General features: G+C 38.2%; 7 protein-coding genes and 1 long non-coding RNA gene across 21 annotated transcripts; 3 read left to right on the plus strand and 5 right to left on the minus strand.

Moving 5' to 3' along the window:
* Nucleotides 1-36468: 36468 nt before the first annotated feature.
* LOC120315182 lies at nucleotides 36469-38369 on the minus strand. The gene is made up of 3 exons (XR_005558617.1): nucleotides 38222-38369; nucleotides 37909-38126; nucleotides 36469-36529 (listed from the first exon to the last, which is right to left on the minus strand). It is a non-coding gene; the product is annotated as an uncharacterized LOC120315182 (long non-coding RNA).
* Nucleotides 38370-38558: 189 nt separating this feature from the next.
* MIEN1 (migration and invasion enhancer 1) lies at nucleotides 38559-44070 on the plus strand. The gene is made up of 4 exons (XM_039359121.1): nucleotides 38559-38694; nucleotides 39606-39703; nucleotides 41530-41606; nucleotides 42394-44070. Exons 1-4 carry the CDS (start codon nucleotides 38612-38614, stop codon nucleotides 42475-42477), a joined length of 342 nt encoding a protein of 113 aa, XP_039215055.1. The 5' UTR covers nucleotides 38559-38611; the 3' UTR covers nucleotides 42478-44070.
* A 1341-nt stretch (nucleotides 44071-45411) lies between these two features.
* On the minus strand, nucleotides 45412-115989 carry ERBB2 (erb-b2 receptor tyrosine kinase 2). 2 transcript variants are annotated; one of them, XM_039359118.1, is made up of 27 exons: nucleotides 115732-115988; nucleotides 85829-85980; nucleotides 84411-84597; nucleotides 82985-83119; nucleotides 81429-81500; nucleotides 80433-80548; nucleotides 79556-79697; nucleotides 79219-79335; nucleotides 78658-78784; nucleotides 76641-76714; nucleotides 76341-76431; nucleotides 75293-75492; nucleotides 73642-73774; nucleotides 72146-72236; nucleotides 71304-71464; nucleotides 66796-66843; nucleotides 64431-64569; nucleotides 63051-63173; nucleotides 57054-57152; nucleotides 56482-56667; nucleotides 55332-55487; nucleotides 53794-53869; nucleotides 53547-53693; nucleotides 52667-52764; nucleotides 51384-51557; nucleotides 49296-49575; nucleotides 45412-48752 (listed from the first exon to the last, which is right to left on the minus strand). In XM_039359118.1, the coding sequence occupies exons 1-27, from the start codon at nucleotides 115811-115813 to the stop codon at nucleotides 48364-48366; spliced, it is 3795 nt and encodes a 1264-aa protein (XP_039215052.1). In that variant the 5' UTR covers nucleotides 115814-115988; the 3' UTR covers nucleotides 45412-48363. The 2 variants fall into 2 exon arrangements, with proteins under 2 accessions (XP_039215052.1, XP_039215053.1); XM_039359119.1 differs by lacking the exon at nucleotides 82985-83119 and having other exon boundaries at nucleotides 115732-115989.
* Nucleotides 115990-129869: 13880 nt separating this feature from the next.
* On the plus strand, nucleotides 129870-149396 carry PGAP3 (post-GPI attachment to proteins phospholipase 3). Of its 3 annotated transcripts, none has more exons than XM_039358823.1 (8): nucleotides 129870-130169; nucleotides 137528-137625; nucleotides 141761-141883; nucleotides 143444-143506; nucleotides 143607-143668; nucleotides 144759-144895; nucleotides 145248-145452; nucleotides 147636-149396. In XM_039358823.1, the coding sequence occupies exons 1-8, from the start codon at nucleotides 129980-129982 to the stop codon at nucleotides 147697-147699; spliced, it is 942 nt and encodes a 313-aa protein (XP_039214757.1). In that variant the 5' UTR covers nucleotides 129870-129979; the 3' UTR covers nucleotides 147700-149396. The 3 variants fall into 3 exon arrangements, with proteins under 3 accessions (XP_039214757.1, XP_039214758.1, XP_039214756.1); XM_039358822.1 differs by having other exon boundaries at nucleotides 129872-130169; nucleotides 141731-141883; XM_039358824.1 differs by lacking the exon at nucleotides 141761-141883 and having other exon boundaries at nucleotides 129871-130169.
* PNMT (phenylethanolamine N-methyltransferase) lies at nucleotides 148796-163291 on the minus strand. Its single transcript, XM_039358826.1, has 4 exons — nucleotides 163155-163291; nucleotides 160554-160782; nucleotides 156875-157085; nucleotides 148796-156572 (listed from the first exon to the last, which is right to left on the minus strand). The coding sequence occupies exons 2-4, from the start codon at nucleotides 160735-160737 to the stop codon at nucleotides 156143-156145; spliced, it is 825 nt and encodes a 274-aa protein (XP_039214760.1). The 5' UTR covers nucleotides 160738-160782; nucleotides 163155-163291; the 3' UTR covers nucleotides 148796-156142.
* Nucleotides 163292-172706: 9415 nt separating this feature from the next.
* Nucleotides 172707-176501, plus strand: LOC120315241 (titin-cap). The gene is made up of 2 exons (XM_039359259.1): nucleotides 172707-172997; nucleotides 175209-176501. Exons 1-2 carry the CDS (start codon nucleotides 172849-172851, stop codon nucleotides 175603-175605), a joined length of 546 nt encoding a protein of 181 aa, XP_039215193.1. The 5' UTR covers nucleotides 172707-172848; the 3' UTR covers nucleotides 175606-176501.
* Nucleotides 176502-194674: 18173 nt separating this feature from the next.
* On the minus strand, nucleotides 194675-210905 carry MREG (melanoregulin). The gene is made up of 5 exons (XM_039359189.1): nucleotides 210890-210905; nucleotides 207152-207286; nucleotides 204995-205085; nucleotides 199520-199686; nucleotides 194675-197138 (listed from the first exon to the last, which is right to left on the minus strand). Exons 2-5 carry the CDS (start codon nucleotides 207167-207169, stop codon nucleotides 196908-196910), a joined length of 507 nt encoding a protein of 168 aa, XP_039215123.1. The 5' UTR covers nucleotides 207170-207286; nucleotides 210890-210905; the 3' UTR covers nucleotides 194675-196907.
* A 56-nt stretch (nucleotides 210906-210961) lies between these two features.
* STARD3 (StAR related lipid transfer domain containing 3) lies at nucleotides 210962-248830 on the minus strand. 11 transcript variants are annotated; one of them, XR_005558625.1, is made up of 16 exons: nucleotides 246798-248830; nucleotides 237156-237426; nucleotides 232913-232990; nucleotides 232555-232632; nucleotides 232390-232443; nucleotides 231700-231817; nucleotides 229982-230080; nucleotides 229114-229166; nucleotides 225498-225590; nucleotides 222212-222274; nucleotides 221554-221649; nucleotides 220663-220742; nucleotides 220474-220578; nucleotides 217534-217627; nucleotides 211661-211752; nucleotides 210962-210980 (listed from the first exon to the last, which is right to left on the minus strand). XR_005558625.1 is itself a non-coding variant. In XM_039359182.1 (16 exons), the coding sequence occupies exons 3-16, from the start codon at nucleotides 237360-237362 to the stop codon at nucleotides 216067-216069; spliced, it is 1329 nt and encodes a 442-aa protein (XP_039215116.1). In that variant the 5' UTR covers nucleotides 237363-237426; nucleotides 239639-239715; nucleotides 246798-248827; the 3' UTR covers nucleotides 214446-216066. The 11 variants fall into 11 exon arrangements, 8 of the variants coding, with proteins under 8 accessions (XP_039215121.1, XP_039215116.1, XP_039215117.1 ...); XR_005558626.1 differs by lacking the exons at nucleotides 210962-210980; nucleotides 211661-211752 and adding exons at nucleotides 214446-215132; nucleotides 215452-215533; XR_005558624.1 differs by lacking the exons at nucleotides 210962-210980; nucleotides 211661-211752 and adding exons at nucleotides 214446-215132; nucleotides 215452-216177 and having other exon boundaries at nucleotides 246798-248826.
* Nucleotides 248831-253356: the final 4526 nt, after the last annotated feature.

The following is a 253356-nucleotide window of genomic DNA, read 5'->3' on the forward strand; positions in this document are numbered from 1 at the left end:
CAATTGCAGTGAAAAAATGCACAACCGATCCTTGCATTTACAACCATCACATAGTCATGGGATTCACACAGTCATGGGATCATTGTGTGCTTGGTAAATGGAAATTCTGGTCCTGATTGTGATTGTATAAAATAGTCTCTGTTTAGTATTATGGTTCATGTATCTGAGTTATTACTGAGTTATATCTCAGACTTCCCCAATTTACTATTCTTGGAATACATGAGACTATAGTTTCCCAAATTCCCAGCCAGATGGGAAGAAAAATTTTGCAGAAAGCATTATCATCTGCACCTTAGACCAGTATTTTGAAACCACATTACTGGACATCTGCCACCTTCTTATGTGAAAGAAAAATAGAGCTATCCAGCTGTTTATTTGTTCTGTCTTAGCCTTGTGACTTGAAGTTATACACCTTTATTTCTCAACCTCAGCACAATTAAGGTGAGTGAACTTTAACTCCCAGAATTGGCTGGCTGAGGAGTTCTGGGAGTTGAAGCCTACCCATCTTAAAGTTGCTGGGATTGAGAAATACTGTTATAATAACTAAAAACTGTACTCACAGAGAAATTCTTTCTATTATTAAGCAGAAATGATTCTGTGGAGTCACCTTGACAATCTCTTAAAGTTTAAACCTATTACAATAATATTCTTGAATAATTAGACAAAATATCCAAATAACAGTTCTACGTGTCTATTTGCACAAAGCAACAGAGTAACAGAATGATTATAGGTGGGCAAAAAAACAGTGGGAGAGGAGCAACATTCAACTTCCTGCCAGTTTCCCCATTGAATTTCCTTGTAGCAAACTGGTAGGGAGCATCAGAAATCTTCCTCCCTCCCTCCCTCCCTTCCTCCCTAGAATTTCTGTCAGCTTCTCCATTACTTTGTTTGTGGAAAGCTAACAGGAGAAAATCAGTATGGTAGCCAGCAGATAGTTGTAAGTCCAAGGACAGCAGGTAAGCAAGTGTCTGGCACCAAGTGGGAGAGGAAGCAAGTAGTGCAGATCAGGAGTGGTACATGGGGTGTATAAGAGTGCCACATGGGTTGGGAAAGGTGTGTGGGTATGCATCAGAGATACTGTGCAGGTCAGAAAAGGCATGCAAATGGACCAGATAGATCAGGAAGATGCCCAGAGATATGCAAGATGTGGTTTACAGGTCGGGTAAAGTACGCAGGAGGGGGCAAGTCAGGAACAGTGCATGAGGGTCATGAAGAAGTGCAAGAAGTGCCATGTAAGTCAAGTAGTGTGCACAGGGAGGTGTGTGTGGCAGAAGTCTAGAAGAATGCATGGGTATTACAGGGGTGTGTCAGGAGTGATACCGCTATCCAGGATGATGTGTAGACAATTGTATGGATTGGGAAGAGGGCCTGCGAATGCTTGGAACTGTGCAAGAGGGACTGTGCAGGTCAGAGATGGTGTACTAGGAGGCAACATGGATCAACAATGGCCTGTGAAAGTGCTCAAGAGATGCACATTTGTTGAGGAAGGTATATAGGAGGGACATGGGTTAGGGGGATCCATGGGGCTGCATAAGAGGTGCTGCACCTCTCAGGGAAGGGAGCAGCATGGATTGGGAAGAGTTTATGGGAGTGTGCCAGAAACACCACTCAGATTTGGAAAGGTATGCGTGGGTGTGTGGAAGAGATGCCACGTGAATAAGGAAAGTCACATGGGAAAAACATGTCAGGGAAGGCTCATGGAAGTGCAGCTTATGTTGGGAGAGCATCCCTATGATTACATGATCAAAATCCAGATGCTTGGCAACTGGCTCATATTTATGATGGTTGCACTGTCCCAATGTGATCACCTTTTGCCACCTAAGTTTCTGAATGCATTCACTGTAAAAAGAGACAGTAACAATTCTAAAAATTCAATAAGAAATTTGGATTTATTGGGAGTATTAATGCTGTGAATCTGTCACCTTATGCTCAGTTATAAGTAAGTGTAAGTAAAATCCTCAGAAATGTCTTGAGATTTGATTAACCTACACATCCATCACTGCTGAATACAAGTTTTCCAGAAAGGAAATCTCTTTATTACTGCACTCTTGTCAAATCACTGTACAATGTGTGGCCCAACATTACTGCCCATCCTTACATCATCCAAACTAGTACCTCTCAGTTCATAATAGGGAATGGCACACTTTTCAGAATCAGGGCACCCTTTCTCAATTTCATACAATTGCTTGTGCATCTCTGTCAATAATCTCAAATGTCATGAGGTTTCAGCAAGATCTTAGAATATTGTGTGTGTGTGTGTGTGTGTGTGTGTGTGTGTGTGTGTGTGTGTGTCTTTGGTTATTCGGGTTTTCTCCCACGTAAAATTGGAAGTGTCTTGGCGACGTTTCGACGAAGTCTCATTCGTCATCTTCAGGCTGGTGCTTTCGGCTTCGTGCTTCTAGGAGCAATGTGTGATTGTAGCTGTTTCCTCCTTTTAACTGCCAGTGGGGGTATGGCAGTTAAAAGGAGAAAACAGCTACAATCACACATTGCTCCTAGAAGTTTCCCAGTGGCGTGAAACTTGATGGCTCTTTCATACCTGTTTGGAAGTACCCTGATGAGGACAATGTCTGTCAGCTCTGCCCAGTCAACTGTACCCTTTCATGAGTTTGCAGTAGGGTTGAAATCTATGGGTAGGAAGATCATAGAGATAAATATATACCAGGATTCTGACTATTTTCTGGTAAAAGTGGACAGTGTGATGCAAAAAATGTAATCAGCTTTCAGTCTAAAGACGCTACAAGAACAAATTACATTTTAAAGCAGAGTTTTAAAATGAGACTATTTTTCATCGATAGACACTTCTCTTTGTTGCTGAAATTGCAACTAATTAGAGTTAATCTTTTTCAAAGATATTCTCCTCCCCTTTTGTTTTTCAATTTTGGGTCAAGTTATTCAAGCTTGAGTGGAACAGAAAGAGAGGTTTATTTGTTTTTGCTTTTTATGTTAATATTTTAAGTTCTAACTTACACAAATGCATAAATGGAATGAGATAGGAGAAGCCTGATTTATTTACTGGGTTTCCTTACTTTTGATTTAATGTGGAGGAATGAGAAGAGGAGAAATCTGCTCTCTTTTCAGTCTGAGATAGCATTGATTGTGCTTGTGAATGACCGTTGGAAGGCTTGGGAAGCCTTCGTGCTCCTCGAAGCACGAAGGTGAAAACACCAGCCTGAAGATGACAAATGGGACTTCGTCGAAACGTCGCCAAGACACTTCCAATTTTATGCAGGAGAAAACATGGACGCACATAGCTGAAAGTGACCATACATTTAATTTTGTGGGGGGCTGAGATCATCGCCCAAAACTTCACAAAAGATGGCCACCTATTGAAAGAGGCTTGGCTTTCAGATGACCATTCAATCAACCGGCATGTAGAACTGCTGCCAGCCTATCAAACGTTGAGAAGGCACCAACAGCTGCGCAGGAGGCAAAACGAGTGAACTTCTTACCACCCCCACACCGCAAGAATAGAAATTCTAAAAATTTCTCATGGAAAGGCAAGAGGGCATAGTGAGTAGAGTAAGGGAGACATTAACACACCCCTTTGCAGGATCAAAGGAAGTACTTCAGACCAACATGATGACTGAGGCGAGCACCGGCCAATAGAGGTGGATGGAATGCGCACGCATTCATGGCTTGACAGTTAAACAGCCATCTGGCTATATAAGCAGTTTTCTCTAACCACTGATTACCAACTCTGACAATGTCAACAGAGGATTGACGAAAGCTAAGTTGTATTTATTAAAAAAAAAAAATTTCTATCCCTGAGTTCAGTGGCTCTATTGTATTTTAATGAATATACCTGGGATTCAATTTTTTAAGATTATTAGAGATAATTATGAATGAGCAACACTGCTACAAGCTAGACGGTGGGAGAACCTTGCAAAATGCAAAACAGCCAGCTATGAGAAATTGGTTTTCCTACATAACTGCATTTGAAACGATCTGCCTCCAAAATCACTACGAAAAAAAACATTGGTAGACTCGGTAGAGGGCCATGCGATAGTCTGGCAATATCAACACCGGATGATGCGTGCTATGATTAACAGCCAGCATAGATGGATTGGGGCGCTAATGACAAAAATCCAGGGACACCGAGAATATTGCCGGGGCACACTAACATATGAACACTTTAATGCTCTCGACCTTCAAGTATACCTTGCTATGCAAGGAGCACGCCAACATAAGGTCAAAACACTTCAACAAAAAATGGAGATCCTAAGAGCATTGGATGACGCTAACAAACTGGTACATAATCTTTCATCCAAAACACTAACAAATAGACCTTGATACGGCAACGAGCCGCCGGCCTGAATTTAACAGATGCGCAAACCATTGACTTTTCTGCAGCCTTAGAGTCTACCATCCATCATATCAAGGCCCATGATGAAATGAAGAATTCCATCAGGCAGCATGTAATAGGGGTTCTCATTAACCACAGACAATGTCATGTCCTATCAACAGCAGAAAAAGAGGCGTTGGAGGAGCTACGAAAGGACAACTTGATCATTATCCTGCCAGCTGACAAAGGCAGAGCAACTCTTGTGGAAAACGAAAGACTTTTACAAATTCCAGAGGGTGTAACAGAGAGATTTATTTGTGCAAGGTTCAGAAGCGATTAACAACAGCAATTCTGAACAAAGGGGGCGGGTCCAAACTACAGTTTTATAGCTTTCCCTTTCTCAGGAACAAAGGAGCACACATGGAATCTACACTGTATATCATTCGGTTAGTTTCTCACACATTAGGTTCATTTCTCATGGGAATACAATGAAGAGAGTTTTACTTTATACAATGTTTCTCAATGTGCATTAGGTCAGTCACGTATTGTTAACACAACTTTTGCTAACACAGCTTTCTTCCAGGAATTATGCAGACACATCATTTTACTTGAATAATGATTTTTCATCATCATTATTATTATTCTACTTCATTCTACTTTATTGTTCATTATTCTTTATTATTCCACTTTATTTCCCCCTTTGAAAGTTTTCCAGCTTAAACTTCCATTATTCTACTTCTGATTCAGGATCTTTAGTGGGCACCATTTTATATTCCCATCCATTTTGTTCCAGGAACCAACTGCCATTCTTGACTGTGAGAGTCACCAAATTACAGTTATCCGTTCCACAGGAGCCTGCTTTTGTTTCATTCTTTTCAAACAAGATGTGGTCTATCTCCTTCGTGTCTTGGGTATGCCACTTAATACATGACTACCACTTACATTTGACCGCACATCCATCTGGTGGGCACAAGTACTTATGGTTTGGGATATAGCTGTGGATATGATTGATCCCTCCGCAACCATATATTGGAGCCCAATAATTAGCTGCTTTGCAAACATCAAAGGTGATGCTAAAACTAGAGTGTGGGTTGGATTTCCATTGGAAGATTCCTAATAGTGCCTTGTCCTTATAGCTACTTCTTGTTCTATGTGTTTTGATTTGTAAGGCCCAATGATCTGGATCAGACTTTGGGTTATAACACTTATCTTGGACCCCTTTTCTACAAACTTTGTATGTAGCTCTATTGTATGTACAGGAGTCAGGGGAACTATCTTGGCACCCTTCTGGTTTCACTGTATGATAAATCAAAGTCTTGGTTATCTGGTTTCCTTATTTTGTAGTCTTGATACAATTTTGACAACCTTGGTTTCCCTGTGCTTTTGTTCTTTCTTTGTATGTACTACTCAATAATTTTTTATTAGAGGATTTCTGCATTATGACCTCTCGTGTAGCCATTGCACTGATTTGTGTAGGAATGTGTGTGTATATTATATAACTAACAGGTAAGATGAGTTGTAGAATCCTCATATCTTCCACCGTGCGTAGAGAGACAGCTTCCGGGGTGTCTCAGCAAGGTTGTAGTTCACACCGTGTGTTGGGAACCTGTTGCTGTATATCTTGTAAATTTCAATACCAAAGGATTGTCAGTCTTGTCCACCTTGTAAGTTACTGGATCTGCAGGTGCCGCTGCTTTTAATCTACTCCAGTGGATCCAGGACTTTCCTTCCAAGGTTTTCACTGCCAAAGGAGAACACATGACAACAGTATACGCTCCTTTCCATCTTGGATCTGATTTCCAGTGCTTTACCCACACCCTATCTCCTGGTTTGAACCCATGTGTTGCCATGACCACTGGAGGGGGTGGTTGTTCCATCATATAATGGCACAAATTTGAAACAGCCAAATTATGAAGCTGTAACTGATGTAACAATTTCTGTTGATGTATTCCCCCCTTATGGGCCAAGTCTGGCCAGCCCTGACTGTCAGGTTTAAATAGGCAAGGAGGACGGCCAAACATGAGCTCATAAGGACTAAGTTGTAATTTAGTGCGGGGGGCCAATCTGATTGCATACAAAACCATCTGGCCAATGGAGATGAGTTTCCAAACAAAATTTGGTAATGAGGGTTTTAATTGTGCGATTGGCACGTTCCTCTCTTCCAGCCGATTGAGGGTGAAAAGCACAATGAAATCTCCCCTTAATTCCTAATGCTTGGGCTAAAGCCTGATTGATTTGGTGTACAAACTCAGGGCCATTATCTGATGAAATCCTAGAAGGGCAACCAAATCTAGGAATAATTTATTTTAGAAAGATTCTGGCAACCTGTATAGCTTTCTTATTTACAGTGGAAAAGCCACAATCCATCCTGAATAGGTATCGATTATAACTAACAGGGCTACATATTTCTTACTTCTAGGCATATCAGTAAAATCAACAACGACATAGTCCATTGGCGTGCATTGGTTTGGGCACAAGTGGAACATTGAGAACATACTTGTGCTGTTAGTGAAGAAGCAAAGGGAAGATAGAAAAATCGTTCAGGCTGTTGTAATAATGCAGTTTTTCCCAAATGATGTTGCTTATGTGCCTGAAAAATAAGGGGGCGGGCGAGTGCCAGAGGAACAGCAATGCATCCATCAGGAAGGGTGTACCAGCCTTTAACTAGTTCGGCTTGTACATACTGTTTCAACTTTTGGCTTTCCTCCTTCGTATATGTAGGATCAAGTTGTTCTAAGTAGGTGTCTAGATACATGGACCTTGTGATGTCTGACTGTAGGGGGGCCTTCTAAAGCAGCTCTTTTGGCTTCTTTGTCTGCCTTCCTATTGCCCTGGATAATAAGGCTTGAATCTTTTTGATGTCCAGGACAATGGATGATTGCAACTTTGGATGGCAATAAGGCTGCCTTGATAAGTCTTTTAATTAAAGTTGCATATTGGATGATCTTGCCTGTGGAGTCCAAATATCCTTTCTCTTTGTAGATTGCTGCATGTGCGTGGATAGTCAAAAATGCATATTTACTATCTGTATATACATTTAAAGTCATTCCTGCAGCTATTTCTAATACTCTGGTTAGGGCATACAATTCTGCAAATTGTGCACCTGCTTGACTAGGCAACTGTGCTGATTCGACAGTAGCAATTTGAGAAACTATTGCGTAACCATAGTATCTAATTCCTTGATCCATAAAGCTAGATCCATCAGTAAACCACTGAAAGTCTGGATTATGCAAGGGTTGGTCTGTAAGGTCAGGTCTGCAAGAATATTGTAGCTCTATTGTTTGCATGCAGTCATGAACAGGCATAGTTGAATCAGGTGTTGGCATGAGAGTGGCTGCATTGAGAGTTGAGCATTGTTGCAGTGTAACTTGGGGATTTTCTAATAAAAAAGCCTGTATCTTGTGCATCCTTTGATTGCTAATCCATAAATGTCCCTTATTGTCAATGATTGTCTGCAGGGCATGACTAGTATAAACAATCACCGGAGCTGAAAAGGTTAACTTATTTGCCTCCTGCAGTAACAGCATAACTGCTGCTAGAATTTTTAAACATTGTGGCCACCTTCGCGAAGCCATGTCCAGCTGTTTTGACAGATAAGCGACTGGGCAATTCCAACTTCCCTGCTTTTGGGTAAGGACTTCTAACACTACATTTTGTCTCACATCAACATAAAGTGAAAACGGCCTAGATATATCAGGTAGTCCTAGAGCTGGAGCTGTGGTGAGAGCCTGTTGTTGGTGTTTCATCGCTTGGGTTTGTTCCTGTTGCCACAAAAGAGGTTCCTTTTCTGTCCCTTTAAAACTTGGTATAATGGTTTAGCTGTGAGAGCGAAGTTAAGAATCCAAATTCTATAGAAGCTTGTAATTCCCCAAAAGGCTCTAACTTCCTGTTTTGTTTGGGGTATGGGAATCTGTAACACAGCTTGCTTTCTCTGGGGGCCCAAAATTCTTTGTCCTTGTGATAGTTCATAGCCTAAATAAATTACAGTCTTTTGAACTAATTGTGCTTTCTTTTTGGATGCTCTGTAACCACAGTCTTGTAACAATTGGAGCAGTCTGGATGTGTTTTCAAAGCAATCCTCCCTGCTTTGTCCTGTTATCAGAACATCGTCTACATATTGAAGACAACAATCTTCTTGTCTGACTAACTTCAAATAAGCAAGATCTTGGGCTAGAGCTTGAACAAAGCAAGTTGGCGAATTCTTAAAGCCTTGTGGTAGCCTAGTCCAGGTGTATTGAGTCTTAACTTGTGTTTTTGGATTAGCCCATTCAAATGCAAAGATTGGCTGACAGCTCTCAGCTAAGGGTATGGTGAAAAATGCATCCTTTAAGTCTACAACTGAAAACCATTTAGCAGATGCAGGTATTATGCTCAAAAGAATATGTGGATTGGGAACAGTTGCGTGTAGGGTTAGGATCAAATTATTAACGGGGCGGAGATCCTGTGCCGGTCTTCACTGTCCATCAGGTTTACGAACAGGTAGAATTGCAGTATTCCAGGTGACTGAATTTTTCTAATGATTTTTGCTATCAAGTATTTTTGGATTAATTCTTGAAGGGAATTGCAGCCTCTGGAGTACAATATCGTTGGGGCACCCTAACAGGATATGCCTGTGGCTTTAGTTCCATCATAACGGGCGTGGCATATCTTGCAAATTCAGGGGGATTATCCTCTGTCCACAGGAGTGGGACATTAAATTGCTGCTAATTAGAATTTCCTGTTTCTTTCTCTGTCATTATCATCAAGCGCCATATTTCTTCCACTGGGTGGCGCACTTGCATTAATTGTTTTCCATGGTCAAAAGATATGGTCGCTTTCAATTTGGTAAGCAAATCCCTGCCCAATAATGGAATGGGGCATTCTGGGGCATATAGGAACTGATGTTTAATGATTCCTTGTCCCACTTGGCATGTTAGGGGTTCCAGGAGTGGTCTGATTTGAGTTTCTCCAGATATTCCCTGAATTTGAATGGTCTGCTTTGATTGCTTGCCAATAGATTTATTTAGGACAGATCTGGTGGCTCCCGTGTCAACTAACATCGGGACAATCTGTCCTCCCACCCGTATTTTAACAATGGACTCTGGGGATGGGGCTATAGAACCCTGTCCTCTTCAATCTTCCCATTCCATGTCAGCTAAGCCGATTATGTTTTCTTCTCTTTCCTCTGTCTGATTGGGATAGGCTGGATGCCCTCTTCCTTTGAAGCTTCCCCTGTAGCCTCTCTGGAAAGTATATCCTCTTCCTCGTCCTCTTCCATACTGGCGAGATTGTCCCCTGGGTTGGCCATTCCTCTGGGGGCACTCCCTTTGCCAGTGTCCTTCCTGTTTACAGATGGCACATTGGTTGGGTCCAATATGCATTCCTCCCAATGCCACTGCTAACATTTCAACTTTCTTTTTCTCTTTCTGATCTGATTTGCGTTCCTCCTCCTCGTCATGATTACGGAACACCTTTTGAGCGATTTCCATAATCTCTGCTATATTCTTCCTAGCCCTTTTTGTGCGTTGTAACTTTCTTTCTATGTCCAGGGCACTCTGGGTAATAAATCTTTCAATTAGGAGTGGGCGATTTTGTGCCAACTCCATATCAAGACATGTATTTATTTTATAAGCTTCTATCAGTTGGCTGAGAAAAGCAGTTGGCGATTCATTTTTTTTCTGTCAAACATTAGTTATGGCAGCATAATTAACTGGACGGATTGCAGCTTCTCTCAAAGCTTCTAAACACAACATCTGATAACTTCGCAACAAAGTCTGGTGTTGGACATTATTAGCATTCCAGTCTGGTCTCTGTTCTACAGCATCAGTATTTCTGTGTGTCTGATAATTAACTCCTTTCTCTGGTGTCGTCTGGCAAGTACTTTCAATTTCCCTAATTTATATTTTTCTCTGCCTTCCACATCTAGTAAAGTAAAGATAAGTTGTTACATATCATCCCAGGTGGGGCTATGTGTCTGGATAATATTTGAGAATAAATCAATTATTTCTTGAGGTTTTTCTGAAAATGGTCCAAATTGCTGTCTCCAATTAAGTAAATCAGTGGTGATAAAGGGAACATATTGGAGCATTGAAATATTGGTGTTGTCTGGTCCAAGGACCAAAACTTCTCTTAGAGGGGCTATATTTTCTTCTGTTTTCACCCCTGTTCTACTTCTAGTTCAGCTAGAAACTGTTGTTTTGCTTTCATCGTTATCCAAGTCCTTATCTTTCTCTTGAATGCTTCCATCTGTTTTTATTTTTCTTTCTTCACCGGCTTCTGGTTAAAATTGGACTTCATCTCTTTCAACCAGAGGGGGTGGAATTTGCTGATTTATTCTCCCTTCTTCTCTTCTAGGAACATAGGGAGGGGGTCTGGCAATTTCCTCCCTGTCTTCCTAGCTGAAAATCTTAGCTTTTGTCTGAGGTTTGGCTTTTTGGCTTCCAAATATATTTTAGCACATTCTATCTGACACTTTGCTAACCATCAAGGTCTTTCTGCAATATTGATCTTGCCACTGGTTAATATAGGGGTATTAGTCCCAATGACGATTTCCAGTCACAATTTGAACCCGTGCCACGAGTTCGGGATTCGCTGATCCCTCCTTGGGCCATCCTACACAAAAGATAGTCCACTCAGATTCACAGAATCTTTTTAACATGGCTGGATTTGGTCTTGGGTCCCCATAATCCCTAGAAAAACCCTTTTTGAAATTTTCTAACATGCACTGAAGTCGTGTCTGGCCAACGCCCTTCTTTGACTGTTTACCTCCCATTCCTCTCTAATACACTACCATCAACCTGAGGCGCCAGACTTTCCAATGGTCACTCTGCAGGAACTGCGATGGTTTAACCACCCACACAATCCTACCTATTGAAGACTTAAGGACGCCGCCTTGTCTTCTAGGGGTTGATCATTCCTCTCTTCTGATCCAAAAGGGATCAGGTTTCCCCTTTTATAATACTTCCCTGTAGGCATTCCAGACTCCTTTGTTGATTAAAGACCTGTCTGCCACCCTCGGTGGATCCTTGACTGGAGTGCTTCGCTGATGGATGTGTTCCCTCCCTTCCCATCGAGGTCTCCCCGCAGACAAAGGCCACGGAACTGGCTTGGAATCCGTATGGAAGGTTAAATGCCTCTTCCTAAAAGTCCCAGTGGAGAAGTCGCCATAAATCTTGTGGAAAATGAAAGACTTTTACAAATTCCAGAGGGTGTAACAGAGAGGTTTATTTGCGCAAGGTTCAGAAGTGATTAACAACAGCAATTCTGAACAAAGGGGGCGGGTCCAAACTACAGTTTTATAGCTTTCCCTTTCTCAGGAACAAAGGAGCACACATGGAATCTACACTGTATATAATTTGGTTAGTTTCTCACACATTAGGTTCATTTCTCATGGGAATACAATGAAGAGAGTTTTACTTTATACAATGTTTCTCAGTGTGCATTAGGTCAGTCACGTACTGTTAACACGGCTTTTGCTAACACAGCTTTCTTCCAGGAATTATGCAGACACATCATTTTATTTGAATAATGATTTTTCATCATCATTATTATTATTCTACTTTATTCTTCATTATTCTTTATTATTCCACTTTACAACCACAGTTATGGATAGGTCTGAGTGTGACTCCAAGATCCATGCCTTACTTAACAATGAGGGCGTGTATTGGACCATCGATAAAGACCCAAAGACGTCACTCAAAAATCAGATAAGCAAGTCAGTGGACAAACTTAGGAGGCAAGGTAAAATCCATGAGGAAGATCTGAGAGCAATTTGACCCAAGGACTCAGCCATGGCACAGTTTTATGGATTACTCAAAATCCACAAGGAAGGGGTCCTGCTACAATCCATTGTGTCATTTAGGGGCACACCAACTTTCGGTCTGGCTAGATGGCTGAGTAGACAACTCCAGCACATAGTTGAGGACAATGCAACCATGATAAAGTCCTCAGAGGATTTCCTGGAAAGATTGCAACCGCTAAGGGTGGAAGATGATGAAATTATGATATCTTTTGATGTGACATCTCTATTCACCTCCATCCCACAAAACTAGGCAGTCTCCGTGATAAGTGACTTATTACAACATGAAAAACCACAATATCACAAGGCACCTAACACAGAAGATCTCATCCAACTGCTGAATTGGTGCCTTAAAACGTACTTCACATAATTACAGCTGCAAGGTTGTTAGTAGGGCAATGTTGGAAGAAGGAATCTTTGCCTACTTTGCAAGAATGGTTTTTTAAAGTTTCTTATTTGGCGGAAATGGCAAAGATTTCGGCTTTTTTGAAGGATCAATCGCAAGAGAAGTATTTTGTGGTATGGAAAAAATGGATAGATTTTATACAACATAAGTTGGATATAAAAAATATTATTTAGTTTTTTAATAACTTATATTTAATATTTAAAATTTAAAATATTTTATAGACTTTACTTTCTTTTTATTTTTACTTTTTACTTTTATTATACTTTCTTTTATCTTTTTTCTTCTTCTTTATTCTTTTTCCTTTTAAGTATTTTTCTTTTGGTATTTATGTTTTTCTATATATATATTATTGTTAATTATTTTATAATTTGTTTAATTAATGTATTTAGATTTATTCATGGTTTATATCTTTTTTAAGATTTTTTGAAGAAATTTTAATTAAGCCTATATTCAGCTCTGGGAAGGTCGGGGGAGGGAATGGGAGGGTTGGGGAGGTTTGGGGAAGAGTTGTTTTGTTTTTGTAAAATTTTAAAAAACTTTCAATAAAAATGTATTTATAAAAAAAAACGTACTTCACATATCAGAGCACTATATATGAACAAAACAAAGGCACACCTATGGGATCCGCCATCTCGGGGATCATTGCAGAGGCCATTCTATAAGAACTGGAGCGCAAAGCAATGACCAACTACCGCCCTAAATTCTGGGTGAGGTATGTTGATGATACATTTACCATTATCAAACACCAAATATGGATGCACATAGCTGAGAGCGACCATACATTTAATTTTGTGGGGGCTGAGATCATCGCCAAGACTTCACGAAAGGTGGCCACCTATTGAAAGAGACTTGGCTTTCGGATGAGCATTCGATCAACCGCCATGTAGAACTGCCGGCCTATCAAATGTTGAGATGGCACCAACAGCTGCGCAGGGTGGCAAAACGAGTGAACTTCTTACCACCTCCACACAGCAGGAATAGAAATTCTAAAAATTCAGGGCGTTTACTCACAGAAAGGCAAGAGGGCATAGTGACTAGAGTAAGGGAGACATTAACACATCCCTTTCAGGAGTTATATCTGGCTATATAAGCAGTTTTCTCTATCCACTGATTACCAACTCTGACGATGTCAACAGAGGATTAACGGAAGTTAAGTTGTATTTATTAAAAAAAAAAATTCTATCCTGGTGTTCAGTAGCTCTATTGTATTTTAATAAATATATCTGGGCAGTATAAAAAGGACTCCCAGCAATCTTGCATTACGCTCTGATGGTGTCAGTAGTGCTGGCCGATGAAAGTTCAACTTTAGCTTTTATATTAAACAGTTTTTGTTTTAATATTATCCTGGTGCTCGGACTATTTTATATATAATATATATAATATATAATTACTGTTAAGATTAATTACATAATTATTCACAAACATCCAATTAGTTTTGTTTTTCCTCATACTATTAAAATTCATGAAATAAAAAAGGATTCCTTTCAATATTTTTGAAACTATTATTACAAAACTATTCATTTATTACAGGATCCATTTCTCTATTGCCATCTTTGGTCTTGGATGGGTTGGCACTGCCCCAGACAGGCTCAGAGTGTAATATGAGGGTTCTCCTGGATTCACAACTACTGCTTCAACTTCTGGCAGTAATGGCCAAAAGAGCCTTTGTGCAACAGGTGGTTGTGTGCCAATTACACCCTTCCTTGGAGCCACAATCCCTGTTCACAATTACTCACCCTAGTCACCTTCCATCTTGACTACGTGCTCTACCTGGGGCTACCCTTGAAAACTATCCGGAAGTGCCAACTGATTCAAAATGCAGCTGTCCGCATGGCTTTGTGCAGACACAGATGTGCTCGTGTGTTACCTCTCCTGCAAGAGTTACATTGGCTGCTAATTAGCTTCCAGGTACAATTCAAGATACCGTATATATGCCGGCGTATTAGGCGACCCGGCGTATAAGACGACCCCCGTCTTTGTCGCCGAGCCGCATTCCTAGAACGTCGTCTTATATGCCGGAAACTACCAGTATTTCCGGCGTATAAGATGATTCGGCGTATAAGACCCCTGTCTTTGGCGCCGAGTTTAGCGCTTCCGGAAGTCGTCTTATACGCCGGCATATACGGTAATACTTGTCACCTTCAAAGCCCTACATGGCTTGGGACCTGATCATCTGAAGAACCATCTCTTTCAATCTATAACCATATGAACCATCAGAACAGGGAGGTAAGGAATGTTGCAGGTCCCCCCTCCTAAGGAAGTGCATTGGTTGGTCCCAGAAGGGCTTTTTCTGTGATGGCTTGCTTCCTTTGGAACATCATCACTATGGAGAATAGACTGGCCCCATTTTGACAGTCTTTTGCAAGGCCCTGAAGACCTGATTTTTCCAACAGACCAGGGGAACCCAGAGTGAGATGGAATCTATCAAGTGGCTTGTTTGATTGCTTGTTATTGTGGAGGGAGGATATTGTTTTTACTCTTTGTATTTTGGGTTTTTATTTTTTATAAGACTCTTAGAGTCACTGAAAGTGAGTGGGCAGCAATATAAATTCTCTAAATAAATAAATTACACAAATTGAAACAAGTTAATTCTTGAAATGACAAGTTCTTAGAATTTTGCAGTGCATTTCTTACATATATCTGTGTGTGTGTATGTGTGTGTGTGTGTGTGTGTGTGTGTACAAACACGCACATATATGCAAACATAGCTATATCTGTTAGGGAATAAAAATAACACATAGTGAAAATTTCTTACAGAACAAAATTATACAAATTGCAGACAAAATATGCATGTTAGAAGAAATGTATATAAAAATGCATATGCATCTTAATACAGTATTTAAAATATATTCTCAAATGAAGTATGGAAATAGATGTATTTAAACCTAAAAATCTTAGAAACTCAGAGAAAATAATCTTCTCATTTAAAGATGGGATTACAGTATATTCCCAATATTCTTGTATCTATTTCTTTAAAGCTACAATCTTATATACATTTTGAAAATAAAAACTAGCAAAATTGATGAGCACTACATGTGATGTACACATGTGGCAAGTGACTTCTACTCTTTATATTACTTCCTCCTATTAATCTCAGTCTTGGTTTTCTTCCCCATTCTTTCGAACCCAAAGGAAAGTTGGAAAGAAGTTCTGTCAAGGAAGTCAGGTCCTGGTTTGTCTGCTGTCCCTCCTTCCATCAGCAGAGTAACTCTGAAAATCAAAAAGAAAGAGCCAAAATTGATATGAAAGAAGTCAATAAAGCAAAGGTCAGATTTCAGAATTGGCCAACAATCAGGCTTAAGATTGTGGAGAAAATAATTTTGGAAAAAAGTCTATTCCCATCCCTATAACAGTTAGGCCCATGTCTTGGAAAGCTGCTGATTGTTCCATTTTAACGTTCTGCTTCTTCATTTTTTCAGTCAAGGAACACAGCAAATGCAGCATATGCTATTCTTCCTAACATACAAATACAAACAGTAAGGGGTAGCTAGTCTTTGCTTATCAATGTTCATTCAAAGTTACTAATATTCATGGTCTCATGATTGCAATTGGGGCATTTAGCGGCTGGTGCACATTTACAATGGCTGCAGAATCCTGAGGTCACCATTTGTAATCTTCATGGCTGGCTTCCAAGAAGCAAAGTCAGTGGGGAAACTAGCAAGAAGTTGTAGTTCAGAGTCAGAGTATATGACATCACACTTAACATTAACTGCATTCGCTTAATGACAACAGCTGGAACTGACCAACTGCCATCATAAATTGGGCGTGGCCACATAATTTTTCATTTCACTTTCGCTTAGTGATGGAGTTGCTAGCCCCACTTGTGGTTGGTAAGCCCAGACAGCAAAAAATCACATACAGAGAAATGCAATATTTATTTATTAAACTAATTTACATAGCCGCTGACCTCATAAACAAGCAATTGAATTATGTTGTTTCATTATATAGAAGAAGATATATATACCATTGATGTCCATTGCTTGTAAAAGGGCTGAAAAAAATTCCTGAAGCAATGTTTTTCTTGCTTTACCTATCTCGTTATTTTTTCCAACGCACGAGAATGTTGGGGGGGAAGTCCTTTAGAGCAGTGGTTCTTAACTTGGGCGATATCGCCCCCCAGGGGGTGATTTCATTTTTCAGGGGGGTGATGGAATGAAAAGGGGCAATGCGGAGGCGAAGGAACAAAAAGGGGGCAATATGGGGGCGATGGAGATAGACGTTTTGGGGACACTTTTGAGACTTTTTCGTACAGTGAATCGCTGTATATCTGTCGTACAAAAACATCAGATCGCTCACTATTAGTGGATTGAATTGTGAATTGAGCGCGGTGATTTAAGAATACGATTAAGAAAAATGGTTCCAGACATCAAGAAATTGGCATCAGCTCACCAAGCATAGGGCAGCCATTGATGTTCTTTTTTTTTTTTTTTTGCTTTTTGTGTACATACATTTTTTTCATTAATAATTGTCTGAGCTTTTATCATTGTATTTGCTTGTATTGGATTTCACGTTCCAGTTTGAGTTTTTGGCTTTGTTTTCGAATTTTTGTTGTACTCTGTAAAACATTTTGTGTGTCTCTTTGTATTGTACTTTTTTAGCGTGCACTCCAGTTCGATATTATATTTTCTTTGTGTCTTTTAAATCCTTTTTTACAGTGTGCGTGACTATATATACTTTCCTCAAATCTTAATTTAGTTTTAGAGTTTTCGTTCTGAAATTCTTAGTTCCTGCATTATGGTTTGTTCTTATGCCCTTTTTATATTTCTTTTTGCGTCTTAAATTTCATTTGTAATTCAATCATTAAATGTTATTGTTTTTCTTTTTGGGCATTTCACTTTCTTGCAATTGAATTTTGTTTTCAGTGGTCATTACATTTAAGTGTCTTGAATAAATAAGATAATAATTAATTACATGTATCACGAAGTTTGGTAATAAAGTGACGGGTGGCACCAAAATTTTTCACACAGTTGAGATATGGGAAAAAGACTGGAAATAAATTATTTGCATCGATATGTCCAGATGACAATTTTAAAGAAAACAAAAAAGTGTTTGCATAAATTGAAAAATTATTTCCTATGTTGTGATTGAGAGGTTATGTTGGAGGAGGGGGGCAATGACAACTTCCTCATTGGCTTAAGGCAGTGGTTCTCAACCTGTGGGTCGGGACCCCATTTGGGGTCAAATGACCATTTCACGGGGGTCGCCAAACCATGCTGTCCGCCATTTTTTTCCCTTTTCCCTAGCTGTCCTAATCCCTCTTATTGGTGGCCACACCCACTTGGGGGTCACCACAACATGGGGAACTGTATTATGGGGTCACGGCATTAGAAAGGTTGAGAATCACTGGCTTAAGGGGACGATTCGTTCAAAAAGGTTAAGAACCACTGTTTTAGAGGTCAGTGTATTTCTCAGCAGGATAATTTTCCAAAATTGAACAGGTCCAAATTTAGTATGGTGGGAGAAGAAAGAAAAAGAAGAATTAAGGTAAAATGAACAGTATCTGGCCCAGGCCAGTACAGGAATTTTTTTTCTTAAAATCCTCTAATGTTTTCCTAAGGAAGAAGCAGTAAAGCCATTGGTGATTTGGAATGTTGGCAACTACTTTATTCCATCCTAAGTTCTCTTAGAACTCTGTCCTCCCAGTCATGTGACTCAGAGGAGAGAAGATGGAGTGCACACATCCTTCCCAGTATATACTTAGAGACAAACCTATGGTTTCTGCTGGTAAAGGGATTGGAAACAATTTCATAAGTTATATTCCCTATATATTTCCTACATTTTTTTAAATCACATGTGATCACAAGACTGTATCAATCATATCTACAATGGAGGATTGGAGTGTAAAGATGACAGAATCGGTAGAAATGGCAAAACTGATCTACTTAACCAGGGATAAAACAATAAGCACCTTTATAAAGAAAGTCTTTACTGATTTTTTTTCCTGAAAATAGATAAAAATGATTTGATGATTTTATGGATTTGTTTAGTATAAAGAATTAAATATGGGAAGAAGTGAATTATGTGATGTAACCTTGGATAAGAGTGAGAATAAATTTATTTGTAACTACTCTAAGGAAGATCATAAGTAGTTTCTTTAAATATTTATTTTTTTCCCTTTTCTTATTTACTGCACTTTATCTTTTCTCTCCTTCTTAACTGCTTTCTATATTTTTCATTTTTATCTGTTTTTTAAATCTAATAAAAGTATATTAAAAAGGTATTAGATTTAATGTCAAAACTGTAATGAAGTAAACTATCTGACAATATCACATGCCATTTTGTTTTAGACTTTACTTTAAAATGCAATATGTCAAAACCTCCATTATTTCTTTTTGATCTTCAAAAAGGCCAAAATTCATTTGACCCATCATTTGAAAAAAAATCTTCTCAGAAGTGTTCTTTCCCCTACTTATCTTATTTCCTTAAGAAACTAGAGCATCAGTGTTTGATCCTTTTCAAGTTTCAATGAGTCCCATACTGAGTTCAGTGAACTTTACACACCAAGGTAACTTTTGGTGACATGTAGCCTGAACTCTGTCTGTCTTGCAGTCCTGATTATATGGTCAAAAGCTGTGGAGCAAGGAGAAGAGTAGCAGCCACATGCAAAAGAAAAAACCTTTTGGTGACCTGATGAAGTAAAATCACTGCATTTCTTCCTTGAACAGATTATGTCCTCTTTGGTATACAAAAAGCATATGGGATTATCTATGACAAATTTCTACAACCAACTGCCTCCAGATATGTGGAATTAGAACATCTGAAATTTTAATGCAGACTGATTAAATGGAGGGATCACTCTGGGTAGTCTAATAAAGAAGAATATTTGTAGCCCAGGGTTTGAAATGAGGGTCCTTGGTGCTCTCTGAGCTTGCTTGTTTTCTTGCAGACATTTCATTACCCAAACTAAGTAACATCATCAGTGCTAGTGGCAGGTCTGTAAGAAAACAAGCACCAAGGACCTCTGGGTAGTCTCAAAGGTGCTTTTTCAAAAGGCAACTGAACTGGTTTTTTTCCTTGAGAAAAAAGACGTTTCACTTCTCATCCAAGAAGCTTCATCGGTTATGGTAGGATGGTGGGGGTTACGGAAGGATTAGTTCTGATAGGATGTATGTGTGTGTGTGGGGGGGGGGGTGTTGGAAGGATTATGATCCTATCAGAACTAATTCCTCCATAGTCCCCACCATCCTGTGAGAATTCATGAAGCTTCTTGGATGAGAAACAAAACGTCGTCTTCTTCTTCTTCCTCAAGAAAAAAAATCAACAGTCCAGTTGCCTTTTGAAAAAACACCTTTGAGACAACTATGACCTGGATGACTGAGAATCTCCACAGACATTTCTGGGTAGGGAAAGAGCATGATCTGGAAGACAGAACTATGCTTCTAAATCAGTATTACCCAAACTTGGCAATTTTCAACGCTATGATAATGCATGTCATGCAAATATAGGTTATGATTTTTCAGCTGTAGTTTATGAGAGAATAACTTTTTCTCTCACATATTTTAATTTCATAACCCTTTTATAGGAAGCAGAAAAATCATGCAGAAGCCAAATGAGAAATCAAGGCATCTTTCTCTACTGACCATTAATTGTAGAAGTCATATATCCTAACCTTTCAAAAAAGGGCTTTGCTCTTTTCATACCTATACTCCACTGGAAGGCCAAGAGTACACACTGAAGAAACACTTAACTTGACAAACATGAAGAGAAATAAAATAGCTGTTGTGCTACAGGACAATATTTCATTTGGCATCTAGATAGATTAAGAGGAAATGTTGACAATAATGAAGAATTTCCTAAGCAACACTCTATATTGTTTTCATCGTGGTTGTCCTCTGTTGGTATTCTAAGGAATCACAACAAAGGATTATGGAAATCAGTGAACTGAAACAGTACTGTTTTTCTTTGCAATTCTGGTTACATTCTTTATGGATATTGATTTCTAACTTCAGTCTTTCTTTGATTTGGCTTCAATGCAGATAAAAATGATAACAGCAGTGATTAAACAACAGGTCTTCTGAGAAACAGGAAGTTCAAACTGCTATTGGGTTGTACCATTTCAAACTAACCTGACTGAATGGTCCTATACAAAAACAAAAATTAAATACCAAGAAAACTAAGGTGGAGACCCTATTAAACTGAATGGTACAATCTGGACTCAGACCAATTACTTCATTAAGACTAAGAATGCAGCCTCAGGCAGATCTGACAAGTCCTTCTTCTACTGTAACTCTCAAGGCAGCTTAAGGAATATTCTTCCATGTACTTAAATTTGACAGCATAGGCTTAAATAGTTGCCTAAACTGGAGCCAAGGAGGATTATTTTTTCTGCCGAATCCAAATAAGCTTTTGCTTTCTTTGTGTGCCTTTCCCAGAGGCTTTGGCATCTTGGCACGTTACTCAAGAAAAAGTGAAGATACTGAGCCCATATATTTTTAAATATATAATAATACATAAAATTTACCAACTTAAGCTTGTAACTAAAGATAACTAAGTAAGCTAAATACTTTAGGCCTATGCTAGTATTCATTCTGCATATGTGAAGCCTTAATGATTGGCGGAGTATCCTACATTCATTACCACTCCAACAAGTGTCACTTATCAGTGGGAAAACTTCCACTTCCATCCTTAATACGAGGTAAAGTGATTCTGCCATCTGTCAAACTCATTCTGATTTCCTGCAAGTGGATTCTTTAACATTCTAAATAGCACAATACTTAAATAGCTCTATCCTGGAAGAGCAATGAACTCATGTTTAGAAAAACAATTGATTGGCCACAGGGGATGGTCCACCCAATCAAGTGGGAATTTCCAAGCAATGCATGGTAAACTAGTAGTAAAAATGATATTTTGAATACAGAAGCTCTTTTGCTACACAAAAAGGGGGGGGGATTCAGAAGAGAATTGGGTTAGATAAAACAGGGTAAAATGTCAGTCTCTATCAAGTTCCTTTGTATAACAGTGTCATCTTTTGGAACCCTGGAAGTGCATCTCTTCTGTAGCAGTGCCTGCCCTTTGGATTTAGATGGGCACCATTCTGCTGTATAGAAGAAGTGCAAAGATCTGGCTCTTCTCTCAGGCCTTTGGCAGGAGAGAGTGAGACACCCATTACATTCTGCCTGCCAAATTTTATCTTTCTTTTATGTTTCACTGATTATTATTATAATTTATTTGTTTGATTATTGTGAGCCACTGAGAATCATTGAGAGTTGAGCAGCATATAGTTTTAAATAATAATAAGTATCATCATAAATGTGTTTGTGTTTATTCCTGCCCCTTTTCCCACTTGTTTATTATAGCTGCTCTGATGTCATGCAGGTAGTCCTTGAGTTATAATAGCAATTGAGACCATACGTTATTAAGCAATGTGGTCATAAAGCATGTCGGGGACAAGCAACCAGAAGTGCTCATGGATAGGTCTACAGGTTTGATCTCAAGATGTTTTCTCCCCTGAATGGCTCTAAAATCGAATGTCTCTCTATGCCCACTGGCAGGGCCTTTCAGCAGTGGTTCCACCACTTTGCATCACTTAACAATGGCAATCCCTGCAGTTCCAGTTGCCATTGTTAAGCAAGGGTTGTGGGTCATTTGGTGAACACATCCTCATAACTTCCTGCCAGTTTCTGACAACCAAAGTCAAGAGGAAGCCAGCAGGAGGTTGCAAGTCTCAGGCTGCTTACAAGCAGGCTGGCAGGCTAAGTGGCTTCTGTCAGTTGGAAGAGGTAGCAAAGATATGTGAGTAGTGGGGGAAGGCACAGCATGAGTACTATGGGCTTGGAATGACTGCTGCCAAGCGGAGGAGGGTACACAGGGGTGTATGAATAGCTGGGAAGGGTGTGCAAGTGGCCAGGGAGAGGCAGTGTGAGCATAGCAAGCCTTGGAGAAAGTGTGCAGACATGTGAAACTTTTGATTTTCCCTCCCAACCTCCCTCTTGACTTTGCTTGGGAAGCTGATAGAAAAAGTCACAAATGATCATGCGGAATACTATTACAATGTAAAATGCAAGCCAGTTGCCAAATCATGATCATATGATCACAGAGGTTTCGGGACAGCCAGAATTTAAAGGATCAGTCATAATCACCACTTATTCAGTACCATTGTAACTGTAAACTATTGCTGAACAAGTTAGTCATTAACCAAGGATTATCTGTATTTGAAATTTAAATAGAGTTATTTAAATTTAACTTAACAACATTGCTGCATTCCTGTAATTCTAACAAATTTCAAAATATAGTAATTGTTGGGGAAAGGGAGAGGCCTAAGTGTTGTGAATAGCCAATATGCAGTATCTCTGCCAGTCTAAATCTGAAATAGTGTCAGATTTTCAATCATTATCCATAGGGATCATGTTCTTCTTATCATTTAGACCAGGGCTTTTCAAACTTTTCACCCATTGTACCACTTTTAGGATATGGCAACATCTGAGTACCACCAGTCACCTAGCAAGATGTCAAAAACTTGATGACCCCCCCCCCAAAAAGGAAAAAAGTAATAAAGTACAGGTAGTCCTCGACTTACAACAGTTTGCTTAGTGACTGTTCGAAGTTACAATGGCACTGAAAAAAGTGCCCCCCAAGCCACAGCTAAGCAAGACACCTGCCTCCTCTCCAAGGTTTTCATTGTTGTGAGCATTTCTGTTGAGGATTGGCAGCGGGGGTGGGGTGGGGTGGGGGAGTGTTTGTTTTTTATTCCCCCCATCTGCTGGGTGGTTGCAGCAGGTTTTGGTCACTTCACATGACCCTGGGATACTGTGACCATCATAAATATGAATCAGTTGCCAAACATCTGAATGTAAATCACAAGACCCTGGAGATGCTGCAACATTCCAGCTGATCAGCGCTTCTTCTGGGCTCAGCAGGATCAGTGCTGCTTTCCAGCTGATTGGTGCTTCTTCAGGGCTCAGCAGAAGCACCAGGATCAGCGCTAAGCTCCAGCTGGAGCCTGGCGCTGATCCTGGCGCTTCCACTGAGCCCTGACAGCCCTGCAGCTCCAGCCATCTCTCACTCAGGCTTGTGCAGTGCTGCCACTGGTTCAGCTCATTCCCCTCCCCCGCTACCACTTTTCTAGGATGGTCACATAGCACCTGCCAGGTGCCAGTGTACCACAGGTGGTACCCGTACCACTGGTTGAAAAGCTCTGATTTAGACCACATGCAAATTTCTTACATTTCTCTTTTCTGGAGATTTGAATTCTTGAATAAAAAAGTAGAAGTCTGGAGACACAGAGCAAAAAGTTGCTATGCCTTAGCTAGGTTGTATGCCATTTTCTCAACAACTCTGATGAATGGCTAAAAGCAACTCCAGAGTTCTGGAGAAATGCAGTATAAAAAAGCAGAAAACTTTGCTTTGAGATTCATGTTTTCTCTAAGGAATATATAACTACTTTAGTTAGACTTTTGTTTTAATTTATTATGTTTCTCTAGTTAAAAATCCCCCCCAAATTCCTTTTCCTCTGCATATGGCAGGGGTGTCAAACTGCCGGCCCGTGGGCCAGATGCTTCATGCCGAAACTGTGGCCACCCCATTGCCGCCAATGGAGAAAAAGGTGCAATACATTGCGAGTTTGACGCCCCTGGCATATGGATACATTCTGTGTAATTCCATAGTTAGAGAGTAAATTTGATTTAAAGACTTTTCTCTGTCTTAATTTCTTAAAACTGATATATGGTTTAGACTTTGAAACTTGCCTCTCTCCAAAGATTATTGTTATAACAGACCAGCACCACCTTGTGATTTGCCTAGAGCAGTGCATAAGTTTTTGTAAACCAGACTTCATAAATCATATTTTCAATTAAAAATGATTTTGTTTATCTCTTGTGAGATTGCCTTATACCAACTACACCACTCAAAAAAGGGGTCAGGGGAAGACATGGTTCTATATTACAAAGCCAGGACAGTCCATTGTAGAATTTATTTTTTCTTTTTCTTTTTGTTACAAGTTTATCTTTCTTAACTTGTTTTTTAACCCTAACCTTTACATTTTACCTTTTGTTTGATGGAAGGGCACTTTTGATTGTGAAAGTCCTATCTCTTTCACAGACCAGAGTTAGTGGAAGAATGGCAGATGAAACACTTCTTGAAAATTAGGTATTGGAAACTGTTACAACCAAACAGTTACACCAAATAAAAGAGTGGTAGGAAGGTATGTTGATCCAATAGATTTCTTGGGTAAGAGGACAGAAACCTTCAACCTATGGGCTCAACTGTGATATTATGTGATATTATGAAGTTTTGTAAGCTTTAAGGAAATTGAATGCATTCTCTAGTTCAAACAGCTTTGAAATGTAACTTCCTGTTTAACTGTTATTAATTGGTTTAGAAGTAGAAGACAGCCTCATCTCCATTACTAGTAATATTATTAATTTAACATGGAACTAATCAGTTTGTCTCTAATCACTTTCACAGAGGGCATTTTACAGTCCTGGATGAAATGCATAGGGGAGAGGCAACTCTTGAGGGGTTTTAACTGAAATAAAATATAAAATGTTATCTAAAGTCCTTCCCAGGCAAGCCTGCAAATAGAGAGGGAAAAGAGGCCAACAGCACCTCCACAGGTACACATCTTTTTTAAAAAAGATACATTTAATACCCTTCCAAAAGAATAGTAATATTTTATAAGGAACATATATGATACTCAGATGGTAGTTTGGAAAGCTGCAAAAGCTGGGTATCCTGTTATCCAGCAACCCAAGCCAAAATGACCATGAAGGAAATTGAATAGAGAGAAGGAGACATGTCTGTAGCATCTCTAACAACTAACAGAAATTAAGCTGATCCTAGCTCCGAGCTATATCAGCTACATCATCACCAGTGAAGTACTGCACATTGTTTGTGAAAACAAGATTTTGTGTCAGGAAAAGAGAGAAAAAAATCCCACTGTAAAACTGGAATTGCTAAGTATAAATATACCTCTGCCACATCCTGCTCTGGAACCTCAATTTTGCTGCTTTTATCTAAACCAGGAGTGTCAAACTCGCAATGTCACATGGCGTGATGTACCATGACTTTTTTGCCATTGCCGGCAATGGGGTGGGCGCGGTTTCGCTACGATGCATCTGGCCTGTGGGGTGGCAGTTTGACACCCCTGATCTAAACCATAAAGTCTAAACCATAAATAACCATATAGTTCTTAAGTAAATATCTTGAAGACAATGTTCAGCCTCTCTAGGGGTGGCTGTTATCATTACTGATGACAAATATGTTCATTTTGAGAGCTCGTTTAATGTAATAGCACCAGGCTAGAAACTGGGAGACAGTGAGTTCTAATTCTGTTAGGCATAAAACCAGTTGGGTAACTTGGGCCAGTCACTCCTCAGCCCTATGAGGAAGCAATGGCAAACTACTTCTGAAAGCTTGCCAAGAAAACTGCAGGGATTAGTCCAGACGGACTCCAGAGTCAAAAACTGATTCAAAAAGCAATCAAGGTTAAGGCTCTATCTATGATGCCCTGTACTCAGTGAATAAATCAAAATTGTCTAGGGCTAAACTGATCTTCTTAATAATCCCCAATGGAGCATAAAGTTGCAATTTGGTTTTCATTAGTTCTACCTTTGTCTTATAATCCAAGAAATACTTGCTTGCTTATTTTCAAAGAAAAAAGGAAAATAAATTGATACAAATATGGATTTTAAAAGAATGTAGAATATATAGTGAAAAGGTGGAAAAATACCTAGTATAGGTGAATTACTAATAAATCTTGAACAACCAGCTTAGTCCTAACCAGCTTAGTCCTAACTTCAATTAAATTATTAGACTTCTTTGTGGGGGGGGGGGTCAGTCACATATTTATCATTTAAGAGAGTGGTGCTATCATAGAGTTTGAAATTGATTATTTCCCAACCTCTTCTTAATCCCTCTAGTCAGATTTAATCCCGTCTACTCAATTTCATGATGCTTATAGAAAACTTGTTTTCTCTTGTTTTGCAAGTAAGTGCATCTCCTCAAGCAATGTCATACATATCTAGAATTAGATCAGCAATTGTATTTGGCAACACATAACAAGAAGTTTTTTTTAAATTGGCATCCAGATACATACTCAGACAGTTTTTGAAATGAAACATTAAGTGTTGTACCCAGCTAATTAATCCAATCCTAGAATTTTGTATTGGAAAGAAATAGTGAAGATGGGGAGTGGGGAAAAATAATAAATGGGAGAGAAAAAACATTTAAGAGAGTTTTCAACAAAGCATCAGCTTGTAGTTTATGTTTGTGCTGTATTCAGGCAGAATGCAAGAGCAGAAGTTCCTCATTAAGCAGAATTGGCTAAATATGTATCAAATAAAATGAAGCAATACCACCTATCAGAGGCAAAGGATGTGGACTATACATTAAGTTGCAGTTCAAAGATTTATTGCTCAGAACTATACACAAGAATCTAGTCAACAAATCTTCAGTACTAAATTGGTGCCAAATAAGGGTCAACAGAATTCAAGAAGTATTGGACATAGATCATTGGTAGCAACATAACAACTTTAAGCTCATGATGCATTTAACTCTGGTCTCCAGCTCTGCCTGCCCTTATCCTACACTACCCCAATAAGTCCATTTCATATAGAATCTGAAATGATTCAAACCACATAGATTTTACACAAACTGTCTAGGGTTTTTATGCATAGAAATAACCTGCTACTTTCTGCAAGAAAACCAATAATCTCAGAGAATACCAAGGATCACACAGTTCAACCCTGAGTTACAAATGTTCGCTTCTATTAAAATTGTTACTAGTTTCTTAATATGAGATTAAGAGATTAAAACACTACTTCCTTTATTTTAGTGAACTTAGTATCCATTATTCATTGCTATTATATATCTCAATATCATTCCCTTTGCCTATATTCAAAAAAATCTTTACTTCTCTGAAAACAAGGGAATTTATATTTTTGCAATTCTCTTTTGATAATACAGATCAGATTCTATTCAAGCACAGCCAAAGTTCACTATACTATTTAATTATTAATTTCTTTTGGCCCAAAGCATCTCTTCTCTTACAATGTTATTCTTCAAAATACAAATATTTCAAATTCCCATTGAATTGCTTACAGTTTAATTATTTTTTTAGCTTCAAAAGTCTTAAAAATCTACCAATCATATTTTACCATATTAACATTCTCTTGGAGTTTGATTAATCTCACAATGTTGTATTTTGGAGAGCTCTAACATTTAATTCTCACCTGGTTTATTAAAAACCACAATAAAGCTTTAACTGTTGCACTTTTGCCAAACCTGTGGGCAGTCCATTTCCCTACCCACAATAATCTTTATTTCATAAAATCACTTTTTTCATACATAAAATCACTTTTATGTACCAGATTGTTTCTAGGGTCTCTACAGATCTCATAGGGATTCTTAGAAAATAAGAATGGTGACAGTGGTCCAGTGTTTTCTTTGAAAATATACATACCTGACCAATTTAAATATTACACAGGTATGGTATTAAGCATCAGGAGAGGGGAGAAATAAAATGAGCTGTAAATGGCAATCCCATTAGTTTGTTTCTTAATAATGCATGTTTTATGATTACCCATGCTTTTTACTGCTACCATTTTGTAAAGAGGCAAGCTTTTCATAGCAGTTATTTTCTGAGATTGCCCACAACATAGTTCCAAAATTCACAAAGAGCCCATTGGTCAAGAAAGAACTGTCTAGCCCTGATCTAGGACCTCAGCAATGTGCCAAATCTGAGAAATGTTGTATTACATAATTACATCTCATTTAAAGGAAAGGACATTGTGATATTGGCTTTGGGTCTGAAAAAAAGAATTGCAAGTATCTCTTAATTTTCACTGGCCTTTGGACATCTAAGTAACTTGATACTTTATAGATCCATCCCATAAGCAGGAGTCCTGAAGCCACTTGTTCCATATTCTCCTGAAGAAGGAATAAGCTATCAAAATGAACTGTTTAGGGTAAGCACAGAATCTTTAGAGGCCAATCTTTTCAAAATAAAACCGATAGATCCATATTTCAACAATTTAAAAATATTTTTTTCAAAGAACAGAAAATAAACAACCATGTTTTCACACTGGCATTTGTTTTATAAGACATCTATAGATAGAATATTAGTTCAGTGAATGAAAACTTATACAGTACAGACAGAATGAACAATTCCCAAAACAGCTGTTCTCATCTGAAGAACCTTGAAGAAAGACACATTATGTTAGCCAAACATTTTTTGCAATTTCTGCTAGCCAGCTTTAGGCTCAGAAAATTTCTTTCTTTTGTCATATTCATATTGGAGAGAGATAAATTTCATTTCATTCAGGCATGTGAAGTATGACATGAATTCTAGGATCTCTGAGTAATCACTGATCTTAGAGTCTATTAATCAGAATTCTATTGCCATCTCTGAAGCTCAGGGCCTAATAAAAAAAATCAGCAAAAGGAGAGGGATGGGTCTAATCCAGAACACAATTATAAATATGTTATACTCTTCAGAAAATAAGATGATTCAGGCATAGCTAAAGAACTTTGAACATTTTCTGAAATGAACTAAATACATTTTGGTCATTTATATTATAGAGAAGATCCCAACTGGTATAGCAGTGGCATGTGGTACAGTCAGAGGTGAGCAGAGCCAAGCATCAGAGCAAATAGCTAGGGGAGGGGGGCACCCAAAAGTTAGTGGCGAATGTGGATAGGTCTGAGTGATTTGTTCATGGTGACACCATGAACTTTGACTATCAATCATAGGTCCCTCATAGGTACCCACATTTACAACTGCCTTTTGGATGCCATCATAACTTTAAAGAGTTTTTGAACAAAAAGACATTATCGAAGAACTACTTGATAGGCCTCTTTTAAAAAAAAACCCACTGTTATTCCCTCTTCAAAAATTCATCAACAATTAACTTATGTATTTAATATTTATCTCTTGGTTATGATGAACTTATGCACAGATGCCATAAGTTTACCACAACCAAACCAGAAATCCTGCATCATAGTGGGAATAGCCGTAGCAACCTCAACTCAGCTAACATGGTCACTGACCAAGGATGCAAGAAGTAACAATATTCAGAGAGCCACAAATTCTCAGTCTTACATTCTCCTTCAGTTGACTCTACATTTTCAGAATGAAGATGGCCTATTCAATGTTCTGTCTCTCCCATTCTCATATAATTTTTATTTCTCTGATTCAAAAAGTTAAACATTCATATATTACACTAATTATAAATGAGCATGCAAATCATGGTGAGCATCTCCTTCTGTCTATGACATCAATATACCAGCTGGTCTTCCACAGGTCCAACGCAATGTTTGTAGTGGGAAACTTCATATACAAAGAAGTCTTCCATATAATGTATCCATGTATGACTGGTGGTTTATTAACTTCACAGGTCATCTTAGAGAGAGAGCAAGTAGTTTATCACCCCTGGCATATTAAGCTTCAGAAGAACTTATCACCTGAATGAGGATAATATACTAGGGAAACTAGTAGTAAACTATTCCAGGTAGGGATGGGTGGGTGATGTTTGACATGTATTTACTTATAAATGAAATATCACCATAGCAAACAAATATATAAAACTACCCTTTAAAGAGCCAATCTATTGGGCCTTCTAACCTAGATCTACTTCTAAGTAATCTGATAGATTGCACAACTCTAGTATCTCTGGCAGGAGCCCATTCCTGTCTTACTTGCTGAAAGTCTTTCAACTACAGCAGACATGTGGCCCGCAAAGTGGTTTCATGTGGCTCACAAAGCCATCCTGGAAACAGTGAAACAGAAAAGAAAGGAAAGTGAGGGAACTCTGCCTTGGCCTCTGCCTTGGCCCTGGCCCAGGCCAGGCGGGAGCCAATGTACAATTTTGTAGTGGCCATCGATGCTGAAACGCATTCAGTCTTAGCTTCACAAGGCTGTCTGGAAACAGTGAGGAACCAGGAGAACCTTGAGCAGCAGCCTTGAGGAAGTGGGGCTGGGGTTGGTGCTGCGGGTGCTCAAGGGCCAGGCTGGGCATTTGACCTCTGCTGCCCAGGGCTCCGGGCAGCGCGCACCACCATCCAGCCCCTCCCCCCCCACATGGCCTGAGAAAAACAATAAGGCTCCTCCAGTGGACCATGCCTTGGCATTTGCCCTGGTCCCACCCCCTTCTGCCAGAGACCCTCATATCTGTCCCACTCCTGTCCAGGCCCCCACAGGCACCTTTGACGTGAACAATGTAGAGCTGGCCATGCCCACCCAGTAGGCCACACCCACTCCATCCACGCCCACCCAGTAGGCCGCCCCGACCCTGGCCACACCCCCCCCAGGGCAACCACAATGCTGATGCGGCCCTCAATGAAATTGAGTTTGACACACCTGAACTAGAGAGACTGAGGATTGAAAGATTTCTTCGGCTTCTAAGCCAATAATCTACCGCCAGAAGCATGGACTTTTAATATTATAATAGTACTTTCTACCATCAGCTTTTGGAGAAAAATCCTTCTTGAATAAGAAAAGAAAGGAATAATAATTTACTTTTTTTAATATTAGACCTGGAAACATCCATGGGTAGATGGCAGGCTGGTACAAGTTTGATTTGGCAAATGATTGTTCAGTCTTTCTAGAGATTGGACCAATGTTGCTTTCTGTACCCTGGGTTCTTCCAGATATGTTAGGATTACAATTCCCAGAATGCCCAGTGATCATGAGCAACTGCTGCTTTAAAATTGTACCACTGCTTGTTCTCCTAAACTCGTTTTCCCAAATTCCAATCTGAAAAAAGCAAACTTGAATCTTTTTTAAAATGTTGTTTGGAACATGAATCAAACAAGATGGCATCACTATTGAAGAGATAACTCATCACTTTATTTCTTTCTCACTCCCAGAAAATAATAATTTTAAACTCTAGTTTGGCTATTATGTTACAATGAGTGGGGATGAGGTTGTATGATATTTCCAGGAACAGAGAACCTCTTTTCCAAGAACTCTCTCCCAAGAGCAGAAGCAAAGCCCAAGAGAATATGCAATGTTCCCAAAAATGTTACAGGCAAGTGACTTATATAGGGGATAAATATACTACTGGGATGAATGATAGGGAGACAGAGATTCTTAGTATTGCGACAGCTAACCCATAAATCTGATTATAGTCATAGTATAAGATCCAAACAGCTACAAAGATCTTAGTGGAGTGCGGAATTGCTGCAGTATTTCCATGTTTGACATTGAAATGTTGCATCAGCAGTAATCCAGAAACCTCAGTCAGAAAAAATCTGCTGAGGAATAACTGATCTCCTTCTGCACTGCCAGAGCTAGATTTAATTTTTCTGTAATACACAAAAGAATCCAAAGGACTACTATGTATCGCTCAATTTCTCCTGATCCTTCCCCCGCTCCCCACCCATCCATCCTTTTGCTTATCATATTGTTGCATGATTCTCATTGTGTTTCTTTGTCACTGTTTATTTTATTGTTCTACTATTTTATTTCTGTTCTGTTTACACTTTTCATTTTTCTTCCTTTTTATTATTGTAGCCCCAAAGTGAGATAGGCAGAAAATAAATCTAACAAATAAATAAATAATTTCAGTACAACTTTACCTTTTAAAGTACAACAATAGGAGTGCTTAGATAAGTGGTAAAGCCCAATAACAGCCAAATACCATCAAAATATGATTAAAATATATCAATAAATCTTGATAGAATGTTCTGCTTTTTTTTTTTTTAAGGCCAGTTTCGCTCTCTTTTCTCTCCTCCCCTTTCATTTGTATTGTTATGGATATGTGTTTGGGTCTGTGTTCCACTTGCTTCTTCTACTTTAAAATTTCCAAGCCAACCCCAGACATGTACATAACATCCCTACATAGCAATACCAGATCTATCAATCTCCCAAGAGTTTACTGTTCCAGGGCAAAAAGAGAAAGAGCAAGGATCTCAGCTAAAATGGCTATAGAGACTGGAGGAAGAGGGTTGTTCCTGCAGCAGACATCCCAGGCCAGTTGCAGCTGAGTAGATTGCGGTCCTACTGTCATCTCCATAGGTTCAGCCCAAAGCACTCTAGACTGCCTGCCTAGGAAAGGTTGTCTTTGAGGTAGATTGAACAAAGAAACACCCTCCACAAAAAAAACCAGAAGTAAGCCTTATTGAGATAGAGTAGACCAATAACCAATACCAATATAACAGAATAATTGCAAGATTGATTGTTTTTACTCCCCCCCCCCTTACATCCCAGTGAAATCTGGGAGGAATCAAACTGTCTTTTCTTAATACCATAATACCTTAATACGATGAGCCGTGGTGGCGCAGTGGTTAGAATGTAGACTAATTCTGCTGACAGCCATTTGCCAGCAGTTTGGCAGTTCCAGTCTCACTGGGCCAAGGTTGACTCAGCCTTTCAGCCTTCCAAGGTGGATAAAATGGGGACCCAGATTACTGGGGGAAATATGCTGACTCTGTAAACCATTTAGAGCAGTGATTCTCAACCTGTGGGTCAGGACCCCATTTGGGGTCGAACGACCATTTCACGGGGGTCGCCAAAAAATGCAGTCCGCCATTTTTTCCCCCTTTTCCTTAGCTGTGCTACTCCCTTTTATTCTATTGGCTTTTGAAAGCCAATAGAATAGACTCTCTTGAATAGAGTCTAATTCTATTGGCTTTCAAAAGCCAATAGGAATTGTCCAGGCTGTCTCTGCCCTGCTGAGCCCGCCAAAAGCCCCATTCTGCAAACGATGCTGCACCAGTTGAGTAGTCCTCGACTTACGACTGGTTGAGTAGTCCTCGACGGTTGGGGGTCGCGGCATCAAAAAGGTTGAGAACCACTGACTTAGAGAGAGCTATAAAGCACTATGAAGCGCTATATCAGTCTAAGTATTTTCATTTTTGCTATTGCTACCTTCTTAGGACTTAAGGATTGCTGCTCAGCTTTTCGTTTGCACAACTTAAAAAAAAGACTTTATCAGTATCAGAAAACTAATTAAATCCAGAAATAAATAATCTATACAGCTGATATAAAACTTCAAATGGGTTTATCAAACCATCTAAAACCCCCATGTATTTGGGCAGAAAAGTTTTCACCAGCTGCATTTTCTGGATTTCAAAGACAGTCTTTTACAGGAAAGAAAATGTATTAAGATAGCTAGCATAGGCGTAATGAAGAGCAAGCCTTCTTACTATTATTATTTTGAGCAGTATTTGGGTTGTATGTGATGCTACCTTTACCTATGAATGTTAAATATGCTAAGGATTTTTTTTTTTACAGAAAGCATACAGTATACTACTTCAACCCAGACAGAAATGAAAAATAGGAAGGATTTTGCCTGTTGCAGTTTTGTAACATTTTCATTTTGTAATTCTCATATCTGTTAAAGACACTCAAATGGCAACCAGCCTAATTTTTCTGGTACAGATGCAGATCTGCTGTTATACTAGCCAACTTCAAAAATGCAGTTGAAATTTTCATATCAGGTGGCTATTTTTCAGATCAGGAATGGGTATTTTTAATATATCCAGAGACTACATTTAACATTTTTCGGAGATACCAAGGGACACTATAAATAGGAAGATGACACCAAATGAACGAGACTGTGTTACACCAATAAAAGACATTTCTCTTGTTCTTGTTTGAAGGGGAGGCTATATTTGGTATTTTTTTAAATCTAAGCTTATTTTATGACATTTAAAGTTTTCCACTTAAAATAGGAAAACTGTTCTGTTGCCATACTATAGGAGTTGGAAGTCACTGAAAAGAGCTTTGGATTCACATATAATCCAAATGAACTTTAACATTTTTTGCCAAAAACCAGAAGTAAAGGATGGAACTGGCAAAAAATGCTAAAATTTGTGCACATGACTGCAGGAGACTGCAAATAGCTATAAATGCAAGCCAGATGCCAAGTGCCTCAAATATAATCATGTGTGCACATGTGTGTATATAAGTTTACATGCAGTTTTTAAAACTTCAAAAATGAGTCATAAATAGCTCTGGGGAGATACATCATAAGTTTGAATAGTTATTAAGTGATCTGTCATTAAGCAAAGACTACCTATAGTCCAACTTGCATTGCTAAATCACTAAATACTTCTATATGCAGGTGTTTGTTTACCTGCTTTCATAAAAGCTCCTGAATAGGAGCATAAATATCAGGGCAATATAATCTTTTCTGCCAATGTGTCTCCAAGGTCTCACGAAGAGATCTTTCTTTACTCTGCTATGCGGCTAAGCACGATATTTTTTCAGTGTTAAAATAGAAATTAATGCATATAGAGAAGATGATACCTGAAGGAGAGGGGGGAGAGCATAATAACCATAAACATTTTATTACTACCACATAGTGAGCCAGTCAATATAGATCAACAGATACAGCATGAGGTCTGCATGGGAAGGCATAAACTTCCAGGTCTAGTTCTATGTTATATGCTTTAAGACATTATAGCTGTAGCCCCCAGAGATTACTTTTATAGTGGGAAGCAAAACTTCAGCTTTTCTTTTGCTCAGGACATTTGGATATCTTGCCTGGAAGAGCATGCTTTTGCAGACACATTCAGAAGACCACTCCCATAGCTCTTTTTTGATGCAAACGTGGTTTCCTGCATGCTGTAGACCCAAAACTGAGAGTCCCCAGACTGCCTTCTTTTATTGACTGTAGACATTGGCTGGACTGAAAAGGGTATCCTTGCTTTTTATCTTATTCAGTGATTCAGCCCACTGAGGTGTAACAAAGCTATTTCCATACCTCCCCCTCCCCTTTTCCTGGTCTGCTTATGTCTCGTATGCTGTTCATTCAGTTAAGATAGAACTAGATATTTGAAATAGTGACTATTTGAGGATCCACCTATCATAATCATTCTATGACACTCATCTTCTCTCTTGCGTGTATCTTCCAAATCTACTCCTTGTTACACAAACTTGACCCAAATGACCATCAAAAAGAAATTGATGGTTGCAGTACACTGGAATCTGTCTAAATCTCTTAATGGAGCTGCAGAAATGATCTGGAGATACTGAATGACTCCAATGCTACATGGTGTTAAGCTATTTTTGGCATTCTGGAAAGGCATGTCAGGTCAAGTCTAGCCAATAACAGATCAAATGGGGTGGGGAGTGAGGTGGGGAGCAGAGAAGGAAGAAAGGATTTCCATGCAAATAAGACTTTATTTAAAAGTTATTAAACCAATTGTAAAGAAATGCTTTGACTTCTCTGGTCAAACCTAGATAATCTGGAGCCATATAACTCCAAGGGTGAGCTGTTCCAACTAATAACATCTTTAGTGTGAAATGTGATTAGTCTTAGCATATAAAGGAATAAGGAAATTTTAACAAGGAAAATTCTGTTTTATCTCTCTTTTATCTTTGGGAGATGCTCTTTAGTTCTTGCAAAAGTGTAGCTGAATGTTGTTCTTTCTAAGTGAAAGGGAAAGATGTTCGTGCACCCACAGGTCTGAAAGCATTCTGCTGGAACCAAAATATAATAGGTTCCCTGTCCTCAATTGCAAAATATGGCCCCTAAAATCAACAGTTTGGCCTTATTGAAACTTAGCTAACTAAAATAGCTAGCATTTGTAAAATTTAGAAAACTAATTCATTTATATATGACTTGATGACACATAATTAATCAATGCATTAATTGTAGCCTTTGGCAAGATAGGGAGCTTATAATAAAAAAGGAGGGGGAATTATGGACTTGGTATAGATCAAGACAATTGTTTCACTTCTGTATTTACAGAGTATATTCATATCTGCATGACTTATAGATTATATATCTATACCAGTGGTTCTCAACCTGTGGGTCGGGACCCCATTTGGGGTCGAATGACCATTTCATGGGGGTCACCAAACCATGCTGTCTGCCATTTTTTTTCCCTTTTCCCTAGCTGTCCTACTCCCTCTTATTGGTGGCCACACCCACTTGGGGGTCACCACAACATGGGGAACTGTATTATGGGGTCATGGCATTAGAAAGGTTGAGAATCACTGATCTATACACTGAAAAAACATGATTATATTCATATTTATATAAACTATTAAACTTCAAGGACTTACTTATAAGGTTTTTTTTCTTCCAGTTGTGTCCAATTCTCGGAGACTGCCTGGACAAGTTCCTGCACTTTTCTTGGCAAGATTTTTCAGAAATGGTTTACCATTGCTTTCTTCCTAGGGTTGAGAGAAAATGACCAGCTCAACGTCACCACTAATATTGTAACTAAGATTGGTCTAGAAATCACAGTCTCTCAGTTTTTAGTCTTTTGCTTCACCAAACTGGCTCTTAATATTATCCAGGCTTAACCTTGCTTAGTTCAACCCAGCTGTAGGATTTAATTCATTCGTACACAGAACAGTCCCTTATTTGTAAGTAAAAATGTATAATTTGGAATATATTATGTCACTTTTCCCCCCAAAATTTCTAATGTAACCTAGATTAAAAAATGATAAAATAACTGTAGCAAAACATCAACAATAAAATCTTGCACCAATAAATCAAGGAAGCAAAATCATTCAAGAGACAAGAAAGAGAAAACTTGAAGTGGTAATATTACAGTTTTTCAGAAGGTAGTATTAGATAAAAGTATTAGATAGTATTGCACATCTATGCAAATCTATGTGAATTTGCCTTGACAAAACAGTTGTTTTCAGCATCATATTTCAGACCCAATGCCCAATTCCGGACTACCACCCACTATTTGGAGGTAAAAAGAGTGCAGCTTTCAATGTTAAGTAGGTCTTTGGAGTTGATTATAAATAATACTTTATTTTCATCTTGAACATTGCTATTATTTTTAAAATCAAAATGTTAAGAGGATTGTCCAGCACTCTTTTCTCTTGTCCCTTTATGCTTTCCTAGCCATATTAAGGTTTGTGAAGTTGGTCCCAAAATCTGGAATGTATAGGATTGTACTATAATATCACCCAGATGGAAAAGGAAGAGAATGTACAGGATATTTTTGTTTCCTTTTGGTCTTTATAATTTTCTCTTTTGAGAAAATGTTGATGTTGTTTATCTTTACATATCTGTTGATATGTAATGAATGTGTTGATACATTCAGATTTACCGGTATCTGAATGCCAGGCTTCAGGAATTCTGTAAGACTTTTAGACTTTGCTTGACCTAGAATACTCAAATTTCATAGTTGAAACTATGGTTATGTGGGAAGAATCCAGAGAAAGAAATATTTTGGGAAATATTAAAAAGATAGAATATATTTCCCCAAAGGATTTTAAAGGCAGAAACCAACCCCCCCCCACAAGTCTCTCTGTCCCAAACAGAAACCAGTCTGCAGAAATGCAGATATGATCATCTTGTCAAAAAGACTGGAGCCAGGAAGCTGGGATTAGAAAGAAAGATGCCTAGAATCAACAATCCCTCACACCAAAAAATCCAACAGTAATCAGACACAGCCCCAGGGAAGCAGGATATGACCTTTGGGACATAATAGGGTTAACCCACCACCATCAGAATATCAGAAATGCACACTCAGACTCAGGTCAAAGTTCATGCCACAGGAACAAAAGCTCAAGAAGATATAAAAGCCTACCACTCCCTGCTACATGTGGTCAGTTTTTCCAGAGCCATCTTTCTGTTTGGCTCTCCTCTTCAATAAACTACAGCCTTCTTTCCATGTTATTTACTCCCGGCTTGGATTGGACTCCTGATGAAGATTTTTCTTTCAACAGTTGAGTCTGTCCTTGTGCTTTGAAATTAAGGAGATTTCATTATGTCTTCTGACTGCTCCTTGATGTTCATGGATGTGCTCTGTTAAAATAAGGAAACAAAAATACCAAAATACCTCCTCACCAGCAATCAACACTCATAGATAGAAAGATAACCTTTATTGTCATTTTCTTTACCATCAGAACGGAACTGCTCCCTTGCGGCGCTTCCATAGTAGCAACTTGGAAAACTGGAGAGAAAGGCTACAGCTGACTAAAGGGAAGGGACTGCAAAACGATTATGCTAACGATCAGCAGGGGGAGCTCAAACCCTCGGCAATGAGGCAGAAATAGTGGAATCTGAGATTGGAGGAAACGAAAAACAGATAGCGGCCCGCTTCACGTGACCCAGTAAGGCCGCTGGAAGCCCACATAATTCTCGGCTTCCGCCATGGGCCGAAACCGGAAGTAGTTTTCTTCCTTGTGATGAGGTAGCAACCACAGGAAGTCAGCCTTGAGTTTTTAAACTTTGGCCCGACCGAAACGGAAAGGTTCTGGGTGGATTCCGTGGACTCGCTAGCAGTTGGTATGATGAGCGACGGGTCCGGGGAGCCGACTACGGAGGTCCCGCCCGTTACTGGAAGAAAGATTCATATCGTCGTGGAATACTGGTGAGCGAAAGAGCTGGAGGGAGGCGCCTGTGCGGGGGGAGGGAAGGCTACGCCTCGGCAGAGGGTAATCCCGCCCATCCATGGAGCCCGCGACCGCCAGTTGCTATTTTTCTCCATTCTTCTTGATTTCGCTGTCTTGATTTCACTTTAATTGTCCCGTTAGGCCTGGGATCTAGACAGGCGCGTTTTCTTTCCCCGATGTATGTATCTTAATTTTCTAAGTTTATTCTTGGACCAATACTGTTGGTTTATAGCAGCCTTTCCCAACTTCAGCAACTTTCAGACGCGTGAACTTCAACTCCCAGAATTCCCCAGTCAGTATGCTTTAGTATGCTATAAACTTCATGGTATACCATCCTTGACATGTATTTTACAGATTCGTAGGAACGGAATAGCATCTTTTCCTGGGCTCTTCTCACAAACCAAATCTCACTTTAAGAGCAAATAACAGAGGGATTTAGTTTGGCTCCTTGGTGTTGGGAGAATGTGTGTACAAGGTTTATTTAGCCTATCTATATTTTATCAAGCTCAGAAGCTAAAGAACTGGAAGTAGTTTGTCCGGCATGGTTCAGAATTTAATGACAGAAACTTGTCTAGAAAGCAGAATAATAGCATGAGTGCCTATATTTTATGTAGTAATGTTGGGTTTTTTTTTCTTTTTGTAATATTTGCAAAATATTGAATGCAGCCCCTCATTCCAAAGAAAGATACACAAACAATACATATAATTTTTGCGAATACTTCAGTCTCGTGTGAACAATGTTTAGTGTTCTTTTCAAAATGATAAACAGGTAGTTCATATATAAAAATTAAATATTTTATTGCCTCCACCCAACATTCACTTTACTGCCTTCTTAGGTTACCCTGTCTTCAACTTAACTTTAACACCAACACTAAATTTCTCTTCTCAGCAAGCCCTGTGGCTTTGAATCTGCCTACCTGGAGCTGGCGAGTGCTGTAAAAGAAGAATATCCTGATGTGGAGATCGAATCCCGTCTTGGGGGCACAGGTACAAGTTAGCATATATGGTAATAAGCAGCAGCAATTAGCAATATCTCATTTGATGGAATGAACACACTATGTCTATGAAATTAATGTGTGCATTATAAACATGTACATTAGAGAAACACCAGTCTACAGGCTAGTTGTACTCCTTGGAATTATGGAACTAGTCTGTGATCATCCCTAGGAGCTTAGGAAAACAAAGTTCATACTCATGTAAATTAAAATGAGAAGAGGAAGAGAAATGATAGTAGTAGGGAAAGAAAGATTGGTTTTTTTTTTGTCTATTTGCTAGGTCACCTATTGAAATCTTTTCTACATACTTTATATACTCATGGGTAAGCTGAGAATTTTAGATATTAAAATATACCCCCCAAATTGGGCTCAGCTTATCTGCAGATGGGCTTATCAGTATTATATATGGTAATTTTCCCTCAGCTTTTTAAAAGTACCCCTATATCCCATAAAGATGGTCCTCAATTTACAACAGTTCATTTAGTGATTGTTCGAAGTTACATTGTCACTGAAAAAAGTGACTTATGACCATTTTTCACATTTATGATCGTTGCAGCATCCCCATGGTCATGTGATTTTCATTCAGATGCTTGGCAACTGGTTCATATTTATGATGGTTGTAGTGTTGTGGGGTTATGTGATCATCTTTTGAGACCTGACAAGCAAATTCAATGGGAAAGCCAGATTCCCTTAACCCTAATTTAATTACTGCAGTGATTCACTTAACAAATGTGGTAAGAAAAGTCGTAAAATGAGGCAAAACTCACATAACAAATTTCTCACTTAGCAACATAAATTCTGGCTCAATTGTGGTTGTAAGTCAAGGACTATGTGTATATATTTGCCTCCTGTGATTAAGCATATGAAAATTAAGACATAATATTTTAAGCAGTGGCTTATGGGTGGTAAATTTTTCATGGTAATTTGCTTAGAACTTTGAGGGTCTGCTTATCTGTGGGTGGGCTTATACATGAATATTTGCAGTGGTAATTAGGGATTCAGAAAAATTCCAATTTCTGAAAGAAATGAGAAAAAGAAACTGGAAGGTCCCTGACACCTTTGGTCACCCATCCATTAGCATATTTCTGTTGCCACCAAATGATCTTTCAAGAATATGTGGCCATTGACATTAAAAATGTTCATTGGTGGGGGAAAAATCTATTAAGCATGCTAATGCCATGGTAATATTTAGTTTGTTTTAGCATCACTGAGATTTTTTTACTGGAAACAATAGGTTGTACTTTTATTAAATTTGTCATTTGACAATAGCCTTCAAAATTTGTTTTGAGGAGGACTTTTCTACTCAAGCTTATCTATTCCAGAATCACGGTGTATTTCTGATTCTTTGTTTATTATAGATAATTAAGAGAGATGGAAGAAGTATTCTTGAATATAATTAAGTCATTTAAAGTTTTGGCAAGATGTTATTCAATTTCACTTGTATCTGGAGATGTCTCTCATATTTAGTACTTGTTTGAATAATTAGTGGCAGTGGCCAGCCTGTTGTTCAAATAATTTTGTTAAGAAATACCTGATGAATGATTAAAGAACTCCAGATGCTTTTGAAATGTTGAGCTTTACTCAACAATAAAAATTTATAATGCCACAAGGAGAAAAATTGTCTTCTAATGTGTGGACTTTCACATGGATTGTCCGCATCCGAGTAGGGATGCGCACATAGCTACTTTCATGCTTTGTGAAATCTTGCTATCACTTCATAGGTTGATTTTTGAGAAAGGTGACACAAACAGATTATTGATTCTGGGTGAATGTATGTATTATGAATTGAACTGCTTATAATACAACATTTTTTTTAAGGTGCCTTTGAAATAGAAATAAATGGACAATTGATCTTTTCCAAACTTGAGAATGGAGGATTCCCTTATGAGAAAGACGTGAGTTCTTACTTTTCCCTGCTATTCCTCAAATTAGTTATTTTGGAAGAGAGCTTAAATATCTAAGGTAATGATCAGATTGTTCTCATACAGGGTTTCAAAGATGAGCTCAACAGCATATTACAGGATTTGACTAGTTTTAGTTAAACATGGTGAAAATGGTGCTGATATTTGCTTTAGTCATCCTTGACATTATTTTAAAAAATACTGTGCAGACATGCCAGGAATAAAATAGTATTGTTAAAAAATTGTGCTCTTAATTCATGTTCTCACCCAAATAAAGTGAGACCACTATTCTAATAGTATTGTTCACTTCCTCATAAAACATACTATTGTAGGTAGATCTAATTAGCCTACCTTATGGATGGCTGTTGTGCACGTGATAGAAAAAAATTATTCCTTTTCTTCCAGTAGTCTCCATTTTCCTTCAAACCTGTTCTAGAGAGATGGCAATACTGTAGAATAGATGGGGAGGGGGCATGTCAGGGAGGAGGAAGAGAAAAGTCCCTTGTAGAAGTGAAAATGTGTTCATACAAGATGAAAGTTAAAAATCCTTCATTTTCAAGGTTCGTGGGGAAAGAAATTATGTACAAGAGATTTATTTTCCCATCCTTGATTTTACTACTTATATTGTAAAACACTTTGATATAGTCCTGACATTTCTTAAAAAGAGAATTTTTTACCTAATAACTTCAGATGGTATTCTGACAGTTTATTCTTTTTCACTCAGTAAGTCTACTGTAAATGAAAAAAAATACAGTTTGTTTTCTCCTTTTTGTCCCTCTAGCTCATTGAAGCCATTCGGAGGGCTAGCAATGGAGAGCCACTTGAGAAAATCACCAAGAGCCGGCCACCTTGTGTCATTCTTTAGTGTATTTTTTTCCATTTACTCCATGTTCTCCACTTGCCTACCCTCCCTGAATCCTTATCACTTTTGCTTCCAATTTTTGCTTCCAACATTAAAATAATTTGGTTTGTTTACAAACAAATAAAATAAGCTAGAACTTAAGCCATATTAGAGAGGTTGAGTTAATAGGGCTTATTCAATAAAGTAATCTTTTTTCTTGAGGAGAATTTATCTTCTAAATCTTTTTTCTATTTTTGAGATGCATGGATTTTTCCTGTTGTATTTCTTTTAACCCTATCTGAATGAGCAGGAGTGAAATTCATATTTTTTAGACTATCTAAGATCTTTTAGCTTCTCTGCCTTTAAAACCTCAACTTCTGGCCATTCTCCTGCTCCTTTCCCAGCATTTAGAATGAGTTGGTGCCACAATGTGACTTCACTATGAGGTCTGCTGGGCCAGCGTAAAGCTTGATAAGAAGTCTTCTCAATAGTCCTGCATAGGTACAATTGATGCTACAGTGAAAGTTTTCAAGGACCACATATTTCAAGCAATATTTTGGGGATCAATGTTGCTAAAGGAGTGCTTCAGAATGAAAAACATCATGCATATCACACTACATGAATGATCACAATAATGCTTTTGCTGCCCTATTCCACTGCCAGAAACACATTTATCTTAGGTTAAGGGTTTCCCTAATTTAATGTAACATTCTCTTGAGATAACCAGGACAGTGTTGCTACATGGAAGAGGGGAATGCTTAGATTCTCATTTCTTTTTTACACTACTCTGAACTTTTGCAAATGATCATCCTTCTAAGATATCCCTAAACTAGACATGATTTGTTGACAAATAAAGTAGTTCTTACATGCTTATGTACTGAACCAATTTTACTTTTTCTGAGAATAAATATGAAATCAAAAGTAATTCATAGTAGGATGCTTAAAAATTATTTTATGGGTGACATATTTACAGCTCATTTGTCTTTTTTAAAACTAAACTTTTCACACTTTTCACTCCCCCAGTAAGTATTTTTGTAGTTCAGTTATTTCAACAGTAAGCTACAAGCCTAACTCTCTCATTGCAATCTGTGAGACTTTAAGAGTTTCATTGGATCAAAGTATGTACCTGTCCAATTTGAAGTGTTTACTTGCAGTCAACAGTACTTTCTGCTGATTAAATTGCTGATCTGCATCTGTCATGTTAGTAGTACAGATTTCATGACATGATCTTATTGTGGTAATGGCAAACATTGAAATTAGGACATAAGTTATCAACCCAGTAACTGCATGTTGCACAGCTTATTTTGTAGGAGTGAGCAATATAATTTCCTTTAGTTTTATTTAACTGTCATTTTCATTGTACTATGATGCCTCTATTTTGTCTCAAGACTTGATTCTGATAATCCAGCTTTCATCTTGGACCTATCAGTGAGTAATTCTAAAAACTAAGAAAATTCTAAGAAAATGCTGCTGCTTATTGGCACCCTTTGCTGGGGCCAGAGGATGAAAGGCACCAATAATCTTCCCGCTTCCAGTGTCTTAATTTATATGTTGAAATTGTGGATGAGCCTCTATTTACCGTAATTTATAATAAAGGAGAAAATGCTAAAAAGCTTACAATATGTTGTCTGTGTGGTGTTGCTAATCAATTAATTAGGGAAGCTTTTTACATTTGGGAAATAGTTTGAAAGAAATAAGATTGCTGTTTGCAAGGCATGACATGAGGCAGGATTCTCAGCTGCGTTTAAAATTTTGAAATTTAGAATGCAGAAAATGTGAACATTAAAACACTTTGATTTTCTTTTATTTTTTTTTCTCTGTTAAAAATAGACAGTCTCAATTGCAGGGGTTTGTTTTGAGCATGAAACTTAAATCACAAGATTACCTGTATTTGCTTCTATTGGTTGCAAAAAATCTCACTGGATCAGCCCAGTGGAGAGTTCCTTTCACTGATATTTTGCAAGAGATAGAAGGAGAAGAAGCCAGTCAGTTGTTTCAAAGAAAGTGGCTAGGTGCTACAACTGACCAAGGAAGAGAAGAGATCTTTGTGCTAACAATCTCACCCTTAAAAAAAAAAAAAAGGTATTTTCCACATGTTCAAAAGTCCAGCTTCCATCTTGTACATGCATGAAGTGGAGGGGGGGGGGAACAAGTCTAAAACAATGTTTAGAGGAACACTTACATGCATATATAGTATTGAGATCTGGCCCCAAGTGATCATTACAGAATTAGAATGATTTTTAATTACTAAAATGGTCAATGAATAGAACCAGTTAAGCGAGATTAAATGAAGAGAGATCAACTATCCCATAACTCCTTTTTTCTTAAAAGATACAAAGTCTCCTTTTCACTGTTCTTCAAATGTCACTCTCCTTTCATCATTTATTGGCCATTTCCCCCCTTTTCTTTCTTTTTTAGAAAACTACTACACTTTACAATTTCTCTTGCTGGGGAAAGGGTGTAGGATCTTTTTGAACACCTCAAGGTAGCAAACATATCTAATACTCCTTCTATTTTTGCACAATAACCTTGTGAAGTGGGTTGGGCTGAGTGTGTCTGGCCCAAAGTCACCAGAATAGTAGGGGAAAACAACTAGGTTAGCTACTGGCCTGCTGTATTTCTAAGATGTAGTTATTAATTCAATAATACTATGTTATATTAGTTCAGACTCAACTGTTTTGCTCTTTTCATCTTAAAATGGCAAGTTTGTATATTACATATTTTTGTATAAATTTATATATTGAGGTTGAGGAAGTTGTTTTATGTAATTCTTAAAACATAGAAACCTCAGTGATGTGGGCAAAAGGAACCATCCTTCCATCTTTCTGCTCTCAAAAACATCTAAATTCTGCCAAATTGGCAGACTTTCTCTAGAAATTATTTGGACTCTATTGAGGATTGAGCAGCAACCGAAATGTCAGTTTAAGGGACAAGAATAAAAAAGCTCCAACACAGATATTATAGAAAATGAAAACTATATTATACATTTCTCAGATATACAAATACTTATAACACATTTTTCTTTTTTAAAAAAAAAACCACTGACAGCTGATTCTTTTCACTGATCTAAAGTAGCACCAGCTGGAAAACACAGGTTTCAATGGAAAGCAGGAGAATATGCAAATAGAATGAACTTTGGAAATAGTAAACAAATAATTCCTTAGAACAACTACATACACATTCTATTGTATTGATTTGTTTCTTATTGTTTTCTATAAATTTTGTAAATGGTATTTACAGTTCCAAGATGTTCTGTATATACAAGGAACAAGCTGTACCAATTACGCTACATCCCTTTGCTCTTCAAGGATCTTCACCAAACTTATGCCATCTGCAACTTTCAGAATTCTTGACACACACAGCCATTTTAGATATTCAAATATCAAAACAAAAAGGCATTTCTCCAGATCCTCAGACTTGTCCTTGTTGAAAGACTTGTACATGTTGAAAGTGGTTACTTTTTATCAGCGCTGGAAAGACCTTATAAAGTTTTAACATCTCTTGTTCTATTTCCTATAAAGACATTAGAGAGCAATGCACTAACGTTAGCATTTCCATTTCATTACTCCACTTTCTTTCAAATTTGATTCAGTGAGAAAGAAATGGAATTACTTATAATCACAGTACTTATTCAGAATGATTTTAAAGAAAGACCTAGACAATCCGTGACCTATTGAGTCACTGTTTCAGAGATATTTCCTTACTAAATAGAGAAAGAATGAGCACTACTGGATAAAAAAGCAGTGGAGTGGGATTAACTCCCGATCGTGTCAATTTCTCCACTGTCTTTCCTTGTAGGAAGGTGACAGGGAAAATTGCAAATTAAAACCAAGTGAGCGCAACTAACTCCAGCAGTATGGTGACATGGCAGCATTGAAATGGGCATAAAATTGCCAAATGTCGATCCCATGGGAAGTCATGGGTCCCAGATTTGGGATGCATTTTGTAAGTTAGGTACATTGAAGCACATTAATTCAATGAATTGCTGCTTTGTGAAGCACTGTTTTGCCTAAGTGAAGGCTGCAAACAAGCAAAAGAATTTTAGCAGTATATAATAGACCTACAATCATGACACATGGAATGAGAGACAGTGACTTACACCAATCTTCCCCAATCCAGTGTTTTTCAGGCATGTTATTCTTTCATTCCAACACAGTCTAGGAATTCACTCAGATGTCACTAAGTTCACTTAAGAGACATACCAATTATTTTTATATACAGCACTTTAGACATAATACTAATAGTTAAGAGTTAATTCATTGAGGAAAGTCTTCAATTAGAACAGAGGAAGTACAATCTGGAAGGTAACAAATCAACCTTAAGAGGACCACTGCTGGCATAAACGTACACTGATTAATTCTTTCAGAGAGTAAAAATTAAGCACCCTTTAATCTGTGCTTAATGAAAAGTTCCTTTATGTTGCTTCATAAATTACACTGAGTATTTCGATAATCTGTTTTGCACATTTTTTTGCTCTAGCCTTGACTGCTTGAGAGAAAGTAAAAGACTATGCAGAATATCAAAACTTCATCCACAATTTCTGACAATCATATTCAGTCTCTCTGGCTCCTGTGATTTTAGAAGACATATCTATGCACTTCAAGCTTACATTTGCCTCCATCAATGCTGGACCCTTTCTTAAAAACAAGTTTCTTAGAAATCTACATTTCGCACCCACTATCAGTCTGCCCTCTTATATGTTGGAGGCATGTGCGCAGCTTTCACTTTCTTAAACAATAAATATTCCAAAAATACTGTTAAAGGAGGCATATTGTGCCTATGAAGAAACTTATTTCTATTATTGTCTCTAACTGAAGCAATATGTTAGATGCTTTTTGTCAGTACTCTCTTGGTAGAAACTAAGAAATGGCACGTCAAAGATCATATATATCAACTACTTTCCAATCCAAATATATACCGTTTTTAAATTAGCATCACTAAACTAAACTAAATAAATTTGTTTTGGTTCCTCAACTGCCTCTTCTAGAAACTTTCAATAAATTTCAACTAATTTGTTACTAAGCAAAACTGTTTTCTTGTTCTTCTAAGATATTTTGTTGAAAAAAAATATAAATTATTTTGTTCTACTTTGCTATAACAGCATATTATTCCCATCCTAAGGTTGAAGAATATCTGTTTAAGCAATAATACAATTTCCATAAAGCACATTTTGCCCTTATTTTCCACTCTTCCTGTCAGTCCAAACTCTGGTATGAATGTTTTCACTCTTCTTAATGTATTATAATTTCAACTTTTAGTTTTTTAGGCCCTTTTAGTAGTCTGGGCCTCTTATCTTGAAGACCAAGGCATGAAAAGCAGGGGCTACGGGTGTGGTGAGAAATAAAAGAGCACTCCATTCTGCTGAAGTACCCAAATGGCAGCAGAGCTGCTTGAATCAGAGGAATGTCATAGATGTAGTGCCTTAGAGCCCAGAAATGGGTGGACTTCAAGTTTGCAGGATTTTAAACCTCTTTTTATTTAAAACCAGAGTCTGTCATCTGATTCTTGGGGTGATGGAAATATACTTAAGTATTGCAGAATTCTGAGCCAACTAGTATATTTGATTACCAGTACTATACTAACCAAACCTCTATCCAAACAAAAATTCATACATGGATCCCAAAACTTTCAGCAGTACATCTTAGGGTAGTAGCAGAGGGAAAATCTTGCTACTGCTAGTATTAAATAAAAGAGAATTTAAAAAAAGCCATGCTATTCTATTGCGGTAGATCCAAATGTGCCCACCACCTTTCCTCAAGAGCTAGGAGAGGTGAGAGAAACAACCCATTGGGCCTCAAAAGGACCATTCAGGCTTTAATCGTGTTCATCATGCATGGTTCATTCACCGGGTTTGTATCCTGAGGTGCCTTTATTGTAAAAATCAATTTGACTGGTCACGAGGAATAGTTTTTATGCAAAGTCCTTGGAGCAAGTGACTGGTTCGGACAACCCTAAGTACTCCAGATTCTCTGCTGTTGGGGTTGGAGGAAAGCCATTGGTCGCTGCAGGAGGAACAATGGAAGTGGCAAAGAATTCTGCTGGATTGCACTTAGGATTTTCTTGGTTCCAGTAATAAAGGTTGTCAAAAGCTTGTGGTAAAGGGCTAGATGCAGGGACACTGCATGGTGTCAGGTACTCTGGATTTTCCACTGCACTGGTGAAACTCGTATAGAATGCATTCTTTGGTTCCTTGATAAGCCCATTTTTTCCCATGTGCCTTTTTTGCTTTTCTAGTGTAGATCCTTGTAGTCGTAGGTTTTTGTTGGGTGGAAGGTTGTTTTCTGGCTGATTTATATACTCTACAGGAAAAAGAAAAGAATTAAGAATACTAAAATCCAGGTTGTGGTAGCTTGCATACTTATTAACAGGGCTTTTTTTCCTCATAGAATGCTCAGAATGGAGTTCCGATACCTTTTTTGGATGGAACCTTGTAGGGTAGGCAAGGCAGGTTGTATGACATATGTGAGTTCTGGCACCTTTTTTTTTTAAGGAAAAAAACCACTGCTTATTAACAAACACTGCATTCATGGCTAATTTTTTCCATCCAGATTTAATAATTGTTAGAAACATACTTTGAGAGCAGCCAGATCCACTACAAAACAACTGAAATACTCAATATGCCATTATACAGAGAAAGGCTGTGCAGTATGTGGATACTCCTATCTGTGGTTGCTTAAATTAAGCATATTTTCCTAAGATCGTGCTGCAAAAGGAAGCTGTTTATTCCTGAAAAAAGATGTATTAGCTTTAAGGACTTGCAAACTACATAAATATCCCCAGCACTGTTCTGCCTTCAAAATCAAACTGATAAACAGTCTTCCAATAAAGAGAATAGCACATACCTGGTATAACAGCCAAAGTTAATGGGGTAGTGTAGCTCTTGTTATCAGGATTCTCCTTTTCATTAAGTGATGCACTCGTGGGATCTTCACTGTAGCGCTGAAGAGAACAATTGGGTGCCTGCAAGGGTGCTGAATTCTGCACTGCTTTGCTTGCTGTGTAGTCCTCCTCACGCAAGTCAGAGGTGATACTTTCTGACTCTTCAGAAAGAGATGGCCCCAAGTATGGGTACTGAGGAGACTCCTCAGTCTCTCCTGCATCCATTTGAGTCTCTATAGCATTCTAGAAGAAAACAGTTCACAAGATCTAAAAAATGGATACTACAAGTGCAAGCTGTGAGGCTCTAGATCGGCATTTTATACGAAATTTGGTAATTTGTATATACATACATATGCACACATCCACACGCACAAACACAAACATACCTATATACACACAAACACAGACATACACATATTAAATGGCTGTCTGCATTTATACACACAAACTCATATATGTGTGTAAATGCAGACAGCCATCTAATATATAAAAGCATTTAGTAGGTAAATGCAGACAGCTGGTTTTCATAGCTAAGGCAGACTGCACTAATCTAGTGCAGTGGTTCTCAACCTGTGGGTCGGGACCCCATTTGGGGTCGAACGACCATTTCACGGGGGTCGCCAAACAACGCAGTCCGCCATTTTTCCCCCTTTTCCTTAGCTATGCTACTCCCTTTTATTCTATTGGCTTTTGAAAGCCAATAGAATAGACTCTCTTGAATAGAGTCTAATTCTATTGGCTTTCAAAAGTCAATAGGAATTGTCCAGGCTGTCTCTGCCCTGCTGAGCCCCGCCAAAAGTCCCATTCTGCAAACGGTGCTGCACCAGTTGAGTAGTCCTTGACTTACGACCGGTTGAGTAGTCCTCGACTTACGACCGGTTGGGGGTTGCGGCATCCAAAAGGTTGAGAACCACTGATCTAGTGATTAAGGCACCAGGCTAGAAAGAGATAGACCGTGAGTTCAAGTCTGCCTTAGCTATGAAAACCAGGATGACTTTGGGCCAGTCACTCTCAACTCAATCTAACTCACAGGGTTTTTGTTATGGGGAAAACAGGAGGAGGAAAGTATGTTGAATATGTCTGCCGCCTTGAGTTATTTGTAAAATAATAAAAGTTGTAGTTTACAAATTTGGGTTTAAAAATGTACATTTTTAATTAATATATGTTCAAGTCTTCTACTTATCATAGCACAGAAAACTAGCAAAACAGAATAACTTGCAAGAATTTTGCCAAAAGTATGTTCATCCTCCCTCTTGCACATACCTTGTTTATTATTGCTTTGTTTTTCAGTTCATAGACATAGTTTTTACAAGAAGATCTCCAGCCTTTTTAGACCTATGGGCATATTTTTTTCTCAGATATCTTCAGATGAACTGTTGAGGGAACTGGATCAAGCCACCTTCTACTTTCTGTCTGTAGGTTTGATGTTTTTGCTTTTATTACCTCTACCTCTTTCTCCTCACCACGTCCTAGTCTAACAATTTCTGGAAAGATGTTTTTCCTTTTTTTTTGCTGATTTTTTTTTCCTGCTCTTGCCTCAAAGCAACATTCTTTACTGCAGACTTCAACTGCTGGCCCTTGATACTGGTCCTTGATTGGCAGATTCCTTTTCCCCCATCCCACCCATGCTTAGAAAGCAAGTACCAATCTTTTCCATTATGCAGACAGGTGATTCCTGTCTATGGTTCCATTGGAAGAGATTATCTAGGCAAGTTTTTCACACTTGGCAACTTTAAGATATATGGACCTAGCCCCCTGAATTCCCTAGTTTTTGGGAACTGAAGTCCACACATCTTAAAATTGCCGTATCTGAAAATATTGATATAGTCTGATCCTCCACTCAGAGTTTGAGTTGCTTGTAGCTGGAAACTAGAACTCTTTTTACTGAACCATTCAAGGAAGAGTTTTAAAATTTTGCTTGCCTAAATTAAAGCAGTCCTTAAACTGAAAAAATATTCCCCATTCCTACTCTGTAGGAAAAATATAGCATAAATCAAGATACAAACTGGTTTTGTCTGTTTTGGATAGTATAAACTAAATCATATTCTTACTCTTGTGGAAGAAATCCTAGATCGATAGTCAGCTGATGTTTCACCACTGAAAAAGCCCTGATGGGGGACAAGGTATTCTTCTGCATCCACCAAGTCTTGCATGTCTTCCTCCTCCAGCAAAGTACGATAGAAAGTGCTGTCTATGGGGCTGGCAAGACCCATCTTTTCATCATTCTATCAAGAAAAATAAACAGCAAATGTTTGGAGCTCTCAAAATTCTCTTGTTTCTCTGAAATTATGGACTAGTCATATAACACCCTGGATGATCAAAATCCAAGATTCAAAATAAACACCATTTTGGCAGCAGAGAAGCACAAATAGAAAGCAATGCAGCAAAAGATTACTATTTCTAATTATTAAAATATACTATAAAATGCAACCCCAGAATATAAACCAGAAATAAAAATCTAGACCTCTCAAAGTCACTCTAGTCCCTAAAAGCTTTGAATATGGATCCTAGAATGTCCCCAATTATTGCTTATGGTGGGAAAAATAAATTATGAAGTATGCAGAAAGTATTCTTATTCATTATATGCAATTAATTACATTACAATGCCAAACAAAACAAAATCAGTCTTTTTATCCTGAACGTTCTCCTTTTACTCCTTTTATCTTGGTCTTATGTACTTTATAAAATGCCACTCTCAGCAAGTCACTTAAAAGAAAAATGGGACCTAAGGCTACCATGCATAGCCCATTTGTTCTGAAGGCTACAACATTAAGAACAGACACATATTGTTGCCTGGAAAACTAGTGAATCCAGAAGATTCAAGCATGTGATCATATCACTGAAGTACAGATGGACACTGTATGAATACTTAGTCATTATTTATTAATTTTCCTTGGCATAAAATATTTCCCAAAGTCCAAAGCACTGAGAGAAATTTAGACTACTGAGGTCTAGATTAAAAAGCAGGCTATAAATCTGGTCTGCATATGTTCAGAAGACTTCATATGAATACAGCAGCAGCTGTAGTAATTACAGATATTTCCAATCATTGTCACTAGAAGCGGTATCTATTTTTTCTAGCAATAAATTAATCTGGACATCTGTTTTAGAAGTCTATATTAGGGTTAGTTATCAAAAAGATAAAGCTATCCCTGTTTTGACATTAAAGAAGAACTCTGGGTATATCTAATTGATATGCTATTCTAGCTTGACTTAATCTGGTACAACAGGAAGCTCTTTTACTTTTTCTTCCCCTTTCTCCCCACTATCCCTACTGTTATGTTAAGAGTTGGGAGGCAGTGCAATCCTCTTGAAAGTAAAATATCTTCCTCACCTGAATAACCACAAACCTCTGAGGATCTCTGGCCATGCGTGTGAACTCAGTGACCAATTCTCGGAACTTAGGCCGACATTCTGAATCAATCATCCAGCCTACAGAACAAAAAGAGAATACATGTATCCATCCAAATTAAGTTCTCCTTATGACAAAAAGAACTGGTTTCTCTGATAATGGGAAGGAGAAGAATAGTGAACAAAAAAAATGACCCTTGCAAAGATTAGCTACCTAACATGAACAGAGAAGAAAACACCGGAAATATTATGACTTCTGGAAATTCAAAATATTTATTTACTTTAGAACCCACCTACTGCTTTAATCTCCTGCAATATTTTTCATATTGTAAACCTAAGTACTATGCACCTCATGTTGTATGTATGTATGTATGTATGTATGTATGTATGTATGTATGTATGTATGTAATTCTGTGCCAGGCAGTTCATACCTTTGTTTCTTACAGGAAAGATAGAAATCTCTGAATGTAGGCATATTTCTAAAAAGAAGAAAGCTACCTCACTAGCCAAAACTTCAAATTCAATTGTTTGAAAAGATAATCAAAATACTGCCATATCTTAGAATCATAGAATTGGAAATGATCTATGTGGTCATCTATTTCAACCTCTGTTTGATACATACAGTTCAACTTGTTCTCATTCTCTTCCTGCTTTCTTTTATGGGATAGCTAGAGGCTAAAGCTAGACCAATTATAGCAACCAACCAACCAACCAAGTGCTTTACATTTTATTGCATTTTTGACCACAGACTTGCTCAATCTGATGCTCCTCAGATATATTGGAAGTATAACCCCCAATCTGGGGTTAGTAGCCCATATCTTTTCACCTTCTGTGAAAATGATTAACTATCCCTAATTTCTTACATTTAACCATAATCATATAGACATCAATGGTGCAAATAGGAGGCTGGGGCAATCTTTCTCCTTTTTCCAGAAGATCAGGAATCTCCCGGGCTGGTATACCATCATAAGGCTTTGCACCAAAAGTCATCAGTTCCCAAACAGTAACACCTGATGAAAGCAGAAGAGAGACAGAAAGGAAGATTTCCATGAAGCAACAATAAAGTTTTCACATTAGCAGTTAATTGGAAGAAGAAAAGACTACACATACCATAGCTCCACACATCACTTTGGTGAGTAAATCGTCTGCGCAAGATGGACTCTAAGGCCATCCACTTGATAGGTACCTGGACAAAGAAACCAATAGTGTACGGATAACCACAAGTCACGTCTCTGCTGGTTAGTTTCACGTAATACCGTTATTTGAAAGTTTTCAGATGATGCTTAGAAGTGGTTGTGGTTAATTAAAAGGATTAATTCTCAATACAAAGATAGCAAAGTATTATTTGACACCTGAAGATGTCCTCTTTCAGACTCAAGTAGATGGGAAAAGGACATGACAGAATAGCCAGAAAAATTTGCTTGGAGAAATATTTCATCATATGTACTGATTCCTTGTATGCAATGCTTAATGAAAAAGTCTAAACACAGTTTATCAATCCTGCTTCCAAACTTTGGAAAATGTCACAAATAATTTTTTCAGCTCTATTTCATTTTGATATTTAGTATTTTAAAAAGATTTGGAATGTATGCTGTATGCTTCCCAGAGCCTCCTGCTAAACTTCTTCTATGATTTTGGAAAAAGATAATGGTACTGCTGTTTTTCTCACTGAATTTCAGCAGTGGACTCTTTGATGAAGTAGGGAGATGCAACCCACAAAGGTCAAATTGGTCATCCCTACTTTAAAAAGCATACAGTAGAAAGGAATTTAGAAAATTCGTTCTGAATATTAGCTCCACTCTTTGAACAGCTTCAATACTTTTGGTCTCTATATACAGAACTGCTCTATATACACCATGTGTGCAATTCTATCCTGCTGCCCTTCCATTTTTAAACTAGCTTGATTTTAGTACATTTACAATTTAAGTTTGCTAAGTTGCTTTGCACAGAAAGAGAAAGTGAGGGAAACTGGGATAATGTGCTTTCAAAGCCTTAATTTAAGAAACAAAGGAATCAGTTCATACACTAGAAAAAGGCAGACCAGTAGAAAGGATGACATCAATGGGAAGTAGAAGAGGGACTGAGTATATTATTCACAAAGATTTCTTGAATATTAGCTGAAATATAATCTGAAATTTATAGAAGTTGTCATTCTTGTTCTATGTATGGGTGCGAGTGTTTTACCACATGACAAGGCAAAAATTATTGTCAAAGTACTAACTAGCCTTCATTCAGAAAAGTTAAATATTATCAATCAAGTATTATTGCTTGGGTTACAGTAAGAGAATTTTCTCTGTTCAACTAATACATCTTGAATCTGGCATTTCTCCTGATAATGTATTCGAGATTATGAAAGTGTATTCCATATACTCCATTGCTGGAATACACTTTCATAATCTCTAGGCCAGTGACTCTCACACTTGGCAACTTTAAGGTGTGCAGGTTCAATTCCTAGAACTCCCCAGCCAGCAATGCTGCTCCAAACCATACAAGTCTAACTAAATATGGGAATTCTAATTGAAAATATTGAGTGGCTAGCAAGTTGAAGGAGGCAGATCACAGCAATGTGTTAGGAGGGAGCTAAGTGCATCTACTATTATGTACTGTATATGTAAATATATTAATTAAGGTATATTCCCATGCCTCACCTTCCCTCCATCAGCATGATATTCTGTTTCATCAATGTCCAATAATCGGGCCAACCCAAAATCTGTAATCTTTACATGATTTGGGCTCTTCACTAGGACATTCCTGGCAGCCAGGTCCCGGTGAACCAAACGGACATCCTCCAGGTAGCTCATGCCCTGAAAGAGAAGCAAATACTATTTGTTTTCTTAGCCAAAGAGAAATATTGATGGATCTCCTTAAGAGAATGCATTTCCACCAATATTAATTATATTATAATTGATATTATTATTAAAATTTCCTTTATGTTATCAGAAAGTTGCTGAAATTTAATTTGTAAGCAAAAGCAAAGTAAAAAGAGTTGGGGGTTTCTCAGGATGCTTTGGAATGTCAATGATTTGTTCCTTTCAAGCAAATGTTTCAATATATGAAATTAATTATCTACTGAACTAGACTATTATTCTCTTTAATATACTCTGACTTTAATATAACTATAACTCTTGAGAATAGATGCCCAATATACTGGGCATAGTTTTCTATATTTTCCTATTGTCATCCACTGACTGGAGATCCAAAAGAGGAAAAATTGAGTTTTTACAATTTCCAGTCCTTGAGAAAGAGAGATTCTGCAGGTAAGAAGGCTGTGGAAAAATGTTCTAGTAAGAATAGAAAGAGGGATATTGTATATATTCATAAGGACAAGTAAGAGAGACTGTAAGAGAGATGCGTAGGAAAAGAATGCTGAAATTAAAATTGAGCAATTCCTTTAAATGTACTTCTATCCTGGCTTTCTTCATAAGAGAAATTTGGGCAAATATCTTTTCCAAGTACAAAAGAGTAAAATATAGATACCAGGTATTTCCATTCCCAGCAGCATATTAATAAACTCAAGAACCTTTTTTCTATAATAAACCATTCAGTGTAATTTGCCCTTCTTAAAATTCTCTTCAGACCTGTCCACCTGATGGTTTGTAAATAGGTTGCACTGATGTAAGATCAGGAGCATTTCTTGCTTTTAGTCAGAGCAGATGAAAAATGGAAAAGCAGAGACCTAATTTGACAGAATGATTATATATGGGAAAGACGGCTTCAAGACCTAGAAAGACTGAGTAGTGCTTCCCCTTGAACTAAAAAGGTCATATAACCATTTCCCTATCCTAAAGTTTCACTTACCTTAGCTATCTGCACACACCAGTTGAGGAGGTCCTGGGATCCAATGCGGTCCTTATTCTCCCGTACATAATCCAGAAGGCAGCCATAGGGCATGAGCTGAGTCACAAGCTGCACTGTGGAGGTGAGGCAGATTCCCAACAGCCGAGAGACATAAGGGCTGCCTACACCTGCCATAACATAAGCCTCCTGTTGGAATAGAGAGGGATGGGAGTGAGGGATCCTGTGTAGGAAGAGAACTATCTCTAGGAGAGGACAGGCTGAGCCCAAGGGCGGAATCAAACACATCATCATCGGGAGTCCCTATGCCCCCGAAAGAGGACCTTGGTTCTTTGAAATCCATTTACTCTTATCTGGCACCAATTTGCCTTGACAATTAGTAGATCAGATTTTTGTGTGTAGGTGGCAAGAAATAAACTTGCAATGCTTGCTTCCGGTTTCTTGTGCCTGACATTACTGAGAGACCAACAAGCACGAACAACAGGAACCATGCAATAAATTAGGTAGAGATGGGAAGGTATACTGCTTTTCTGGAAGGAACACACCCTCCTGGGAGATCAACATAGTTTTCTTACATCCAAAATCTCCTTATTGGCTTTAGGTGAAGTGTTTTCCCTCAAGACTTTGATAGCTACTGGGATCTTCACATTCTCTCCATCTGGAATCCACACACCCTACAGGGACAAGATAATAGTAATAATAATAATAATAATAATAATAATAATAATAATAATAATAATAATAATCCCCCAGTGAGGCACTACCTTGACGTGGTTGTGGGGCTTGTGTACTCTGAGGAAGATGAGAGCTATGCCAGAGGTTCAACCATACTGGACAGGTCTCATCAGAGGAGTCAGACAAAGAGTGTCTCTCCCATAAAAAATATGGTGAGACGTAAATTTCAGAATGCCATACCGGCTCGGACGTCGCCCGGGTTAACAAGGTCCGCACTAGATATTGGAGTTCCTGGATATCTGGTGAAAAATGGGTTACAGGACTCAGGACTGTTGGCTGAGCAACCAGGGCCAGCAGCTGCAGAACTACTGGAAGAAAAGGTGTTTACCCGTCGCAGATACACAGTGATGGAAAACAAAGAAATAATGATCTGTTACTACAGATCAAGTCCAACAAGAAGAGGATATCTAAAACGAATGCACCAGTTCTGGAAAGAACAACATCCAGAATCAGAAATAACAGAACAGAGACTAGCAGATCAACGCCGATTTATAACACGAAATAAAGTATTCACAGAAACAGAATTGGACGAACTGCAAAGGTTTACCCAGGGCAAAGAAATCAAAGCCTTACCAGAAGTAATTCAGAATGTAGAGGCAAACCAGGGGGAGTTGGCAGTGAAGGAATCTAGCAGAGATATACAACTGTTCTCATTTGGAAACCAGGCACCTCTACCTCAGGAAGAACAAAACCCTCTAACTAAAGAAATAAAAGAATTGAAACAAAGAATAACTGAGCATCTAGAACAGCACAAAAACAACAGAATAAGGCTACCTGCATTGAAGCTTGTTCCAAAGAAACAGCTAGCACAAGCATTAAAAGATGCAAATATTGCAATATCAAGTATAAGCACCAATTCATTGCAAGAAACAAACCAACTAATGTACAGCACAGCTGCAGTTATAACAGAATACCTGGGATGCAAAATCAACAAAGAAGAAAAACAAACAAACAGTGCACCAGAAAAATGGAAGGTTAGACTAGAAAATAAGATCAGCAAGTTAAGATCACATGCAAGCAAGCTAGAACAGATGAAAGAAAAGAAGCTGAAGAACAAGAAGACCAAAGAATACCTAATCAAGAAATACCACTTAGAAACAAGGAAGATCAAGGAAGCACTGGAAATAATAAAGCAACAAATAACAGCTATAGCCAGGAAAATCAGTAGATATGAAGCTCGAATTGCAAACTATAGGCAGAACCTCCAATTTCAATCCAATCAGAAACGTTTCTACCAATCCATCAATGGAGAAACTGCAAGGAATCAGTCAGTACCTGACAAGGAAGAAACAGTGCAGTTCTGGAAGCAGATATGGGATAACCCAAAGAAATACAACAAGGATGCGGCTTGGTTAAAAGAGGTGGATGCAAATAAAACAGAAGTTGAAATGAAAGAACTAGTAATAACAACAAAAATGGTAGAAAAAAGAGCAAAGAAAATCAAAAATTGGTCAGCACCAGGTGAAGATGAACTGCATGGGTTTTGGTTGAAACATCTAACTGTTATACACCCACTCATTGCCAAGCAGTTCAACAATATACTACAAGGAGGAGAAATTGAAAAGTGGCTAACAACTGGGAAAACCTACCTAATAATGAAAAATCCAGCAAAAGGGGCAACACCAGGTAACTACAGGCCAATTACCTGCTTACCAACAACTTTCAAATTACTAACTGGTGTAGTAGCTGATGCAGTGCAACAGCATCTAGTTGAAAACAATCTCTTTCCACCTGAGCAGAAAGGAAACCGCCCCAATAGCAGAGGAACAAAAGATCAACTCCTAATAGACAAAATGATCTTGGAAAACTGCAAGAGAAGGAAGACCAACCTGAATGTGGCATGGATTGACTACAAAAAGGCATTTGACTCTCTGCCACATGATTGGATAATAAAGTGCCTAGAAATAACAGGAGTCAGTAGAAACATCAGAAAATTTGTGCAAAGATCGATGGCACAATGGAAGACACAGTTGCAGATCAATGGTGAGAAGCTGGGAGAGGTTAATATCAAGAGAGGAATATTTCAAGGAGATTCATTATCACCATTACTATTTGTTATTGCACTGTTTCCTCTGTCAACAATACTGAATAACTCAGGACATGGCTATCAAACATCAAAAACATCTGCCAGACTATCCCACCTCCTTTATATGGATGATCTGAAGCTGTATGGAAAAACATCATCTGAAATAGAATCGCTGCTCAACACTGTCCGTATATATAGCCAAGATATTGTAATGGAGTTTGGCTTGGACAAATGTGCCACACTTACTATCAAACAAGGAAAAATAGTGAAAACTGAAGGAATCAAGATGCCCCACGAAAATAACATTAAGAGTCTGGATGAGGAAGAGTACTACAAATACTTGGGTATCCTTCAAGCTGACAACATCAAGCACACTGAAGTCAAGAAAAAGATTAGAGGTGAATACATCAAGAGAGTGAAGAAGATCTTAAAATCCAAACTCAATGGAGGAAATACCATAAAGGCAATCAACACCTGGGCAATCCCAGTCATTAGGTACACAGCTGGAATAGTGGACTGGACTCAAGCAGAACTAAAAGCAATGGATAGGCAGACCAGAAAAATAATGACAATGAATCATGCCCTTCATCCACGCAGTGACATTGATAGACTTTATCTACCAAGGCAAATAGGTGGGCGTGGAATGCTACAAGTACATCAGATGGTTGAAGAAGAAAAAATGGCTTTGGAAGAATATCTGAAGAACAATGATGAAGATGCACTGAAATTAGTATATCAGGAAGGCTTACTAACTACTGGAGAGACCAAACTGGCCTACAAGAAAGACCAAATGAAGAACAGAATAGAGGCATGGGAAGACAAAGCACTACATGGCCAATACATGAAAAAAATAGCTGGGAAAGCAGATAATAATAAAACCTGGCAATGGCTAAGAGCAGGAAAATTGAAGAAAGAGACCGAGGGACTAATTCTGGCTGCACAAGACCAAGCCTTAAGGACAAATGCATACAAAGTCAAAATTGAGAAGACAGCAACAGACAGTAAGTGCCGCCTATGCAAAGAAGCTGAAGAAACAGTGGACCACTTGGTAAGCTGTTGCAAGAAGATTGCACAAACTGATTACAAGCAGCGGCATGACAAAGTAGCAACAATGGTGCATTGGAAGATCTGCAAAAAATATCATTTGCCTGTAAGCAAAAACTGGTGGGATCATAAAATAGAGAAAGTCATAGAAAATGATAAAATTAAACTGCTCTGGGACTTCAGAATTCAAACAGACAAGCACCTGCAACATAACACCCCAGACTTAACAATTGTCGATAAGAAAGACAAAAAAGTCTGGATAGTGGATGTGGCAGTGCCTGGAGATAGCAAAATAGAAGAGAAAGAACTGGAGAAGATAACAAAATACAAAGACCTACAAATAGAAATAGAAAGACTGTGGCAAAAGCAAGCAAGGGTAGTACCAATAGTCATAGGCTCCTTGGGTGCAATCCCAAAACAACTGGAGCACCACTTGAACACCATTGGCATTGACAAATTCGCTATTAGTCAATTGCAAAAGGCGGCCTTATTAGGAACTGCTTCCATCCTGCGACGATATCTGTAATACCATCAAACATCCACATCTGCCTATCCCAGGTCCTGGGTAAGGACTCGATAGGTAGACAAAATGCCAAATCCAGTCTGAACATCTGGCTGACTGTGCGATGATCGATAATAATAATAATAATAATAATAATAATAATAGTAGTAGTAGTAGTAGTAGTAGTAGTAGTAGTAGTAGTGATGATGGTGGTGGTGGTAGTGGTGCTGGTGTTGTGATGGATACAATCAGGTTATACTTTAATGAAGAAAGATGTGAGCATATATGTATATGTACAAAATGCATGAAGAATTCTGCATCAAAATTCTCCAATGAGTCCTATCCGAATACCCAGTCTCTATAACAAATTAACCCTGGTGATTTTTAAATAGTATTATTCAGCTGTAAACACAATTAAGAGTGCTTCTGCTAAAAAATCAGGAACTTAGTCAATCAGAATGAAAATACAGATCTGATGAATAAGAAATGCAGTAGCAGAAGAAATATATATAAAATACACATTTTTCAGAATGTTGCAACATAGGACTCAGTTTGAGGATTTGGGAGACCTAAAGCACAAACATGTTTTACCATTACAAATATAGATAAAAACGTGTTTAAAAAATAATGTGACTTTTTTATTAAATATTATGTATTATTATTTATTTAATAGAAAAATCAAGGAAATAAAGAGCTGGAATGGGTCATACGGTTCTCTAATCCAACCCTTTGCTGTGTATAAGATCCACTAAAGCAGGGGTGTCAAACTGTTGGCCCACGGGCCAGATGCATCATGGCGATACCATGCCCCATCCCATTGCCAGCAATGGAAAAAAAGTCGTAATACGTCGCGACACGTCACATGATGTTGTGAGTTTGACACCCCTGCACTAAAGCATCTCTGAGAGACCTTTGGGAAATGAGAACTTCTGACAAAATGATAAATCTGGCAAAAAAAAAACAACCCTCCAAAAGAATAAAGCAGGAATCATATCATAATATGATAATATTTTTAAATATCTGGTAGTGTTCATTGAAATACACCAATGAACAGAACTAAGTAGGAGTTATAACTAATGGGAATTATATTGCCATTTGCCTTATAATAATAATAATAAAGTTGGAAGGAGTCTTGGCGGTCATCTAGTCCAACCCCTTGCTCAGGCAGGAAATCCTATACCATTTCAGACAAATGGCTGTCCAGTCTCTTCTTAAAAACTTCCAGTGTTGGAGCATTCACAGCTTCAGGAGGCAGGTTGTTCCACTGGTTAATTGTTCTAACTGTCAGGAAATTTCTCCTTAATTCTAGATTGCTTCTCTCTTTGGTTAGTTTCCATCCGTTGCTTCTTGTCCTGCCTTCATGTGCTTTGGAGAATGATTAGTTCAAAGTTAGTCAAGAATATGGTTACTGTATTTCTGCATAAGGAAGATTGATCACAGAGCAAGTGGAACAGCCACAAAGAGTGAACAAATACAAATGGATGGCAAAGCAGAATTGATTGCAAGCATAGCTCCATACATGGTCCCTAACTAATCATTTCTTTTGTTCAATCCACTTCTCAAATAAAGCCAAGAAGGCACTGTACTTTATCAGCATTCAAAATAGTTCTTCAAATTGCAGAGAACTTGCAGATTTTTGCTGATTAAAAGGACACTCCTTATATAGTTACAGTGAAGTTCCTAATCAGCACCACATCCTGATGATCTCACAACTATGATCTATTCGGCGGCTGAGCCAATTTCCAGCTGGGGTATGGCACATCCATAATCACAGTGAATCTGGTTTTTCCTTAGAGACAATGAAGCCTACAAAACTTGGAGAGTGGGTCATTTTTCTCATTGATGGGAACTCTGGTTTTATCATATTTCCCAGCTCTTATAGAAGTTCAGCCATTATTGGTCTATATCAATATTTCTGTAATCTTTTAAACTGAGCGGAAGAATGATGTCCCTCCCTATAATAGAAAATTACTAATTTTTCTTTTGGTTTTAGAAAGCATCAAAAAATACAGGAAAAAAAGTTCTGGAGGGAGTGAGCTATTAGTTGTGTGCTATGTTTTGTTGGTCAGCTGGGAAGAATATTGGTTGATTCATGTTGTGTTTCCAATGTTTCAAGGCTGCTATCAATGAAGACCATAGGTTGCCTTCAGAGAGTTTGGTGGATGAAAACAGAGAAAGAGGAGAGATATTTTGATTTTCTCAAGGTGATTTCCAGCCAAAACTTCCCCTTTAACTAAGTAATTTTTCAATTCCTGTTCTCCTCACCTTATACACAGTTCCAAAAGCACCTGACCCCAAAACTTTGACTTTTTTCAGTTCTGTCTCCTTGAGAATACGCATCTGAGCTTGGTTTGGAAGAGCTCCACTGGGGGTCAAAGGCTCCACTAACTAGCAGAGTCATAGAAAGAAAGGAACATAAGAATGAGGGCATAAAAAAGAAGATAAATTTATTTCCATCAATAAATCTCCAATGCAAGAATATATCAACACTTTCTAAATAAGGTAAATGAAAACAAAAGCAGTTCTAGGTATCCTTCAGAATTGTTCAAGTATTTCTGAGGTGGGTTTTTTTGGTTACATTTTTTCCCCACCTATTTTTCATATATAATTCAAGGAGGCAAACATGCCAATGCTCCTCCTTTCTCCTATTTTCCTCACATCAACAATCTTGTGCGGTGAGTTGAACTGAGAGAGAGTAACTGGCCCAAAAGCATGCAGCCAATTTTTTTATAGAATTCACAGTAACTTGGTTTCTAGGCCTACCTCTTAACCACTATACCAAATTGGCTCTGTTGCATTCTGTTGTAGCAGCTTTATGAGTTTAGGGAATAAGGAATCAGTTTCTTTTGTTTAAACAGTGTCCAATCACATCTTTCTAATAGCTTTGGAAACAGAATATAAAAATAACATCCCTCTTCTGGTATTTGTTCTCATGACTCCATACAGTAGTCCTTGGGTTATGATGGCAATTGGGACTGGGATTGCTGTTGCTAAGTGATGCAGTTTTAAAGGGTAATGCACATGATCACAGTACTTGGTGACAACAATCCCAGCAGCCGTAGTTACTGGTGCAGCTCTGGGTGGGACATTAAGTAGGAAGAGATAGGATTCCTAGGTAACAGAGTGGGACTTTCTTGGGAGGCTTGGAAGTTGCCAGAGAAGGCCACAGGGAGGGCCAGCGCATGACTCAAGGGAGGCTTAGGAGGGTCATGTGCAGGTCAGGGAGCTTGGCTGTGCACAGGAAGGGGAGTGCTGTAGGTGGGAGAAAAAGCAGTGGGAGACACTTACCAGAACAATTTGCAATCTTCCCTACCGATTTCTCCCTTTGACTTTATGGGAAGTCAGCAGCTAGGGAAGGTTGCAATTGGTGATCACGTGACCACGACTCATGTCAAGGTCTTATTGTAATCATGAGCCAGGTGCCCAACAGTTGGATTCCGATCGCATGGTTAAAGGGAAGCTGTGAAGGCCAGGACTCCAAGGACTGGTTGTATGTCCATGTTTTCATTGCTGTTGTAACTCTGAACAGTGGCTGAATGAATGGAACTTAGCTGAGAACTAACTATATGAAAATCTGAATCTGAGCTTTATTTCATTTGCTTTGACTCCATTACTGAGGGAAGGGGTCACAACTTCTGACTATACCTCAGTTTCTTGCAGAAGACGCCTCATGGTATGTTTCCTCTCTTGCTGCTTCCGTCGATTGATACAAATAACAGTGAGAAGCAGCAGAAGCAGGGCAAGTGCAGCACTCACCACACCTGCAATGATTGAACTAGCATGGCTAGAAGGGAAAGAGAGAGGTAAAATTGTAATCTAAAACAGGGAATGCCAAGTTGTGATCAGTATTCCTCTGCTTGAAACAATCTGGAGATAGTTTACTTGCATGAAGGATTAGGAGCAAATCAATAAGCAGAGGAACTTTCCCTAATTATCACTGACAATATCTGAGAAATCGAAGTCACCATTCCTTCCTCTTACAGTGATCTGCTTATCTGTGTGTGGGAAATAGTGCTAACTTAACTGATTTCTCCATCTGGCTCTACAGCAGTTAAAAAGATTAAGCACTTCTTAGACCTAATAGCAATAGCAATAGTACTTAAGACTTATATACTGCTTCACAGTGCTCTACAGCCTTCTCTAAGCAGTTTACAGAGTCAGCATATTGCTCCCAACAATCTGGGTCCTCATTTTACCAACCTCGGAAGGATGGAAGGCTGAGTCAACCTTGAGCTGGTGAAATTCGAACTGCCAAACTGCTGGCAGTCAGCAGTCAGCAGAATTAGCCCGCAGTATTGCATTTTAACCACTGCGTCACCACGGCTCATAAGTCACCATCTCTTCTCTCTTGCAACATACTTTTCTTTCCCTGATTTCTGTTCCTCCATAGTATGCTTCCCTTCAGTAGGAAAGAGCAAACTGCCTGTAAATATACTGAAATTATAATGAAGCTGCACACAAATCAATTTATGGATCAGAGTTATTTCATTCATCGCCAAATGAGACAGCAGACCTACCCTCGCTAAGCCTTTCTTGAATATTATCAGAAAAAAAGATTTCACCACTATTCTCTAGGAATGTTGTCCATTAATTAACTCTAAAACATTTTTAACATTCATCTTAAATATATTTTGAACTTATTAAGCTGGTACTTGCCAAATCAAACCCATTAATTTGCCTAGCTTGGAGGAAAGGGAACAAACTTTGGAGGGCCACATTTTCTTTAGAGCAGTGGTGGCGAATCTGTGGCACGCGTGCCAGAGGCGGCACTCAGAGCCTTCTCTGTGGGCAAGTGCGCCCATCCCAGCCCCACGTCCCCCCACGCCTCCCACCTTACCAGCAGCCCCCCAAAAGAGAGTCGCCCCCAAGCGCGGCCCACGTGAAGCAGTTCAGCCAAGAACATGGCAGCTGGGCAGCGGGGACAAGACTCCGACCTTGTGCCCTGTCGTGCACAGTTGATTCTGTGGGGTGCAGGCAGAAGGTGTGGCTGCCATGGTGCTGCTGGGCCGCCTGGGTGATCTGTGGAGGTGGTGGGTGGCCCTGTAGGCAGGTGAGACAGGGGGTGGGGAGCAGGATGGGGTGGGATGGGAGCGAGGTGGGGGCAGAGTAGACAGGGTAGGGGCAGGGCCTGTTTTTGGGCACTCGGTCTCTAAAAGGTTCGCCTTCATTGCTTTAGAGGTTCTTCCTACTATCCAATCTGAGGCCCCATTTATTATTTCTAAGCCTTAGCTATGGCAAATCTAGACAGCATACTAAAAAGCAGAGACATCACCCTGCCAACAAAAATACATATAGTCAAAGCCATGATTTTCCCGGTTGCAATGTATGGCTATGAAAGTTGGACCATAAGAAAGGCTGAGTGCCAAAGAATTGAGGCCTTTGAACTATGGTGCTGGAGAAGACTCCTGCGAGTCCCCTGGACTGCAAGACTATCAAACCGGTCAGTCCTAGGGACTGACTGCTCTTTAGAAGGCCAGATCCTGAAGTTGAAACTCAGATACTTTGGCCATCTAATGAGAAGGAAGGACTCACTGGAGAAGAGCCTAATGCTGCGAAAGATAGAGGGCAATAAAAGAATGGGACGACAGAGAATGAGATGGCTGGATGGAGTCATTGAAGCAGTAGGGGTGAGCTTAAATGGACTCCAGAAGATGTGGAGGACAGGAAGGCCTAGAGGAACGTTGTTCATGGGGTCGCGATAGACTGGACACGACTTCGCAACTAACAACAACAAAGCCTTAGTGAATGGCAGCACTTGACTGATTTTTGCTAGAATCAATAGTTAAGGAGATAGGACCTGATTAGTGTCTGGATGAATGACTACCACAAAATTCTAACATTGGAAAATCAAAAAACATTCTCAAAGATGGCATTTCTATGCTGTCCTTAAGAAAAAATAATAAATTTTAAACTTGCAAACTCCTCTTTTGCAAACGATTGGTTTCAAGTATGCTATTTTGAATTCATGATAGAAAAATGAGATAAGAGAAACAAAAAATATATAAAATACCTGGGCTTCTGATCTACAGGACAGCCAAATTCATCACGTAGTGCACATCTGGAAAAAGAGAAGTGGTGTTACACAATCATTCACTAACCAAGTTTTATTTTAATGCAGTCTTTCTTAAGCTTTCACTTTGGAAATACTCTTGAAATAATTCCCAGATCTCAGAGAATCCCTGCGTAAAAATTGCAAAAAATCCAAAACCTTCCAGTTCAATTCACTTCTAGCCTACACAAACCTTGTTTTCGATATTTGTATTGAAAGTGATAGTAAAGCAGCATGCTGGCAGCAGTTTCAAAGTGTGAAAAATGTCATCACTGCAAACCCTACCACTATACAGTGCCAATTAAACACACACACACACACACACACACACACACACACACACACACACTATTCTTCTCTTTTTTCAGTTACAATCTCATATAGATCTTTAGGGTTTTGCAGAATCCTAGTACGGAAAGGATGTTTTAATGAATAGCAGGTGTGCAAGAACATTAACAAATGGAGCATAACAACAACAACAACAACAACAATAAAAAGTTGGAAGGGACCTTGGAGCTCATTTAGTCCAACCCCCTGCTCAGGCAGGAAACCCTATACCATTTCAGACAAATGGCTGTCCAGTCTCTTCTTAAAAACTTCCAGTGTTGGAGCATTCACAGCTTCTGGAGGCAGGTTGTTCCACTGATTAATTGTTCTAACGTAAGCAAAGTAATTTTCTGGTGGGGTGTGTCCTTTACATATTATAAGGTTCATTAAAGTTTTTGCGTGGGCACCACAATGTTCATACTCTCCCTACTAAGATCTTATTGGTACCTGAAATAGAATGATGCAGCAAGAGTCAAAATGTGATAGGATAAAATGAGACCAGGTTAAACTGTAATTTGAAGAGGAAGGAAATACTATTTTCTAAGTTTGTTTATTAAAAAAAACTATCAAAACACAACTGGTTACACTTTAACCTTTTCTGCAATTCATTTCCAGTTTAATGTTTTATTTTTTTAAAGATATGTAAGGCTGCCCCTCTTAAAATGACTCAACATAATAAAAATTTAAAACTATTAAAACATAAAATAAAAAATAAAAACCTGATGCCCCAACAACTTTCTATAGGCTCCACTACTCCAGCCCACTACCTGAGTAAAGAGACAGGTTTTAATGGCCTTCTGGAAGACCAAGTGGGTGCAGGCCTACTGATTGCTGGAGTGAATGTGTTCCATATTGCAGGGGCAGCTTCAGAAAAGGTATGCTTCCTAAGTCCCACAGCATAGAGATGACAGTATTTCAGAGAAAGAACCTAGAATGAGTCCATCCTATCCAATCTAATAGGACAAGCAGATAACCTCAGTAAGAAATCATCTTAATAGCTTGATCCCATACCATACAGGGCTTTAAAGATAATGACTAGCACCTTGAATTGCACCCAGAAGAAACTGGAAGCCATTGAGCTTGTGCAAAAGTGGAATAACATAGGCCAGTGTTTCTCAACCTGGGTGGCTTTAAGAACTCCCAGAAAGCTTTGCTGGCTGAGAAATTCTGGGGGTTGAAGCCCACATATCTTAAAAGGGGTCCAGGTTGAGAAACACTGATATAGGCAACACTGCATATGCTGCTGCATTCTGGACCATTTGTAGCTTCCAGATGGTCCTTCAAGAGCAATCCAATGTTAAACATGTTGCAATAATTCCTTTCGGGGAGATGGGTGGTGATATATATTCGACTGATTGATTGGTTAATTAATAAATCCAAACAGGAACTGGCCAAGGCCTTAATGTCTATAAGACCTCCCGATTCAGGAAATCTGTGCAAAGGTTTCCACTATCCATAGTTGCCACCTGCTCTTTGACCAGGAGCCAGGAGCCCAGGAGGATCCCCAATGACATATCAATTCAGTCCAGGGAAATGCAATCCCATCAAAGGTATCTTATCAACAAACCCTGAGGGCTGAAAATGTAAAGCTGAGTCAAAGAATTCCTCTCCACCCAGACCCTCATTACCTCCAGCACCAGAAGCACATCAACTGTCAGGGCAGGAATGAAGATGTATAGTGATGATACCACATACTGATAATACCACATCCCGTGCCTATGAATGACTTTTCCCAGAGGCTTCATATAAATGTTAAAGGAGAGAAACCTAATCCCTCAGAAACCTCACATTTCAGGGGCCTAGGTTTTGACCTTTCACCCTCCCCCCCAATTGAAACTGGCTGTGGAAAACAGAGTGTCTCCTAGTCCCAGTAACATGAAATAGCCAATCACATGGTATCAGAAGGATACCACGTTCAATGGCATTTTTATGATTTTATTAAAATTTTAAAATACAAAGATAAACTAATACAAAGCTAAGAAAAATATAAAAAGTACAAATAAAAATGCAGAGAGAGAAAAAAGAAGGAAAAATACAAAGGAAAAAATATAATATAAAGAAATTACCTCTCCTTCATCAAGATAGGTACAATTTCAGTAATCTCACTTCTCTAACATTTTAACTAAAAATCTCTTCAACTCATGTTTTATCTTTTTATCTATTAGCAAATGCTAAGCTTCATCATTCAATCTTAATTAGGAAAAATCCATTAAGTTATCAAAAATAACAGTATGTGTGTATGTATATAGAGAAAGAGAGAGCTATTTAATGGATTTTTGCTGATATATATATATAAGGTCTTTGGTTATTCGGGTTTTCTCCCGCATAAAATTGGAAGTGTCTTGGCGATGTTTCGACGAAGTCCCATTCGTCATCTTCAGGCTGGTGTTTTCAGCTTCGTGCTTCGAGGAGCAATGTGTGGTCCTCGAAGCATGAAGCTGAAAACACCAGCCTGAAGATGACGAATGGGACTTCGTCGAAACATCACCAAGACACTTCCAATTTTACGCGGGAGAAATCCCGAATAACCAAAGACCTATATACAAACACCCGCGAAAACCTCAGAAAATATATATATATATATATATATATATATATATATATTCTTCCCCTCCCCTTTACATCAGTATCTTATCTTTTCTCTAAAAATACCACCCCAAAAATTCTTCTTTCCATTTCCTACTGTTATAAACAAATCTTTTAAACTGCACAGTTCAAATTTAATCAAGAGCTACTTGAAACAGCATATAGAAAATCTTTATCTTTAATACCTTCAAATAATCTCCCACAAATCAATTTCTTATCATTTTCTCTTCATCTCCTTTCAGAAATTCTTTTGCAAGTTTAACAGTTTCCTTCAGTTTTAACTTATTATAATTTTTTCTAAACATACAATAAAAATTATCTTTTCACATCTTATCTATAAATAAATCTTTAAAGCCTCGTCATTTAGTTCAAATCATAAAACATCATTAAAAGCTATAGAAAAAATAAGCATATCTATTTACTATTAAAATTCTCATTCTGGTAACTTTTAGCTGGACAAAATGGTGCATCATAGGGCAACAATTTTTGAAACCCGATACTTCACATGAGCTAATTTGTTCAAAATCTGTGGAATAACTTCTGTGGAACTGAAATTTGGCAAATTTTATAAAACATTTTAAGACACAAACATTATTATAAAAGTTTGTGATATAGTACTAAATATCATAAAAGATATCTGTGCTCATATCTGACAGTGCTATACAGTTCAACATGGGCTATTTTCAAGGCAGATACATCTCTGAAAATATCCCAACTTTTATATTTTATATTGTATATATTTTATTAGAATTCTAAACAAACCATAGGAAGGATTCTTATAATTAGCTTCAAAATCTTATTTCCAGTCAATCTGTTCCCCTCCTTATTGCATTTATAACTTTCCAGAATCTAATCACCTTCCTGCTGCTTAATTCCAAATTTTAAAAAAAAATTCTCCTTCAATCCTCATCAAAAGAATTTTCACATAAGTTTACAAATGTAGAGATTTTTTTTTCCATTTGGAAACTAAAGTCAATGGTTTAAAAAGGCACTGAGATCCAAGAGGGCTAAGATGGTTGCACCACCCCTGTCCCAAGCCTTCCAAAGGTCATTCACAAGCACAATCAATGCTATCTCAGACTGAAAAGAGCAGATTTCTCCTCTTCTCATTCCTCCACATTAAATCAAAAATAAGGAAACCCAGTAAATAAATCAGGCCTCTCCTATCTCATTCCATTTATGCATTTGTGTAAGTTAGAACTTAAAATATTAACATAAAAAGCAAAAACAAATAAACCTCTCTTTCTGTTCCACTCAAGCTTGAATAACTTGACCCAAAATTGAAAAATAAAAGGGGAGGAGAATATCTTTGAAAAAGATTAACTCTAATTAGTTGCAATTTCAGCAACAAAGAGAAGTGTCGATCGATGAAAAATAGTCTCATTTTAAAACTCTGCTTTAAAATGTAATTTGTTCTTGTAGCATCTTTAGACTGAAAGCTGATTACATTTTTTGCATCACACTGTCCACTTTTACCAGAAAATAGTCAGAATCCTGGTATATATTTATCTCTATGATCTTCCTACCCATGGATTTCAACCCTACTGCAAACTCACGAAAGGGTACAGTTGACTGGGCAGAGCTGACAGACATTGTCCTCATCAGGGTACTTCCAAACAGGTATGAAAGAGCCATCAAGTTTCACGCCACTGGGACACCGTTCTACACAGGAGAGTCCATCTTTGTAATGGGCACAAGCTATACACTGGTCTGCCTCCTAAAGTGGGGAAAGAATGATGTGAAAGAGTCTTAATTATGCAAAATAAAAAAAAGCCTCCTCTCATCCATTTCACATGTTTAGTTGGATACTGAATATGTTTCAATATTGAATGATGTTCTTGTTATTTCATCATACAAGCTGTTGGGTTGCTGACATGACCTTAGATGGACATAACCTACAGAGCAGTGAAAACTAGCTCTTTGATAGGCATCTAGGAATTTGGAGTCATAGGGTATGTTGCAAAGTTACCTCAGGAAAAATAGCAGGGGTTACACAATTTATTACATATGAAGGACATAGCTGTATACCTCAGATTTTGTAACACTGCAGATAGTTGCTAGAAAGCAAGTTAATCTCAAGGGTAACACTCTCTCAAGATGAAGTTGTCCAAATCAAATTCCCTTAAGTTGACCTATATAACTTGTGATGGTTTGCTCTGTACTATTGAATGTTTGCCTTCTTTCTTAAACGTGCTATGACTGCATCAAAGGCCCTGAATACTGTAGGTCATCAATTTTAGGTTTCCAGTCTCCAGAAAGGAGAGCCTGGATATTTACACTCTTTTCACTGTGAACCAATCCCAGAAGGCTTTAAAAAAAAACCTAATGGATGAGAAAAAGAAACAAGAATATAATATCTGAACATGACTGCAGTTTCAAAATATTTCAGCATTCTTACCGATCCATAGCAAGATTCAGTCCCGTTTTGAGGCATGCACTCTGGATGACATGGAAAGCAATGTGTCCCATTGACATATTCCCGAATATCCCTGGAAATTTTAATCAAGCCAAAATTTAAATAGTCCAATTTCTCGACTTCCTATTTTCTCAAACTTTTTTTTTTCAATTTGGAATCTATTGAATTAAGAATAAAAACAACTTTATAATCAAGGTTGGGTGATTTAAAAATATTTAATTATTTGATTGGTGATGGGTATTTTAGACAAAGAGGAGGAATGATCTTACTTCCATGTGCCTTTAATGCACATGGAAAGTGAGAAATTTGGTAAATGGTACAGGATCAAGCATCCCAATAGTGATAAAAGTACAGATAGTCCTCAGCCTACAACTTACAGTTCATTTTGTGACCGTTTGAAGTTACAACTGCACTGGAAAAAAGTGACTAATGACCATTTTTTATATTTATGACCTTTGCAGCATCCCCATGGTCACATGATTTACATTTGGATGCTTGACATCTGGTTCATAGTTATGACAGTTGCAATGCTCCGGTGGTCATGTGATCACATTTTGTGACCTTCTGACAATTAAAGTCAATGGGGAAACCAGATTCACTTAACAACTGTGTTACTAATATAACAACTGCAATTATTCACTTAACAAATGTGGCAAGAAAAGTTGTAAAATGGGGCTCACTTAACAAATTTCTCACTTTGCAACATAAATTCTAGGCTCAATTGTGGTCGTAAGTCGAGGACAGCTGTAAATTGCCATGAAGTGAAATTTGATGCCTCCTCTTTTAATGTATTTATATTTGTTAAGAATTTTACCTGAAATAAAAGACTGATCTAAAGAAAAAAAATGAAAAAGTGCAAGCAAAGAAAAAAAGAAATTGAAGTTATGAAATACAACTTCCAACCTTCTCTTCAACAGAAAAATTATACTTATAATCTTTCTTCTCTCTCAGATGCTATACAAATCCCTTCAGTCCCTCCCTTAGTCCACATCCTTTTAACTCCTATCATTATTTGGGGTTTGACCAAGCATGAAAAATGAAGCAGTTTGCTATTGCTTTCTCCCATAATAGTTTCCTTTTTCTTCTTTTTGTAAGTTCTAGTTGTAGATTTTCCAGTCAATTTCCTCTCCAAATACTAAATCAGGACCAATTCTGTTTGGCTTTCCAAAGTAAGCTATGCAGTGCCACCTATTGAAACTTTAAGGATATTATTTTTGCTTTTTGTTTGAGGATAAGGGAAATCAAACACAACATTTTATTGTGATTTTATTTATTATTAACACCAATATGCTACTCCAATTGTATCCATTTTGAGCAGCTTATACTTTTAGACCTGGTGACAGGATTAAAATACAAGACTTGATGAATTTTTTTTTCTATTTAGCACTTTTGAAATCCTCGAAATCCCCCCCCCCTTATTATTTTCTTAGTAAGGACTCAGAAAAGCCCACCCAATCACATCTCCCCTTGCCACATACCCATCCAGAACATTGCAATTCTCAATGCATTCCTTCCCACGGAGAAAGCCACTGCAGGACACACACTGACTTTTCCCTGGTCCCCAGCAATGTCCCTGGGAGCACAGAGAATAGCAAACTTGGCCTTGGAGATCTAAAGAGAAGAGATGCAAAGGAAGGTTGGAGAGCACATTATTTTATTCATAGACGTTCAGGAACCAATCAGTATAATTAACCTGCATACTTGCATCAGGTGCTAAATTATGAGGGTGGTGTATGATGTGTTGGAATAGGAGTGGGGAAACCCAGACTCTAATCCAGGGGTAGTCAACCTTGGCTCTTTTATGACTCGTGGATTTCAACTCCCAGAATTCCTGAGCCAGCACAGCTGGCTCAGGAATTCTGGGAGTTGAAGTCCACGTGTCATAAAAGAGCCAAGGTTGACTACCCCTGCTCTAATCCATCTTCAGCCATAAAGTGATTTGTGCCAGCTGCTCTTTTGGCCCAGCCTACCACACAGTCTTGCATTTATGAGGACAAATAGGAAGAGTGAGCACTATGTATGCCACCTTGTGCCCCTGTACAAAGGGAAAGATATTAGTTGAATGAATAAATGAACCCATATGTAAATCAATTTTATGCCTTTTTTTCCTCCTCCAGCACATTTTTGAGAAATCACTCTATACTGTACTACCAAATTATTGCACTAAAATAGAATAAGAAGTCCCAAACAACTCTCCTGCCATATCCCCTAGGATGAATTGTCCTTCCCAAGCAAGTAAGAGCTGAATAAGAATAAACTGATGGGGACTGTTCCTCAAGTCAGAGATATTGACAGAATCACTATCTTGACCTTGGACTCAAAATCTGAAGAATCCCAATCAAGTCATGAAAATGCTACCGCCAGATGACCGAGAAATGCTGGATGATATGGAAGTTTTAAGCACAGTGGTCTACTCAGACCACTGAGTATTGTTTCCATTAAGCTTAACAACCACAATTTAATCTTATTGGTACTAGCTGTGCTGGAACAGAACTCTGAAGCTTAAGGAATAAATGCCTTTTTCTGAATTCACTTCAACTTTGAAACAATATCTGAGTAGTAACTTATCCTTAAGTGCTGGTATGCCTTGCAAACAGTCCTTGCTAGGACTACTCAGCTAAGCTTACCTCGACCAATATTTTGACAATATTTCTAGCTTTCTCTCTCTGAACTTTGCTAGAAGTAAAATAAGGTAGAAGCCTTTTGCTTTCTACTCTGGATTTCGTTGTTGCCTAAGACTATTATAAATGCTTAGTGTTATATTTTGACCAGAATTGACTGACAACATTTTTCATCTCTGCATAAGACCTTGCTCAAAACATTTCCATTACTTTTCCCTTGTTTTATCTTGCTGATCACACTATTTATTGATTTATTTATAAAATTATTGACCTCCCATCTTACCATGGTTCTACTATTAGAATCTGCCCAAACCAAAGATATGCTAAGCAACTTTCTAACTTCTTCCTCTGAGCTCACAATATTGCAGAAAAATCTCACATGGGATCCCATTTAAGTCCTTTCAACTGCCCACTAAAATATCAGGTTTAGAGGACATTTCCATAAATACAAAGAATTGGGGGGGGGGGAAGAGACACATTAATGCAATTGGGCTTCACATATGCTTACCACATTGCTCAGGTGAATTGTTGTCATTGTGGAATAGCTTCTGCCGAGGATTTCTGAAGATGTCGTCCCAAGGAACATTTTGGATGAAGCAAAGGTTGGGATTGTGGTGGATAAGGACCATGCCACTACTGATCTCTTGCAGGGAACGCAGGCCCAATGAGGATATGTTGAGGTTTTGCAGCATTAGTGAATAAGCTCCACTGCCACATGAAATAGATTTCCCAGTCAAAATGAGCAAAATTCCAGTGACAAAATAGCCATTTCCTCTGTTAAATATACACCACTAAGCTAGAGAGATAATATGGTCACGTAGATAAGACTGTTCTCCTGATTCTCTGAGAGATTAAAAATATAAATACAGGTAGTCCTTGACTTACAACAATTCATTTAATGACCGTTCAAAATTACAATGGCACTTTAAAAAGGCAATTTTTCACACTTATGACCGTTGCAGCATCCCCATGGCCACATGATTTATATTTGGATGCTTGACAACTGACTGTTTATGACAATTGCGGTGTCCTGTGATCCCCTTTGGCGATCTTCTGATAAGTAAAGTCAATGGGGAAACCAGATTCACTTAACAACCATGTTTCTAATTTAAGAACTGCACTGATTCACTTAACAAATGTGGTGAGAAAAATCATAAAATGGGGCAAAATTCACTTAACTAATTTCTCATTAACAACATAAATTTTGGGCTTAATTGTGGTAGTAGATTTAGGACTACCTACAAAAAGCTTAGAGAAAATAGTTAAAATAGAAAATAGTTTTATTATTCTGTAATATTTGTGGGCATTTATAATTTAAATGTCTTTTTCTTTTATTTGTAAGCTTTGTTTGTTATAATAGAAGTTTCCCTCTTCCCCCAGACATTAAGCGAAGATACAAAACCTAATCAATTGTACAGTTCTTTGTCAAATTTCCAGTACTTTGGTCAAATAAGTCTGGGTAATTGATTAAAAAAAAAGAACCCATGACAATTGCTCGGATATATTCCATTGGCAACATAGATCTCACTCTCATTAAAACACTTTAGACAACTTACTTGTAAAGTGCCCGCCCTCGGATCACCTGAAGGTTCTGGAAAGGGCTCAGGTCCAAGAGAGTTTCTGGCCAGGATTCAATGTATAGAAAGCCTGAGAAAACAACAATGGAGATCCATTCAATGGAGAACTGGGATTGCTACTTTTTTTTTTAAAGGATTGATGTTGGCCTCATTACAGAGGAGTGATACTTTGATCAGAGAGGCAGGGACCAAGTGGATATGCTGCTATTTATGACAAGGACTGGTACACTGCTCTTTATCACAAGGCCTCAAACTATCATGAAATCTTCTTGTACATACCTGTTAAATCTTTCAAGTGCACAAAGACTTCAAGCTGTTCAGGTTGTAGGGGTGGGGTATTGGTGGCAGGATCTCTAAACAGAAAAGGAAGGAGCAACTTGGAGTGAAACTTAAGCACTCATATGCACACATCTAAAATGTCCTGTCCCCCATAGTTATTCCAGTGGTTATTCTTTGCTTGAATTGGTTGAAATGATGTCAAAATATCGCACACTTTCACATGTCACTTTTAGGAGAATTACAAGACCATCTTATCCAGAAAAATTTCACACAAAGGTATAGAAACAAGGAAATATAAAAACATATGTCCAACTTTTTGCTCCCAAAGTTCTTATTTTCAAAAGAATATTTTGGTGGTCTACAGGCCACGATGAGTGTCATGAATGAGAACTGTATTCTGTCCTGCCTAACAGTTTCCGCTTAAGATCCAGATGACTCCAAACCTACAATGTTCTGTAAGGCTCTTAAGGTCTGGTTATTTCTTTGGATGAGAATAATGAGATATCCCCTTTCTAGGAAGCACAGAGATATGGTCGGTTAGTATATTTGGTTGCCAATTTCTTCTGTTATTTGGATAATATTTTGTGATTGGTCGGTAACTGGTTTAAATGTGTTTATACACGTCCGAGAGTATGAGTTGGGTAATCATACAAGTTAAATGAGTGAACGAATGAATGGCACAATGCTGTCACTTTAGAAAGTAGGACTATAATTTTTGTCTCCTCATATTGGGAGTTGTGGCTGTTATTTTGTTGTGGTAAGCCTGTTAGAGGTTGAGTACCACACTTTTTTAGAAGACTGTAAGAAAGCTATGCTGCCAAATAGCAGCTTTCCTAAATTGCAACTACTGCAAGAAAGGGCTTGAATATGAATCCTAGAAGTCACCTATACCTGCTATAGTACTTCCCAGATGACTTAATTTTTCTGTTGTTACAGGTGATTCTACCTGTCCATTCAAAAGTAACAATATATCATGCCATCATGAAATATGTTTCTAAGGACAAATCATATTACAAGGCTTTCATAGTTCATGCTCTGATTTCCTTATAAAATTGTGACCCTTTCAATTCAACAATAATGAGAAATATAGCAGATTTATCCAAGCTTGGATCCAAATCCCATCCACCATTTCTTAGGCTAGAGACACTAGTCCCTTAAGCCTTCTCACCTTTGAGCTGGCAAATGGGAACTGGAATGTATTCAGATTACCCAGCCTCAAACCTCAAACACCTTAGTATTTTTAAAAAATGTTTATTTTAAGAAATACCAAAGTTTCTCAGTTTAGAACAGGGGTGTCAATCTGCCGGCCTGTGGCTGGATGTGTCATGCCAAAACCGTGCCCACCCCATTGCTGGCAATGGAAAAAAAGTCATGATACGTCGTGACATGTCACGTGACGTCACGTGTTTGACACCTGTGGTTTAGAAGCTTCCCCCATCAAAATTGTTGACATGCATAAAAGCTTCTATCGTTGGCCAACAAATGATTTTCCCTCTTCACACCACAAATGTCACTGGCAGCATTATTCTCCTGTCCCATAGTAGCCTCACAATAGCGATTAGGAGTTCTGTTTCAGAACAGAGTATTAATGTAGTTCTTTCTCTCCTCAGCACCATGCCCCATTTCCTTTTCCTTACAGATTTCATTTTGGGAGAAGCAGAGACAATTTAAACTTTTAGGCCTTCAAGACAAAATTGCTCGGTGATTGCAATAGTGCGATCCTATTTCTCTAGTCCTACAAGTTAATATCATTAAAAAAAAAGCTTCTAAAGATTCTGAATTGTGAAATAAGCTTCTAATTTAAACTCTTTCTGGTTATTTATAGTTTGAAAAGTTCACCTAGAAACTATAGGTCCTGTCTTTTAAAAGTAATAAAGCTTAATTGCAGCTTTTGTGCAATAATTTACTTGCTCAGAAGCTTTCAAATGTATAAGCTGGGATGTATTACCCAAAAGAGCTACACAAATGCATCCCAAAAACTGATATAGCTTTCTGACTCTAAGACTTGGTTACCTACCCTGCAAAGGTCTCTTTCAGAAAGGCTAAACTGCCAAAGATCTTGGTACAGCCAGTAAAGTGGTGGATGTTAGAGGCATTGACAGCACGAACGCCTTTCAGGAAATCCATTCCTAAACCATAGCAGACTAAAATAGAGAGAAGGTGGTGTAGAATTAACTAAGGCATAAAAAGGCTGCATATATTTAGCTATACATCATATTAAACCAACAATCTAGGGCACAATTTAAGTTGTGAACTTCTGAATTTTACCACCAGTGAAGAACAGGTAGATTGGCCTTTTGGGAAGGCATAACAATATGGAAGTGAATCCCCTGCATTCCACAGACAGTAGCAAATGACTGAGATAACCGAACTCCAGTACAATAAGAGTAAATGCCACACACGGAGACTAAGAAATTTACAACCAAGCCAAGGTGCCTGGAGTTGGACAAGCATAAAGCCAAAACCCATACATTATTTCCATGGCTCTGTCAAGATAGAGATAGAAAGTCGAGGAGAATCCAGATAGATAACATTTTGCTGCATCCAGAAAAATGGAGAATCCTTTTACACTTCTTACCTTCTGGGCAGGAACTGTCACATTTCTCACATTTCTGCATGGCACCTATGCTCACTTCTTGACTGTTCTGGGGACACACCAGAGTGCAAGAGCCTACCTCTGCCGCCAAGTAATTATCTGTCATGAGATATGAGAAAACCATTTTTAAAAACTCAGTGCGCAGAAATTTAGCGGGTGAAGAAAAAAGTAAGGCTATAATTCATCTTGATAACTGTATGAGAGTCTGAATGCTCCAAAAGAAGTGAGGAATCCCACATACTGGTATATCAAATGGTTGGAAGTGACTGGAAGTATCTACAGCCCAACTATCTGCCCCTCTCCCCAAGCAGAGGCTTACAAGGACAATGAGGGACACAACTTGCTCCAAAAGTGTAGCGTCCATTTGGGTTGTGCATAATTTCAAAAGTATCTGGATTGTAATTCATTAAAGGTGGACAGTGCAATTCACATATGCCACTGTGGTTGAAGTGTAGGCAGGCCTGGAAAAACAGAAGGAAGAAACACTTAAAAAAACAAAAGGAAGCAGGCAAAATTCAAGGAACGGTACAGGAGATGTCCTGCCCTATTCATTTATTTGCATCAGGGAAAGACAGCAAGACCCATTTTAATAGCACATTAATATAAATATTGTTTTAACATTGATCTGGTTAGCAGAAATACTCTAAACCTTGCTTGCCAAAGGAAGCATCCAAATATTATTGTATCTTTGTAACAGCTGCTTTATTGACAATATGCAAACACAGCACACTGCACTCTATGAGGATGGACTAAGAGGGACTGGTCCATAGTCAGTCTCCCCATTGATTGAGGAGGCTTCAACTTAAGCTTCACCAATCCTAATACCATTAGGTTCAACAAGCCTTGACTTAGTATAATGTAGGAATCCAGCCACTAAAGTGAAGAACAAAGGAAGAACTCAACAGATTTTCTCACAGTATGGGCTTTTAAAAGTCAGTGAACGTAACTCCAATGTTTTCTGGCTATAACCTCCACTATTGGATTCATATTCTTTTGGTCAAAGCCAATCTAACCGACAGTTTTACAGATGTGTTTAGCTATATGCTAGGGGAGGTTAAGTTTAGCTCCTTGCAGGAATACTGGTGGGTATAAATTAACAAAAGTCAATTTTGCTGCAATGAGAAAGTGGCAATCTGTTCAATGAAGTAGACATCTCAAGGCTGGGGGAAAAGCCTCCAGAAAGGTTCTCCACTCACCAGGCAGTCTGAATGTTTGGGTCCTGTGCAGCCTGCTGCACACTGCTCATGGCAACAATCTGTTGGGTGTCCTCCTTTGCACCTCGGGCAGCTGCTGGCACAGATTGTACTTGTCACTGTCGGAGAGCCAAAAATGAAGAAACCAGTCATTCTACTTGTCTCCCACACAAGTAGAGGTCCCTGCTCTTGGATACCTTGCAGGAAGAAAGGACTTCAGTCCAGTATTATCTTGAGCCAGAAGCAACTGGAGGATGAAAGAGGCTAGAGAGACCTGCTGCTGATACCCACTGTGGAAACCACAGGCTGAGCAGGAATGGCCCTCAGGTTATTAGGGACAATCAGGAACAGCTAGAACAGATCAGAAAGCTTTGACCAGAGGGAAAATAATTGAGAGAATAGAAAAAGATGAACTCCAAGGCAGCCAGTACAGCATTAGGCAGAAGCACAGCTCCCTCCAAAATAATGGAACCCTTTCACCCTCTAAAGCAACTTTCTCCCACTGTCTTGGGGTTATGACTACCAAATTCACATGCTGACTGGGAAACAAATTCTAAGAAGCACAACAAGAATGTTTCAACTTGAAAATAAAGGATGGTGGGGAAGAGGAGAATATAATAACATACTTTAGTTATCTGAAGAGGTATCATACAGAAATTGTTCAATATTTGTTCTCTATCATTCCAGAGCCCAGAACACTAATATATTACAAGAAGATTTAAATCTTAGAAAAACCTTCCTAATAGTAACTTGATAGTGGAGCCAATTATCCAGAGGGACAGTAGTCTTCCTGCGCTGGATTGAATCTTTGATTTAGACTCAAGCACTATACAGCCCCTTAACACTTTAAGATCCATTCAGTAACATATTTCAAGTTCTGTATTTTTTAGCCCTAGGATCCTGGATTTTTAAAATAGACTTTCTCCAGCCATTTCCTTGCATGCATTAGAGAGTTTGCATTTTTCCCCTCATATCCCAAGCAGTGATATTCCTTCTTACATATTTGACAGCTCCCTTTGGCTTCTCCCCAGCAGTGGTTATTATGTGGGCAGATTTGGCTGCAGTCAGGGCCTAGTGGGAAAGAAAAAATTAAAAATCTTACATCTAGGAGGAAGAAATATGCAAAATTGGAGTGGTAACAACTGTGAGATACCAGATGTGCTCAGCTGGGAGGACAGCAAAAATGAACTTGGCAAAGAGTTGTGTATGTTGTAATTTTGCCAGGACACAGAATGCAGTTGTACTGGATTCAATTTCCTAAGAATATCTGCCTTCATTTTTTAAACTAAGTTTCTAGCCCTTATGTTTGTAATAGCAAGCAGGGTATGTGTAAGACACATTTACTGAAGTGTCGAATGACAGAAACAGCTGAATATGATTGTCGATGGAGAAGAGCAGAGCTCCACTGTTCCTTGTGAATAAACCAAAAAGTATCACACAAAGAAGAAAATACTGCAGAAGGCATTATAAAAAACTATTTAAATTTGCTTATATAACACTGAATGCAGAATTTGGCTTTTCATCATGTGAACTTTAACAATTTGAGCATAGAATCCAGACAGCTCTCTAATATCTAAAAACGTAGATACTGCACACTGGTTTATTAGGACAACAAAATGACATCAGCCAGGACAGAAGTGGGGAATTCCTAGAATGCTGATGGTGGAGTTGGTTTTCATTCTAACATTTTGAATAGATGAACTGAGGACATACTGTAGAGAAATGGGAAGGGAAATAGAGGTAGTCTTTGGGTTAACAATCATTTGTTTGGCAACCATTCAAAGTTACAACAGCACTTAAGAAATTATGCTTATAATGGTTCCTCACAGTTCTGGTGTCACAGTGTCCCCACAGTCACATGGTCATGACATTCTCTGCTAGCTTCCCACAAGCAAAGACAATGGGGAAACCAGCAGAAAATCGCAGTCACGTGAGATTCTCTCTTATTGACCTAAGTAGTCCTCACTTAATAGGGCAACCGAGATTACTGGAATTGCCATTGCTAAATGACATGGTCATGTGATATCATGCTTTATGACTGCATCACTTACAGACAGCAATTCCAGTCGTAATTGCTGTTGCAAGCCAAGCACTACCTGGAAGCTGATAATAAAAGAATATGGTTCATTCATCCAACCTCCACAGATAGCAGAAAGGCTTATAGAGAAGCATAAAATGAGGAAAGAGTAATCAAGTGCAGGGATAAAGTGCAGGATTTATAAATCTTTGTTCTATTTGTTATTCCAGTTATTATGGGCATGCTGTATGTACAAATGACAAAAACTACAAGCAGAGATATGATATTCAGGAACTTCAGAATTAGCCTCACATAAGAGGAAACATAAGCCGACTTGTATTACTAATGGAAGCTATAAAATTCATTTAATCTTATTATTTTACCAGAGAATAAAATGGCACCAATGAAAAATCAAAATTTTGAACTTTACTCAGAAGAAACAAGTAGATATGAAATAATTCCCTAGCATCATTAAAAACAAGGATTTACTTCTGCACATAATTTCCCTGAAGCCCAGAGCTTAACCAATTATGCTTACAGTTCCTACGGCGATGGCTGCTGATCTCAGTATATTTTTGCCAGTTATATTTATGGAAGATAGCTTCCCAATGTATGGTCTCCTGGAAGCACAGCTGGGGGTTCCTCTCTATAATCACACTACCTTTTAAGATCTCTGAAAGCAAACAGGAGGAAATTTTCGGAAGGGATAGCAAAGGGAAATGCATTAACAATCTGTTTTTGTTCATTATTTTAAAATCACATATTCTGTCTACTAGAAAGTTCAATCTGTTGTCACAACTGAGCTGGATCTGTATTATAAACTGTGGATAAAACTGTGTTACACTTCCTAAAGTTAGTTCGAGGTAGAGGTTGCTACCAGCTGAGAGTTTGGCACATTATGATTTCAAAATATCTATGCTGAGGAAAGTATGCCTAAGGCATACTTGTAATTTCATGGCATAAGCAATGTCAAGTTCATGGCACAAGCAAGATTCAAGCAATAAACATCATACCTTATACTTCAGGTTGAAATAGGATGCTAAATCTTCTAACTCTTCAAGGCACTATGTTTGTGTGGGGATATAGGATCAAACCATCAATCAATCACGACACCAACAACAAAATTTTTGTTCATATTTTGTGCAATGAATTTATTGTAAATAGAACTATGGAACCGTTTAGAGTGATGGAGCTGCTAAAACTTGTTGGTATGAGTTTGGACACTAAGAAATACATTCGTCAATTCTTCTAGCGGTGAGCAAATTCACATTATTTCACATTCTAAACACATAATTTGGAGTTCAAATAGAGTGTTCCAGCAAGTCTAGAAGCATTCTGAATTCAGGACAGTCCCTGCAAGTCAAAACAATCATTCTGATATCAGCTGGGCATTATGATCTGGGTTAACTTTACAGATTTGAGAAGATTTGCATACCTCTTATTTCTACAAATAGGAATACAACTTTCCCACAGAACTTCAGGGTTTTAAATGGAAATAATAACTTTAGTGTGATTTTTTTTTTAGACCTGAGTCAAATATAAATGGTTTCAGCTGCCGAGCAGAAATACTATAGTATTTTTACCGAACTGGAGTTGCTCCTAAAGCTATTTTTTTTTAATAGTGGCAGCTTCATAAAATATTAATAAATAAACATTGCAGTATACTTTAGGGCTGATTAGCACAGCAATAGTAATGACTTTTGGCTTCTCCTAACAATAGGAATATTTACACTAGTTAAGGCTTATTAAACATAGGTGAACTGGAATCTTTGATTTGTTAGAGTCCACCAAAGATTCCAGTTCACACATCCTGCTAAGCAATCCACCAACAGTGCTTCCTGCCTTTATGTTTTAAATGCAGATAATTTTGTCTGGATCCAACCCAGAGTGCATAGCTTCCAACACTGTCTCCTGCATATCTGTTGCCGTCTTTCTGAGAAATTATCCAGCCCATCTTAACACACCTGTTAGTTTCAATATGCCCAGTTCCTGCAGCCCCACATCTCCACTGGAATCAGCATTGTCTAGGACAGCCAGTGCATACTTCTCCTCATAGAGCTGGGTCCCACGAATGATCAAGAGGCTGTTCAGGTGCAAATGGTGCATGTGATTCTTGGCTATTAACACATAGCCCTGGACTTCTCTGATGTCCTGAGAAGCAGAGAGAAACAAATGAAATAAGAAAAGTTTCATGACTCTTGGATTTGCAAAATATCACCCAGGTAAAAACATGATGGAAATATGGTCCTCCAGACTTGATGGGCTATAATACCCTCTTTGAACTCTACTATATTGGCAGGGTCAGATGAAAACTTAACTACAATAGTTGGAAGACCAGATTCCCTGACCCAACAAACCCAAATCTTCCCTGAGCCAAACCACAGTATAATGCTCACAGAGAACAGAAAGCTTGCAGTTACACTGTTCTATGTGTACAACATATAGTTATTTCTTCATAACCCACAATTTGTAAATTGCAATAGCTAGGTTTGAGGAACATGTCGGGCCTTACCCAAATACATATTTGGACTTACTGCACTGTATTTGGGCTTAGTGGAGTAAGCCCTAATATATATTCAGAGTAAGGATCGACGTGTTACCAAACCCTAATCATTAAGATTGTGGGTTATGAAGCAATCAGACATACTGCTAAAACTGTGGCTTATTGATAAAACCATGATTAATGTAAATAATGAGTTTAATATGTGCATTCAGCATTAGTGGATATAGTGAAAAAGTGGTAGATGATTCAGATTTACACGTTTCATTCACCTTTTACCTATACCGGTCTATATCTTTGTTTCCAGATACTCTTTTTTATTCTAAGCTTGTAGGTGTTACTTAAAGCCATCTTTTCTGGTTTGTAAATTGTGATTTAGAGTTTGACATAAAGACTAGGTTCACATACTATGCTTCGGCATGTTTTGTTTAACAATGATTTGCCTAATTTAATTTCTAACTAATATTGAATAACAAATTTCATTATAGCTTAGCATATCACAGAGACTAAACTAGCTTATGGACTACTTTAATATAAAGTCTGAACCCAGCATAAGCAATTAAATTCAAATTCTCAGGATCCAAAATAATATCTTGCTATCTTGATTCTCTGCTCATGAAACTCAAAACTACTAAGGCTCTTTTAGGGAGAAAAAAAAATATGCACAACTAAATTAATTTTAACAATACTTTACTAAATGTTGTGAAAATTTGGAGCAATACTAGTAGACAATGTTTTGTAACTTCCAGTCATAAATGTCACCTTTTTAAATTCTAAGGGGCAGCCAAGTGGAAGCATGTAGCATTTTTCCTTTCCATTCCCAAGCCAATAAAACAAAAAGTTTGGAAGCGCTATCATTTTTCACACTTATACTGTACCTACTTTGAGAAAGGACGTATCCACATCTGCTGGTAGGTATGTGATCTCCAGATTGCCCTGTACAACTTGACAGTATTCATAGAGCCTACGGAGGGTGTCTGGGTGGTTTTCTGGACTGGAGGGTTGCTGCAGTTTCATATCTGTCCCTGTGCAAACTGAGAAGAGGAAGAAAGGAGGCATTTTATCATGAAGCTTCTCTCAATAGGATTTCTATCTAATTGGCAAGTGAAATATACCTGGTTGCTTTGATCATAGCTGCAACTTCCAAAGATTCTCAAATTCCTCATAATGACCAATTATTCAACACAACTATTGTGGGCATACCCCTGGCCAGCCCCAGCTCCCACCAGCCAACTAAACTGGCCTGTAATTCCTGCTCTCTCCCATCACAATGTCCTTGGCTTCTGGCATTAGTTTCGTAAGAAAAGAAGAGAAAATAAACTGTTTAGCTCTGAAATCCAACGCAAAGGAACTATGGGACTCCAAAGTCACCAGAACTGCAGAAGGTAGGAATTGGTGTGCTTTCCTGCCAACAGGAAATTTACAGACTCCAGGCCCCGCAGATCCAGCTTTGTCATTCCAAATCACAAAACAGAGATTTTTCAACTGGAAGTTTGGGGTGACAAAACTAGAAGGAAATCAGTTCAGTTGTCCAAGACAACACTACTGGAGAACAAATGAGAGTGATGCCAACACACCATGTAGATATGGATTATGCTTTCTTAGGACTAAACCTTCGCAAAATATATTGGTTCATTTTGGGAAATCTGAATTAAGTTGACGGGGTTTAAAATTTTAATTTCAAACTGTAAAATAAAAAATTTAAAATGCAGACAAGCCAAGTAGTCCATATATATTATTACTAAGCAATCACTGAGCAAATAATATCTTGAGAATCTTAGCTATTTTTCTTTTTTTAAGTAAATTCCTAACTCCTAGGACAGCCACAATGAGCCTAAAGAACATGGGGTAATTCTCAAACTTTCTGAGGTTCAAGAAAAAAATTGTCTAGTGTGTACAGGCTGCTGAGTTCCATTGTGAGGGCCTAAAGCAAGGGTAGGCAACCTTGGCTCTTTTAGGACTTGTGGACTTCAACTCCCAGAATTCCTGAGCCAGCCATGCTGAGGGGAGAGAGGTTTCCAAGCTGAGCCATGCTGGCTCAGGAATTCTGGGAGTTGAAGTCCACAAGTCATAAAAGAGCCAAGGTTGCCTACCCCTGGCCTAAAGCATATTAAAATGAACATAAACAGCCCTATATGTTTTTTAGCAGAAGTAACATCAATACTGACTCAAGTCACATATTGTGCAAGCAAAGATTTTAACTCTAATTTGCTGAACAACCTACAGTAAGGCTACTGTATTACATCATGCAATACCAAATTACAATAGCGGGGTTTCCACCCCATATTTAGGTTACTCATTTCTTATAATGAGTGAATATGAAAATATTAACTTTATATGCTGCCAACTGCTAAAATACCTGTTTTTCAAAATAAGGAAAATATGAGAACTTACGTGCATGGAAATGGCTTGTCTGGGTTAGGAAACTAACTTTTGCTATTCCTTATAGCATGCAGCTTTTCCTATTATATATAATTAAAATGTATTTTTCCTGGAAAAATGGAATGTGGCTTTTAGCAGTTGAGACTCAGAAATCCAAGAGGTCATTACCCTCTTTCATTGCATGCCATTTTGAAAAGATTTAAAAATGCAGAGCAGGATGGCAATATAATAAACTGCTTTGAAATAAATGTGGGTGGAAGAGGGGGTTTTGGTTTCTGGAATTCAATGTGCAATTCAATCGTGGAACTCTGGTATCCATCCAAGCCTTTCCAAGCCAAGCAGGAACTTCTCAGATCCTTTAAAAAAACCCAACACTTCCTGTGTCACTATCCAATTATTGAAAGCATAACCAAAATCAACATACATGTTCCCAAGTATAATTCAATGCCTCAATATAATCCTCCCCCAGATTCATGACATGCAATAAAACAGTTGTACAGTAACTGTTTCTTTAGGAAATATAATGAACTCAATTTAACTTGATGGTTCATTTCAATAACTTCCTATTGATTTCCTGTAATAATTCCTCCCAGCTGCTCTGTCTGAGACACACATCCTCATTTCTCAGCAGGGTATTTGAAATATATTGATTTTGAAGGACTGAATTTTAAAAGGCATTGTCTGTTTTTTTAAAAGATCTGCTTATTCCAAAATATACTTTGTTGTGATTTTCTATCTGGAATGGATTGATTTGATTCCAAATCTTGTTTTATCAGAAACAGTATGCTGGGAAGCCTGACAAGCTACTTCAATTTGTTTCCTTCAGCACTGATCACTATTTTTTGTATTAATAAGCACCCATTCCTTCTTGACCCCATCTTTTCTTGTTCTACCTCCCACATTTCTTAAGTAACTCATTCCCAGTTTCAAGTTATTTTATTTCTCTTGATAATATCTAACACTCATTTCCATATAACAAAAACATTCTTACACAGCCATTTTTTTCTTTTATAAGCGTTAATTTGATGCAACAGAGTTCCACCCACTATATCTTAAGATTTCTCCATTCATTTCCCCATAATTTATAAATATACTTCCAAGATAACAGTCATTTTTAGTTTAAAAAAACATTTATGGGGAGAAGGTATTTATTATATATTAAATATGGAAGTACAATCTAGTATTAATATATGCAAAATGTGCAATTGCATTATTTTTCACCGCTACACAAATTACATAAATCACAATGGATGTTGTATAATTAAAATAAGTTTGAATAAATAAAACTGTCTTGTCCAGATTACTTTTGACATCAACTCTGGGGGGGATATCCTAATGGAAAAGTGGTTGCTGATTCAAAGTCTATTAAAATGGCTAAGTAAAATCAAGATTTCACTATAAATAAATCATCTACTTACTATAATTTTCTGCTGCGTATATTTTATTTGCAATAACTTATTTTATTTTCTGTCAAATTCAATTGCTTGCAATATATTAATTTTCAGATCCATTCACTTCATTGCATCACAAAATCTAGTCTTTGCTGTAAATCACTAGAATTCTTAGGCAACAACATAGCATTATCTAGATACAAAAGTACCCAAATATTCATATCCCCAATCAACTCATTTCAAGCATTCCTCTCACCTATATCAATAAATGCATTAAGTAAAAACAACAGCAAAGATTGCATCTCTTTGACCTGAGACTCAATCTAATACTGCAGTTTCCATCTTATCAACAGCCTACTGCTGAAGCAGCCCAAGCCTGTTTTTAGACTTTATAGCATAAAAAGAGCTTTTCATCTTACGGCTGGTCCTTTCTTACAACCACAATCATGACCAAACTTCCATTTCAGATTTTGCAACTTTTGGCCATAGTCATTAAGCGAATCACTGCAATCATTAAGTGAAGCGCATGGTTGTTAAGTAAATCTGGCTTCCCCGTTAATTTGGCTTGTTGGAAGCCATTTGGGAATGTTGCAAGTGACAATCATGTGATCCCCCAAGATGCTGCAACCACTGTTGCTAAGGTCCTGAATTTTGATTATGCGAACACAGGGACACTGCAATGGTCATAACGTCAAGAGTGTTCATATATCACCTTTTTTTAACATTACTGAACAATTGCTAAAAGTTGTAAGTCTCTTCCTCTGTATGTCTTAGATTACATGAGCAACCTTGTGCTGCATCCAGATTAGTCCTCGACTAACAATTTAGCAATTGTTCAATAGTGCCGAAAAAAGTGATATATGACCAGAGATGATATAAAGAAACAAACATGGATATTTGATCCAGGACCAATTAGGGTTAATATTTCCGATGATTTGGGATTGAAGTGGTGGTAAATTTTCTATGAGTTGATTACAATAAGTTAACAGAGATTTTTTTGAATTTCAGTCTTGTTTTTTTCAGATTCACAATTTTATTACTTTTATACTTTTATTTTTATATATTAATATATATTTCATATATTATTGCTTTTTCTGTTAACTATTTTGTTATTATATAACTTATATGACATGCTAACAATTGACAAGTAGATTTAGTAGTTTCACAGTTTAAAATTCTTTTGGCCTGTTTCGCAAAGGGTAGCAAACCAACATTACTATATTAATCAGTGTTCAACTAGGGAGAATGGTATATGTGTTAATAAGACACTTTTTATTTATTTTTGGGTTGGGTTTTTTTATTCTTTTGGCCTTTTAAAATATTTTGGTGTTTTGTATTTTAATCTTCTTTGAATAAACAAAAATAAATTATGGAAAAAAGATGATGTGGCCTGGAATAGCAATCTGCTTAGCTATACAGATAGTCTTCATTTAGCCATCATCATTGCGACTGCCACTGGTTGTTAAGCAAAGCAGTCTCCAACTGAAACTTTGACTATGTTTATTATGTTCTCCAATTTTCCTTTGCTTTAGAGACCTGTGAAGGTTATAAACGTGAGGATTGGTTACAAAGTTCCTTTTTCATCACCATGTAACTGTGAACTGTTGCTGTACAAGGTAGTCACTAAATGAGGATTCTCTGTTATTGCTCCTGTAAATCTACTTTGGGATAGCTCCCTTCCAACTATTTCTAAGCTTGAGTTCTTAGGGAACAAAAAGCATCACGTACATTGCACTGCTGTACATGTTGGACAGCTGATCTAGAAAAGTACTTTCTGATGACCTGAAACTGACTATCTTATCCCCTTTTTAAGGTATGTAACCAACAGTATAATTGAAAGGGTTTGACTCTATAATATTTCCATAATAATCTCCAGGAGTGAAGGGTGGAGTGTTCCTTCCTAATGAAAGAGCAGTTTTCAGAAAGCCCTGGTTCCTCTTTTCCTTTGTTCATGGAATTTTTCTTTTCTTGTTTCTTTCTTTTTCTATTTTGAAAAAAAAAACATTAAGAGGATAAAATAGAATTTTTAAAAATAACATATTGTTACAAAATAAATTTCAGCATTCTGATCTCTGAAAACATCTAAAAGAGCATTTAAAGCAGACATGTCAAACTCGCGACATCACGTGACGTCACGCAACGTATCAGGACGGTTTTGCCATTGCTGGCAATGGGGTGGGCGTGGCTTCCGGATGACGTGTCCAGCCCGTGAGCCGGCAGTTTGACACCCCTGATTTAAAGAATAGGGAGAAAACTTTTTGAAAACTCTCCTGACTTACATGACAGGTCTTGAAATAAATGTGTATTTTAGATTTTTTTAAAATGAAAATCTCTTTCTAGTGAAGGTAGAATGAGACAGGATCCTTTTCCTACACAGAGAGATGGGGTCCAGCATCATTATAAACTACATTTTCCCCTAAAATGATGTCTGTAGAGAAACAACTGAGAAGAGCAAGACCATTCTCTCTCTTCCCTTCAGGATACCTTATCCAAAATTGCATTGACACGTCTCCAGTCCTAAGCACACATTTGCTTAGTTCACTGTGATCCATTATTAAAGATCTTCAAAACTCGTAAATTTATTTTTATACTTCTTTATATCTTTTCATCCTCGTTTTTCAAGAACCGAGAGTTTGGATTGCGCTGAATTACTTCTTTAGCAGATATGAGAAGGCCATATTCTTCCCAGCTTTTCAATAGTCCAATATTAGTTTGTCCTTGTTTTGAATCCTGTGTTCAACTTCATCAAAGCTTTAATAAATTGGTGTGTCTGAACATGTGATCCTAGGCTCCTTCCTATTTTTGAATCAGAGAGTAAATTAATTCCAGGTAGCTGGGACCAGGGCCAGGTGAATCAAAAATGTGCACTCTCTATTGTACTGAAGTTAGTTCTCTGCCTTTACAGAGATTACAAGGTGCCAAAAACAATTTGAATATGGGGCCACAGTATCATTTGCTAGGCAGCGTCAGACCACTCAAATATGTGCCTTGGGCTGGGACACATGTATATTCATGAAGTGGCTAGGCAAGTGAGATCCTATGGCCATGGGCATAGGCAAGAATTTATGGCCCACCTGATATTCTGATTGCACAGAGGGGGGAAACCAACCTTAGCATTTGTGAATACATCAACCTAAGCTGGGCAGTCAAGAGGAATCAGGAAAAAAATATGAGCTGAGTTTCCAGTCCTCATAATTTGTGTATATAATAAGAAACACAATGGAGAGCTCTTTTTCATTTTAACAATATAATCTCCATGTAAATGCAGTTCCATTGAGGACCACACACTGAGGACGGCCGGTCAGCCATCTACGAATTCATCTGGTGTTGATGCTGTCTAACCCACATTTTTCTATCTTATCAAGTAGTAGGTTATGGTCTACTTTATCAAATGCCTTACTGAAGTCCAAGTAAATTATATCCACAGCATTCCTCTGGTCCACTAATTCTGTCACCTGGTCAAAGAATGCAATAAGATTTGATTTGTCTGGCATGATCTGTTTTTGACAAACCCATGTTGGCTTTTGGTAATGACTTAGTTTGTCTCTACGTGTTCACTAATTTTTTGCTTGATTATCTTTTCCAAGATCTTCCCAGTTATTGAGGTCAGGCTGATAGGTTTGTAGTTTCCTGGATCCATTTTTTTTCCCTTTTTGAAGATGGGAATTACATCAGCTCTTTTCCAGTCCTCTGGTAGTTCCCCAGTGCTCCAGGATCTTTGAAAGATATAGTTCAATAGTTCTGAGATTAATCTGCCAGTTCTTTGAGAACCTTGGGATGTAGTCCATCTGGTCCTGGTGATTTGAAGTCATCTAGGGTGGACAGGTGCTCACTTACCATTTTCTTGCCTATTTTAACTTTGCTTACCACATTTGTTAAGTAAATCACTGTAGTTATTAAGTTAGTAACAAGGTTGTTAAGTGAATCTGGCATCCCCATTGACTTTGCTTGTCAGAAGGTTGCAAAAGGTAATCACATGACCCCAGGACACTGCAACCATCATAAATATGAATTATTTGCCAAGCATCTGAATTTTGATCATGTGATCATAGGGATGCTGCAACAGTTGTAAGTGTGAAAAATGGTCATAAGTCATTTTTTCCAGTGCCATTGTAACTTTGAACAATCACTAAACAAAGATACCAGAACATTTTTATAGAAGCGTATGGATTATTGAATTAGAAAAGATTCATGGAAAATAAATACTATATATGGTAGTGACAGCATGATTATTATATGCACGAAGATGGAAGATACTGAAATTCGCACAATGGAAGAGGGATTATAAAACTGTCAGAATTATGGAAATGGCAAAGGTATCTGTTTGGTCAGAAAGAAAAAGGCAAATACTTTTTTTAAAGTCTGAAAACACTTTACTGATTTTTTGCTAAAAAAAAAAAGCAAAATTAAGATTTATGGATTTAATAACTGCAAAAGATGAGAATTTAATACAGAGTTGAAAATATTTCTGGAAGAGATAAAAGGGAGGAGAGATATGTGTTTGTCAATATCTTTTGATCAGAAGTGTTTGTTTTTCATGATTTTAGTTTTCTTTTTCCTTTTTTCCTTGCTTCCATCTTTTTCTTTAGGTAACATTCTCAGTAAATACAAATAAAATAGAATTTATTTATTTATTTTTTATTGAAATTTTTTTATTTTTTAAACATACAATCATTTATAAAAATACAATAAAATTTTAAAGTAGAAAAAAAAAAACCCTTACCCTCCCTCCAACCCCCAACCCCCCTCCCTTCACTTCCCAAAGCAGAATACAGGGTTAATAATAAAAAAAAAAATATAATAATTAAGAAAAAAGAAAAAGAAAAAAGAGAAAAAGAAAAAAATATCATAATTAACCTTTAACTCCATAACCTATAAAACAATTCTCTATAATATTTAAAATTCATTCATAAAATAAATAAAACTTTTTAATTCCATATTTTTTCTAAATATAATCTATCCACCTTCCCCATACAATAATATATCTTTCTTGTGTATGATCCTTTAAATAAGCAGAAATTTTTGCCATTTCTGCAAAACTATAGAACATTTTATAAAAATTTTCTCTCAAATTTTGAGCTTGTGTAAATTTAACATTTCTTATCCAAATTGTCTCCCATAAATCCAATGAGATCGGCTCCTGTATATTCTGAGCCCATTTAATCATACAGTCTTTAACCAATTCTGTTTCCGAATCTAACTCTAATAAAACATTGTATATTCTTTTTATATGAGCCGGATTTTGGTTTTTAATCTGAATAACCAATTGTCTATCTTCTAGTGTTATTCCCTCTTTCTTGTCTACAGTCCATCTATCCATTATTTGTAAATATTGAAACCATGACTGTAGAATATTTTGCTGCCTTAGTACATCTAGGGATTTCAAATGCCAATTCGAACCAGAGCGAATTAACAATTCTTTATACGAGATTTTGTCAAAATTTGTCCCCTTAGAAGTTCCCTCAATTGCATGTCTGGGAATCCCCCAGATAGGTATTTTATAATTTAATCTATAATAATACTTCTTCCAAACACGAAGTAAGGCATTCCTCAAAATATGTGATTTAAAAGTCCGATCAACTTTCTTATTAAAAATTAAATATGCATGCCAACCATATATTAAATCCCAACCTTCCAAAAAAAGAATATCCATATTTGTTAAATTAAGCCAATCACTTAACCAAGTTAGGGCGGCTGCATCATAATATAATTTCAAATTAGGTGCCTTAAGTCCCCCTCTTTCTCGAGCATCCTGTAATATCTTAAATTTAACCCTTGGTTTCTTCCCGGCCCATATAAAATTATTGATACCCTTTTGCCATTCCTCCAAATTTGCCTCTTTTTTAAGAATAGGTATCATCTGAAACAAAAAAAGAAACTTTGGTAGAACATTCATTTTTACAGCTGAAATTCTCCCCAACAATGACAATTGCAATTTTTTCCAATCTCTTAAATCCTTTTGGACTTTTGCCCATAGTGGTTCATAATTGTTCTTATACAATTTTCCATTTGAAGCAGTTAGATATACTCCCAAATATTTAACCTTTTTTACCATCTGAAAACCTGTGGCTTTAATCAAACTTTCCCTTTCTTTAACTGACATATTCTTAGATAATATCTTAGTCTTATAATTATTAACTTTAAAACCAGAAACATTCCCATACTGTGTTATAAGTTCTAACAAACCATCAATCGCCTGATTCGGCTGTTCCAAAATTAAAACCAAATCATCCGCAAATGCCCGCAATTTATACTCATTCTTCCTTATCTTTACACCCTTAATTAACTTTGATTCCCGAATCTGAATCAATAAAATTTCCAATGTTAAAACAAATAACAATGGGGATAATGGACATCCTTGTCTTGTCCCTTTTTGAATATTAAAATTCTCAGTCAATCCCCCATTTACAACAATTTGTGCAGATTGCTGCTGATATATAGCTTTAAGTACATGTAAGAAATTATCCCCAAAATTCATTTTCTCTACCAAAGAGAATAAAAATTGCCAGTCCAATTGATCAAAAGCTTTTTCAGCGTCCAAAAAGATAAAAGCAACAGGAATCTGATTATTCTTATCCAAGTACTCAATTAAATTAATAATTTGTCTAACATTATGTTTCATGTATCTCCCTGTTATAAATCCTGCTTGATCACTATGAATCAAGTTTTTCATAACCTGCATTAGTCTATTTGCCAAAATTTTTGTAAAGATCTTATAATCAACATTCAATAATGAAATTGGCCTATAATTCTTAGGCTCTGTAAGATCCTGATCTTCCTTCGGAATCAATGATATAAAAGCTCTTTTCCAAGAAGGAGGAACTTGCATACCCAACAAAATACTATTAAAGAGTTCCTTTAATGGCTCTATCATTTCTTCAAATAAGATCTTATAATACCTAGAAGTCAATCCATCTGTTCCAGGAGACTTTCCAACCTTTAACTGCTTAATAGCTAAACCAATTTCCTCCACAGTAATTAAACTATTCATCCCATTTTGTTGTTCCTCTGAAAGTCTAGGAAAATGTACTGATTGTAAATATTTATCTATGTCCAAACCCCTTATATTATCACTTGAATATAATTTTGTGTAAAAGTCCAAAAAGCTTTTTCTAATCAGATCTTGCTGAAAGACCTCAGTACTTTTATATTTTACTTTCTCTATGATTCTAGCTTTCTGTTTCTTTCGTAACTGATAAGCCAACCACCTCCCAGGCTTATTCGCATTGCAAAAAGTATTATGTCTCATATACGACAGATTGGTAGCCACCTGATCTGCCATCAACATATTAAATTGTTCCTTAAGCATCTTTATGGATACCTTTAAATTATTATCAGTAGGGTTAAGAACCAACTCTTGTTCTTTTGATTTAATCTCTTCTTCTATTTCTCTACGTCTTTGTAACCCTTTTTCCCTAAAAACTTTATTCAATTGAATCAGAATTCCCCTCATATATGCTTTACTGGCATCCCACACCATAGACATCGATGTCCCCTTATTCATATTTATAGCAAAAAAGTCCTTTAAATGTTCTTTACACTTTTGTACAAACTCCTCCCGATTAAATAAGTTCTCATTCAGTCTCCAAGATCTTCTATTCCCATCTTCCGAATATAACTCCATCCACACAGGACTATGATGTGACAATGTTCTGGGAAAAATTTTCACCTTCCTCACTCTAGGGAGGAAGTCACTAGTAATCAAAAAAAAAAATCAATCCTTGAAAATGACTGGTGTCTATCAAAATAAAATGTAAAGTCTCTATCACTTGTGTTCCTTTCTCGCCAAATATCAATAAGCTCCAATTCTTCCTTCAAGTCAAAGAAAGTCATAGGTAGTTTAGTTTGAATAAAAGTTTTAGAGGAACTTCTTTTGTCTATAGTTGGGTCTAAAACCCCATTCCAGTCACCCATCAAAATTACCGATTTATAATCCAACTGAGATATCTTGCCATGCAGCAATTTATAAAATTGTTTCTGTTATTGATTGGGAGCATATAGTCCAACAATAAGAACTTTTCGGCCTTGTAATAATAATTCCACAAAAAGATATCTTCCTTCAGAGTCAGCCTCAATTAGTTTAGCTGAAAAGGTTTTCTTCACATAAATTACCACTCCCCCTTTTTTCCCAGGGGCTGGAGGAATAAAATGTGAGCCCAGACGGGAATTCATCAAGAATTTAGAATCCTTTAAAGTTATATGAGTCTCCTGCAAACATATCAAATCATTGTTATGTTGTTTCAAATAATGGAAAATCTTTCTTCGTTTCTGTGGCACATTTAAGCCATTAACATTCCAGGTCAGAAACCTGACCATCTCCACTGGCCTGGAGCCTCTGGAGCATGGCCTGCAGATCTGCTGTCGAAGATCTTTTGGGTCTTGCCCCTCCCACAGGCTCTGTAGCAACCAAACTTTCACCACTCTTCTGCAACTGCTCTTTTTCTTTACGTTTATGGGCAGCTCGTGTCATCCTTTGTTCTTTTATGTCAAAATTCTGTGCAGCTTGTTCCATAACCATCATTGATGAGGCTCCTGCCATAAGAGGCTCTTCCGTTATCCTTATTTGTGGGGGTGGTGACAATCTTACTTTTAAGATAGACTGGTAAAAATCTCTTGCTTTGGAAACAGTAGTTAATCTGTGACGTATCCCTTCATAATTTACTATTATTCCTCTTGGAATCTCCCATCTGAACTGAATTTGACGATGTTTTAGCTCATCAGACAAGAAAGTAAAATCTTTTCTGGCTCTTAAAATTTTTGGAGGTATCTCTTTTAAAATTATCACATCTTGATCAGCAATTTGAAACTTTTGTTTGTAAAAAGCCTGTATAATTTCATTACGAATAGATCTTCTGGAAAAATAAATAACCACATCTCTTGGTAAATTTCTCTGTCTAGCAATCCGTGAATTAACTCTAAAAAATTTTTCTATCTCATTCTCAATTATTTCAGGCCGCCAGCCAATATTAGGAGCAATATCTTTCACAATAAGCATCTTTAAGTCCTCCTGAGGGTTCTCTCTCAAGCCTCTGATATGCAATGCATGTTCCATCTCTCTGTATTGTGAAATGATTTGTTCATCCTGTGTAATTTCTATCTTGTTCTCTACCTCCTGCATTCTAAATTCCATCCTTTCTGCATTTTCAGTAATCTTTTCCATCTGGTCATCAATCCTCTCTATGTGCAGGGCTAAGCCCTGAAAGGCCAGAAGTATATGGTCTCTTACTTGTTTGTTCTTTTTCTCCAATAATTCTTCTGTATTAGCCCTCTCTGCAATTATAAGATCTTTTACCTCCTCCTTAATATCCAAGGCATGCTGTTTTAAAGCATCTTGTAAATCATTAAGAGAAATTGCAGGAGGAGGAGGAGAAGGTGGAGGTGATTTTGGTTTCTGAGATGCAGGCTGAGGCATTGGAGAAGAAATAGGAACCTTAGGGGCGGGAGGCAGACGTTTTGAAGCCATTTTCTTAAGTTCCAAGAAGAAAGATTCTTATTGAAAAAAAAAAAGGCACAGTTCTTTTAGAAAAAAAAACAGAGAAGAAAAGAGAGGAAAGAATAAAAACCAAATTCTTACTTCTGTGTTTAAAGAGTTAATCTGTATCCAGGTTTTACTTTGTAATGCAAATCAGGCAAGAAAGACAATCGCCATTTTACTTTTCACTTTCCCTTTCTTCTAAAGGGAAAGTGAACAAAAGAAGAGGAAGAGGAAACTTGCTGAGGTTAAAGGCACCATCAAACTTGAGCACAGTCTCTCCTGGTCTGCTCCGTCTGCTTTCAAATACTCACAAGCAGCTGGAAAAAAAAGCAGATGTGGAAGCGGCAACTAGCTTCATCCCAAAAGCTTCGGAATGAAGTCTCCCTGGAATGCGGAGTTGCTCAGGCTCCAAGGGAGCTCTACCCTCCGATCCCCAAAATAACAGGGATCCAGGGGAGCTCTTACCTCTACCTGAGAGCTCTCCTCCTCCCTTTTTCCCAGGGAGGAGATTCAAACCGCGGGACAGCTGATTGTCAAAGTCCTGTGGCTTTTACACGGACCAGGAACGGGCGGCTTTGTAAAACGCTGCCATTCGTCGTCGCTGGAACCACCGGAAGTCAAAAATAGAATTTATTTAATGGATTTGAATCTAAAAGGATACTTATTTTGCTCTGTTGAACAAAAAATGTTTAGCTAAGAATTAGTAGATTAGTTATAAAACTCAGCAACTAAGCAATAAGCTTGATATTTGGAATGGATAGCCTCACCTCTTCCCTCTCCCCCTCCCCTTTACTTTTCCCCCCATAAAGGCTTTCCCAAGGCAGATGAGAAAGTGAAGAAGAATCAGCTTCAGCTTCTCAAGGATGGGCATTTAATAATGAGAGCCATTGTCAGCCAAGAAGAAACTTCTCCAACAAATGTCACAGCTTCTGATCAAATAACAGTTAGAAAAGTAAGAATAAATACTGGTGGCGGATTCCAGTTGGCAAAGAAAACATAGTTTCACTTAATTCCAACTTTCAGAATTAAGCAGTTGATGAAGTGGAACTAATACATAGGTTAATGAATGGCAAATGGATTAGATTTACAATGCATGTTAGAGAGTGGGAAATTATCTAAAATAATAGAACAAAGAATAGAAAATTCAATAAAATATCTGAGTTGTAAAATTAATTATCCACAAAGGTAAACAAAGGTTAAGGCACCAGGCTGGCAGGAGATTGTGAGTTCAAATCCTGGCTTAGGCAAGAAAGCCAGGTGGGCAATCTTGGGCCAGATACTCTCTCTCAGCCAAACCCATCTCCCAGAGTTGTTGTTATAGGAAAAATAGGAGGATGAAGGAGTATTAGGTATGTTTTCCACCTTGAGTTGTTTGTAAAAATAATAAAGGCAAGATAAAAATAAACAAATAAACAGTTCAGTACTGTTGCTGGAGTAAAAAACTTCATGAAACTGCAACCATGAGGACTGTCAAACCACACATGGATAATAAGCTATGCAAACCTGCACTACAGTAAATACAGAAGGTTTATTTTGGACTAGCAGGGACTAGTTACTTGTAATTAAAGAATAGTGAGAAAGTCTTTACTTGAATTTATATTTTATTCTTAAATCTTAACTAACCTTAGATTTTAAGCAAAACAATAAAAATGAAACATTTTCATTTTGGGATGTGATAAAATCCTTAACCACAATTAATAATGTTAATCAAAACAATTACTTCTACATTAATTCTGGTTGAAGAATTTGAGTTTATTTGTAATAAGTAGTTCTCGACTTATTAATTTAGTTATCGTTATTATTAGTTAATTTAGTTATCGTTCAAAGTTACAACAGTACTGAAAAAAGCAATTTATGACTTTATTTCACACTTACTACCATTTCAGCGTCCCCATGGTCATGTGACCAAAATTCAGATGTTTGGCAACTGGCTTATATTTATGACGGTTGCAATATCCCAGGGTCACACAAATACCTTTTGTGACCTTTTGACAAGCCAGATTCACTTAATAACTGTGTTACTAATTTAACACCAGCAGTAATTTATTTAATAACTCTGACAAGAAAGATTGTAAAACTAAGTTAACGACGTCTCACTTAACAACAGAAATTTTGGGCTCAATTGTGACCATAAGTCGAGGACTACCTATACAAGGTTACAGAATATATTCTTAGCTAAGGAAAAATTTTATTACTTTGGCATGTAAACTGGAATACTTACAAAAGTATGATTTAAATGGGCCAGATAACTTTTACATGAACTGTGTACAGTTAAGAGATTTTGTGGCTAAGGAAAATTTATCAAAATAAAAATAAATAAAATATCTCATTATATTGTAACTGAGAGCCAATATTGTCTATTAGTATCAGGCGAGAAACTGGGAGATCATGAGTTCTAATCACATCTTAAGCATGAAGCCAGCTACAGTATGTGACCTGGGGCTGATCACTTTCTCTCAGCCTGAAGAAGGAAGCAATGGCAAATCACTTCTGAAAAGCCTTGCCAAGACAACCGCAGGAGTTTGTGCAAATGGTCTCTGAGAACTGGACATGCTTAAAGGGAAAAAAATGTTCTAACTGCATAATATTAGAATCAAGAGATGAAAAATTTCCATTTCAAAAAGGATGGCCATTTCTGAGACTCCAAGAATCTGGACAACCATACTGTATAAAAAAAAACTCTAATTACTTGTTGTTATCTAGTGATTGTCTGGATTTCCCTGTCACAGGTACAATATATCTAAATCTTCAATGGGTGGATCACATCTAAAATCTAAGTGCTATGGCCTCATCAATATTTGTTTTCAAATTTTCAGAAGAAAAACAAGGGTAAATAACAATTGCTTCAAGCAGGAATTGTAGCACATGTAACTCTGCTGTTCAGAAGTCCAGCCAATGAAAATTCTTTCTACAAATTAGGAGTAGTAGGAGACTGCCACCGTTGAATTCCCAGGCAGAAAAGTTGACATCTATTACAGGTGGAACTCCTCAGAATATCTGCATTTTAAATCAAGAAATAGACATTGAACTTGGCTTTTCTTAGATTTCGTAAGGCAGTTTCTCTAATTTCTTGCTTAACACCTCTTTGGGGAACAAGGTTGAAGAAGAGATATTCAAGGAATATCTGCTAAACTCTTTATCCTATCAGATCAATAATGCATTTATGTCATCCCTCAGGCAGCTGGCAAAGTTTAACAACAGAACTACTTTTTCAAGCTGAGCATGTTTAGAAAGGAAAAGTGACTCTCTGAAGTAACCTTGATGAAGACAAAATGCTCCCCCCCCCCCAACTAATGTTGGTTCTGCCCACACAAGTTGATTCAACTAGAATTAGGATCAACAACCTCAATTTATGTAACCTTGTTGCCACTGGAAAATCTAGATGTACAAGTACAGGATATGAAGGAAAGGAGTTGCTAAGCTGTTGAAAGACACAAGATAAGTATACTTTAATGCAAGTGAAGTGTTATTACTGTAGCTACTTTTCCTATTCAGAGCCAACATGAAGAGCAGAATTTCAAAGTAAAGAAATAGGTGAACACTCACTATTTCCTGGAATATAGAGTGCCTACTCAAGAAGCTCATATTTCTGCTCTCACAAGAAAGACGATGGTTATTCAGTGAGAAGTGGAAATATATTTCACATATGTTTAAATTCAATTTACACATTCCATAACTAGATCCCTTGGGTCCAAAACTAACCCGTAAGACTTTAGATAAATACAGCCTGTCACAGAAGGCTTAGGAGATATACAGACCAGGAAGCTAGACAGAGATTTTGTTACCTCTCTTTAACAAAAACAGCAGACAACTCCACCCAAATACACATGTGTCCAGTGATGCCTAATGATAATAATATGATGCCATCCATAGATTTCAGAATCTGGTAGGTATATTAGAGTATGACCAAAAATATATTTTAATTGTCTAAACATATCACATATTTTACTGCCTTAATTTTTCACTGAATATTGTTCCACAGAATGAAACATGAGATAGTATTGAATTTGACATGAGTTTGTGCTTCTCTACTAGAAACCTAGTACCTGCAGTACAGGAATACTTGGAAAAGCTGTCTTTCAGCAGATTGATTATTTTATTATTCAACATGATGGCTTTTTAAAATCTCCATTTTTCTGCATTCTTTAATTAGCAGAGATGAACTTTCACAGAGTTTGGAAATTGTTTCTTTTTTCCAGGTATTATTGGCAGGACTGAAGAGAGTCCTCTGGTCAAAGGAAGTTTGGGTGCTGCCCATGACAAGGACATATGGAGCCTGGTGTTGCAGCTAGAGGCCACTGCCAATCAAATCTAAGTCAGCAGGGACCCTCCTACAGGATAATCAACTGAAAGAGCCCGTAATACAGTACACTCCCAGCTGCTGGAATTCTCAGTGTGTCCATCAATGGTCTCCTGGCAACAGGCAACAAGAAACTGAAGGCCTTGGCCACCCAAATGAACAGGGGCCCTACTAGCTCTTATCTGGCGCTGAGGGCAGCGTGGGAGGAGGTCGGGTTAAAATTAACTTCATTACAGATGGAGAGATCCTCTTCTGAAAAGAATCCCCCTTCACTACTTCAGCAGCTGCCCTTGCTCCTTCAACCCACTTTTTAAGAAATTTTTAGTGAGAAGACAGAAATAAGCATTAGTGAACAAACCAATAAATAAAATCTGGATGAGACAAACAAGCAAACTGGTTTTAAATTAATTCAGCAAAAGATTTGCAGTCAAGTAGCCAGCAAACAATCACAAAGGGAGAAGTGGCAATTAGTGTCATAGTTGGTGACTAGGACTTCTTTAGCAGAACAGATCCAGGGTTTAGTTTTGTGAATTCTGCACCTCTTCCTTCTCCTGCATAAAAAAAAAAAAATCAATACTATCAGTACGTGGAGTACAGTAGAATACAGTAGAATCTCCTCTCTATCTTCTGTTTTTTTATTTTTATATTGCATTATTTATCATCCCAAATTCAGGCAGTTTTTATAGCCATCACAATAATCTCACTTTTTATGCCCTCCCTCCATTTTTCACAATTTCTTCTATCTTAAGCTTCGCCCTGCTTGCATAGATATTAGACATAAAGATCAGAGCATTGGCAGCCTTCTGTGTTGTGCTGAATCTTGTTTTGTTTTGCTGTATATATATCAATTTTGAAAAATTCCAAAACACGAATACACACTTTTCGAGGAAGTATTTATACTTGAGTTATTGTTTTTGTATCCATTTAAATTGTCTTATTGAGCAAACATCTGCTAAATAACTACTTTATTTCATTCAATATAAAAATATTTTGAATGTCCTCCCTCCCTCCCTCTTCCTATGTTGTAAATAAACTTAACTGAGCCATCCAAGCTTCCCAGAGCCTCTTTCCCAAGAAACCTATTACTATTGTATATCATTGACAAATCGATCAATGTAATGCCTGAATGTAAAAACAGAATAATAGAATTGGAAGAGACCTTGGAGGTCTTCTATACCAAACTCCTGCTCATGCAGGTGACCCTATACCATTTTAGATGAATGGCTGTACACTTAAAAGTCTCCAGTGATGGAGCACCACAACTTCTGAAGGCAAGCTATTCCACCGGTTAATTGTTCTGTTAAGAAATTTCTCCTTAGTTCTAGGTTGCTTCTCTCTTTGATTACTTTTCAGCCATTGTTTCTTGTCCTGCCTTCTGATACTTTGGAAAATAGGTTGATCCCCTCTTCTTTGTGGCAATCCCTCAAATATTGGAACGTTACCATGTCACCCCAATCTTTCTTTTCACTAGATATACCCAATTCCTGCAACCATTCTTCATAAATTCATAAGCTTTCAGGCCCCTAATCATCTTTGTTGCTCTTCTCTGCACTCTTTCCAAGGTCTCAACATTTTTTTTTATAAAGAGGTGACCAAAACTGGATGCAGTATTCTAGGCGTGGTCTTAATAGGGCTTTATAAGGTGATACTAGTACTTCACATGATCTTGATTTTATCCCTTTGTTAATGCAACCTAGGATTGCATTGGCTTTTTTTGGCTGCTGCCGCATACTGCTGGTTCATTTTACTAGGACTACAAAATCCCTCTCACAGTTACTGCCATTGAGCCAGGTTTCACCTAATCTGTATCTGTACATTTGGTTTTTCTTGCCTAACTGTAATACCTTTATCTTTACTTTTCTCCGTATTGAATTTCATTTTGTTGAAAAGCTTTAAAAAGATATAAGAGTCCATCAGATTTTACTCCACTAGTCTTTGCCTACTATAGGCATCATCTCTATTTCAAGGCCATTGAACCAGTGCTGTCCAAAGACATTTCCACAGTCCTGTGGCCAGCATGACATCATGGAGCACTGTTACTTTCCCACTGAAATGGTACCTATTTATCTATTTGTATTTGTGTGCTTTTGAACTTTTAGTTTGGCAGGAGTTGGGGCAAGGATGGGAACTCAGCGTGTTGTATGGAGCTAGGGTCTCAAACCTAGGCTACCAGCTTTCCAGCCAACAAATCCAGAGTCTTAACCACTGAGCCATCATTGTGCCACTCTTTTATTGGACAGGCCCAGTGTAAATCATACCCTAATTTCTTTAGCTCCCTAAGTCCACCCCATGTCTGCCAATGGAAGCCTATAAATGATGACTAAATGGAATCACCATATTCAAACATTATATCTGTCATGGAGTATGAAGAAGATATGCAATAGGTGTTACGAGAATAGAATAGAATAGAATAGAATAGAATAGAATAGAATAGAATAGAATAGAATAGAATAGAACAAGCTGGAAGGGACCTTGGAGGTCTTCTAATCCAGCCTCCTGTTCAAGCATGAGGACCTATACCATCTCAGACATGTGACTGTCCAGCCTCTTCTTAAAAATCTCCAGTGATGCAGCGCCCACAATTTCTGAAAGCAAACTGTTCCACTGGTTAATTGTCCTCACTGTCAGGAAGTTTTTCCTTAATTCCGGGTTGCTTCTCTCTTTGATCAGTTTCCAACCATTGTTTCTTGTCTTGCCCTCTGGTGCTTTGGAGAATAGTTTGATGCCCTTTTCTTGGTGGCAGCCCCTCAAATACTGGAACACTGCTATCATGTCTTCCCTATTTCTTCTTTTCTTTAGACTAGTCAAACCCAAGTCCTGCTGCAGTTCTTCGTATGTTTTAGTCTCTAGGTCTTTAATCATCCTAGTTGCTCTTCTCTGAATTTTCTCCAAACTCTCAACATTTTTTGTGATATGGTGACCAGAATTGGCTGCAATATTCCAGGTGTGGCCTTACTAGGGTTTTATAAAGTGGTACTAATACTTTGTGTATATTGGCTTACCCTGGAAAGATAACAGGGAGTGAGAAAGAAACTCAAGATTGCTCTGCCTTGATTTATTTTATTTAAAAAAAGAGGGAGAGAGACAAAGACTGTCAGATTTTACAATTTCTATTATAATATCCTATAACAATATAGTAGTGTTCCTGCAGTTCTTGTGGTATTTGTTCCCTGCTCTGGCCTACCTCAAAGAACTGGAAATATCTCTGAATATCACCTACAACAGACAAAGAGAGATTTTATTTTGCTGTCTTGTCTTGTTATACCTGGACTAGATCAAAACTGGCATTTAGTACCAAAATGACAAACTAAATACAAGGCAGGAATATTATTTGAGTATTAAATACAAATCAAAATTACATCTCATCTTTGCTTCAGGACCGTTGCTTCAATAGCTTAAAAGGAATAAAATAAATGTCAGATAATTAAAAGGAAGCAATAACAAAGATAATTAAGGTTTTCCTTCTGTCTTCCCTTGAAATCAACCTGGCACTTTTCAGAAGAATGTGCAGATAGAAACAGTTTGCACATTTCTCCAAATAACTCTTGGCTCAAAAGTATACTTTATACAAATGTGTGTACTTTAACCTAAATAAGGTAATCCTTGACTTACTACCACAATTGACCCCAAAATTTTTGTTGCTAAGTGAGACATTTGCTAAGTGAATTTTGCTCCATTTTCAGTTGTTAAGTGAATCCCTGCAGTTGTTAAATTAGTGACACTGTTGTTAAGTGAATCTGGTTTCCCCATTGACTTGGCTTGTCAGACATTTTCAAAAGGTGATCACATGACCCCAGAACACTGCAACTATCATAAATATGAGTCAGTTACCAAGCATCTGAATTTTGATCATGTGACCTAGGGGATGCTGCAATGTTCATAATTGTGAAAAATGGTTATGTCACTTTTTTCAGTGCCATTATAACCTTGAACGGTCACTAAATGAATTGTTTTAAGTTGAGGACTACCTGTACATATTTAAAAAATTGCATCTGTATAAAATATGTTCAGGAATAATATATATTTCAATGTGATTGAATAAGAAATAGGAGCCACTAACTTACAAATCAAGACAAGAGAAACTGATACGGGCAAGAAATTGAATGATCCCAATTACTGCTTTAGTCAAATACCAGGGGAGATTGTATTCATCAAATTCTTCCTATGCTTTTTCAGCAGCACCAATCTAGTAGTGGTGCAAACTATATCAGATTCAAAACAATGGACCTGATCTTACTGGAATACTTTTGAAAGGTCAAAACAATTTGTTTCTAATTCAAAGTAGGCTGTTTCATATTGAAAGCACTTTGCTCATACCTGTTGGCTATTACATTGTTTGAAATAGTATGAGGTGCTAAATAGATAAATGGAGGATGGCAAGTAAGAGTAATATTCTGAGTATTCTCTTACCAAACTCATTGCCCACAGACATTATTAGTACTTCTTGATAATTTGTTTCCAAAATCCTAAAGAGATTGCTCCTGGATCATCTACATGAACAGAGTTAAGTACAAGTTTGGTGACATTGGCAAAGCACTTTCTGCCTTGAGATTCTTCTATTTGAGATTTGAAAGAATAACAAACGTGCGTAAGTCCCCATTTTAAATTTCCCAGTGTGTTCCGAATGATCCTCCTCCTATCCTGTTTGAATTTAAAATTGCAGTGTGTCAACTCATTCCCAATTCAAAGAACACACAAAAAACAAGCTCTATGAGGTGGAGGATTTGGCTGTGTTTAAAAGAGGTAGAGATCCCCCCCCCCTCTTCTCTCTTCCTTTTTATTGCCAGAATTCTTAACTTGTAACAAAAGCAAAGAAACTTAATTGTTCTCATTCCATGTCATTAGCATACCATTAAGAAATAAGTACTCATATTACATAATTTTTAATATTTATATTTTCAAAGATTCTCTTAACATTGGTTGGACCTTAATGAAAATAAAATAACAGCAAATAAATAAACAAGGCTCAAGGTTGATAAGTGGGTGATTAACAAATATTCCTCAAAGTAAATCAAAAAAAGTCTAAACTCATATTAGTATCAACATAGATGATTCTTGTTTTGTACTGACTCTTGTTTTGTACTGAGAGAGAGAGAGAGAGAGAGAGAGAGAGAGAGAGAGAGAGAGAGAGAGAGAGAGAGAGAAATCTATCCTATAATCTGTAAATAATTTTATATCTTCAGCAAAGATAATTGAGTACAATAAGGTTTCTATTAAAGTAATGCTTATTGCAGGTAGATGAAAACTCTCTAAGGAGAATGTATTAATATAACACATACACACACACGTATATATGTATGTATGTATACATATATATATATACCCACCTACAGGAATAAAAGATAAACATAAGAACATAAAGAAAAATTAAGAAAAAGAAAAAGTGTGAGAAATATTATAAATAAAGAAGCAATTTCTGATCTTCTTCGTATTAGTTACAAATTAAATTATTATCCCTCCTCCCTAAGATTATGATTCCCCTTTATGCTATTCAATCCTTTTAATAAGGAAATCCATAAATCATCATTTCATTTTTCCCCATTTTCAGCAAAAGGTTAATCAAAGGCTTCCAAACATTTGTAAAAGTACTTGTCTTATCCCTTATGAAAAAGTTTTCACATGTCTGTAAATTCTGTCATTTTCACAATCTATTCCTCTCCATTGTGGGTATTTCAGTATTTCTTCAATGTTGTATATATAGCAGTCTAGCTACAATTACGGTACTATATACAAAACCAATCTTCCATAAGACTTTTCTAACTGGTTATCCATAAGGGCCAATAAAAAAAATCAGAATATTAACTTTTAAAATTCTTTTACATCACAATATGTATTCATATATTTTTTTTCTTTTTCACTAATCCATTCATGGTAAAATGTTCTTTCATGTTTTTCATATTTCTAATATTGATTGGGAAGTCTGATGAGCTGCAACAGTTTCAACTATCTGCATAAATTGCAAATGAAGAAACTATGTACTTACTCAAGAAACATTTCTCCTTTTGAAAAGAACATGTAGGCATTAACATTCTAAACTCTTGTTTAGTTATACAGCAAGAAACAATGCAGGAAGAAAACATATCCAACAGCTCCAACAGTTACTGGGTTCAGCTCCATTGTTATTTTTAAGATACTAAGCATATATGATCTTGGCTCTAAAGTTCCTGTAAGTTCCTACTAGCTAAGCAAGAGCTCAAAATAAATCATCCTATATGATGCTGTGCAGAGAATCACTTATATTCCTACATAGATTAGGAATTATTTATTTTATTTGTAAGATTTTTTATGCTACTTTATAGGCAGCAGATTCAAAGCAATGTGCTCATTATATAATCCTCTTTGGCATACAAAGCATAGGAAAGTTGCAACTTTCAAATGTCCTATTGCATACTGAATCACTATGCTAAGCATGCTACCTAAAATCTTTTCTAAACTGAGTCAATCATGATTCCCATCTAGGTGTAGCATTCCTACTGATCCACAGGAATTTCCAAAGAAAATGTTGTTTGGATTAATCCCTCTAGAGCAGTGTTTCCCAATTTGGAAATTTTAGGCTGCTTTTGGAATTCTGGGAATCGAAGTCCATGCATCTTAAAGTTCTAAGATTGAAAAACACTGCTTTAGAGCTTTGTAACAGAATGTATGCCAGTAGGACAGAAGATGTATCAATCCTTCAGTAGCATGGTACCCAAAAGTGTACTTTTCGAAGTTCAGATTTAGTAACTTTAAATAAGGGTGTTGGTACTAGTTCCAATCCTTGTTCTAAAGCTTCCCAAAATAACATCTTGAAGCACTTCAAATATTCCAAAAGTGCTAGATAAAAGTGATCATTATTACCTACCAGTAGCAGCTGTGACTTATTAACAAACTGTTGCTAGGTTCTGAAATAACAATCATTTCCTCTTTCAGGAACTGTTCTTATGTTTCAAACTGCTTGCAGGAATCCACAGGTCGTGTAAATCTAAGTGCCACCCCAAGGACCACTTATATTGCTTGATATTCCCATTCTCAAACATAACCCTACTGGGAGAAGGTCAAAAGACTAGAATAGCATATGCATTAACAGCAGCACCTTGATTTCTCTTCCAATAATCCTATGACTTGTTCGGGATGTGTGTATGGGGGGAGGGGGAAGAGATAGGTATTTAAAGACAAGCAATCTATGGTAGTTGCACACTTGCTCCAAAACTGCTACTCTGCTCAGAGAAATTTTTATTCATCACTGTAATCGGGCAAGCAATCACTTAACAGGTTGGGGCAAATTTTGATACTGCAATTCCACTGCATGTTAGCTATGTATAATTAGGAATGTTCAATGTGCAACCTCAGACTACATACAGTTCCTAAACTCATTTCTGTGGCTGCAAGTCTCTTCCAAATGTCAATGCCTTGCCATTTGGAGATAAGAAATACATGAGAACTGTTATATAACAATTTATGAGCCCAAAACTGGCTTAAAATAGCTTTAAAATGAGATGAAACCATACCCATTTCCCTTACCCCCAATTCTGCAGAAATAACATATATAGATTTTCTCCAAGTGAGACATTTTTATGGGAACAAGTATAGGAGCAGGCAATCAAAAGAAGCATGTTCCAGGTTACCATAATACTATAACAATTGTGTTTATCTAAGTGTATACTATATATTCTCTAGTACTTGAATATACTCTGCAATGGTATGGATGATACAACTGAACAAGGAAAGAAGAGTGTTTTTTAAAAAGCTCTCTTCCATTTGGGTAGAGATGCTAGTTGGCTCCTATTTCTCCATTTCTACTTTGGGGACTTTGCAGCAAAAAAAGGCCCTGGGCATCCAGAGAATGTCCTTTAAAATAAACTGAGAAATGTCATGGGGGAGTGACGTCAAAAACTGTATTGGGAAAGTAGCCTTTTCTCCTAGTCTGAAAAACCATTTTGGTTTAATATTTAATAGAAACTCTGCAGTGGAAGTATAATGAAGGGGGAAGCAAAGGAATCTTCTGATGAAGGCTTGAAGGTCACCTTGGCAACAAATTAGGCCAATGGAGATTGCATATTATGTGGGAAAGAATGTAATTATACATTGAATACCAAAGTAACATCTTCCCAAATTGTTGTCTCAGATCAGTATTCCATTTAGCTTCTTTCAAGCAAATATCTAAATATCTTTTCTATGCTCCTTGATTGCAGAACAAAAGTTCCTATTTGGAATTTCATTTGGTTGCAGGATATAGATAGAGTTAATCTAGAAAAGATACGACAATCCTATGTTTGACAATTCTATGTTTGAAAGTAATTTGAATTGCAGTAAAGATGTATTCAATTGGGTCTAGTCAAGAAGTTCAGAAGTTGCTTGTAGACTTGAGAGAGAAGTAGAACAAGTTTACTATTATTTTCAAAAGAAGCAGAGAAGTTTTATTACTTCGTCCGAATGAAATGGTTTGAAATAATTCTCAGATTTAGTCTAGATTTGTTGTCAGTATATAGAAGAAACCACAGAGCTCTCAAAGAGAGACTGCCACTTAAAACTAGTTTATGTGATGCCATAGGCCAGGTATTTTAAGCAAGGCTTTTTGTTTGCCTGATGAAGAACTATAGAGAATTAAAAGGCTCGCAGAGTATTTTGTCATTTGATTCTTTACCTTTAAAAATGTTATTCCACCAGTAGGGATTGTGAAATGTATTACTGCAGTAGTCTTTACAACAAACTTTTATGTGATTGTAGACATTGTACAAAGAAAGCTGTATTATGGTGGCAAAACCCCAGGACGTATATGCCTTTCAGTAAAATTTGATAGAAAAATGCTACCAGATACCAGATTTTTTACCAACAAGTTGCAAAGTAATATAGCCAGAGAATCCGGGCTATCTGGACATAAATATGGCACTTGAATTGCTCAAGCCTTATTTGAAACTTATAAATATAAGACCAAGTTATGATATATTCAATTAAACCATAGTTAAATAAATTATGACTTAATACAATGTGCAAATCCAGCCTGAGGGCTGGGTTGGTTCACCTCAATCTTACAGACATGTACACTCCCAAATTTCCAGATGCTCAAACTTGTAGAAAGGCAAGACCAGCCTGAATATGAAGTAATGTCTTAAATTCCTAACTATAAATCACTGTCATGTAGCTGGAATGAGGAAGAGCAGCAATCAGAAGGAAGGCCTCAGCCCCAGGATCTCTTTCTTTGGATCTCAACCAGTGGATCACGTTTGTTGCTGATGCTCTCAAAAGTAGCTTCTTCTCAGTTGATATTGGCCACTGAGGTTACTACTGAAATCCTTCCATCCCAGTTGCCAGGATCTGCCCTCAAAGGCCATTTTGATTCAGGCTGCATGAAGGACCAGATATCTGGTATCTGCAGACACATCTATCTTTCATAATACCAGGTCTTTAATAAATACAAGTTCAGCATCTTTTGAAAAGGGCATACCTGCATTTGAAATATAGATTTTTCACTTTATTGAAAGAGTATTACTCTTACATTATACATCTTAATTTATAACAGAAGTTGCTGATCTATCACCATTGGATATATTGCAGAGTCTCTGCTGTTTCTGTAGGTAACAAAAATAGTAACTAATACAGCTATGCAAAGGCTGTATGTAGTGCTGTTTTTACATCACAATATGTGGTATGGAGGAATGGCACCACCTTGTCTTCTCCGTTTTAGCTTCATAGTTGTTCATGAGCTACATCTGGATGTTGCCAGGCATGTAGATAGAAAACTGCTAGCATTGCTATTCCCTCTACCCATCTCAAGGACAAAATTGCTTTTTATCTATTGTTCATGTCTGCTTTCTCTTACTTTTCACCTGTGAGCTAAACTAGCCTTGGAATCAGATTTAGGACTCTTTCAGAAAAATGGTAGACCTGGTTCAAAATGGTAGCCTGGTAGTCTGCCTGACATTTTCTAACATTTTCTTCAGGCAACCTGACAGGTGGCTAAACATAACTTTCCAAGCACATATCTACACTTGTCCAATCCTGCCATACCACACCTTGCAGAAGGTGAGAGATGGTTGGTTCCCTGCCAGTCTACAATGTTTGGCAGGAGGAGAAATGAACCTGAGAGGTTCTACCAATCACTTTCTTTACCTCATCCTTCATTTAAATGAATAAGAGCATCATCACTCACCAGCCTTATTATTTTGACAGAACAGAACTTGATAACTGAATCAGCAAATTTTGTGCCAGCATTACTTTGAACTCAAGGACTGGTGGGCACCCTTTAATAATCCATCTAACTGTGCCCAAATGTGGAGTGCCAAAAGTTAAAATACTGTAATAAACAAGGTAGTGTATATTCTGCTTTAAATCAAAAAATACAGAACAAGGAAGCACTAGTGACAAAAGAAAATAATAAAATAACCTTCTCTGCATAATTTACAGCATGCTATTAGCATTATTTTCTATTGCCACATCAAATGTTTTGCAACATTCCAGAAAACGCCATCAAATTTGGCGTCTCTGACTCAAACACCATTATTATCAACTCAAGTTAGCACATAAATAAAAAAACTTATCTTTCTATCTAAAGTTTAAATTGTAAACATTTAAACTTGGGGTGTGGGATAGAAAGAAAATAATTTAATTTTCTAGAGAGTCAAGCAAAAATTAGTACTATACTCCATTTAATGCTTAAAAAATCAACCAGTGTTTTTGAAAACCATTCTCCAGTTCACAGATCTATGTTTCAGTTCTCCAGAGAGAATTAAGCTACTTGGAAGAAAATTTGTATCTGTTTAAAAAGGCAAAAGCTTTTAGACATAATTATATTTATTGAGCCATTAAATTGAGATTGTGAAATGTAGTTACAAATCCACTTTCCTTATGAAAAGGCTGTAACCTTTGCTTCTGTTTCTGTGATTTAGTGTTATTCTCTTTCTTTTCTGAGTTTTAGAAATTTGCCAGGTAATATTTCTCCACCATGGGCCTGACTTCCCCCAAAGAAAGTTCACAGAAAGAAGATAATATTTTCATGAGTATTATCAGCACGCTAAATAGGTCTGGGAGAAACCCCAGACTGAAAACGTGAAGAACATCAACAGTATAGCCCAGTGATGGCGAACCTTTTAGAGACCAAGTGCCCAAACTGCAACCCAAAACCCACATATTTATCACAAAGTGCCAGGGCTGCATCAACATTGTGCCCTCAAGGGGAGTGGGGGTGTGTGGCCCACTGGGTGGGTGTGGCTGCAGTGGTCACAGCAGACTGGGTGAGCGTGGCCGGGGCCAGTCCCTCGCCATCTCCAGGGCATCCCCGGGGGGCCAACGCCACTTGCTCACTCACTTCCTGCCCTGTCACTTCCAAAGTCACGTGCTCGCTACTCTGGCGAACTCTGCTGCAGCAACGGCATGCATGCCCACAGAGAGGACTCTGAGTGCCACTTCTGGCACGCGTGCCATAGGTTCGCCACCACTGGTATAGCCTGTTTTTCACAGTGGTGTCTTCCAGATATATTGGTCTACCATTCCTATCAACCTCCTCTGATTATGTAAGCCCATTTCATTTGGGGGGAAAGGATACTGAAAATACCAGTTAAGGAGATAGATAAGAAATTCCCAGTTCCTCTGAACCCATCTGGCTTGACTGGCTCTCTCACCCATGAGACATCACTTATTAATCTCTAAATTTCAGCCTTTTAAATTCAAGGAACCCAATAATGTTCTCACAATGTTTCCTTAACAGAACCCATTCAGATAAGATATGCAGCAAAATTGCCTGATCTGCATATCATGAATTATTTGTTGTTATTAACCAGATTCAACTGAACATTTGTTCTCAAATTATCCTTAACTTATTCAATTTATTTGGAGCAGCAAGATCAAGAAAGGCACTGGGAGAAAACTGGGTGTATGTAAACAACCCAAGGCCAAAAGAGTTGGACAAAACAGCATTTAAAGATATGAAGGAAACATCCATAAAAGATACACTAAAAAGCAACCAAAAAAAAAGTAGCAAAATGTTCAGTATGTAACTCTGGATAATCAAAAGCAGATGGCAGGTCATTTCTATTTCTGGTGGACAATACCTGCTGGGATTATGACCAGGAGGACTGAACAATACTGAAATCTATACAGAAGTTTTCTTTTCTGTAATCTGATATCATCCAATAATAATACATTTCTTACTCCACAAGTCCCAATCATCAAGGTTATCCTGTCTGGAAATTATGGCAATTTGATCCAATACTTCAGGATAGCTCTACTGGTATGCCCTCTTGATAAAAATGAAATCCACTAAACTCAATGTGGCTTATTTTTCAGTCGCCTGGGATTTCATTATAAATCTAGGTCAGATCCAGCCAAACTTCATATTCGGTTAGAAAGAACTACTGGCCACTGATTATTTCTTGACAGTAAAAAGATTTTTGACTGGTGCTTCCTTTTGAAAAAAATAATCAAAGCAAATGGGACTCCGCGGAGATTTTAATACAAAGACTAAATATCTATGAATATATGCAAAAGCTAGGAGAAACCCGCTTCCGCAACCGTCCATTGAGAGCTTCAGCCCTTTATCTTCCTTCCTTACAAGGTAGAAACATTCTCTCTTATTCACACATACGCTTTTGTATAGCAAACCAGCTAACCCCTAATTTAACTCATAAGTAATTCAACCAGTCCCCGGCTTCAAGCTCATAATCACTGCTACGGATTGCAACAAAACAACCAACCAGAACAACAACAACAACTCCTTTCTCGGAGGGCGGGGCTGTAAAGACAATCTCCTACACTAGATCGACGATAGACCCAGACCCAAAAGAAGAGGGAAATGACCTCCCGAAGAACTAGTAACCCATGCTTGGCGGTTGCATTCTCCTAATTTGCTCTGGTAAACTAAAACATGGGCAAATCCATTGAGAAAGGTTAGTTTTCCACGAAAACTTCTCAGATCCCATCTGCAAAATCTGCCCCAAGACCCGCCGAATTTAACAACCCAAGTTGCGTTTATTCGCTCTCTCTCTCTCTCAATTGCCTCGCCCTGCCTTCCCACACGGTTGACCCCTATACGAGAGTATTTGAGCAGTTCCATGCGGTTTACCGACACGTTAAGTTACAGTAAAGTTACACTCTCACACAGAAGAAAGTGTAAATCGAGAAACAAACTGGCACGCAAAATTTCTATCTGTTGTGCAATTCTTCTTTCCCTCTTTTTTCCTTTTTTCCCCTTCGTTCCCTCTCCCACTGAATCTTCCCCGATTCAAATCACACATACAGTATATAAGCATTCACAATGACCTACCTTCGGTAGTCGAACCGCTTGGCCAGACAGAAACCAAGAGAATCCCCATACCGAACCAGCAGGGACAAAAAATGTGGCCCATTGTTTTATCATTGCAACCCCCTGCGCATAATGTTGTTGTAGACTAAGAAGCGGAGTTATTCCCCACAGCAATCTTCAAAAATATTCCCACCAGCTTCCCTCCTCACTTCTTTGCTACCTAACTTTTCAACTCCTTTCACTTCCTTAAAAAAAGAAAAGTCACCACCTCTGTGGGTTGGTTTTTTTTTTTTTTCCTCCGCCAACGCTAAACGTCATGAACGCGCCGAGCGCGGGCACGAGGAAGATTCCAATTCCCTCGGGAACGGCGAATAATGAGTTCTTCTGAGAGCGTGCCTAAGTTATGCCTATGGAAAGCACAACAGAGGAAGAAAACTTTCTCTTTTTTTCTCTTTGATTCCGTACTGCTAAAGTTGAAAGTTTCTTTTTTCCTTCGGAATTTTTTAAAACTTGTAGATCGTTGGCTGACTGCTGAATGCAAATCTTTAAACATAAAAATATGTGAATTGAGCCCACTCTCCATAAAAATTGCAGAACAAAAACATGATAAATAGATTAGCACTATAAAACATTACATAGCAACAAAGATCAATAATAGCGCCAAAATTTACATGATATATTTGTAAAGTGCTTTAAATTTGCATTAGTCTCGTACTATCTTGAATGAGTTGGAAGACTATATTAATCTTGATTGAGCTGAGGGGGAAAAGCTATTTGAGAAACTGATTAGATTAATCAGAAAGATTAGACTGAAAGATGAATTGTAAAGTTTTTAACTTTGATAATAAAAAAGCATAAGTATCTTTGCATAAGAGTTTTTTTCCTAAAGGACTGAAAGAAACCAATACTACTTTCTCCCCTATCTCCACCAGATACAAAAACAGCTTCAGTAAATAAAGCTGTAAGGTAAAAGCTGTACTTACTTACTTGTACTGAGGGGTGTGTGCATTTGTATGTTTGCATAAAGAGAATAGTTTGGTTCTTACCTTTTAATTTTTACCTAATGATTTTTTTACCTTACCACACATCCATGGATTAAAATTGCCTTAATCAAGTTTTTTTTAATTCACTATGTAACCCTAATAATAACAAATATTAAATTAAGGAAGACTAATTTCTGTATAAGATATTGCAATATAAAGCAAAAACATTATTTAAATCTAAAAGGGAACACATGATATGTTAAGTCAGAATGTAGTTATTTAAGTTTATCATATTATGTGAACTCAGCCACTGTTCTTTGTAAACTACAATTTAAACTCTGTATATTGTGTGGCTTCAGCCAGTGATGAGTTATTCAATAAAACTATGGTTTAGTGGAAATTGTAGAATGACTATATGCATTGTTTATGTTTTACAGTTTTATGCACTGTGAATTAAACTTGAATTCTCTTTCTGGGAAACAGGTGCTATGTAAATTTTAACAATAAAAATGAAACATAATGTTTATTTCCTGCTTTCCACTCAATGTTCAACTGAGATTATGTTTCTGGAATATAATCACCTCCTCAAATGTGGCATAGGATGAATGGTGGGAGAATATTTTCAACAATGACCCCTCCCTTTTGGAAATGAAGTTGCCCCAGAAAGCATAATCAAAACATCAGAGAGGCCCACTTACAGGTTTCATGGCTGCTGTTTGGCCTCAGGCAAATGCCCTTCTTGTTAGCTAGGCTGTTAAAAAATTACCTCCAGCCTCTTACATGCACTTGCATACCTTACTTGGACTGAATGCCTCTATAGGAATATAATGCTTTTAAAGAAAACCCACAATACCTGCTTGAAATGTTCCTGGTGACTAATCAGTAGAATGTGCAAAAGAGTTCTAGCAAGTAGGTAAAGGGAGAAAGTTTAGCAAGTAGGTAAAGAGAGAAAGTTATAAAGGAAGTAAGCCCAATAAATAATAAGAACTCTTCTGCCATGCCCAGTGAAATAAACAGGGGGGTGCAGCAGCATTGCTGGAGAGAGACCTGTTCAATTTTTGGATAACAACACTCATATGGCTCTGCATTGAGTAGTGACAAAACATGTGTCCTAACATATTGCAAACTCCATGACTTCTAGCATACTACTAGAGCAGTTTGCACAAAGTCACTGCAAGAGTTGACATTTGCTGCAAGTACCAATACTGTATGGGTTTGCTTTTTTATTTATTTTTATTTTTTTAAAAAAAGACAAAATGCAAAAATAGTTATAATGCAAAAACATACAAAAATATATACAAATGCATAAAAGGTACATAAAAAGTACATAAAAGTGAAAATGTATAACCGACAAAAGCAAAGTATATTTCACTGTAGCAACTGAGTTACAGTTATATACACAATATACAAATATATGAATTGCTAATGCATTTATTTAACTATCATTCTACATTTTTCATCTACTATATTTTGTATAAATAAGTTCCTTCTTTCATTTTACTTGTACATACAGAATCTAGGTTTAAGTGCAATCCACTCCTACATGGCAAATGTAATTAGTTCTTCAATCGATTGGGTGAATTAGGCTAAACATTTATCTTTCTACTGTTGTGATGTCAGTTTTTAGCCATAGGAAGAGCACAGAAAATATATTTATATTGTCCTGTTGTCAAATTCCATGTAACAAAATGTTGTTTTGACAGTTCTTTTGTATATAAACATAAATTCTAATTATTTTTTGTTGTATAAATTGTAATATGAGGTTCATTCGCACTCTGCTGTAGAAGACATTCTCCCATTGTTTAGATGAAGTAGGAAACTAGTATTTTATTTCACTCATTTCTTAGCATCTGTATATCAAATTGATTTATTGATAACAAAATTTGTAAAAACTAATAGGGTTTTATTTTAGTTTTAAAGGATTTAACCAGCTATTCTAGGATCAGAAGTTGAAATGCTGTTGGTCTAAACAATGTTGTTAACAAATGTTGTAGTGTAAATATTGCAATTGGGTTACATCTGGAATCCATCTCTTAATATAGCATCTGTTAAAAATTCATCTTTATCATCTATCAGTTAGTCCAAAGAGATTATCTTTGCTTACCTCCAATGTTTCCTTATCACCACCTTTTCTCCCAATTTTTAAAAATTCAATTTCCCATAGAGTCAATTTAGCGTGGGAAAAAGTGTTGAATCTTTTTTTTTAATTGACATTACATTTTATAAGTGACTTGTTGCCATAGATATTAGAATTCTAGTGTACTTGGACTTTAGAAATAAGATTTAGAAATAAACAAAACAATGTCATCTGCAAATAAAAACAGTTCATTATATGTTCAGCTGAATACCATGAGTTTCTTTGGGAGGCTGAGTTCCAGCTATGACATAGATAAACCCGAGTGGCTTGGGAGATCATTTTCTCCCCTATAGACTTGCTCAGTCTGGATGATTTTTTAGTTCTGTTTCTCATTGGCTGAACTTCACAGTGCTTTCAGAAGCCCACCAATTTCATTCCTCCAGAAAGGAATTTTTATTTAGTTAAACAAAGTGTGCTAAATGAAGTGGATTTTTTTTTCATTTGTGCGTTTTAATTTACAGTTAGTCCTGTGATCACAACCATAATTGAGCCCCACAAGACCCAATTTTACAACCTTTCTTGTGGTGATTGTTAAGTGAGTGTGGCAGTCGATAAGTGAACCCATCGTTTGCTATGGGGCAGGTTTTGCTGAAAAGCAGAAGTAAATGCTGGTTTCTAGCAAAACTTTTGGAAATTGTGGTCATGTGACTGCAGAGTGCTCCAATCTGCTGTCAATGCAATCTGGTTGCCAAGATCTAAAATGCAGTCATAAGACTGAAAGTGGGGGGCAATGTCAGAACTTCAAAACCAGGTCGTAAGTAGTTTTTTGCAGGTCTGTCATAACTTTGATGAGGACTACTTCTACAAGTTTTTTTAATATGTTTTAAAGAGGAAAAGCTGGAGAGTTACTAGATGTTATTTGCTTTTTAAAATGCTCTTACAGATATTTAAATTATATTTTTACTGGGATGTTAAATATAACAAATGAGATTATTTCAGACAATAATAATAACAGTAAGGCAAGTTTGGTTCATGGCCAACTCTTAATTATTCCAGGGAAGCTTGCCCCAGGAAAATCACCCAAGAATGGAAAACTGGGGCTGAGATTTAAAACAATTAACCAGTGGAACAACCTGCCTCCAGAAGTGGTGAATGCTCCAACACTGGAAGTCTTTAAGAAGAGACTGGACAGCCATTTGTCTGAAATGATATAGGGTTTCCTACCTGAGCAGGGGGTTGGACTACATGACCTCCAAGATCCCTTCCAACTTTTTATTATTATTATTAGTTAACAAAAAAATAACATCCTACACAGTTAAAAGGCAGTTAAAATCTGCTGCTAGTCTCAGATACCCAAGACAACTGCCTCATGCTGTTGAACAGTATAAAAGGAACTTGTTAAATTTCCATTGAAACCAGAGCATTTCCCCTAGATTAGCAGTAATGGATATACAGTAGGTTGCTTCTAATCAAGGAGAGAGCTAACCTAGAACTAAGGAGAAATTTCCTGACAGTGGGAACAATTAAATCAGTGGAACAATCTGCCTCCAGAAGTGGTGAATTCTCCAACACTGGACGTTTTTAAGAAGAGACTGGACAGCCATTTGTCTGAAATGGTATAGGGTTTCCTGCCTGAGCAGGTGATTGGACTAGATGACCTCCAAGGCAGTGGTTCTCAACCTTTTTAATGCCGCGACCCCCCCAACCAGTTGTAAGTTGAGGACTACTCAATAGGTCGTAAGTCGAGGACTATTCAACTGGTGCAGCACCGTTTGCAGAATGGGACTTTTGGCGGGCTCAGCAGGGCAGAGACAGCCTGGACAATTCCTATTGGCTTTTGAAAGCCAACAGAATTAGACTCTATTCAAGAGAGTCTATTCTATTGGCTTTCAAAAGCCAATAGAATAAAAGGGAGTAGCACAGCTAAGGAAAAGGGAGGGGGGAAATGGTGAACTGCGTTGTTTGGCGACCCCCGTGAAATGGTCGTTCGACCCCAAATGGGGTCCCGACCCACAGGTTGAGAACCACTGCTCCAAGGTCTCGTCCAAATCTGTTATTCCTTTCTGTTGCAAAACTCTGGCCACTAAAAGAAAACAGGAATTGGAATTTTTGCCTCTCTTTCCTGCCATCTAGTGGTCATCTCAATTTCTGTAGTTTAAATCTTGCAGCTTTCACCTGTTAAGCTATATAAATAACTTTTAAACCCAGTGCTTCCTATTGAGTATCAGTAGGGAACCTGAACAACTGATTATACTGTTATTTTTGTAATTTTCGAAACATGGAATCTGACAATATATTCATTGCTCCTATTTGGAGTGCAATAAACATAATTCCAAGGCTACAAGATCAGCAATTCTTCAACTTTACTTTCACAGAGATTATTGTTTTTAATTTTCTTACTATTTTCAGTCACTTTGAATCATTTTTACAGAATGGCCCTCCAGATATTATTGAAATGCAGTCCCCAATATTCCTCCTCATTGATTTGGGTGACTGTGGGCTGCTGTACATTACTTCATTATCTGGAAACCAAATGTTTCCCATAGGTTTTACAGTGTTCCAGAGGTTTAGCACAATGTGAAAAGCAACATTACAAATTTAAGCCCAAAATATGTTGTTTCTGGCCAATGGAAATCTTAGCAGCACAGAAACAATGTACAAATTCATTCCTTTGTACCCCATAAATCGTCATAAAACAGGGTCATGTGATTGCAGGAGGTGGCAAATGGCTGTAAATGTGGCCCAGCAGCCAAGTGCTGGAAGTGAGATCACGTGACTGTGGGCAGAACTTCAAATCCAGGTCATAAATACCCCCCAAGTAGGTTCATCAGAACCTTTGGTTGCTAAGCAATCAGTTGTAATTTGAGGATTTATAAAAGAGGCTTGTTAAAATTTTGAAGAATTTCATGAGAAGGAATAAAGGAAAAATGAAAAACCAAGCTCTACATTATTTGAAGGGACTAAAGATCAAAATTGTTAGAAATAAAAGAAAGGAATATAAAATTGTTTATTTGATCAAGTTTAAAATAGATATGTTGTTATCTCTCGTGACTCTTAATGGAATATTACTGACATCAGGACTGAAAAGACAAAGCTTTATGGATTTGTTTATAGATAAAAGATGGGATATGGGAAGAAGAGATCAAATGCTGTTATAAGAGAAGAGTATAAGTTACTAAAATTGTAGTTGTCGAGCTGAAGAGGGAAGTAATTTCTTTATATATTTACTTTCTTCTATTTTACTATATTCTTATTTTGTTTTGTTTTTCTTTATCTTTTTTCTTTTCTGAACCTTTTTTTTCTTTTTTAACTTGTATTAGTTTTGTTGTAATTGTAATCTTTAATAAAATTACTATTAAAACATCATTTTTGATCTTATTGAGACTGCTAACTTTGCACTGTTAATCTAAAAATACTTGCTATTTTTCCCCCGTTTAAATTTTGCAAATATGTCTTTTTAAAAGTCCAGTTATTTTCCTCGGCTAAGTTCCTAACGGCCAGCCTGCCAACTGAGTGCTCCATTGTACAAGTTATCTTTGTTCCACTTTCCCTCTTATCTTTAAAGCTCTCCTCAAAGTGCCTTCTAAAAAGAATCTTCCAGAGAATCTGAGCACTGCAGGTACTGTCAGAAAGTCATGACTGATGTCTAACTTACAAAATTTAGCAGACCACATTGTTTGCTGTGTCTCTTTGGGGTCTTTGATATCTTCTGCCACTTCCAATGATTAGGACTTATGTTGCACTATAGTTCTCTTTCAGATGGAAGAAGCCAGGCAGTGGGAGAGGGCTTTGGAGGAGGGGAAGAGGGGGCTGTTGGCTTGAGAGCCTGAAGCCTGTGGAGGAAATTCTTGGAACAAGGAGAGATTGCTAGAGAATGGATTCTTTCAAGACTTCTATCAAATCCTGCAGGCAGTGAAATGAGGGCAGGGCAATTCTTTTGTGGTGTTAACTTTTCCTTTAACTGTTCTTTTCACGCCCTGCAGCTGTTTGCAAAATCAAAGTTTACTATCTTGAAAATGACAAGAAATCTGCCTTAAAAGATCAATAATAAGTTGCACAGCAGTTACAATGTTTCCTATCATTATTTGACCATTGAAAATGAAAGGATTTTGAGACAAAGGAAGAATTGGCTCCATAAACATCAATTTGCTTGTATACAGGAATCAGTTCATGCTGTATCACTGCCACGTCAACAAGGTTATCACACAACCTGAGCATAGATTACAGCAATTAACTGCTAAGCCCTAGGTGGAGGCAGACATCCATAAAGATAAAGTCTCCTTAAAGGTGAACAAAACAGGGGTGACTTAATGGCCAAAGTCCATGGTTTCTTGGCAGAAGTACAGAAATGGTATGTCTTTGTCTCCTTCCAGAATATTTTTTTTTCAGTCAGATTATTTTGGTATTTTACGAAGTTCTGAGCTTGACGCTGCACAGGATGAGATGTAAAAATAGCAGGAGGAAGGCAGAATTTTTCACTGGAGATGGGGATAAAAAGCTGTAGAAGCCAAAGATGGATGGTGTACTTCAACAACATATTGGAAAATAGGATAGGCAGAGATTTGCAAAATGCCAACTAGTATGAAAAGCGTAACTAAAAGAAGTGTATGTTCATTTTCAAACCACAAAAAACACAAGACCACCCAATGCAAATTAGCAGCAGTAGTTTGAAAACTTAAAAGTATTTAATGCAACTTATAATAAACATATGGAATTTATTGATAAAATGTGCGAATTGTGTCCTCTAGAGCAGCATCTAAAAAGTACACATACAAAATATGTAAGTGTGCTAATAATATCCAGAGTTAATATACACAATAGTTATGCAGAAAATTTTGAAAAACAAGATTAAACACAATTTATAAGATGTTAGGTTAAAAAGAAATTAGACAGATTTATGTTTGGCTAGTAATTGCTCACTTATCAATAAACAAAAAGTATTTCTGTAAAACTGTTAAAAAGTAAGAACAAATATGTACTCCACCATTACTTTGAAGATAAGAAAGTTGCAACCAGAAAATAAAATAATTTTTGCTGGGTATGATTAGAAAAAACAACTTCAGGATGGAAGCTACAACAGTATAATCAAAACTGCACTTGCTTTTTATGGGTGTTGCACACTCAATACATACAATATAAAAACATCTAGAGTTTGAGTCATATCATTGCTATCTTGATTTTTTTTTAAATCATGCTCTGTGGACACCTCTGAATATTTTCAACAGCTTTGTTCAAGAATTCATCATACCTTGGGATTTGGCTGCTAATTTCTGCCTAAAAGAAAATCAGGTCCATTTAAGAAAACATACAGGTAGTCTTTGTGCCCAAAATTTCCATTTCTAAGCAAGTTGGTTGTTAAGTGAGTTTTCCCCATTTTAGGACCTTAGGAACGTGCATCTGGGGTCCCAATAGATTACATTATTTGATCAAAGGAACTTGGCGCATGCCAACCCTGTAAGATCTAAGTCAGGGGTCCCCAACCCTCAGGCTGTGGCCCACTACTGGGCTGCAGCCTGTGCAGAACCAGCCTGTGAGTGCGCGCACACCTGCAACTTCACTTGCACACACAGCAGCAAGAATGCAAGCTCGCCATTCACGCAGAACCATCCCCTCCTTTCCAGCCTGGTCCGCAAAGCTGGAAAGGTTGGAGACTGCTGATCTAAGTAGTTGGGCAGATACTGTAGGAAACAAAAGATCCTTTAATTAATTAGGTTCTATTCCTTGATAGTCAAAGTGCTGTAGCCAAATTTGTTTTAATTTCTGCAATAATTTTGTGATTGGCAGATACTTTTTGTTGTATACTGTTATCGGTGAGGCATTGAAGAGGCATGAGTGAAAGTAACACTCTTTATTTGAATCAACACAGAAGCGACTCTAACAGCCGCTTGGCTTCTATTTATACCGGACTGCCACTAGGCGGTAGCCAATGCATTTAAAGCATTATTTGCCTTCTAACAATACACAAACGGTTAAAGACGTGTTTAAACATAATCACTTAACTGCTTTATAACTGCCATTATCAAAAGGGTCAATACACAACACCCCTTCCCCCTAGGTAATCACATATCACAATAATGAATATAGTCTTTTAAGTAGGCAGGCAGGTTTTGCACCTGCTCCGATCATCATAGCGCCATTGGAGGCTCCTGGTCTACAAGCCCTTTCGATGAGCCGGGTAGACCAGGGTTCCTACAGCCACTCGCCTCGGGTAGACTGGTGCCTTCCTGGACATTCTGGCTGGGTAGACCAGTGCCTCTCGGAATATCCTGGCTGCGTAGACAGGTGCTCACATCACCCACTGACAGTCTGGGAAACAAGTCCGTCAACAAATCCCTTTCTGTTGACATAGTCTCTGACGTCTGCGGTGACTCAGACGTGGCTAACTCACCTTGCCTTTGCCTGCGAGTCTTACAAAAATCAGGGGACTCAGGTATTTTGCAATCACCTGGCACCCCCCAGTTCTCCTCACTGTCAGCGGTCAGGGTTTGATTAGCCTGCCAACTGGTCGATGTGGCGCCAAACCACACGACCATCTTCCAGGGCCACCTCATATGACAGTGGCCCTGATACCTTACAAACTACAACTACCACCCACAGTGCCCCTTGACTGTAGTTCCTCACCCAAACTTTGTCACCTATTTGCAGATTCCACAGGGGCTTGGGTTGTGCTATTTCCGCAGCTGCCCAGTCTGGATGGAGACTGTCCAGCTTCGTGGTCAGCCGACGTCCGCATCTCAGTTCCACTGAGCTGCAGCCCATTGAAGAGCACGGAGTTGTGTGTTGGCAGAGCAAAAAGTCTGCCAGCCGATGATGCCAGTTTCAGCAGCCACATCCCCAGCGTGAAGGGGAGATTCTGGCAGATCCTGGATTGCCAGGATACGTGCAGCAGGTAGAGAGTCTGGCTCTGATTTAGGCAAGGACAGTTTTCTGAGCGCATCACTGTGGCCCATTTCCTTGCCAGGTTTATGGACTAGCCTGTAATTGTAGGCTGCCATAAAAATTAACCACCTCAGCATCCTAGAAGAAAGGATCTGAGAGATTTGCTTGTCTGCAGTAAACAGACCTAGAAGAGGCTTGTGCTCTGTAAAGACCATAAATGGGCGACCATAAAGGAAATCGTGGAATTTTTTTTATTCCAGCTACTATAGCTAATACCTCCTTGTCAATTTGTGCGTAATTTCTTTCTGCAGGGGAAAGTGTCCTTGAATAATATGCTATGGGTGCTTGTTGCCCATTTGCCATTATATGACTCAAAACCGCTCCTATCCCATACGATGAAGCATCACATGCAATACTGATAGGCAGTTTTTCATTGAAATGTGTTAACACTGAGTCTGATGACAGCAGTGATTTGACTGATTTGAAACTTTTTTCATGGATGGTAGTCCTCACCCATGATGCCCTTTTATCTAAGAGCCTATGCAGAGGCTCTGCTAATGCTGCCTTATGAGGAAGAAATGCATGGTAGAAGTTAAGTAACCCTAAAAATGCTTGCAGCTCCCCCTTTGACTTAGGTCTGGGAGCCTGCAATGTAGCCTTAAGCTTTGAGTCAGCGGGGTGGATTTCGGCAGCATCTATCCGGAATCCAAGGAACTCAGTAGAGTTCACACCTATCTGGCATTTTTCTCTTTTAAGCTTAAACCCTGCTTCACGGAAGCGTTGGAGAACTGCTCTGAAACATTCTGCTAACATTTCAGCTGACTCTCCAGCAAAAACATCATCAAAGTAAGGACACACTCCAGCAATATTTTTGAGTGTGTATTCCATTATACTTTGAAATAGACCTGGGCGACACTCACCACAAACTGCAGGCGATGAACTCTGAATGCCCCTCTATGCATAACTATAGTTTGTGCCTCTGCAGTGGCATCATCCACAAGCAGTTGCTGATATGCCTGTGCCAGGTCCAGCTGGAGACCTCCCTATAGTGATGCCAGGATGTGGCTAACTATGGGGACCAGGTACGCATGCTGCCGAAGTGCTTTATTAATAATGGTGCACTTATAATCAGTGCAGATGTGCACCTCTCCATTAGGCTTAACTGGTGTGACTATGGGGGTTTCCCACACACTGCTATCAACCGGTTGCAACACTCCCTGCTGAACGAGCTTGTCTAACTCTGCATCTATTTTAGGTTTTAAGGCAAAAAGCACTCTGCGAGGCTTGATCCTGATTGGGGTTACGGTTGGATCAAGGTGGAGGGCAATTGGTGCTCCTTTGTATTTGCCTAAGATGGGGCTGAATACATCAGCAAATTCCTGGCAGACAGCTGCCAAATCAGCTGTTTGAGTTCTGTTGATGCCAGTCACATGGATGCCCAGGGCATCAAACCAGTCCAGGCTGATCAGGCTTGTGCGCTGGCCTTCGACTACAACAATGTTGAGGGAACCCTCAAACTCTTTGAATTTTACTATTAACGTAGCTTCGCCTTTAACCACTACATGGGAATTTTGAAACTCTGTCAACCTAGATTTGACGGCTTGAGTTTGACTCATTTCCCGCTATGTCTGCAGATGTAATTGAAAGTTTTGTAGGAGATTATGGTCAGAGCTGACCCGGTGTCCGGTTCCATTAAGCATGGAACTCCTTGTAGCCTGACCCTGAGTCTTAGCTTTTCTTTGAGGGAGCGATGAGCTCCCGTTCTAAAAATGTTCCTCCTTCCAGAGCAATAACCTACTCTGTTTTGCCCCAGGGCCATTTACCTCTCCTGGGGAAGTCTTCGGGTGGAGATTCCCTCTGGTAATCTTTACAGATGATGGCGATGTGCCCATTTGTCATAGGCTCGGCACACGGCCAAGCAGAACCTGCACTCTGATCACTGGTGCTGTTCTCTGCAGCCAGCACAGCTAGGAAAGAAAGCTGCCTTGTCAATTGGCCTCTGCTTTCTTCTTGGTAGCTTCTGCACCCGGCTGATCTCAACATCCTCGTCCGGGTTTCTGTTCTCTCTGTATCTTTCTGATGAACAGCTGTTAGGCTGGGGGAATTCTTTGAGGGTCATAAAGCCTTGACTGCTCCCCTGGTGGCCTCTTCTGCCATCACTTTTTTCAATGCGTCCTGGAACGTCAAGGTCTCCTTTGCAAACAGCCTCTGCTGTAAGTCTCTGCTTCTTAGGCCACATAGCAATCTGTCCCTGAGCTGATCCTCTAAATCTGGAAATTTGCACAGTTTGGACGCCTGTCTCAGAGCAGCCATAAATTCAGCAGCTGACTCTCCGGGCTGCTGTTCTCTCTGCTCAAACATGTGTCTCCATAGAATGATGGACAGTCTCGATTCAAAGTGTTCTTTAAGCCTTCTCTTCAAATCAGTGTAAGTAACTGATTCCAAGCTGGCTGGAGCGATTAGATTTTCTGCTATGTCAAAACTTGCCTAACCACATATGCATAAAAAGGTAGCAGCCTTTAGTCTGTCTTCCCTCACCTGGTTTGCTCTCAGGTAATTTTCCACCCTGGAGACATAAGAGCTCCATTGCTCTGGGTGCAAAACGTCAAATTCTGATAGCTTGCCAACCTTGGCCATAGCTGACTGTCGCTGAGTCTATTCAATGCCTTATGCTGCTAAGGGCTTCTATACAAATCGTGGGGACCGATCCCTCAGGATAATGATGCCTCCAGTGTGGCTTGCTGGCAGGCAGAAGGGGGGAACGCGGTTCTACCAGGGCGCTGATGCCTGGTCTTACCCCTTAGTGACTTCTGGTTCTTTCTTCCTTAGCAGCATATCCCACCTTCGTCGCCACTGTTGTATACCGGGATCGATGAGGCATTGAAGAGACAGGAGTGAAAATAACAGTTCTTTATTTGAATCAACACAGAAGCAACTCTAACAGCCGCTTGGCTTCTAGTTATACCGTACTGCCACTAGGTGGTAACCAATGAATTTAAAGCATTATTTGCCACCTAAAGTGCAGCTTGTAACAATACACAAACGGTTAGAGACTAGTTTAAACATAATCACTTAACTGCTTTATAACTGCCATTATCAAAAGGGTCAATACACAACACTTCTGCTGCTGAAGTGAAGTGCTAAACTATTCCCGTCATAATTTGCCAGGCCTGTAGTGTTAGAACCAGCTCTGAGAGATAACAGGGACCTCTGATCTTTAAATTCAGTTACAATTCTCAGATGCATTTTTTTTTGCTACCTAGTTCTTCTTATCAATCTTACCTATAGAGCAAGAAGTTGATCACTTCATTGAGTGGGGAACCGATTCAGAAAGGCTGTTTTGGAACTAAAAAGGAAGAGTAGAGCAGGTGAGCTTAATAGTTTTATCCCTTTAATCAAATATTGGTAGGATTCCTACACAGCGACTGGCTTCATGGCAGACAGAAATGTAATAACTATAGCAGCATCTCCTTACTTACAGATGTACTGATGGGAAATGGATCTCTTGCATTTCTATTTATTTATCATACAAACATTGAAGGCAAGAAAGCATGCCTGTCTTCTAAGATTTTGCAAACAGAATTGAGGATACATTTTAAAACTAGCACCATTGTACCTATAGTGTGTCCCTGTAATTCTATATTGCACTAATTAAAATGTTCAACAACTAAGCCAGCAGTAATATTTATTCTTTAGGTGAGTGAGATAACACATACATCTAACTTCCAATCAATTATTAAGAGGAGCATCTCCAATATCTGAAATGACAGGTTTCATGGCAGACAGAAGTGCAATAACTGTAGCAGCATCTACAAGTGCAAGTCTTTCTTAATTAACACCTACATCTGCCTGGTTCAGACTAAGGGTTTCAAAATGTTTTCACTAAATCGATATTTTCCTCCCAGCCAATTTCTCTGCATTAATTACTGCTGAAATGATAAATTAGATGGGGAAAAAAACCTAGAAAATTTTAGAAAAATTACATATTTATTTAGCCACACTGTAATGCTTTATAAACCGTTTTGCTTACCAAAAACAAAGCATAAGCCCCAAATAATTAAAAACTGTCTTCAGAAAACTTTCCTCCGCTCAAATTGTAGCTTTTAAAGGCGAGTGTCTTTTTCAATTCAACGTTTCCAACGCTTTCTTATCCGCTTCGTTAAACGAGCGGATAAAAGGAAAACTACATTACCCACAACCCCTTGCCCTCACGGAAACTTTGAGAATGCAGCTCGGGTTTCCACAACTTTGTGGTTTCCCTCGCTTGTGAAGATAACGATTATTTCCGACGCAACCCAGAAGTGGAGCTTCAGAGCTCCCCAGAGGCGGGATGGCGGCTCGGACGGCGCTGCTCTTTCTCCTGGGAGCAGCGGGAGTGGGTCCAGTCCCCTCCCAAGGCTCACGGGGGGATCGAGAGCCCGTCTACCGTGATTGCGTGGCTCATTGCGAGAGGCGCAACTGCTCCGAGGCCGGGCTGCGGCACTTCCGCTCCCGCCAGCCACTCTACATGAGCCTCACAGGTATGGAACGGCCCCGCGGAGATTTACCTACGCCGAGGCAGGGCCACGCCCACACCGGGGATCAAGCGCGGGGTTTTCGGAATGCATATTTTGCATAGCCCCGCCCATCAGGAAGGTCCTGCCCAGTGCTTCTCAGGCAGGTTGTGCCTTTGGTGGTATTGCCAGCTTGATCTTGTCAAGACTGTTTGAATGCTTTCCCGCTGTCACTTCTTCCTTGGGTCGCCGTAATAATGTTGGAAAAGAGAGTATCTGACTGTCTGTGGGGCATGTTCTCACAGGAACAATCTCTAGAAGTAGCCAATATTCATGGGATTCAGTGAGGCAGGAAGGCTATCATATTCAATCTAGTGTTTGTTGTAGGAATCCATTTTACCTAGTTACTTTATAAGTCAGTGGCTCTCGCACACTGTGTGCACAGCACTATGTATTCTGGTGTCACATCTATTCAATTAGGTCTTCAAGCTGTGATAAGATGTGCAGAGAAGAGCTCTTGCAGATCGCTCTCTCTTATTTCCTTGCCTGGAAAAATAAATAAGGATCTAATGAAATTTTAAAGAAATGAAGTTGATACATTTTTAGGTGGTTGAATAGTTTATAACCTTCAAGTTTATTAACCTTCAAATAAGAAAACTGTTAAATTCACAATGATTGGTAAAAATATGAGGGATGTGTGGGATGCTAACAATGGCAACACCTGACTAACTTTTCAGGGTTGTGAAGAGAAGCTGAACTGGGCTTATGTAGACCACAACACAACATGTTTTTCTTGCCATGTACATGTATACATCTGAACTAGATAGATGGTGTTGTTTCTCTGTGTCATAGAATATATGAGGGTATATGCAATTTTGTTCGTCATATTTATGTAGTGTATATTGGAGGTGGTGACCTTTTGAGAACTGTAAAATTTCATTTTAATGTGTGCTGATTAGTGTACATTTAAAGTGACAATAAAGTTATTCTATTCTATAACAAATTATGGACAACCCTTAAAAATATTGATGTAGCAGTTCATTTTTTAGAATGGAGTACGGAGCAATTAAATGCTTCAAAATTAAGAACAGTATATTCTTTTGCCTTATTTATTTAATATATGCAGAATATATTGTGAGTAACATTTGATAAGAACAAATAGAATCTGAATTAAAATTACTTGAAGAATTAGTCACCTCAGATACATTGATGTCAATACCATTTTGATGGCTGGAAAATAAGCTTTAAGGAATCTCTTCTTGAAGAAGAAAGTGCAAAAATTGGTCTGCAACTTGGTATTAAAGAGACTAAAAGTTTGTCAGTACCATCCCAATGCAAATAGGCAGAGAAGAAGCTGAGGTACTGTAATAAAATACTTTATCTTCATAAGCTTGAAGATTTGCAGGTATTGTAATCATGTAACAAGGAAATATCTACTTGGGAGAGGGTCTATGACATATCTAGGCAAAATTTGAAATGTGGGACATCACACCGGCCACAAATGTGTGTTTTGAAAGCCATGTTTATCCCAATTGAAACATGTCTACAGTTGGATAATTAAACAAGTCAAACAATGAAAAAAATGGTGTTTTTGAATTGTGGTGCTTGAGAATATTGTTGTTAATATGCTGTACCATAGATGAAGTAAAATCAAACTATTCCTTTGAGATTCTAATAATGAAACTGAAGTTTAACTATTTTGAATATATAATGAAAAAAATAAGAATTAATAAAAATCTTGATGCTTGGCAAAATCAATTTAAAAAGAGGCTGCTATCATTTAACTGCCTCATCTGTCAGTGATAGAAAGCTTAAACAGAGCTTATAAGAACTAAAAGTAGTATTACTAACAAAAAAAATTAGCAAAATGTGTCAGAAGGAGAACTGCCAAACAGGAAATACAGGTAATCTTCAATTTATGACCACACTTGGCACCAGAATTTCCATTGCTAAGCATGGCAGTTGTTAAAATTAGTCCACCTGATTTTACAACCTTTTTTGCCATGGTTATTAAACAAATTACTTGCAATTATTAAGTGAATCACATGATCATTAAGTAAATCTAACTTCCCCCATAGATTTGCTTTTTGGAAGCTGGCTGGAAAGGTCACAAATGATGATCTGATGACTCCAGGATGCTGAGTAAATACTTGCTGGTTGATAAGTGCTGAAATCATGTAACGGTGGGGATGCTGCAATGGTCATAAGTGCCAGTGCCAGTCATAAGTCACTTTTCCCAATGTTATTGCAACTTTGAATGGTCTTTAAACCAATGGTTGTTAAGTTGAAGACTACTCGTACTAGAGTGGGAGACTTCCATTGAATACCATAGCTGTAGACTAAACTGGGATGTCAAAAAAATATCCCCAAAGAATATAGTTGCAAACTACTTCTATGTTGCTGATAAAATATTTCCCTGTGTATTTAATTTCTTTATTCCTGGGAGTCAGATTCACCCTGAAGATTTTACTTTTCAGTCTGTAGCTGAGTGTGTACATGAGCATAGTGAGTATATTTAGTTTATGGTGCAATGTGTTGAGCCAAACCAGCTAATTGGGGAATATAATAAGCCATTGTTTAAGTACACTTTGGGTTAGTATTATAATCCTGCTTTAATGTTTTTAAAGCTTATCTGAGTAGACATACCTCCCAGTTGGCTTTTTCCTGATTGAATTTATTTCTCCCAGATTTCTTTATGGATTTTACTACTGTAGTAAAATATCTCATTGTAAAATCCTGTCCATGCAGTTTAGCCCTTTATCAGCCATTAAGTTCATTTGAGGTTATAGTGTTATGTGAAACAAATCACAGTTCCTTAATCAATTCTTTGTGAGTAGTAGAAAAGGTTTACATACGATTGGATCCTGTAAATATGTACTCAGCAATTTCAGTTTAAAAAAAATAAACCATTGTCCCAAGTAAATGTATTGTAATGTTTAGAGTGCTGGACTGGAAATGAGAAGATCAAGTTCCAAATCCTTATTTATTATGAAACTCACAAAATAATTTTCAGCCTTAATCTATTTCTCAGGGCGGCCGTGACATAGTAATAATAAACTCTGTTACAGTTATTGACTAGTTCAAAATTAAAAACAAATTCTGAGGGAGTAAATAAAAGTAATTATAAAGCTTAATAATGATAAAACTGAGATGGTTGAAGGATGGCTATTTTATTTAAAGCAAAACAAAACCTACCGGTAGCTATGTTTAGAGAAATCAACCCACTTTTCTCAAGAGTATCACAACAGTAAATAAAATGGATCTGTGTGACTTGGAAATCTAACTAGGCAGAGAGTTACTAGCTGCAACTAGGAATCTTTATAAGAAGGGCAATACTGTATAGAAAAAAATACAAGTTTATGTTTCAGCAGCTCTTTTACCACAGAGTTTTATTCAGATGGGATATCATATAATTTGCCCTTAAAACTTGCTGTTGGAAATTGTCAGAATTAAGGCTTTCTGGGATTTGAGATTTGTTCCTTGCCTTAAATAATCTAACTGGCTTGAAAAAAAAAAGCAAGCTATTTTCCCAAAAGACAATTTTGGATATGGCAGTGAAATCTAATTGACCTTCCAAATCCTTGGTACCTTGACTGCCTGGGTATTCATATCCCATCATCATGAGTGCATTGGCTGAGAAACAAAGTATTTCAATTCTCTTGCAGTGTGCTATTCCAAAGTGAAACAAAGTCATCAATTAAAATTAGAGGTGACAATTGTATAGGAGATGTAACATTAACTACTTGTAGAACAGCGGTTCTCAACCTGTAGGTTGTGAGCCCTTTGAGGTCGAATGACCCTTTCACAGGGGTTGCCTAAAACCATCGGAAAACACATATTTCTGTTGGTCTTAGGAATTGAGACACGGCTCCGCATCCGTCTCCACATGGCCTCCTCCGCCATTTGCAGAGAGAGAGAGACAGAGAGGCACTTTCGCTTCCGTTCTCTCTCTCCCTCTCTCTCTCTTTCAGGCGGACTTACCTCCTGCAGGGCTCCTGATTGGCCCTGCGCCCAGGTGCTCCATCCCTTGGGAGAAGCACAGCCAGGGCCTCATAGCCTTGGAGCTGTCCGGGGAAGCCCTGGGATCCGTGCTGGGAGCAGCCCACTGGAGGCTCCGCTGAGCAGGCCAGCCCTCCTGCAAGCCTCAATCCAAGGGAGACCAACCCCTGCGATCCCCAGCCAGCCCAATCATTGGACCCACTGGCTGGGAAGGCGCGCCAGAGTCCAGGCTGCCGGGAAGGAAGAAGGAGATGCAGCAAAGGTAGGAGAGGAGAGCGGTGAGGAACCTCAACGATGCTGCCGTGCCGGAGCCGCTGCCTCCTGTCCTGCTCCTCCTCCCCGCCCGTTCGGCTGGGGTGGAGGCCGGGCTGGGGATGGCGGGGACCCCCGACAATGCTGCTGTAAGAGAGAGAAAGACAGAGAGGAAAGAGAGAAACAGAGGAAAAGAGAGAGGAAAGAGAGAGAGAAGGAAAGAGAGAGAAAGAGAAAGAGGGAGGAAACAGAAAGAGAGAGAGAAAGAGAGGAAAGAGAAAGAGGGAATAAAGAGAAAGGGGGAGAGGAAAGCGAAAAAGAGAGGAAAGAGGGAAAGAGAGGAAAGAGGGAGAGGGAAGAGAGAGGAAAGAGAAGAGAGAGAGGAAAGAGAAAGAGTGGAAAGAAGAAAGAAAGAGAGAGAGAGGAAAGAGAGAAACAGGAAAAGAGAGGAAAGAGAAAGAGGGAGGAAAGAGAGAGAGAAAGAGGAAAGAGAGAGAAGAAAGAGAAAGAAAAAGAGGAAAGAGAAAGAGAGGGAGAGGAATGGCGCTTCTCAAACCAGGCTAGGCAGAGCCAGCAGAGCAGCCTTCCTGCCCCCCCTCCCTGGCCAGCTGGATGAGGGGCTGGGGGTCACCACAACATGAGGAACTGTATTAAAGGGTCGCGGCATTAGGAAGGTTGAGAACCACTGTTGTAGAGGATACATATCCAAATGTGAGTTTAATGGATATACCATATGCATTAGGCACATTTCGTGAAGTTTGATTTATTTATTTTATTTAGCATATGGCATATCATACATGGACTTGCAATATATATTAACATTTCATTTAGATTAAAAACACAGTAAAATATGAATGTTAAAAAAATCTATATTCAGATACCAATGTCTAGGGCAGTGGTTCTCAACCTTTCTAATGCCGCGACCCCATAATACAGTTCCCCATGTTGTGGTGACCCCCAACCACTTATACATCACTGGGTGCCAGGGGCGTGGCCAAAGAAAAAGGGAAAAAAATGGCGGACAGCCTTGTTTGGCGACCCCCGTGAAATGGTTGTTCGACCCCAAATGGGGTCCCGACCCACAGGTTGAGAACCACTGGTCTAAGGCATCTAATCACTGAAATATAGCATTATTTATGGGGAAAAATAATCAGATGCTGGACCACTATATGCCCTCAATTTACAGCTGATCACCATGTGATCTACAGTTTGACATAGGACCCCACAGTCAAACTGAGGGAAGTATGCTCTACCTCATTTATACTTATATTCAAGTTATCCATTTTTGGTGTGGTAGTTCAAAACCTCACACTTTCCCAAAAGAAAAAAAAGTCTTCTAAAAAACTGTGGCAACTACAAAACAGACTATAGCAACTGTAGATGAGCCTCCTCAGATTATCACTGTGTCTTGTGTGTATGCATTATAAAGAAAGATGGGATCCCTTAAGTAGATCTTTAAAAGGTCTACATATCACTTTGTATTTCATCCTGAGACATACTTGTAGCTCTGCTATGTTGAAGTCTCTCTGAGGTCTTCCACCGATCAATTCACTGTTTATACTGATTGAAGTTTTTCAACTTGGCACAAAGGCAGCTCCATGTATACAACCATTATAGGAGTAAAGTTGGCAATTACCAATTACCAGGATATGCACCACTGTTTCAAAATCATTTTCTTTCAAGAAGGAATGCAGTAGGCCTATCAGAGGAAGTGGCTAAATATTGTCCCTGTCTGTTACCTGAAGTTAAAGAGGGGCCCAGATGCTCAAATATTCCCCAGCTGTATTGGCTCCTTTTGGGAAAATGCACTCCTATTCAGGACAAGGAGAACTACTACTTATCTAGTTTATTAATGATTTCAGGCAAACATTTGAGATCCCCTATCATTACCTGATGTTAAAGAGAAATAGATCTGGATATAATCAACATACTAATGGCACCCTGCTCGAAATCCTTGGACACGGACCACAAAAATCCGCTTAACTCTTTGCGACCATTTTGTGGTGATCTAGATCTTGGCATTCAGATTTGGTTGTTTTATTTCCCAGTGCTTTGTACAGAGAGTACAAAATATAAGTATTTTTCACAAAAATTTATTTACCCCCTTTTCCTTTATTCTCAACTACCAGCCAAGCAAGGGGAATTTTTAAAGAGAGTCCTAGATATTAGCACTCAAAATGATGGAGTTATTATTGGTTAGCTAAAAACAAGACTATTTTTCAGTTTGAAAAATACCTGTCAATGAGTTTGACCCAGTTCTCTAAGCCAGATTTGAGTTGTTGGATTCCATGGCCCAATAGGAGCACTTCCACCACCTGCATGAGAGGACATGTATATGTGGTACCCCAGCCATTGAAGATATTGCTCATGTTTTCTTTGATTGTCAACTCTATGCCCCTCTTAGGCTTAGATACTTAACATCCCTACTTGAAGGAAGAGCCTACTGGGGTCTGAGTCGCAGATTGTCCTATTTCCTCCTGGGCTCTTATCTATATTTCATGAACTGAACTTCTAAATTTATAGCTAAGGCAGTTGACTGAAAGACCAGTTATTTCAAACAGATTGGGGTATCCTGTAAAGATGATATATTTACACATAGGTATTTTATTACTTTACTTTCCTATTTTATCTTGACTTATATCCTATATTATATATTTGTTTTATATTTTTGGTCATAAAATTAATCAATCAATAAAATAACGCTTTTTCCCAAATATTAGATATCCCAATATCAGACTCAATTTCTGAATAAGCATTTATTTCTAAGAAATCCATGCTGGATATCAGATCATGATGCTAAAATGGTGTTTGGATTTTAGTTTCCATTATTGTCAAGACCGTAAGACCATTTTGGAAATGCATGGTGGAATCCTAAAAACAAAAGCAAGAAACATGAGACACGTTAGTTTCAGCCACAGAAACCTGGAAAGAGCAATATAAAATCAGAACGAGACAGGTCACCATACCTTAAAAATGATTGTTTTTAATGAACTAAAATATGCTATGCAAATCTGAGTATCTTAATTTCTATCACATTACTTTAGAATAAATTGCAGTAATACACTCCTATAAAGTGTTACCAAAATATATTACATACCCTAATTTTACTAGGTTTACACTCTTTTATATTCTAGGGTGGACCTGCAGAGATGATTGCAAATATGAATGTATGTGGCTGACTGTGGGACTTTATCTCCAGGAGGGATCCAAAGTGCCTCAGTTTCATGGAAAGGTAAGCCTTGTTTATGAAGCCAGATTAACTCACCTGTACAGATTGATTCAACTCTTTGTCCATTTAACTCAGTATTATCTCTCAGACAGTATTAATTCTCTGATAAATTGAAAGATAAAAAGGACAAGTATAGAAAGTGGAAAGAGGGACACATAACTAAGTCAGAATATCAGCAAATATATGCCTGCAAAGATGAAGTGAGGAAAGCTAAGGCTCAAAATGAACTAAGGCTTGGAACCAAAGTAAAAAATAACATAAAAAGCTTCTTTCAACATATAAAAAACAAGAAAAAAGTGAAGGAAATGACTGGTCCATTAGTGGATGAAAGTGGCAAGAAGGTGACAAGCAACAGGGAGAAAGCAGAACTATTTAACTCATTTTTCGCATCTGTCTTTACACAAAGGGAAAAAACAGACCAACCTATCAAAAATAGTACCATAAAAAAAAACAGAATAGAAACACAAGTTAAGGTAGGCAAGAAAATGGTAAGTGAGCACCTGTCCAGCCTAGACGAGTTCAAATCACCAGGACCAGATGGATTACACCCCAAGGTTCTCAAGGAACTGGCAGATGTGATCTCAGAATCACTGATCTATATTTTTCAATGATCCTGGAGCACTGGGGAACTATCAGAGGACTGGAAAAGAGCGGATGTAGTTCCGATCTTCAAAAAAGGAAAAAAAATGGATCCAGGAAATTACAGACCTACAGCCTGACCTAAATACCTGGGAAGATTCAGGAAAAGATAATCAAACAACGAATCAGTGAACACCTACAGGCAAACAAAGTCATTACTAAAAGCCAACATGGGTTTGTCAAAAACAGATCATGCGAGACAAATCTTATTGCATTTTTTGACCAAGTGACAAAATTAGTGGACCAGAGTAATGCTATGGATATAATTTACTTGGACTTCAGTAAGGCATTTGACAAAGTAGATCACAATCTACTACTTGATAAGATAGAAAAATGTGGGTTAGACAGAATCACCACCAGATGGATTCATAGTTGGCTGACTGGCCGTACTCAGCATGTGGCCCTCAATGGAACCGCATCTACATGGAGGGAAGTGTGTAGTGGGGTGCCCCAGGGTTCTGTTCTGCGCCCAGTGCTGTTCAGCATCTTCATCAACGATTTGGACAAGGGGATAGATGGGGAACTCATCAAATTTGCAGACGATACCAAGTTGGAAGGAATAGCCAGCACTCCAGAAGACAGGCTTAGGATACAGGAGGATCTGGACAGACTTGAATACTGGGCACTATCTAACAAAATGAAATTCAATGGTGAAAAAAATAAGGTTCTACATTTAGGCAAGAAAAACCAAATGTACAGGTATAGTATAGGGCAGGGGTGTCAAACTCAATTTCATTGAGGGCCGCATCACATTGCAGTTGCCCTCGGGGCCGGGTGAGTGTGACCAGGGTGGGTGTGGCCTACTGGCTGGGCATGGATGGTGTGGGTGTAGCCTACTGGCTGGGCGTGGCCAGCTCTACATCATTTGCGTCAAGGGTGCTGTGGGGGCCTGGGCAGGAGTGGGACAGATTTGAGGGTCTCTGGCAGAAAGGGATGGGACCAGGACAAGCGCTAAGGCATGGTGCATTTCTTCATTCCTCACAAAGGGTGACACCTCCCCAGCATGCACTCAGGGGGCAGGGCTGACGTGGCAGGGGCTAGTTCCTCGCTGTTTCTAGACAGCTTTGTGGACTAAGACTGAATGCTTTTCAGCATAGATAGCCACCACAAAATTGTACATTGGCTCCCGGCCGGCCTGGGCCAGGGCCCAGGCAGCGGGGGCCGTTCCCTCACTGTTTCCAGGATGGCTTCGCGGGCCACATGAAACCACTTCGCGGGCCGTATCCGGCCCCCGGGCCTTGTGTTTGACATGTCTGGTATAGGGGGTACCTTGCTCAACAGTAGTAACTGTGAGAGGGATCTCAGAGTCCTAGTGGACAATCATTTAAATATGAACCAGCAGTGTGCTGCAGCTGCCTAAAAAGCCAACACAGTGCTAGGCTGCGTTAACAGAGGGATAGAATCAAGATCACATGAAGTATTAATACCACTTTACAATGCCTTGGTAAGGCCACACTTGGAATACTGCATCCAGTTTTGGTCACCACGATGTAAAAAAGATGTTGAGACTCTAGAAAGAGTACAGAGAAGAGCAACAAAGATGATTAGGGGACTGGAGGCTAAAATATATAAGGAACGGTTGCTGGAATTGGCTATGTCTAGTTTAATGAAGAGAAGAACTAGGGGTGATATGATAGCAGTGTTCCAATATCTCAGGGGCTGCCACAAGCTATTCTCCAAAGCGCCTGAAGCATGACAAGAAGCAAGGGATGGAAACTAATAAAGGAGAGAAGCAACCTAGAACTAAGGAGAAACTTCCTGACAGTTAGAACAATTAACCAGTGGAACAACCTGCCTCCAGAAGCAGTAAATGCTCCAACACTCTGGAAGTTTTTAAGAAGAGACTGGACAGCCATTTGTCCGAAATGGTATAGGGTTACCTGCCTGAGCAGGGGGTTGGATGACCTCCAAGGTCCCTTCCAACTTTATTATTATTATTATTATTATTATTATTGTTGTTGTTGTTGTTGTTATTAATAATATTATCTACTTGGGCTGGCAGTAGGCTTTTTTTCAGTAGAGCGTTTACTAGATCCAGGGCTTGACTCTGAGATTTTGAGTAAGCAAAATCAGCATATGCCAGACAGCAGGGAAATATTTCCTTCTGGTAAACTAATAAGAGAAACTAGAGCAAGGAAAAAAGTGAGACTCTGCCAATTTTTTCTGTAGTCTGTATCAGTCCTTTCTATATTTCCAGCCTTTAAGCACCAGGAAAAAGGATAAATTGGTGAAGTAATTGCAACTATTTCTTGGCAATCACAATGTGCACAGAATACATGTCAGTCTAAAGAGAGCTTCAGTAATTTTCAGATCATTGGGGTTGCTCCTGGACCCTTTCATTTGCAACCAGAGGCAATAAATGAGGAGACGTTATCAAAGCTTGGTTTTCTCCAAAGCTCATCATCTCAAATCAACATCTTTATACATTCCCTACTCCAACCACCTATCCCTCCTTGTTCCCCATTGGCTGAGGTACGATGAGGTTACATTCTCTCCACCTGCCTTCTACATATTTCCTGCTACCCTCCCCAAACATACTAAATCATACATTGCATGTGCATTTAAATGAGCAGACAATATATGCAAGGTATGTCAGATAATATTCAATAGTCTATTGAGTATGCTCTTTTAACTTGTTTTTGAATTCTTAATTATTTTAAGGATTCTTAGAACAATAGATTCTTTCTTGTTATTCAGTTAGCTTTAGTTTTCCTGTTATTCAGTTCCTTTTTAGTTTTGTCTTTCCTGTTTTTCTGTTTGTTTTGTTTTATCTTTAAGCTATTTCCTCTTGCAGCTACTTCCTCTTACAATTAATTCCTCTTATAATTTTAAAATTTGAAGATCTTTCATTTACTCTTATCAGAGTCAAGAGTGAGAATTTTTTCTCTTCCCAAATCACTGCCTGAAATTGCATTTCAAGGGAATTTTCTGTTATTTACCCAGTTTACTCTGGATTGGGAATGTAATAGGTGAAGAAGAGAGATAAACACAGCTCTCTTGGAGTCAGCACTATACCTAAGGCCCAAGAATTTACTTACCCGTATATGCCGGCGTATAAGGCGACTTCCGCAAGTGGTAAAATCGGCACCAAAGATGGGGGTCGTCTTATACGCCGAGTCGTCTTACTGGTAGTTTCCGGCGTATAAGACGACGTTCTAGGAATGCGGCTCGGCGACAAAGACAGGGGTCGTCTTATACGCCGGGTCGCTTTGTACGCCGGCATATACAGTATTTCAGAAATTAGCTATGCAATTTCAAATGAAGTAGTCCTTGGTCAAAAGAAAAAGGCAGAAGATCTCAGTTATTTTGGGGGCATTTGGAAGAAAAAATACTGAACTGCAGTTTCTCTTCTCCGCCTACTTTAGGATTTGGTTTAAGCAGTCATAGGAAAATGTGCAGATAACCTCATTTCCATTTGATAACATTCTTTATCATCTTCTCCTCTTTCCTCTCCCTGCCTCCCCCATAGTGGCCCTTTTCTCGTTTCCTGTTTTTTCAGGAGCCTGCTTCTGCCTTTGCTTCATTCCTTAATGGTCTTGCCAATTTGATGATGCTGAACAGATATAAAGCCACTGTTCCCCGTTCTTCTCCTATGTACCATACCTGCATTGCCTTTTCTTGGGTAAGTCATTTTTAACAAGAATCCCAGCTTCCTTATCTTCTTTACTAGGTGAAAGAAAATTATTATACAAGAAATCTGGGCTCACATAACATCCTAAACCATCTTATGACTTGTTTGAGTTAAAATTTTAGCTGAGTCCAGCCATCATGATCTGTAAATATGGTTTAGTGCAGACGTTTATAGCATTCTGAGCTAATGGTTGCACATGGCCATTGTTGAGTTTAGAAGGGGATACTCCAAAAAGTAAGGCGTGAAACCAGAAAAAATTCACATTTAATATGATTTGGCTCAATTTCAATGTAATTAAAACTAAATGTGCTATTTTCCAACACTCTTCTTTCTTTTTATCACAAAAAGTTTGGGTAGAAATTTGGAGAACTTTTAGGGCTGTGTCTACTGAGAGACAGTGTGTATAGGGGCCAAGTTGTTGGAAAAGATGACCATACTACACTTGAACATAACAATATAGCATAACTGGGAAGATCTGGGTTCAAATCCATCCTGATGTATGGGGCAATTTTTTGCCATTCGCAAAATCCCAGTCCAAGCTTTCTCACAATTTTTTTGGGGGTGGGAATAAAACAAAGAAGATCCCCATGGAAGGTCTTTTACTTCCTGGAGAAAAGGTGGGATATTGATCTCACAGATTATGGTGGTCATGCTTGTGGTGTAGTATGATGCATGCAATTTGCAAAAGGAGGCTTCTTAGAGTTTTAAGTCAAGCTAAAAGAAAGGAAATTATTTTAAGAAATGCCATTTGAAGGAAATAAGAAAGAGGATGTCTACTATGAGGGACAAATTCAAGGCATTCTATCAATAGTTGAAAATGATAATATTTTAGACAATATTCATGAATATTTGACATGAATATGTCTTCCAACCCTATGATTAAATTTGTAATCTATAACACTCTCAGAGGTTCTAGAAATTGTGCTGCTAGACCAATCAGAGTGATGGGTGAAAGAAAGCATATGGGATCTTTTTTAGGTTTATCACATAGAGTAAACAATCCTTAGCCTTTGTGCCCCATTTGAAATTAATTATATCTATTTTCATTCAGTATATTTGACAGTCAGTTTTATTATCATTTAATTTTGTGTGAGAAGCTGAGGTTCAGAGAGCCTAAGCTCTCTGAACAAGCTAAGTAGAAAAAAGAAATTTGGACAAGTAGACACTCATTTTTTTAAACTCCTTTCCAAACATTAGTGGGTGGGCAAGGAAGAAATAGGGTTTTGAGGATCAGGTTTTCTTCCGAGTTGTCTTCATTTTTTGATCCATTCAGGCTTGTTGATGTAATCCAGGAGTGTCCAACCTTGGCAACTTTAAGACTTGCGGATTTCAATGCTGGCTGCGGAATTCTGGGAGATGAAGTTCACAAGCCATAAAGTTGCCAAGGTTGGACACTACTGATATAATCAAATACCATTTGATAGTCACATAGGTACTTAAAAGAGTGGGCTATTTCATACATTTCCTCTGTGTCTCAACTGCAGGTTTCTATGAATCTTGTCATAGAAGGTGGTATGCTCAGATTAATTCTTTTTTGCACTTTTCCTTCAGGTGTCTTTAAATGCCTGGCTCTGGTCCATGATTTTTCATACCCGAGAAACAAATCTAACTGAGGTAAGCTTTTTTATTGTGATATCATGGAAATGTTTTTCAGATGGCATATACATTGGACAAGATCTGGCCCACATCTCTAATTCAGTTTCTCTTCTCATAGAAAATGGACTATTTCTGTGCATCAGCAGTCATCCTTTACTCTGTGTACTTGTGTTGTGTCAGGTAAGTTGCCACGTAAGACCAAAGTTCACCTAATCTTTCAGGGGTTTTGTCATCATTTTCATTACAGTTATTTGATTAAAATCTCTCTCTCTCATTTTAAGATGTCTTATTACATGGAAAGTAATAATTTGATTAATTCATGTAAAAATTAGTTCAGCTGGTGTGGGTCATATATTTTGTTATGTCCAATCCTGAATTTCCCTTCTGTTCTCTACAGCATCCTTCCCAAGTTGATGCCCTTTTGGTATGTTGGGAGCCCATCCCCCCATACACTTAATCAAATACTCCTAGCAGTCTCTGTCTATGTTGACTAGAGTTCTTGGAAGAGGAAGTTCCAGAGTATTTGAAGGGGGTCAGTTTGGTAAAAGAAAAGAATTTAGAGAAGGAAAAATGTAATTTATCTGTTCAAGACAGCCTCTTCACAATACTTTACCATAGCATACATGCTATCTGTAGGAAATGAGACATGATAATAAATGTTTTTTAATGAAAGCCCATATATTTATATGCAATCAATAAGCAACCTCTAGTCATAGTTTATTTATTGCAACTTGTTTCCTATTCCAGTCCATACCGAGTGGCTTGTCTTCTTCAGTCTAAGAACATTCATCAATCAATCCGGTATTTGAGGAGTAACTAACAAAATACAGAAAATCCTAACTTATTAAGTTATCTTCTTAATAAATCTGCACCAAGGCTCGCTGGAGTAGACAGTGGCTTTCCTAAAAAACATAGGGTTACAGCCATGACAATTTCTGATCTCCACAATAACTCCCTATATCAATTTCCCAAAAGGCTTCCATAAATAGCTACCCCCCAAATCTCCAACTTTTAAGGATTAGTTAGGAAAAAAATTGCACCCCTTTCCTGAAGGAAAAAGTGGGGATGGTTGCATTTTAGGGTGGAAAGTTGTCAAAGGCTAGAATACAATTCCTTATTTGAATTAATGTGGAATTTTCTTCTATAGCTGTAAATATTCTGAATTTATTGAGGAAAATATCTCTTTTTCTGTTTAGTCAAAACTAGGGATAGAAAATGGTCTAGGCAGTTCTTTGAAATATCTTTAACTTCATGTGTGTTTTACTTGCAGAACTTTAGGGCTGAAACGTCCGGCTTTTGCCACTGCCTTTGGGGGTTTCCTGCTCCTTTTCCTGGCCTGCCATGTTTCCTATTTGACCCTTGTGCACTTTGATTATGGTTACAATATGGCTGCCAATGTGGCAATTGGTGAGACCTAAGGAATCAATATTTTTATTTTATCTGTAAAATAGTTTTAGCTAATTTGTTTCAGTGTTTCTTTTCTAAATGTTCTTACTGCCTTATGAGACTTTTTTCTCTCCTGTTTGTCTTGTTCTCTTTTTTCTGTTTCTTTTTTTTAAAAGTCCTCTCTGTTCTCTTTCTGCTACGGACAAATAGGATGCATACTTTGTATGATCTCAGCATTTAGTGCTGAGGGGGGAACAATGCAATCAGGATTCTGGTAGTACTGGAATCTGCAGTATCTGAAGCAAAAGCTGCTTCTTTCTTTCTGCTGTGATTAAAGCGATATTAACATGAAGTGTTGTTCTGTTCTTTGCAGGCCTTCTCAATCTCTTCTGGTGGCTGGGTTGGTGTATGCGGAACCAGCAACGCCTGCCCTATGTCTGGAAGTGTGTGGCAGTTGTCCTGCTTCTCCAGGCCTTGGCTCTCCTGGAACTCCTGGATTTCCCACCCCTGTTTTGGGTCTTTGATGCCCATGCCATCTGGCATATCAGTACCATCCCTGTCAATATCCTTTTCTACAGGTCAGCCTATTTTGCATGCATCTTCCTTCCTGCTGGTGTTTCTGTGTTCCTGCTGGTGGACCTCTGAAAGTACTGTTGCAAAATATAAGAATGACCCAACAATTGGGGCTCAAGACGATTAAGATAATTGTGGCTAACCAGCTTGACAGCACTCTAAACATAGTGAATTAGTTAGACTTTTTCAGGCATTTTTCAAGTCCAATGTGGAACAGAGACAATATTGGTCTCTCTTGGGTGACCTATTTCTAGGCTGAATGGGAAGAATGTCCTGAACTTGTTTTCAATACCATTGATCTTGGCAGCCATTTAATTGTCTACAGGGTTAGGTTCTATTCCTTGCTCAGTAAGCAATTTCACTCTGAGGTAGTGGAAAGGAGATATCAGCCTGAGGGTGCAATGGCCAGAGGGTCTATACTCGGCTTTAGCTGATATGCCAGTTGTGCGTTACTGATTGGTTTTGGGAACACCTGAATATATACAGGTCTTAGCCAATATTAGCTCAATTTATTAGAAGGTTAGAGAGAAAGTACTCCTAATTCTACATGCTTTAGAGATTTAGGAGGCCGAAACTAGAAGGGGCTGCCTTTGTGCAGTAGCACCAGAGTTTGGGAATAGTTTCCCAATGTGGATCAAGCTGGTTCCTTTCTTGCTGATTTTATGGAAAACATGAAAAAAATGAATTATTTCAAAGCGCCTTTTTAAAAAGTTTCTGTTTGTTTCTATCTTGTTTTCGTGCTGCTTTCTGCCTTTTTCTTCTTTTGTTTTTAAATTCTGGAGGTGAGTAATGTTTTTGTGGAGGGTTTTACATGATCATTGGGGTTGATTTTGACCTGATTAGGAATTATTGCTTATGCAGGTAGTCCTCAACTTACAACCCATTTGTTAAATGATCGTTCAAAGTTATGATGGTTCTGAGAAAAGTCACTTAAGATCTGTTCTCGCACTTACGACTGTTGCGGCAGCCTCACAGCCACATAATCACAATTTGTGCACTTGACAACCAGCTTGTATTTACAATGGTTGCAGAATCCTGGGGTCACTTGTGACCTTTCCAGAAGCTTCTGACAAGCAAAGTCAGTGGCGAAGCCAAATTTGCTTAATGAACATGGTGATTTGCTTAGTACAAAAACATCTGATATGACTCACTTAATAACCATATTGCTTAGCAATGAAGGTTCCGATCCCAACTGTATTTGTAAAACAAGGACTACATGTATACCCTCTAGACCAGTGGTTCTCAACCTTTTTAATGCCGCGACCCCCAACCGTCGTAAGTCGAGGACTACCCAACCAGTTGTAAGTCGAGGACTTTCCCTTCCTGGGAGTGCCACGCATGCGTGGTGCTGCCCCCTGCGCCGGCCAAGGCATAGCTGGCAAGCGGCAGAGACGGTGCTGGCCGATCACCGGCTGGGCCACCAGCTGGCCCAGCCCAAGGGAGGTAAGGCATTCACCGGGTCCCACGTGCGCCAGCAACCCTCCCTGTGCCCGCCGGCCTCCCACCTCCCACCCCTGGACCTCTTTTACTTACATTTTTAGTAGTTGCTCAGCAGGGAGGGGTGGAAACTTCCAGACAGCTCGCCTTCGCTGCAGATAACTTGCAGCACCGTTTGCAGACTGGGGCTTTTGGCAGGCTCAGCAGGGCAGAGACAGCCTGGACAATTCCTATTGGCTTTTGAAAGCCAATAGAATTAGACTTTATTCAAGAGAGTCTATTCTATTGGGTTTCAAAAGCCAATAGAATAAAAGGGAGTAGCACAGCTAAGGAAAAGGGGGAAAAAAATGGCGGACTGCATTGTTTGGCGACCCCCGTGAAATGGTTGTTCGACCCCAAATGGGGTCCCGACCCACAGGTTGAGAACTGCTGCTCTAGACTGCTGAGAATAGTTTTGATTTCAGTGGCCTAAAAGTTTGAAATAGAGAGATCTCCACATTTAATTATCTATCACCAAGGAAGAATAATTATCAGAAAAGGCCACCTGAGATAAGAAATAATAGTAGTAGTAATTATCATTATTACATAGCCTAATTTAGGCCCTATTTATTTTTTCACTCTCTCCTGACATGATTTTGAATAGTGATGGCAGTTCATGGCCTGGAAAAATATGTCCATCTGTGTTCTGAACCTAAAATTAGCCTTAATCCATACTGATCATTCATCCTAGTAACTTCTTTTCTCTTTACAGTTTCCTTGTCGATGACAGTCTTTATCTCCTGAAGGCCAACTCTGAGATTCTTAAAAGAGACTAAAACTTGTGGCAGAGGGTAACTTTGAAAAAGCCATGGGCTGCCATCTATAAAAGACACCCTGTTGCTTTGATTTCTAGCATCTGAGGAGTTTGATGTTGTGAGCCCACTTTGCTCTGAGGATTGGTGACAATTTCCTCTCTACTGCTTCTGTTTTTACATCTCAAAAACTTCCCTTTCAGAATTCTGTTGCCATAGTGTGATAGCCTGATTGCCTTTTTTTTTTTTGCTTGAATGTATTGAGACATGCCTCTTGTCTCCCTGAGATTATTTTGGGCCCTTTTATTTGCTTTCCCCAGTTCTTCCTACACTTCTCTGAAGAGAGCAGGGAAAGCTATATTTGTTTTACTTGCTTTCTTTTTTCATTTTTACAAAAGTGGTTCTACTGGGTTTTGGCTGGTCCAATAGACTGCATAGAAAGGACTTTCCAAACTGCTTGGGAAAATGGCAGCAGCAAATCTGGGAAACCCCTATCCATCTTTACGCTGCTGTTGACTTGAAATCCAAATTTTCATACAAGTGGTCTTATAATGCTGCTTCACTGAGAAGCTCCCTGTTTTTTCAGCAAGCCATTGGGAGTTTAGCACTATGCTCCCTACTTTCTTGTCAGTCATGAGAAAAGTAGAAAATGGATTCTATATTGCAGTGACTTTTTTTTTTAATCATTCATATGTGGTGCTGGGGTCAACTGTCTTCTGTCTCCAAAGCCTTGTGTGTGCATATATATACCATCACAGTAATCCTTATTCCTTCTTGTCACGGACATGTTCAGTCACATCACTTCATTATGTATTATTAAGTTGCTCCAAAAATCTTGAGAACACTACCACCACCAGATTTATTGTTGGACTGTCATCAGAATTAGCTTCCAACTGGAGGAAGAATTTTTTTGGGAATTAGTTAAAAATATTTTAATTAATCTTTTGGGACATTTTAATGGCATAAATATTCCTAGCAAGCTGTAAAAACTGTTTGAAAAATTTCAAGGCAAAGTGCAAGCCAGATCTGGAGGGGAAATAAATAGCATTTTCCTTCTTCTCCACATCTGCTCCAAGTTTTTAAAATAACAATACAAACTCTGGAGAGTGGGGTGACAGGGTTTTTTTTTTTTTTGTAATATAGACATATTTGAGATGAGATTTACCTTGCCACAAAATTCCATCTTGGTCGGTGTTCTATTTTTCCTGTGAATCATTTGTCATTCGAAGTCCTGGAGGAAGTTTGGTGTCTTATCTATCTGCTCTTTTGGGGCTTCTATGGCTATGCCCCATTACTGGACTAGCCATCTGTATTCAAAGGCAGGCTGTTCCTATAATTTAAAATTCTTATCTTTTGGTGTTCAGCCATTTTATTTTCTTTAATTATGGGAAGGCTTAAATTAAGGGATGTCCATCTGAAGATGACAAAGTGCCTGGATATTTATGCCAAGAAATGTTGATTGTTTGCAGAGACAGATAACCTCAGGATTTTGTTGCTCATTAAATTTTCTCATTGCTGAGGCATTCAATTCAGCAACACTTACAGCTCTTAAAAGAACTCATTACATGTTGATTATGAACACTTGAGCAATTTTCTGCCTGTGGGAAAACTAGAAAAAGTAATCTGAGGCCAAAGTGCCTTTTGCTTGAAGAGTGCCAAAGGATTCAGAAATTGCCTATGACCGGTGAAAAATCAAAATAAAATGTGGAATGGAGCAAGACTGTTCGTGTGGGTATTTTAGTTCTATTCAACCACCAGGTGGCAGTGCTTGCCAATTTATCTGTGATTTGGAAGTGGTATTTAAAACATAAGGTTTTGGTTCTATGTTTTTATTGTAATGTGGTAAAGTTTAAATGGGGAGCCTTTAATTAATTTATATTATCAGGCTGCTGCACAAGAAAATTGGCAATAGCAGCTAGACTTGCCTGAACAACAGTATGCTTATCCTCATCCCTTTTAAGAAACAGTTGTGGGAAATCCCATTTACTGCTGATAGTGCTATTCTGCATAACTAGGGGGAAATTATGATTCCCCAATCCTGAGGGGTGTGCTTGGTATCTAATCAGTGTGAAAAGGGTACCAACTGGAGTAGGAGGAGATTTAAAATTCATACACATCTACTGTATGCATTCTCACTTTCAGTTCTAGGAGAGAAAAGGAGCATCTTTTATTATAGCTTTTCCATTCATTTCAGTTTGGCTTTTCCATCTACTTTCAGTTCTCTGAAAACAGGAGCAGAAAGGTACTCACCTATAATTCCTTGTCATAGGCCAGGCATGACAAACTCGCGATGTCATGTGACATCGCACAACATATCGGGCCGGTTTTCACATTGCTGGCAATGGGGTTGACACGGCTTCCACGTGACGCGTCTGGCCCGCGGGCCGGCAGTTTGACACCCCTGTCATAGGCAATACTGGTTAGGCCTGATGAAAGTTGAAATCCAGAATATCTGATCTGAAACCTGGTTGCCTTCCTCTGGCAAAAATTTCAAGTATCTCCGAGACTAACAGTATAACTGTATGCATGTCATCTACAGAGGAAAGCCTTGTTTGATGACTGCCATGTTTAGCAGAGTTCACAATTACAATGTGATGACAAAATAATTTTACAACCCTTCTTGTATTTATGACTTTTACAGGTTTTAAAGCAAAGAAAAGCTGAAGTAAGTTCAGTTGTTTCACTTAGTGATTGCTTGGTTTAATGCCTGAGTGGCTGGGCCCAATTGTGGTTGCTAAATGTGAATGCAGGTAGAATTACAGTCTTAAGAAATCATCAATATGGAGTGGATGGCTAGATTCCCCAAAATGAACAGAAAGTCCTTATCTTAAAAGATGTTGGCCTTCTCACATGAAATTTCACGCATCAATGTTGCTTTCACAAACGTTTCTGTGAGAATACCAGATTAAAGTAATTAAAAGCAGATAAACATTGATCATGTAAGATTTGGGTGGTGATTATTTTAACTGGTGAAATCTAGGCTGTTTGACCTTATTGCGTTATAGGGAAGTGCCTGGTTAGTTCTTGAATGGAATGTATGGGGGAAATACCAGGATCACAAGCCAGATTGGGAAATTGAAAAAGTATCCCAATATGTAATGACAAGGCTCTTCTGGAATATTGCCATACAAATGGAAGAGTTTCCCCAAAGATTAAGCTTGACTTGAAGATTTTATCTTTAAAGGGCTGTAGTCTTTCTTTGTTACGCTTTGCTGTAGTTGGAGATATGATTGTCCCTCTGAAAGCAATCAAACAAGCTTGGGAATGATTTCAGATTGAAATGTTAGTGTCCTCTGGCCCTCTTGTTCTTTTATATGACTTAATTAGACAGGACAACTCATGCAAATGAAATCTTCCTTTTTTCAATCATAAACAGGCACCGCATTTTGTGGTGAAGTGTACATAGTTCTTCAAGGACAAAAGGTTAGTTGACTGAGCCATCTTCTGGCAGCATTCTGCAAGCCAGCATTGTATATATGTAACAACAGGGAACAAGAGAAGCTGCTCATTGTGAAAGCAGAAATATCAGTCTTGGAAATCTGACACTGCCTTTTGTCAGTCAGCACTTCTGTTCAAAAGTGCTGCTTCACAAAACTGAGTGTACCAGAGGTAGCAGAGAGGTCAAAATAGTCAGGATGGCCACCATAATCATACAATTGAAGCCTTACTCCTTTTTTGCATGCATCTTAACACATTTTAAAGGAGGAAGGACTTTGGTTGAATGGCTGTAGAATGATGTCAAGTTTTGGGGCTATTTTGCAGACACCGCTGAAGTGGGCTGAGCTGGAAAAGGCCTAGGCAAGGGGGTGGCCTGAAGGTCCCGAGAGCCATACCTGTGAGAGATGCTTACTTTTGCTGCCCAGATACAGCAGACTCTGCTTTTTAAATGCAGGACTATGTTTTTGCATGTCTAATTTTATATAGTACATCCATCTTCAGGTTAGATGTGTGAATTGGATTAATAGTAATCCTCTTGTTATTTTCCAAAAGTCACTTTGTTCCCCATCCTGTTTTAAAGGGATGTACTTTCCACAAGCTTTGCCAATCCTTTTGACTGGATGGCTGGAGGTGACCTGTTACTAGCTTTGGGGATCTATATTAGGCTGTACCATAGTTTGGCTAACCAAAGAGAACAAAATGGGAAGTACACTTCTGCTTTGCTTTGTCTGTTTCAAAGTGTAGCCTTCTGGATGTTGATGAATATTAACTCACTGCACTCTATCAGAAAGGTCAATATTAACTGACTGGTCTCTGGAGGGCCTCAAGTCACCCAGACTTTGGATACTAATAAATGAAACAAAAAGGAGAGCTAAAAATGCTGGCTCTGGAGGCATGGAGGGCTTTTGAGCAAGTCTTGAAATTCAAGGTTGGTAGCCACAAGAAGGGTTTCTAATTGTGCCCATGCAGAGCAATTCTAATTAACTGCTCATCCAATGCCTAAATATTTGAAATGGCATTTTTGTTGACGGTCCAAGAGCTGTTTTCCTGTTTAGGACAAGCAACTGCTAGAGCTCTTTAGTTCCTAAGTGGAAAATAGGAAGGGATAGGAAACATGACTGTGGCAGAGCCACTGCCAAGCAAGATGTACTATTGGACAGTTTTCAGTTCCTGTGATTAAAATCTCATAGGAACAATTGTAATTGGAGCTGCGTGCTTTCTGTTCTAAAGCTGCTCTAGATTATGTGCTGAGAAGGCTGTTTTGTAAACAGGAGAAAACCCTTCCTTCCTTCTGCTGGAAGTGGTGGGTGCTCCCTCACTGGAGGTTTTCAAGAAGAGATTGGACAACCATTTATCCATTTGCTTGAACAGGGGTTTGGACTAGAAGACTTCCAAGGCCTATTATTCTATGTTCAGATCTTGACTTAATGGTTAGTGGGAGGAAAGCCTTCTTCCTGCCTTCTTCCTATGCCTGTTAAGGGGCTCCTGTTTGTGAGAACTTAACTAGAATATGCTAGCTTTGTAACTATATGTTGTGTGAACACAATCAGTTGATTTAATTTGGTAGACCATAGTTTATAAAACCACATGCTAGTAATCTGTGCAAACAGATCTAAGTCAGAAGCTCCAGGATGTGGTCTGTATGGGAGGAATAGCGCAATCAATAAATCATGAAAAATGGGGAGGAGGAGGAGGAGGAGAGCTGTGTATTCCTGTAAGTCCTTGCTAACCCATCAAGCTCCTGTGGCCTTCCAGTTTTATATTTCACCTAGGCAGTTTATACACCATGAGTACATTGTGCAATTAAGCCAATTATAATTTACTAAGTGAACCCTGAAAAAAATCAAATCTTGGCTTAGCATGAACTCAGTCCTAATCTGAGTATACCACTCATGTTCTCCCCACTGTGCTGAGAAGGAGTTCTGTGAAAAGAAGATGCCAGATCCAGCTCATGCTGATTTTTGATATCTGATACATTTTCACCAAGATAGTAAGTGCACTAGTGTCTCATATGCAAGCTAAATCATGGTTTTGCTGATGTTTCCCTGCCTTTATTTCTCTTCCAGAAGAGAAATTTGATTACGTTTTTTCTGATTGATATCCTTAGTCTCAATTCTGTTTGTCATTCTTGCAGTGGGTTAGAAAATTATGGGAAAAACATAAAAAAGCACACACACTTTCTCCTGGGACTCCAGAAGATGTCTCAAACCTCATCTTTTAAATGTGACACCAGGATTTAAGTTAAAATCCTGTCTTTCCTTTGCAAATAGCTTACATGAAGTTCCTAGTCAGGCAATTCCCCTTTCTGTTGAACAGAGTAAGGTTAGTGGAGCTTCAACTGTGAAACATCCTTCTCTACTCTAAGATTTTATATATGTCAAGAAGGAAAAACACAAATTTATTAAAATAGCACATAAAAGATATATACTATTTAAACTACATTCAGCTGTCTGGGCCTATACCAATCTCCCAGGTACTTGGTAATTTTTTATTGCTACTTCTGCTGGAAGTCAGCTGAAAAAAAATAAACCTATTAAATGCCAGATAATGCTGGATGGTCAGCTGCATTCCTCTTGATGGGTTACATTGTACAGACTCTTCTGAGGAAGACATCCCACTGTAATTGAATTTCTGCTGTTTTTTTTTATGTATGTGCAATTTCCAATAAAAAATGATTCAGTTTAAATGCTAAACTCTTGATGACCTTATTTAGCAGCTTGTAATTACTATGAAAAATCCTTCCATCATATTATTATCCCTTTAATCTCCACTTGTCTTTGAAGCTTGGCTTGGCTAAAGGGCAGCGGATGAAGTCTCTGAGTTTCCCAGTATGTGAGATGCTTACAGACAAGCAAGTCAGTGATCTATTAGGACAAGCTACTCATCCCTACAGAAGCAGCCCCTGATTTAGGAAAAAGGCAGCCTGTGGGCAGAAGATAGATCTGTTCCACCAGCTGTGCCAAGAAATGACCACCCTATGAATGGCACCATCACATTCCTTTTATCTGCTTTCTGAAATGGCACAACTCAGTCGCGGATTTGCAAGTGGAAAATTCAGCAGATATACTACTTAAAATGATACATTTTAGTTTTAAAAACATTTGGCTGTTAGATATGTTTAATTCTATGATAATGTATTTGTGTCAGAAATGCCATAACAACACACACCACACAGAGAGGGAAGGGGCAGCAATAGGTGCTGGAAATATTTGTAAGCGTTGAACATAATCATTTCAATAGCCTGATTGTTTTTTTTTTCAAGGAAAATACATGTAAAGTATATAAGATCTACTTTTAGTATGTTCTAATCTGAAAATAACTTTTGAGAATTAAGGAACCATACAATCTGCAGAATAATATTTACATAATGCCTTGGTTATGGTTGAGGCTGCTTATGTAGTAATGTAATTGAAATCACAACACCTGCTATTTGTGTTTTATTGTCAATATACCCAAACTCTAAGTCCTCATAAGCAGCTAAATTAGGGTGAAGGGAAAATGAACTGAAACAAAGTATGGCTGAGTTCACTTTACATCCCAAGCAACTTTTTTGAAAAAGATTGGCAGTTCCCTCTAACTGCCAACATGGACAGTGGCAGTTCATGGCAAACCTCTTTCCAGTTAACACATTTGGGACAGAAGATAATTTTTTAAAAACTATTTGTGAATTCAAAGTGGTTCTCGTATTCCTTCAAGTCAACATGAAGAGGAAAACAAAGCTCAATAAGCATGCAGCACCTAGTAGATGTCCATAAAACATTGTTTTTTAAATGAAAGCTACATTGTGCTCAGATATTTTTATAATACGCAGTAGTATTTATTTACTTTTCTGTCTCAGAATTGGGGTGGATCCAGTTTTAATCATATTTTATGTAGATCTGTTGAAATCTAGTGCAATTAATTATTTTGCCCAGCAATTTTCTTGAATCTTGCAACCTTTCTTCCTAATTTTTTTTTTGCTTTCCTCTCCCATCAGTTAACATTCTGTGCCCATTAAGAATTCTCAGTGGTCTGGGTTACATAATACATAGTATGACATGAGAATTCAAGCAACTGAGACTTCTTTAAACCACAGTTAAGCAAATCATACCCTAATACATTATGCAAAACAAATCAGTAAGCTGCTTTATGTTGCACCTCCCTCCTTAGAGGCTTTTCCATAAAGCTTTTTAGAACTTGTGATAAATGTTCCTGGAATTATTTTTCTTGTGCTTGTGAAGCTTGATTACATAGCCAATGATACTCATGTCATTACACTGAGAACAGAGTACTTAGGAGATAAACTTGCTTGGAAATTACTTTTCTTCTAGCAGCAATTTTCTCAGGCAATCAGGAAAATTTTTTGAAGTATCCAGTCTGCTCTAGAACATCAAAATAGAGCTCTTCTGCCAACTTCAAAATTAATAGAACAGGCAAAACAAAACAAAAAACACCCACAACCAGTATAAACAACTTTATCTAATGTGGATTCATTTTATATTGAATCAGAATATAGTTCCTGTTATATATATGGCTACATATAGCTGGCTAGTTTGTGGCTAATTGTGGATTACTTGCCTAGCTTTACTATCCAATATATTTGCAATCTTCTCCAGCTTGGTGCTCCTCCAATATATTGGGTTCCAAATGTTATATTTGCCAACCACCATGGTCTTGGAAGTCCTACAAATCTGGAGAATTCCAAACTGGGGAAAATTGCCCCCCCCCCCTTTACTGCAGTTGTACTCTTGCTGTTTTAAATGAAAAATATGTACTCTGTCCCTGATCTGTACTTTGGTGGGGTATATGCATTATTTCATTCTATGGACAGTAAAAATGAATAAAATCTGCAAAGGAATTTGGTTCAGATTACTGAAACTATCCTCTTTTGGCAACAGATGTGAATTCAGATAAGATCAAAACAGAGGCAATAAGATCTAAGCACAGAGACAGCAACACAAAAAATAATGGGAAGAATGAGCAAGCGGAGTTTTTATACAATCTCATGTTTCTTTGACAAGAGAAAAAACAACTTCTAGACAAAATGGAATCAAGCAAACTTTTGTGCATGGATGAAAAAGATCCCTTGTACGTCGTCAACTCCAACCATCAGGGTTGGAGGCATGTTGTAGGAACGGAAGTCATGAATATGATAGCCATTTTTTGCAAATGATTCCTTGATGTCTGCTTCACTCAGGGGCACCACTGTCAACTTCACTTCTCCAGCTAAGTAGAAAGACTCTTCCATAGCTCCAATCATGAGAAAATGGCCACCAGGTTTAAGGAGTCTGGTGACATTCTGAAAAGCTTTATCAAAGCTTGGGCGGTCGGGGCTGGCCGCCTCTAGGCAAAAAGTAGAAACCAAAGCATCAGCTGGCTGGCTGAGGAAAGAACCCAGTGGGTTCAGCTGGTGGATGTCAACGGGAAGGATCTTTTTCAGCTTCTTTTTCAGCTTTTGCTCTTTCTCCTTCCACAGCTCCCTATAGTCATCAGGGGGGAAAGGGGGAAAGGGAGCAAATTTATGGCTGGTATGAGACATGGAAAATTTAATTCTAATATAGAAATGGAGTAATGTGTCAAATCACTACTACACAAGATGACATAAAGATCAGCCTGGCTCCTGGCTCAGGCAGCATAATTCCAGGTACAATGTAATCTTCCCTTTCTTTTCCCACCAATCACGTTGAGACCCTCCTAACCATTTTTCAAGTGGATATAAATTCCAACAATATATATGGCTTTTCCCTAAATCCAAAAGCAAAGTCCCTTCTCAGTTACTTACCCTTTGCCCTCAATTTTACAAACATGCTGGATATAAGGGGACCAGTCAAAGCCATCTTTGTCTTCATTGTGCACCCAGTTGTGAATCAAAGCCCGGTTCACTTCCAGGAAGTCAGTGGCTACAATCTCCTCAAAGTAGTCACAGGCACTGAGGAGTTGGTAGATGGTGGGGCCTGTGCCAATATCAATCAGAGTGTGGCCGGTGATCTTTCCTGCAAAGGATTTAAAAAAGGGGGGGGGGAACCAAGATATGCTTCATTTTAAACAGTTTTGCAAAACCCAGAAATGTTTATTTAAATATAAAATCCTAGGCTAACTAGTGAGAGTAAAGTGGAACTGGAGGAAGAGGAAGAGGAAGAGAAGCCATTGGAATGTGGAGCTTGGATATACACTGAGAGTCCTCTGTCATACTTAGTCCCATTGATCCCAAAGGGTCATCCAAAAAATGATTTTTGTTTTTCATCATAGCACTATAGAATCCTAAGTGTGTGTATGGAAGGAAAGCAGGGAATTGGCTCTCTAGTCTAGGGAATAATATATAATAATAAAAAGTAGCTGCTATTCTGTTTCATTTTGAGTTTCCTCTTTAGCTTTGTGCCTTGCTCAGATGTTGTAATTGTAAGAAATTAAGCAGAAATAGAGCATTAGCCCATTTGACATTCCAGGAGGCAGGCAAACTTTCCTGAAAATTTTTGTAGGCAAAGAATTATTCTATGATTGTCAACCTACCAAGTTTAAGCATTATTAAAACAATATAACAGGAATAGGGGTTAGTACAGGGGTAGGCAACCTTGGCTCTTTTATGACTCATGGCTGGCTCAGGAATTCTGGGAGTTGAAGTCCACGAATCATAAAAGAGCCAAGGTTGCCTACCCCTGGGTTAGTATAAGACTTATTATCTGTGCTGTCCCGCAGCATTCATTTAACAGCAACTTGTCTATTATCTTTCTTCTATCAAAGAAGTCAATAATTCATCAAAGACAGTGGGCAAGACTGCTTCATATCTGCATTTTTTATTTATAAACATACACGAACATTTAGAAATCTTTACTAGATTTGAAAAGAAATACAACATATTTGCAGAAAGACCAGGCATGCTCCACTATACAAATATTGAGGGGTCACTTTAGGACCCCTGTTCTTCTTTCATATCATTCTTAATTCTTACATTAGATGCAGATTTCTTAATCTTCAGGCGCAGGGTGCTTGGACATTTGCATCTTTCTTTGATAGCCCTTCAGTTAGTTAACAACATTTTGTCAAGAATAAAGTATATTGTCACAACAGGTATTCCAGTTGAACTAAGTGTTAATGTGAAAATAAGATAATTTGTCTTGTGAAACTGACTCCCATAATAAATGACTGCTAGATAAGTGCTTTGTTTCAACCTGGTTGATTCCTGCCCCAAGTTTCAAAAATTAAAATCTCACACATTTAGCAAATAAGCATTTAAATAAAAAAGATTGCCACCAAATCTGATGGGAACAAGTTTTGGGGTTTCACTTTCTGCAGATTCATAAATGGGATGAATGCTGGTTGAAACCAAAACTCTGGTATTTGCTCTTCCTTGGGGAATATCCAAGATAGGATGGACAATGATTGTTAGCTCAGATGGCCATTTTAGACATTGCTGGGGAAGAGCCTCTACTCTTCAAATGCACTAAACCAGGCAGATGGAGATGGAGATGATGATGGAGATGATGATGATGATAATTAAAAGATGCCTTGATCAGTTTTACCATGAGTTCATTCTGGCAAATTTTTCCAGTTATTTCAAAACTCAGAAGCAGGTATTTTCAAACCCTCTCCTTTCCCCTAACTTCATAATAACATTATAACAACTCTGCAAGAGAAAGACAGTTCTTGAAAGCTAGTCTTTTGGCTCAGATTTTTGAGATTTAAAAGTCTTAATTTTGAAAGAGCTAAATTGTTTTGCTATTATGAAAACCTCGGAAAGGTTAGTGCTGGCCTACCTGAAAGCCATCACAGATCTGCTGCTAGGCCCCTTGCAATTTGCCTTCCGTGCAAATAGATCGGCAGATGATGCTGTCAATATGACTTTGCACTACATCTTACAACATCTAGAATCCCCAAAGAACTACGTAAGGGTCCTTTTTGTAAACCAGCTCAGCATTCCACCATCATTCCAGAAATACTCGTCTCTAAACTGACTCAACTAGCTGTGCCTGATCATACTTATAGATGGGATAAAAGCTTTCCAATGAATAGGAAGCAGCAGGTTAAGCTAGGAAAAATCACTTCAAGTGCCCATTCAATTAGTATAGGAGCCCCCCTCCAGGGCTGTGTGCTCTCTCCATTATTGTTCTCTCTATATATCAAAGACTGCATCTTGAAGGATCCTTCTGTTAAAATACTGAAATTTGCAGATGATACAACAGATAGAACAGTTTGTATCTCTATATGCAGACTCATCTGTATGATGAGTCTGCATATAGAAAAGTAGTAGATCAACTGGCCCTGTGGTGCAGCCCGAACTGAACTGGAGCTGAACACTCTTAAAACTATAGAGACGATAGTAGATTTTAGAAGAAACTCTCCTATTCTACTACCTCCTACACTATTAGATAACACAGTATCAGCAATAGAGACCTTCACATTTCTGAGTTCTATTATCTCCCAGATTTGAAATGGACACCTAACGTTAGAACCATCATTAAAAAGGTACAAAAAAAATTCTTCCTGCATCAACTTAGAAAGCCCAAATTGCCCAAGGATCTGCTGATACAGTTCTACAGAGGAATTATTGAGTCTGACGTTTGTACCTCAATAACCGTCTGGTTTGGTACAGCAATCAAACAGGATAGGTACAAACTTTAATGGATAGTTAGGACTGCAGGAAAATAATTGCAGCTGTCCTGCCTTCCATTGAGGTCTGTTTTAAATTCTCCCCTCAGGACACTGCTACAGAGCAGGGGTCCCCAACCCCCAATCTGTGGACTGATACTGGGCCGCGGCATGCCAGCAACTGGTCCGCACAAACAAGCAAAGCCCCATTAGTGGGATGCAAACAGCACACAGATCCCCCCCCCCCCAGTTTGTGGAAAAACTTCTGTCCACGGAACCAGTCCCTGGTGCCTAAAAGGTTGGGGGCCTCTGCTATAGACCATTGCATGCCAAAACAACTAGATTCAAAGGTAGTTCCTTCCCCTGTGCCATCACTGCTGAATACTTACTTCCCAAAGCACTGTCTTCGGCCTAAGATATTTATCCATGTGGTAAGTAGACTGTGTTGCTATTATCATCTTTCTCATCTTCTCATTTCTCATCTTCTCACTTTCTACTATCTTTTCCTATTGTTATCTTATGAATTTATCATTTATTGTTTGTATCATCTATGACTTATAACTTTATTGTTGTATGCATGTACCCTGAGAGCTTATGCACCGGAGACAAATTCCTTGTGTGTCCCATCATACTTGGCAATAAAGAATTATATTCTATTATATTCTGTTCTGTTCTGTTCTATTCTCATTCTGTTCTTTGTTTTGTTCTAGATTACCAAAGTTAGCATTTTGAAAAATTATTAACAATTACTCTATTAACATGAGGGGAAATAATCTGGGGGGGGAAGGTCACAGAGTGTTCCAGCCAGAGAAAGAAAAATAATGTTAAATATCAGGAATCCCTTCCAACCAGTGGAAACCTTGGTAATACCTTACCTGTGGCAAAGGCATCTGCCAGGCATCGGAGCTTCCAGGGCACCACAAAATCCTCACTAGTGAAATTGGCACGTGGTGGCCTGTAGTTGTTCTGTAAGTAAGCCATGGGGTTGAATTTCTGGTAATTTTCAGCCATAGCTGCAACACCAATGGCATTCATGGCTTTGGAGATACTTAGCTGCATTCAGCTCACCTACTGTTTTGGAGTTGACATGGTGGTTTTATAACCCTGTGTGTCCAAGGTAATACAACAAGTTAATGGATGCAATGCAATTAGTGCCAAGTACTTTGAGCTGATACCATCAGAGATTCCCTGTAGGGTATCTATAAATTGGAGTCATTTGTCCAATACATGTCCACGCCCTTCCATAGAGTAATTGAGAAGACCTTTCAAAGAGCTTGATGAAGGCTCTGGCAAAGCTGTTGGGGGAAGGTAAGGGAATGGAGTGTGTATCTTGTACTGGACAGTCATTTAATAACTGTATTGAAAGGACACTTTATTGAGGTTGTATATTCAGTATAACAAAATTAGTGTCAGGAACCAGGGACGGCAATATGGTGTGACAGATACCACTGTCCTTCAGGGAAAGATCTTGTTCACAAATAATGCATAGCTCTTGAATTTAATATATGTCTCCACCCTCCCACTTTTGAGAGGCAGGAAACAGCAGTTGTAAATCAAGATCCTTCTATATTTTCAAATAACCTTAGACACAATCCAGATGAGGCAATGCCTCTCCTCCAAACCCCAGCAAAAGATGCCAATCGTTTATTACTTAGGGCCGGAATACGCATTACATAGGGGATTTGCAATCAGAACCCCAAACATTTAAAAATAAAGCACAGTGAAACAAAAATGAGTATCTTCAATCTCAATTGTTTTTCTTGGATAATAGAACTGGAACACAATAAAACAAAACAGAACAGAATAAAACAGAACAAAGTAACAGAGTTGGAAGGAACCTTGGAGATCTTGTGTATTCCAACCCCCTGGTCAAGCAAGAGATCCTATACCATTTCAGACAAATCACTGCCCAGTATCTTTTTAAAAGTCTCTGGTGATGGGATCACCAACAACCTCTGAAGGCAAGCCATTCCACTAGTTTACTGTTCTCACTATCAGCAAATTTCTCCTTAGTTCTAGGTTGCTTCTCCCCTTGGTTAGTTTCTATCCATTGCTTCTTGTCTTTCCTTCTGGTGCTTTGGAAAATAGGTTGACTCCTCTTCTTTGTGGAAGCCCATCAAATATTGGAACACTGCTATCATATGGCCCCTAGTCCTATAGTGCTGGACTAGAGATGCCCAATTCCTGCAACCATTCTTTATGTTTTAGCCTTCAACCCTCTAATCATCTTTGTTGCTGTTCTCTGCACTCTTTCCAGGGTCTCATCATCTTTTTTATACTGTGGCAATCGAAACTGTATGCAGTACTCCAAGTGTGGTCTTATAAACCCCCTATAAAGCAGTAGTAACACTTCATGTGATCTTGATTCTAGCCCTCTGTTAATGCAGCCTAGGATGGCATTGGCTTTTTTGGTGGCTGCAGCACACTGCTGGCTCATATTTAAGTGATTACCCATTAGGACTCCATGATCCCTTTTATAGTTACTTAGAGTGAGCCAAATTTCACCTAATTTATACCTGTACATTTGGTTTTTCTTGCCTAAGTGTAGAACCTTACTTTTCTCAACATCATATTTCATTTTGTTAGTTGTGGCCAGTGTTCAAATTTGTCGAGATCCATCTGGATCTTGAGCCCTATCTTCTGAGGTATTGGTTATTCCTGCCAGCTTTGTGTTTGAAAATTTGATGAGTTCCACTTCTATTCCCTCATTTAAATTGTTTATGAAGATATTAAAAAGTAGTGGGCCTGTAAGGTCATTTTTAAGAAACACATCAATTTGGGATTTGAGGCCAAAGCAGGCCTCACTTTTTAATTTAGCAAATTCAAAGGACACTGTAGAAGGATCCCAAAAAAGAAATGTTGAATTTGATGCCCTTTGCCAGCCTGAACAGGGAGGGGAAAACTGCAGAGAGCAGCCTCCTCTCTTCCTGTCCAACAATAGGGATGGTTTCTGAGAACAGTAGATGGCACCATTGTCTAACAGAAAAAAAATGTCTGTCCAAAGAGCCAGATTAGAGGGGGAAAAAACCTTACAAACGGTTCTTTGATTTTTCTTTTCTTTTCTTCCATGGCTGAAGTTGTTAAAAAGATAAGCTGACCAGAGATGCACAAAGCTTTTCTATGCTTTCTTGAAGATTATTTTTACTGCTACAATTTCAGTGCTTTCAGTGTTTTCCAATGGGCTAACACGCAGCCTACTGAAAACATGGTTCCTCCTCTTCCCTAAATACCAGTTCATTTGCTCAGTGCAAATGAGTGATTCCCAAGAAATTTTCTCAGACCTTTCCTTCAGTTCGGGGGGCCGGTCACGCCCGCTCTTATGTGAGAATCCCTACAGGGGGTTTCCTTAACAGTTACCCATTTCTATCACATTGCAGGCAACTAAATCCTTGCATTCCAGGCATTTCAACATATGCACACACACTCCCTCCCTCCCTCAACCTCCTCCTCATTCCGGAATGTTTGTTTCTACTTACCAAATTCCTCCTGTATTCTTGTTTCCTCCTATCCTCTGGATCTAGACCAGGGGTAAGCAACCTTGGCTCTTTTATGACTCATGGACTTCAACTTCCATAATTCCTGAGCCAGCCATCTGGGAGTTGAAGTCCACGAATCATAAAAGAGCCAAGGTTGCCTACCCCTGAACTAGAGAATGTCAGGTCTGCTGGCAACTAGCCAGTTCAAAAGTCACCAGATACGAAGGATCTGGGAGTGCTCTTGATTTTATAGCTGACCTGCACCAGTTTTCCTGGATGTCATAGCTGAAGATTGTGAAGGACTCATTCACAGGGGGTCCTAATGCAGGAACCACCTTGAAGAAAAAAATCTTCAAGTCCCTGTTCGGGCGCCAAATATGTAAGATCACTGGCCCTTGGCAAAACTTAAGAAATCATAAAAAAATCCAATCATAAAAACTCAAGCAGAGGCTTCTTAAAAGATACAGCACTTTATTTTCGATCAAAATAAGTCCTGGGTGGGAACACAATCTGAACACTGGCAGTGTTGTGTTCAGAAGTGCCACACCTTAGGACAGTGGTTCTCAACCTTTTTAATGCCGTGACCCCCAACCAGTCGTAAGTCGAGGACTACTCAACTGGTCGTAAGTCGAGGACTACTCAACTGGTGCAGCACTGTTTGCAGAATGGGACTTTTGGCGGGCTCAGCAGGGCAGAGACAGCCTGGACAGTTCCTATTGGCTTTTGAAAGCCAATAGAATTAGACTCTATTCAAGAGCGTCTATTCTATTGGCTTTCAAAAGCCAATAGAATAAAAGGGAGTAGCACAGCTAAGGAAAAGAGGAAAAAAATGGCGGACTGCGTTGTTTGGCGACCCCGTGAAATGGTCGTTCGACCCCAAATGGGGTCCCGACCCACAGGTTGAGAACCACTGCCTTAGGAAGTTAGTAGCATTGCTTTATAAACTTTGTTAGCCAATGAAAATCAGACAACAGAGTTATTACATTATATCAATCATTCCTGTACACTCCCTTATTTCCTCCTTCAGTACTTCCCATCCATGTACATGTTTCCCACACATGCATGAAATTTGTCCCTGACACAAACCCTGATTACAAAAGCGAGATAGCAATAGTTAGGCTAAACAATTTCTTTTTGTTCCAGTTACAGGACCCTTGAGGCCTAAGACCGAACCTTGTGGTAACCCACTGTTTACTTCCCTTCATGTAGATGTAGTTCCATTGACTACTTGTTGAGTGTGGCTTGTCAGCCAGTTACAGCTCCATTTGGTGGTAATGCTGTCACATTTTTCTAGCTTACTAAGAAAGAGCTTGTGGTCTACATTGTCAAATGCCTTACTGAAATGCAAGTATACTATGTCCACAGCATTTTGTTAATCCACTAATTTAGTTACTTTGTCAAAGAATGAGATAAGATTTGTTTGGCTTGAACTGTTTTTAACAAACCTATGTTGGCTTCTGGTTGTAACTTTGCTTGTTTCTAGGTGTTCACAGATCTGTTTTATTATTTTTTCCAGGATTTTCCCAGGTATTGATGTCAGGCTGATTGATATGTAGTTTCCCCGGACTGTTTTTACCCTTTTTTGAAGATGGGAACCACATCAGCTCTTTTCCAGTCCAATTTGATAGTTCCTCCAGGATCTTTGAAAGATATGGTTCAATGGTTCTGAGATCACATTGCCAGCTCCTTCTGAACTCTGGGATGTAATTCTGGTAGTCCTGGTGATTGGAATTCATCTAGAATGGACAGGTGTTCTCTTACAGGTGTTCTCCAACTCATCTTGAGTGGACAGGTGTTTTCTTGCCTATTTTAATTTGAATTTCTAGTCTATCTTTTATAGTTTTTTTTTGGGTAGACTGGCCGATTTTTTTTTTTGTGTGTGAAGACAGATGCAAAGAAAGAATTTAGTAACTCTGCTTTCTCCCTGCTGCCCATTACTTCCTTGCCATCTTCTCCTGTTAGTGGAACGATTGTTTCTTTGACTTTTTCCTTGTTTTTTATATTTTGAAAGAATTTTTTTATTATTATTTTTGTGCATTTGTTACAAGTCTTACTTCATTCTGAGGCTTAGCTTCATCTTTTGCAGGTTTGGACCATAAGCTGATATTCTGCCTTAGTTATATGTTCATCTTTCCATTTTTTATACTTATCCTTTTTGTCTATCAGTGTATCAGAGATTTCTTTGTGCAGTCATGCTTGTTTCTTCTTGGATTTCTTATTTTTCTTTTGCAGAAGTATTATGTTGGACTGATCTTTTAAAATTATATTTTTCAGAGTTTCCCAAGCTTCTTGAGTTGTTTTCTCCTTTATAATTTTCCCCAATGGAATTCTTCTCAAGTCCTCTCTAGGTTTGTTGAAATCACTCTTTTAAAGTCTAAGACACTGGTTTCATTATGTTCTATTGCTTGTGTCTGCACTATATTGAATTCTAATATGACACGGTCACTCTCCCCCAAGATTCCTGCAACTTCAACCCCCCTCTATTATTTCTTCTCTGTTAGTAAGAATTAGATCCACTAGAGCTGTCCCTTTAGTCCCTTCCTCTACCTTTTGGATGACCAAGTTGTCAGCTAGGTTGGTCAGGAAACTTTATCTCCCAACTTGGAGCAGAGTTTGATGCTAGGGTAGCTAAAGTCCTCCACTGTGTTTCCTAATTACATTTGTTAACTGATCAGCAAAATGGAGAAGAAATAATATTTAATTTTTATTCTTATGCTGTGTTTATGATTAAACTTATCCTCAATTCACAGGGATAGTTTAATTTTTCAAAGTTGGGATGGAAGTAAAAATGCCATGCAATGTTAATCAATTGTTAAAAGAAATACTACACTTAACTGATACATTTTACTTTGAAAAGTACATCAAAGGCATCTGGCATATTTGGATAAATCAATGAAAATGTTTGCCTGTTGACTGGCATAATTATGACATTTTCTGCTGCCTACAACTGCTGATAAGGCACTATCAAGTGTATCTCCTATTGACCCCATTGAGGTTATAAAATGCTACAATCTTCTCTATGCAGGTGCATCTAAATGCACTGGATTACAATCCCGTCTTCCCCAGGGCAATATTGCTGGCTGAGATGGCAGGAACTGCAATCAAAATATCTGGAAGTTAGATTGGTAAAGGCTGTTTTTAGACCCAAATCTGTAACGTGATCCTTAACATGAGTGAAATATGTAAAACACAGAAGAAACCTACAACTGCCTCCTCTTCCCATCACATTTTTGATTGTATTAAAAAATCATGGAAGAGTAGGAAATGAAAGTTAGAGAGCCATGAAGCCTGTAGAGTTGAATGTGAATACCTTAGAGCAGGCATGTCACAACTTTTCTCCCATTGCTGACAATGGGGTGGGCGCGGTTTTGGTGTGACACATCCGGCCCGCGGGCTAGCATTTTGACATGCCTGCCTTAGAGCAGGGATTCCCAACTGGAGATGTGAGACGATGTTCCAGGGGGTGCAAAAACTTAGGTTTTCAAAATTATAGTTGCCGTTATTTCAAACTTTTGTAAGGGGTGCAAGAATATATCAGAAGCGTTCTAGGGGTGTGGTGTATAGAAAAGGTTGGGAGCTGTTGACTTAGAGTAATCTTTATTGCAAAAGGAAACATACTAGATGTTCTGCTTTGAATTCCACAAATCACCCTGTTTTGCAAAACTGGATGGAAACAAAATAGTGCAACTGTTCTCAATCTGCTGATCTCCCCCTGATTGGGAATTCCAGAGGACAAAGCAAAATATTTGTTGCAAAACATAGGAAGGAGATTGGGAGAAAGAGAACTTTGCTGTAGTCTACCTGCTGTGATAGAATATATCTTGGGCAGTGGGGAGGCAGAGTTTTTCCAAAAATGAATCTGCAGAATTATATATCTTTTATGGGAGCTAACTTCAATGTTGTTGTTTTTTTAAACAAATTTTGTTGGTTTTTTAATTTCTTAAAACAAAGTATTCAGGACACACCGTGGTGCTGGGGTAATCAAATATCCTAAAACAAAACATATATACATAGTACAATCAATACATCAAGTATTCCCTCTCTTTTTCCCTCAAATAGCATAGTATATTTAAAATATCCAGCTCTAGCTTAAGTTTATTCAACCTGAACCTGTTTTAAGCTTCATTAATTTACAATACCATAATCAAATTAACTTTAAATAAAGACATTTTCAATTCAAATATCCCTTCCAAGTATGTTCTACTTTCTTAATTTTTTCAAAATCTTATTTATTTCTTCTTCCACTAATCTCCCCTATTTAAAGTAAAATATTAATTTATCCTATACCTATCTAATCCATCAATTAATCAATCTCTTTAAGCTAAGAAGATAATATCAGACCTTAAATCATATCAATCCATTAAACAAAATTCAAATCTCATCCAGTTAATTATCATAGCTGATAACATCCATATCATCAAATAATCATATCATCTTATTAAATTTCAATTGATTAATAATTCAATTCAAATCAAAAACATCTGTTCAATTTTCTTCATTCCATTATATAATAATTTTCATAGAAATAAACCTAACATTCTAAAAAAACATTCTTAATATTCTAGATTGCCTTTAATCCATTATATAAAAATATCTCATTTTTAAACAAAAATATTGATCTATCCTAGACACATCTAAATGCATGTATTTATCAATCTATTCTATACATATCTAATCCATCAATTAATCAATCTCTTTGAGCTGACAGACTAGTATCAGACCTTAACTCATTTCAATCCATTGAACAGAATTCAGATTTCATCCAGTTAATTATCATAGCTAAACATCCATGTTATAAAACAAACAAGTCATTTTATTTAATTAACATTCAATTAATTATTAATTCAGTCCAAATCTGAAACGTCTCTTTACTTCAAGCTCGTAATCTTAGTCCTTACATTTGTCCATAGTTCTAGATTGCCTTTAATCCAATTTATGAAGTTTTAAATTTCATTTTTCAATCTTATTCTAGCTTTCCTCTTATGCCAGGTAGGTTTCCATAGCAAGGTTTCCCTTCCAGATGATGAATCTCTTTTTGTTACTTGTAGTGTCATTTGATTCAATGAAAACCATCTTGGTCTCTGTTTTGGTCCACTGTTTCTCTTGTCCATAAAACCTCGTTGCTTCAGACATTCAAAACTCAGTCTTTGCTTTTCCTGGTCTTGCTTATAGGGCAAAGTGAAATTCCCTTTATTCTCAGTTGAATCCTCTTCTTGTATAATCTGTTTTGTAGAGTAGTCAAGTGTAATCTGAGAGTCAGTTTTAAGGTTTAAAGTTGGAATACTGGCTCTTAGTTTTGTAGTAAACTCTTTTATTGTAGTACATATTTCTTCTTTGGCCTCATAGATTTTTTCCAGTATAAGTTTACAATTTAAATGTGAGAGGCTTCTCCATTTTAGCAATAGTTAAAGAAAAATCCTTTTTCTTTTTTTTTCCTTTTTAGTGAAGGTTACAATTGGACATTATCCACCCCCACAGATCACACAGCTGGCTCAAATTATCTTTTCTCTTGAAAAACAGCCTGAAGGCCAAAACCATCTCATCTCCAAATAGTCAACAATCCAATATTAACTTTTGACCAGTAGGTGTCCTCACTAAGCTAAAAAGACTTCTTCAACAGCCATTTTTCCCCTTTTTTCCATTTTTTAAAGGAAGAATGGAAATAGAAATACTCTGCCGATATAATACCGCTCCAAAAAAACCCCACATTTTTTTCTATAGCTCAACATAAATAGAGATAAAATATAGTCTTTAAAAAGATTTTAATCTGTCCTTTTATAAAATGCCTTTGTTCCCACACATACAGAAGCTGCTTTTTTCAGACAGGGAAGTAATTCCAACAAAGCTTTTGCAGGTAAAAACAACATAGGGTAAAGAGAGGAACAAAAGGGGTCTCACCTGGATCATCCACGGTGGGTCTATTACACTTAGATGTCAGTTTGACTTTCGGCTGGTGCAACAGGATGGTCGGCCATCTTGCAGGCTGATCTTTACTCCGTCAGCCCTAAGGAGATAGCTGGAGACACGGGGGAAGTTGCCGCCCTCCCCTATCTGCCAGCAAGCCTCCTCCTCGGTGGTCGCCCCTCCAGGATGACTTTCGACCCCCTAGGGCAGGGGTTCTCAAGCTGTGGGTTGGGACCCCATTTGGGGTCGAATGACCATTTCATGGGGGTCGCCAAACAACGCAGTCCGCCATTTTTTCCCCTTTTCCTTAGCTGTGCTACTCTCTTTTATTTTATTGGCTTTTGAAAGCCAATAGAATAGACCAGGCTGTCTCTGCCCTGCTGAGCCCACCAAACATCCCATTCTGCAAACGGTGCTGCACCAGTTAGTAGTCCTCGACTTACGACCGGTTGAGTAGTCCTCAACTTATGACCGGTTGGGGGTCGTGGCATTAAAAAGGTTGAGAACCACTGCCCTAGGGAGTCTACCGGTGAAGGAAACTCTGGACGGCGCAGAGACGAGTCTCTAGGTACGACCGGCATCACTGCGTTCTGGAACCAGAAGTCCTAACTTCAATGTTTTAATACCTCTTTTTTGTTGATTTGCTTAGCTTAAAATGATGATATTTCATTATTTTAATAATGTAATAGTCAAATCAAGGAAAAGGATTCACCTTTATAAATAATATGCCCTTTTAAGCATAATTGCTAATTTGATATGACTTAATCTTATCAAAATTCAATAAAAGTATTGAGTGCACAAAGAATTGTTCTGTGTAAAACTGAAAGTGACTATGTGATGGGGCTTCCAAAGTATTCCCTGAGATACCCAGAGGAGAAATTCTGCTCTCATATCACTCTTTGCTAGCTGCTTATTTTTGCCCTTTTATTGCAAGAACTACAAATAAGTTCTTTGCCCTAATTTGCTTCACCCATACTAGATTGAGATATAGTTAGAAACTACATCTTACTACAACTAGCTGAAAAATCATTAAAGTCATATCAAACAAGAGTCAGGGACAATTATAATCCCCATCTTCATTTCATTTCCTTTTCAACTGCCCACTGAAATAACTGTACATCTATTGTGTACAGGCTGGGTGGTTGTATATGTGCAACTGAAAATACATCAAACAAGCTGTTCCAAAGTAATTGAGTGTACATCTGTCTGCATGTCTGGAACTTGTCTGATATTGCAAGTTAGATGATACAACTGTCAGAAAACTTATTAAAAACAATTCTGAAGCTGCAAAGAGTGTAGGTTTAAAGCCTACACAGTTTTTCATTATTATAATGAACAAACAACTGGTTTTAAGGAGTCACCTCATTTGTTAGTGCTGGCTGCTATCAACAATCTGTCTAGTAACAAAGAACAGCTGATGGGTTTCTAAAATCCACAGGCTAAATATCCCATATAATGCTGAATGAATGCTAAGAGAGGCCTTATTCTTTGATGGTGGAAATATTATAAGAAGATGAAAAAAGGAGTAAATAAGCATAGTGTGTCACTTGAGAGCAATCCAATGCATACTGATTCAGATCTAACTTCCTCTGAGTTCCGTGGGACTTTCTCATAAGTAAGATTGAATTGATGCATTCCCAACGCATACTTGGGGTTGGTTTACATACTACTTAATCCAAGAAAATAGTTCAAGGTTATTTTCCAATTGCAGAAGGGACTGACTGTCTGACGGATTCACTGCCTGGGTTGCTTGGGCCCAGCAAAGCAGGGATTCTTATTTCTATATCAACAGAATTCAATTATGGAAAGTTTGATTATGCTAGAGCTAATAGGAGAAATCAAGCCATGTCTACTCATCCATAATAAGCCATTTAGTCACATATGACCACTTCTCATATGGCCTTTTAACTAGTGCCATTTAAAAGTGTTCAGAACAGAGGCATGCTGATTCTTCTTCCCAACTTGTGAGTTCCTTCTTGTCCCAGGTCTTTGCAGTGTTTGGTTTTACACATGCTTCTTTTACCCCCAGCATTTCCATGCCACTTAATAGGGACTGCTTGCCAAGTCAACATCTCATGTTGCCCCTGACCCTGTCTACCCTCTAGGAACATGCAGGACATTTTCTCCCAGTTACACCAAAATTTTGGCATTGGATCTCTCTGGAGATGAGAGAAGTGAGCATGAGTTTGGCTCTGAGGGAGGATGGTGATCCTGAAACCTGACGGAGAAGGAAGGAGGGAGGGAGTGGAAAGGTTTTTCCAAATGACTTCATCCTGCAGAACTGTCATAGAGCTATGTGGGCTCAAGGAAAAGAACTCTCTGAGTAAACTTTTTGTGCACTGATGCCTTCTAGTGCTATATAAAGAGATCATAGGGGTTTGATGGTGAACATACAACTGTACATAGTCAGATAATAATAGATAATATTAGTGTTAAAGCACTTATGAAATTGCATATTCTTTCATGATGATGATGATAAGTTCTATGGCATATATCATGTGGTGGGCTCACTAATTATTGGCACACTAGATGCCACACTCAAATTTTTTGGTCAGAAATTAGAAAACCTAATACATTGATGTAATTTCCATCTGTCAGTTGTAAGAGACCACGCTGCATGGACCCGCACATATATTACATCCATACATTACAGTAGCCCAGGTTCTTGAGAAAAACATGATGCACCAGCTGAAGAACTGGCAGCTGTGACTTCACATTGTTGTCAATAGATTATAGTAATAATAATAATTAACAACTGTCAATGAAAAAGACAAAGAAGTCTCAATGGTAGATGTAGCAGTATCTGAAGATAGCAGAACAGTATAGAAAGAGCTGAAGAAATTCACAAAGTACAAAGATGTGCAAATAGAAGTATAATAAATATGGCAAAAGAGAGCAAAGATAGTTCCTAGAATAATAGGTGCCTGGGCGGCATTTCCAAAACATCTTGAGCACCACTTGAACACCACTGACATTGATGAGATCAACTCAGTCAATTAAAAAAAGCAGCTCTCTTGAGCAATTTACAGTTTACATCCTGCAATCATCGAACAAAATCTGCCTATTCCAGGTCCTTGGGAAGGACTTGATTAGGTGGAACAAAAATGCCAGATCCACTCCAAATATCTGGCTGACTCTGAAAAGAACCATAAGAATAAGAAGAGAGGAGGAAATGCTTAATGTTTATTGTAGTTTTCACAATTTCTTAATAGTGAAAAAGTACTTAGATACTATGCAAAATCAGAGGTAATTTTTTCCAGTCTTGTGGCTGATCTAAAGGCATTAAGAAGCAGTGTATTTCTAAAGATCCACTTCCTCATTGAGAGAGACCCCAAATAAAGTTATGAGTTTTCATGACTTCAATAGATTTTAATTTGAAGTATTAAATTGCTGTAATGTCCATCCAGGTTAAAGATTAATGCACAATGCTATAGATTAGAAACTTACAAACTTTCTTTTGATCTTCAATAGTGAATTAATTAAATTACCAATCCTTACTATTGCCAGAAAGTACAGAATTAAAAGAGCATTAAAAAAAATTGTAATGTCATCTATATGCATTCCAGTAACACGTATATCCAATGAGGGCAAAGGGGTGGAGAAGAAGAGAAGTATTCAGTATTGGAATGCTGCAGCAGTGACTCTGCAAGACCAATTTAGCTCCAGCACCATCTCCCGGGAATGAGCTCTCCAAAAACTATATAAACCACCTAACACTAGGGACAAAACACTAGGCAGAATTGAGATTTACAGTTCTCATTTTATTTCAAACAGAACTTTACACACAAAGATGCATGGCAAGAGTGTGATCCTCCGCAGCTCCGGAACGCTGTCTGCAGCTGAACTGGCCTGCCAGGTGTCTGAGAAGGATGAGGCCCGGAAGGAATCATTCAATGCTGAATGGAAAGACCTGTCACTCACGTCAAGAGCTGAAGAAGGGTAAGTGTTTGTCTTCATTAGGCAAAGGTTGTATTAGACCTGGTCAAAAATGATTTGTTCCAGCAGATGGATGGAGAGAGATTCCTTAGTTCTTTTCTGAAACTTGGAGGATGGACTGTCCAGACTCCTATTAACATGTATACACAAAGTGAAAATCATGGTATATTTATTTAGGGAGTCAAACATAATCAGATCTTGGAAGTACTACATTCATTGGGAGATGGAAAACAGCTGGATTTTTCAAGAAGTTGATGTATTTCTTTTATCTGAAAGCAACAACTTATCATGGGGTTGGATTGAAGTGTTTCTGAGGTTATGATTATGTATAGCACCAGAAATATACCTACTGTATGTTACACATAAAGGCAGAACAGACAGAAAGAGAAAGGCACACCTAAAGGATGGACATGAATATGAATCTTCATATGCTTTAAACTTGGGTTTAGATTATGGCATTTTAGATGAATAGATATGTGACATTAAATCACAGCATCAGTGATATACCATTAAAAAAAGTGAGTTGGGTTGAAATGAGAATGGCGTGTTGATGGTTATTGCAGCCAGGATTTTTAAAAGTAGATTTTTCTGCTTCTATTCAATTTTAGTAGATGTTGATTCAAAGCCAGATTAAGTGTAGGCAAGCAGGCCATGATAGAGTTGATTGTCCTCTGTTGTTTACAAAAATATATTACCTCTGGCTGTAAGAGCAGATTTTTTTGAGTTTAGCAAAGGCCTGCCTAGTCTTGCTTCCTGTTTCACCTACAGTGATAGGCAGATGCTCATGAAATAAATTACCCATAGGATTCAAAGGCAATTACCCACTCTGTTATTTTCCTGGAACTTATAACAGGGACACGCTGCTTCCTACTCTGGCAAGTATTACCATATACTGTAACTAATAGCCATTGAAAGGGCAATCTTCCATTAATTTCTCCAACTCCTTTTTGAAGCCATCTAACTTAGTGATAGTGAATGCCATCCTTGAATGATACATGTACTGAGTTCAATTTCACATAAGCTTAGCAACAAACATATACTTGAAGGCTTAGTATAATGCGTGAATATTATCATTAAATGAAAGGGACCTCCTTTCCTGAATTTTTTCAGTTTACTAAGCATTTCAAGCTCTACTAGCATGAAAGAGAGCAACAACATGTTCTTTCTCTATCCTTAGCATACAAAATGTAATCTATGATTTCATCCTTCATTCTTTCTTTTCTCTCTTTTAAATTGAATGGTGCAATCTTTCTTTTTTAGGGGAATACAACCTTAACATGTTCTCCCTTTTAAAGACTCCTGATGACACTGTTTTATAGAATTTGAAATGCATCATTGTTATATCACAAATCTCTGAAAAGACATGATGCAACATAATTTTCACCCCTTTTCCTAACTACTCCAAATATGGAAGAAACTTTTCTTCTTCCTTCCTTTCTTCCACACACATTAATCACATTGCTTTCTTAGTCCCCATTAGCATTTTTATGAAGTTAGGATATTTATTAATCTATTTTGGAGACGGTGTATCTCCCTTACATTGGCCTATATTTGCTATTGTGTCCATTCACCTAAACTGGATAGATTTTTTTTTGGGGGGGGGGAGTTCTTCACAATTCCATTTGGAGCTAGCCATTTTCATTTTATAGCTGTCACAGCTAAGTATTTGCAATCAGAATGTCCCTTCATGAACTTCTTCAATTCTATAAAGCCCTACCTGAATGTTCTCCTCTCAACAAACTGCTGCCACATGAAAGTAAAACTGGGGATGAGTCTCTTAGGCAAGCTCCTGTATCTTTCCTTTTTATTGGCTTTCTCAGTTTGTGGAGGCTTGCTATGTGACTGATAATCATGAAAGATCAGAGCTCTAAAGGATGTATGAAGGGAACCTCCAAGCCGAAATAAACTCCTCCGAGTTTAAATGTTAGACAATGGGAAGAAACTGAAAGACCCGAGTTTGCATGCTCTTATTGCATCACTAATTTGTTCCTTCTGGCAAGTGGAGCGTGGACTTCAAACAAACCAAATGAAGACTGAGAATATGATTTTGAACGACAATATTCTTGATGGTTTCATTCTTCCAGATGAAAAAACGCAATCTCAGTTTCCCTATTTTTGCTTGCAATGTATATTGTAAGGTTGGTTTCAAGACAGGATTATTAAAGTATGTTGTAGGGTGGATTTCTAATTCATACTGTGCTCACATCCATATAGCTACTCTCACTCTGAGGTCGACAATCAGCACAAAGAAACCTACCACCAACAACAGGAGGCTTGGGCCATAGTTCAGCGATCACCATGGGGCATCCTCCGTCTAGGTCTGCTCGGTGAGCCTCTGATCTCTTATCATCTGCCTTATCAGCGAGCTCTACCTTTGCCTATCTTCACACCAGTCAAGCTAAGCACCAAGGCTGAACGGGAGCTGACACCTACTCCATCAGAGTCAGTGGAGTCTCTGCCAGTCACAGGTGTCTGCCCTGACAAGAAACCTGTGTTTGAGATCACCAAAGAGTTGCCCCTTGTTGTCCAGCCCACCTGTCCCGACTTCAAAAAAGCTGGCCTGCATCGCTCACTGTCCCGTTCTATATCTCAGGAGGCCCAGAGAGGCTGAGGCAACTCAACAACTCTTCTATTTGGAACTGGCTTGGGCCAATGTGCCTATTGCTGCATGAGGACAATCTGAAGAACTTTGAAGGATTGAACTTTGAATGGCCTTCTTTCTCCAGGGATGAGAGTGGGGAGGCGAGGATGCGGGGATGTCTTTGTTTGTGTATATATAATTAGATATATAATCTTACATATTTCTATGACTAGTGTTTATTTTTCTGCATTGTTTTTTCTTTCTTCTTTTGTTTAATGTTACCTCCCTTGAGAAGTAAGGAAAGTCCACGTGAGTGAAGGAAAAAACAAAAGCAGTCCTTCCTTATGCAAGGTGATTGACACAATTACAGTGAGAAATGAATTTGCAGATAAAATGGCTGATCAAAATGATAAGAACTGCAGTTTCTGAGTTTTAGCAAGTGAGAGCTATGCTTGAGTTATTCTTGAGTTCAGGAAAATAATGCTTAATGGTGTAGCTAGTGAAAGAATTTGGAGGAATTTGGAGGAATCCAGGAGGGATCTTTGGATAGGAGCTACCTTCTAGGATCCTATTCTGATATTCCCTCCCTAGTTGTGTGATTTATGATAGGAGACGCCCACATATGTTGGTGAACATATGCTGTGAAAGATGGAGAGTAAGTACACCTCGGGAAAGTGATGAATGAAGGTTGAATTAAGTGGTTTAGAGAAAAGGTAGGAAATGGATTTAATTTATAAAGAACAGATTTGGTCTTTCACCTCCTTGTCCTTTCCATGTACAAGCAGTTAAGGAGGAAGAAAGATTCCACTGTGAATTTTTCCTAGTGCCTTCTATTTCTTGTCTTGTTTTCTTTTAAATAAAATGATACATGGATTTATCTTGATTGTGTTCTAAAGGATTAATGAAATAAAAAGAAAATGACAGAATGTGTATCTCTTTCACTTGGACACTTTTGCATCAGTCTAGTTCTACCAACCTGACAAGATAACAAATTTCCTTCAACTCATTGGGCACATTTTTGAACACAAATCTCCATTAGATACATATAAGAGGCAAGTTGCTTTCAGTTGTGAGATGGACTACATATAAATTTAATAAACAAATAATAAATCTCTTGCATGGTTAAAGAATGCCACCATAAAGCTGCATAGTAATTCATACCACCTCACAGGAAGAGTTTGTTTAATACAACAGCATATCTTAGAGAACAGTTCCTTTATTATTTTCACAAACACAGAGCCAAATCAGGTAAGAGGTTTCATTTCCACTTCTATTGCTAAAGGAGGTGAGCTTCCATACTACACATTACAGGTAATTCTCGATTTACAAGCATTCATTCAGTGACCATTAAAAATTGCAATAGCACTGAAAAAAGTTACTTGCAACCAGTCTTCACACTTATGGATCATCACAGCATCCCCATGGCCACTTGATCTAAATTTAGACTCTTGGCAAGCAGCATGTACAGGTAATCCTGGAGTTATGATCCCAAATTGAGCCTAAAATTTCTATTGCTAAGCAAAATAGTTGTTAAGTTAATTTTGCCCCATTTTATGACCTTTCTTGCCACAATTGTTAAGTGAATTACAGCAGTTGTTAAGGTCGTTAAGTGAATCTGGCTTCCCCATTGACTTTGCTTGCTGGTATGTCACAAAAAGTGATCATATGAACCTCAGACACTGCAACTGTCATAAATATGAGTCAGTTGCCAAGCATTTTGAATTTTAATCATGTGACCACAGGAATGTTGCAATGGTGGTAAGTGTGAAAAATGGTCATCACTCACTTTTTCAATGCTGTTGTAATTTTGAAGTCACTAAATGAACTGTTGTAAGTTGAGGACTAATTGTATTTATAACAGTTGCAGGGTGCTGAGGCATGTGACATTCCCAGCTGGCTTCATACAAGCAAAGACAGTGGAAGAAGCCAGATTCGCTTAATGACCATGTGATTAACAAGTGCAGTGATTTGCATAACAATCATGGCAAAAAGTGACTCATTTAACAACTGTCTTGCTTAGCAATGGAAAGTTTGCTTGAAACTGAGGATTACCTGTACACAGCAAAGTGAGGGAATCAGCAGAACAACTGGGAAACTACATTCTAGAATCTGATTAAGAAAACCTTCCCCATGCTGCTTTTGAGAGGTGTTCATGGGTGGCTGTTAAGACATGTGCTTGAAATACCCCTCCTTTCAATATGCATTATGACACGTTTAAAAGAGGCGGGGCTTCAATTATTTGTTGGTGACCACCCTCTTGATTTTCTGACCCCTTGCTTCCTTTTCAATGTTAGGCTTCTGAAGCTGCTATTCCTTTAAAAAGATAATTGACTCTTTCAAACTGAGTTTGACTCCTGGTCCATGAAATGTTCTGGACAGCCAATATGTAATGGTTTCTCTTGGATTTCTTTAGGGATTTTTTGGAAGGGTGTGTTTCTTCCCAGTCCAGTAACTCTGAGTAACTTCCCATTGAATTGGGTCTAACTCTGCTTTAGTTATTGAGAACAGCTAAGCTCTTGGCTCTGCCACTTAGCCAGGCATTTCTTAAGGCATTTCACTTAACAAATATCTTGGTTAGGAACAGAAGTTTGTGGCTGATTATAAGTCGAGGACTACCCTGTAGTTTCAAGGAAGAGACTTAGGGTTTCCCCTCCCTATTACAGCATGTGAGAGAGGCAGTTAATATTGCAAAAAGGTAATCCTGAAAGTATCCTCGTCCCATGCTATTCAGGGCTTTCTAAGTGATGGCCAGTGTTATGTCCTGGGCCTGCTGAGTGACTCAGCAGGTGCAGGAAGATGCAGAGAGACCCAGGCAGACCACGTGGATGCCCGGGACCAAATAGGCCAGCGGTTCTCAACCTATGGGTCACGACTCCATTTGGGGTCGATCGACCATTTCTCGGGGGTTGCCAAACAAGGCAATCCGCCATTTTCCCCCCTCGGGGGGCGCCGCCATGCATGCGCGCCGTGCATGCGCGCCGTGCATGCGCGCTGCGCATTGGGCACTGCCGCGCATGTGTGCGGCACCATGCCGCGCATGGGGGGCGCCGTGCAAGGAGGCGGCCCCGCGCATGCACGGCACGTTTGTGTGACGGGGTCGCCATCACACAAATGTTGAGAAGCACTGAAATAGGCTGTCTCCAGCCTATTGCGCATGTGCAAGGCGGGAGAATCCATTGCATTGATTGGTTGATGCTGTCCCTGCAAAAGGGTATTAAAAAAATCAACGCCATTTTATATTTTTCTATTAGAGATTGAATAAAGAAGGACTGTGTTACTGCTGCCTTGTCTCAATGCCTTCACAATGAACAAAACAGAATATAGGCAATGAAGGTGGGATGAGATCGTGCTGCAAGGGAAACAATGAAATAAGATAGACTCACTCACCACGGAAGGCCTGAAGCGCTGGGAAGTTTGGCATCCGAAGAGTGCAACTCTGCCTGCCAGTACGAGAACACTGGAAGAGAGCTCAGCAAAAGGGACCCCTTCTCAAGCCATTGCAGCATGAGGAGTTGATGAGGCCACCGGGAAGTAATGCTGTCCAAACTAGGCCATCTGTCAGAATTCGACACAGCTCATCTGGAACATTGGAGTTCTTACGTGACCCAGGTAGAGAACTACTTTCAGGTAAACCAAGTTCAGGAGGATGGTCTTAAAGCTGCTACGCTACTGTGTGTCTATGGGCAAGAGGCTTTCGATATTGCTGAAAATCTGGTCGCCCCAGCACCACTTGAATCCATCGCTTATGCTGAGCTGAAGAGGATATTGTGAGAACATTTTGAACTGAAGGTTTCGGTGATTGCATGGCAACACACATTCGGGCAGAGGGACCAGCATCCGGGAGAGTCTGCTGCGGATTTTATTGCTGTGTTGCGATAAGCAGCTAGGCCATGCGAATTCAAAGACCTGGAAGAAAGACTTCGTGATTGTTTAGTCTATGGACTGAGAAGTCGTGAGCTGCAACAGAAGATCTTCGCAAAGGAAGACGTTTCTTTCCAGGATGCTCTGAGAGAGATTACAGCTGACGAAGCAGCGGGAGGAGCTGTGAAGGCCTTGAGGCTCTCCAAGAACCCTACAACATTGAGCTCAGTCCATCAAGAAGTCGCTCGAGAGGTATCTGAACAGGACTCAGAGAACGAGGCCAACCGTTTACAGCAGCCAGCAGAGAGAAGGCCCCAAGAGCGAAACAACAAGGCAACTCTATTCTCTCGGAGTTTCAGATGTGGAAGATGCCATAAGTGCTCCGATTGCTACTTCCAGTCTGCATTTGTGCGAACTATAAATGTACACTTAACAAAGCATTGCAGCAGCATTCGTACTCGGTGCCGGTGGTAAGCCACATTCTGGCCTCCCTCAAAGGAGGCTGAGTTTTTGCCAAACTTGACTTGGCTCAGGCCTATCAACAACTACCAGTTGATGAGGCAACGGCAGAGGCCCAAACAATTATAACGCACCGGGGAGCGTTTAAAGTTAAAAGGCTGCAGTTCGGGGTTAACGTAGCCTCTGGCATTTTCCAAAGCGTGATGGAGCGAACACTCCGCAATATTCCAGGAGTTTGCCCTTATTTCGATGATGTCCTCATTGCTGGGGAATCATCCGAAAATCTGGCTGACAGGCTTAGGGCTGTCTTGCTGCATTTCCACCAAGCGGGCCTGAAGCTCAAGCAAGACAAATATAAAATTGGAGTCATCTCCACAGAATTTCTGGGGTTCTGTATTGATGCTGAAGGCATCCATCCTGCTGAATCTAAGCTCAAAGCAATTCAGCAGGCCCCAAGTCCCAAGTCAAAGAGCAAATTTCTGGCTTTTCTGGGACTGTTAAACTTTTACCATTCATTCCTCCCTCACAAGGCTGCAGTGGCTGAGCCGTTACACCAGCTCTTGGATAAACAGGATCTATGGCAGTGGACAAAAGTCCACAAAAGGAGTTTTGCAGAGGTCAAGTCCTTGCTGTCTTCAATTGCGGTTTTAGCGCATTTCAATAAGCAACTGCCTGTGTGCATAGCCTGTGATGCGTCACCTTATGGGATTGGGGCTGTGTTAAGTCACTTAAAGGCTGATGGGACACAAGTCCCTGTAGCTTACTATTCTAGGACTCTATCATCTGCTGAGTGTAATTACGCACAGATAGATAGAGAAGCCTTGGCCATAGTGGCTGGCATAAAAAAGTTCCATGACTTTTTATATGGTCGCCATTTCACAGTCTTTACAGACCATAAGCCATTGCTTGGGTTGTTTACAACCAACAAGCAAACCCCACACATAATTTCTCCTAGAATACTGAGATGGTCAATTTTCCTTTCTGCATATGACTACACATTGGTTCACAAGCCGGGCAAAGAAATGGGCCATGCAGACGGCCTCACCAGATTAGCTCTACAGCTAGTAGAATTAGATCCTGCTCCAGCTAACCACATACTTTCTATTCAGGATTTGCCTGAGTCTCCCCTCAATGCTGGGGATATGGCTGCAGAAACAGCCACTGATCACGCATGTTGACATGGGTGCTGTTAGGACGGCCTGATACATGTTCAGGTTCAGAGTTCCAGAGTTTCTTGAAGAGGAAGCATGAGCTATCCCCCTTCAAGGGGTGTGTCCTCTGAGGTAGCAGGTTAGTGATCCCAGCCTCATTGAGGACTAGAGTCTTGCAGTCTCTGCATGAGGGACATCCAGGAATAGTCCGGATGAAGGCGCTTGCACGCAGCCATCTTTGGTGGCCTGGGCTTGATAAGGAGATTGAGGCCCAGGTTCATGGGTGCAGTGTTTGCCAACAGACTAGGCCTGAAATGCCTCAGGCTCTTGTACATAGGTGGGAGGAGACACATGGCCCTTGGTCGAGGGTCCATATCAACTACATTGGCCCCTTTCAGGGGCAATTCTTCCTTCTCCTCGTGGACAGCCATTCCAAGTGGCTAAAGGTCGTTCCAGTCTCCTCCATGACTGCTGCCAGGACCATCCAGGTGTTGAGAGGGATCTTTGCCTCTCATGGGCTTCTAGATGTCCTTGTCTCCGACAACAGACCCCAATTCACTTCTTCTGAGTTTCAGGCTTTTCTACAGGCCAACATGATCCGTCATGCCACATCAGCACCATTTCATCCAGCTTCCAACGGTCAAGCTGAGCGTATGGTGTGCACAACCAAGGATGCTTTAAAGAGCATCACTCACGGGAGCTGGTATCACAGGTTAGCTGACTTTCTTCTTTGCCACCGTACCACACCTTGCACAGCCACAGGAAAGAGCCCAGCTGAACTCCGCTGGGATCACCGACTCATTACAAAATTGGACAGGTTGCACCCAGACCAGGTGGCTTCACAGGTGTCACAGCCACCAGCACCTAGGAGACTACAGGTGGGCAATCTGGTTTGGGCAAGGAATTATGGACCTGGTCATCTCTGGGTGACAGCAGTGGTCTGCAAAGTAACTGGGCCACTGTCATACGAAATGGCCTTGGATGATGGTCTTGTGTTGCATAGACACATCGACCAACTGCGCTGGAGACTTCACAGCCACACTTCTGCTCCTGATTCTCCTCTCGGGGCGGGGAGGACCACAATTACGATCGTGGACCACAGTCTCTCTGCGAAAGTGGAACTTCACATGCACTAGTAGGGGGTTTTGCCAACAAGGCGGCTCCATTGGACATTGCTGTTCTGGCCACTCCATCTGCTGGTCTTTGGCTCATAGGACAGTGCTTCAAAGAGGGGTCCATTGTGGACTTGGGGAATTCCACCCCACCAAGGAACTCTGGTCTGGGTTTACAAGATCTGGCCAGTCAGCATGATGGAGGGCCGCCTGAATATAGGTGGCATAAAAGTCCTGGTCTGGCGAGCCTGGCAGGTGAGCTTGCAGACCAGGCAAGCACACCTGTTCTAAGAAGATCAGAGCGGGCCAGAGCTCCACCCAAGCACTTACAGGACTACATAAGGTTCCTGTCAAAGAAAAAGAAAAAGTAGAATTGGCAATGAACCCACAGAGTTTTCAGATAACACTACAAACGATTCAAGAAACAATGATGATGACCCAAGAGGCAATAGCAAATAATCATGAAGAAATGAAAATACATCATAAAGAAATTAAGAATGATATTGGAAAAATGAGAGATGAAATTAAAAATATGAATGATAAGATAGGTAATATACAACAAACAATGATGGAGAATGAACAAAGAATTCAAAAAGTTGAAACAAAAATGGAGCTTGTTGATAGTAAAATAGAAGGGATGATACAGAAATCTGATCAAGCAAATAGGGAGTTGACTGAATCTATTGCTTTTCTGGAAATGAACAAAGCTTCGTTTTGTTTAAGATTTCAAAATATTGTTGAGGAAAAGGAGGAAGATTTGGGAGAAAAGATGACAGAGATTTTGGCAGTGATTTTAGACAAAGAAAAATTGGAAGTAAAAAGAGACATGGATGAAACATATAGAGTATACACAAATTATGCACGAAGGCATAGATTGGCGAGAGAGGTTCATATAAGGTTTACTAGAAGATCAATAAGGGATGAAATATATAAAAAAACAAGAGACGAATCAATAATGTATAAGGGTAAAGAAATAATTGTATTAAAACAAATACCACATAGTATATGAAATCAGAGATGAGAATACCAATTTTTAATGACTCAATTAATTAAATATAAAGTCAAGTTTCGTTGGTTAATACCTGAAGGCATACTTTTAACTTGGCAGGAGAAAAAATACAAGATAGATACATTTGAGAAAGCACAGGACTTTTATGAGAGTTACTTTTCACAAGGAGAACAAGAAAGTAGGGAAGAGCCGGAGAGATCTATTAGAGGAAGTTGATCGAGAGCGAGAAATACAAAAGTTACAAGAAAGAGAAAGGTTAGAAAGAGAAGCAAAAAGAAGATATATAGAGACAAGAAGTATAAAACAAAATAAAAACAAAAAAATGGATCAAGTTAAAAATGGGAGACGTAATTAATCTCTTTTCTATAAATATTAATGGATTAAATATATCAAGAAAAAGAGTTTAGACGTTTAACAATTTAAGGAAATTGGATGTAGATGTGATATATCTTTAGGAAGTTTACATAAAATAGGATTATAGAAAATTACTAGAGAAAGTAAAATTTAGAAACATTATACACAATATTAGCATAAAACAAGAAAGAGGAGTTATTATATATGTCAAAGAAAAATAAAATTAAATAAATACACTTGGATGAAAAGGGGTGAATTTTAATGTTGGAAATAGTATTAGAGTAAAAACAGTATATGCAGTAAATAATATGAGAATATTTGTATGATCACCATGCTTAGATGGAATTCCGGTCAAATCTTATAAAAATTATGAGTGTTACTACAATGAATAATGTTGGATTCCTAGTAAGTAGTAGAATATGAAAGAAGGAAAACGTAAATAAGAAACAATGGGGCAATAAGGACAAATATTTCAAAGAAGAAAGAATAGAAGAGTACTGTTACAAACTGCTGTTAACAAAAAAAGGATATATTACGTGTGTATGTGTGTAATGTTTGTTGTGTTTTGTTTTGTTGGCCTAAAATAACAACAACAACAACAACAACAACAACAACAACAATAATAATAATAATAATAATAATAATAATAATAAAAGGTTCCTGTCAGTAGGTAGGCAGGCTTAAGGTTACTTAGAAATCAGAACACGCTCAAAAGAATAAGTGTTAGATTTGTAGTATTTTAAAATACTATGTTAATTGTTTTTGATCTAAGAGGGGAGGGGTGTTATGTCCTGAGCCTGCTGAGTGACTCAGCAGGTGCAGAAAGCTGCAGAGAGGCCCGGGCAGACCACATGGATGCCCGGGACCAGACAGGCTGTCTCCAGCCTATTGCGCATGCGCAAGGCGGGAGAATCCGTTGCATTGATTGGTTGATGCTGTCCCTGCAAAAGGGTATAAAAGGAATCAGTGCCATTTTGTATTGTTCTGTTGGAGATTGAATAAAGAAGGACTGTGTTACTCCCGACTCATCTCAATGCCTTCACAACGAACAAAACAGAACAGCCAGTATCATGAATTGCATTCAGAAGCCTATGCAAGTAATCCTCAACTTACAACCACAAATGGGACAAGAATTTCTGTTGCTAAGCAAGATGGTTGTTAAGTGAGCCCAACATAATTTTGCAGCTTCTTTACCACAATTGTTAAGCAAATCACTGCAAATGTGAATCATGCAATTGTGAAGCAGATCTAACTTCCCCCACTGACTTTGCTTGTGGGAAGCCAGCTGGGAAAGTCACAAATGGCAATCATGGACAGTGCAACTGTGAACCGGTTGCAAAGAGCCTGAGTTTGGATCATGTGGATCTAGCTTCTGCTCTTGACTTTATTAGGCACCAGTTGGAAAGGTTGCAAATGTCAATCACAGGACCTCAGGAGATTATAAGAGTCATAAATACATGCCAGTTGCAAAGCACCCAAATTTTGATCATGTGACTGTGAGATACCATAACAGTTGTAAGTGTGAGGACCAGTTATAAGTTGCTTCTTTCGGTGCCATTGTAACTTTGAAGAGATGCTAAACAAATGGTTGTAAATAAAGAACTACTACAATTTGCACAGTAGGGGAATTATATGATTGTAGCAAGAATTGCCCATAAATATCTATACTGTACCTAAAGTTGGTTGGGAGCCACTCAGCATTGGTTGGAAGATAGTGGCTATATAAATGTTTTAAACAAATAAATAAACAAATTCTGGATCAGTTGTATCTTCCAGATATCTTCAAGGGCAGTTCCATGTAGACTGCATGGAAATAATCCATCCAGAAAATGATGAAGGCATGAATGATTTTTAGCAGAGCTTCATCATCCAAGATCATAATTGGTGCACAAGATAAAGTTGTGCAAAAGTCTCATTGACCACAGTTGCTTCCTGCTCTTATAAGTTCATGAGAACCTGCAAATTGTTCCCTGAATTTGAGGCAATAAAGCAATCCTGTTCAGAATCAAAGATGAAATTTCTTCAGTTCCAGGACTATGGAATCCAAAACCCATAATCACATGGATTTATTAAGGTTTAAAATCTATAAGTATGGAGTGATTAGTTATATAATTCTGTTTATTAAAATCTGTTGAGGTTTGGCTATGAGATATATGCCATGACACCTGTGAGGACCACTAGTAAATATCCTGGGAGGTTGGGGAAAAGCTGAAAAACAAGGAGATGTCAGAGTAATCTGGTAAATAATAATAATAATTTTCCATAATAGTCACTCTCACAAGTTAGGGGGTCTGTTCAACTTAACCTGCTGGTTCGCCTTTTCTATTAAACCCCAAACCCAAACAAATCCTTGCAAATAATAACCATTGGACAGATTGAGCTGCAACCGCTAGTCTTCAAAATAGCTGGAGATATAGGTTCATGTGTGTTTGCTTGTGTGTAGTTCAAAGCTGCTAGGAACAGGGATGAGTTGACTGCTGGGAAGGTGGGTGAGATCTGGGAGAAGGAGGAGGAAGGGACAGCTAATCCAGACTTGGGACTTGCTCATGATGCCATAGTAAGGCCAAGGAATCTGGCAACCCTTCAAGTATGGAGTGATTAGTTATATAATTCAAGAGAGCAAAGCTGCCAAAGTCTCCTTCCGACAACTCAGCGAGGAAGACAGTGTGACCAGGCATGCTCAAAGCCAACATTTTTAGTACTATTAATAGTTTTGAAGAGGAACAGGGCAGACTCAAAGCAAAAAAGAGATATTGTCCATTTAGGAACTTTCACCTAAAGTGGCTCTATTCTTTTCTTTTCTCAAATTTTTAATTAATTTTCTATTATTACATTTGATTAGTGCTTAATAAACATCATGTTGTCTGGGTTAATTTGCTTAATAATACAAGTTACATTCTTAGTCTCTATTCTTTTTTCTAACCACTGATAAAATAAATTCCATGTTTGAAAATAGTCTGTATCTTCTTTCTCTTTGATCCTCAACGTAAGTCTGTCCATTTCAGCGCAGTCCAATATCTTCTTGATTATCTCTTCGTCTAGTGGTGTTTCTTCATACATGGGGGAGTTTTCATCCAGGGAACTCAACATTAAGAAAAAGTGTCAACATCTCAGGAAAGTCCACAGAGGTAAGGGGAAAATTCTTTTTGAAAATCTTCACAAATCCTATGGAAACTTTCCATTTTTTATTAAAATTTTGAAGTTTGCCTGAGAATGGACCATTTTTGCTATGCAAAACTATTTTGCTTTATTTTAAACACGCAGTGCAATCTTTGTAAGGATTTGAGATGTGAAAGGCATGCACACAAGAGAATTCTGTCTTTTACTATTGGTTGTATTCATACACCAGAGTGCCCAACCTTTCTAGGAGGGGTGGAGACCCCTTTAGATTGCAAGCAAGGGCCACACGTGCACAAACAGGACCATGATTGTGCACACAATGCAAACGGGGACACAAGCGCCCATGCAATGCTTGGGGGATGTTAGCGCCTGTGTGATGCCACGATGCTAGTGTGAGTGGGGTTACTGCACTTATGATGATAGTGCTGGCATGATGCTATGACACTAGCGTGAGTGGGGGAGTGCACTCGTGGCGACATTAGTACCCACCCGATGCTTATAGCATTGCTAGTGCCTGTGTGACGCCGTGACGCTAGTGCGAGTGGAGAGGGTGCAAGAGCACACACGTACATGCACTGCCGGCCACTGATGCGGACCAGTGGCTAACAGCCTACAACCTGGTAATGGGCTATGGACATAAATCACATTTATAGCTTAAAATAATAACTGGATTCATACAGTACAGTGAATATAATTACTATGGTTTTTAAGCCAGGGCTGGGGCTGTTGCAAGAAGATAGATATTGAGTGGCTTAGTCTACTCCTAATACTTACAAAGCTTTGTCAATTCTGATTAAAAATGGTGGGGGCTTTAGTTTATACAATGGATTCTTTTTAAATGGTCAGAATTTGTGAACCTACATTTTTAGCTTGTCAGAGACAGGGAAACTAAGTTACTTACTCAACTATTTTCTGTGTCAAACTTTGTGCATTAATTTCATAATGAAGGATGCCCACTTCCTCAGGTGAGCACCCACCTGCAACTCACAAGAACACTGTCCAGACAGGTGTGTTTTTAGAACACTGGAGAGATGGACCCTTCATACATCACTGGGCCCATCATCCACCCATCCATGCTATCATCATGGCCATTTGACCATTAGTTGTAACAAAGAACCATATATGTCAATATCAGCATACACAGTGCTGATAGCGTGAATCTTTATCAATATTGACCCTTGCCATCAACCATCCCCCCCTTCTTGCACCAAAAAATGCTGCTTGTATTCCTGTGTTTGAAAAGGGATTCAATGTTTTCTTTCACCCCTCTTTAAATGGACTTTCACTTTAAAAATAGAAGAGGACTTGGCAAGGGATCATCACATGTGATATGCTGGTGAAACAAACAGGGTGTGTGGTATTTGGATGCCAGGATAAGTCAGGGCGGAGGGGGATTGGCAGCTCTCAACCACAACAGAAAACACTATAAAAAGTGAATGCAGAAAGATTAACCCGCCTCCTGCCCCAATGCACATCCTTATAAGCAGTAATATTTTGTGGTTATTTTTAAAAAGCCCATCTCTGCCTAGTTGAACCAGTTCCTGACATCAGCACAGGTCTTCCAACGTGACCAGAGGTATGGTGAGCAAAGCACGGGGCTTCAGCAGAAAACCACCCCAGCAAATCTCTTTAACTCATCCCTGTGCTCCATTCTCCTGTATCTAAAGGAGGAGAAAAAGGCTTTAAATAATCAGGGTGGCTGGAAACCAGACCATCTAAAGGAAGACTATACACTTGGAAATGTTGTTGATATGCTAGTGTGCATGTGTCTTTCTGTTGAACAATTCCATATAGGGCCACAATTCAAGATCAGTTTCAATTTATTGAACAATAGGTTTTGAATTCAGAACTTCTTTCTATAGAAGCCCTGAACTGACCCAGGCTGACTTTAAAATCAGTGATGGAATCAAGTAAGTTGAAAAAACTTGGAAGTTGAAAAAACTTTCTGCAGGAGGTTGAAACCTTTTAATATTGTTGTTAAGAAAACTATATGTATGTTCCATTTATACACAAGCAATTGAGCTTGACGTACAAGAGTATTCTTAGTTAGTTATTTTTATCAATGAAAAGATAAAAAGCCTTTAATGACAGGAGCAGATTGGTGTCCTGAAGGAGAAAAGATTGTGAGATTATGGAATTTTCAAAGCCTAGACTTCCTTGCAATACATTAAATACAAAATATGTAATGAAAGAGGTACAACATTAATACATGGGATACCTTGTTGTCCTTACAGTTTCAAGGTACAATTTCATAAGCTCCAGCATTGTCCATTAGCCAGGGGTAGTTGTTAGCTTCTACATTTGTAAAAAAAGAATGAGAGTGAACTGCTGAGGCAAGCAGCAAAAAACAAAGGCTTTTAAATAATTACAGCAAAAAAATTAAACAAAAACAAAACTATGGGGCGTTCCATGCACAGCACATCACTAAGTAAAGGAATTAACAATGGTTGCAGTGCTGATGGTTTCAAAGAAGACTGGCCAAATTCATCAAGGTTAAGACTGTCCATAGTTATTACAATACTTAAGTAAGATGCGCTTTTATTTCCTCTGAATAGCAGTTTCTGATAATACGAATAGGAGAAGCACTATTGCATCCATGTTTCTTGTGTACTTTCCACTATCATCCTGGAAATAAAACACAACTTGTCAATAAAAAGAATAAGTTCTTTTTATGCTCTATGTGCTCAGCACATCTGAATACTGATGCCATTAAACCAGCAAGTTTCCTGTTGTACTGAGGACTTCTCACTCTCTGTATGCTGCCTCCCTTTGCAGACTTTCCAGGTAATTCCTGCCTGGATAACCAACTGATCCCTTTCACATATTTAACATATTAGCAGAGGGAATATTTGGGTTTCTAAAAGTTATACTGCTTGAACTTTTAACATCTTGGCTCGAATGCATATGTACATTGCTAAGTGTACGTAATCGTCCAACTTTGCAGACAGAATCACATTTCACGGGGCAAGTGCAAGCTTCAATCCCAGCTGCCTTGTAGCACTGATGTCTGGGTGGGGCACAAGTGTGAAGGTTAACAAGTGGAAAGATATCTCACTTTTCTCACATCTGTTGATCCTTTCTTTTCTATAATCCTATGCTGAAAAAAAATGGGTTGGAATATTGCAGGTCTAGAAGCACATTGTGGCGTAAATGTATGTAGTAGTTTTGCTTTCATGTATCATAATGCATACTACTGGTGGCTTCATTATGCCACAACTGTGATGATTATTCTTAATATTTTAAGTAAATTAACAAAATGAATAAGGCTATTATTCTGGGAGTGAATTGGTGATACTTTCAACTACAATTTACCCAAATCTCACTTTTACACTAGTTTCCAATTGTAGTTTTTGTCTCAAGCTTTCCAATTCGCTGGGCAGAAAAAATGTCTGGGCCTATCTCACAGGATGCTTGCATCCTATCACACAATTTTCTTCAAGATCCTCTTTAAAAATAACATTCTGCTAGAAATATCTTCCAGTGTCAATAAGTTGTGCATTCAAAATGATCTCATTTGATTCTTATAATGTCATTTTGATCCTCTTTTCTTGTCCATTTTCTAATAGCTACAGTTCTGGCCTATTTGCTGATTAAGTGCAAATGTAGAACATCTTGGAGAAAATCTCAAGATGCCTAATTGCATTAAGTTCACAGATTTATCTGAAGCCACACACGAGACAGAAGCCATTTATTCTTTCCTCATCCATTTTGAGTACGAATTGTCTTCTACTTGTGATGCAATGTACTATATAGTAAGCTGGATTCCCCAGGAGGAAGAATAAGAGGCAGCTTAGTCCAGACAGCCCCTCCCTAATAGTTTTAATAGTATATTCTTGAAGTAGATAGTTGACTGCTTCAGTTTGGCAAAATTCTATCTGTAGGCATGGAACAATAAAAAAAAATCTCCTTGGAAGAATCACCATGTGTCTTTCTTGGGTTTGGGGGGACTGACATCTGCTCAAGTCACACAAAGTGCTCAGAACAAGATCAGTTTGGAAGAGGGACATGCAGGCAGGGCAAGGGTAGCTCCTGAGGGCCAACCTCATTTGCCTCTAAAGCCCAACTTGAAAACAGTGGATTAGCTGTTTCTTCTTTATTCCCCTTGGGGTAGATCAGCATCATTCACTGCTGGAAACAGGATGCTGGGCTAGTTAGAACTCAATCTGATTCAGCAGATCTGCTTTTATGTTTTCAGATCAGAAGGGACTACAAGGTCATCTATTTTGGCTCCCCATCCAAAAGGAAGAGTTAAGTTGACATTAGGAAAAGTCAACCTTCTGCCACTGAAGCCTCATAGATACATTTCCCAAAATCACAAAAAAACTTGTTGGCTGGAACTTTTGGTTAGAACCAATATTATCTGGAGAGCGTCAGACTGAGAAAGCTTGGTCTAAGTCTTTACAATTTTATCTTGGCTTTGAGCAAAATGGGAGCCATTTCCTGATGTGGTTGTGAGCATATTTTTCTAAGCTCCAGATCAGTGTGACAAACATTTGGGCATTAGATGGAAGCAAAAAAATAGAGAGAGACTAGTAACTTTGCTGTTCTCTAGTTGCAGTCTAGATTTCTGCAGTCCCAATCTAGTAGGTGTACTAGTAGAAATATAAAAATTTTAATGGTTTCCTAGTTCTCTGCCCCAGGAATAAACTGCTTCTGAATCTCAGTGAATGTAGCAAATACTCATAATTGATAATTCTGTCCTTTTTCAAGACTTTTCAAGCCAGAGACTACTACCCAATTTTAGGTCAGTGAGCAGTAAGTCATTGTGTGAGTAGGTACAGTTTCTCTGTGCTGAACAGGCTATCAGGATTCTTAATGAAATATAGGAAATTGCTGTCATAGATAACATTACAGCTATGGCTGTCTCCTGCTTTTACCTTTTCAATTCCTTAATTGTTTCAATTTTTATCCCCTTTTAAAATATGAACTTATAATATTTCTAGATAGTGTCTAGAATGATACACAATGCCTGGATTGCATTAGCAAAAGATTATTATTAAATACTGCATTTATGCTTTTCAGATAAAATCTTTTTCTTTCATTCAAGTAAGGAGAATCACAATTCGGTTGTTTCTCAGTTTAGAATTGTCAATAAAAATGAGCTAAGAATTATAATTTAAAACACTTTAATTTAATGCAGTCAACTTTAAGCACTAATAATCAAGTGTATGTTTTAAGCCAGGGCTTTTCAACCAGTGGTACGGGTACCACCCATGGTACATTGGCAGCTGGCAGATGGTACGCGACCATCCCAGAAAAGTGGTAGCGAGGGAGGGGAATGAGCTGAACCGGTGGCAGCACTGCACAAGCCTGAGCGAGAGATGGCTGGAGCTGCAGGGCTCAGTAGAAGCACCAGGATCAGCGCCAGGCTCCAGCTGGAGCTCGGCGCTGATCCTGGTGCTTCTGCTGAGCTCAGAAGAAGCGCTGATCAACTGGAATGTTGCAGCATCTTCAGAGTCTTGTGATTTACATTCAGATGCTTGGCAACTGATTCATATTTATGATGGTCACAGTGTCCCGAGTCATGTGAAGTAATCAAAACCTGCTGCAACCACCCAGCAGACGGGGGGAATAAAAACCAAACATCCCTCCACCCCACCCCCACTGCCAATCCTCAACAGAAATGCTCACAACAATGAAAACCTTGGAAAGGAGGAAGAGCGCTGCCGGGCAGACAGGCAGGAGTCTTGCTCGGCTGTGGCTTGGGGGGCACTTTTTTCAGTGCCATTGTAACTTCGAACAGTCACTAAGCAAACTGTTGTAAGTCGAGGACTACTTGTAGTTTATCACTCCCCCCCCCCTTTTTTTTTGGTCATCAAGTTTTTGACACCTTGCTAGGCGACTGGTGGTACTCGGATATTGCCATATCCTAAAAGTGGTACAATGGGTGAAAAGGTTGAAAAGCCCTGTTTTAAGCCACAAATTCTAAATCATATGAAATAAAAGATCAAGAATTTTGTTTTATTCCATCTCCTAGCACAGGAGTTTCAAACTGCCGGTCCGTGGACCGATTGCATCATACGGAGGCCACATCCACCCCAGCTCCGGCAATGCAAAAAAAGTCATAATACGTCACGACACATTATGTGGCAAGTTTGACACCCATGTCCTAGCACTTGAGAGTAAAAAAAGGAAAGCTCAGAAGCTCATTGCTCAGCTTAGATTTGCAGTGATTCCCACATGCAAAACCTTAACTTTCTATTGAGCACAAACCAGCCTATTTCAAAGCAATTGCAGCAGTCATATATGCAAGTGATGTTTACTCCACTTGATTCCCCTCTAAGTGTGATTCTTGAAACCTGAGTTTAACAGCTGATATCCATTACCCTCACCCACACACTCACAATCCTTTGCAGGAGGTCAAGATTGTTGGGAAAGTGCAAAACCACAAATCCCTTGATAAGGAAGGAAGAAGCCATTCAGAACAAGCTGGATAAAAGACTTGTTAACTGAATGTATTAGTTGACAGCTGGTAGCTGGCAGCTGATGGAATAGATAGTGAGAGGAGGGATGGAAGTTTGTGATAGGAAAAATAAGCCCAACAGTTTCCTCAATTTATTCTCACTCTTTTGGTTGATGCTTGATCTCTATGATCTGGACCTTAAGAACCAGCTTGCTGGGCTTTTGCAAGAGGAATACAGGGGAACAAAGTGTAGGGAGAGAAAACAGAAGAAACGAAAGTTGAAACTTTACTCTGAGAAACTAGAGGCTCTGCTATTTAGCTACAGAGCCAGAAGGATTAGTGAAAGCAGCCACAATTCTGTCTCCAAGCTCCATTTGTGTGACAGGGACAATTTGTTCACAGAGATTGTGTAAGACATGATGAGAGGAGGACAGGTGTCCAGGAAGCAGAAAATGTGGCTAGGCAAAAACAAGTAAAAGAAAATGGATCCATCTTTCAAAGTACAGAGAAATACTATTTCAGAAGTACAGTATGTCAAGTTTATATTGTATACTAAAGTTCCCCATCATTCCCTTGCTTCACATACACCCAGTTCTGTGCCGTGCTGTTCATAGCCTGCAAATCAACTCAACTGAGACATTTTGTAGATTTTATTCAACACCTATAAAAACAAATGATCTAAGTATTGTATATAAGACTCATCTTCTATTTAGTCAGTGTTTGGTCATCTGAATTCATTTTTGAGCCTACTGGAGGTCAAAGATAATTTCCCATTAGAAACATACTTAAACTTAACAAAAGTGCTTTATAAAAATGTATTTATTCAGAATTTTGCATCAAGCAAAAAACATCTAAAAAGAGATAGAAAAGAAAGAAAAAAAGAAATAGGTTCAAAAAAAGAAGTTATTTAAAAAAATGACTTCTGAACTTCTCTTAAATGGATATTGACAAATTCATCATCTCCACATCTATTTTTATTTTATTTTATTTTTAAAATTTATAAGCTGCCCCACTCCCGGAGGACTCTGGGCGGCTAACAATAAAAAACACATAAAACATAACAAAACAAACAGTACAAGAACAGTCATCCAGGGGTCAGATTTTATAAACCCCAGGCCTGCCGGAAAAGCCAGGTCTTAAGCAGCTTACGGAAAACCAACAGGGTGGTTGGTTGATTTCTCTTCCAGAAATCCATTCAAACCCATATTATATATTCATATTTTTCAATCATTAAATCCATAGATCATTATCTCACTTTTCTTTTAGCAAAAACCATAAATGATTTCCAGTTTGTTAAAAAAACTTTGTTATCTCCCTGACCAACTAGTCAGTTTTGCCATTTCTGCTAATTCTGGGAGTTTTATGATCCATTCCTCCCTTGTGGGAATTTCAATACTCTTCCATCTTTATATGTATAATAATCTTGTTGCCAAAGCTAATAAAAATCCTTATACTTGGGTCCTTACAGTCAAAATCCATACTCTGGAATCTATGCATCCTAACCGCAAAATAACAATCACCAAACAAATTTGCAAAGATGAATGTAACTGAATATATTTCAGCACTCAAAGTATTCCAGATACTGCCTGAAAATATCTGGAATTCAGTAGAAATAGGCTGGCAAGCATAGTTTGAACTATGTATTTTATTATTTATAAAAAGGGAAGATGAGGATATCATGCAGAACCCAGAAATGCAGTATCTGGTTTCTGAACTGTGCATAATGCCTTTAAAAAAATAATAAGAAGAAATGTATTATTAAAAATATACGTAATAGAAATGCATAGAAGCGAAGGCCTTGAATTTTAGCATATGTAAACAAATACAGGCTAAATCACATAAGATTGTCCCCATAAGAATATAGAGCACCTTCTAGCCTTGGCTTCTCTTGCATGACCCACCCCAATTTTGAAAATATAGTAGTCAGTTTTATAGTTGGTGACAGAACTATAAAGTCAGATCCCTCTGGCTAAAGAGGTGCCATGATGAAGATCCATAGAATGAAAACTATGAACTGCCACCAAAGTCAGTGGTTGGTTTTGCACTCTCTGCTCTGTGATGGTTTGTTTAACAATTGTCCAGGCTCACGTTTATGCTAAAATCTCCAGAAGAGATTTTATTTTTTTAGGAGATGGCCTTTTAAGACCATAGGCTTATATCCACTTATACAGTGAGAGGCAAAGCCAAATCAATTAGAATAAGGGAATTTTGATTTGTTCAGTAAACCAAAGTTAATTAAATCATGGCTTAGCATGGTATCTGAAGCCATTCTTGCATGCAGATGAAATATTGTTGTGTTATACAAGAAACTCTTAAGTATCTATGGAGATTCTCAGTCATCCTGGTCATAGTTATCCCAAAGATGCTTTTTTCCTGAGGCAACTGGACTTTCTTGTTTTTCTTTGAAGGTATTTTGTTTCTCATCCAAGAAGCTTCTTCAGCTCCATCATTCAGTCAGATCTGAAGAAAGTTCTTGAATGAGAAGTGAAACGTCTTCAAAGAAAAACAAGAAAGTCCACTTGCCTCAGGAAAAAAGCATCTTTGGGAGAAAAAAACTCTTAAGGTGGGCTTATTGTGTTGGGTAAGAAGGATGGGTGATGTGATTGGTATCTTTGGAGAGTTTAACATTTCTCATTCTCATAACCACAAATGAAAAGTAAAATATGGGGGAATTTAAGACATGAGTTGATGGGAAGGAAGCAGCTGAAAGGAGATCCTCTCTAAAACTTGATGGTATTTATCTAGTGGTTGTATGGTGAGTGCTTTAGTCTGGCTAGATTATAAACAAGCTGCAATAAACATACCACTCTGATCAGCTCCTTGGGTCATTTCTTGTGCCTGACATAACATGACTCTGAGTTTTGTAGAACACAATGCAAAATAAAGTATCAGCCAACAGTAGCAAAGAACAGTGTGGAGACATTAAATTATAGAGCAGCGGTGGTGAACCTATAGCACGCCTGCCAGAGGTGGCACAGAGCCCTCTCTGTGGCACAGGCGCCCTCACCCAAGCCCCGCTTCCCCCCGTGGCCCCCTCCTCAGCAGCAACACCACTGGAGAGTTCGACATGGGCACGGCCCGTGCAGAGCACCATAGCCAAGCACATGGCAACCGGGCAGCAGGGACAAGACTCTGCCCTCCCGCCCCATTGTTCATGATGATGCTGTGGGGCGCGGGCAGAGGGCGTGGCCACCATGGTGCTGCAGGGCTGCCTGGGTGATCTGTGGCGGGCCATGGAGACAGTGGGTGGCCCTGTGGGTGGGCCAGGGGTGAGGTGGGTGGTGGAGTGGGCGGGCCGGGGCAGTTTTTTGGGCACTTGGTCTCTAAAAGGTTCGCCATCACTGTTATAGAGAAAAAAAGATAATTCTGCTTCGTTATTTATCCCCAAATGTTTACCACTTCCTACTTTTATCATTTAGAAGGGACAGTGACTTACTTATAGTATACATTTCAAAGATCACGTTAGAAGATGCTATAATAATAAAAAGAAAATGGGAAATGAGGAAATGTAAGTTTACTATATGAAAAATGACTTTTTAAAAAGTCCATACTGTAGTTACCTAGATTCAATAATAGCATCAATGGGATTCAGAAGTACTCTATATGGGACACAGAATAACTAATTGAAATTTCAAGTCTTTAAAACTGACTGTACATGATAATTTAGTAACGGATTACTTGTAAATATACAGCTGTCATTGTCAGTACATGGGGTTTTTTATTTTGTATAATGTGGGTCCTAATTCTTACGATAATTAATGGAATTTAAGAAATGAAAGTTGAGAATCCCTGTTTTAAGCCTTCATAGGTCTGTACTAAATGATTTGAGTTCGTTTCTCTTCATGGTACTTTCCTCAGATTCTTCAATTTCCTCCTTTTGCCCCTCCAAAATGTGTATAGTCCTCATTTAATTCCTCCCCCTCTTCTACTTCAGCCTCTTTTTGAGTTTCATTATTTAATTGTACTAAGATGGGACCAGGAGTAGATGGGCCTCCATCACTGGAAGACATGTTGTCTTCTTCTTCCTTTGCAGGATAAAAGTGACGTGCAGCTGACAGAAAATCATCTCCCACATCAAGAAGAATAAGCCGGTCCTGAAATTAGAATATAATGGAAACACAGGGAAGGTGAAAAAATACATTAGAAATATGATAAGAAATGACTCAAATCACAAAAATTCCCATTAGCAGTAAATCCTAGATTACATTACATTTCCATCTTATAAAACTTTGAGGTATAGCAAGTATGAAAATATTGTACAAAAGGAGATAAAGATTTTTGAAGTAGTTCTGGAGTGATAGGTCTCTCAAACTATTTGTTAAATGTAGTATTAGTTTTGCCAGTTTTCATTATTTGATTTTTTAAAATACTGTTCACAGTGTTTCCTCCACATTTTTGGTGTGAGTGGGGAACAAAAAATGCTTAAAGGAATTCATTTTGGAATCTAGAAAATTCAAAATCTTTCCTGGTGCAAGCCTAAGAAAATTAACATTTCAGAGGGATTAAAGAATTCCATTTAAATCTCTCCTAAAGGGAGAGCATAAGAAATTTTATTTTGTAATAAACTGAAGGAGATAGCTTTTGATTTTAAAATGTGGTCTAGTTATCAGCAGAAGCTGAGGGAAAGATTGGGAGCAAACTTATTACCACTTAATACAATAAAAGCACAATGACAAACAAACAATAAAATCAGTTCAATTAAGGTGATTTTTTCATTGACATAAAAATATATTATTACATTTGCAAAGATTGAAATGACAGATCCACATTTTGTAAAGAGAGAAACAGAGGATATTGGAATGAAACTGAGCAGAAAATATTCTTTCCCTCCTTTCCTGCCCACATTCAGGCCTCACAAGACAGATACCTTCTCAATGAATTGTCTAGGGCAGGGGTCTTCAAACTTGGCTCTTTTATGACTTGTGGACTTCAACTCCCAGAATTCCTCAGCCAGGCACGCTGGCTGAGGAATTCTGGGAGTTGAAGTCCACAGATCATAAAAGAGCCAGGTTTGAAGACCCCTGGTCTAGGGAGAACCAGACAAGGCTTTGGAGAATTTTAAAGAAATTTTTCTGGGCTTCTGCTTCAAGCAGCCACAGCCCTATTTCTAGCAGCTTCTCAGTTCTCTCCCTGTATGGCTTGTTAGGAACAGCGCAACCAAGAAAACTATTTCATTGGCATTGCTGGAAAATAAAGGATTTATCCTCTCCACCAAATAATGCTCACTTCCTGCTACTAGATGGCAGCAAAGAGATCTAGAAAAACTCTTTGCTGCTCTGTCTTTTGTCATCCATAGTTTTGAAGCATGTATCTGGTGGCGAAAGCCAGGTGTGCCTGTGGAAAGGCATCAAAAAGGTCAAGATAGAGGATCTTATTCTCATTGGAGGATGATCATATTGTCAAACACTTGCTCCTTTTTATGTGTTGCCGTAAGGATATGTGGGAATGATCTTGTGAGACAAAAGGAATAGCTACAGACTGGACAATTGGTATGTAAAAGATATATCAACCCCACAGAAGGAGGAAGCGTGTGGAAATGTTTCAGAAGGAACCATTCCTAGTTTTCTGGAGAGTAAAAGGAAAGGAGGGAGAAATACTTTCATACTTGCCAGATTCTGTTAATGTAACCTTACAATAATGATAGAGCTAGTACTCCTAATCCGGAGTCAGAATGGTCTTGCAGGCTAACAGTTGCACAGGCAATGTATATTTAAAAAGGGACGGGGCTTCAATTGTAGGTCATGACCACCATCTTGGTTTTTTTGGCCTGCTCAGAAACATCTCTTGTCTATCTCAGCATCCTGAAAGCAGGACAATGGCAGCTGCAAATAGAATTCCTCTCAGTCCCACCACCCAATGTTTGCCTCTTTCTTCCTTTTGATATCTCATTGCTTTCTTTTTCTATCAAAAAGGGTACCTAAACTAAGACCCTGAGATTTCTCTTGTTCTATTTTTAATTAACCTTTTATAAATATATATATGATATAATGTGATATAATATAATGATATTATATCATATATAATGATATATATGGTATGGTATAGTATAGATTATAATGTGTGTTCCACAAATGATTTCAGTTATGTTGATGATAGCTTAAGGATTAATTCTTACTGCTGTTCGTATAACCTTCGCGGGGTGACAGAATAGTAATTCTTGTTAAAGTTGCCTCAAATGTCTTCTAACACTTCTCCACTTTAAAATAGACTGCTTTTGCCTCAGACTACCTTTCAAAATATTTTTTTTCCAGGCTTTGAACCACAAAGTACATTAGAACGAATCAACTTACATCTGCTCCACATTAGGTTAACCATTATGGGAAGACCTACATCAAGTTTCAATTAATTAGGAGAAATGCAGCTGTTGTTCTTATCCTCCAAAATAGTTTCCATGATGCTGTGAATAATATCCAGAGCTTCTTTTAACATGGCACTGTAGAAATAGCATATTTTCTATAGTTTTCTCCCTACTCACCAGGACAAAGAGATATCTCTCTGGTGGACCACCATCATGATGACCATAAATTGATGTCTGTTCAGCCAGGATAGTGTGGAGTCTGCGGGCCTCTTGAGGATTGTGGAGAGATTCATAAGAAGTACAGGAAGTTACAGTGAGTAGGCCATCCGTTTCAGCTTTGAACCCTATATTGGGAAATATTATTAACCCCCATATTTCATTCATAGCAATTCACTAAATGATCTTCCTCTATTGTAATTATATGTACTGTCAGAGAAGTCAATATGAAAATACACCTTCAAACAAATACGCAAAGATATTTCACCAAATTTCAAATTACTATTTAGTCATCCTGGAACATATAAAAAGCTTTTATCTGACACCAAGGGATCCTCTATAATCAATAAACTACAAAAGAAAAAACCTTTGTACAGCACAATAATCATCTAACTTTAACTACCATAAAACAAGCTACAGAAAATCATCTTAAAGTTCAGACAGGTACAGTATACAGCAAGGGAAAACATTAGAACATCAATTGCACCAAAAATGATATCTGCCATCCTCCCGTATGTATTGAAATCAAAAATAGTTTTCCATGTCCTTCCTTAATCCAGGGAGATGCTGGAAGGGTGTGGTGCATGGCTTTTGTAATTTGAAAAGGTCCAAAAAATGTTCTATCTTAGAATTCCAGTGCCATGTTGTTCAGTAAAAGCGCAAGTGAAAAGCACTGGTAGAAAGTGTCTAGACTAGTCCCAGGATATAATCTTATAGTCCTGTGTAGCTGAAATTTCTGCAATTCCATCTTCCACTTGTATGAAGTCTTACAAAACCCAAGAATGAAGATACCGAAGCATGGATCCCTCTAAATTCAATGAGAGAGCCATTTTTATGTAGTGGTTAAAGCATTAGGTAACAAAAGCATCAGAAAACCACGAGTTCTAGTCCAGTCTTAAGCATGAAACCTGCTTGCTGACTTTGGTCCAGTCACTTCTTTCAGCCATAGGAAGAGGGAAATGGCAAACCATTTATGAAAGACATTCCCTAGAAGACTGAAGAGACTAGTCCAGGCAGTTGCCAAGGGCCAAGCCTGATTTAAAAAAAGACACAGGTTCAAGGCAATAGAGGGAAATTCTACAGTAAATTCCTGGTCAGGCAGCCCAAATTTAGCATCTGAGAAGCAGAAGAATTCCCCCCCCCCCCAGGCCTAATACCAGCTTAATCATTGTTCTTTTATATCAGTTTAACACACACACACACAGAAAGAGATAAGCAGACAGACAGATAAAGTTTGCTTAAAGATAATCACTTTTGAATCATTATTGTTCTGAGTGTTGATCAGGAATTCCAAGATTTTTTTTAACTAACAGATTTTGAGATCTGGAATATTTTGAAAATTGCTGTTTCAATTATCTGAGTTTACTAGACCTTGCAATACTATATAATAAGGGCAAATTGCATATATTCTATTTAATTCTCTAGATTTTTTTAATAACTTTTGTTAGATTAAAGCTCTACATAGAAGCCTTCTTTCCATAGATACTTTTTTCTTTTTATTTGTCAGAATTGCAGTCAACCAATTGACAGTTATTTTCAATAGACAATGGCAGATTTAATTCTTTGCATCAAACTGTACTTGCTGATATTAGTTAACATCCCACAATATCTCAGCCAATGCAAAAATAACCTTAATCTTATTCTTATTGGTATTTTATATTTAAATCTGAAACAACAGAAACAGTATCTGAGGTCCTGTCTATATTTTTAAATTTTCCTTTAGAATAAAAGATAATAGTAGTAGTAGTAGTAGTAGTAGTAGTAGTAGTAGTAGTAGTAGTAGTAGTAATAATAATAATAATAATAATGATAAAGTTGGAAGGGATCTTGGAGGTCATCTAGTCCAACCCCCTGATCAGGCAGGAAACACTATACCATTTCTGACAAATGGCTGTCCAGTTTCTTCTTAAAAACTTCCAGTGTTGGTGCATTCACCGTTTCTGGAGGCAGGTTGTTCCACTGGTTAACTGTTCTGACTGTCAGGAAGTTTCTCCTTAGGTTGCTTCTCTCTTTGGTTAGTTTCCACCCGTTGCTTCTTGTCCTGCCTTTAGGTGTCTTGGAGAATAGCTTGACTCCCTCTTCTTTGTGGAAGCCCCTGAGATATTGGAACACTGCTATCATGTCCCCCCTCGTCCTTCTCTTCGTTAAACTAGACATACCCAATTCCAGCAACCGTTTCTTATATGTTTTAGCCTCCAGTCCCCTAATCATCTTTGTTGCTCTTCTCTGTACTCAACATCTTTTTTACATCGTGGTGACCAAAACTGGATGCAGTATTCCAAGTGCAGTCTTACCAAGGCATAGTAAAATGGTATTAATACTTCACGTGATCTTGATTCTATCCCTCTGTTAATGCAGCCTAGCACTGTGTTAGCCTTTTTGGCAGCTACAGCACACTGCTGGCTCATATTTAAGTGATTGTCCACTAGGACTCCGAGATCCCTCTCGCAGTTACTACTATTGAGCAAGGTACCCCCTATATTATACCTGTACATTCTTGCCTAAATGTAGAACCTTACTTTTTTCACCATTGAATTTCATTTTGTTAGATAGCGCCCAGTGTTCAAGTCTGTCCAGATCCTCCTGTATCTTAAGCCTGTCTTCTGGAGTGTTGGCTATTCCTGCCAGCTTGGTATTGTCTGCAAATTTGATGAGTTCTCCATCTATCCCCTTGTCCAGATCGTTGATGAAGATGTTGAAGAGCACTGGGCCCAGAACAGAGCCCTGAGGCACCCCACCACACACTTCCCTCCATGTAGATGCAGTTCCATTGAGGACCACACGCTGAGTACAGCCGGTCAGCCAGCTCTGGATCCATCTGGTGGTGATGCTGTCTAACCAGCATTTTATTACCTTCTCAAGTAGTAGGTTGTGGTCTACTTTGTCAAATGTCTTACTGAAGTCCAAGTAAATTATATCCACAGCATTCCTCTGGTCCACTAATTTTGTCACTTGGTCAAAGAATACAATAAGATTTGTCTGGCATGATCTGTTTTTGACAAACCCCTGTTGGCTTTTAGTAATGACTTTGTTTGCCTGTAGGTGTTCGCTGATTCGTTGTTTGATTATCTTTTCCAGAATCTTCCCAGGTATTGAGGTCAGGCTGATAGGTCTGTAATTTCCTGGGTCCTTTTTTTCCCCTTTTTTGAAGATGGGAATTACATAAGCTCTTTTCCAGTCCTCTGGTAGTTCCCCAATGCTCCAGGATCTTTGAAAAATATAGTTCAGTGGTTCTGAGATCACATCTGCCAGTTCCTTAAGAACCTTGGGGTGTAATCCATCTGGTCTTGGTGATTTGAACTTGTCTAGGCTGGACAGGTGTTCACTTACCATTTTCTTGCCTATCTTAACTTGTATTTCTATTTTGTTTTTTATAGCACTATTTTTTATAGGTTGGTCTGTTTTTTCCCTTTGTGTAAAGACAGATGTGAAAAACGAGTTAAATAGTTCTGCTTTCTCCCTGTTGCTTGTCACCTTGCCACTTTCACCCACTAATGGACCAATCCTTTCCTTCACTTTTTTCTTGTTTTTTTACATGTTGAAAGAAGCTTTTTTTGTTGTTTTTGACTTTGGTTGCAAGCCTTAGTTCATTTTGAGCCTTAGCTTTCCTCACTTCGTCTTTGCAGGCTCGGGCTATTTGCTGATATTGACTTAGTTATGTGTCCCTCTTTCCACTTTCTATACTTGTCCTTTTTATCTTTTAATTGATCAGAGAGTTCTTTATGCAGCCTTGCTGGTTTCTTTTGAGAACTGTTATTTTTCCTCTTTGCTGGTATTATGCTAGACTGGGCATTTATTATCTCACTTTTCAAAATTTCCCAAGCCTCTTGAGTTGTTTTCCCCTGGAGGATTCTCATCCATGGAATCTTTCCCAAACCCTTTCTAAGTTTATTGAAATTAGCTCTCTTGAAGTCCAAGACTCTAGTTTGACTGTATTCTATTGCTTGTGCTTCCCTAATGTTGAATTGCATGATCACTTCCTCCCAAGGTTCCTATGGCTTCAACACGTTCTATCATTTCATTTTTGTTAGTGAGAATTAGGTCCAAAATGGCTAATCCCCTAGTTCCCTTCTCTACTTTTTGGGAGACAAAGTTGTCTTCTAGGTTTGCCAGGAACCTGTTTGATCTTCCACTTGGTGCAGAGTTTGTCTCCCAGTTGATGTCAGGGTAGTTAAAGTCCCCCATTACTATTGTGATGTGCTTCCTACATACCTTAGTTAGCTTACTAACAAAAAGTTAATCTATTTCCTGTTTTTGGTTGGGTGGCCTATAGTATACACCTATGGCAATGTCATTCCCCCCCCCTTTTTATATTGACCCATATAGGACAGTTTTCATCATTGTTGTGCTCTATTTCTGTAGAGATGTAGTTATTTCTTATATAGACAGCAACTCCACCTCCTCTTTTATTTGGTCTGTTTCTTTTAAATAATTTAAATCCCTCTAGCTATGTGTTCCATTTGTGGGTTTCGTCCCACGTTTCCGTTATGGCAACAATATCATATCTGCCCTCATTAACCTTAATTTCTAGTTCACCCTGTTTGCTGTTCATACTCTGTGCATTTGTGTATAGACATTTGAGTCCTTTATGACCGACCCTGTGTTTACTTCCTACATAACCTGTGTGGTGCCTGAGTTCCACTAATGTTTTACCACCTATTTGGTTAGTGCACTTTGTGTGGCACTCGCTGTTACATGCACTGATAGCCCTATAATTTTTAGATTGCCAGGGACAGGGATGTTCTGTATCAGTTAGCTCACTGTCCCCGCTGTTTAGTTTAAATATTCCTCCAGAAAATCTGTGAATTTATAGCCAAGTAACTCAGTCCCTTTCTTTGATGGAATCAAACCATCTCTTTTGTACATTTCTTCATTGGACCAGCTGCTGACATTGTGACTAATATATCCAAAGCCTTCCCCTTTACTCCACTCCTTTAGCCACATATTGAATTGTGCTATACGCTGGCCTTTTCCATTTTGGTCTTTATACACTGGTAAGACCTCTGAAAAAATAAGCGTACAGCCTATTCTGCTAAGTTCCTGCCCCATGCTCTGGAAGTCATTCTGCACAGTGAGTATATCTTTTTGGGACAGATCGTTAGTGCCAAGATGTACAATAGCCTCCACATCATAATCCTTGCTGGCATTCTTGATTATTTTACAAATACGCTTCTTGTCCCTACTGGCAGTAGCACCTGGAAGACACCTGACCTCATTTGAAACCTCTGTGTCCTTTCCTAAATTTACATTCCTTATAATTGAATCACCAACCAGAAGGTGGCTTCTCTTCTTGGGTGCCTTTCTGTTCTTGCATGACTGCAAGATGTGTAATACCTGATTCGCACTTCTCCCTGTCGAAAACGTTGTACAATAGTTAAATAAATTAATGACACAGATAACTCTAACCAGGAAAATGTTCACTATCAACACACTTACCTAAGACTTCCAAGATATGTTTCCATCTATCCTTTACCTTTCGACGGATCTGTCGGTGGGCAATGATGTCAAAGCTCAAACGTCGGTATCCCTTTATCAGAATAAGGAGAACAGGAAAAAAAAGAACCCCCAAGCTATACAAATCAGCAAAATAAATGCTCTTATAGAGGGCAAGGCATATCTGTGCGAGCAGCTAGATTTTACAGAGGCATGAAAACAGAGATCTCCAACCTTGTGGAACCAGAGGACACATTAATATTTTGAGAATAGATTATGCACTATCAAAATTAATTGTTGTGCAGGGTGTATATCCATTCACAACATGGCTACCACAATGATTGAACCCCGTCAGGAAATACCAGTGAAAGTTAACCAGTAAGTTGATTCTTACAACCCTCTTAAGTCTCCAAGATACACACATACAAAGTAAGCATTGGGCTAGAGTAATTTTCTATTTTTATTCATTTAAGAATAGTTTTGGATTTATATATAATCTGGATTTCTGGGAATTAGGATTATTCTGGAGACTAGTGTTGTTTTGCAGTATATCAGGTTTTTCTTTTTCTTCATGAAAACTATCTTTAACAGAGAAAAAATAGAGTGGAATTAGGTGGGTACATTAGGAGATGCCACTGAAATTCCAACTTTAAATAATGGCTTTGGGCATGCATGTGCACAGATACGAATGTGTTGTACTCAGATAAGATCTCTGCTCCCCCTATTTAAGGATTATGGTTACAATTAATCGTTATACTTATTTGTATAGGAAAAAGGAACAAATGATTGGTATGAGCAGCAATAATACTTTTACTTCTAATCCACACAATAATTGAATTTTCTGGTTCAACCACAATTGTTAGATCTACTCTTTAAAGAAATAACAAAAATACAATCAATTGATTATTACATGCCATCAAGTTATTGATGACTCTTAGTGACTACATAAACAGGCTTTCTCCATGATGATCTGTCCCTCACCTTGTCTTTCAGGTCTTCCAAGAGTGCACTCAGTACCACTATTATTGAATCCATCCATTTTGGTGCTGATCATCCTCTTCTTTACTTTCCTTCCACAGAATGCAAGGGGGAGCTGTCACTCCAAAGAACCTGTTCCTTGTAGCTACCCACTTTGCTCCATTTGTTGGAGACCTCTGGAGAAGTGCCTCCAAAGATGACAAAAGCAACCACATTGAAACAAAATGTGTTTCTTGTTCCTAAACTATGCAGGATTTCAGAAGTCAGTACTGAAATCGTGAACCAGGAGGCCCAGAAAGAGAATGGCAGTTAAACAATGAATCCAGATTTCAGAGACATCATTATCCCTTTTTGATGATGTTTTGTCAAACAAAGGTTAGATTTTTTTCCATTCTCCTTCCATCTACCTGATTGTTTTGCTAGTAGCATATGGCTTGTAGCAATAAAAGCCATCAAGTACCAAGTCCACAGGGAAGTCATAAAGATCAAGATGTTAGCCACAATCATATAACACATGCTTGGATTACATGGCTGTGATCAACATCTTTTTTTATTTACACACACACAAACCATTTCCTCCAGACACCCTTGCAATGAGACCTCCATAACCCAGATCTGTCTGGACCATTTTAAAGTGCAATGCATCTTGAGCTTGATTTATTATTTTTATATCCTATTTTAGGATAAAATACTTGTCTGTTTAGGTAAAGTTGCAGTTCTCAGGTGAAATCATGGCCATTTGGTAGAAAATTTTGAATACCCCCCTCCACCCCCTTCTGTAGCACTGCACAGCATCATGTTATTTAGCTAGTTTCAGTGCCCTGAGGATGAGGAGTAATCAAAATCACATTTCTAATATTTATGAGCTCTAGAAGTCATGGGCAAAGCAGTTCATGGAATGACAACATGGCAAACCCAGCCATAATTAGATGTAGCCACAAGCATTCTCAGAATAACTTAAAAAGACCAATTTATACATTTACATCACTTTATTTTCTTGGCTCAAGGCAGCAATAGCATTCTTGTTTATGAACATTCTTGACACACACTTCACCACTTTCATACAACACAAGAAACTACTCACTATATCAGCCTCTATATCAAGCTACATGTGGCTGAATTCCACATCATTAAATTCAGCTCCATATGAAAGAAAGAGCTCCAACTATGAGGGCAACTTACCTCTGACCCACGGCGCATTTTTGACCTTTTCTCTAGCAGCTTGTGAAGCTCGTGATCATCTCCCCGCTCCACATGAGCAGAGTCTGCTGGTTCATTCCACAAGTTAGCTGCCTCTGACTGCCGCCTTTTCTGTAACTTATTGAAATATTGAAATGTGTCACTGCAACAGAAAATGGAAAATATTGATGGCTTTGTTTTAAATGCAACAGAAAATGGAAAAGATTGAAGGTTTTGTTTTAAATGGCAGTGTGAGGGGAATCCATAGCAATAGGTTATAATGGAGTTCTAGAGACGCTAGCCTAGCCTGTTCCACGGTATATCATTTATCTCATCCAAAATATTTAAAGGCTACAGCCTTGCACAGACTTTCCAGGAGGGCTTAGTGAGGGAAAAAATTATTTGATCCTCTGATTTTTTTTACAGTTGCCCATTGACAAAGAAATGATCAGTCTATAATTTTAATGGTAAGTTTATTTTAACAGTGAGAGACAGAATAACAACAACAATAAAAAAAATCCAGAAAAATACATTTCAAAAAAATTATAAATTGATTTGCATTTTAATGAGTAAATTATTTGATCCCCTATCAATCAGCAAGATTTCTGGCTCCCAAGTGCCTTTTATACAATCAGCAAGATTTCTGGCTCCCAGGTGTCTTTTATACAGGTAACGAGCTGCAATTAGGAGCATTCTCTTAAAGGAAGTACTCCTAATCTCAGCTTGTTATCTGTATAAGAGACATCTGTCCACAGTAGCAATCAATCAATCAGATTCCAAACTCTCCACTATGACCAAGACCAAAAAGCTGTCCAAGGTTGTCAGGGACATGATTGTAGTCCTACACAAGTCTTGAATGGGTTACAAGACTATCACCAAGCAGCTGGTGAGATGGTGACAACAGTTGGTGCGATTATTCGCAAATGGAAGAAACACAAAATAACTGTGAATCTCCCTCGGTCTGGGGCTCCATGCAAGATCTCACCTCGTGGCGTTTCAATGATCATGAGAACAGTAAGGAATCAGCCCAGAACTACATGAGGAGGATCTTGTCAGTGATCTCAAGGCTGGTGGGACCATAATCATCACCATGAATGACTGAAATCCTGCAGCATCCACAAGGTCCCCCTGCTCAAAAAAGCACATGTCTAGGTCCATGTTGCCAATGAACATCTGAATGATTCAGAGAACTGGGTGAAAGTGTTGGTATCAACTCAACTTGTCATGTTTGGAGGAAGAGGAATGCTGCCTATGACCCCAAGAACACCATTCCATCATGGAGGTGGAAACATGATTTGGGGGTGTTTTTCTGCTAAGAGGACAGGACAACTTCACAGCATCAAAGGGACGATGGACGGGGCCATGTACCATCAAATCTTGGGTGAGAACCTCCTTCCCTCAGCAAGGGCATTGAAAATGGGTCGTGGATAGGTATGACAATGTGGGTATGTGTGAATAAGACAATCACTCACAAAACACAGCCAAGGCAACAAAGGAGTGGCTCAAGAAGAAGCATGTTAAGGTCTTGGAGTGGTCTAGCCAGTCTCCAGACCGTAATCCCATAGAAAATCTGTGGAGAGAGCCAAATATCAGCGTCGAAACCTTGACTTGAAGAGAGGATCTGCAAAGAGGAGTGGGACAAAATCCCTCCTGAGATGTGTGATGGCCAACTACAAGAAACGTCTGACCTGTGATTGCCAACAAGGGTTTTGCCATCAAGTACTAAATCAGGTTTTGTGAAGGGATCAAATACTTATTTCATTCATTAAAATGCAAATCAATCTATAACTTTTTTGAAATGTGTTTTTCTAGATTTTTTGTTGTTATTATTCTGTCTCTCACTGTTAAAATAAACCTACAATTAAAATTATAGACTGATCATTTCTTTGTTAGTGGCAAATGTACAAAATCATCAGGGGATCAAATAATTTTTCCCCTCACTATATATTCAAAGCTGTCTGGGAATTGGGGCTCAGACATGGCTACTAAATTGTGATTCACAGACTGTGTAGCTTCACACTTGCTAGAGAATCCATCATCATTCCTCTGGAGCAGTATTTTTCAAAATTGGCAACTTAGAGATATATCGGATCCCAGAATTCCTCAGCCAGGGCAACAAGTCTGAAAACAGACTAGGAGAGAATTTGAGATTGCCCACAAGTGCTCCAGACAGCAGTTCCTCATGAGGAGATGACAAGACAATTGTCTCTACCTGGTTTAGAGCTCTGGGAGAAGAAGGAATGGCCAGCTTGCTCAAATCCTGGTCAGCACCTTCAAAAGGATGCAAGGTTTACATACTTTCTTTTCTAATCACTTTTGAAAATTGCTTGTTAACTGTTTTTCAACTATTAGGAAGCTTTAGATCAACAAATCTGAAAACATTGAATGAGTTTCCTTCAATTGTTAGTGAAAGAAGTTTAAATACAATTTTATTTTTTATTTTAGAATAAACAGCAAATGGGTGATTAGAACTTTAATTTTGTAAAATTACAAACTTACTTTAAAATTTTGTAATTATTTACTATTGCATAAGAATGCTTCCCATTGAAAAATGTTTTTGTAACTCAGTAGGGCTCCCTGGAAGGAAGGAGCACATTCCAAGGAGGGGTGTGAGGTAAGAGCAAACAGAGCCCAAAACAGGGTCATAGGAAGAGGACAAGGTTTAGGATAACACTCCTAAAATTTCCAGGGTAATCCATTAGATTAGGGTAGTATAGGGTTAGTTTGGCAAGATTGAATATGTAATCAAATAAAGAAATGAACTTTGGTTGCTCTTTGGCTAAGTCTGACATCTTTGAATTTATTTATTTTTTTAAAGATAGAATAGGACTTTGAAGGTTGGACACTAGAGGAAACTAGAAGAAATTACAATTACAATTAAAGGAGAACAGATTCAACTTACAAATACAGAATGAAGCAAAATATTTTGACATTGGACATGCCACCTTAATGAAATTAATTTCAAGAGATTAAGAGATCAGATCCTGTTGAAAGCAGGAACAGGAGAAATCTGCCTTGGAGCTAAGTAAAAGCACTCACAGATGCTGTCTTATTTATACTAATAACAAGCCATTACTTTATGCAACCCAAACAGCAGCATCTAAACCTAGAGATAGTTTCAGAAGAGATAAACAAACATCCCCAACGCTGCAGAAATATTGCTTTTATTTATTAAACAAACGTATATAGTAGCCCATCTCCCAAAGGAAATCTGGGCAGCAAACAAAATAAAAATATAATAACATTATAAATCATTCATTGCAATAAACTATGCTAAGGTCTCAATAAAAACTTCCATCCATTCATCATCCACCAGGTGTCAAACTTATTAAATCCTGGCCCCAGTGCCTGAAGGCCAACAGGGTCGGGGCCATCCTATCTATAGGTAGAGGCCATTCCATAAGCAAGGCACCATAACACACAAGTCGTGCTTCTGAGGCCACACTAGGTGACCCTGCTTCATGAATGTACTCAGAGCACATCCAATCTGCCAGATTTACAGGCAGAAACTATTGATAAATAATATAGGGAAGGGAATCAAAAGTTGTCCTTCTACTGGAATTAGAGAGGAGTAACAGAACACAAGGGGAACAAGCAATAGAATGGACAACACTAGAAGACTCTTGGGAGATGGATCTAAACACTCAACTTTCCAGTATTACTTTCAAAGGAAAAGATTTTTATATGAATTATGCAAATGTGTACAATTGCAATCATATTATGAAATGCTAAAATACATACCCAGTGATCAATGAATTCTTCTCTAATTCATCTTCATCATGATAACAGCAACAACACACTTGGCCCAAGAAATCCATGTCACTTGCAAAAGCTGCAGATCATAAAATATGCCTATAACTAGTATATCAGAGTATATAATAGATAGCAGAAACTGCGCTTGAAAAAAAAGGCAAACAAGTCTAATATATTTGTCTTTAAACAGTCTGACAGTCATAAGCAGAGATCATGTGAAATGTTTCTTTCATAGCTTAAGGGTTTGAACAAAGCATACAAAATTCAACATAATATATTGTGGTCTTGGCATTTAGCTTTTATATGGGAAGAAGAGTAAGTTCATTTTTGTTATCTTCCTCAAGACCTATTAAAGCAGTATTAAATTATAAAGTGCCTCTAGAAAACAATAAATCCAGAGACACCTATCTATCCTGGTATCAGTTGGAGCCCCTGACTTGATTTTGTTTATTCCCTTAATTTTTTAAAATAGTAGCGCTGCCATGAACCTTATTTAAATTTCATGGATTTAATTAGAAAATAAAAATATAAGGAGGGTGTACCTCCATGCTTGTCAGGAAATGTACCTCACCATCCAAAAGGTAAGCTAGAATGGTGAATAGTGAGCAATTACCATATTAATTTGACTTTTAGAACATGGGTTTTTAAATGGTCATTCCACAAGATGGTGGCCAGTTTCTAACAGTGCTCGACACTCAAAACTCCTAATGTCCCCAAAGACTTCTGGATCAAAGAATTAAGAGAATAGTTGTCAGATACCTTGTAATTTTGTGAAGACAAAGTACCCAACATATTTTGAAGCCAAGACGACTAATGGATGGGACTCATTTCACAACCATCGTAACACTGGCCTGCCAAAACAACAGTGAACTTCATTTCTGAGGTAAAATACTGTTTGGTATTATGCATGGTTTCAGTGGGTTTTTTTTGTTTTTTTTAACTCCGAGCAAGAATGCCTAAGCTAAGAGAATTTTCTGCCTTGATAGCTTTTCAAGTTTTGTAAAAAAAAAAAAAACAAAAACACCCCACTCAAATATTTTAAATGTAGCAGGCTTTTCCCAGTCTCTTTCCAGAGGTGACCTTCCAGTCCTGGCCACTTCATATTGGCCTATACAGGAACCAAGTCATCTGGAGGTCAGGCTGCAATAAAAGTTATCTAGCTTCAATAACAAAATGAGGATACTATGGTATGTGAGAATGTAATCATATTCCTTCACATCTTGAGAAGCGCAATAATTTTTTTTCAAGTGATCTTTGATTATATCTTTGTGACATCACCATAAATACTTATAAAAAAGCAGATAGAAGAGAGGCTGACAGGACAGAAGATGTCAGTTAAATTCCAGTATTGGTTTGGGATATTTTTTTCTTTTTGTCCTAGGCTATAGTTTATGGTTCATATACAAAGCATCAGCAAATCACTTTGGATTTTAGAACAGAGTTAATATAAGTTTTATATGTAATGCACCTTAGAATTCTACATCCCTATAGCTCAGAAAGTAGGAATTTAATAGAATTGAAATGAATGAAATTTCTAATTTCCATGTAGTCAATGTTTCAGAGCATTTCTAATTTGATCTAAATAAGGCTAATTTGGGAGTCAGAACACTTATCTGCCTTAGGATTGTTTTATTATCTATACCTAGATGACTTTTAAACAAGAAAATAAAAATTAACACAGGCTAATATAAATAATATGAAATGAAAAAACAAAAAGCAAGGAAAAAGCAAAAGTGCAAAAGAAAGAGGGAAAAAAGAAAACAAAGAAAAAAGATATAAGATGTGGCTTCTGATATTCTTCACAGCAGTTATAAGTACAAATATATTTTAACTCCTATTGTTAAAGTTACATCCTATTATTCTTTTTATAATCTATTCAGTCTAATCATTAAACCCATAAATTGTAAGATCATTTATGTGCAAAAAGGCTTCCAATGAAAGGCTTCCAATGACAAATAAATATAGATGTCTTTTCTCTGATTGAAGAAATCAATTTATCAATCTCAGCAAAATGTAGCAAATTCAGCTTCAACAGCCATAGTGATTGGTGTTGAATATTTCTATCTATGCATATAATAATCTAGCTGCAGTAATCATATATTGAAATAATCTTTCATAGCTTCTTTTTTAACCATTTAACTACTAAAGGGAAAAGTTCTGGCTTCACTAGAATGTTATTAATAAGTAATTAAATATTTTACTAGACTATTTCTTAATAAGCAGCTGTTCTTATGGGTTACAATCCCAACATATTGAAATTTTTCTCATTTCAAGAGCTATGACTACTTTGAGCATTGAGGCAGAAAAACTCACATGCATCTTTCTTCCTCCTATTTGTTGGACAATTGCCAACAAAAATTACTCATTGCCTGTTTCATGACAGCCCAAGTAAGCTTAAAACAGATGCTTCAAATGGCACAGGATTAAAAGTTAGCTTCTCATTCTATGGTTCTCGCCATTCATTCTTTGGATCAGTTTCAATTCCAATTTCTGTAGGTTCATGTTGCAATCTCAGGCAATTCTGTTTTTTAATCAGCCAGTATACAGCTTGAACAAACATTCTTGAAACGGCTTGTTTGCACCTTAGAACTTCAAACTGCATTCCTATAGAAATTCTGAATTTGGATGTCATATTAAGTAGATGGCAAGTTCTATTATCTTTAGGAAAAAGTTTTCATGTGTAAGCCATGAAGTGAAGTATCAAAATATGTAACTGATCTTAATTGAACTAATAGCCACATTAAGGCTAATAATTTATTTAGATAGTTTTGTGGCCTATATTTTATACATTAGATCATTTTATTTTGTTTTTTTAAAGGTACCACAAGGGCCCGTTGCTTCTTTCTCAGTAGATTAAGTGCAATAAAATAAACCAGATATGCTTTTGAAGGATAAATTATAACAGAACACATGTGCACTTATGAAAAAGCATGCTTTGGGTCATGTTATATATAAAACACCCAATTAATTGCATAATACAGAAAAGCAAAAACTTATTTAGAATAATAAAAACAAAGATTAACTATTTCCTTCTTGCTTTGCAGTCTGCCCTAAACTTATTTTAAATGCTCAAAACTAATATAGGTAGTCCTTGACTTACGACAATTAAGCCCAAAATTTCTGTTGTTATGTGAGTTTTGCCTCATTTTATAGTCTTTTTTGCCACAGTTGTTAAATGAATCATTGCAGTTGATAAGTTAGTAACCTGGTTGTTAAGTGAACCTGGCTTCCCCATTGATTTTGCTTGTGAGAAGGTCACAAAAGGTGATCACATGAACTTGGGACACAACAACAGTAATAAATATGAACCAACTGCCAAGCATCTGAATTTTGATCACATGATCATGGGGATGCTGGAAAGGTTATAACTGTGAAAAATGGTCATAAGTCATATTTTTCAGTGCCACTGTAACTTTGAACAATCATTAAATGAACTGTTGTAAGTCGAGGACTACTTGTACAATTCCCAGCATGCCCAACGCTCTTGGAGCTGAAAGTAAAAAGATACATATCAGATTCAAAAGAAATACACATTCAGACAGTGAAATTTTTATTATTACTTTATTTGATTAATTCTCAAATATTTGAAGCAAAAAGCATGTTTTTTTATTCAAGTGGCTTTTTAAATGAGGTGTAAAGGCAAAGAAAACTCTGTCAGATTTACAAAAAAGTACAAGCCACTTCCCAATGATATCAGAATGTTTAAAAGTAACTGAAGGCATTTAAATAAGATTAATTGTTAATCCTTAGAGATGAAAACTGCTGCACATATTTCATGGTGCTGCAAGTTACTTAAAAAAAATCAAGAAAAATATTTTGAAGCAGCTTCTTGTTTATAACTTTCCTTATTCCCAGAGATGATAGGCAGTAAGGTTTCACTTCGACAGTAATAGGCAAGATATATGTAAGATAGATGGAACTGCTAGTGGAACTCATATCCTAAAACCTTCTTAGGAACTGCATTTGTTAAGGAATCATTTTTCATGAAAATAGATTTTGGTGGAAGAAGATGGACCACAAGTATCTACTTTAAGGAAGCATAATCCCCATTGTCTGGTGGTAGCCCCAATCTTTGCCTTAAGAAGGTCCATTCATTATTATGACAAATCCAGCACATGCCTCATGATGCTGTCAGGGCAAAGAAAAGAAGCAGATAACAAGGTGTTTTCAAGTAAGCTTCTCTTATATTTAACAATGCATCCTTCAGGAAAAGGGCTGGAATTCACTGTTTCTGGATTAAGAAGTCATTTAGGAATATACAGAATATAAATCTTGGCCTTAATTAGCAAGTCCTTCCAGCCTACTCACAAGAGGATGGAAGACCATCATCAAACTATGAAATGTTAGCCACTATAGAAGGTTCAGTTCTGCAGCTAGAGATGGGACATTCTTCACATTCTTGGGAAGAAACTAAAAAAAAAAAAATCATGATAGAACTGGAACAGCAGCCCAGATAGGCACATTCCAATTTGAACCACAATTTTAATCCATGTACTCAATGGAGATAGTGGGAATTTCATTTCCTGAAACCATCACCTCTTCAAGGATACATAGTCAAATTATGGTCACACCACTGGGCAATTCAGTCCTCTGACATGAAGGGGTACATCATTCTTTAGGAAAGTGGAGGGTCTAGAGTTGATATAACAGTGATTAGAAAATTATCTGGCTTATTCTGCAGCACTCCAACCATATCACTTCATTTGCAGGATTACTTGATGATACTCTTCACACTTGGATGTGTTTATCAGTTTATACTAGTCAGAAATAGTATGACCATGCCAAGGAAGAAAAGAGGGACGACAGAAGTATAAGAGATTAATTAAGCCACTGGATTTTGCAATTATGTTCATGAATTAATTTGGCACATCTTATGGCTCAACAACTACAGTGTTAACTTTGATCGTCAGCAAGAGATCTCAGAGATTTTGTCCTAATTTTTCTTTTCAACATGTTCTGATTTGAACCATCAGCCATCTTATCTCCTCTTCCCACATGATTATCTTCCTGAGTCTATTCATTTACATCACCAGCTACAGGCTCATTTTTTCATTTTTATCCTGAATGTCATCTAAATATTTTTTTTCAACTAGTAGGAAGAGGTATCCACTTCTTTGGGCCTTGATAGTTTCACAGAACATTCAAAAGGAATGTTAAACCAAGTTTTAAGAATTAGATCTTGATGTGATATCCATAATCCGCTTACGCAGGTGGAACATAAATTCTGTCATGGTGGCACTCAAGCTTTGATTAATTAGATATCGGGGAAGCCGACCCTATAGGACAAAATAAGCAAATCAAAACACATCAATTTAATGTTTATATATTCTAATGCTCATTGCTCCAATCTAATCTAGTTAAATTATCAAATATTGATACATAGTTGTGGCCTCTAAGGTAGAGCAAGATCTTTCCCGGTTCTGCCATCCAACTTCAGTTTTACCTGAGGCATTACTGAGTAAATGAGGTTAACCACAAATTATGGCTAAGCTCTCTCTTTAAAATGAACAAAAACAAGGAACTTACTCTGTACAACTATGTCATCTAGTTCAATTTCATCTACACTAACTTTAAGCAGAACAAGGATTTTAGACATCTTTTTGTCAAGTATATTTAGAAATGAAATCTATAACATTTGACCTGCAAATCATAGTTTTCCATCACAATATAGTTTCATTTCTAACCATAAGATTAGAATAATATAAGCACTGTGATGGGTGAAACTGCATAATTGAGCTATTATTGAGTTCACTTAAAATAGTGATGGCTTGTTTGTTAGAGAGGCATAAGTTAATTAGCACATTCTCACTATTTTTATTTCTTCTTCCAATTTCTTCTGGTAACAACAGATTTTTTAAGCCAGGAAATAATTAAAAATTAAAAATGGCAGCACTGTGTGTTCTGATAAGGAAGAATACCACCAATTTCTCCCATGAAGCTCTAAAGTGGGAATTGCTGCAAACAAAACTAACCTGGAACTGCAGGCAGCCCCACATTGGTAATTTCATATTTTATATAGCATTTGTAAACAAAGTATTTTATGTGTCATAAAATATATGTATTGTAAATTAGAATAGCACTTAGAAATAGCACTTAAGACTTATATACTGCTTCATAGTGCTTTACAGCCCTCTCTAAGCAGTTTACAGAATCAGCATATTGCCCCCAGCAATCTGGGTCCTCATTTTACCAACCTTGGAAGGCTGAGTTAACCTTGAGGTGGTAAGGATCGAACTCCTGGCAATGAGCTAAGTTAGTCTGCAATACTGCATTCTAACCACTGCACCACCATGGCTCCTAGACTCATGTTACTGGTTGGAATAAAAAGATCAGTGGGATGTCATTTTGCAAAATGCCCAAGTATGTATGAATTAATCTGTGATATTTATATAATACCATGTCTCCTAGAAACGGTAGGAAGTAAACTATGTATTGCAACAGAATCTAGTTGTTACACAATTCATGTAACATTCTGCTCAGTGTATCCTACAAGCTCCAAGGAGCCAAAGACAATGCAGTAATAGTCAGCAGTTGTTTTGAAAAATATTAAAGTAGAGTAAAACACAATGGACCAATTTGTAATTATAAGCCTGTATTAAAATCAAGACCTAGAAAGATAAAATATGCTTTACCTTAAGGTCCGTGTTGAGTATCCAGAACAAGGTACAAAGATTTGGATTGGTGGGACATTTCAGGGCAACGAAACCTCCTGGGCCATTCTCTGCTCTGAAAAAAACCAAAACCATAAATAATGTTGGAGATATACTGACAGAGCAGAAAAAAGTAAGATAAAATTTAGTTTAATGGCAGACCAACTATTGAACAGAAAAGTTCAAGGCAATGTACATTTACATTATGAAAACAAATTAGACATTATCACTGTCATTATACTCCTTTGTTTCTAATGATGCCCTTTTAGAATCATTAATTGATTAATTAATTAGCTCAACTGCAATCCCACCTCCAGCTATTGAAAACTAGGTAATAAGCTTCCAGCTTGGAGTTTCCTTAGGAACATTTCATAAATGGAGTGCTAAAGAGAGCACCAACTATTTCAAAGATAATGACACCCAAATTACTTCGAATGGGAAAGCAGCTGTGAATGATACTGGCCATAAAGATTTTGCAAATTTATTGACTTTTTTTAAAATCAGTAAGCTGTATTTCATGGGAAGTTAGTTAGGAACAAGCCACCAACCACAGGTACAGATGTACTTAGACTTCTCACCAAGAAGGATGCCCTTCAAGGAATATCCCACAAATTTAAATACTGAGAAAAAGAAATGGGTGAAAAGATGCCAGTTTTTATCTGATTGGTATCTTGATAACAGATGCAAAAAACTGTTGTTGTTTTTAACTGGAGCATTTTGAATAACAGAAACTCAATTTCCTTGAACAGGATAAAGATACACAACATCCCATAATGCACAATGACATGTGAAATGAAGACAGTCCCTCTCATATATCTTTACAATTGCTACACAAATTCTGAATTAAAAGCCAATGATGTTTTAATGTTATTACACAGAAAAATAAAGGTGGTAAACAAAAACACCCTGATTGGTCACCCGAGGCAAAAAGCAACGACGACAAAGAAGCTTTGTTGGAAATTGCTCATAACTGGAGTTTGCTCATCACAAGACATTATCTGGAGGCCAAAAACAAACTGATTGCTCAGAAAATACTTCTATGTGGGCAGCTCTGTAATGCACCATCCCAGGGGGTGGCTTCTACATTAAAGTCAGAAGGTGTGTCTTATTCGTGCAGCCTTCATTACAGACATACACAAAAGACCATAGAAACTATTCTGAAGGATGAGTGCTGTGATTATTCCATTTGTTTTAAGACAAGAATTTATTGAGTGCTAACATGAAACTCAATAATTCCTGTTGATACAGGAAAAACTCCAAATTTCTATTCTTCCAGGAAGCAGAAAACTGAACATTTTGTTTTTTTCTCTAAATCTGGCCAAAGCCACCATTGTAGCAAGTTTCAGCTACCATATTTTCCGGCGTATAAGACGACTTCCTAAAGCATGCAAATCGTCTCCGAAGTCGGGGGTCATCTTATACCCCGAGTTGTCTTATACACCGGAAAATACGGTAGTTTCCGGCGTATAAGACGACTTTCTAAGCATGCAAATCGTCTCCGAAGTTGGGGGTCATCTTATACGCCGAGTCGTCTTATATGCCAGAAAATACGGTAACTATACAAATGGAACAGGGCATCTGAGTAAGAAAGTGCTACAGATATCCTGAATACCTATTTTGAAAATTTCTTTTCACTTGGAAAAATAATCAAAACATGAGCCCGACTGCCTTTCAGAAATTTTGGAAAATATATGGAATGGGAATTTTGACCTTTTGTTTTTAAAAATAGTTTTCAAAGTTTTCACATATATTCAGGGCTTTTTTTCTCATAGAATGCCCAGAATGGAGTTCCGGCACCTTTTTTGGATGGAACCTTGTAGGGTAGGCAAAGCGGGTTGTGTGACATGTGTGAGTTCCGGCACTTTTTTTTTTTTTTTAGAAAAAAAGCACTGCATATATTACTTGCAATTTGAAAAGTACAAAACACAACATGAGACAAGTAACAATGGTATAAATATTTGAGATTACATGGCCAATTACTTACTATATTGTGCTGGTCTATAATTGCTGTCACTCCCAGCCATCATTGGCTACTGGAGTATAGATGCTTAACATTCCACAGTTCTGGAAGTCACTCAGCCTAGATTCATTCACATTCACATTCTCTCTCTCTCTCTCTGTATTTTAATTGATCTGTATCTTATAAATATACTTATGTATGCTCTGCTGCTCTTTGATCAAAGTAAGGCATAGGGAGCATAATGCAGATTCCTCAGTCAAGGAATTTTGGCTGGCAAAGTCCAGGAGAAGAGTCTTCTCTGCCGTAGCTCCTACCCTTTGAAATATCATACCCTCTGAGATGAGACTGGCTCCCACCCTGCTGACTTTCTGTAAGAGCTTTTAAGACCTCATTCTGCCAGATGGCTTGGGTCCCCAATGGGGGCACTTCAAACTGCAGGTGGATGATTAATTAAGAGTTAATCCCCTCTCTCTGTGCATCCAGCTCCCTCCTTCTCTATCTTGTACAATGATTTTATTGTTTGTATTTTGATTTTTTGGGGTAAACTCATATTTGATTAATGTTTTTATATTGTAAGCTGCTCACAGTTGCTTTGAAATGAGATGGGCAGCAAATAAATCTAAAAATAAAAAAATAAAAAGACTTGACATACATACTGCAGAGTCCCCAAGTATGTATAAGCTGCTATCTTACAATTCAGCTTACATCCAAGAATGTTCCTAGATTATTTACAATTATTATGAACAATAAATTATTTCCTCTTACTGCAGCTGGAGGCCAAAAGCAAACTAATTGCTCAGAAAATGCTACTATATAGGAAGCTCTATGGTGTATTTATTTCTCTGCCAATGAAGACAGTAACTAAAAGCTTTATAATTTAAAAAAAAAAAATCTGCCTTTGCCTACCTGTGTGTTGAAAACGGCTCCTGGGATGATATAGGACAACAATAAGATTTTCATACCTGACGTATTTGGAAGTAGGAGGGCGCAAGCTGTGAATTGTTGCCACCCCTGATGAAATGTACCGGTCTCTTCTTCTCTCAATCCGACGCACATTTACAAAATCTCTGATTTGTAGAGAACACATATGATACATCAGTTCATTGAAATGAACTAGATAGCGAAAAATATAGTCTGAAATCAGAACTTACCTAGGTGAGACAACACCTGCTGCGGCACCAGCTGCCACATCATAGGATACGGTTGTGTTATCATCAATCCGTTCCAAGATCTGGTAAGAAAACAGAATGTTTTCCCACTTCTGCCAACATAAGCTAGTTTAGAGTATTTCCTTGGCATGATTTCTTTGTAAAGGAATTTTGACTTGTGAAGAAATCAGAACAATGATGATTATTTTCAGGTATGTTCATAAAAATAATGTCCATATTTACACAGAAGAAAAACAGTATCACTGATTGGTATTGTAACCATCCATATATTTAATCTGGTAACAAAAGAAATTCTGAGCCAATATATTTGGAGAGTACAAGACTAAGGGAAAGCAATAGGCTTTGTCATTAAATAAAGCAGAAAAATACTTGCTGTTGGCAGAAACCAATGGATAGAAAAATGAAATCTAAGTAGCAAATCCTGGGTAACTCTGTAGCAGTTCAAAGATCCTCTTATTTTATAAACAGTATACATATTTATTCTATTTATTTAAAAAATTATAAATTATGCAATAATTGGGGAGGGGGGAAATCTGTGTTTTTGAATCTTTCAATCCTAACATGAAATGCTCATGCAAGTGTCATCAAACAGCAAAAGTGTCTTTAGCAAACAAAAGGATGAGCAAGTATGCTGCACTTCTGATTAATAACAATTGAAAAGAAAAGCCCAAAATAAAACAAGAAACCTAAAAGCCTAGAAATCATCCCTCTTCCTCTCTCAATCATTTCCTGAAGATAACAGTTCACAGCAAGAAGAGCCACATATAGTACAGAATTTCAGCTTGGCATATTAGAGAGATAGAAATACTACAAATAATGTTAGAGATAAGTGAAGAATAACTTTTGGTTATAAGTCTGTCTGGAAAGACTTACGTGGCATGCTAGCAAAGTTTTATTCCATAAGACCATTTTCTCTGGTTGGAGAATCAGTTCCTGGTATACTAACTCAGCCGGACATTGTAGAATAGCCTGCAAATGAGGGACACAGGTTACACTGCAAAGTCTCTTCCCCCAGAAACACTAGTAACATAGGGTAAAATTAACTAGTCAGTTAATTGAAGGATGAGCTCAAAGTTAAATACCCCAATTCTAGAAAAATAATTTTCATTTAGTGGCATATCTTTCACACTCACTAAAACAATAATTAAAAAAAATATTCATTTGAGACCCATGTGCTCCTCAGAGGTTGTGGAGTTCCAACTCATCTCATCCCTAACTGATAGTCACGTAAGCCAGGCCTGATGGGAGCTGAAATGCCTCCATACCTCAATTTAAAATCTCTCAAACAAACAACACTATTGGGAGAAGAGCTAGAAAGAATGAAATACCAGCTAGACACAAAAAAGAAATACGTGTAGCACAGGGCAGCAAGCTACCGGCCCACAGTATATTCCCCTCCAGAAAGCATCTCTTTCAAAACATAGATTGTATCTGCCCATTCTACTCCCTCCACTTTTAAAAAAAGGTGTAGGAAAGGAAAGGAAAGAAAAAATGGATGGAAAGCTTAGAAGGAAGCTGAAAAGCACCTTACCTTTAGGATGAAAACCTTGCCATAGAATGGCATTTCGAGAAAATGAATTGTATCCCCAAATTCCTGCACAAGAGGTATTAAAGTCACATGAGTTCAACATTTGCCCTTTTACTGAAAATTTTGAGGATTGCAGCACACTCCGCCCCCATCCACCACTTTTTTATTAACTGAGCTGGCTCCAAGGCTTGACCTTTCATAAAGTTATACTAGCTTGTCTATCTGATTCACCAACTGCCAGTCTAACAACTTCCACTGCTTCTGTAAATTTATTTATTAAAATTTATAGACCGCCTCACTCCCGGAGGACTCCGGGCGGCTAACAATAAAAACACAATATAACTTAACAAGACAAACAATACAGTAACATTCATCCAGGGGTCAGATTTTATAAACCCCAGGCCTGCCGGAAAAGCCAGGTCTTAAGCAGCTTGCGGAAAACCAACAGGGTGGGAGCGGTCCTAATCTCCGGGGGGAGCTGGTTCCAAGACGTGGGCGCCATCACAGAGAAAGCCCTCCCCCGCGGCCCCGCCAAATGGCACTGCTTGGCCGACGGGACCTGAAGGAGGCTCAGCCTGTGGGATCTAACCGGACGAAGGGAACTATGAGGTAGTAGGCGGTCTCGCAAATAGCCTGGCCCTCAGGGAGTACTCAGCACCCAGTTCAGAGTGAAGCCACCAAGAAGCCTCTTAGAATGTGCCCTGGCTGGCCTAATTTGGCAACAGATGAATTACTTAAGACAGCATTCTTGATTAATCTCAGAGGCTGTAGTAGTTCAACAGAAGTACAAAAAAACAGGGACTAGGTATAACTATTTAAACTATGGCTTATTGTGGATATAAAATGTCTATACACTCTTGTTAAAATGCCAGGGTTTTGAGATGGAAAAAAACAGACCAAATTAAATCACTTTCGAATTTTTCTATCTCTAACATAACACATAAGCTGTACTAGTCAATTGAAAAATAAACTGAATTCAGGGAGAAAAGACAAAAAACTTACAAAAACATGATTGTATAAATGTGCATATCCGCAAACTAATTATTTTGTTTGAAAGATCTTTTGATTTTATGACAGTGTTCAATCAAAAATGACAGCATTTTGGGGTGGGAGCCATCATCTTACCTTGGGAATCTTTGTCCATTCTTCTTTGCAAAAGTGCTCCAAATCTGCTAAGATTGCATGGGGAATCTCCTGTGCACAGCCCTCTTCAGGTCACCCCACAGAGTTTCAGTTGGATACAGATCTGGGCTCTGCTGGGCTCTTCCAAAACTTTGATTTTTTTTCTAATGAAACCATTCTTTTGTTGATTTGGAGATATGCTTTGATATGCATTGTTGTAAAGGTGTTATTCCTCTTCATTTTCAGCATTTTAGCAAAATTGAGTGATATTTGGAACTATTCATAATTGAGTGATATTTGGAACTATTCATAATTCCTCCATCTTGACGAAAGCCCCAGTTTCAACTGAAGAAAAGCAGCATCAAAGCATGAAAATCCCATCCTCATGCTTCAGTGTGGTATGATGTATTATCAATGCTGCAGTGTTGTTTTTGCACCAAACATACTTTTTGGAACTAAGACCATAAAGGTCAACCTTGGTCTCATCAGATTATAATACATTTTAATAATACATGCTTTTGTCAGACTTGATGTACTGTAGGTTTTGGAAAATACAGCCAGGCATGGATATTTTTCTTTGTAAAAAAAGGCTTCTTTCTTGCCACCCTATCCCACAGCCCAGGCATATGGCAAATATGGAAGATTGTTGTCATAGTAATACAGAATCAATCCTGCAGCTCCTTTAATACTGCTGTAGTCCTCTTGGCAGCTCCTCAGATTACTTTTCTTGTTGTGTTTTCTTTGGAGAGACATCTAGTTCTTGGTAATGTCACTGGTGTGTCATATTTTCTCTACTTGTTGATGACAGTCTTCACTGTGTCCCATGGTATATCCAATGTGTGGATTTTTTTGAACCTTTGTCCTGAGTGATACTTTCCAGTAATGAGATCTCTTCAATGCATTGTAAGCTCTTTGGAGACCATGACTTTGGCTGTAAGAGGCAACTGAGTAAATTCAGAAAAATCCTAGTAGAACAACTAAATCTTATATGGCTTGATCAGAGTCATTTGAATTGATGACAGGGGTGTATTGACTACTATTTAATATCAATTTGAATATCATTGGTTATTTCTAAACACAGCTACATCCCTACTTATAAAAGGGTGCATATATTTATGCAACCATATTAAGTTTTTTATTTTTTCCTCCTGAAAGACTTCAGTTTGTTTTTCAATTGAATTGTACAGCTTATATGTTGTATTCAAGGTGGAAAAAATTCTCAAGTGATTAATCTTAGTTTGATTTCTTTTTACATCTCCCAAACCTGTCAGTTTAACAAAGGTGTATAGACTTTTTATATCCACTGTATCCACAGGAATGTTTTGCTCTTCCATCAAGAATTTAGTGCCAAGTGAATTGAGATAAACTGTGATTGTTAACCCATTATATACTGTGTATCTCTGATAGTGCATTTAGAATGCAGTATTCTGAAATTCTTCCCACAGCCAGGAGTTCAATCCTGACCGGCTCAAGGTTAACTCATCATCTTTCTGAGGTTGGTAAAATGAGGACCCAGACTGTTGGGGGCAATATGCTGACATTGTAAACCTCCCAGAGAGTATTGTAAAGCACTATGAAGTGGTATATAAGTCTGCTATGCTACTGCTATCCTTATTTTGCTTTGATAAATATTGATTACAGGCAGTTGTGCTCAGATTTTACCTCTATGAAACAGAATCCTGCAAAAGCCTTATACAGCCTACATGAAACCATACATTCTACACAAGCATTCTCTCCCTCTGGTACAATTGTTGGGTCTCCATGGTCCAACTTCTTCCTTTTCTCAATTTAGAATGCAGGATGAGCAGAAAGTGCTGCCTCCTGGGATTGAGCAGCAACTGGGAAGAAAATTTGTCTCCCTCAAATTATTCAGCAGGTCCTCATTATTATAATTTTTAATTTAAATTTTGCTCTACAGCAAAATTTGTAAAAACTGAAACCAAAGAGGCAGGAGGATATAGGATATCGAGTCCTTATTAAAACTTATTTGAGAAGTCTCGATGCAAGAATGATAAAGTATTGATCCTGCACCAGGTAATACCATAGCAATACAGAGACCATCACAAAACTTCAGCACTGCTTTTTCTAAATCAAATAGTGCCATTTCCAGGTGACATGACTAGTTCTAGCATTTGTAGCCAGCAGTTACTCAAAACTATAGACTTACTGTGCATTTCTCAAAAATCCAGTTTTCTTCTTGAGCTAAGATCTGATCCATTACCTCCATTGCTACTTTGCCTTGCCGGACATATTCTCTCTCCTAGGCCAAAATATGAAACACAACTTAAGCTACATATAATTCTTTTTAAATTCAGCAGATGCTGCTATCTCAAGTTCATTAGATCAAGACTTAACTTAATCTAATATGATACCAGGAGATACTCTTGGCTACATGCAGCACCAAACAGACATCCCTTTATTTACCATCTGCATTCTGTATCCCCCCCATGCTGTTCCCGAGGTCAAAGTAATCAAATTCTACTGACAGGTACCATTTCAGGATGAATGAAAGATGAAACTCTTTATACTGAATCAGTATAAAAATCAGCTTTCTTGAAAACAAGAATGCAGAACATAGAATAGAGCTGAAGGTCTTCTAATTCAACCCCCTGCTCGAGCAGAAGACCCTATATCATTTCAGACAAATGATTGCCCAGTCTCTTTTTGAAAGCCTTCAGTGATGGAGCACCCACCTCTGAAAGCAAGCTATTCTTTTGATTAATTGCTCTCAACATTAGGAAATGTCTCCTTAGTTCTAGATTGCTTCTCTCCTTGGTTAGTTTCCAGCCTGTTTCTTATCCTATCTTTTGATGCTTTGGAAAATAGTTTGATTGATCCCCTTGTCTTTGTAGGCGCTGTTCAAATATTAGAACAGTGGTATCATGTCCTTCCTAGTCCTTCATTAGACTAAATATTCCCAATTCCTGTAACTGTTCTTAGCCTCCAACCCCCTAATCATTTTGTTTTGCTCTTCTGTGCACTCTTTCCAGAGTCTCAACATCTTTTTTGTATTGTGGTGACCAGAAATGGATGCAGTATTCCAAGTGTGGCACTAAGGCTTTGTAAAGCAGTATTAGAACTTCACGTAATCTTGATTCTATCCCTCTATTAATGTAGCCTAGGATTGCATTGGCTTTTTTGGCTGTCTACTGCACACTGTTGGCTCATATTTAAGTGATTGTCCACTAGGACTCTAAGATCCCTCTCACAGTCACTGACATTAATCCAAGTTTCACCTAATCTATACTGATACAGTTGGTTTTTCTTATCGAAGGGTAAAACCTTACTTTTATCTATATTGAATTTCATTGCGTTAGACAGAGCCCAAGTCTGTTAAGATCTCTTTGGATCTTAAGCTTGTCTTCTGGGGTGTTGACTATTTCTGCCAGCTTAATGCCATCTGCGAATTTGATGAATTCCCCTTCAATTCCCTCATCTAGATCATTTACGAAGATATTGAAGAATACTTGGCCTAAAACAGAACCTTGGGGTACTCCACTGCTTACTTCCTTCCGTATAGATGTAGTTCCGTTGAGGACATGTTGAATACAATTTGTCAGCCAGTTACATGTAGGCTGTAGCCTACTTTATCAAATATTTTATCAAATTTAAGTATACTATGTCCACAGCATTTCACTGATTAACTAATTTGGTCACTTTGTTGAAGAATGAAATAAAATTTGTTTGGTATGATCTGTTTTTGACCCACCCATGTTGGCTATTGGTTATAATCTTGTTTGCTTCTAGGTGTTCACAGATTTGTTGCTTGATTATCTTTTCCAAGATCTTCTCCGGTACTGATGTCAGGCTGATTGGTCTTAGGAGTTAGGTACTCTTTTAAAAGCCAGAAACCGTCATGTTTTGACAAGCTAGGGCTGTAATCTGGGCTGAGCATCTGTATGGAAATACATAGTGGAGATAATTTGCAATCACTTGTCTTTCTTCTTGTCTTCCCTGGTTTGGAGATAATTTGCAATCACTTGTCTTTCTTCTTGTCTTCCCCGGTTTGGAGATTTGGCTGTTTTTTTAACCGTTGGTGGGAAGGAACCAAGCTGCCCAGAGTTGCTTTGGATAATAAGATGGGTGACATATAAATTTAATAAATAAATGAAATCTTTTGTTCTACTTATTCTAAGCTATACATAACAGTTTTGTTGTTTTTTTTATCTCCAAATAGCCAAATTTTATCCAAAATTCAAATCGAATTTAAGGACAATCTCTCTCCCTTCCCCCAGGTTATAATAGAAAAAAAATTGCCTGCCTTCTTTATTTTATTTTCAGTGAGTTAAATATTTGTTAATTTTCAGCAATCTTTCCACAAATATTCAGTAGTACTGTTTAAAGAGACTTGAAAAGTATTCTGGATTTTATGTGATTTCCAAGCCTCACATTAATATTTTTGAATATCATATAAATATACCCAAACAAGTGTCCTGTCATTTTAAATATTTTAGTTATTGCAAAATCTTTTAAATACAAGTGCGGGTTTCCTTGAAAACAGAACTCCAACCATATGATCATTTTAAATATTACCGTAGTTGCATGACTTACATTTTTAAAAAAATCAGGTGTCACACCTATTGCTTCAACAGTAAGAATAAGCAAACCCAGCCTTTATGCCCTACACATTTTTCAAAAGCTTCTCTCCCAATCTAAACCAGCACCATCCTACCATCTCTGCTGTTTTATTTCTCCCAATACTAAAAAAAAAAATTATTTAGGAAAGCAAATACAAATCATTAGTCCACATCACAAAAAGGACCAGCATGCTACAATTATACCAAAAACTGGATTAATAGAGCTTCTTTGAGAAGTTGGTAGAAATTAGACAGAATAATTCTGCCCCCTGGTGGGTAGCAAGAAACAAGAACAAAAGACAAGAGGATTTTTCTAATAAGTCTAGGATAGGCATGTCCAATCCAGTGGTTTATTATTCGGCCCCACAAGATCATAAACTTTTAACAGGATTGTGTGGTTTATATACATTACGTATATTATATATTTTATATGTAGCTCAAGACAATTCCTACCCATGGTCTAGGATGCATAGTGACTGTTGAAATTTCTGCAGGAAAGATTCAATCTCTGATAAAGCTTTGATGCTGTGTTTTAGGGAAGCATATTTGTCAAAAAACAAAAGAGTTTTCAGATTTTTCTGAAAGCCATGGGTTTCTCCGAGAAGTAAGATCCTACCCTACTTACAAAATTTGTATGAAGTTAATATAAATAAAATATAATTTTAATATACTGTTTGCATAGACCTACACAAAACAGTTGTACATTTGATACAAGCAGATATAACATCTGATCACTATGATTATTCTGGAAGATCTTCCAAGCACAGTATTTGGATAAATATCTATGATAAATGCTGAGCTATCTCAGAGTAGAACCCACAAATACATTTGAGCACCTGTCCTGGGAAATATTTCCTTGGACATTTTAGAAATCCATCACATTTTTTTTAGCTGTGTATGAACTGAAAAGATGAATAAAGGGATTTATACACCTTCAAAGCAGAATAGATAGATGGATGAGGTGCATTATTAAATGACACCTGATTCTTTTCCATTACTATTATGGGTTGCTACCCACTATTGTACTCTTGCTTGACTAAACTTTTGCTTCTATTTCAGTTCCATTGTGCTATTTAGACTGGACACCCAACAGAAAAGCAAATAGATTTATTGTAAACAATACTAGCATACGTTACATTATATGAAAACAGAAAAATATATTCCAAAATATGACTGCCCCAAGGGTTCTGCTATATTGAAGCATACCTCATCGGTTACTGCCCTTTTCCCCATAACTTCTTCATCTGACTCATCTGATCCTGCATTAGAGATAAAAAAAATAAATAGTTACAAATTTGGATATTATGTGTAAAGTATTATGTGTAAAGTAGGAAGAAGCATTTCTAGATCTAGAATTCATTGAGAATCCCAACCATTCTGGGGAAAAAACAAAACAAAATAGGAAACTCTAGGTATTTCCTGTTATGTACTCTAAATATTTAAATTCCAGTTTGGGTTACTTAGTCATGAGTTTGCTTTTAGAACATATTGAGGTATAAAAACTGCTAATCCTAAGAAAAACTAATCCTTCTTGGTTTTTGAATGAATTAATGGTTTGTCTTACAACTGAAAGGAGGCAGGCCTAAAATGTGATTCATGTAAAGGAAGAAGACTTGCAGATTAGATAATTCTATGCCATGAATCAAATGTTCCCATAAATGTGCATCAATTTCTCCTCATCTAATTTTGTTGAGCTTAAGTATAGCCTGGACACTTAAATTGTGAAAAACCCACTGGGCAATTTTCTGTGTAAATAATAATTGGGGTTCCTAGCAGACTTTACCTGCTGGAAGCACATTAGTGTGTTAGGAAATAGGTGCTAAAACATACCCAGGATGTAAAAACTGTGCTTTTTATGTCTGATCCTTTATGAGTTTTCATTAACAGACAGGAGAAAGAGCCTTATCATATTCTTATCAGCTATTAAGACAAAAGGGATTGCAGTTCACAAAAGAGAAATCATGTGAATGTCATGTGTGAATTTATAACTTCCATGTTCTCCTTCAGGCCTACTCTTAATGCATCATATAGAAGGTTGGTTAGCAAGTGTTTGAGAGGAGGAAATATCAGTCACCTGCAACAGATTCTGGAGGGGAGTAGAACTGGCCATCTGAAAGTGCTCCTGAATAAAAGAGTGGTCCTCGGGACAAAGCAGCCTGAGCTGCCACATACCCTGAAAAGAAAAGAAAAATTGGTTGGCTTAGTCATTATCTTGTGGCGCTTGTTGCTCAATCTACACAAACCATATATGACATGAGAAAGCCTACTGAATGAAAGGGAAAATGACATTTGAAAATAGTGAGCAATCTTCTTAGAAATTAGATTATTTCACAAACTGGAATCATAATTTCATTGAAGCCCAGGTGAGACTGAAAGAGTCAGGAAGGTCGATCAATTTTTCATTGTTCACTGGTGAGAAAGATAAAAATCTAGTGCCTAATTAGGAGAGACTGGTCTAATGAAGACCTGACTTAGTCTTCATGGAAGATCTGTGTAAGAATAAAAAGCAAATAAGAGTGAAAATTATAATTTTGTCCTTTCAATTCAGATTAGCAAACAGTGATGAAGAGTATTAGGAAAACATAATGGTCTGTCTGACTGTTCACTGATCTAGCAATTGAGAATTCTGTCAAATATTACAAACAAATGTATTCTACATCCTGTCAAGCAACATTTTATATGATGATTCTATCATCAGGATGAAAGTTACTATTAATGTTTTTTTTAAGCGCCTCATAATGAAAAACATACCAGTTCATTATTTTCCAACAATTGTATCCATTTATTTCTCAAATTTATATATCACCAGAATCCAAAAACCCCTGCTGGTATTGGATTCTTTAGACTAGGTATTACCTCTAAAAGATAGATACAATTTTAAAATCAGGCCTTCCTATTTCTAATACAGATTAGAAATTGTCACCAACATACTTTAGGGTATTGATAGGAAAATAAGAGACAAACATATTGCCTACTCCAATATCCTCATGCTAAAATCCTCAGTCTTTCTTCCAGAATGCTAATCTAGATTTCATGATTATTGAACAGTATTTTAAAAAGTTTCCAGGTCACTTACCCATCTGCATTTCAAACAACTGCAAATCATGACCACAATCTTAAAGTCAGATAGAAATCTAATTACATCATAGCAGGTTATGAACCTGGGCATTCTGCTTAACCAACGAACAACTCTTTGCAGCTTGTTTGGATCCAGAAAAGCAGATTTCTCTCCCTCCCTCTCTCTCTCTCTCTCTCCCTCCCTCCCTCCCTCCCTCCCCCTCCCTCCCTCTCTCTCTCTCTCTCTCTCTCTCTCTCTCTCTCTCTCTCTCTCTCTCTCTCTCGTATAACAGCTGGCCAAGCTACCATAACTTTTCAGCTTGGTCTCTCTGCCTGTCACATCTAAAAAGCAATTGCTTAAATCAATAGAGCACTTTTTTTCATCTAAGCAGTCTCTAGGTTATGTTTCTAGATTAAAGATGATGTCTTAGTCCCGCCATCTTCACAATTTTTTCTGCAGTATAAAATAAAATGAGACAGATAAAATGAGACAGAAAGAAAGGATTTGTCATGGGTAAATTCCAACCTCCTTCTACTTATAGGAAAGAGGTAGCTTATTAAAAAAAAACAAAAAGTCTTACAAGATATTGAATCTAAAGTAGCAAATGCTTCCCTGAATTCTACAAGGAAGTCTCTGGTCAGAATGCCTCACCAAGAAAACTGATAACGCCATTTTAATAGGTGGAAGAACAGCTTTATCAGACACTCCTACCCTCACTGGATAAGCAGACTCACATTGTTCTTCCTCTATCTCCTGTGGCAAGACTTTGAAATCCAAAAACCATGTTTCTAGCCAGGCAAGGACAAAGGAAACGATGGGCAAAAGATAGCCAAATGCTCCTTTGATCAGCAGCTGTTGCATGAAGAAAAAGAAAAAAAGGAGAGAAATTTCAAGGCACGTATTGGAGATCACTTATTATAGTTTTTCCAGTTGGATTGGACTTAGAATTGTCATACATTTCAGACACAATGACCACTGTCTACAGCTAGACTTCATATAGTGACTGCCTCATTTAGCACTGTTTGCAGTTATGATGGTGATGAAAAAGTTACTTTATGATCAGTCTTCATATTTATGATCTTTACAAGTTTGCTAAGGAAAGCTGAAATAAGCCCCATTGCAGTTTCACTCAGTAATCACTAAATATGGACTACCTACAGTGTATTGGAATTACAGCAACACATTTGGAGAATGTTAGCTTAATGAAGTTGAAGTTTTCCTTAAAGACTATTATTCACCATCTTGGAAGATCAGTTATTATGGATAAAGTACTTCATTTGTAAGCACACTTTTGCACCTCCAATCCCATTACCACCACTGGAATTTTAATGATGAACTGAATTCCCATGAGCTAATATAGGATATTTTAACCTGCTCCAACCATTAGAAATTTCAGATAGAACCCATTTTTTTCACGAACTCACTTCTGAGGAGATAACTTTCACTATCAGGAAAGTGCTGCACACCAATGTAGTGATCTTGGGGATGAAGAGGAAAGGAGAAAGAAAAAGAAAATCCATTAACAAGAGCAGATTGGGAAGCTACAAAGTTATATAATTAAGCATAATTTGCAAATAATTTTCTCTTACCGCTATAACCCACCAATGACGGAGTTTAAAAACAGCATATGCAAGAAGTAGCACCGAGAACCGGAAAAAAGCCAAGAGCTAATGAAAAATGAACATACAAAATATTTATAAACAATGATGACGTTCTGAGAAATATAAAACAACACAATTATTTCTGAGTGAACTAAATTATTAGAAAACTATGTAAACTGCTGGCAGTATAGGAAGGTTTTTGGAAAAAAACCTGAAAAATAATTCTGCAAAATGCAATAGCTGACATGTTTTAATAGCCATGTGAATTATTTAGCAGCCATGTAAATTATTTTTGTCCAGGCAAAAAAAGCCTACTTTAAAAAAAAAATTACAGTAAAATACTTACAAATATGTCAAAAAAGGATGTTTTAAACTTGTAATAGATTACTTCTTCCTTTAAATTGACCTGGATAGTTTTGATAGTCTGAAAGTAAGTAAGAATAAAGAATAAAGAAAATGACATTAATAGAGTTGGATTAACTTTTACTTCAGTGAAGATCCAGTGGGCTGAAGAAAAAATCTAAATTTACTTAAGCATATAATTATGCTTGTCACATGACCACAGAAACATGCTGGCTCTCTCAGCTAGGAAATGTAGATGAGCACCGCACCCTACAGTGAGACACAACTGGATAGGGGAAACCTTTACCTTTTATTTAAACTTTTTTTTAGCCTTCCCCAATTGATGCCTCCAGGTATGGTGGGACTACAGTTCTCAGAATTCAGAATAGTATAGCCTCTCATCATGCATTAAGCCCACATCTCTGGAGACACTGGATTAGGAAAGCTTTAAAATAATGGACAATTTGTATTTTGAGTACGAAAATGTTGAGTATGAAACCATCTGTTTCATGCTCAAAACAGAATATATGACACATTACTATAAGCTTGAAACATTTCCAAAATTTTTGAAAAAGCACATCTTATGCCCAAAGGCAGCAATTTTGCACCCAAGTAGGACATTTTTTGAAGTATTGTACTTGAAATGGTTCAAAACACACTAGAAAGTTACTTCTAGGCAGTATTAGATAGCTCAGCAGAATAATATATAGCACTATAATTAGCTCCAATCCAGTCTTGATTTGGACTCATATTTTCTGTTACATAGCTCAGAAAACTGAGTCCCTACGGATTGGGCGGCATATAAATTTTATTAATAAATAAATAAATAAGATGGGTGGGCTCTACAAGGAACGGCAGCTATAGGAGATGTCCAGGGTGAGCCCAAAGGTGGGGTGGGGTCCAATACGTCATCAGTTTGGAGTCACTACACCTTTGTAAGAGACCTAAGTCCAGCTCCCCTTGAAGTCTGTTGGCTCTTATTTGGCACCAATTTGCCTTGACTGTTAGTAGATTAAGTTCTTGTATATAAATAACATGAAATAAACTTTTAGTGCTTTTGAACTTTATCCTAGCTCCAGATTTCTTGTGCCTGACAGAAGCAAGTTTAATTTGGAATGATTGCATCTTTAGATTAGTATATCACAGATCAATCAAGTTGTTGATATAATCACTAGTCTATATATAAAAGGCATTAAAAGCAATGTAAATCAACTGGCCTATTGAGGAAAACTAATTTTTTGGGCCAAATACAAATAATTTAAAATTTGCATTCAATTGGATAAGATCTAGTTCAAGATGAATTGTTGTGGCAGTAATTCAATCATGAGCCATAAATAACAAGGCTCCAACAGTAGTGACAAAGTTCCATTCCCCCACCCTGAGCAAAAGGGTGATTGAGTAATATATTGATAGAATTGCTATCCTACATTCATGGCCTAACTATAACTAATCCATACTAGAGACCGGAAGATGCACTCCTTGGAGAGGGGCAGAATCCCATGTCACAACCTCCAGTGTTACTGAAGCCAACCTCGTTATTTTATGTATGTATGTATATATGTATGTATGTATGCATGCATGCATGTATGTATGTAAATCTATATATTGCTCAATCTTGCTATCACATGAATATAATGTATAAAGATACCTATCAGGAAGAAATATTTGGGAGTGATATAGACAGATCCATACATCTTCCCCAAATAGGTTTCAACAATATAATTTGTAGCTAATCAGGGCCAGGTCCTGGTTAGTCAGATTGTTTCACTGAATCAGACTATTTTCAACAACACTGCATTCAGTATACTACTAGAAGAACCACAGAGTTGTTGTAGAGCAGAATTATTTTACTTGTTCTCTAATCATCTACCATTCAAATATCCTGAACTTTATTAGTCATTATTCTTAGTTGGCCTGGCATTTCTCAGGCTGGGGAAGTGTAGTTGTGTAGTCTAGCATCATCTATTCATCTGAATTCTGCCAGCAATGGCAGACTCTTTTCATCTTAATACTCCCTGTTTGATCTGCACCTCTTAAACAAGTATTAAGCAATGACGTGAAAAAGAGTTAAAAACAAACATGCAACATGAAGGTTAAAAGTGATAAACCAAGCATTAGACCCATTGTATGAATATAAAGTGCGATGTTAGTAAAATTATTCAGACCATCATAGTCTAAAAGCTATTAACAAATTATGCTATAAATTAAAACATTTAATACATATCAGCAAATAGCAATCTTACTTTTATTAGGTGTCAAGAGGAAAATATATCTGAAAAAGTACTGTCCTGAACTATGTGCTATTCCACCTCTAAACGCTTGCCTCAACAATAGTGTTTCTCCCCAGTCTGCTGACTAGACAATTCTAGTTGAATTTCATACAGTTTAAAGTTGCCATGATTGACAAACACACTGCTCTACAAGAATCCCTAATCCAGAATTAGACAATATTGACCTCTGCAGATTGACTTAGATAACTCCTGTAAATGCAAGTCATTTGCTATTTCGGTCAGCATTTACAAAAATTCTACCTCAAAACATCTGTAAGATGTTAGATTGCCTAACCCCTCAGTACTGTTATTTAGAATGGATATAAATATTATGGAGATTCTTCTCTCTCCATTTGTTCTTATGAATGTGAAGATTCCCTTCCCTCTATTTGTTTTTATGATTGAATTGTTAAACAACTGGTCTAAACAAGGGAAAGACTGAATCTTGCTTTTAGCAGGACAAGCTTTCCTTTACGCGTACATTCTGTTGTCGGGAAACTGATTGACTCATTTGAGGCTATAATATTATCAGAAAAATCATGTGTCATTTCCTGTGAATATGGTATTTAGGCTTTTCATTCTTTCCTTTCCTTTCAAACCTATTTTTCTAATCCTTTGAAAGCTAGGAAGCAGAGTGAATGGATGGCCATATGATGAATCTCTGTTCATTTGTCTATTAAAGAAATTGTGGTTTCCAAATCTAAAACAGAGCGGCATTCAAGAGATGTATAACTTACTGTATTTCAGCTATTTTCTCACAATGGTTCCTACTGTGGAATACAGACATGTTGCATGAGAAGAGGGTAGAGTGAAGTGACCAAACCATTGCATTTCTATCATATAGTTCTTTCCACTTCCAATGATTCTATTTCTTTTTGATATGCTATATTGAGAAATGTTTTATTTACTAACAATACTGTTAGAATATATGTAAAGTAAATTATACTTAATTAATTTTTTGTTCAGAAGTTGTAGTATATCTTCAATACAATCAGTTACCCTTTAGATATGATGGACTACAACTCCATTTCCCCTGGACACTTGGCCAACAGATTAAGAAGGTCCCAGGTTAGAAGAATTGCTGAAAGTTGTATGTTTATAGTACTAACTGCTGCAGATGAGCAAGAGTATAATATTACTCCTACAGAGAATAGTTTTTTCAAATGCTCTGAGGAACCAATTGGAACACGTTTGCAACCAGGAAGGAACATTTTTCTTTAAAATCAAATTGGTTTCTATTCTTATAGCATAATGTATAAGCTGAGTAATTCATCCGGGTCATTACCTCACCACACAATAGCAGCGATATGTGTAGGTTTGTTTATAGGTGGAGACATGAAGTAGCTTTACTTCTATGCCCAACAATTAGAACAGTTCCAAGAGGTTAGTCATTACTCTATTTGTCCCAGGCAGGTTTACTAGTTAAGTGAAATTAAAAACTTGCAGGTTTGATTCAGCCTCTTTTATGGTTTGTGTTTAAAGCTGAAAAGACCAGGCAATCAGACCAAAAATCCAATGAAATAGTAACCTTTGTTTTCACTCTTATCCCCTAAGGTGAAAACAACTTGCAAACAAAAATTGGCAACTAACAAGCATTCATACAAGCCTTAGTACTTGTATTTTATTGCTTTTATTGATAAACAGCTGTGTTCCTAAGATGAGATCCTAATGGAGCATAACTACTCAGATGGAGGCAGGCTGATATCAGCACAATAGCAGGATGCCACAGAGAATGGAATGGATTCCAAACAGAATTTTGAAATTGTCTAGTACACCACTGTTAGCCTGGGCAATTGTTTACACAATACAGGGATAGGCAACTCCAATTGATGCATTGTATTTTATCCACTGCAGTAGCTGTGAAGAAAAGTGTCTCTGGGGAAACTTTTATTTCCCTAATTATTTGAGTGAAATAGGGGAGAGGGAAGGGGGTCAGGAGAGAAAACCTTACTTGCAAAAACCAGCTTTTTGACTCACATTCAATTCAATTATCCAGAGGAGTGAGATGAAGAGAAGGTCAAAAGTCACAAAGAGGCAGAAGGTTCGTCGCACATCAGAAATGGTTCTTCTTCTCTCGGAAGAAAAATAATGTGGAGAAAACCCTGGGGAGTGTGAAAATGAGGAAACAATGGCAGGAAGACTCTGCTCCAAATCAGCGTTCTGCAAGTCACACAACTTGCTCATCCTTGGAGAGAACAGTGAAGTTGTTGATATTCATGTACAGATGTGTCATCCGTCAATGGATTCTCTGTTTTGAGGGAAAGGGGAGGAGGCAAAAAGAGAAAACACGCAGATAAGGCCTTCTAGATATTAAAACTATTCTTTCTACCAAGGAACTCAGGATCGCATATTAGATAGAAACCCAAGCTTATTTCTGAATTAGTTGTACAATGATCCCTTGGTAGGTGGAATCCCATCACTACTGCCTGTTCACAAGGTACGCGGGCAAAGAAATTCAGTATACTAATACAAATAAGAGAGATATAGGAAGAATAGAAAAGCACTTGCACAGAATGACCTGAAATAAATCTAAAAACAAACAATTCACCTTTAATATTTGTTTTGATTTTGTCTCCATCAAGATGGGACTTATTCTGTGGGAGTGGCAATGATTCTGACTTCCTATCCTCTTCCCCAATGAATATCCTTGTGGGAAGCTAGCAAGCTGCCAGGGATCATCCAAAATTCCACTCCACCCCTCCCCTCCTGCCAGCTTCCCCACTTTCTTTGCAACTGCAAGGCCAATAGACAGAAAAGTGAGATAGCCAGGTTAGGGATGGTGCATGTGGGTGGTGGCGTGGGTCAGGAAGGGTGTATGGATAGGTGCAACAAGTATCATTTGGGTTGGGAAAGTAGCGTGGGTTGGGAAGGGTTCTGAGAGATTCTTTGTAAGTTGAGAATATGTGAATGGGTAGCATGGATCAGGAGAAATGCACTGGGGTGCATGATAAATCTATGCAAGTTGGGTAGTGCAGGCAAGGATTATGCAGACTGATAGGAGTACAGGGGCAGGTCACAAGGGTGTGCAAGAGATGCTATGTGTGATGGGGTTGGAGAGGGCATGTGGGAGGATGGGATAAGTTACAGTCAGTACATAGAGGTCTGCAAGAGGTGCCACATAGGTTGGGGAAGGCCTGTAGAGAATGGGGTGAGAAAAGTATGCATGGTTTCCTTCCACTGTGTTTGTCCTCCCTCCCTTTGCTGCTATGTGTTGAAAGGAGGGAGGGCTCATAGGAATAGCTTGGAAACTTACAGAACATTGAAAACAAAGATCATGTGATTGCAACACCAGCCAGACCCCGCTAAAGTAGTCACAACTTTCCCAAATTGGGAATAACAGGTTCTGTAAGTTAGTCCATTTGAGGTAGCTCTGTTGACAAAATGTTGCCCTAATATGCGCCATTTCATCCAGTTAATTTATAGACATGAGAGTATTAGTAGTTTATAAATTAGGTACCACTAACGCAGGAAGTCCCCTGAAGGATGTTGAGCATGAGCGATCTTTTAGGAAAAAATGGTAAGAAATTGTGAAAGTGACATTGACTTCTGAAGTATTGTTTGGTAGATTTAATAGCTGAATGAAAGAAAGTATAAAAATGCTGGGCCACCCCATTCCAGCTTCTGTCAGTTGATCTATGTGGGGGTTGAGAAAATTGTACTCCCCTCCCCAATAACTACAACTGTTGTATCAGATGGTTGTTTGCAGATTTGGAAACAATCAAAGGTCATCTAATCCAACTTTCTACCCGAAGACAGCAGGGTTGGAAGAAATATTCCACAATAACTAGACACTAGAAGCAAATTATATGGGAGATGGGGGAACAGCTCAATCTTCCCCATACCCTATTTACAGTTGCTGGGGATAAGGTCAGCCACCCAACATCCAACCTAGCCAGATCAAATTATAAAATCAAAATTGCAATTTCAAAACATCCGAAAGCAAAAGAGCTTTGTTTCTGCCATCTCGGCATAGCTAAGTTCCAAGAACAGGGTGAGTGTGTGGAATTTGGGGAGGGGAGAGTTCCAGATCTGCAAAAAAGTAACTGTCCAAATTATGAGTCACATGTTACATCTCCCCAAGTGGCAGCTTTCATCATAAAATTTATGCCAGCTACAACCGAGGCAATTAGACTTTCCATCTGTGCATTCTGCAAGGAAAAGCTACAATTTACACATGTGTGTGCCCTTTCCATAAAGGTTGCTATGTATGTAGGCATCAAACTTGGTTCCCAAGCAACATTCAAGCACTCCCTGCTAAAATGACCTTCAATAACAAAGTTTCATTGGATTTGGGCGTGGGGGAAGGAGGAATGTCATTGTAAGCAATACTGTAAGTACTGGCAGTTTTATTCCTTACTGGAGAGAAGAGGCTTAAAGTTCAGCCATTTTACAATTCCCTTATAATACAGTATATGCCTGTACTTCTGCTGGTATCACTGCACAACTTTGAGACTACTTACATATCTATCATAACATCCATCTCAAAAAGATCAATCGTGAATCATAATTAATTCCTCTTCAGTGCATTACTGTATCTCTGGTTAAAAAGAACAAAAATAAGGATTTCTTAGAACAAAACTTAGGGATTTATGAAGAGAAGGAGAATAACACTATGTATTTGGTTACCAAAGTTGGGGGGAAGTGAACATACACTACCAATAAAAAAAAAACCTTTTTATTCTAAATAAATAAAAAATATATACAGCCTCAAATGTTTACATATTGGTTTAATTATAAAAGAGTTGCCATTTTACTAACTAGTCAGAAAAGTTGCCTGTTTCATCAGACTGCACAATTTATTTGTGCCATATCAAATAGTAGCTCTTACTTCACAGTGGGCAAAGAAGTGGTCTAGACTTAGTAATAAAAAATATTTTCTTGTAAGCCCTCTTTTTAACAATACACTTACGACCTTACTATAATCATGTAGTAAGTAAGCCAAGTTATTTGGGTCTGAAAATGTCCATCAAACAAGTTAGGAAGTGGCAGGATCCAATCTGGGTTGGTCACCAGGACCAGAGATTTAGTCTTCAGAGTTTTTGGACTTCTGCTGGAGCCCATCCTCAGGGTAATTGTCTCTCATCAGAATGTGAGATAGAATAGCTAATTTTTGTTGCCCAGGCCCAGAATGGACTTCCGGAAGTGGCATCCACACAGAGAACTGGTTGTTCACATATTTGAATCCCACCATTGGAAGTCCTCCTATATTCATGGTCACTGTTGTTGGGCAGGTGGAGGTCCTGGTTGGGAGGGCTATGCCCAGCTTTAGCTAGCACATCCGTTGCAGTCTACCTGAATTATGAGATTCTTGCATGGGGACATAGTCTTTGCCACTTTGAAATGAGATCACTGCAATGTGCTATACATGGGACTGCCTTTGAAGACTATTTAAATATGATTATTGATACAGTGCCTTAATTATGGTAGATATTACCTGTCAAGAGCACATTTTGCTTGAACTTTCAGGCCTACGTTGGTGTCCAATATGCTTCTAAATGTAACTCATAGAGTTGCTATTGATCTACAAAATCAGGTACCATATTTTCCGGCATATAAGACAACTTTCTAAATCATGAAAATCTTCTCAAAAGTCGGGGTGGTCTTATATGCCAGGTAGCTGTTCTCTGAATTTAAAACCAATCTGCCCCCTAGTGGCCAGCTCTATTTTTTAATTTTTTTTTTACAGAAATAAGCACTAACAGTGTTTCTCAACCCTGACAATTGTAAGGCATGTGGACTTCAACTCCCAGAATTCCACAGCCAGCAGGACAAAGCATTCAAAAATCCCATTTTTCTACATCGCCCATCACTTTGTTCTTTTTCAGGAAAAGCAATTAAATAGTAGAAAACAGTAAGCTATATAAATTAAGGACATTACATCTACAAAAAAAAGAAATATTTGATTTACTTCTTATACCTATAGCAGCAGTCATGAATATATGGAAAACCTTTTTGATTCAGCAAATCAATTGATTAAGAAAGATATTGGTCAAAGGAAAAAGATCAAAGTGAAAATTAAGAAAATAGATGATGGGATCTACCAGAGAGAATATTTAAAAAAGAAACATTTGTTTGAATATGGTTAAAGAAACAGAAAAGATTCTGAATACCTATGTCATTCTAAGAGAGATGAATTCCTTAAATAATACTGTATGCTTTCCCCCCCCTTTATTTTATTTCTTGATATAAGTAATATAATATTGCTGAAATGGCCTAGATGAAGTAAATGTTTTAGATAATTAAATGTGTCTGAATTTAGGGAAATTATAATGTATAAAAAAGAAAAAAATGTTTTGAATAAGACCTAAAGGATTAGATGACTAGGCACATTAAATGGAATATTTAAAGATTAAATATATTTTATCAAAATAATAAGAACTATATTATTTCAAGGTTTGCAAAGAAGACATTTTGGGGAAAAGGGGAAATCAACTAAATGTACTATGTGGATTATAGATTATAGAAACCAATTGTTAATGATTTTTCTTTACAAATGTAAACCCAGCAAACACACTGTTTACCAACTATTAAGTGATTTATGTTTTAAAAAATCAATAAAATATATGGGGGAAAAATACCAGCTGAGTTCAGGAAGCATTAGGGAAGCAGTGGTGGGCAACACTCGCTTTCTAGCAGCAAAGGAATGGAGCTCCTATTGTGCTCATCTATAAACAGAAATTCAATATTGTACCATATTTTCCAGCGTATAACACGACTTTCTAAACCCTGAAAATCTTCTCAAAAGTTGGGGGTCGTCTTATATGCCCAGTCGTCTTATACGCCGGAATATACAGTATGTTTTTCTGTTGCAGGCCTGGCCCTGTGGAACAGTCTCCTCCCCAGAATTAAGATTTGTCCATCTATTTCCAAAGTTCCTTTTTCACAGAAAGTTGGTAGTTTCCTGGTTTGAGTATTGCCATTGTTTTATTACTTCATGTATTTTTACTCACTTCATGGTGAGATGGGCAGCAAAGAAAATAAATATATAAATAAAAATTATAAATGTTGGTTGTTTCAATTATTTTTAGTATTATCCTATACTTTTACTACAGACATTTTAAATGCTGAATATTGGGAATGTTTTAATTGCTGTTCTAAATTGTCATGAATCTCAAATAATTTGGTGGCATATAAATGCAATAAATATGTTTAAATACGTGAAAAAATATAAGATTATTTGTCACGGTAACTGTGAGAATTTTGCTTAACTATGTTGGAAATTTCTTTTATTTCTCTATTCTATTTTTCATCCTCATCTGACAATGAAGATTTGACTTTTCTCCTATTTTTATCTTTAATCAACTCAAGGCAACATATACATGTAATGCTCCTATCTTCTATTTTCTTCATAGCAGCAACCCTATGATGTTTAAATACCTATGATGAAGGTTGAGCTATATGACAGTAACTGGTCCAGAGTTATCCAGGCAGATTTCTTTAACCTTAACTCCTCAAGCTTGAACATTATAGCTGATTTATTCTCTAAGTAGGCTATCTATCTGAAAATTGGAATTTTGTATGAACTATTTTCAATACTCTTTAAAATATTTTGGACTTGAATATTTTACTTGAAACACTTATAAATTATGATACAAGGTAGTAGTGAATAAATTTAAGCATATTGCTAACAAGAAATAGGGGTACAAAAAATCCACCAGGGCTCCAGACTTCACAAAAGAACAAGTGCCAGACCAGCATTTTCCTTCATGCCTTGGACTGCAACTACTTTTACTCTCTGCTATCTTGGAAATACCAGCTGGAATGTACCAGCTGGAAGAGATCAATATACCCAGAAAGAACTCAATGGGAAAGATTAGACTATGAATGGAAAATCTATCAGCATTCCATAGTACAATTTACAAGGTATAATTACTAGAAGTAATGTAGAACTATCCACAATGATTTTAGCTCACAGGTAAATTTCTTTTTTTTTTTTTTTTTTTTGAGTGAAGGAGCTCCAAAAAGACTGGTATCCTCATGCTGCTAATATCCTGCTCTATAATGGTAGTTCAACTAAGTCCAACCAAATTTAGGATTATGTAATCTAAACTCATGGAGCAGACAAAAAGAAGCCAATAAATGATGTAATAAAATATGCTGAGCAATGATCAAAGTGTAGTTCTAATGAATATAAGGAAAAGCAGAGTCAAAGTAATATATTAAGTTCTAATCCTGCAAGACAATTCAATCCTGCTGCTCAAAAAGGTCAAAGAGCTCAAAGACATTGGTTGTGTTCACACAACATATGAAAGCACACTCGATGGCTTGATAAAATAGTCCAATTCACTATTAAGAAATATATTCTATGTAGTTTTGGCTTAAACCATTGTAATTTGTAAATCAAGATTTGCAGGCTGTCTAGCATACATGTTTTCAGTTCTCGCTGAATCTAAAAAGCAAAGTTTAATGCTTAAAAGTGTCAAGCCTCCATCTAAGACTTGCAAATAGAGTTGGATATAGGCCTATTGAAGAGTTACTGTAAAGTTTAAGAAGCCATTATTCCTACAAAAAAAATCCCATTAATCTGGTAATAGTACACCTTTTAGTCTTCTGAAATTAACCTCGGGTGGCACTATTCCCTTTGGAGTTTTGTAAGATATCAAAGGATAGCAAAGTTGTAGGAACTTTAAAAAAGTAGGCCCCAGACTGAAATGAATCTGTTTTTCTCTAAAAAAAAGACAATGAAGGTAGTTCTCTATTTACACCCTTCTTGCAATGGTTGTTAACTGAACCACTGCAGCTGAAATTGAATCATGCAGTTGTTAAGCAAATCTGGCTTCCTCTGGTAACTTGCTTGTTGGAAGCCAGGTGAGAAGGTCACAAATGGTGATCACATGACCACAGGATGCTGCAACCATCATAAATATATGCTGATTGCCAAATAACCAAAATTTATTCATGAGATCAGGGGATGCTGCAATGATTGTTAAGTGCAAGGACCCAGCGATAAGTCATTTTTTTCACCATTGTAAGTCATTAAATGAATGGTTGTAAGTTGAGATTACCTGTATCAGAAGGAAAGCTGATGTGAGAAACAGAAGCAAAATGTACTCAATATTTAAAATATATTGCTAGTTAGAAGAGGTGATAAATGGTTGAATAGAAGCAGTGGTAGCAATGAAGGCAATTAATTACTTAACTGTTTGGGGAATTAGAAATGAGAGTATATAGGGTAAATTAACAGGAATTTAATCAAAGGAATAGGAATAAAACTGAGGAATAATGCAAGTATGAATACAATCACTTCCTGATCACAGAAAATCCCAAATGGCCAGCCTTTCTGCTTTCAGAATGTGTTTTAAGCACAGTAATAGTTTCAGAATGGGATTCCCCAGCTTCATATAAAGTTATGAGAAAATAGAAAAGCAGAACAACTGCTATGTTAGCTTGCTACAAAAATGCATGCTACTGTTTAGGCATGAAGGTCAAACTAGAAGTTGAAAGGTGAGATCATTAATTTAGTACAGCGTTTCTCAACGTTTGTGTGACGGCGACCCCCGTCACACAAACGTGCCGTGCATGCGCGGAGCGCATGAGTGGGGGGCCGCCTCCATGCGCAGCGCGCATGTGCGGTGCACTCCCATGCGCAGCGGCACCCCCATGCGCGCCCCCCATGCACAGCGGCACCCCGAGGGGGAAAAATGGTGGATCGCCTTGTTTGGCGACCCCCGTAAAATGGTCGATCGACCCCAAATGGGGTCGCGACCCATAGGTTGAGAACCGCTGATTTAGTACATTGTCATAAAGTCCTTTTGCTAAGAACAGCATAGTCTTATAGACAGATTGAGTGTGACAAACACAACCTGTTTGTGAACAAGGATAGCAGTGTTTGATTACCTACATGTTACCCAAATGAAGTGAGAGAAAACTCTAATGTTTCAAAACAACTCACTACCCTTCCTAGATATCCTGATCAGCAGAAATTGCAATGGCAAACTAGAAACACAAATATACCAAAAAACCATCCACACTCATCAAGTCTTCACTTCTAAAGCAATAATCCTTATTTCTATGTAAGAACCCTATTCAGATGAGTACAAACAACTCAGCCACCCATAACAGCAGAAAAAGGAATAGAGCATCTATACAATATCTTTCAACAAAATGGATATCCACGCAACTTCATCAAATGTGCCTGACTACTCAATCCAAGATAACACAACCAATACAAGTTGTAAAAAGGATAACACTACCAGACACCAAAAGCATCTCAGAAACCACCAACAGACTTATTACAATCACATGGAATCAGTATAGCACACAAATCAACTAAAGCTCTCCAAAACATCCTGTTAACCAAAAGGCCCAGTAGTCTCAGGAGAAAAAACAAGAATCATCTACAACGTATAGAGTAAAGACTGCAACAGACACTACGTAGAACAAACAGATGGAAGACTAGCAGTAGCAGTCAAAAACAGGATGAAAATTCTACTTTCACAATATATCAAGAGTTAACCAGTTTCAGCTGAAAATCCTAGATCAAACTAAGTCCAAAAATGCTAAATTACAAGAAGCCTGGCATTCTGACAAATTAGCCATCAATACACACTCATAGATATAAACAATATCTACATACTGTGCAAGAGAGATAATTAACAAGCCAAAAAGAAAAGAAAAAGACCAAAGCATCTCCCCACCAGCAATCAGCATCCAGAGAGCATAGATTAAACCAAGATTAACATCAGACCAACAATCAAGTAAACAATACTCAAATCAAGGAACTGCCAAACAAGCTACTAGCCCAATCAAAGAGCACCCCACGACCCTCCACTTCCCATCAACATTGAGAGAGCAAGCCCCTAAACATAAACTCAGAGCAAACCCCACTCCTTACTAGCACTGATGTTATCTAGTTTGGATAATGAAACATCTGCAAGCAAACAACCAAGTTCAGAGGGCACCGAGGACCCCTCATTTTAACCCTGAACTACAAATATTCTCCTTTATTGGAACATCTGTCCAGCAATAGAGCACGAACTCTGCAGGTAAATCATGCAGTGGATTCTAGTCACACACTTTCAGCACAACTTACCTCACAGGATTGTTGGGGGGAAAATGGGAGGAGCAACAACCATGTATACTTCCTTAAGCTCCTGAAGAAAAGGTGGGCTATAAATCAAACAGTAGCATGCATTTTTAAATCCATAGAACACCACTCTTCCCAATTTACTACCCTATACATGTGTTACCTCAGTTTTTAATATTGTTATCTAAACTATATGGAAGGACAATACAGATTGGGAATTGATTTATATCATGTTAGATGCATCAATCCCTTAAAACGGGATTGGTTGTTTCAATTTCTCACCTTCCGTAACATTGCAATAGATACCGTAAAGCTTAAAAAGATTCTATATTATCTACCGCTGATTCTGTCCGCCCGCGTAAACGCGAGCCCCAAATCTGCAATACAAGGAAAACATTAACTGTTTTAAATCTTACATTAATAAATGTTGATTTATTTATTCTGAACAACCTATCGGGCAACACCATATAAAAGATCTGCTTTTTATTATTAAAGACTGAACAATATTAAAGGATTAATCCATACTCTGCAAGATACTCTTTCTTCACGAAACGCCCAGCCTTCGCCGTTGCAACCACTATACGAGGATTTACCTCATCAGCCGCTGTCTCAATTTCCCATCAACAAGAGGAATCCAGAGAGAAAAAGGCGGAAGTTACCCCAATTTGAGCTGCATACTACTTCCGGTCACATGGTTAAATGTGTCCATGCATAAGCCGGAAGAGACCCCCACCCGTCAGTTTCGATTACTCCGAAAGAGGAACAAAGGTGGGGCTGAGGGAATGGGGCACGGAAGACAGAAGGGAAGAGGAAGGCACTTCCATTGGTTGAGAGCAAATCGATTTGATTGGCTAAGAAGAGGAACGAGAACGCATGCTCGATTCTACAGAAACTTAAGTTGGGAGAGAGGGTAAACAGAGAGGTATAAATAACGGGGATAATTGGTGATAAGAGCAAGAACACCGATTGATTGGTGGCCAGTAACGACATGTTATTTGCTCAAAGCAGAACAATGCTAACCGAAGAAAGAAAAACAAATGCAAGAGTGACGATTGGCTGCTCCTGTGAAGAGGTGGAGTCTGGAACTCTTCCCGGAAAGGTTTAAGTCTTGGGAGCACGTGCATGCAAGCACAGCGGGCGCGTGACCTGAATTTTTTTGCTTACACTATGTTTAAGATCAATGCATTCTACTTTTGAGTTAGCAAACAGTAAATCGCCTCGAAGAAGGCTAGTTATTGGTTCTTCGTGACATGCCTTTTATAACTGCCCCAGTTTTTCGTCCGTTTCCAATCTCAGCAGATGGCAGCACTTGATTCACCTGCTGTGGGCTGGTTAGTATTTGGGTGAAAGATCTCGTAAGAATCCCAGAACCATGGGTTAGCCCGGAAAGTGAGAAGAAATCCTGGATAAAGCGGCGAGAAGGCATTGCTGAAGCGCTTCCCAGAAACTATGGATTGGGGAGTGGAGCCCATCGCCTGGTTAGGGTTTTTCGTTTTTCGATGTCTTCCATTAAACGAGAGAGAAAAGGTCTTTGCTTTCTTTCTCTCAGAATTTTAAAGAATGATATGGTGATCTCTCTATTGTTTCTCGAGTAAGCGTTCAGGGCTTATAGAGATCTTAAGAAGTATTCGTTTTCACCTGTTCACCTTCGTTTGCCATTCTCTGAACCTGTTCAAATTTCTTCCGGTTAAAATACGTGCCCAGAACTAGACGCAGTATGCAAGATGAGTATTATTATCCCATCTTTTTTATATACAGAATATAATTCGAGACACCTAATCCTCCTGTTTCATGTTTTCTTTACAATAACAACCGAATAGGTAGGACTGGCCAAAGGAGATCTGAAATAACAGCCTCCTAGTTTCTAAGCCAGCATTTTATCTGCTATACCACACTGGCTCTCAGCATCAGTATGCCAATAGAGAGGAGTTATTACAGTAGAGCCAGTGATATGCAATTTATAGTTTTTTAGTTGTGTCACACTGGTGGCTTATCAGTGTATATTTGATGTTTGTACAGGGTGCAGTTTCTAATGATTCTAAATAAGGAATTACAGTAATCACTTTATAGACATTTTGATTGGGATAACCACTAATTATGTTCCTTATTCAGATCCCCCTTTTTTTAAAAAATGTGTTTGATTATACAGAACTGCATTTGATATTTTGGTGTCCAATTTGATATAGTAGTTAAGGGATCAGGATAGAAAGTTGGTGACCATGAATTCTCATCCTTCCTTAAGCATGAAGGTGACTGGGTGACCTTGGGCTGTCACTCTCTCAGTCCTAGGAGGCTGGTAATGAGAAACCATTTCTGACTTTGTGCCAAAAAAACTACAGGGAGTTGGCCAAGGAGTCAACACTAGTTTGAAGGCACCCTTTTCTCCCTCCTAAAATACCAAGCTTGGGAAGAACCTATTCAAAGTCTTTGAAATTGTTTTGACTTTACTATCTTGAACAATATGGGATCATTAATAAACTTGCCTACTTTGGTAATCATTCATAATAATCCGTAACAGAACATCCAGATTCAGCCATAGTTTCATCCCATACAGGATTAACCTTGTGAATTCTCAAGCTTCCTCCTTCCATTATATATTCAAGACGGACAGTATTTAATATTTATTTGCTATGTATATATAGGGATATGGGTCTGTACATATGTTGTTCATAGTATGTTTAGGTGTGTGTCAAGTATGTATTTCACTTTGAGAGCGGGCAACTAAATTTCATTTTTGATGTGTGCAGTTGTGCCAACAGTAAAAAAACGACAATCAAGTTTTATCTTATCTTATCATCATTTCATACTTTGAATGACTTTCCAATTTGAAAATTGTCAGTTTATTCCTCTTCTGTTTTCTGTTCTTTGGTCAGTTAACAATAAAAATGCATGTCCTCCTGTTTTATGATTGCTGAGTTTCTTTGCACTTTTTGTGAATGGCTATTTATTTATTAGATTCTTATATCAAATTTTGGAATTCCAAGTACATTTTCTGTTTAATGTTGTAACAACTTTCTTATAATATTTTATTAATTTTCCAATTTTACATTTGAATATATAAAAAGCAACATGGTGACTGTGTTACAATAGTTCAATAACAGAATATTAGTGCAGACCTCAGGTTACAACATCGAATATTTCTTCTCTTTTTACCTTAACATTTACTGTCTCGTATTCAGGTTAGTACATTTCTAATTATATCAACTCAATAAAAACATCATTATTACATTTATCAATAGATTTTTAGCTTATACATATCTTAATTACTTTCAATCTTCATAAACAATCCATATCCCTTTGTTAATTTTACTCAATTTTTAATTTCTTATCAATATTCCAATTTAACCTTTAATATTTATAATTTTCAGACTTTGGGTAACCAAAATTTCTCTTATCTCACTTGATAACAAATTATAATATCCAAAATACATATTTTATCTATTTGAATATAATCTTGTTCTATTTCCTAAGAGTTATCTATTTCCCATCATATTTAATCATCTACTTAATAACACAATATCCCCTTTAATAAATCAAAACCATTATATATATTGCCTGAGTTAATCAATAAATCAAACATATTCATAATATTTAACTTTCTTTTCCCTTTTAAGTCCAATTTTTAAATATTAAGCTGATAAAATCCTTATTTTTAACTAGTTTCCAAATATTATAAATCTAATAACCAAAATTCCCCTTATCTCAACATCTCCCTTTAACCCTCTAATTGGCAATATAAAATCCCCTCTAATGAGTTAAAATCCCAGGTTTTTTTCAACCTTATTCTAGCTTTCTTCCTTTGTCAATTAAGCTTCCATATCAATGCCTTTAAATCATCAAATAGATCTTCCTCTATGCTTACATATGTTGTTTGAATTAAAGGAGACCATTGGATTGCCAATTTTCTGGAAGGACTAGCCCATTTGTATTCATTAAATTGTCTCCCTGTTATTCCAGTTCCCCATGTTTGCTCTAGTATATTTGTCTTCAATCTGTTCCACTTCTTTCTGGAGTTTCTTCTGATTTGTATAGAAAGTCATTTCCATTTTCAATGTTGTCACTTCCTTTTCTGGATTTTCCATCAGGTATATTTGATGATCAGTTAGGTCCTCTGTCTTCATATTTGGTTGTCACACTTCTTCTGTTATCTTCTGCATTGTTGGTTCTTTAGTTGTAGTCAAAATTTGGCTTTGTGCATCTAAGCTGGAATCTTGAACTTTTATGTTAGGTCTTATTTTATCACAAGCTGCAAGAATGTTTTCATGTATTGCTTTTAACATAGAAAGAATCTTTTCCTGGTCTTCGTCCATCTTTCACTTATTTGTAAATAGTCTTTCTAGCAAAAGTTATTTGTTAAGCAAAAGACAGTAAAGGTTTACAGTCACAGCTCAAGTGGACCAATTTTGCTGCCCAGCTGTTTTTTTACAGCTGAATTTTCTCACAGATGGTTCCAAGGTCAGGAAAGTCTTATCTAGGTCTGGGCTTCAAGCCAAGTCTCTTTTTAGGAAATAACAAATTGCAATACCAAGCTTCACCACAAGATGTCATGGATGCCAATTAGAGTTTTTTAAATCCCAATTTTTTCTAATTCTTTATCCAATTTTATTTCTTTTTTGTAGATAAAAACAAAAGTCTCCAATATAAATAGGAAAAAATTTAGTCTCCCAAGTTTCAAAAACATAAATCCAATTACATTAAAGTTGTTCTTTTTAATGCTTTGATTCCCTTGGATAGTCAGACGCCGCTATTCTTAGAGGGTTGGATAGAAATTCCCTTCCCTCTCTCCTCACAGGGGGAAGATACTTCAAGCAGCCTTTGCAGGAAAAGAAGGTACTTGGGGTAAAGAGAAGATCAAATTTCACCCAGTTTCATCCACATTGCTTTCAGAGTGCTTGGTTGTAGATTTGACTTCGGCTGTCTGCAGCCTAATGACGAGCCATATTGCTATGGCCGGTCTTTTCTCCACCAGTTTGGAGGGCTGCCCCAGATTGAGCAGGTATCCTCTCCTCGCTCGTCGCCCCTACAGGGTGACTTTCGACCCTTTCCAGGGTCCCCCAGCGAAGGAAAATTGGATATGGAAGACGGAGTCGCCTTCCAAGCATCCGCAGCAGCCACATCAACAAACCGGAAGTCAATGTTGTAACAACTTTCAATCATTCTTTAGATGTTGACAGTTTGCAGTTATATTTAATAGCAGTGAACTGAACTGATTGCAGTTTTGTTAATTTATTTTTTTTCTTTATTCAATTTCTTTCTGGTTTAAAAAATAATAAAGCATTATTAAAGGTGTATCAAATATCATCAGAAAGGTTTTAAAGCTGTAGCTTATTTTTGTGGAAGAGAGGCAATAATATCATTTCTCAAAAACCTTTTGGTTATGTCTGTTAGATTTCCATTTTTTAAAAAAGGGGCTCTTTATGTGTAGAGCCACCAGCAATAGGGCTTCTGTCCTTCATTTCTGCTGAAGGTGTTGCTGGAAAATAAACACCCACATCTGTTTCCTGCCTCCCACAGCCATTTATGATTTGTTTGGTTTTAGGATAGAACCTGTTTAACCTGTGCCATGGTTAAACAAATATTTCCCCTCTAGTACTGTGCTTCCTCAGTATGGAGGGAGAGGAGAGGAGCTGTTCTTCCTGAGTGGGAGAATAAAGAATTCTGGGAATTTAAAAGAAGATGCTATACTGCTAAGGGATGAAGTTTATCCCAGTAGTCCAGTTAAATCGCACAGGCATCTATCTATATTGAGCAACAGCCATATAAGAAGATGCTAGAAGTGATCAGTAACAATGATAAAGGCATCATTTCATACTACAGGGAAAAGGCAATAGTCAACCACTCCATCATGCTTTATCTCATCTTCAGGTGTTGTTGTTTTTTACAGACAGCTGTGAAGATTTATGTTGACTGCTACTCCAATTACAGTACACTTAACAGGAACAGTGTGAAGAGAAATCTTCATGATGATGTTGCTGTTGATACTACGGTGATCTCACTGTTGTTCCCTCCTTATAAAAATGAGGTCTAGCATTTCAGAGTCATGTGCTTTGCTGTTTCTGCAATGTGTGTAATGGGAACAATGTTGGAGAATGATTTTCACAGCCGTTTTACTCTCAGTATTCATTTTGCTGTTGCTCTTCCTCCAGGCCTACTTTTTAAAAAGATCTTTTATTTTAAAAAGAGAAGGCTAGTGCTTTCTGAAGAACTTTCTCACAAATGGTGAACAAGACTTTTAAAGAAGTCTAGCACCATTTTGCAAGAATAGCAAATATAAGTTAATAAGGCCTCTGATTAAAACCTAGCCTAGAAATGGGCAATGGCATGTGGAAGTCACATATGTATCTTCTTAGCCCAGCAACACAAATCAAAATGGCCTTAGAGTAGGCCTGTCACACTCGTGAAGTCACATGATGTTGTGTGACGTATCGTGACTTTTTCCCCATTGCCGGCAATGGGATGGGTGTGGTTTTGGCGTGATGCATCCAGCCCATGGGCCGGCAGTTTGACATGCCTGCCTTAGAAGATAAATGCTCAATAACTGGAATGGAGGGGGGAATATATAATGCAACTGAACATGGCCAGTAGAAGCTGGGTCGACTTTCTACTTGATGAAATTCCAACATTTGGATAACATTCTATCCTCAAAATTTTGCCATTGCATCCTATTGCACAACAAACTACTTGAGGATAAGCCACAAAGAGCTGCACAGCTCTCCTGGATAGAAAGGGCTAGATTAAGAAAAGCAAGGCTGAAGCAGTGAAGATGTCTGAAAACCTCCATTGTATTGTATCCTCAAGTGGAGTGGGTGTCAAAAGCCAGCTGTGTTTACTTATTTCCTTGTAGAAGGCCAGTTGGCTGGTTGTAAGTTGTTTTCTGGCAATAAGAATGTTTCTTGCTGTAGACATAGTTTCATATGGGATCTAGCTTAAAGAAGACAGTTTCTGTAGTTACACAAAGATACCTCTCTGACGAGATCAGACTTTTCCTGTGCACTGAGGGGAGAGTCAAGGAGTGATGAGGATGATTAGATAGAATTCCCAAATTTTCTGTAAGTCCTACATAATCCTACAAAATCAGTAACTTGAGTAGAGGGAAACGAGGTTAGTTTTAAGAAATGTGAAAAAATATTCCAGAGCGTAATTGGTGTGGTA

Source organism: Crotalus tigris, unplaced genomic scaffold (assembly GCF_016545835.1).
Source record: "Crotalus tigris isolate CLP2741 ecotype Arizona unplaced genomic scaffold, ASM1654583v1 scf7180000019068.10715455, whole genome shotgun sequence".
NCBI lineage: Eukaryota > Metazoa > Chordata > Lepidosauria > Squamata > Viperidae > Crotalus > Crotalus tigris.

Coding starts and splice junctions, on each gene's coding strand:
- PGAP3 (XM_039358822.1), top strand. CDS start 129,980: ATGGCGGCTCGGACGGCGCTGCTCTTTCTCCTGGGAGCAGCGGGAGTG. Junction 143,507..143,606: donor GAGAAACAAATCTAACTGAG/GTAAGCTTTTTT, acceptor CTCTTCTCATAG/AAAATGGACTATTTCTGTGC. Junction 145,453..147,635: donor GTCAATATCCTTTTCTACAG/GTCAGCCTATTT, acceptor TTCTCTTTACAG/TTTCCTTGTCGATGACAGTC.
- ERBB2 (XM_039359118.1), bottom strand. CDS start 115,813: ATGGGCCACATTTTTTGTCCCTGCTGGTTCGGTATGGGGATTCTCTTG. Junction 53,870..55,331: donor ATCATGCTGATGGAGGGAAG/GTGAGGCATGGG, acceptor TTCTTTGTCCAG/GTACCTATCAAGTGGATGGC. Junction 49,576..51,383: donor CTAGGATTTCTTCCACAAGA/GTAAGAATATGA, acceptor GTTTTCTTCTAG/AATGCTATAGAGACTCAAAT.
- STARD3 (XM_039359182.1), bottom strand. CDS start 237,362: ATGAGCAAGTTGTGTGACTTGCAGAACGCTGATTTGGAGCAGAGTCTT. Junction 231,818..232,389: donor TGAAAGTTATCTCCTCAGAA/GTGAGTTCGTGA, acceptor TTCATGCAACAG/CTGCTGATCAAAGGAGCATT. Junction 221,650..222,211: donor GCAAGGTTTTCATCCTAAAG/GTAAGGTGCTTT, acceptor CCTCATTTGCAG/GCTATTCTACAATGTCCGGC.
- PNMT (XM_039358826.1), bottom strand. CDS start 160,737: ATGCAGCTAAGTATCTCCAAAGCCATGAATGCCATTGGTGTTGCAGCT. Junction 157,086..160,553: donor GGCAGATGCCTTTGCCACAG/GTAAGGTATTAC, acceptor AATCCTTTGCAG/GAAAGATCACCGGCCACACT. Junction 156,573..156,874: donor TGTAAAATTGAGGGCAAAGG/GTAAGTAACTGA, acceptor TGATGACTATAG/GGAGCTGTGGAAGGAGAAAG.
- MREG (XM_039359189.1), bottom strand. Junction 199,687..204,994: donor ACATATCTTGGAAGTCTTAG/GTAAGTGTGTTG, acceptor TTCCCAATATAG/GGTTCAAAGCTGAAACGGAT. Junction 197,139..199,519: donor AGAGATATCTCTTTGTCCTG/GTGAGTAGGGAG, acceptor TTCTAATTTCAG/GACCGGCTTATTCTTCTTGA.
- MIEN1 (XM_039359121.1), top strand. CDS start 38,612: ATGATGAGCGACGGGTCCGGGGAGCCGACTACGGAGGTCCCGCCCGTT. Junction 39,704..41,529: donor ATCCCGTCTTGGGGGCACAG/GTACAAGTTAGC, acceptor ATTTTTTTTAAG/GTGCCTTTGAAATAGAAATA. Junction 41,607..42,393: donor GATTCCCTTATGAGAAAGAC/GTGAGTTCTTAC, acceptor TTGTCCCTCTAG/CTCATTGAAGCCATTCGGAG.
- LOC120315241 (XM_039359259.1), top strand. CDS start 172,849: ATGCATGGCAAGAGTGTGATCCTCCGCAGCTCCGGAACGCTGTCTGCA. Junction 172,998..175,208: donor ACGTCAAGAGCTGAAGAAGG/GTAAGTGTTTGT, acceptor ACATCCATATAG/CTACTCTCACTCTGAGGTCG.